Here is a 243,377-nt window from a genome sequence, read left to right on the forward strand (position 1 = left end):
AGCTGTGGGCCTAGCAAACCTTTGGAGATTCAGTCAAAAAAAAAAAAAAGACCCAACCCAACCAAAACAAACGTATTGCTGATTTATCGAGTGAAGAGGGCGTTTGGGAGTGTGCTGGTGGGCTGGGTGGGAGGAGGCCTTACCTCTCCCCTGCTGCAGCGCAATTGCCTGGGTGCTGCTGTGCGTTTCTCGCTGGTTTTTCGTGGTTTTCAGGCTCCCCTGGTCTTTAGGAACAATATAATCACCGGCGGCTTTTAGGCAAGGCGTGCACTGCGTGAGCTACAGCTAAAGCAACTCGTTTTGTTTTTTCCTTTCCAAAGTGAGGGTTTTGTGGGTTTCCCCTTTGTGACCGACTCTTAGCTTATTTCACAGAGGTGATACCTGCAAAGAGTGGCTGGGTCCGTCGGCCAGCAGCCCCAGCCTGGGTAGCACATCTGCCCAGGACAAGGAGCACGGCAGGGCACAGGGATCGCCCCGGGGATGGGACTGAAGCCAAAGCGGGGTTAAATCGAGTAGATTTGTCCTCCTCCTGCTGTTGGCAGTCTTAGTGAGGGGAGCCCTGCGTTTTTTCTCCCTGGGAAGAGGAGTACAGTAAAGATGGGAGCGGGAGGAAAATTAAAACACATGTGGCGAGGGCAAGATGGGAGGGAGAGGCAGCGTGCATCCAAACTCATAAACTGTCCCCTTTTCACTTGTTTTTATTGCCTTCATTTATTTCCCTGGGTATGAGCTTCCCACAAAAATTGTGTGTCTGTCTTTATTGGCAGCTGGGGAACGGCTCCGAGGTGCTATATTTATGAAGTTTGCTCCCCAATTAAATGGGAGGTTTAAAGGGCAGATGGTTGCCAGGGCTGGGTTTCTCATCACCCTGTCCTCTCTCCTGTGATCCCCACGGCCGTGGTAGATCTACACATTTTTTCTGGGGAGCTGCTTATGCCTTCTCTCATACGCTAACTATCAAGCCTTGGGATCGGTACTTGCTTTTCTGTTTACAAAAGGCTTTGCTGCTGTTATTTATGTGTAGTGCAGCTGAAACAAGCGGTCCCGAGCTGGGCTTGGGCGCTGCTGGGGCTGGTTTTGTACGTACCCAGAGCAATGGAAAAATAACCCTGCTCGGAAATATTTGTAATCTACACAAATTCTACCTGAACAGAGCGGTTAAGTCCAGTGGAAGGGTTGCCATTTGGAGTTGGGGGGGTGAAGCAACATGAGGCGAAGGTCCTTGTCCGTGTGCCACCGCCGGAGCTACGCGACCCTCCTTCGGCGTGGTCATGGAAAGCACCTGCTCCATCACTGTCCCTATAAAGATATCTCTGCTATGTATGTACATCTATAGCTCAGCCATAAAGACGCTGTTCCTAAACAGCACCTCCTGCATCGCTCTGTCGCTGCTGGCGCTGTACGGATGCTGTTCCTACGGCAGGGTGGAAAGCCGAGCTCGGGGACAGCAGCCTGCACCCGCCAGCCGGGGCCACCTGTGTGTGCACGTGCGAGGGGGGGTCAGCACGGCTGGTTTTGCAAAGCACAGCAGGTAAACCCAGCCTGCCTGAGCCGACCTGCAGGGCTTCCTTTTCTGCAGCAGAGCTGGCCCCGTGGTCCCCGTCCTGCTCGCGATGGCACTCACGCTCGCCTGGGTGGGTGACAGTCTGCTCCCTCTGTCCCAGGTCAAGACTTAAATCGCAGCGAGGGAGATCTAAATTAAATATTTGAAGAATTTTTTAACTAAAAATTCCTGGCCGGGAGGCAGATGAGGTGCCTTGCTGGGGCCCTCCTCAGGCATCCTTTCCACGTGCGCTTCTGTGGACCTGCCGCTCTGGGACTTGCGCTGCGTGCAAAGTTAAACCACGTGTCCGAGCATCTGCAGGGCCAGAGCCTGGATGTGACCCTCCAAAAGACTCAGTGACAGCCTCGTCCTAAGCCTCGGGTGCAGCCCAGCGTGCTCACGGCTGGCGGGCGGAGGCGGAGAGGGGCTCACACCGCTCGGCTCAAAGCCACGGCCACAAAGCTGCGCCTTTTAAAAAGGAGCAAAAAGGTGCTTTTGGATATAAAATGTCTTCTGGGGGCTGTTCTGAAAGTCTTTCTTTTCAAAAATAATGCTTTCTGCATTCCAGCAGCTCTGATGTAGCTCCCCAGGAGCCTAGAAAACAAGATTAAAAATTTGATAGTTTGATTGACAAACGCTGGATAAAATCCAACAGGGCCAGGTCCAAAAAATGTTATCGATCTGACCTGACGCTGAACCGCAGCACCGAAATCGCAAGATCTGCGGTGTCAAGTTATATTTCCTATGTGCACGCTATTGATTCTGAGGTCTCGCTGTTACCTGCCAGGGTTTCTATAAGTGCATATGCACTTCTATGTTGGGCAGACCGCAGGCAGTAATTTGTCAGGAAATTGTGCACTTCTCGGGTTTTTATTGTAAAGGAGTTTCAACCTTGCCTCCGCAGCCTTGCAGGATTTCCTTCCTCTTCTGTGGGATTCCCTGAGCAGGAATATTAACTCAATATTTAAAGATGCAACCGAGATGTCAGGGATGTTGTTACAGTCACCCCTTCAGCCACCCGTGAAACCTGGAGCTGTATCAGCCCCCGGAAGGAGCGGACATCATTAGGGCAGGTCAATGTAATTAATGTCTCTGGGCAGACATCCTCTGCTTCTGATTCTCCTTCTAAAGGCTCTTGCTTGTTTATTTTCCAATTAATTTTAGCAGGAAGGGGGCAATTAAGAAAAATGCATGAAAGCCTGGTGGCTCGGTTGGTATCACAGGTTGCAGTGCAACGGAGCCACGTTATCGCCATCTCCCCAGGCTCTGCACTCCACAGATAAACACTTCCTTTTAATTCCCATTTAGTGAACACAACTATCATGGCCCACAATTCCCCTTCCCCCAGCATATTGCTGTTTGCTTTCTACAGCATGACTCTCCCAGGGGATCCAGAACAACTGCTGTTATCGAGCATCCTCCTCCTCCTCCTCCTCCTCCTCTCACCTGCAGCACCTTTCTCCATGTCACCAACCCCCAGCTAAGTGTTGGGGATGGCCCCTGCTTTGACGAGCCATGGGACGCGGGGATGCAAAGCACGTGGGACAGGGGCCAGCAAGCAGAGTGCAGCAGCAACCAGCACTTCAAACCCCATCCCGGTGTTATACAGAGAGGTTTTGGGGGGCCGCTGCTTCCTTTTTGGCATGCCTGTAACAAATAAAGCTTGCTTTGCCGCTCACCTGTTGCACTCTGCTCCTTTGGGTCCTCACGCCCAAGGAGCCTGCTCCCCACCCACCATGGCTGGGTGACACCTAGCCATGTCTGCTCACGCAGATAAAATCGTCTGTAACTTGGGATAAACTCTGCAGGGCTTGATTTTGCAGGGTTCAACTGAGGAGCCAACCCAGCCGCTCCCAGTTCGCTAATGGCTGAGATAAGCCTCCCCACCAACACCTGCAACAGGTTGCGTTTGCAGGGAGCCCTTCGCTGGCAGCACCTCTGAGCCAGGCTCAGAGGAGGGCACCACCACGCAAGTCTGTAAGTCACTCCTTTTGGGCAGAGCTCGCTGCAAACCCCGAGGAAGTGTCCCGGGGTGAAGCTGGGTAGCCGTGCTGCCCAAACCACCCGCCACACTGTCACAACACAGGCACAGCACGCAGCAGCTCCTTGGGTTTTCTTGGGTTGCTGTACCTGGGTGGAGCCCCCTTCCCCAGGTGATGGCATTCAGGCAACCCTGGGGCTGTGCTCCTTAGAGCTCGATGGGCATCAGGCTTGTCCAGCTGCAGCTATTTCACTTGGCTGCTCCCCCAGCACCCTTCTTCTGAGAGCTTGGGCTGCGAGGACCTTCTCTGCACTGTGCAGCAAATATTGCTCCAGCTTCCACGTGTGTTGGTCCTACAGACTCTGGATGAGCATCTGTAGACTTTGCTACAGCAGGTAGGGGATGAAACGGCTGCCCTGTAGGTTGTTAAATGGTCTGGTGAAGCTTTTTGGAGGTGTTTTTGTCTTGGCTCTAGTGGTGCTGTAGCTGCCGGTTGGTAATTGCTGAGAAGCTGTTTTGGTGGAGATTAGCACGGGACTGAGCTACGGTGTGTCCTGGACCACTGTGCCCAGGCTGCTGCCGTGACTTTGGAGGTGTTGAGCTCCTCCGGTATGAGGCTCCTCATCTTCGTTATGAGGCTGATTGCTGCCTTGAGGCAATGGGAAAGGCTTAGGCTGGCGCACAGTGACCTAGCAGCGGCTGCAGTGGGTTTGCCATGGGAGAGCCTGAACCCAGAGCCACCCTCTCCAGATAATGGTACCAGGTTTTTCCAAGGAGAGGGGAGCTGCAGTGATCTGGTGGGTTTGCCTTTGGTGAGGGGGGTGGGTAGGGCTGTATTTTTTGTTGGGGGCCCCAGGAAAATGAGCTGCCTGTTGCTGGTTAAATGCTTGCTGTTGGTATTTTGGGTCGTTCTCTTGGAGAACGTGCTGTTTGGGAAAGCACAGAGGAAACGGGGCCCCAACCACGTGTTTTTATGGGCTCCCAGCTGTACAGCGAAAATCAATGTCGTGTTTGCATCGTGCTTCAGCATATTTATGCAACGTGTTGGCAAAACGCAGGTTAAAATGTTCATGCAATGTTTGCCTGTTATTTAACTGCAAAAAGATGGGACGACTCCCTGTTGCCAGAAGCAGCGTTAATGGCCTGCAGAAAGGACAGGGCTGTGAACAAAGGCACGGGATGGTGGTTCCTGACTGATTTCTGGATGTTATGAGGAACGTGTATGGTTTTCTACTGCAGAAAATAACAAAGTCATCCTGCTAAAGGGTGAAAAAGAAAAAATAATTTAAAAAAAAAACCCTTGGAATTAATCTCTGCTAACAAACTCCATTAGCAGAAGTAAAATAAGTCAGGGCAAAACTGGGACGAACAGAATTCATGCGCGATACAAAGGCTTCTAGTATCTACATGGCAATGTGGTGATGAACTTATTATGTGGGTTTTTTCTCAATATGCTGTTTCTGTTTAATTGTGGTGAAACAAGCCCAGCTGCGAACTCCCCCACCCGAGCACCCAAAGCTTGTCATGCCCTTTGATGGGCTGAAAACCTTGTTATTCGTTAATTAAGTACAACTGGCCCAACAGATGCTGTGTGATTAACAAGTGGAAGGGCTTAACATCGAGGAGGGGGGCTTGGGGACAGAGGTGGGCTCCTGGAGCTGGCCTGTCTCTCTTTGGGGCATATTTTGCTCCCCAGTTGCTCTAGCGTTCAGAACCAGCTCGCATGGAGGGTGTCAGCCTTTGGCCCTTTTTCCTGTGTTTGGCAAATTCTTACCGAATCCCAGTGTAATTGTCCAGCAGGGGTGGTGGTTTTGACGGAGTAAGCGAATACCCGCCTGGACAGAAGGAAATGGTGAGTGAGGAGAGGAAGGAGCCATCCCCACCCGAACATCCCCTCTGAGTATCAGCACAGTGGGCACCTCTCCTCATGCCTCCCTTTTTTTTCCTTAGAGGAGGAGGGGAGATCTGCTATTTGCATGGCAGCCCAAACTTATGGGCGCTTTGTTTAATCCTGGCAGTGTGCAGTTTAAGAACCCTCCCCAGAGCTTTATCAGCTGCTGCAGTTTCTTGCTGTTGTCAGTATTTCTCCAACATTGATGCAACTTCCAGGCTAAAGCTGGGGGGAGGTCGGGTGGGGGCTTTTTAACCTTCCTGAGAGCAGATGCATTCGGGGCACTGTGCTGCTGAGCTCCAGGTGGTACCCAGGCCAGCCCTGCCCACTGGCAGTGCCCAACAGGGGGGTTTCTCCCCATGCGATGCTCTGTTCCCTGGCTGGCCGTGTGGTTTGCAGCTCTCCTGGGGCCAGTGGAGGCAATCGGCGTGGGCTCCCACCCTGGGCGGGCTTTGAATACCTCCTGCTTTTCAACATCAACAGCCAAAAGCAGGTTTTTCCACCTTTTTTTCCACCTAGCTGTTTTCAGATACCCCATGTTCAAAGCCAACCTCATCATCACATCAAGCCATTTAATATCTTTTTGTGGATATAACCCAAGCTGCCCTTGCCCTTATCTCATGTGCAGACCTTTGCTTGCTTGGGCGGTGTGGGTGGGTGCTCCTCCTGGCTGTGCCCTGCTCCTCCTCCTCTGCACCCAAAATCTTTTGAGCAGAGCCCGGGGGGGCTGCCAGGTCTGGCCAGAGCTGGCAGTGTGCAAGGGGAAGACCAGGAGACGGTGGCAGCTAAAAGGGTCTCCAGCACCTCTGTTAGGTGAAATAGCAAGGGCCGTTGGTGCTCAGACAGCAGCTTCAAGGGGAAGATGTTTGCAGGTGCTATGTGGGGTCTCTGCCAGGTGGGAGGGTGCTGAAGTAGTGTGTTGTTAGCATTAGATAATGGGTAACACATGCTGCTGGAGGTCAAATAAGGAGATGTGTCACTGCCTTTGGGCTGAAATCCTCCTCCCCAGGCAGGGTCCTTGGAGCCAGAATGCAGCAGAAGGCTGAGCTATGGTACTGGTGCGGGGCTCCTTGGAGTGATTTTTGTGCTGTGCCTTAACGAGATACCATCTAACCCGGCAGGCAGCGATGTGCTCGGCAGCGGGACCAACCACCCGGCAAAACGCATCTGCTTTCGGGCTGACGAATGCTCGCCTGGCCTGGCTGCTCCAGCTCACAGCAGTCCCATGCTGGTCTGGGTTTTGTCCCCTCCGTGCTTTCTCCAGATGGAGAAAGCGGCGGTGGCCAGACCTAGGCAGTGCCAGCCCACCTCGCGTTTAAACCCAGATACTTCAGACATGGTCTCTCTCTCGCTTCCTCTCCAAATTAATGCAGGCACTGATAGAATCATAGAATCATTTAGGCTGGAAAATCTCCGGCTGACTAATACATCACATAGTGCGACAACAATAACAACAGCTATTAAAAAAAAGAAAAGGTAATGTTAAGAGTTCTCAGCCTCCAAAAGCAACTCGTGCTGCAGAGTCAGGAAGGAGCTGAGCAAACAGAGGGCTCCGGCTGCCGTCCCCGAGGGGCTGCCGGCCGCCCCGCTGCCGTAGCCGGGAAGCCGGTGGCATCCCGCGGGGGGCAGGCTGAGCCCGGCGGCGGGGCCGCACGGGGCCGCCGGGCCTCGGGGTCTGAGCTCTGCTCTCCACAGGCTTTGACGTGTCCGTCTGTCTGCTAGGGGTCTTCAAGGGCTGCTGGCTGAGCATCCAGGGAGGGGGAAATCACGCTGAATGCCAAGGGATTGACCTAAAAATGTTGAGCCTGGTGGGGGGGATATTCTGAGTGTGCAGGGGTTTTAAATTGGTTTAGCTTTTATACGGGGTGCTCTCCCCAGGCTCTTCCTGCAAGTGGAAGGACTGGACCAAAACTGGACTATTGGGCCCTTGTAGAAATGGCCTGGTAGCAGAAGCAGCAAGAAAACCAGAAAGTTATTACTCTGCAAGCCACAATAAAGCTGGCAGAGCTCCTTGTGGGCACAGACTTGTTTACACGTGTGCCTGCAAAAGGAAAGGTTCCTCAGATGCTTACCAGAACAGGGCATCGGTGGGCATTTGTCCTGGGAAGCCTCCTGGGGCCGGGGACTCACCTCCCGGGAGCACCAGGCTCCCTGCAAGGAAATACTCACACCAAGGCATGTTTTGCCTCTTAACTTGTTGCTGAAACTTGTTAGAGTGCTTTTTTTTAAAATTATTATTTTATTTTTCCCCGTGTCCGAAAGCCCGGCGCAGTGCCTCGCAAGTGCTGAAACTGCTGACTGGTTTGTACTGGGTGGTCTGGGGCTGCGTATCGATGGGGTGTACAAAATGCGGTGTCGTAATAACCTCTCGCCGTGTCTTCCATGCAGATGGAGCACACTTAAGAAAACAAGAGAATTAAATTAGATGCTGTCCCTTAGCGCTTGCACGCAGAGGGATCTCTCCTCCCACTGATGTGCTGGTAGGGCGAGCGATATTCTACAACAAATACTTCTGGGGGGGTTACGCTGTGGTAGGGGGGGAGGTGAAGAAGAGGACAGATGTAAAACAACCCCCTTCTTTTAATTTCAGAGGGAGATTTAGGGATATTACTGTTGGAATCCCACCAGGACACCTGGCTAATGCACACACCCTCTGGCTGCAAAAATAAACCGTGGGATTTCCACGGCCAAACGATCCAACCCATCCTGTTCAGTTCGGTCTGGGATTTCGAGCTCGGAGAACTCGGAGCGAGTGGTAATTTGCCTGCTGATGACCTGCAATCTGAAGCACTTTGGTTTTTTACAGCAGAGGAAGAGCTTGCACTAGGGTGCTGCTGCTGCAAGAAATGCTTCAGCTGTGCTGAATACCCTGTTATTCCTGAATCTCATAATAATCCTGGTCATCTGCTTCGTCAATAGATAGTTTGGCAATGCAGGGAGGGTTGTGCCCCTCCGCCTCCTCGAGGATGTTCCTGAAGCGGTGGCTGGAGCAACGCAGCCAGGGGAATTGCAATACGCCTTCCCGACCAGGGGTTGCCTAAGAAAAGGAAAATTGGGCCATTTCATCTGCTCCTGCAATGACTGGCCCTGAAATACAGGCTGGTGAAAGATAATTGCTAATTGCAAAAGCATGGGGAAGTTTTGCACATTCCCCCCCTCCCCAAAGTTGTGTCTGTTCTTTGCGGGGAGCTGGTTGCAAGGGCAAAATATGGTGAGAAAACATTTTCAGCATACTCTGATGCCTTTTCTTTTTCATGGCTTGGGATTCTTTCCTGTCAATAGGAAATGCTGGAGGGATTTCTGGTTTAGCTCATTCCATTTGTTGACTACATTTTTTTTTTTTCTTCCCAGTGAGAATTAATAAAGGCTATTTATTAAACACTCACAGCAAGGACTGAAGTGCTGATATGGATACTGGAAATTCAGGCGTGGGCCTGCTCTTCGGAGCCTGCCGCAGCCCTTGTGCAACACTGGGCCTGATAGTTTTAAAAAAATAAGTAAAAATTTTTTTAAAAACCCACCCTAAACACGCGAAGCATGCAAAACAGAAGTGGGATAAGCACGGCCGCGCTGAGGCTACTGATACCTGGCTGGTGCAGAGCACGAGACCACGGGCTGAGCATCCCTGGGCCCTGCGCTAGCCCTAATTTTGGCCGATGTTTTCCCCCTCTCCGCGGCTGCTTTACCCCATCCCGCTCCTGTGGAGCAGGAGCGCGGTGTGAACGACGAGAACCCTGCTGCTCCCGCTCCCCGCGGCACGAGGCCGCGGTATTTGATAGCGATGACGTTTCAACAGTGTGATGCTGGATTTCAAAATAAGAGGCAAAGTATTCCTTTGCTTAGAAAACGCTGGGGGCTCCTGTGTTTGCTTTGGTCTGCCAGTGCCCTGGAGCTGGGCGTGGGGAGAAATGGGTTCCCTAACGCCCTTTTCTGAAGTTTTTGCTCCTTTCCCCCACCCTGCCCTTGAAATTGTAGAACTTCAGCAAAACTTAAGACCACAGCCTCAAAGCTGAGGCTTTCCTCAGTAAACAGACACTACTTTCAAGGCAGTTATTCTCCAGTATATTGAGGAAAATATTGCACAAGGGAAATATTGTATGAGTACGGGAGGAGAAGAGAAAAGCAGGGGTGTACCCAAGCAGCTGACCGTACTGAGGTCTAATAAGGAGCTTACTGTGCACACGTAGCTTCTCCGCGCCTCCTGTTCCTGCCTGCAAACGCAGCGCAGGTGCTTTAATTCATTGCAGCCTCAGAAGTGCTGTAAAGATGAATAACACGCATTGACTGGGAGCTACAGCGGCTGCGTTCCCGCAGAGAGGGGGGCAGCGTCTTCTCTAATAACCCTGCCTAAAGCCCCGGTGGATCAAGCGCTATCCTAATCAGCTCTTATTATTGCTAGATTATAATGATGTATTTCATTGCAAGTGGCTTTTCCAGTGCAGATTTGACACCTCTCCTGCACTGGTGGACGTACAGCACTGACCACCCAGAGCTGGGCTCGCCGGGCGGCCGACGGCTGCAGCGAGCCCTCGGAAGCCAGCCCAAGCAGGAGGGTGGACAGGGGCGGGCGAGCGAGTCGCTGCCTGTCTAAATATTGATTTAACGCAGAAAGAAAGTATTGCAGCATTTCTCTCTCAGGTGATATGTGAGGACTTGTTTCCCCTTTATATTTATGGTTCATAAGGTTTCTTTCCCATGGAAAAAAGGTTGTCATGATGTAGGAATGTCAAGCCGTGGGAAATATCTTTTATCCTAGAGCCAAGCCCGGGTGGCAAGTCACGCAGAGAAGTCTTGGAAGATGCCTTCAGCTTTTAGCCGTGCAATAGGAAGGGAATTGGTCTCCGTTGGGGCTGCAGATGAGACTTGAGATGAACATAGCGGAGCACGTTGCAGGCTGGCTGTCCTCGCCGCCTCAGGGACGTGCAGAGCCGTGGCCCAGCGAGGACTGTTGCACGCTGCCAGCACAGTGCCACTTTTTCACTTAAAACTGGGAGCAGGAGGGTCCGAGGTGGTCGCCCATACTGTGTCCTCCCGCTTTGGCGCCAGAGGGAGAACCCCAGAGGCAGCCCATCATCCCCTGCGCTCTCGGATCCAGCCTCCTCCACGTGTGATCCCACCAGTGGGGACGGTCGGGTCCAGACAGGGCACTGGGGCCCAGGGTGGAGGTTTGGGGGGGGCTCACGTTGATGTTTAGGATGGTTACGCACATGCATAAACTAAGGTGTCTTCAAATGTCTGCGTCTTCCTTTCTGGAGCAGAGCCACGGGAGTGGTGGGCTTTTTATTAAATATTAATTTCCTCCCTTTAAAGCCTGTTTACTTATAACGCACCATTTCCTGCCTGCTTTCCCTCACCCTCCCGTTAGGCTTTCTGCGCTTGTGGCTTTCCCCCCCCACCAAATTTCCTGGCTGAGGTTTGCTGCCTGGCAGCCCCAAGCGTGAAACATGTGGATGGCAAAGAATTCAGGTGGCACAAATGGCTTAAATGGCGTATTGGCTTACTCTGGGTTTGCAACCTAAATGGCAACTTCTTGCTGCTGAGCTAAGCGTGATTTACTTGTAATTCCCACACCCCATGGGCCCAGGAGGGACTGGTGTGACTCATCAGGGCAGGCACTGGTGGCACCATCCCTCTGTCTCCGTCTCCAACACACCCAGCTGGGTTGTTTCTTATTTTTCTTTTTTCCTTGCTGCCCCAGCCCAGCTGCACTGAATTGCTTTTTCCTGTCCCCTGTTATCTTCTGCTGATGCACTTGCTCATGTGAGGGAGATGGGTTTGGAGGCAGCTGAAACCTGCCTGGGGGAAATGTGAAGGAAAAGGCAGGGTTGTAAACAAATGGGGGCTTGGGGAAGGGATGGGAGTTGCCCTGCCTGGGCAGCAATAGCTGGAAGGAAAGGGAGGGTGGAAATCCTCTGAGGGGATGAGAGGCTCCCCTGGATGCTCCCGGATGCACAGGAGCATCGGTCGGGGCTTGGTTGGGTGGTGTGGGATGTGTTTGCTGCTTCTTCCCCACCCTCTACAGCCTGGAGAGCAGGTTAAAAAAATTAATATAGCCCAAATGACCAGGGATTGATCAAGGGATGCAGTCATGAAATTCAACCTGCAGTGACAGGAGGAGGATAATTAATTCTTTGCTTTCAAAAGTGGTGTTATCATTCTGCTAATAGTATTTCTGCAGGCGAACCAGTCTTCTGTGCATCGTCTATCCCCAGAAAGATAAAATTCGTATGACAGATTGGATCTTTGGTCATTTGCGTGCGCTGCCCCTTTTGGGGGACTCTCTGGCCTTGCCCCACGTGGGACTGGGTTTGAGCTAACTCTGGCCACCCCCATAGAAAGGGAGGCGGCACCATCCCGGCCGCACAGGGGGAGATGCCTCACAGTGGCAATGGTTTATGAAAGTGAGGCCATAGCGTGGGTGGTTTTTGGAAGGCTGCTCCCAGACTCAAGGTCCGCAGCAGCCAGGCAGCGCTGCTGCCCCCGGGTACCTCCTCCGCGATGCTGCAGCGTTGCTGTGCCTTAGCCGGGCACCTTTTCCACCTGCTCCAGAGTTTCCAGGCACCTTCAAGGAGTGTTTTTGTGTGCATTTAGCTTTCTGTTTGCTTTCTCGGGCTGCTGAGCTGGCAGGAGAGCCCCGAGGACAGCAGCGCAGGTCCAGGCGGGCATGGAGGGACAGAGGGTCCAACCACCCCTGTGCTCTGTTGTCCTACGTGATTGTTTTCAAGGAAATTCACGGTACAATGAGAAGAGTCAAACTTTCTGTTGACAGAAGAGGCTGCAATGTGCTGCCAGCGCTTTTGGGGTGGGGGGAACAGTGATCCCGTAGAAAAAGGGGGAGGTTACAAACCAGCCGTGTAAGAGGCTGACGGCCCCCCGCTATGGCATGCGGTCGCCCCAGCCCCTCTCCCCCTCTGCTGCCAAGGAGAGGTCCCATCAGGGGGTGCACTGAGAAGGAAGATGAGCTTACAGCTCAAATGTGCGTAGGGTTTTTGTTTTGGTGGTGTGGTTTTGTTTTTAGAAGCTCGGCGGAAAAGCATCTTGCAGCACATGAAAACGTTGAGGTCATCCCTGTGGGGACCCCGTGCAGAAGGAGCTGATCTGAGCCGTGCGTGGACTGCTCTTGCCGAGAGCTCTGCAATTTGTCTTCCAGAGCCGGGTTCTTCCTGAGGCATTTTTTTAAGACATTCCTGGCAAATGCTCACCTTCAGAAGAGGAGGGTGAGGAGGCTAGGCAGACTGCCGGGAGGGGCAGGTGCCTTTGGCTTGCCCTGGGAGCGAGGGTGCAGCGAAAGCAGCACCTGCCCTTCCAGGGACGTGAGAGCAACCCCAAGAACAGCCTGTCTTCCTTTACGCTAATGAAGTTTGTCACTCGCAAGCAAAATAAATTGGATGTTTACAGCTGACGTGCAGCGTGAGGAGCTGAAAGATGAGCCCAACTCACTTTCCACTTCCCCACTGTGAGTGTGGATGCCTGCTCTGGGCATCTCTTCCGTGGTACCTCTAACTGGGAAGAGCGCAGGCTTTTTATTCCTATGTCTCTTTCTTCCCCCCGCCCCAGCCTTTTCTTTGCAAATCCAAAATTACATTCTGGGAGAGGGCACTGCTTTTGGGTGCCCCAGCCCTTCTGGGGCCACGTGCTCTTGCAGCACATGCCCCTGGGTTTCGGTCAAGCTTTGCATGTGCCCATGTCTTTACAAGAAGCCGCTGTGGCTTTTTGCAGGGAGCTCAGCAGAAGTTATGGATGTGTCAGGAGCCAGCTGGTAAGCATTGCTGGAGCTTTATTTCTAGTGTCATCAGAGCCAGCTGAATCCAGTATAAACAAGTGAGTTATCTTTAGCTAACATTATTCAATATAAGCCTTATCATTAACCATATATAAACTGAAAGTCAAGGGGAAGGCAAAGAAAAGCCCCATCTGTGTGAGCTGGCCCCCATTTTTTGATGGTTTTGTTTTCTAAGGCACAGGGTTCAGCTGGACGTCATGCCTAAGGCAGCAAGAAGTGGCTGGTACTTCATTCCCGTCAGGTGGGAGGGTTCTGGGTTTAAACCCCAGAGGTTTGGATCTCAAGTTCAGCAAATACACTGGAATAACCATTCCCTTAACTCCCCCCCCCCCCCCACTTCTAGCTCGCATCCCCTGCGATTTGGGCCTTGGAGGCTGCAAAAGCTGCTGCTGGATCTATTTTCTCACCCGGGATGTGTGATGCTGCGAGTCCCAGTGCAAGGAATTCCTGGTCGTTCCCTGCCCTGCGGTATGCGGAGCCGGGTCCTGCTCTGACCCCTTCTCAAATGCACAGAAATCCCTAAACTAGTCGTTTATCTGCTGACTGCATTTGCTCGCGTGGGAAGTATCGCGCTTAACCGTGGGCAAGCAATGAACTGCGAAGGTTTTGTGGAGTAAGAAAAAAATGTCTGTTCCCACCCAGGCCAAAATAAGTACATAAATTAACGTAATTTTTCCTTCACGTCTCGGTCCCTGGAATAATGTGATGCTTCAGCTTGATTTTAAAAAATCCAAAGCTTCTAGCCCCTTTGGTTGTGGAGAAATGCTTGGAAACTACCCCATCCTTGCACTTAAAATGCCAAAAGTAAACAAAATGGAGCTAAAAATAAAAAAGGCTAAAAAAAGATTACAAAATGCTATCAAAATGACCCAAAGTCATAGTTTTGAACAGAAGCCGGGCTGTGACTCATGTGGCTCCCGAACAAGTGGGCGATGCTAACCCAGCCTGCCCTGGGCAGGGACTGGCCCCTTCCCTTCCAGACCCGGGGCAGCGTCTGCCCGCACCGCCGCCTCTTTAGGGATAATAGCCAGGCTGGAAACTCTTATCTTCAGTGGTTTTAACAGAAACCCAAGCGTGGCCAGGCCCGCTGGGAGGTGTTGCCGTAAGTCTCGAGCACGTTGGGATCTCTGTTCTGCAGCCAAGGCAGACGTGCCCTCTTCTGGCTGAGCTTCACAGAGGCCATGGAGGCTTGTTTGAGCCTGGGACCGCTCACGAGAGGGGGATTGCGTGGTCCCTTTTGTGGGATCAGAGCACTAAGCGTGCATCCTGTGCCACTTTGAGAGCTGGTGTAATTACCAAAGTCCTGGAGAGCTTCCATCTGGGGGGAAAAAGCTTTGCCTTTTGGCCCCTCTCTTATTTTTAAGCCAGCGTGATGACCACGTGCAGGCTCTCCTCGAGCTCCTGGGAGGTATATTTTGACAGCGGTTTTCATAGCTTGTGGTAGAGCAGATGATTTTAAAACCCTCATGTAAAATAAGAGGGAAGCAAAAGCCTTGTGCTGTTAGAAGCTGTTGTTTACCTTAGCAAGGATGACATAGTTTGGGAGGGGGGAAAACAAAAAAAAAAACCAAACCACCACTTTTTGCATGGAAAATAAATGCTTTGAGTCATTCTCCTGAGTACAGCTTGGGAGAGCTGCTGCGATCTTGTGGAACATATAGAGCAGTTCCAACGTGGTTTTCATTTTCCATGTACTCAAGTTGGTCCAAGTTTTCTTTCCTTTGGTGTATTTTTTTCTTTTTATTTAACTCTTTTACCACTTACATCTCGTATTTACCCATGGAAACGGGGCTGCTCGGCACTTCAGTGGCAGGAAAGCAGGAGCTGCCGAGCCCCCCGCGGCTTCGCTGCCTGCTGAAAGGTCAGACCTCCGTAGCCGTCTTATTACTGTGCCGCTCGTGATGCTGGTGGTGGGATCCTGAGGTGCTTCCTTACATTTAAATAGGATGGAGGAGTAATAGCTTCTGAGCCACGCTGCCTTCCCATCATCACCACGCTCAGCTGCAAAACTGATGTAGGGCTCAAAAAGGGCATCCCTACAGCTGGGGCACCTCGTGCCAACTCCTGCTTCAGGGCAAACCAGCAGAAATCGGCGTGTTTTGGGGAGGAGATTAAAAAAAAAAGTCTAAAAATCACTAGGAAAAGGTCAAGCAAGGGTTTTATTTCCTTGCTCGGACTCTGGGCAGAAGCAAATCCCACCTCATTTGAAGGGCTGTTGGGATCTCGCGCCTTCCTGGGCAGATGCTGGGAGAAGATGCCCTTTGGTCAGCATCAGTGGTGATTTGTGTGTGAATAAAGCCCAGGTCCTGACCCCCGGGTGCCTTGAGTTGCCAGAACAGGCTGGGCTCACAGGAAGCGGTGAGCCAGAGAGCTAGCAAGTGCATGTGCTCAAACCTGCTCCCAGGCCAGGGGCATTGGGCTTGGAGGGCCAGCGTCGTGGCTCTGGCAGGAGGAGGATCTCCAGATGCAGGAGGTGGCACAGGAAAATGTCAGTAAATCTTCCTGTAAGTTGGTGAAACAGAATGGATCCCATCCAGAGGTCACCACCACCGCGGCAGCAACTTCTGCTCTCCTTGGATCGGGTCCATAATTAACTTGCTCTGAGTGCATTTCCATATGAGACTAATAACCGGTGACCCGCAGCGCAGGGAGCCCCTTTCCTCGCCCCGCAGGAGGCGATGGGAGGTGGGACGTGCAGCTGGGATGGATCTGTGCGACGGCGGTTGTCTCCATCCGACGGTGGCTCGCAGGTGGGTAATGACCCCATCTGCAGTATTCATTAGTCTGGTAAAGCGATTAGTAATTAGCTGTGGTCCCCACTGTCGTAGTGTGTAAGGGTTAAACGAGTAAAAGGCTGCTGCTTGCAGTAACGCCTAGGTAAATTAATAAAACTGAGGTATGGGTTGATAGCATTTGAGGATCGGCTCCTTGGCCTTAAGCCTGACTTAATTTACTGGAGCTGCCAAGCTCTGCTTTAAACCACCTCTGAGGGTTTCCTCAGTAGTGCTGCTTTGGAAAGCAAGCATCAGGCTGCCTTTTGCGCCCTCCGTGGACAAGGTGAAATCTTTTATTTTTTTTTATTATTGTCCTCTGGCACAGTGGTGGTCGTGCGGTGTCAGTGGTGGAGGGCAGGGGCGAGGGCTGGCCCCCCCGCTGGGATTTTGCAGGAAAGTGAGGCGCTCTGTAGTACAATGCATTATTTCCTGCAGGGAGGGACCCTGCAATACAGGAAAACATCACCAGTTTTCTGCAGTCATCGCTCAGGCGCTGGCTGGCCCCGAGCCATCCTGCCTCCCCGGTTGCCGTGTGCCCCCAGCACACGGCCGGGGCCGGGACCCCCGGGGCTGCACCCCACAGGCACCATCGGGGCGGGGAGGAAGAGTGTTACCAGCTTTTTTGCTGTTGCTGTAACAATGCATATTGCAACTATTTATTTATTTTTAATTATTAAGCAAGACTAGATTTTTGTTTTGCTTGAATTGAGCTGCTGTTCACACTCGTAGCACAGCATCTTGCATCCCTGCTGAGCTCAGACCTGGCTGCGCCGTATGTGAGCGTGAAGGCATCTGAGGCTGGCCTCGCTCTTTGTGGGTGCTGAAGGCAGCCTTCTTTATAATTACTAACCTCCAGAGAACTTCATAAATAAAAGATGGGGGACGTGGCGATTGTTTGTAACGTGGGCTACAAAGATAAGAGCTGGAAAGGTTGTGCAAAGCCCGTCCAGACCATTCTCCAGCCGGCCGGAGGACGTGTACTCTTTGTCCGGTGTCTGCATTCCTCCTTCCTTATCGCTGCACGGCAGGAGCCGGCCCCTCATGCCAGGGGATGTGCTGGCTGCTCGGGTTTAGGTGCCCGAGATGAAACGTGACCACTTCAGGCAAAAAAAGTCAACAAAAAGTGAACAGCCCCTTGTCTGGTGCTGCTCCGCACTGGGGAGGGAGAAGTGCTGGGCTCTGGGGTATGTCTCAGCTGGAGGAAAACCTCCCCTTGACTCTGGACCCAGCTCTGGTTATTTTTGTTCACCCCCTGCACTGAACTGCCAAAAGCAGTGGAAAAAAAAAATGCTTACTCGGGGGTTTAAAACAAAGGCACTTTATCTCTTTTACAGCACTATTTATTTGTGTCCCCATAGGCAGGCTCCTCCCCTGCGCTATGATAAACATGTGTCTTATAGGCTTCTGCTGCTTGATTTGCTTACTGCGGGGACGACTGATTAACGGAGCTGGGGGCTGAGGTCACTGGTATTTTGGGGCTTTGATGCAGTTATATCCTGAGACCGCTGGCACCAGGCGAAAAACGTGAAGAGCAACAAGTAAGATGTACTGGGCTCCAGTCTCCACCCCCCAGAGACACCGTGATGCCATTATCACGTCCAGATTGCTCGCTAATCTTCTCAGGCTTGGATATTTGTGGGAGAGAGAGATGTCCCGTCTTGGTTTTGGGACGGGGAAACCTGTTGGCCATTACTAGGGGAGCTGCTGGGATCGGGGCCATGACGAGACCTTCTGGGGGCTGCAGCCTGCTGACAGCACCATGTGGAGGCAGCTGGTCCCACGGCACGGAGGCGGGATGCTTCCTCCTTCCACAGCTTAAAGCTTTCCTGTATTTCAGCGATTCATTAACAGGTCAAAGCTCTGCGTGCGCCTTACCATAGCTGCAGCCGTCTGGTTAAATAATGGCCATCCTCAGCTAATTCTTGTTTATAATTTGGTTGAGATGAATAAAAATCTTGTGGATGTCTCAGGCGTTCCCTCTCCTGCAGTATTTCCAAGGCTTTTTTATCTTTCCCAGGAGCGAGGCGCTCTGTAGGGGCTATCTGGATGCTTCCCGAGCATCCGCATGGGTTTCGGTGAAGGCCAGCGTGGCCCGAGGACAGGTGAGCATCCCGCTGGAAGTGCGGGGCGGTGGTGGGAAGAGCCCTGCAGATAAGCATCTGGATCCTGCAATTGTTATCTGAAAAGGAGCAGTGGGAGGAGAAAGGTGGGAAGGAACAAGGGATGGTCGCTGGCTTGGGGGGGCAGAGAGGGGCTGAGTGCGGGCTCACAGAGGATGGGGCTGTTGCGGGGGTGTTTGCAAAGCGCTGCGAGCCCTTGGGGGTGCGAAAGGAAAAATCCTGGCTGTGCCGTGGTGCCTCGTTCTCCTGGACACCTGCACGCCCTGGCCTGATCCAAACCCAGCTGGAGGCGAGTGCAGCCTTTCCACTGACCTCACTGGGGAAATATTCCCTCCCACCCCCTGCCCCTGGTTTTTGCAGGAAGGAAAGGATTGGGGAATGAGAGACTGGACATACAGAAGGGTTTGCGGAAAAATGCATGCCCTCGGCTGCGGCAAAATGCGATGAACCTGTGCCTAAAAGCTTAGCCTGTCCCCAAAGTCCTCTTGGGATTTCCCAGTGAGCCAGTACCCCCTCTTTTGTTGCTGCTGAGACCCTAGGGGAGCTCCTATTCAGATCGGGGCTGTCTCCAAGCTGGACACCTTTGGCTATAGGAGGTCTTGGGGGTCAGTTCCCCCAAAGTAGAAGCTTCAAGTTCTCGTTTTCCCCTGCTAAGATGGGCCTTTGGGACCAAGCAAAAGTGTTGTGCTGAGGCTGGCCTTCCCGTTAACCCCTCTGATGAAGCTGATTCATTTCTGTTAAACGGCTCATTCTGGGTGGTTTGGCACAGCTTTAAGAAACCTATTGTGAAATGCTGGAAAAGCCTCACCAGGCAGCTCTGCCTACTGCTATTGCAACACACCGATCGGACAGCTGGAGCTGGGGGGCTGCTACAGCTGGCAGAAGGAGCAATCCCTAGATTATTCTTAGGGAGGTGCGTTTGCACCCGCGGGGCAGCAGGTTGCACAGCGCGTTCACTGGAAATTAGGCAATTGAGAAAATAAAGGGAATATGATTCCCATCTTGCAGAGAAACAGAGGGCGAAGCCACCTTCCCAAATCGATGCTATTAGAGTTATTGCATTACCAGCATTACTGCAGCCCCCAGCCTCGGGTGCAAGCCGGTGCAGCAGACCCTGTGCCTGATGTGGAGCCAGGGCAGCTTGCCCTCTCTGCCCTCTCTGAACTGTGGTTATAGAGGGTGGGTGAGTCACTATGCAAGACTCTAAGTGTATTTTTGTACCAGCAGAATTTAAAACGGCAGCATCTACTTTGACTCTTTACAAGGCAGGGGTGGAAACACAGCATCCCGCGGTTCTGCTCATGGTTGTAGGAATGTGCAGTGCTGGCACCGTCCTCTTCCTTTGGAGCTGCCTTATTTCCTCAAGCTTTCTTTATCTATTTATCATTTTTACTATTAATGGATGGCACCAGGAACAGTAAAGCTGTGGGGTGACGGTGTAACACTGCTCCTGGTGACACCCCACTTTACCCGAGTGGGGAAGTCAGTAACAGAGCCCCATCCAAACCGCAAATTCCCTTCTAGGCAATGATAAATTTTGCCTCCTGAAACTATAACCCCTTTATGATATGATCTGCGTGTCTTCTGAGAGAGAGGTTTTTAATGTAAGACAGTACTCCTTTATTTATCCTCAGCAAATTCCCATCTTGGCTCATCCAAGCAGATTCCTGCAGCCCCCCCCCAGGTTTATGTACAAAAGCCACAAATCACTGGATGCATCATAACCCTGCAGACCAAATCTTGGATATGATCCTGCTCGTATGTATGAGAAAAAAAACCCTTCCCTGCGCGGGTGCCAGAGCAGGGGCACAGGCTGCCCAGAGAGGCTGTGGGGTCCCTTCCCTGGAGACATTCACCCCCCGCCTGGACGCGGCCCTGTGCCCCTGCTCTGGGGGTGCCTGCTCCAGCAGGGGTGGGACGGGATGGTCTGCAGGGGTCCCTATCAACCCCTGCTATTCTGTGATTCTGTGTCTCGAAGTTTGTAGCATTTGGGACTGACCCCCTGCATAACTCAGGCTATAAATTTCACCCAGCAGTTTTGGCACTGAGCGAGAATGTGTTTGAACTCTCACCTAGCTTGAAAAAGGCTTTCGGTCTTGATATAACATACTGTAGAGGTGGAGAATTCACCATGTCCCTGGACAATCTGTCTCGGGGTGAAACATCCGCGGCTCCAGCAAGAGGGAGAAGAGGAATAAGGGTTTTATTTATGGGTGATCAATCTGTGCACTTTTGCCCCAGCATCTGTCTCCAGGTGTTCCAGCTGCAGCCGCTTACTGAAAACACCAGCACACGTATTTGGGGATAGCCAGTGCTACGCAACAGCCTGAATCTGCCCACGGCTTTTGTTGCTGGCATGAAGCAAGATTCTTATTTTGCTGATAAGGCATACAGCTGCTTTCTTTGTGTAAATCATCCCGTACATTTATTACAGCCACAAACTTGGAAGGAAGGAACGCTGAAGCTTTGCTGTTTCCGAATTTAAGTCGCAAGTCATTCGTGGCAATCTCGCGCGCGGCTTCGGTTGCGTGGCCAGCCTGTGAGCTCGGGGTTTCGGAGAGCAGAAAGGCTGCGGTGCTGTGGTGCCATCCCTGCGCTGTTGCTTCTCCATCTTCCTAAACCCGCTCCTTCAGTTAGGGATCTGCAGAATCCCGGCCCCATGAGCATTTTCCATGGAAATCATCCATGAAAGGGGCTTTTTTTTCCCCTCTGTTCATGCTCTTGCACTGCATTCAGCTATCCCTCCTTTTCCTGCAGGCTGGCTGGGATGTTCCCCACTTACCTAGGACTCTTAGGGCCTGTGCAACCCCCTTTGTGCCCCATGGCTGACCTGGCTGCACACGAGCAACCTCTGTGGCTCTCGGTGCCAAAGGGGAGAGAGCAAACTCCCGCAGCCCCGTGAGAACAGGCTCTCTGGTATGAATCGGGAGCTGCTGAGATCATGCTGTAAAAATACATGTTGTGGTCCTTGCTCTGTTGCCATGGCAATGAGCTCTTGATTTACATCAGCAGAGCGGGATGGGGTCACCCGTGGTTTGCCTGCCTTCCCAAGGAGCTCCTGTTTTTAGCCGTGCCACTTCCAGCCCCAAACCCGACCAGGGCAGATCTGGTTTCGTTAATGGGATGGCAAATAGAGCTGTGCCCCCTTAGGCTCTGTGATAAAAGCTGGTCTGCACAAAGAAGCTGAGAGGAAAAGGCACGTGGGGGCCCGAATTGTGAGCTGGGAGGAAGGGATGCTCTGTCAGGGCTGTCCCAGGGGAGCTCCGTTGTCCAGTTGGGAAAGCCCCTGGGATGAGTCAATGGGAGCGGCTCTGCGAGCATCTCTGGGACCGGGGGGTCACTGCCTTGGGGTGCCTTATGGCACTCAGGGGATAAGCATTCGTGGGACTCGTTATGTGTTTAAAGCCAAATGTGTGTTCATGTCATGTGGAAAGCATGCCTCGGGCATAAATCGGTAGCAACCTGACGCCGAAGGCTGGCAGCAAGGAAAAAGGGTGTCTCTTCTTGCCGCTGCTCTTATGGGAGGGCTTATCTCCTGTGCCTTGCTACAGGCTGGACCCCTCTGCACCCCCTGATCCTCCTTTCCCCTTGCCTCCACCTCTCTGTTGGCATCTGCTGCTTCTCTTGGCTCACTGGCTGAGGACACCAGCACAGAGCAGTGTGCAGGGTGCGCATTGCGCTGGGAATCTGCAGAGGAGCCCCTGCAAGGGGCGAGGGGCAAACGCACCCCTTCCTCGTGCACCTTTTCCACCTTGAGAGAGGTGGAAAAAATCCCCCCAAACTGTGCTCAGGATATTAATACCTTGGTGGGGAGCGGGGAGCATCTTGCCATCTGCGAGTAAAATATTATTAAAAAGCCAATTGTATTCTCTTTCCTCGTTGTTTATCCTCATTAGCCCCAATCTAAGGAAAAGATGGATTATGCTGCCTGTAGCAGCCCCCCCAGAAACACAGGGAGCAGCAGGCAGCTAGCAACAGGAGGCACCTGCTCCATTTTGGGCTGCTCTCACAGGTTCTTGCTATCCCTTTTGCAGACAGAAAATCCCAAGATGACGCTAGAAAAACGAGGTTATTTTTGGATATCTGTGAAAACGGCTTTAAACTGGCAACGGGGATGGAAAAATCACGCAATGAGGATGTGTCTCCAGTATTCAAGCGTTCCAGTCCTCTCTGGGAGGAATGTCAGAGGAGCTGCGCCAGTCTCTGGTGCGGGCCATGGGGTGGGATCTGTCGGTCACCCCCTTTCTGCCTGCTCCTGCCAGATGGGTTTGCAGAGGCACTGCGATGGCAGGGCAGGCTCAGAGCAGCCAGTGGTGCTTTTCAGGAAAAGCTTCTCCATCTTTGAGTAGCATGGAGGGGAGCAGAGGGAGCAGCCTCTTTCCTTCAGGGAAATGGTGTAAACATACAAACTCCAATTCCTGCAAACATTTCATATTTGGGACAGCTTGAAAGGATTACAGAAAATGGGTGAGCACGGGTTCCCAACGAGGGCCTCTGAGGCGGCGTGACTGCCTTGCTCGGTCACAGTGTGTGCGCTGCCTTCGTCATCCCGCCCTGGATGACTTTCAGCTTACTAAGGGATTAAACACAGCATTTGTAGTGCATGAGTCCGTCTGTGTCACCAGTGGGAACCCCCTGGAAGGTACCTCTCGTCTAGCAGAGCCGCTCAGGCGGGAGGGTGGGTGTCTCAGCACAGCTAAATGCATCGGCTACTTCCAAGCACTGCCACCAGCCCACGACCGTCCAGCTGAGATGATCTTTATTTTTTACAAAACCTGGGTAAGCAGAACTGTTGTGCGTAGCTGATGCCTCCGGCTGGGTGGCCCGTTTGGAAGGATGGCAGATTTCGTGCCGATGTCACGTTAGCCCCAGGCACTTGTGTCTTCCCCTCGGCTGCGTTGCTGGGGCAGGCAGTGCAGTTCCCCTAAAAACACAGCTGCAGAAGCACCTGGGGGCACTTGTGCCTGCAGCACACACGGGGGTTGTAGCGAGGGCTCTGTAGCTTTACCACCAATTTGGAGGTGGAAACTCCACCCCTGACAGCACAGCCCCCCACCAAAGCCCCCCCCAAGGTGCTGAGGAAAAGGGAATTCTCAGGCTCGTCTTTGGAGGTGGTGTGTTTGTGCTGCTGCTCGAGGGACGAAGGGCTCTCTGGGAGGGGGTCCTCACTTGCACAGCCCCCCGCAGGCTGCTGTGGCTGAAACAGCAGCCCTTGCTGAGCGTGATGCTTTGGGTGGGATGCAGGATGCACCAGCTGAGGCGAGCACATCCCCGATGCACGCCAGGTCTGTTTCAGGGGTGAGCAGTTGCTCGCCTCTTTCCAAGGGTGCTGCAGGTGTGAGGCTGGGGGCGGGGGAGCTTGCAGCAAGGCATGGAGCTCTTCCAGACTCTTGAGTTTATTTTTCCAGCTTGTGTTTCCCAGCAAAAAAACCTAAGTGATTTTTCAGCTCCATTTAGAAAGTTCAGAGGAGGGGAGTGGAGCAGAGCATGCCAAGCTATCTTCCTCTGCTCTGTCCCCACCAGCAAGTTAGACACCCAGCTGCTCGGCATGGCGGTGCAGGTGCTGCACCCCGTCCCTTAAACAAAAGGGTGAGGTTACTGCTTTGTCTGTGTAGAAGCAAAGACGGGATGTGCCTTCCCAGGCACTAACATTTTCCAGAGGAACAAAATTCCCACCCTGATCCTCACAGCTGGGTGATGGGTATGGCGTGACTTTGTGCACCTTGTCCTGCTGCCGACAGGTCTCTCACGGGCTGGTTAGTGCCGGGAAAAAAGCAGGAAACGTTTGTGCAGCCCAATGGCTGGCATTTACTGACATGAGATTTCTGGGCTTATAAATGGCTGTTTGCTCATATCTTGGTTCTAGGTGCGTGTCTTGAACTCCCAACCTCTCGCTCTGGAGAGGAAAGCGCTATTTGCGGAGCCACACTCACACGGATCCACTCGTAAACTTTTCCATAACCCCTGCTGGCGAGCAGGCAGTTCCCCTGGGAAGCTTTAAATGTCATGTTGCGCATCCGTCGCGTCTCCCGGCAGCATGGGACGAGGAAAGGTCTGCTGTGTTCGGAGGCAGCTGCTCTGCTCCTTGGCCCTGGAGCCAAGGAGTCCGTCCAGGAGAGATGGACTTAAAAATGAAAGGTTGATTTTGAGAGAGCTTTAAGTGATTTGCCTGAGACTATAAAGTCTTTAAGAGAGTAGGAAAAGCATCTGGTGTTCTCGGAGTGCCGCACCTCTGGCCTGTGCGTGTTTGGGCGGTGCATGCCACCACGGTGATGATTTCCAGCGAGAAACCAGGTGATGTGGGAGAATATTTTGGGCCATAACGAAGGTGATGTATAATTATTGCTGGCAGTAAAGGGTTGAAGTCTAGAGACGGTCAGCCCTCCAGGGCTGTGAACAAATGCAGAAAGAGTCTGGGGGGACAGTCGTGGCTTTCAGCGGCCTCCGATTTTTCCTCTGCTTTACTGTGCCACCAGCATGTGCCGAGGAAGAACTCTGCTTCTCGGCCTTTCAATGTGCTGCAGCAAGCTGTGCCCTCGGAAGCCTCTGGCTGAGCTGCAATAACCCATGAGATTAGCGTAAAAAGTAGTCTTGGATTTATTTTTTTTAATTTCCTTTTGGCTTCTGAGCCTCGCTAAGGTCTCTGCTAGACTTTTCTCTGACACTTTAAGGATATAGCCTCTTGTCTTTTTTTAAGGATGGGTTTTTCACATCTTCGACTGTGTGAGACACAGGGCTTAAAAATACAGACTGTTGTATTTTGGGATGCTCTTTAGCCGCCCAAAGCAAGCCTGGGCTTGGCTCGGGGGCACCCCGAGCAGTCCCACCTCCAGTCCTATGGCTCTGCAGCAGCCCTACAACTGTGGTCAGACTGACACCACCCCCACACTCACAGACACCTCCCAGGGACCACAGAACTGCAGCAGCAGAGATTTTGGCTAGTTGCACATGCTGAGGAGCCACGTTAACCCACCGCTGTGATCGGAAAAGCAGGGAGTGGTGTTGCCGTGGGGTCAGCACAGCAAGCTGTGCTTCACTTGCAGTCTAAGCCTGGGGTGGGGAGCAGGTTGCATGTGTCTCCCAAGGAGAGAGAGGAAAGGCGGGATGTTCGGGACAGCCTTTGATGAGGAAAGCATCCTGTGCGGGAGCAGGGACGCGGCCAGACATGCCCGGGGTGGTGCAGGAAGGCTGGCACGTACGGCAAGCACACCCTGTCCTTCCTCCCACCCCAGCTGTCTTGCACAACGCCCTCACGCTGCTGCCTCCTCGCTGGGGTCCCCTGAAACTGGGGGCAGACGCTGACCTTGGAGCCAAGCCCCTTGGTAAAACAGCGGTGGTCTTGGGAAAGGAAAATCATTTGGCAGAATTGCCAGCTCCTCTAACGAGGCACATTAATTGCTTCCTCTGCTTTGCACCAGCAGCGATCTCGAGATCTGCTGCAGAGTGGCCAGGAATAGTAAAACACCAGAGAAGAGACTCTGCCCACATAGAGCTGCGGGGCTGCAGCTTGCAGTGCTTCCCTGTGCCCTCAGGAGAGGCTGCGGTGGGGATTGCTCACTCCTGCTGAGCTTCCACCTGTGGGAACCCATGTCTTCTCCTGGGCAACCCACAACAGCCTAATGAGACCACACCAGGGCTTGATTTGAGGCAATGCCCTTTACCAGAGCTGAAAATTGCCCCATAGCAACAGCAAAAGGGAGTTTGGAAACCTTGCGTTCGTTGTTTTATCTTCAACAAGTGAGATGTCTCTGGGGTCGCCAGCATTAGTTAGCTGCGGGGTGGGTGGAGAAGAGAGGAGAGGAGACAGCCTAGCAACTGAGCAGTGTGCCGGCGGGACTCCTGCCACCTCCCTCGTCTTTCAGTAGCACACAAGTCATCCAGGGTCTGTCTTTGAAGCAGTACAACTCTGCGTAATGTGTTATTGCGAGTGGCGACAGCCCGTAATTGCTTCAGAGGTGCAGAAAGCCCTTGCCATGCCGCAGCGCTTTGTGCAGCTTAGATGCTGGTGGAGGAAGATGACTAAGTTTCCTCTCCTTCCTCACCCGCTGTAGTTTCGAAAGGCTTGTCCCCCTCGGCTGTGTGGTGACGGTGCGCAGCTGGCTCGGGGTGGGATGGGATGGGATGCTCGCCGTGGCTCAGGTGCTGTGCGTGCCTGGGAGCAGCTCCTCGCAAAACCTCCGCAGGCTGAAAGAGCAGTTTTGGGATGTTCTGCTGGCACGAACAGCGCTCTGTAAATCTTTTGCCAGGCCCTCCACGTAAGCGCAGTTGGGATGCTCCGGCACATCCGTAATGAATATAATTACACTAGTGGTAGGCACCTGGTGCTGCTGAGTGCTTTGCAACCATGACCTAATTAATCTCTATTTCAGTGTGATAGGTGAAAATTTTCTTCCTCTACATAAAAACATGCTGCTTAACACACTTGGAGAGCCTCCTAGAATAAGAGCAGCACAGCTCCAGGAGAGGTTCATCATTCGTGGAGGCCGTGGCGGTGCCTGGCACAGCTCTGTTTCCATCTTGCCCAGCCACTGAGATGGCAGGTACGCGGGGCCAGGTCTCCGGCTGCTGGAAATCCTCACGACCCCACGCCTTCCTCCAAAGCTGAGTGCTTTGACAACTTCTGAGCTGTGAAAAGAGATGCACAAAACGTCACCTGCCTTTTTTGTCACGTTTCAGACAGTGGTGGGGAACCAGTCTCTCTGCCAGTGTGATCCCTCTCCCCCACCCCACCCCCCCAAAAAAAAAAAAAAGTAAGTTTAGATGTAAATAGATGCCCTTTGTTGGGCCTGCATTGTTCTGCAAGCCAGTATAAAACACCTTTCCCCTCCAGCGGTTTCATTATGTTGTCCAGTTTCTACAGGAACTGGTAATTCAAGCTGATTTATACGGATTCTTAACGCAATTTTTACAGCTTTCAAACCACGAGGTACTTGCACTCTCCAGGACCGTGCGGCAATCAAAAATAGATTTTTATTAAGTGACACGACTGCTTACAGAGCCCACCATTAATGTCAGAACACTTTATTGCTGCCGTGGCTCAAGCATGAAGATGGAGGGGAGCGTTAGATGGCGCTTGCCTCACTGTATTTAACCAAAAGCCCCTGTATTTGCCCCATTTCTGAGGGCACTTAGACCAAACCAAATCCGCCCAGCCCAGGATGATGAATGAGAGCCCTGGCCTTTGCTTTATTTCAGGAAATATTATCTTGAGAGCAATAATAGAGAAACGAAGCAAACCACAGCTCTGAGGTGTGATGCGTTTTCTCAGAATAAAACCAGAACAGAAACCCCAGCCCAGCATAAGCCAGTATCGCTCACCGCTCCGAGTTACCTGTGTGTTTTTTCACCAAGTGAAAAGGCAGGAGTTTCCAAGCCGCGATTTCAGGAGGGCCGGGGTGTGTTTAAGCCAGCGTGGTGACTTGCAAGCACCACTGTTTTGTGCAGCCACGAGTTTTTGGTGCAAGGTAGATTCCCCTCCCTGCAGGTGGGAGGTGGAGGGAGGGCCGTGATAACAAGACTGCTCCAGCCACGCAGAGTGTAATGGTTCATTTTCCAATTAAGCAGAGCAGACTAATAAAGTGTTGGGTGTTAGGTCTGGGATAGGAAGCTGCCCGGTCGTGGCTGTGATTTCTGGAGTTGCTCAGCGGTCCTTCCTTCCCAGCCTGCCTGGGCTCAGCCCCTCTTCTCGCTGGGTCTCCCTTCCAAACTACATCAGAGGTGTCCAGCTGACTGTACCTACAGGGTCTTGTCGTGGAGGAATTCAAATAAAACCACTTCTGTATGCATTCTGACGTTTTTCCCCGCAGAACTCTGCGCCCGCAGTGCCGCCTCCTGTGCATTGCAGCATTCATTGCACCCTTGCCTGACATTGTCTCCCCTCAGTTTGTTTACAGTCTCCAGCCAGCGCAGTCTAGGGACTGACTGAATTTACATCGTTTTGTATTGATATGTGGGATTATGAAGGCAAGCCATGCTGGCAGCGTCGTTGCCAGTTGCTCAGCAAGTCTATGCACACAAAAGAGGGTTGCTTTGCTTATACTCATGCTCTGAGAAATTGCTCTTTCCCTATGAGTGCATTTTATCTGGGGTAAGGGAGATGGAAGGATGGTGCTCGGTGTAGGAGAGGTCTGACCTGTACCTTTAGGCACTGGTTTGTTTTGCCTGTGCCTAGCCCAGTAAACTCAGCCTTGCTCGGAGCCTTCTCTAGCCCCATGCCCAGCTGCCTGGGCTGGTCTGCATCCCTGCTGTTAGACTCTCCCCTTGCAAAGCTCAGCATATGCAAGCTCTCTTGAGATCCTGCTCAGCCTAAGGCTTTCCCAAAGTGCCTGTGAATACTCAGGTGCCGCCTTGTTTAGGCAGCCACTTCAATAAGGCTCATCTTTGGACAAATTCTGATCTCAGGCAGGCTCAGACCCACTTGCAACCAGAGGAAGCCAAGCTGTGCCACATACACGCAGCACGATTCCTCCTTCAGGTGCAGAAGGTTTAGGCTTGCATTAAAGTTCCTGCAAGAAACAGCAGGAACTGTGTTTGCAGCAACACTGTCGTCTTAATTCTCTGCAATGCTAGTTTATAATTGTATAAAGAGTAATTAAATAAGGATGCAAAAGCCCATCAGTGCACAATGTTCTTGGATTTTAATTAAGGTGAAGTAAAACTTTGTAAACTCAAACGCCACCCAAAGGAATACTTTTACTTTCGCCACTCTGGCATTTCCACAGCTCTTCAATTTGTGCGTTTCTGGTGCTCTACAATCGTTAAATATCCTGAAGTAAAAGCAGATGCTTTTAACAAGGAGCTCATGGTATGAACAGAAGTCACCGCTGCTATATGAAGGGTGTATGGCCTCTTACTAGGCCTGTCGCTATCTAGGGGCATTATCTTTTTTTTTTTTTTTAATGGTAGTTGGGTGGGGGAACAGTCTTAAGAGATATCAGTTATTTTTCTGGAAATACTTCTGTGTATTTATTTTCTACATCTGAAGAGCAAGGTGGCCATCGTTCTGCAGTGGAGAGCAGCAGGTCTCAGCTGAGCTTACACTTGGTCCGGCTTCCAGCAATGAAAACCATCCCTGAGATTTAGTACTACGTGATTATTTAAAATAAGCACAAAGCTAGTAAATTATTGCGACGTTGGTGAAAAACTCTGTGACCCTTCTGCTCCTCCTCCAGCTGAAGTTAATAAAGACCCTCGCCTTAGACATGGATTAGTTTTGACTCTCACGATTTACAAAGCAGGCTGTATCTTGACAAAAACAGATGTAAAAACCAGTCTTTGGTTCAAGCTGTCATTCTGCCTGTTCAGTCCATTAACTCCTGCACAGACTACAGTGCGTTTCACTGACCCATTGTTAATCTCCTGAGACAGATCAATCCTCCTTTTTATTAATTATGCACGTGCTCAGGCAGGGCGACCCCACGGACGGACGGCAGGCAGGGGTAGCGCAGAGCGAGCCCCTGGCGAGGCGAGCGCCGTTTGCTGACCTGGAAGATAAGCAGCTCCATAGCCAAGGATACAAGCTGTAAAAACAATGGGAAAAGAGGTAAAACGAAAGCAGAGCTCGCGGAGCCAAACAGCCAGAGGTCTCCTCCCCAACCCACTCTTTTAGCCCTGAGGCTGGCGTAACCCTGAGCTGCAAACGGGCACCCTGCCCGCAAGAGGCTGATGGAAATTGCTGTCAGAGCCCTAAGACTCGCAGGCTATGACTGTACTAAGCAATTTAAACATACCAAAGACCCGTCCTGGGACCAAGGTGGGGAGCAGCCTACATCCATGGTACTAAACTCTCCGTCTCCCACATGGGTGGGCCTTTTGGCATGCCCAAGCCTTCTCCCGCAATGGTATGGGGTCTGGGTTTTTTTTAAGCTTTTCTTGCAATTCAGGGAAGACGGTAATCTCAGTATTGTTCTAGTTTTTGTCATAATTAATGTCTGCTAAAGCAAATGGTCTGATCTACACTGAGGGCTCCTGCAGAAGTAAGATGTCCACATGGCTCCACTGCAGCTGGAGCAAAGGACCGGGTCTGCCTGTTCCTACGCTCCCAGGAGAGCCAGACCCACCTCTCCTCACCAAGCAGGACAATGTTCTTATTTATTTCCTTTACTCCTCTCCACTGTTATTCTACAAGTGAAATAATGAATTATTTCCCATCCAAACATGGAGCCTTGGGGACTGGCGAGGGCAAGGATGGCTTAGGGGAAAAGCAAAACTCTCTGGGAGGAGTCCAAAAATAACCAATTTGTTAACTTCCATCACAAAACTTCCCTCCTCCTTTTCTGTGTTTAATGACCGTGCTGGGAACAAATATTGCTGGTTAAAAGGGGATTAACTGTGTTTTTAATGAGCTTGAACATTCCACTTGCACAGAAACTGAAGCTCGCTACGGACCAAGCAGAGATCACGATGTCCCATCGGCATTTTCCGTGAGCGGTGACAGGGACAGATCTTGGCATGGTCCTCCTCCAGGCAGGACAGCTGAGAGGAGCTTAGAAAGGTGGAATAAAAGATCAAAGTAGATGAGAAAACTGCATTGGGCTGATTCTGCATCCAGGAAACCTGAGTCAGATTTTCAGGCTAGTGAACTATTGCAGCCAGACTAACGGCATCAGCTTCCATTTATGTTAGTCCGTTATCTAATTACATCTCCAGGAAACATAAAACCAATATTATTTAAGTAGTGTGAAGAAGTTTTCTTGTCTCTTTCTGCTTGATATCTGGTAGATAACTATGCCCAGTGCTGCAGTGAGAGCTCTTGGTGCTATCAGAGGAGATATTGCAAATTAGAAAACCTCTGGACTTAGACTCGGCAGATAATTGATAAATTGCTGAAAACAGAAACAGAGGCTAGAAAGGTACTGCTGTTCGGTATGTATGTGAATCACGTAGTTAAAAGGCAGGCTTTGTTCCCAATCCAACGCTGGTAAACATGACGTGCTACACGAACAGCCAGTGCATGAAACAGCAATTTGTTGCCAGGAGTTCCCGTTGCTGTTTTTTGCAGCGCCGCTGTAATTTGCCACAAAACTGTCTCTCTGAAGCGAGAAGCCATGTGAGAACCCATTTATCTGCAGGTTTATGAGCAGGCAGAGCATTCTCAGAGTCTGACAGCAAATTCTTCTGATGTCCAGTTGCAGCTGTGAGATGACACAGATACCTCATGTCAATGAAAAATCGGGGCTTTCAGGCTGTATCTTACTGTCATGTGGCTGGCTGATGAAGCCCACACAGCCCTACCTGGTGCAGCTTCCCGAGGCAGCAAATGCAGAGGTGATGCTGGTATATAAACCCAGAGTTTATTCCCCAAACCAGCTCCAACCCCTGCTCGAGCAGGGTCACCCAGAGCCGGGTGACAGGACCATGTCTGGGTGGCTTTTGAATATCTCCAGGGATGGAGACTGAGCAGCCTGCTCCAGTGTTTGACCATCCTTGCAGTAAAAAAAAGGACATTTTTCACCAGGGATCGCTGCTGCAGGCTTCAACAGGGCCACTTTCCTTCCAGTGTATTGGTTGAAACAGCTTGCCCTCAACTTCTCCCACTCTGCTCTAGCACCTCCTTCTCCCATCTCCTCTGCGTTCTCTCTTCTTTCCCCATCTGCACTGTGCTTGCTTGTTTATTTGTATTTCAAAGTATATGTATCAGGTTTCTTGGATGAAATCCCAGTGCTCCACATGTGGCTACTTGTGCTGACTTTAACCCAGATTTCTGGCCAAAGGAAGAACGTGGCTCCGCACGACCTGGTAGTTACGACCAGGGATTGTCCGCTCTCGTGGCAATGACCGCTTCCCGCCCAGGATTTCGGATGCCCACCGCAGAAGGGCTGCCACCTGCTTTGGAGGGAGCTGCTCGAAACCCAGAGCAACTCTCGGATGGCATTTCAGATGCATAAAGCTCATACCTGCCGTGCCCTGGCAAGTCCTCAAGCACGTGCTTTGCTTTCAGACTGTAAGATGCCCTGCAGAGGTACTTGTGTGTTTTCAGGCAGCTTTACCTTCAAGTCCGTCCTCACCTCCTCACAGGGGTTCAACGGCTGGGCAAGTTTACATGCATGTAAATTCATGCAAATATGCTCTGACCAGTAGTGTCGGTCCATCAGCTCTAACGAAGCTGCCTTGGTTGTCTTGTGATGGTTTGTTCCCCAAAGCTGCTACCAACTGATGCAGGAAAGGGACATCTTTAGACCAGTATCCGTGCTGGAAAACCAAGGTTATGTTAACGTATAAAACCTGCTGACTACAGACGCAGCCTTCAGGAAGGCTCCCCGTGACCCGAGCTGCGCAGCAGGTGTCCGACCTTCACGAACCCAGAGACAGTGACTAATGCTAAAATTTCCAAAAATATTTTGCCAGGTGTTTATTTCCCTAGGCAGCCGCCTTTTGCATGTTTACTCATTGCAGGCAAAGACTCCACGCCAAATCTGGTGATAAAAAAGAGCATTTTCTCCTCACAGGCGGGGAACAAGGAATAGCGGTTGGAGGTACGAATACGCCCACGGCAAGAAGTTCAGAGCCAGAACACAGCTCCCTGAAAACACTCAGGTCCAGGACATCGGTTCCACCCCTCCAGAGAGAGCGACCAGATGCAAACTTAAATCCTCATCTTTTTCCCGATAATCTGGATTCTTAGATCGTGATAAGAGCCCATCACTAAGGAAAATAATCACTGTGGGGGAAAAAAATGTATTATCACTGTGAAGACAGGAGATGTGTACATATTAAATATGTAGGCTAACTCAGGTGTCTAAAAGTCAAGGGGCTTCTCTAAGATGATATGGAGGGGGCAGACCCTTCCCAGGGGTGAGGCTGCCCTTTGGATGCGCACCCGTCTGCTGTCCACGAAGCGCCGTGGGCTGGCTCACAGCAGGCCTGAGATATGGGTGTGGGAATGTGAATCGAGTCCTTGGCTAAACTAACGGCTGCGTCATCATTACAATGCTGAATTACGGTCAAAGGAAAGGAAAGAGGTACAGTTGTTTTGGGGTTTGTTTTTTTTTTCTTCTCTTATAGTAGAAAAATCTTGGCTGAGGAAGAGCTGCAGGAAGGTACCTCTAGGTCTTGGCTTGCCCCGAACCGCCTGGTCCCAGGCAGGAGCCAACCTTTTAGGGATCCGCGCTGGTGCACAGCAGTGATTTTGATGCCAGAGGTAGCCTGCAGGCACCAGGGATGCTCTGCTGCTTGACTGGGCTTCACAGGAGGGGTTTTGCACCGATTTCAGTGAGCTTGGGGTCTTGCAAGGCAAGGCTGCTTTCTGGGGATCAAGGGAATATTGCAAAAGAGCCCTAGTCCAAGGTATTTGGACTTACTGCTTTTCTTTAAAACTTTCATTAGTTGACAGCTGGGATCAGGTGGAGTTTGTCTGGCATCACTCTCATCGAATCAGCAGCTATTTTAATAGAAGTCTTGGTCAAAATAAAGGATTATAACATTAATGTTGCAAGGCTGGGACTGCAAATTTGGCAAGAAATTGCTGTTTTCTTGCCATTAAGAATAACTTTGAGGTTTTTGCTTTATTTCTTTTGGCTGGGAGCAAGGTGCTAATGTTCATTTATTCTCTGTGATCCTCCGCAATCCATTTGGCCTTATGTAGGAGAGGGGTGGAAAATGCTTTTCTTCCCTCTGCTGATTGCATTTATATGTATATATATAGATACATATATATATTTAAGCACCCGTAACTAAAGTGGAGGAGTTTGTTTCCAAGAGAGAGCATCCTGTAGCTATCAGCAGCGTCTTTAGCCAGAGGCTACATGTCATCCACCTGCTTTCTAGATTCCTGACAGAGAAACAAGATCTTTATAATCTTTCACAACCCCCCAGACTCAGAAAATTATTTGAATATGGGCTTGACTGGAAACGTGAAGAGTACAGAGCTAAAGAAAGGTTTGCATACAGGGGGAGAGCTTGCCTGAGCTCTCCAGAGCTGCATCAGACCTCCAGTATTTCCTGGAACATGATGGAAAATAATACATTTCCAAAGGCAATTGCTGGTTTTGATGCCTATAGCTTAGCATGGGTTAAAATATTTTGTTTCTCTGGAAGGTACAGGGAGAAACAGAAGTTTACAGTGTGCCAACAGCTTAAGTATGTGTAATAAACAAGGGCACATAACGAATGAGCTGTGCAGGGGATTTATATGGTAACAAAGGGAAACCATCCGCTGATGCACCTCTTATATTTGGGTTTCCACCGACGTAGCAGGCCACTTGTCAAGAGCATGGTGTCAGGATTGTGGTGAATTAACTCAAAAGCAGTCTGTGTCCCCCCAAAGCTGTGGGAATATATCCTCCTGCAAATGTCTAAATGCAGGAATGAGCTACAAAGGAAAATTAGATGGGAAAGGTGCTGCTCTGCATCAGTAATTTGCAGGCAAGAGCCAGGATTGCAGATGTCCTAATAACAATCAGGTGATGCTGACCTGGCTCCAAGCTCGTTTCTGAGAGACCTCCTCGAACAAGGGTCTTGCCCAGAGCCCCTGGCCTCAGCGGGAGCCCTTCCAGTGACTTTTATAGGCTTTGGATGTGTCCCCACATCAGTAATGTGAAGCTAATATCAAAACTGTTGGCTCAATAGCACAAGGGAACAAGAAGTGTTGAAAAGAGCTCTTCCCACTGCTCCAGCACACCAGACCTCTCTTCTCAACCCTGGCACAAAACCAGGAATCGTTCGGCAGATTTTTTTTTCTTCCTCTACAGCAGCACCCAAAATCGTTTACGCATCAGTTAAAGTCAGCCTGAGAGCAGGAACTAAACTACCCGATACTCCAGCATCAGAAAAGGGACAAACACTGTTATGCTTTCCAGGTGACAGCTTTAGCAAGTAATTATTCCTTGTCTTGGTACCAGACAAAGACAGACATTAAGGTCAGCGGTTTTGCAAAGCCCCAAGTTCTCACGGCAGAGCCGAGCCTCGGGTAGGAAGGGATCACAATTTTAACCACTCAGTTGAACAGACTCATCCAGCGTAGGCTTGGAGAACTTCATCGATCTTACACAATCTACATAATTTATGCATTCATAGCCTTTTTTTTAAAGCTGGGAGGGCCTTTAGTTCACCTAGACTGATCTCTTGCCACCAACCATACAATGTTATCAGTTAATGAGTGGAGCTGTGGCTGGCTAAAGCTTTCCCTCTGGAAGGGTGCTTGAAATTCTCTGGAGATGAAGCGCCTATTTCCCTTTGATTTGCTCCACTGGCCAGTCTCTCCCCACTGAAACAAACTGCACCTTGCTGAGAGTTAAATTTTGCTTCTCTTTAGTATTGTAATATCTCCTTTTTAAGAAAAAAAAAAAGTATAAGGACTTTTATCAATTCATGTGTTTTTCGAGTGACGCCAAGATCTTGGAATTTCTTGCTAGAACATATATAACCCCTGCTTCTTGAGATTTCACATATAAGCAGCATAAGAGCAAGTATATATGGTATGTTTGATTTGTAGCAAAATCATATGCCAAAATGTATTAGCAGAGTAGCATTAGAGGCTAAGCAGTATGCACAACTGACATATAGACTGAGAGCCTCCTGTTTGTTTTCCATTAGGATTTTGTCTGGAATTTGCATTTTTAGACTATGCTGAAAGCTCTGTCTCTGTTTTGGGGACAACACTAATGTCTGCTGGGTGGTGGCTTGGCTCCCATTCAGGAGTGCTTCAGTTTCATCAGCTCCGAACTTGGGAAAAACACATTTTGAAGCCCTCTCCTCCTCAAAGGCTCTGCAGACACATGGTCAGATTCCTCCCAATATAACAGTCAGTTGAACAGCATGGGGGATGAATTTGCTGCCAAGGAAACTATACAAATCGGCCTTTTTCTGTCCTTCCCAGAAAATTTTTCACTCCAGGGTTAAATAGTCAAGGAGCCGTCTTTTTCCCTTCTCCCTGGTAAAGGGGCAGCACGGCACAGACTGGGCTCCTGCTCTGAGGTGGTCACGTAAGGATGCCCTTCACAGATCTGCTCCTACCCTGCACCGGTTTGGCAGGCGCTCCCTGCCTGCCTGCAAATCCGGCAATGCCACCAGCGCACCGGCGTGCTGCTGCGCTGTGGCGGGACCGAGCCCGCCAGCCGGTGGGGAAAGGCCCAGCGGGAGCTGGTGGTGATCCCGAGCAAAGCTGGAGGGTTAGTTTCTCTAACGGCAAGAGCATGAAACTTGTTTTGTCTTGCGTGTGAGGAGGCTGAGGTTACCTCAGTGAGCGACTGGATGCATATCTCTGGATCCTGGAAAGGATGAGCTGGGCTTCAGTCCGGGCTGCTCTTTCCAAAGTCTGCAGCATCCTCTGGCGGAGCTGCAAGGAAAGGATGGCCATCCAGGGGAAAGGCACCATGTTTCGTCTTGCATTGCAGGGCAGGGTTTGGGGCCTCTCAAAACGTACCCAGCTTCACTCAGCCGCAGCGTGCCTGGGAAGAGCCAAAATCCCAAATGCCTTAATGCTGACCCAGTGATGTTGCATAGGGGGAGCTACCCTCCGTGCTCCAGAGAGGAAGAGGCAGCCCAGCAATCAGCCTGGGATTTGGGGATGTTTCCATTCCTTGCTTTGCCGCAGATGTCCTGGCTGACCTTGGGCAAGCATCTGCAAATTTCTGACAGTCTGGTGCTGCAAGAGCAGAACTCGTGTTCACAGCAGAGTGACCTGGCTGGGGAAACACTCCCCAGCTTCTCCCCTTTTCCTGGTCTTAGTCACCGTGACCAAAGCCTTCACTTCCAGGCGAAGGAAGCACTCTGATAAAATCTGAGTTCCCAGGCGGCAGTTCTTTCCTGGACTTTGCTGTGTTTTGGCTTAAAAGGCAAAACGGGTTATTGCATCCTGTTTTATTACAACAGCCCTGCGTCTGGAGCACTTGCCTCACGCGTGGGGCACCTGGGTTCAGCGTCTTCCTCGGCCCAAGAGGATTCAGACACCTCTGGGCCGCCTCCCTCCTGTTGAAACAGTGCAGAAAAGAATTAATGATGCAGAGAGAGTGAATAAGATGCTCTTCCCTCCCTCTCCCCCCTGCCTAGCGATCAGGGTGCTCATCAGGGATGAGGGAGATGGGGGTCAACCTTCTGCTCTAGGAAGCCATGGAGCATTCACCCTCAAAGTGCAGCTGAGCACCCATGACATTTGGAGAATCAAGTTCATCTCCTCCGGCCTGAGAAATAAGACTGGTGGCAGAGGGGAGCGTGAAATCCAGCCTGGAGTCACACAGCCGCCGGCATGCCAAAGGAGCATTGGGAGAATCCCTCCTGGGCAGCTCTGCAAAGATTGACATGCCAATACAACCCAGTGCAACAGCGCTGCCAACTTCCGCAGCAATTCACTCAATCCTTATGAAAGCAAGACTAAATTGGACAGAAGCCTGCACTTCATCTTCTCTCCCAACTCCTCTGGGTGAGAACTGTTGAGCAGACCAGGTTTCCGATAAAGTAAAAGCAAACACCATTCCCTTGTGCTAAGATACAGGAATATTATCCTGACATTTTAGCATGGATCACTCATATTGCTGCTCATTCTCTCCACTCCTAGAGCTGTGTCTTGACAATAGAAACATTCCCCGAATACAAACAAAATAATCAGGGTTGAAAACCAAATTCACTGTGGAAGCATGCACTCCTCGGTGGGAGCTATCTGTCAGGCTAGATTTGCCTCTCGGCCTGTATGAGTCTGAGCAAGTTGAGTTTGCACTAGTTATTTTTATTCTAATTATTTTTATTCTGTCTTTCCTACAGTACTCTTATTCTCCCATAAATGTGTGAACATTTTCTAACATTTGGCCAGCAGCCTGATAATTATAGAATCTAGGTTCAAATTTGTGTGATAGAAGTATAGAAAAGAAAGCTAAACAGCGTAATAACTTGCCACAATGTCTGCCTCTTCCTGACTTTTTTTTTAATGGAGGAATTTATTTTACATTACCTTGAGGAATTACAATCATTATCGACCGTTTTTACAAGCCATTAAAATTTGAAGATTAAAACCTGCACTTAAGGAAAAAAAAAAGTTTCCAAGGAGGAGTTTATCTGTCATTTGTCTCAGAAACAAGATTTCTGTGCTTAAGTACTTGGCAATACATAGAGCGACTTGCCCCATCCATTTGTTTAAAATCTTTGCATGTGATAAATGACAGCGATACAGGGTCACCGGTGAGAAACAGCGGCTCGTCCTTCTGGAACAGCCGTTCTGGGAGAGGTGAGATCCCGTTTGTGCTTCTCCTAAGCCCAGATTTACCCCACCACAGTTCAGACCCTTAAGTTAGTTCCTGTTAACCTTTCTCCTAACACTGAAAATAACCCACCAGCATCCATCCTGGGAGACGGTGAGGAGCTGGATCTAGCTGGCAGAGCAAACTGGGCTGTAACATGAGCGAAGGCATCTACTGTGCCTGGGGAACAAACCCACTGTAGACAGCCACTGGTAATACGAGCAATTTAACCTGATTAAACACTGTGCTTTGTGAATGTGAAAACCAACTATTTTGATGTGAAATTGTTTTCGGTTTTGTGGAAACAGCTAATCAGAAGCTATGAAAATTTATGGTTACTTTTTTTCCAAGCAACTCTTCACAAGTGAAGATGTGGATGGATCATTGGAAAAACAAAGTCCCCACAGAAATTGTTAATTTTAGTATTAAGTGTAGTCCAGCCTGCAGATGTAGAGGGACGGTCGTGTACGGCACCTGAGGGAACCGAGCCCGGTAGCCAGCTTGAATCGGCCATGAAACATGATCTGCGTCAGGCTGGAGCAAAGCTGGCTCGCCTCCTCACGGGAAAACCCTTTTTGTCACAGGACTTGCACAGAGAGCCGAGATTTTCCTCTTCCTGAGGTGGGTACCCTCCACAAAATAGACCTATGGGCCGGCCTTTGTGGATAGGCACAAGCAAAGCCTGGCACGCTGTAATATTCCTGACCAAGGGCCTCTGTTTGTGCGTGTGTGGGAGATGCCGCAGTTTCGTGAGAGGAAATAATTAATACCATAGCGGGAGGCACTCCAAGTAATGGGGTAAAACTGACGCCTGTCTGCAATTTTGAGCAATTTCGAGGTTTTTGGCAGGAGACCGTCCCCTGCAGAGCCTCTCCTCAGCGAGTGCGGCGACTCAGCTGCGCGGGGGCCCTGGCCGCGCCCAAGATGGCTGCCCGTGCCTGACCGCCGCCTCCCTCACTCAAGATGGCCGCGAAAGCCATGCGGCTGATGCGGCGAAGCTGGGTCGGCCATGTTGCATTCGGGCAGCGGGGCCCTGCAGTGGTTGCGGCCGGGGGCGGTGGCCGGGCGGGAGGAGCGCGGCGGAGGCGGGAGCAGGGTAAGGCCGGGCGGGGGCCGTGAGGGGCCGGGCGGCGGGGGAGCACTCCGGGGGGGGACCGCGGGGAGGCGGCCCGGCTGTGGTGACTGCTATCCTTGGGGGTGGCAGGCAGGGCCTCGACGTCTCAGGAGCGGGCGTGGCGGGCGGCGAGGCCTCGCCCGGGAGCGGGGCGTGGGGTGGCCTTGCCGCGTCCCTGGGTGCCACCCGTCCCATGTGTGGGTGGTGGGTGACAGCCGGCCGGCCCCATGTCTCCACGCTGGTTCTGCGGCACCCTGGCTGCCCGCCATGCGGTGAGGGGATGGGAGGCACGCGGTCGTCAAGCAGCAGGAAAAACATCCTTGGTTTCGGATGTCCTTACAGCATTTGGAGGGACCTGTGCGCCCTGCAGGCCAATATGCACGTAGAAATCCATTGCCTGCACAAAGTAAACGCTAAAAACCAGAAGGTTATTGTAACCGTGATTTGTCAGCAGCATAAGGAATTGTGGCATGGTGTTTTCCAGGTGGGATTGTGCATGTTGGTGCTGTTCCACCTGGAAAGCGTGGTCAGCCTTGATTTCCTCGTGTGAGGAGCATTTCCAGTTGCGTCTCAAACATAACATTTTTTCGTAAAGGAAGAATCAAAGTTCTGTACGTTTAAAAAAAAAAAAACAACCTAACAACCTTAAATGACTCTTAGAGGAATTTGTCCAGCAGCCTGTTGGAGGATAAATCGGAACATTCTGGATGGCAATTCCTCAGCTTAGCCAGCAGTGCACAAAGAGGCCAGGGACTGTGGCAGGGGAGGTAGAGTTGTTGCTATTCACTCACTGTCCTGACATACCTGACTTGATGTATCTATATCATGTGGGAGTTAACATAAATAAGCTTAGTTTTCTAGATGATGGATGCAGCTGAGTAACTAGCTGTTACTTACGTCCTCATAACGCTTTTTTTCACCTACGTTAGCTTATTATCTCGCTAATATTACTGTGTTTTTATAATCACAATTTCTCTTTAAGATAGGCAAAACTTACTTGACTTTACAGGAAAAAAAAAACAAAGCAAAAGATCAGAAAAAAAATATTATGGGCACGGCTCGTTTGAGGACTGGAGCTAGGTCTTATGCATCTGTGGCAACAAGCCTTACTGCCCTTTGCTTAGGGCGGTTTGTGTGCTCTTAAGTATTCAGCCTGTTGTACTGCAGTTCTGGTTGTTTAATCTGATCTCCTGAGCTGCTCATTTTATCAGTCGGGATCTGGGGTGTTGCACTGCGTTATGATCTACCCGTGTTGGTCTTATTTTGCCAAGTGGTAGCCCAGGCATCGAGAGGAGCAGTTAGACGCTCTACGCCATACCAGCACTTCCAAGAGATATTTGGCCAGTTTCTGCGGAGGACAAAGACGACTAAGAGCATACCAGCACTATTTTTTTTCTTTTTTCCTAACACCATTGACATTTCAAGGGTTCTCATTTTGATCGCTGAATAGAAACTTAAGATCTAATTGAAAAGGCTTGGGGATAATCAAGCAACCAATGATTATGTATACTTTGTAAAAAGCCAGGTATATTTATCTGAAATAACAGAATTTTTGAGAAGCATGCAATTCAATTTCTTTGACCTATTGGGTTTTTCTCCCCTAGATACTTGGGTGTACAAATCAGTGCACCTTTGCTGTCTTCACTTTAGAAGGGCTATACCGTATCACACCACTTAAGGCTCTGGCCCTTGGAAATTGCAAAGTAGATGTGAACAGTGAAAGTCCAAGAAACAATGATGTTGTAGAAATATTTCCTGTCCTTCCTAGAAATGTCTTTGTTTGCTGTGTTAGTTGTCCTGCATTAGAGGGGTGCTCTTGACTGTGTTGCTGCATCATTAAAAAAAAAAACAACGCTGAGGCACAGAGAAAATATAAATCTCTTCTTGGGGATTGGAAGCCACTGTTAGGCTTTATTTTTTTTAAAACAGTTGTACTTATTCTAGTGGCCTTATCAGGAACTGTAATTGAATTGAAATACCTTTTGGCTTTTGCGGTGGTTCTGTTAGGCTAACATTTTCTGTAAATCTTGCATATATGCAAATTCTTTAAAGCATTTATTCCCTTATTGTCAGGGAACAGGCTGAAAGAAGTTACAAGCAAACCTGTAAAATGCAACACGTGGGGAAAAAAATGGTTTTATTTAAATATTCCCATTGAAGTCAGTGTCTGGGGGACTGGCAACTTGCTTTCACAAGTAGCTTCAGGGTACAGCGGAATGACGTTTGTTAGGGCTGTTGGCCCCTAACCAGCTCCTTTTTTGCTTCCCGGTTTCAGAAGCGGTAACGGGTTCACAGTGACCCCCAAGTCATGTCTGTCTTCCAGTGGGCTGTGAACCCTGCTGCCTCCCAGGAGCAGCTCCGAGAGGGTTTCTGAGGGTGTCAGAAAATAGCAGAGGGGTTGCGGCGCAGCAGAGCGCGCTCCTCCTGCTGCCTCGCGCTTTTTCTGCCTTCGTGACAGCCCTGCGTCGCTGCTGGGGAGTTTGTTCTGCCAGGCTGGGGTGGCATGTTTGCAGTCGAGCAGGAGAGAGAAGTGCCGACCCTGTCGAGATTTGGGCTGGCTGGAGCGCTGGAAAGCAAGAGAGATGGGGTGCGGCTCTGGGAATGCTGGGTTTACGGATGCAGTTGGGAGCCAGAGTTAGGATTATGAAGACCACGGTGCCCTGTGTTCGTAAATAGAGGGATAGAATGAAAGCCGTTAATGATGTTACTATTATTTTTCTTATTCACTTACTGGTGGTTATTTCAAGCCAACATTAGCCGGCAGTTAGAACAAAATATGTCCTTCTCTTTGGTTCAGTAACTCGATGATTTACTGCAATGTTTGTCATCTGTGTTCCCATTGCCGTGGATGGGAATTCCTTAAGAATCTTATCTTTTTAGTAAGTGTTAATGAAGCGTAAAGATTAAGGAGAAAATAGCTTTTCTAATCATTGGGGATAAGAAGTTGCTTCCTTACCCCCCAAATGAAAGCAAAATACTTGGAAATCTTCTGTTACCCCAACTTTTTTGAGGGGGGGTATAATCTTACACGCTGTTTTATACCCCTGAAACCTTGTGTTCTACTCTCAACCTCATGAAACTGTAAAACATGAAAACAAACTACATCCAGCACCAGTTCAGACAACTAAAGATCAGTTTCCTCTCCAAATGGTAACCAAAAGTACAGTCTCATTTTTCTGAAGAAAAAAAAATTGTAAGAATTGGTTAATTTGTGGCGTTTCTCATTGGAAAGACATTTCAGTAAACTATTTCTGGGCTGATTTAATCTAGAACCAGCTGAACTAAAGCGGTGATGTTGGAACAAACCTCTCCATTTGGCTTGGTATCAGATATTAGTGTTAGTAGAGCACACATGGGAGCACGTATCGAGAATTTATCGCAGATGGGGATCTTAAAAAGCAGAAGGAGGAAATTAGCACACGCTCTGCTCATTGATTTCTGTAAGCGCTACTGATCAGTGAGCTTCGCAACGCTGGGGTCAGCTCGCACAGAAATGAAGAAGGATATCCTGTTGGAAAATGTTAAGAAGGGCAAGCCAGGGGACAGATTAAGTGGAAGCTTTTGTGAATTTGTGGGCTGAATATAGGTATCGACCTCTGGATCTGCGCTTCCTCCTGCAGCCTGCAAGCGTGCTGTAGGAGCTGTTAGGGTCATGTCTCTGCATAACTGGTGATTGTTGGTAGGGAATAGTTGGCAGATGTTCAGTCAGGAGCATTTTAAAGATGCCTGCTGGCCAGAATTCACAGGGCAGACACTGTGATAGTTGTTGAACATCTGTAGGAGTCTGGACGCGAGCAGTCCTTTTCTGACAGAATTTAGACGATGCTATTTTGCGCATCCCCCCACTCAATTTCTAGCTTCTGTGGGATGTTTCAGCAGGTGGTTTGTTGGTCTCTTTCCTCTAGTTACTTTTCCTAAGTATTCTTCCTGTAGTCATGTTTTCGTTTTCTTTTCTCTGAGTAAACATCTCTGACCTCGCTGGCAGTGAGGATTGCGGAGGTTCTGCACCAGCTAGGTGAGAAGGCTGAGATCCCAAGCAGTCCTGTGGATTGGGGTGGGACTGCTCACAGGAGCTCATCGAGTACTCGGGATCAAACCCCTGATTACGTACAAATATTTGAGGTTCTGCATAACTCAAGTTTACAGACGTTTTATGTCTAGTAGAAGCCCTGTCTGTTTCCTATGAATGTAGCTCTGTGTGTTCCAGTGGCACTTACTGGGGGGTCATCAGAAAATCAATTTAAACCTTTAAATGCAATTTTTAAAACGTTATTTGGGGCGTCACAGGCATTGAATGACTTGCGCCTTGCAGATTAGAAGGTGATTATCCTCTGCAGTGCTTGCTGTGGTAGCTTGTAATAGGAAGAGTGTTCTCAAAGCTATCTCTTAAGCTTGCTATTCAAACCTATTCACTCTAAGCTATGTATTGTATTCGACTTCCTGGTACTTTATGTTGAAGACACATTTATCTACTTAATCAGACAGTTCACATCTGCCAGGAATGTATTTAATATAATGTCAAACATAATTTAGATGAGAAGTGAAAGTACAGTTTGGTGTCGTATTCTGCCAACCATTATTACCGTGAAAGGGAAGCACAGCAAGCCAAGCTTAAACGGAGCCTTTAAGCAGTAACAAGCCGATTTGTCTGTGTGTTTTGGCCCGATGTTCTTCCCTTGGTTACAAAGCCGTTGTATGCATGTGCTAAACAACAGACATTTTAAAACTATGCTAGATCAGGAAGATCAGCTTAGAGGATCAGAGCAGAGCATCTAAGGACCTCAGTAGGGTTGACAGCATCGTTGTCGTGCTTTATGGGCAAGGGTAAATGAGACTTCTTGTTCAGCAGCACGGGTGTTATGTGCGGGTTGAGCCAGGAAAGCCACAGAGTTCTCAGGTATTGGATTTACTGTAATGACAGCTAGTGTCTGTCTCCTGAGATGGTGGGGAAACACAAATCGTTCCTTCTGAAAGTGTCAGAAAACTTCTGACCCCTCTGTTTGTTGATTGAGAAGGCGTGGTTTTGAAATATTTTTCAAATAAAACACTACTACCTCCTCAAAAACATCGTAGCTACTTCTAGGTACATAGTTCGTTCCTGTATATTATTTAAGTGGCCAAATAAAATGGAAGCTTGCTGTCATTATTAACTCCTCCATCTGATTGTTTACATGGGGAAGAAACCCACCCAAAACAAAACTGAACCAGATCCAAAGATTTATCCCCTTGCATTGGCACAAGGGGTTGCCTGGCCCAGTGAGTGGAGCCTGGTGCAACTGTGAAAACACTGGCTCTGTTTCAACACCAGCTTGGAAAAAATTGGAAGTGAAGTGACTTGCTATGGTTCAGTTCCCTCTTGGTACGAGAAGGGTGGGGAGAGATGCTTGTTTCTGCTGCATATTGTTGTGACCGCTACTGTTGAAAAGTGCTTATATGAAAAATGTTTTATTATTGAGCTGGGCCAATCATGTTACTTTTATTTCATTAGTGTTACCATCTGCACTACAGAATATTTGCTCCGAAGTGTTATCCTAGAGTGTGAATCTGAATCTATGACTGTAATAAACCAAGTGTGTTTGCTGATGATGGTTGTATTGAATTAAGTAACCTTGAGGTCTTCACTAGGTCTTGTAAATTAGGAATTAGGACATGGATCTCTAGTGAGCTTTTTGTTAAGTGATTGATGTCTTATGTGAATGAAAAGATAGCTCATGGAGGAGGGAGAGCGAGCGTTCAAACATCTGTCTGTTTTTTCTGGCAGGATGGAGAAAAAGAAAATTCTCATGAAATCCAAGGTCGCTGCTCCCAACCTCTTGAGGGCACTGCATTCTCTGTACCAGTTTGGTCACCTCTGTGACGTGACAGTTCACACACAACATCTAGGAATCCAGGAGGAGTTTCTGGTTCACAAAGCTGTCTTGGCAGCTTCCAGCAACTATTTCAAGGGGCTTTTCCTGCACGATGAGATGCTGGACACCAAGAATTGCACCGTGACTCTGCAAGACATTTACACGGAAGAGTTCACCTCCTTCCTGGAGTTTGTTTACACTGCAGAAGTGGAGATTGAAGCGGAAAAACTGCAACGGATGAAAGAAATAGCCGAAAGACTTGAATGCAAGGATTTGCTTGACATTTGTGAAGAAGCGAGAGCAGAGGGCAGGAAGGGTTTAGATTTGAGCCTCCATCTGAAAGGTCAGCTATGTGAAAACAGCAGGCCGCAGTGGACTTGCATCCAGCAAGAGGAGAAACGCAAACGGAGTAACTCTTCCCAAGCTGTGGCAATACCCGTGCAGAGGAAACTGTGGGACAGGCAAAAACATAAAAAGTTGCTGGCTGGCTATGAGCTAATTGAAGGCCAACCGGCAAGGCTGGAGCAAGAGGATGCTGCTTTTCCAGAACCGAAATCCAGGACAGCAAAGCTCCCAAAATGTAACAAGACAGATACCAGAAACAGACTCAGCATGGATATAGTTTGTCTGGAAAACGAGAACAGTTGTTCTCTTCCAAGCCAGGCTGAGTCAAAAGAAGCCTGCGTAATCATTGGGAATGCGCTGCCTGAGGAGTGGGAAGATGAAAACAGTTTAATTTCCAAATTTGCCAGTAAATCCGAACGTAGGAAATCACCGCGGCACGTGGCAAAAGTCTTGCCGCAGATGGTGTGCGAGAAGTGCAACGAATCATTCCGCGTTATCGAGCAGTACCAGTCGCACATGGAGCTCAAGCACGACGTTAATCTGGCGGTCAAGTACAGCTGCAACACGTGTGAGCAGCTCTTCTCCACCCACCAGAACCTCCAGCAGCACCACCTCACCGTTCACAGTAATGAGCGTGGCTTCTCCTGCGTGTTTTGCGACAAGAGGTTTAAGCGCCAGAAGGACATAAACGACCATATCCGCAGGGTGCATGAGAAGAAGCGGGATGCTCAGGCCTGCCCCTACTGTGACAAGGTCATCAGTTCCAAGTGCGGCCTGACAGTCCACATACGAACGCACACCGGGGAGAAACCTTATAAGTGCGAACGCTGCCCTGCCAGCTTTGCTCAGAAGTCTGCTTACAACACTCATGTAAGGTACAGCATATTCTGTGTGTGCGCGTGTCCTTGCGTGCGCAGGAAAATGTGTTTTCTCTTGGTGCGCCAGGATAAAAGCGTTCCTGAAGTCCTCGCTGCTTTAGTTCTACAATTCCTTGGATCTGATCAGAAGTGTGTTGAAATCAGGACAGATTTTTTCCATTGACCTCATCAAGCTCTCGGTCTGGATTACTGGATTGAGGTCTCCCAGACTGGGAATTTAGGCAAATGTTTCCTGTTGAGTGAAAGAGGACTTGTGCAATCAGATCTCTTAGGTGATTTTGGAAGCCTCAGATTTGGGTTTTTAAAGAGGAGCCTCAAAATAGTCAGGGTCCGTTTAAAATGCACAAGAAAATGCCCATTTCATAAAACATCAGGGCATTGTGGTGCTTTTTAGTACAGTTTTCATGGGCCAGACGTCCTGCATGCTGCTTTGCTGGGTAGCATGAGCTTCTTATTAAGCGCTGCCTGGCTGAAAACAAGATGTTGAAATTGCACAGTAGTTTCCAGAGCTGCAAAAGCCACTGCACATGTCAAACGTCTCCCTGCCCTGCCCATGTGGTGCAGGAGATAGGTGATTTTCTACTGGACCTCTACTTCCCTTTTAAAAAATGTCAAAATTTGTTCATAGTTCAGTAGTACAAAAAAACATTCCAGATAAGTCGTAAGTGCAGCAACATAGCTTGTTCCACACCCTGAGTAGCGATAAGTAGAGTTGACTGCTGCAATTGATGGCTTGCAAGGGGGTCTGTTTTTATTTTCCATATAGGCATTTAATCAGTATTTCCCTTGTTTTAAGGCCATCATTCCTTATCCTGCCCACCATGGCCTTGAAGGAAAAATTAGAGTCCATCCTGTGTTTCTAGTGAGATGGCAAATATGTATACTTGAGAGGCTCCATCCTTGATGAACTGAGACGTTTTAACTTTCTTTAATCATCTGGTCCAACCCTACATAAAATTTCCCTGTTGTTCAGCTCTCCAAACACACTGTTAATTTCTTAAATGGTACAAAGAACAATTAAAAGGAAACGACTCTTCCTCCAAGGCAAACGCATCTGAAATGAAACAATTAAACTAACTGAAGTGGTGCTTTGTTGTTTGTTTATTTTAACAGAAAAATCCATGAGTCCGGGCAAGAGAGGAAACTTATGCCCGTCTATTGGATGGTAGTTCCGCCTGCGCACAGACCAAACGCAACAAGCCGTGACAAAGATCCTGACGGAGGGACCTGGGCTGGGACATCAGAGGCTGAACGCCGAAAGTGTGCGAGGCGCGAAGAGGCCTCAAGTTGTGAGGCAGAACCCAGGGGTTCGTCCGTTACTGAAGCAGACCGCAGTGACGAGCGAGAAGAGCGGAAGCGGAAATATAAGGAAGCTGAAGCAAGGAGTGAAAAAATGAGTGAGGAAGAAGGGAATGAAGATGAAGGTGAAATGAACGTGAAGGGAGAGGAAGAGGGAGATTACGAAGTGGGGTGTTCAGAAGTTGAAGACAGCAGAGATAATGAGGAGGTCTGTACTGAGGAGGACGATGAGGATGATAAGTCCTCTAATGAAAAGGATGGTGAAGAGCGAGAATCAGATGAAGTGTTTAAAATAAAGAAGGTAAATAAAAGCGGGGCGAGTAACAAATCTGCCTATGTCATAACGTGCGATAAGTGTAACGAGCAGTTTGTTTCCCGGAAAAAGTATGTGGATCACTGCAGAGACGTCCATCAGTGCTTGCCTGGTAAAGTCTATCAGTGTGACATCTGCAGCAAGTCGTTTGCTAGTTACAACAGCTGGAAGGAGCATCGAGCATGCGTTCACACGGAAGAAAGGCAGTTTGCCTGCACCCTTTGCAATGCTACTTTCAAAAGAAAGAGAGATGTGAGGACACATTACATGCGGAAGCATGAAGGCAGAGTTAAACGCCCTCTCTGCTCTGTCTGCGGGAAGATCCTCAGCTCCCGAACAGCACTCGTGTTTCATATGCGGACGCATACGGGAGAAAAACCTTATGAATGCGGCATTTGTCATTCAAAATTTGCTCAGCCGTCGCAACTTAAGATCCATACCAGGTCAGCCTACAGTACTGCTTCTCCCGTTACCGCTCCCTGCATGCCCAGCGCTTCTTTTTCCTCCTCTGACTCATTCTCCTTGCGTGTCCTCGTAACAGGAACACTGGGATAGAATTTGTTCTGTAGTAGCTGTGATTAATTGTTTTACGTAACGGCTTTGTCTGCAGGTGGTCATTGCATCAGTTTTAGTAAGGATTTTGAAAGAGGTGGTCTATCTGAAGCTGTAAGCAAAAGCCAGTCATCTGAGACAGTCTTCAGAATAAGATTATGGCCTCCACTGATGAAAAGTAGCACAGGCTGAAGAATTAGTCAGGGACCTCAGAGACCCAGATGTGGAGCCCTGCTCGCTCTTTGTCACCCCGAGCAAGTCACTTGGTGTGGGATTTCATTTCTTGTATGCAATACAAAAGCTGGACTTCCCATCTGGGCTCCCTGTGTAGTCATTGGAGCTAGACTGGATGAATTGCTCTCTGGTGGGGTCCATGTTAAATGTCTCCTCTCTCAGGAGAGGGTGAATCATTCCATGGAATTTCCCATTTTTCTCCAAACAGGGAGTATAGCAGATAGCTTATAAGAGGAGGTTAACTGTTGGAGGGCTAAACTAGGTGAGAGAAATCCTGTTACTAGAGAACGTGGACTGATATGATGGGGACAGTAGCTTTCTTCTGTCTCCTAAGTGTTCCTACGGTGATGTAAAAAAATCGTGAGGTGTACTGGTTCAGGACCAGCAAAATATCTGAAACAACAGGGTAATCTCCTGTTGGCTGAAACGCAGCAGAGCTGCGCTGCGTGTAAGATGCGGTGTGACTGCAACAAAACAGTGACTCATGGGCTTTGTCTTGGGTAACCGCCTGCCTCATACTTGCAGCATTTTGCCTGACAACTCAAAATTATCCGTGTTTTGCACATTGTACTGTTTGGGTTGGAATAAGGGAAGTCAGCACAGTGTTAAGACCAAACATTAGGCTCGGACTTTTTCTGATTTGAGCTAGTTTAAAATCAGATGTCCAGCATGCGTTTGGAAACACTGCTTGCCTGACTGACTTTAGTGACTTTTGTCTTAAAAATGGGAATATCCTGCCAGTTAAAGTTTGCAGGCCAGAGGATGTGAGACGGCAGGATTGTGGAAGCCAAGAACGTGGCCCGCAGTGTCCCAAAAGATCTGCTGCTGGCGTGGTGCTGGGGACAATCTGGATGCACTTTCAGTCTCTAGCGCAGCAGCAGCTGTTCATCTTCCCTGCCTTCTTCCTTCCAGAGCTTACACCGTAAGCGATAACGTGTGAAAGAAAGGTGGAGTTTGTAGGGCCTGGGAGTGAGGAAAAGGTAAAATCTTACATGGGAATTTTAGTGCTTTAGTGTAGCACCTATAGCCGTAAACACGCCCTTTCCTGAGTTAGCAGAGTGTACTTTTTTCAGCTTCATTTAAAAAACGAAGTATGCTGCCTGCAGTGTGTGTGTAGTACGTGATTTCAAATATACTGTTTTAAGAATGCGCTACTAAAGCTCATTTATTAGTACTCGTTTGTATTTCACTTCATTTAGGTCCCATACAGGGGAAAAGCCATATATTTGTGAGGACTGTGGGGCTTGCTTTGCTGATAAAGGCAAACTCACTGGCCACAAAAGGACCCACACAGGTAGGCATTAAATGCTTCTCTTCCTCCCATCTGGTTTCTCCCATCACCTCCTGTTATGCTGCTAGAAATTGCTAGTTGGGATTTGAAAGAGGTGCATGCTTTTGGGTTTTTTAACTCACAGAAGAGACTTCAGGTACCTGGAAGGAACTACCAGGGATAGGAAGACATTTGAAAACCAACTCTGAAGAACCAAATTCTGCTGAAAGAATTCAGAATGTCTTTTTCTCTTTACTCAGGCGAGCGCCTTTTTAAATGTGACGTGTGCGGAAAACATTTTGCCACCAACGAGTATTTGAAATGCCATAAACGATGCCACATGGGCGCTAAGCCCTACAAGTGCAAGGTTTGTGGGAAGACGTTTGGACTGAGAGCCTCGCTGGCCCAGCACAGCAACGTCCATGCAGGTAACAAAACAAACGGAACTGGGGCTGGGAAAATAAAAGGCACTGGAAGCTCGGGTCTGAAGTACTTCCCAGTTGGGATGGTGACATTTTATTCTGGAACTGCTTTTGTAAGCAACTTGAATGAGGTGATGAGGGGAAGCAGGGCTCTTACTGATCCTGGCTTGTTAAACAGGGCACGATATCATCTTGTATCGTGTCAGATGAGGCTTGCCCAGAAGACTGAGGCCTCTTCTGCTCTGCTAAACAACGTTGGAGCAGAGAGCGGCTGCAGTTGCTGCTATTCCCCTTGCAAGACTGGGGGGCTGATCTCACGCTTTCCTTTGCAGCCAAGAAACATTTATCATGCACCCTTAAAACCCAGGGCCTCAAGCGCATGTCTCCTACATACACCGCTTTATTGATATCGATCTTGTAATAATTATTTACGCTTTTTGTCTGTTGAAGTCAAGGTTGAAAGAAACCTGCCTCCTAACCCTGTGCTTCCTGGCTTTTGTTGTTGTTTAGAGACCCGTCCGTATTTCTGCGAACAGTGTGGGAAAACATTCACCCAGCAGGGCGCTCTGCGGCGCCACCAGCGCATTCACACCGGGGAGAAGCCGTACAAGTGCAGGGCTTGCGAGAGAACCTTCACGGACATGTCCACCTTGCGCAGACACGTGTCGGTACGCTGCCCCTCGGGTGTCCCTGGGGCAGGCAAACTGCGGCGGCGCCGTTTAACTACTGCGAGAAGTTTTTTGGCTTAGTGAGGGTTCGCGTTGGTGCTTAAGTTCTGATGTGTATTAAAAATCATTGCAGAAGAATGAATATTAGGCTTGGGATAGGAAAGCTACAGACGGCTTTTAAAAATGTATTTCTGAAGCATGCAGAATTTTCCTCCAGTGGCGCAGCAGCTCCCACTACTGGCTATCAAACCAGTCACCTCCCAGCTAGTTGTGTTGTCTTCAGGAGGCAAATCTAATCTTAGACGGTGGTTATTTAAAATGCCTTTTATTGATTTAAGCCTTTTCTTAAAACAGGAACAGTACTGCATTTTGTGTTATTAGTCTCTGCAGCCTTTTAAGCCTCCTACACAGAGGCCATAACATAATGGTTTATAATGTCTTCCTGTTGCAGATGATTTTATGCATTTCCATATGCTGAAAACTGGATTGCCAGGCTTAGCTGTTTCCAGAGACTTTCAGGTCGTTGAAGCAACTGCTAAGACAGAACATGCGGGTTTTTCCCGTGCAAGTTTTTAAGTCAATGTTTGCCTGTATGCTAAAATTCTGCCCTCTGTTGGAAGAGCCAGAAAATCAGTGCCGAGTTGGCAAAACAGGCTTGTTAGTGCACTTCAAGAGTTCAGCTTTTGCACTTGAGCACGGTATCACAGAGTTAACCCTGATACTGTTTGATTTTACACAGGGTTAAATCTTCAGTTATTTAAGTCATTGTTAGGAAAAACTCAGATGTAATTGTTTTACTCCCCCCCTTTTTTTTTCCCCCTCTAGATACATGACCGGAATGCTCACTGGAGAAGTTTCTTGATAGATCTTACAACCAAAAAAGACCATAATTGGTCCAAAATAGAGACATTTTCAGAAGCCTGTGCGGGTGAAGACTCTGCGCCACCAATTTGGTCAGTTGACCAAGGTAAACTTTATAAACCAGAAAGCGTTCTCCTTAACAAAGTAGAACACGTGCCATCTAGCGTTAGTAACACGGAGGACGCCAATCGCTCCCTGTTGTACTTATAATGTCAGTTATCGCCAGGAAACCATACGGTCGCTCCAGGTCAGAAGTGGCTGAGTCGGACATCGGTGGCGGCCGCCCCGTGAGGCTCCGCAGCGCGGCATCGCCTTCGCGTGGGCACCGCGCTCACAGGAGAGGCGTTCGTGATTCTGGCTGAAAGTGTTTATGCTGCTTAGGTTCTTTTAGATCCGGCCAGAGTTTTATTTATTACGGAGTGATGACGCGTCTCTCTGTGAAAGGCGTGTGTGTGCAGGGGCGGGGCGGTGCTGTCGCTGTAAATTAGTGCTTTTTTTGTTAATTAATAAAGATGCGCTCATGGCCCGGGCGGCCATCCATCCCCGAACTGACGTATTTGCATAGATTTGACTGCAAAAACTAGTTAATTGGGTCAGAACGAAGCCGGGGGTGTTTCTCTACGTGGTGGTCCCCACGGGCGGGGGGGACGTTGCCTAGCGACGCCCGTCGCGCCGCGTGACGCCGCTTCCTCCGCGTCACGGCGGCGCCGACGCCGGCTCACGGCCGTTTGTCAGGGCGGAGGGGCGGGGCTAAGGCGCGGCAGCACTTCCGGCCGCCGCCCGCCCGGAGGCTGCGGGGTGAGGAGCGGAGCGGCGGGACCCGGCCCGGCGGGGCTGCTCGGTGAGTGGGGCGGCTGGGTCCCTCCCTCCTGCCGTGCCGTCCCCGCGGCGGGCGGCCTTCCCGCGGCCGCCGGCCCACACCCTTCCCCACACGGCCCGGGACCGCCGTGGCCCCTCACCCCTCCTGAGGGACCTCCCTCAGCAGGAGCGGGCAGACCCACCGCCGGGCCCAGACGCCGGCTCCCACCCCTCCGGCCGCCTCTTCCGTGTGGGCTGCAGCCCGCCCCCGGCCCGGCTCGGGGCCGCTGGGGCGAGGGAGGAGGAGGAGGGGGGCCGGCCTTCCCACGCGAGCTATGAGGAAGCATGGGGCGATACCCCATCCTCCTCCCGTGCAGGGGCCTCCTGGCGCCGGACGGCGGGGTATTTTCGGGGTCCCCTGGGCTGTCACCCGCAACTCGGGCTGGGCGGTTGCTGCAGCGTGCTGTCCTTCGCTTCACGGGTGTAACCTGTGCTGCAGCCCCACGGACTGTGCCCGTCGTGGTGGTGCCGTTATTGCAGCTTAAATAGCTGGGACAACCCTAAATGAGGCGCGTGGGTGTACGGCGGTAGCGTCTTACTGAACTGCGTGGAGTTGTTGGTGCAGAACAGCCAGGCTTGTGGGTCCTCAAGCGCTTCGGTGACATCCAGCTGGCTTTTCCTTTATCTCTTTTCAGCTTGTTTTGCCCCTGGAAGGGGACACGCTCACAGTGTATAATGGCTGACTGTGTGCAAGAGTTGCTTTTATTAGAACCCCAGTTCTGCAGGCTAGTCCTGGTGAGCAGGCTCAGCTTGTGGATTTTCAGGCCTTTTCTTTTTTAAGATGAATAAATAATAGTTCTGTTGAAGACGTTGTGCCAGCCCAGCGCTCAGCAGCTCAGTATGCTTGCCACAGGAGTGGTAATGAAAAGCCCTCGCAACGTATCTTACTGTATGTGTCAGATTAACCCTCCTTCTGCTCTGAACAAATTCCAAACCAGCAGAAGGCTAGCAACGGGAGCCCGCGGTGTATTTTCGCAGTGGCTTTTGATTCTGCAAATACTATAGGGGGAAAAAGAGGAGGTTTCTGTTCTGCAGCCTTAAGAAAAAAAGGAATTGGTGTAATGCGTCTGTTAACGCACGCGTCTGTGGTCAGCTCCTGAAACGAGCAGCTCGCCAAGTACGGTCAGGAGCTCGTTCACCCCAGTGGGAGAAGTTTGTGGTTTCGGTTCTTGTTTCCTGCTGGGGATCGCTGTTGTCTACGAGCAACCACAGCTCTTGCTGTGCGCTCAAAGGGAAAATAGATGGATAGTTGTGAAATAACACGATAAGTAGTTCAAAAATAATTGTACTGGGGGGGAAACAGAGTAGTGTTTTTACATCGCTGATTGTTTCAGATAAAGCATTCAGTGAGTCTTTGCTTAATTCCTTCTCAAATACCGGGAGTGCCAGTGCGTCCTATAACTGGGAGAAAGGAAAAAAATCGCAGAGTGACTGTGGAGAAAGGAAGCCAAGTTTCAACATCATCTTTTATGCATATTTCTAAGAGTAAGCTTTTTGGTGAGGAGTCAAATCGTGTCGTTCTCCATATAAAATTCCTGTCAAAACTGAAGTCTAGCATTGGGGTTTGCTTGTAAAAGTGGGCAGTGGTTCGAGACGTGTGTTGAGCTCTGAGCTGGCACAGCTGGTTCTTTAGCCCCTTCCTGGGTCTTTTGGTTTAGGTGTAGTAAGTGTAACTCGGTAATGGTGGGTTTTAGGTATCTGTGAGAATAACGCTAACGGGACTATTTAAATCCTAAGAGTTCGCTTACTGAGCTGAAGATTCAAAGGCTAGGAGGTGGGAAAGGTTTGGTTCTGAGCATAATCTGTTTCTGTAGACTCTAAGGTAGGGGTTTGGGTGCACGTGGTGGATTGTGTTGCCCGTTCTCCTGCTTGCTTGTAGTGTGAGGTTCAGGAAATGATTCTACTTCCCTCAGGTCTTGTCTGCCCTGTTTGTAAACCCCTTAGGGCAGGGGCTCCCTGTGGCTTTTTGCCTTGTGTGGTATCAAGTCTACGAAGCATTCATTTTACATGGCTACTAATAATCTCCATGAATCTGTGTTCTGCAGCTCTCTGTTTTAGTTTCTTGAAAACGTTTTATCAAAACTGTTTTAACAGAGAATTGTACTGGGATGTGAGTCTAAGTTTGGGTTTGTTGAAATGAGTATGGACTAAAATTTGAGTGTATAGCTCTATGGGAGGAGAGAGAGTAACTCTTTCTGATGCAACAAATATTATTCTTGTGCCTCTCATGCTTAATATGGCTTCTATCAGTGTAGATTTTGTTCTGTTTGTACACTGGGTTTTTTTATTTATCCTTCTGAGCAAGCCTTCTAGCATCCCATGTATAAAAGGTTGCAAGCGTGCTGTGCCTGAGCATGTACAGAGGAAAGAAATCTTTGTTACCTTTTAGGAAAGGGAAAGAAATTCCTCGGATTCAAAATGCATGCGTACGTAGTTGTTAGGAACTCGGTGAAACTCAGTAGGTTGGGGGGGGGTTGCTCTGAGAACCTTCAAAGTTCATGGAAATATTGTTTGTTCTGGGAGCAAATGTTTTCTTTAAAAAAACAAAACCGAACACCTCAGTTCTTGTAAGAACTTTGGAGCCGCTTAAAACATTACTTGGAAACGAGGCATAGCCTGAATAGCAGTGGAAATGGTAAAGCCCTTGTAAGGCTACAAATGGGCATTCAAAAATAGAGGCTGTAAGTCCATTTTGAATGATGAATTTAAAGAAAAAAAAAAAAAACAACACTTTGAGGAAGCTTTATGATTTCTTAGGTTTACAGTTTGAGAATGTGATTATGCAGTCTCCTGTGATTGGTGGGTTAAGCATCTGGAATTTTATCCGAGTCTTGTTTAAAAGTCTTATCTTGAAAGCCTGTTTAAGAAAGTGTTTATTTAAGACTGCAGTTAACTTTTACTTAATCTTACCTTCCTCTTATTGCCCAATTAGGAGTGAGAATAATTTCTTAATTCTATACGTCTTAATGAAAGCATGTCTTTTGATCTTCCTCTGTTTGCTTTGTCCCTATTACAGGTTCTAATAGTCTCTAGCATTTCAGGTAAAATTATGGTTGAGATTTAAACTCAAATGAACTTCAGCAAAATCTCTATGCACGACTGGTGGCACGGTTTTAGATATCACCGCTTAGGGTAACGCTTCTCGACATCTGCGCTTCCAGCCAGGCTTTTCACAACGCTCCTTTGAAAGTCTGGTCTCTTAAGCTCGAGCACCTTAAGCGCTTAAGTCTGAAGTGAAGCACTCTTGAAAGTCTGGCCATGACATTTGGCAGCTGAAATCTTTGAGGTTTTTTTCTTAGCTTCTGTGCAAATAGCTAACATGCGGTGTTGTTAACAGCTTTTTGCAGAGAGAAGAAAGATGGAAAGTAATGCAGTTTTACTGGAATCCAAGTCCTCTCCTATCAACCTACTGAATGAAATGCATCAGCTGCGTCTCCTGGGCCACCTCTGCGACGTGACTGTCAGTGTGGAGTATCAAGGTGTCAGGGCAGAGTTTGTTGCCCACAAGGCTGTCTTGGCAGCAACAAGCAAGTTTTTCAAGGAGGTGTTCCTTAACGAGAAGGGCATGGATGGCCCAAGGACCAATGTGTTCTTGAATGAGGTCCAGGTTGCTGATTTTGCTTCCTTTCTTGAGTTTGTCTACACTGCTAAGGTAGAAGTGGAAGAAGACAGAGTGCAGCGTATGCTAGAAATAGCCGAAAAGCTGAAGTGCTTGGACCTCTCGGAAACCTGCTTTCAGTTAAAGAAGCAGATGCTTGAATCGGTGCTGTTGGAGTTGCAAAACTTCTCAGAATCACAGAACTCTGAGGAAGAGAGCGCTACCCAGCCGAGCATTTTGCTCGAGTCCAAAGCAGCTGCTGTGGCAGAAGCAGACCGGGCAGGCTGTCCTCTGGATCCTCCAGGTTCCCCAGGAGGCAGGCCCAGCAATGGAATGTCTTCTGAGATGCCGGCTACCAAATCGAAAGAGAAAATGGACAAAAAGAAGGAAATTATGAAGCCTCCTTACGCCAAAATCAGAAGGGCAAGCGGGAGGCTGGCTGGGAGGAAAGTGTTTGTGGAAATCCCGAAGAAGAAATACACGAGGCGGCTAAGAGAGCAGCAGAAGAACGCAGAGGCTGCTGTTGAAGAAAGCAAATATCCTCAAGATCAGGATATGTGTGATACGGAGAGAGAGGAGGAGCAAGCAGAGAACAACGTCAAACCTGAAAGCGAAGAATGCGATGGCAACTTTGAATCGGAAGAAAACCTAAAAAAATCTGAAGAGGATAAAAAGAAACGAGGCAGTAACTTCAAGTGCAGCACGTGCGAGAAGGAATTCCTGTACGAGAAAAGTTTCCTCAAGCACATAAAGCACAGCCACGGCATTGCAGCCGAAATCATTTATCGGTGCGAAACCTGCAGTCAGACCTTTGCCAACCGGTGCAACCTAAAAAGCCATCAGCGCCATGTCCACAGCAGCGAGCGCCACTTCCCTTGTGAGCTCTGCGGTAAGAAGTTCAAGCGGAAGAAGGACGTCAAGAGGCACATTCTCCAGGTTCATGAGGGTGGTGGGGAGCGTCATCAGTGCCAACAGTGTGGAAAGGGGTTGAGCTCCAAAACTGCCTTGAGGCTCCATGAAAGGACGCATACAGGCGACAAGCCTTATGGGTGCACAGAGTGTGAGGCTAAATTTTCTCAGCCTTCTGCACTTAAAACACACATGAGGTATGAACAGACTTAACTGGCCTTGTTAGATTCTGGGGGGAGAAGCAGAATCCCCTGGAGCACACCTTGAGCCTTCAAGTGAAGTGGGGATGTAAAAAGGGACTGGAAAGTTTCCATATTTCCTTTTTTCATAGCTTGCTTTTCCCACCCCCCGCCACGTTTCAGGTTAAGGGAGTTGCTGTAGTTTTCTCTGAGCCAAAGTAGAGGTGCATGGGCTGAGGCCTGCCACTGCTGAAGCGCACAGTTAACTTTTCTCATGGGAGTAGACCTATTAAGAGTCAATGGGATGTTTCACATGAGAAAAGCAGCCCCCGCACCAAATTATATGTAGGATTAGGTGTGTAATTATTTCAGCTAATTTGATGCCTCTTTATATTAGATAGAAAAGTTATGTGGTAAGGACGAAAATATTCCTAAAAGATTTGGCTGTGTATTAAATTCAAGAACACCAGATTTGGGTGCTAAGCATAGAAACAACTGGTGTGTGACTAGAAACAGGCTGACACGTCACTGTCTGGAGGTGAGCGAAGCACCGAGAGCACCCACACGGAGCTGATGGAATCAGTTGTAGCACTTATATTGCAGCAAGACTCGAAGGTGGAGGTGCAAACCCACTGTCTTGAAAGTTCACAGGGGATACTTTTTTTTTAATCAAGGCAAAAATTGTCACTATTCAGTGCTTTAGCCTGCTTTTATCAGTCTACCAAAGCAGTCATCCACAACCAAAATTCAGATTATTGCCAGGGAGTAAGCGTGGAGAGGGAGGTATGGAAGAAGTATCCTGAAGTGCTACTACTTGGATCCAAAAACAGAAGGCAGCAGCGTCAGCGTATTCCTAGGTGGCGTTTCCTCCAAGGTGGAAGGGTTCATGAACCGCTGCTTGCTTTGTACTGCCCCTTTTGAAGCCAGCGGGTTTACTCCCAGTGGTAGAAAGCACATCCAGAAGCATCACTTTTGCTAGAGTGCTCCTGTGACATTGCTGATGCAGCTGTGTGGCACCTCTCTCTCGTCATGTGTCCTTTCCTAACTGCAAGTAACTGCTTTGTGCTGCTTAAAAAATGAGGGTTTGGCATCAGCGGAGTTTCTCTCCATTGTGTCCCGCTATGACTATTCAATAACCTTGTTGAATGCTGGAAACTCAGTGTTGTCCTAACTTGTGTATCGTGACAGTCTGTGGTGAGAGTGTCTCATCTTGTTGTATATATTCTTACATCTGTGCTCTTCCTGTTGACGTATATCACCACAAAAACTGGCCTCCGTCGGCTGTGTTGTTGCAGCACTATTCAAAAGAGTCCTGAAGTGTGCATGGGCTCAAAAATTTAAGCTAGAGTAAACTGGCAGAGGCAGCGATTCTGTAAACTGCCTTTCCTGTGCACGCAGCCTTCCTGGGGAGATGGTACCACAGGCTTGGGGCAGCAGCAAGAAAACTGACTGTGTAATAGTGGCAGCTTTTTATTCCGCTCTTTCCCTGCCACTTGTTCCAGGGTAGCCAGTGACTCGGCTCGATGGCCCCGCAAAGAGCAGTGTGCCAGGGAACACAAAACTCAGGTTCTGTGTGGAATATTTTATTGATAGCGTCAGCAACATAAAGATACCTGCTGTACTTCAGATCCTAAAAGGTGGTGACGTTTTCCTTTCAGCCTGTCTATCTGGGTGGCAAGTTTTCTAAACTTTATGCAACTTTTACCTTTAAAAATTTGGTTTTACCCTGAAGAAATTTCTTGACCTGGGCCTTGCTCGTGGCAGCACGAGCACGATCGAGCAATAGCAGCAGCGCTGCAGAAACCGGCCCAGCTGAAGGTGTTTCTAAAATACACTAAAATCCTGCGCAGGCGTACAGTCGCTCTCCAGCGAGCAGCCACAAAGTAAAGACAACTCGCGTTGTGCCGCAAAGGAAAGGGGGGGTACCTCGGTGCTTTAATGTTGCTTTCTCGTTTCAGAATCCATACTGGTGAAAAACCTTTTGTCTGTGATGAGTGTGGCGCCAGGTTCACTCAGAATCACATGCTTATATATCACAAGCGATGTCACACAGGTAAGGCTTTCTTCTGTAATGCACTGTGTATAGGAGGAGGCCTGCTGTGAACCCGGGAGATCTTGTTTTCATTCAGAAAGTGCTTTGTTGCTGCTGTTTTTAATATAAAATGAGATATTCTCATCCCTAGACACGATCTTACCAAGAAAGGTTCCTATAGGTGGATAGGCAGACAGCAGAGTGAGAAGAAGTTGCTGATTAAAGAGAAAAGGAGTTCCCATAAGTCTGGAACAGTTAGCCCGAGGAATATAAAACAGCTCTCTTGGCTTATTCTGATCTTTTAAAAAGCACGTGTCCTCCTCCCAGGTATCCTTTGTGGTGTAAATTGGTGTTTTGGATCAGCCCTTCGTACCGCCCGTGAGTTGTGTGCAGTCCTTACACGCGTCTCGCCTTGATCCGTCTTAAAACGGTCTGCCTTCTGCCAGTAACTTGTAACTCAACGTAGATAGAAAACATTAAATTACAATGGAATATAATTCCAAGAACGCTTTTCGAGACACATATAACCAAAATTGGCTGCTTACAGGTGGGGGCCTTTCATCAGAGGCATGCAGCGTTGTGTTTATGATGAGAGTAAGCCAGAACGCTCCAGAGATGGCGAGAGGACTGGTAGCTGCAGATCTCCCTGGGCTTTTCGTCTGCTGCGCAGAGCTGTTAGTGTGCTGTCCGATAGGTGTGGCTGCCCTTGCGCTCAGAGGGGCTCGTGCAGGTTTCTCCCAGGAAAGCTCTGTGCCTTATGCGGAGGTCTCTGCTGTCACTGTGGCCCGTTCAGACCCTCCGTGAGGCTGGCGTGTGGGTCTGACTAACAGCGCTCAGTTTTTTCATTTAAGAGCATTCTCAGATGCTACGTTGGTTTAATTCTCCTTTTCGCCCTTGCCGTAGGGGAAAGGCCTTTCATGTGTGAAACATGCGGGAAGAGCTTTGCCTCTAAGGAGTACTTGAAACACCATAATCGAATCCATACTGGATCCAAACCGTTCAAATGCGAAGTTTGCTTCAGAACGTTTGCACAGAGGAACTCGCTTTACCAGCACATAAAAGTTCACACAGGTAGGAGGTGCTCTCTTCGTTTGGAACAAACCACCACGACTTAAAGACGTAGGCCTCCCAGCTGCGTAATTCAGACAGGGACCTTCTCAGCTCTGGTTTCCCAATACTTCTAATTCCTACCCTGCATGCGCGTTTTGACTCTCGATGCAGCATGTTCTTTTATCCACTTCCCTGCTCCTAGTAGTACTCCCTGTGCTCCTTACCGAGTTACAGCGGTTCTCTGAAATACTCCCAAGAGCTATGCAGATGCTGTTCATCATGCTGCCAGGGTTGTTAGTGACCAAAGAGCTATGTCTGTTTTAGCTCTGAGCAAAGCCCTGCAGAGTGCTGATGGCCCACCTTGCACGTTTGCGTTCTCTCCTGCTTGGATTTTCTCTTCAGTGTCTGTTTTATTCCCACCTGTTCCACTGGGGTTCTTTTGAGCAGAAAGCAGTGACCACAGGTACAGTAGCACTGACTTTCAAGTGGTGCTGTCGGTGTCGTGTAGGCTTTGTGTCAGCGTGGAAGGACAAGAGAATGGTCGCTCTCACTCTTTGCAACCTTAGCGTTTCTCTCTTTTTACGTTCTCTTACCCTGCCTCTTTAGAGGGGCCGCAGCCTCTGGTTTCTCCCCAGGGCTAGCTCTAAATCTCATCCCTCCCATGGAATCATGGACAGGCTTTCTCTCTTAAGTTTTCTTACCCGCTCTCTCAAAGTCCACGTTATTCAGCAATACAGCAGGTTGCAAATACTCACGTTACTTCCACCGTGTAGTAAATCCCACTATTTCTTACCCAGCGCCAAGCATCCTTGTCAATATTCTCTGTTAACAAAATTCTTGTTTGACTGCCGTGCCTCGCTCCTTCTTCCTGAATCCGTGTGCCTGGCGAGGCGTTACTGCGGGGGGAGCAGGGGGCATCCTGGTTAGGGGTAGTGGTTATGGGCAGCTCTGCTGTTCACGCTCACGGAACGTACCTTGTACACAGGAAAACTGGTATTCTGGGACAGGACTTCAGTTGCTAATGGAAAATATGTGTAAAAAATGTGGAGGCTTCGGTGGTTGCACAGATTTATGCAGGCTATGGGCCTAGCCCTTACCCTGTAAGCACCTGCTTCCTCCAGATGTGCCAAAATTTACCCAACTGTGAGAATTCTGAAAACATCTTGGGTTTTTTTCTGAAGATATTTGTGTGTGCCTTATCGTGTCATGAAGCACGGGGGTTACATGAGGCTCCCCAGCGAGCAGCACGCGTAACACCCCGCCACCGCCGCTTTAACACTGTGCTCGGCTTTCAGGTGAGCGACCCTACTGCTGTGACCAGTGTGGTAAGCAGTTCACGCAGCTGAACGCGCTGCAGCGTCACCACCGAATACACACCGGCGAGAAGCCCTTCATGTGCAACGCCTGCGGCCGAACTTTCACGGACAAGTCCACCCTCCGCCGGCACACTTCGGTAAGAGCCTGTCATCCCACTGCCTCGTGGCCCTGCAGCCTTCCGACCTAGTTCTGGGGCAGTTGTGCGGGATGAAGAGAGAGGCCTGTTCTACCAGAGTCAGGCGTGAGCTGGGTCCACGCTTGTGCCTCCTGGACAGTTGCCTGTTCAACCTTCTGGTTTTTGGTTATTTTCTTTTCAGATACACGATAAAAACACCCCCTGGAAGTCCTTCCTTGTCATTGTTGAAGGAGCATCTAAGAACGACGAAGGTCACAAAACGGAGCTTCCCGACGAAGAATATGATGTGTCACCTAAAATACCAGAGAAGCTGCTGTCTTTCTCTGAAAACGGCCACTATCAAAGCTTGACCGCTGTCCCGGGGAGCGTGACTGCGCTGCACGACAACGGTTCTGCCACGGGAACAGACTGTAAGTCGGACGGGACTCCAGGACCCCAGGAAGCCCTTATAGCCACCACTCTGAGTGAGCTGACAGTGCTACATACACAGACAGACTCTATTCAGCCACAGCTTCACGCTCTGGTGAATATGGAGTAATGGGGTATTTGTGACTCCAGTTTAAGCTGCACCCTTTGTATAGTCCTTTGACTTTGCCAGTAACCTGCTGAGGGAACCAGGGGAAGCTATTGCAAGGAAGCAGGGCTAGAGGTGAAAGGCATGCACTGGATTTCCAGAATTTCCTCAAACAATTCATTATCCACCTCCATCTCCCCAAGGTAGGGCAGGGTGACACCACAGCAGGGTGGGGGCAGAGGAGGCAGGAGTCCCGGGAGGTTTGTTCTCTACAATTAAGAGGGTGTCATTCAGCTTGTTTGCTCTAGCCGGCCTGCAGTGAGAGCGAGCACCTGTACTCAGCTAGGTTATAACGAAGGTGCGAGTGTGATTTCCAGTTGATTTAATGACACACGTACAATCAAGAGAAACGACGTTGTGTTTCTCAGCCTCGTAGCTTAGTGAATTGCGTTTTCCCCAGTGGAAATTCATAGATAAAATAAGTTTTGCTCAGTCGCTTTTCCAGGAAATGTTGGTTTATCTCTGCTTTTGCCAGAGATCTGAGCAGTGAGCCAGCTCGCTCCTTGGGAATACGAGCGGGAGCAGGCTTTGGGAAGATGCGGAGTTTCATTCCAGGAGTTTTGATTCTCTAGTTGCGAAACGGGGAAGTGGGAGCCAAGCGCTGCGTCTGTACAGGCCGTGGCAGTATTTCCACGTTTCAGTGAAACCTGGTGCAGTTTGACACCTGCATTCGGTCAGTCTTTGTCTTCTAACACTCCAGCCGACACATAACTTGGCAATTAAGAGACCAAAGCATCTCCTGTAAAAACATCTAGCTAGGGTAGAAAGCGAGCTTGTCGGCGCTGTCCTGGTCACTTGTAGCTAGGCTGTTTTCTGCTGGTTCAGATAGGTCAGCAATGCTTTTCTCCACCGTCACTTCAGCGTCGCTGTTGCTCAGAACTGCAGACCTACTTTTACATCAGTACTCCGGTGGGAAAAGGTAATTACTGTTTTGCTGTCGAGCTGCTACAGCTAATTCCCACCAGTGCTAGAGTCTCCAGGGGTAAATTCAGTTACAAACGGGAGGCAGGCAGGCAGGCAGGCAGGGTTCGTAGGACTAATGGGATAAAAAGATGCAAATAAGCGAAAAATATACTGGGCTATTTGAGGCATCTAGACCTTTATTTCCCAGATCGCGAATACTTTGCCTGTAAGGCTCTGTTGGAACCTGAACGGCAGGTTTAAGCTTGTGTCTGTTTAACGGTCCCTGGTGAGGCCTTAAGTGATGAACGAACATAGAGTTCAAAGGCTTTTCCTGATTGTAGTGGAATAACCCTGGCACCGCGCCTTTTGTTGTTTGTTTTAAATAAGGAAAGGTGAGGAGCAGAGGGACTCAGGGTCCCAGGTGTGACTTGCGTTCAGCTCACGCTCCGACGCCCGCTGGGGTTGGATCCCAGCACCACCCACCGCTCTGAGAATCACCCTTCTATTTGGGCGCTTCTCACCCAGAGAGACAGCGCCTTCCTTAGTGTCCCCTCCCCTTCCCAGGGAGACCAGCCCCTTGTTTGCCCCAGTCCCGGCCAGTAGCTGGGAAAGCCGAGAGGGTTTCTGTCCAGGGTCAGCAATTTCTGTGTTCCCAGAAGCTTGGGCACCTTTGCTAACACCGAAGCTGAACTGGATGAGAAAGTTCCTGTGGCTGACCTCACGTTAACCTCACTGGAGTGCCTGGGAGGATTTGGGATGTTTCCCGCGCAGGGAAGTAGCTGGCGCTGCCAGAGAAACAGCCGACGGGGGTGACTCGGTTTCGGGAGCAGCGTTGAATCAACAGCAACTTGCTGGTATGGTTAGTGCTTCAAACTCAGGACCAGATTCCCAGTGCCACCGTGTAAAAATGTGGAGCTTTTCTAATTAATTTTCCTGTTGCTCTTTATTTTCATATTAACGTGGTATTTCCACAGAAGCTTTCTCAGCTGAAGCTGTGAGAAAAACTTTCTGAAACAAAGATTGCAGTAGCGTGAAGGTAAGCACAATCAAGCCTTGTTAGGGCCAGTTCTAAGGCTTAGGGGTTGGCAAAGCAATAAAGACAGCCAAACCGTGGCACAGAGCTATTTTTGAACCTTAAAGGGATGCCTGATGTGTTACCATGGAATCATAACTTAATCTATAGAAAGGGAATTTTTTTAAAGAGAACACTTCCAAGAGGTTATATTTGAAATATTTATTCAAGCACGACGTTCCTGTTGAAGCCTAATATTCCCAATGACCAATGTAAAGCACTTGTAGATATATTTAAAGTCTGAGCATTAGTACCTGTAGCCAGGGAACCTTTTGTACTCCATGAATGTACGGAAGTGAGTTACTCGTATGAACTGTTCTTATTAAAATACTGAAATCTTAAGCCTGACCCTTCTGGCGAATGTTCCTGTACCCTCCGCCTATCGCACAGACCCCCCCAGCACTGTGGTTGCACTAAGACTGAGGCGAGCCCCAACTCGGTGCTGCTGCGGGGCCGAAGCTGGCGGGTGCCGCTCTTCCTCCTTGGGCCCTGCTGCCAGAGTGACAACACAGCGCTGGGAAAGCCGGGGCTGGACCTTCCCTTTCCACGAGTCGGGGTCGGTTTCTTGGAGCTCACCTTTAGCTAGGCGCTGGGAAGCGTGCTGCTTCGGGGCGTTCCAGCTTCCTACACCTGACACGTTGAACAACAGGCAATTAAGGGGTGCGACAGGCGCCGTAAAATGATGGGCCAGTGCTTTCCTGTGCGAGCGTTCACCCTGGGGCTGTCGCTTAACAGGTCACCAAACTAACTGAAAGGAAGGGCTGTGCTTTTGTCATCACACCCTTGGGCTTTAAGTCAGGCTCTAGCTCGAGCCTGCCTTTTGCATTTCCCAGGAAAGAACGTTTATCACTACTTACATTTCATTCTTTTCACTTTATTAATGTACAGATTCACACAAAACATTATATTCTTGCTAAGGCCATTTCATTAATAAGTTTTCAGAGTACAGAGTTGTGAACTGGGCGGGGGGGAATACAGCAGAGTGGCAGATTGTCATTTTAAAACCGTCACAATTTACCACTGATACACTGGAGGACATGCTGCAGCCTACTGGTACAGAACTATGCTTGTATTTGAATGGTGTTACTGCGCTCTGGAGTAAGAGACCGCACAACCCCACGGGTACGGTTTTCTGCTCCACGTACATCTTACCACGACTGCGCATAACACTGACAGCTGGAGCAGAGAACAAAACAAGGCGCAAGCTGCTCGCCTCGGCCGCGTGTGACGCTAGGAGAAGTAAACCTCATGGCTTCTGCCTCAGCACCCCTCACACCAACGAGCTTGGCTGCAAGTCAAGACAAACCCGTCAGTACGATGGGTCTTCGCTCGCTAAGGGAACAGGTAAATTAAAAATGGTTCTAACCCCGTCCTTTTAATGCAGGTAAGCTCAGCAGCGGTTACATCTTCGGGCCCTCTTGTCCAAACTGAGAGCAAAGCTGCAGCTAAGCCAGCTTTAGCGACAAGATGACCTCCCTACCACGCTCTGCATCCTAAGCCCAGCGTTTCCTCTGCCCAGCGGAGGCGGCGCAAGCCCGCGAAGGACTCTGGTACAGGAAGGGGACGCCCTCGGAAAACGGCAGCCGGTCTCTGGTTCTGGTGGGCTCCCGTCTGGGGTGGAGACAGACCAGGACCACGCGCTAAACGGGGTGGAAGGTCTGTCTTTGCCAAGTTTGTGGGAAGACGTAGTTAAAGTCTAAGTTAAAATGACGGGTTTGTCACGAGCAGTAGCCTTAAAAACACATTGAGAAGTGAAGAAAGTGAAGTTGTTTGGAAGAACGAGCCTCACTCATCCAGGTGCCAGTTCTGCACAGCTCATGGGTCTTTTCTACCAATAGAACAGTCTACAGAAGATGAGTGACCAGTGAGCCCAGTCAGGAGGAGAAAACAAAAAATAATAGTTTGGTGTGTATCAGGAGCAGTTTTTGGTTTTCTTTTTCATAAATCAGTGGTAGGGGTAAAGCACCACTTTGACAGAACTAAACCCCTTAGACCACTAAGCCAAACTGCGCTCTACTCCCAGAAATATCTAGGTGAAAAAGAAACTGAAGAGAAGTTCAAAAGCCATTTTTCCTGCCAGAATATGAGCAGAGACAATCACTTCACCAAGAGAAACAAGGGCCAGAGTCCAGCCGGGCGGCAGCGCCCGCCGTTCCTGCTCCGGCCACGGGAGAGGGCCCACGTACGCCGCAGTTGTGCCAAGTGAAGCAATTAATTACTTTTTCATTCTTTATGTGTGAGGAGCGCAGCTGAAAATCACTTAATCACAGAGAAATACCGCGTGACATCTTAATATATACGCCCATGAAGTAACAGTTTGATCACCTCTAGTTAAGGAGCGCGTCGCACGCGCGGCCTCGGTGGCAGGCATTTTAAAACACGTTTCTTAAAAAAGTTACCGCAGGAATTTTTTAAACGTGTCTATGCTTTTCCAAAGCAAGCTCAAGCTGCCTGTCACCCGGACCCCTGAAGCCAAGAGAGCGAGTCTCGGTCGCCACCTTTGCACGTCACAAGAACGAGGCAGCTTCGCCAACAGCAAAGAGGTTGGAAACTAACGGCCGCTGCCCGGCGCACACAAAAGACCTGTAGCAGAGCCAGCAGCAGGAGTTCACGTAAATGAAAAGTTAGAAAAATAGATTATTACTCGGGTCAAGTCATCCCGGGGTAGGAGGGATGGGGATGCGCCACAAAATAAAGTGGAAAAATAGATCCAAGAAAATATAGAAGAACCTCACATTTTATATTTAGATCTGAAATACAAAATACACCGTTAACTAGTTCTACTCGCCACGACTGGCCGGAGGGCTGACACCAATCTAAGCAGACCTGTCCCCTAGCGGGTGACGCTTCCAGCGCTGGGCTGTTACCTATTTATCAGTGCACACACAGGATGGACGCGCACGCATGCATACTGCAGGGAAGGGTCACAAAGCCTTTCACTAGCACCGTTAAAAAAAAGCTGAAACAGTTTAAAAAAACAACAAAAAACCCAAAACACCCGGTCCAAGTGTGCCTGACAGACGTCCGTTCAGAAACGGGAAGCGGTAACAATACAGCAACAGATCAGAAGCAATTATTTGTACTGCACTGGCGCGGACAAAGTATTTACATGCTGGAGTCAATGGTACCGAGCCTTAAGACAGAACAGCGGGGAAAAACAGCAGTCGCGAGGGCAGACTTTGGGTTCACGGCTAACAAAACCGAGAGGATTTCGGCCAGAAGTGCCTCTTTCCCCTTCGAAAGCTCTGCCAGCGCTACCCGGAGCGTGGCTCCTCACCTACCCACACTGTCACGACAAAGAGCAGGATAGTAAAGAAACACAAGTCATTGGATTTGTAAGCAACAAAATAAAGCCAGGTATTTTATCACGTATCCCATAGCGGTCCTTGGCTGTAACACACGAACGGATTGCTGAGGCTGCATGCCACGAATACCACGAACGATTCACTTCAGGTCCCCGTCCCCTTCTCCTTGGATCGACTTCTTGATGCGAAGCAACATGGTCGTAAGCCACTGATCCAACCGCGATATCGAATCGAATTCTTTAACCTATCAGAGACAAAAAAAAAACCCAACAGTTTAAGTTATTAGAAAGCGAACGAGACTGCTGCAAAAGCAGCACCCTGCAGCTCGCAACGCGTGGGCTTTGAAGACTTCCAGTCTTCCCAGAGAAAAAAAATAGGTATTTTATATTTTATCTATCCAAAACCACACAGAGCACCTTAAGCCACTGTCAAACAAACACGGAAAGGGGTGGAGCAAAGCCAAGGCAGGTCCTTTACTTAACTCTTGATGATAAACTAGTAATTTTCAAGTATTGAGCCTGGGCCTTGCTAGCGCGCAGCCTGGCAGCAGCTCTGCTAACGCGGGTTGCTTCGCGGCAGGACGGTTACGCAGCGAAGTGCCCGGTGTCCCACACGCCCCAGAAAACAGATGGAAAAGGAACAACCCGCCATCCACGAGCAAAGCCGTGACTACTCACCGCCTCGGTGTATGCCTCGCAGTTTTGCTCCTCGTGGGCTTCCAGCAGTTTCTAGAACAGCGTTAAAGGTCAGGAAATCCTCGGTTACGGCGTGTTCCCCAGGGCGGGTGCGCGGCCGTCTCGTCCCCAGGGGAGGGGGCCCTCGGCACCCACGTGTCCCGCAGCAGCACCTTCGCGAGCTGCTCGGCCCACCCGCCACGAACACAGAAACCGCTTGGGGGTTCTGTCTCAAGTTAGAGTAACCATCCTTCTGCTGCAGCTGCTGCCACAAGCGTGGCGTGAGCCCGGTGCCACGCGAGTCTGAGGTCCTCTAAAACGTTCGGCTACACGACCCAACCTCCGGCAAGGCGGAAAAGCCCTCAGTAAAGGGCAGTATGCGTTTTCAAGCGTGACTATTATCTTAACGCTGGCTTTACTCACTTTCAATAGCTTGCACTCCCGTGAGTCTGTGAACGCTGGGAACATTTCTTCGTATTTCTCAAGTGCAAGCTGAAAGAGAGAAGGCGACCCTTAAGCTCGTTTCACACAGAACTACTTGCTTTTTTATTTCAGTCTTTGCCTTCCAGGCCTAAAAACCACACAAAGAGCTTAGGAAACGAGTCACAGCGAGTCCAATTCCACACTGCGGCGCTTCACGCTTCAGCCCGTGCAACGGCCACGCGAACCCCTGCGCGCGCAAGGACGCGCCTCAGCCGGGAAAAGCTGGATAAGCGGGATGAGGAAGTTTGGGATAACGGCTCCGAGCCCACTGACCTTGGCGTTCAGCTCATCCACGATGAAGTGGCACAGAGCGGCTTTGAAGAAATACTCTTTCGCACTATACTTGAGCAAAGGATTATCCATCGTGTTTGTTCCGACCTAGGCACAAAAAAGACATTATTAGAGTTGGGAAAGAAGAACGCATCATTAAGAACTGAATTCAAAACAGGACAGCTGCTTGGAATTACACGCTGCGCCATAACGCGAATAAAGACCATGGATAAAAACGCCAGCATCCGTACAAAAAGCCGTTGGGAAGCCGGACAGATTTTTAACTACTCCCAAGTGAGGTCAGAAACCCGCAGGCAGCTGCGAGCGCGCAGCCCGTCCTGCCGGGGAGCCGCTGCCCCGGCTCGGGGTACCCACCGCCACCCCAGCCCGTCCCGTCCGACCCGCGGGGGCGGGGAAGGCAAGTCGGCTCGGAGAAAAGCCGCTCCAGCATCAACCCTCCGCAGGCACAAAAGCAGCGCTGCAAGTGTTCCCAGGTAAATCCCTGGTACAAAGGCAGAGCGATCAAGTTTACAAATCTGGGGGGAAATTTTGTGCCAAACGTGTTTGTAAATACGATCAGAAGTTGAATTGTAGATTTCCTTCCTGCTGCTTCCCCCTGCCTTCCACTAGAAACAACAGAGTTCATAGAATCAGAGAATTATTGAGGTTGGAAAAGACCTCTAGGATCAAAAAAATGGTCATGGGAAAAAAAAAAGCCTTTCCTAAGTTAAAGCAACTCTTACAGGCAGAGGAGCAAACCGTGTCTCGTAAAGGCATAATCAGCCCCAAAATCAGTATGATTAGGAGCTTCTAGGCCACAGCAATTCTGGGAGACCACCACACTGACCCCCCTTTTCATTTTCAAGAAATTTTTGGCTCAGGATTTTCTCTAATTCACATCCGATCTGCAGCACCACCGAAACAAGACCTTTCACCCCAGAGCGCACCTCAAACGTCCCGCGTGTCGGAGAGTCCTTAAAAATACACCTGCGGGTAACTCGGTCCTACAGCAGAAAACCACCGCGCCCCCGCGACTGCCGACGCCAGCGCGAGGGACAGGAGCGCAGCCGCCGAGGGACGCGGTGGCCACCACGCCGGGCCGCCCCAGCCCCGCCGCCCAGGGGCGCGTCCTCACCTGCTCGTAGATTTCTATCGCCTTCTGGTACTGCTCCAGCTGCGCCGCGTAGGCGGCCACCTTCAGCAGACACTTGTTGGCCGAGCTACAATCAATTACAGCATTAAAGTGAGCGATTGTGTCCTGGGGGGGAAATAACAAAACTCCACACCCTGGTACCTCCAAAGCACTACCTGGGCGACTTAGGGGATATAAAAGCGGGGCCCAAAAGCTGCAAATTAGGGGAATTTTCTTTCTCACAGCTGAAGTTAGAACACAGAAAGGCACAAAGACCCTCAGCTCGGCACAGACCTGGTGTCAGAGACCGTCCAATCCCTCCGCGCTTCCGCTGCGCCCAGAAGGGCAGCCCGAGCCAGACAAGGCTGCGTGCAGGGTGAGAACCTTAACCAGAAACCTAAGCAGGGCTCTTTAGCGGGCGTTTCCGAGCGGCTGGCAGGCACGGTGCGCAAGCACGCGGGCCATCTAGGACAAATCCCCGTCTCCAGCTCTCCCCTGCTGCGACTCTTACGAAGACCACTTGCCTGTTGGACTCCTCTCCTTTGTAATAGTCTGCGGCCTGCTCGTAGTGTGCGATCGCCTGGGGACAGAAACATCGCGCTTGAACCCCGCTTCCGAGGTGCGAGTTTTGGCCAGGCCAGCGCGCAGGCACCGCGCTCACGAAAGCCCTTGCGTCCCGCGCGCCGAGGGAGCGGCGGCACGGCGCTTCTGCTGAAGCGAGGCGCGGCCGCGCAGCCCCCGCGCACTCAGGCAACGTGACCGCGAGCTTGTTACGAGCCCCGAGCTCCAGCACGGGCTTAATGCAGGTGGCACTGTTTGAGGTAAGGACGACCGTTACCATCGCAGCGCCGCAAGGCTCCCCCAGCTTTGCCACGACAGAATAAATCGCGTAACGGAACAGCCCTGACAGGGCAGGGCTTGATTTAAGCGGGGCTGTATGCGGAGAGGCAACACCGAAGTCATTAATATAGACAGGATCTAGTGAAGTGGAGCTGAGGAAGCAAATGATTATCTAGAAAATAGTATCTAGAAACCGACAATTTTTGTCCTGCAAACTTCAAGCAGGAGATTTGCGGCCCAGCTGAGCTGCTGCAGGATTCCTGCTCAGGGACCTCGGCTGTGGGAACGAGAAGGTCGGTAGTGAAGTGTGAACTACAAGTAACAGCAGCTTCCTTTGGGTGCATCGGGGGGAAAAAAAAAACACACTATAAAACTGGCCCCCACAACTTTTCCAAGGTGCTTTTCAGATGTGAAACACCGCCTCAGCCCAGAAGCTTTCTCACCTGGGCGTTTGATGCTCAGCAGCGGGGCACACGCAAGAGTCAGGATTGCCCCGCGAGAGACCCGCGCTGGGAAAATCAGCGCTCACCCCGTTAACGCTAACTTTTAAGTCACGGGTGTTTTGCACCTACGTAACAAAGCCTGGTGCCGGACAGGAGCCGGGTTTTATCGGCCGCGCCGAGCTCGGCGCTGCTCTGGCCGGGGAGGGAAATGCAGCCGCCGCTCCTGCGGCGCAGCGCTCGGCATCCTTACCTTCTCAATGTCTACCAGCTCGGCCTCGTAGATCTCCGCGATGGTGATGTGGTGCTTGGCAGCGATGGTGAATCGTCCCTAGAGAAGGCAGAGGTTGCGCGTGAGACGGGGGCTCCCCCTCCGCCCAGCGCACACAGCGTTTACCGAGCTGCATCACGATCACATCGTCCACGAGCTGCCAGCGCAGCTTCTTACCATGTCGGTGTAGATATCGATAGCTGCATTTAAGCAGTTGATGGCCTCTGCAGCATGAGTGTTCAGGAAAAACAACAGAGTCAGCCAGCACGTCAGGCTTCCCAGCCCAAAACCTCCCCCTCCTCCAAAAACCAGATCTCGGTAACGTCTCATGAGACCAGAAACGAGATTCCTCAATAAATATCTACTCACACACATGTGTGCATATGCCCGGAACAACAGACGTGGCGTTTTCAACCCCTGAGGCCTATTGATGTAACGTCCCTCGCATTTTTGCGCCTGCAGATCTAACCCCGATTCACCCAGCCCGAACACCCCCGTGCCACCGACAGCCTGCCGGTTCGCCCGCACGAGGACTCTGGCGCTGAGAGGCAACAGGCAAAAATTTGGCTGGGCGAGATACAAACGACTCGTACCCCAGGTCTGTCAGGCTGCGTCCTCAAACGGAGCAAAACTCAAAACGCCAATCTCGTAAACACGCGGAGGCTGCCGTTTTCTAGGAAATTTGGGTTTTTTAATTACGAAACAGTAGTATCAGCCCTGAGTTAGCTGCTTCTTTTGGCTTTCGAGTAGTCCGCAGCGAGGATCGGCAGCCCCGGGGAGCCGGTGCCTCGGCGTGCCACCTCCTGTGCCGCTACGCGGCTTTGCAAGAAGCAATCCCGGTTTCGCCCCCCTTACCTTGCGGGTCTGCTTTTTTGTAGGCGTTCCCGGCGTCCACGAAGCTGGTGGCCGAGTCGTGTTTGCTCTGCAGCTGCATGTGCAGCTTGGCCGCCTGGCAAAACGCGTTTCCTGCGGCTGGGAGAGAAGCGCACACGGACCCCATGGACCCCTCCGGCCCGGCAAGGAGCGGGACGGCCGCAAAGCACGCGTCGCTTCCCAGGACCCAGAGAGGTCGAGAGATGCAGCAACCTCGAGCCGCGCGTGGCCAGGCACCGCTCGTCGGCCGGGGGCTGAGCCCGTCCCCACGGGGCGCAGCAGCAGCACCCCACCCGCATCCTCATCCTCGCCACTGGCTGCGCCCAGCACCTACTGGGCCAGCAAGGGGGATCCCTTGGACCTCGAAATCCACTGGATTTGATGTCCCAGCCCAAGGTATTTCCTTGCTGAAGAGCCAACCCAGGGCAGCGCCCCTTTAACAGGCTTCCCTGCAGAATTACGAGCTTTCATTTTAAACAGTAAACTGCACCCCGGCTCATTTAACACCAGAACAGTCAGGTCACCCCCCGCTTTGCCCACCCTCCCAATATTTAAATCATCGCAGGGCCGGGCAGAGCAGAGGGATTGCATCGCCATAGGGACCATCCCCATGGAAACACCCTGGGATGTAAAACTCCGCTGCGATAATTCGCAGGAAGATGCTCGTTGACTCGTGGGTCACCCCAGCGTCAGCCCCCCACCCCCGACAGCGGGGGCTGTACTCACCGCTCCAGTTTTTGGCGATCTTGAACATGTTGGCAGCCCGGGTGTACATTTCGCAGGCTTCCTCCACCCTGGTGTTGCCCCTGAAACGCAGCGAGAGCGCCCCTGATGCCGCGCCGGAACGAAACGCTGCCCCCGAGCTGAAACAGGGCTTGGGGTGTCGCGGCGCCGCGTGCTCGGGCGATGTCACCCTGATTTTAAAAAGCAGGGGGAGCATCATGCTGCTCAGAGAGGGGAAAGCTGGATTCGGGGGACCGGCAGCCCCCGCCAGACCCTCTCCCAGGGGGTGCCAGCTCCACTGTGGAGGTGGGGGACGTTGGGTTAGCGCCTAACGGCATCCCCCCAACCCTGCAGTGAACAGGGAGCAGGCGGAGCCGGCAGGCGCCAAATAACCGAGCCCTCGCCAGAAAGGAGAGGGAGGGTTTTTTCTTTGCATAAAGCAGGGACAGGAGAGCGGCGGGAAACCCACCCCTGAAATGGCAACTTAGGGTTTTGGCCCGTTCCTGAAGAGTTTGGAGCCTGGAGCAAGCCCCCATCTGCTCTCGGGTCCCTCCTTTCCAGGCAGGAGCTGCCGGCCTGTTACAAGCCAGCTGTCGTAAGACAAGAGTCTCACGAGAAACTCAGCAAAAACACCTGCAAAAAGCAAACTCTAGCAGGCGACGAGCTACTTGCACGGGTTAGGGAGCGCAAAGCAAGCCAACAAGAGCTGCCAGACAACCTGGTGCTTGTGTAACAGCCGCGGGCGCGCGGCCTCCGCGTCCCGAAAACACACCTCGGCAGGCCGAGCCCCGGCACGCCGGGGGGTTTCCACCTCCGGGAGGGAGCGCGAGCGCGCCGCAGCCCAGGCCTCGCTGACGGGCTTTAGCAGCATGACTCGGCTCCCCGAAGCGGATAATTAACGATTAATTTATCTTGAGAGCGAAGTGAAATATTTTTGTTAATTAAACGCAGATTCCTTCACGGACTTACGCCGGCAGGGTCGTTACTGCCCTCTGCGGCACGGGGCGCCGCCGAGCCCAGGAAGGGCCGGAGCGCGGCAGGCGACAGCAGCTATTATTGCTGGTATTTTTTCCCTTCCTCCTCTGGCAGCCGACCACATTTCCCTTCTAAGTACGAGCCGGGTTTTTTTTTGGACGGCTCCTTTCTTGCTCTTGAAAGCTGCCTTTTGCACCAACTGAAGCCAAAGGAGGCGGCGCGCGGTAACGCTACACCCTGCGAGGCGTCCAGAACGGGGCGGGTTTCAGCCTTTTAGTCTCCAAAAAAAATGAAAACCATAAAAAAAAGAAAAGGCAAAGCGCTCGTGCAGGCTAACGGAGGTGTCCAGGAACAAGCCTGGCTGTCGATAACGCCTTTGGCCGGGCACCCCCTTTACCAGGAGGACGCCGAGAATGAAGTCACCCGGCACCTTCTCTTGCGTTGTAAAAAGCTATTGCTCTTGCGTCTATTTTTAGCCCAAGAAAATGAGAAATTTGCCTCTCGAAATCTCTGCCAGGTCACTCCAAGGGTTTTTCGGCAATTCGCCACCCGGATTATGCCCCTGGAGCGCGCCCGGCCCGAGATTAATCTGCCGGAGGATGGGGAGGAATTTATTTTTAAAACTTCTGCGTTTAGGGCTGCGGGCACTAGATGGTTCCCGGCTGTTGTTTAGAAACATCGAGGCCTCCACAGGAGCATCGCTCCGTAACTGCTCTTTTCTTAAAAATAAAATTTAAATAAATAAGAAAGCTAACACCGAGGTAGCCAAAACTGCTCGTTTTTCAACCCCTCCCCCAGGCACAGCTCTTGCACCCCCAGGAATATCTACTTTTGAGCAAAAAGACCCAGTAAAAAGGCAGCTTTGCCATTTTCGGGGGTGTCGCTCCCCCCGGCAGCCCCATCCCTCCGGAGGGTCTCCGTGAGCCAAGGGCTCGGGCCTGCAGCCTTGCCGGGCAGAAAATCATCTGTAGAACCCGGAGCCTGGCTCGAAACCCTCCCTGGAGCCGCAGAAGGCCTCCAGGAGGTCGGGGGCCTTCGAGCCTCGCCCCGGCAGCGCCCGCGGGTGCCGCGGTGCTCCCCGGGACGCGGGGAGAGGGCAACCCTCGCCAGGGCGAACCCCGGCGATGCCGCGAGAGCGTGACCAGCGGCGAGTCCCCACTCGGGGAAAGCCGGGATGAGCAAGCACGGCCGCCCTGGGGCCGGACCTGGGGACACCCACCCCGAGGGCGGGATGAACCCCTGGGGGAGCACAGGCAGGCGCCCCGAGCTGCAGAGGCCGGGTGGGCTCATCACACCGCTGTGCGGACAGACAGCTGCGGGGGGGGGCACGGCACGGCAAGGGGGGGGCTGCTGGAGCACCGCTGGCCAGGCTCACCCCCTGCTTTGCTATGTGTGTACCCCTCCCCATGCCCTAACAGAGCCCACCCGCTGCAGAGGCTAAGGGAGACCCTCACCCACACGGGGGGGGGGGGGGGGCGGACAGCACCCAGGCAGAGGGGCAGGAGCTGGGGATGCCCCCCCGCAGGCACCCACACACAGGCCCCGGCTCCCTTCGCACACCTGCACCCCCTTTTATTGCAACCCCTCTCTTCACACACCTTGCAAGCCCCCCCCTTTTTGCAACCCCCCCTTCGCACCCCCTGCAAGTCCTCCATTTTGCACACCCTGCCCCCCCCCCCTTTTGCAACCCCTCCCTTCGCGCACCCCCCCCCCCCCGCTCGCCGCCCCCCGCAGCCCCGCTCACCCGAAGAGCCCCCGCAGGAAGGAGTGGGAGCCCTTCACCCGCTTCTCGGCCTCCGCCATCAGCTGCACGGCCTCCCGCTCCTTGCCCGTGCTGTCCATCGCGGCGGGCCGCCTCCTCCTTCCTTCCTCCCTCCTCCTCCTCCTCCTCCTGCACCGGCGGGCGCGCGCACGGGGAGGGCGGCGGCGGGCGGGCGCGTGCCGGGGAGGGGGCGGGGCGCGTGCACCACGCACGGCGCAGGATGCAAGGCGCGTGCTGCGAGGCGCGCGGCGGGGGGCTCACGCGTGGCCCCTCGCCCCGCGCGCGCGGCGCCCGCCCCGGAGCGGGGCGGGAAAGGCAGGAGCACCCGGCGAGGGTTTTCCCTCCGCCCTTCTGGGAGCGGCCGGGCGATCCGCACGCTGCAGCAAGGCGGCGCGAAGGCCCGGAAACTCTCGGGGCCCTCTTGCAGCCACGGGTGGCGTCGATCGGCTTTTGCACCTTCACAACAAGGGGGTGGGGTGTGTGCAAAACGGTGAAGCTTGGGCACCTGGGTCACCCCAGCGGCGCCCGGCGCCCTCAGAATTGCAAAAGTCACTCCGAAAGGGAGATTCATTCGTGACCTAACTGAAAGTGTACGTCCCGGTTAAGAAATCAGCCGTCGCTGGGATGGGAGCGCATAAAATAGGGAGAAAGCGGAGCAGGGTCCAGCTCCAGCCCTTGGTTAGGCACCCACGGGCAGCGCACGCTGCCAGCTCAGTCAGGATCGACCCTTATCCCTCCCCGGCCAAGGCACTCACCCGCCCTCGCGCTCGCTGCACGCACAGAGTAGGCCAGGAGGAAGAAAAAGTGAATTCATCCCAACCTGAAGGCCTCTTTTTTTTTTTTTTGATTCTTCAGCTCTGATTCTGCTTTTATTTACGTTACTATCTGAGTTTCCACGGAATTACTTCAACACAGCAGGTAGAGCTGAAGCTCCCCGGAGAAGGGCACTTGTTGCCGGTGGATAATCTGCATTGAGTGGAAAAAGTACAGAAAAAGTCAGGTGAAGAGGGTGAAAACGTGCCCGGTTTCCCTCCCGATGCATGCGTGTCCTGCCCACCCCCCCAGTTATGTGAGCCCACGGGTGGGTCCCTCCCCTGAGCAGCTCAGCACAGGGCTTACAAACTTCACGCAGACCGAATGCGCAGGAGAAAGGAAGAAGGTAGAAATCACTCTTTTTTTTGTTTGTTTTATCCTGTAAATCCGCACTGACCTCGCTCCTGAACTAGCGGCCAAGCGCCGAGGCCCTGCGAGGGACGTGTATTAGCAAAGGCAGGCGGGGGGTGAGGAGGGACCCCTCTGGGTGTCCTCCCCCCCCCAGCCGCTCGTTCCCTCAGGTTTTTAAGGCGACAGCACGCGTGCCCCCACAGAGACAACCCAGGCCGCGCAGCCGCTTGCACAGCGTGAGGATTAAGGGGCTGGAAGGGCCAGGACTAAGCTGCGCAGACACAGCTGGGCCCTGGATTAGGCAGATTAGCGGCGGGGCGGTCAAGCCTGAGGCTGCCGCTCAGGGCTGGACTACAGCTCCCAGCGTGCCCCACGTCCGGGCGCCCTGGAAGCATCCCTGGCCTCGAAAGAGCAGGGGGGACACCCAGGGGGGTGCCAGCACCCCCCCACGTCCCCCCGAGCCCCGCTGCCCCATGCACACCAGCAGCAGGCGCTTGCCTTCCACCCGGTCTGCAACAGGAACCGAGTTATGGTAATTAAGGTGTAATTAAACCCCGCCGCGGGTTCGTATCGCTGCCCAGGAGCTGTCTGCGTGTGCACAGGCCCCGCGGTGGCGTGGGCACCCCCGTGTCACCGTCACGGTGCCAGGAACAGCCCGCAATCCCGTCCCCAACACTCGTCCACAGGACCGTCCACGCCCCAGTAAGGAAATAGCCAGGCTCACAGAAGGATGGGAGCTGCGCGGATGGAAACTCGGGGCTGCGGGATCCCAGAGACACGGCCGCGCCTCGGCACTGAGCAACGCCAGGCTGCAGAGCTGGGGGTCCGCACCGGGAGAGCTGGGGCAAAAGCCCGCTGCCGGGGGAAATGCAGGTTGCTGACCTTGTTGCAGGGCTGTGAGACACTAAAGCCAACAGCATTTTCAAAGCCAGAAGCTGCCATCCAAATCCAAGGTCGCTAGTAAAAATGGTAACGCTTGCAGACTGCGAAGGATCCGTAATCATCCCAGGTTTTGTCTCCCTTTTCCAGGCAGGACGTGATGGAGCCTTTTTACCTCTATGACCTCGGGCTCCTAACAGAAAACAAAGCTATTCAGAGGATCCTCTGCCCCATGGCTGCACAGCTCTGCCATCTAATCCTCGCCCTCGAGTGGGAAGATGGGGTTTCTCAGGCTTTTCCCAATTTGGGGGAGCATGCAGAAAAATTAGCCAAAGCCACAGAAGAACTCGCTTCTGTTGCAAGAAGGTAAGTTTGGTGGGTGTCTCCTGTGGAGGTTTGGGGGCTGGGACGGAGGAGGAAGGGATGGCAAAGAAACTGGCGGGGGGGGGAGCCTGCCTGCACCCTGCTAGAGGTGGGAACAGGAGGGGGGGGATAGCATTAGGAAGGGAAAAAAGAGAAATGGGACAAAGCAGGGGCACGTGCTTGGAAGGGATGTGGCAAAGTAAGCAAAACCTCAACAAGCAACGTTTAAGCTAAACATATCTTAAAATAGCGGTCAGACAACTGACCGAATGCTTCAATTTACTGAATGCTTCAGTAAACTGCAGCCCAAACCCACGGATTAGGCACCGGCCACTGGGCTGTTTTGCTGCTACAGCTAGGGCCTGGTAGAGGGCAGGCACCCCACCTTAAAGCAAACTGCAGCCACTGCAAAAGGGTCTGAAAGAGTTTGCAAATACAGCTAAAATCAGTTCGAGCCCAGGAAATGTCTGGCGCGGCTGGTACTCATGGGATGGCCAAGAGCTGAGCCCAGCAGCTTCTGTTCCAGGTTGGCTGAGGAGTGCAGTGACGAGGTGCTCAAGGAGGAGACGCGTCCTGCTGCCGAGTCCCTCGTCCTGGCAGGGAGGTGTGTGCTGCTGGCAGCCCGTGAGCTCCAGGTACAGCCGGAGAGCGCTGGCCGCAGGGAGCAGCTGGCTGTGTCGGCAAAGAGGGTCTTAACAGAGACAGCGAAGGTAACGGCGGAGGGGGACAGTGCCAGGGTGAGCAGGGGAGGTCGGCCTGGGATGCCGCGGTGGGTAAGGGGGCAGCTGTAGGAGGGGTAAGAGCTGCCCTCCACCAGGACAGGGGCTGGGGCTTGGGGGACGCCAGAGCAATGGCTGTTTCCTCACCGTGTGCTCACTAGGGCAGCTCTGCAGAGCAAAACGCACCTCTGCTCTTCCTGCAGGGGCTGGGGTGTCATCTTGGCTGCACAAGGGATCAAAGAGTGAACAGGGATTCTTGAGCCTCAGCCGCTCTGACCATTTGTTCTGCCGTTTTCTTCCGGTTAGATTCTTCAGATTGAAGATGCTGCTGGGGCGAGGAGGGTAATTCAGGCTGCCAGCTGGCTTTTGGAGTGCCTGAGCGTGCTGCGGGATGCAGCAGACATGCCAGGAATGCTGGCTGCTTTCCGGGCCTTTGCTGAGGCCTTGCTTCTGCTGAGCAATCTGTCAGCAAAGCGCCTCGAGGAACTCGGAGATGGTCCTCGACAGAAGAGCTTGGCCCAAACTTTGCAGCTCCTTCAGAAGTGCATTCCTTTGCTCCACGCCGCAAAGCACAGCGATCTTAAACTCTCCGGGGATTGGCAAGTCAGAGTCTCCACAGACGATGCTTTCCAGCTGACAGAGAGGACCATCAAAGAGCTCACGTCCCTGCTCATCGGTAATATGGGCAGCAAGGAGCCACGGGACAGACACGGGACCTTCTCCCAGCACATGAGCAGGCTGCTGGCGCTGCTCTCGTGCCCAGACCCGGTGCAACTCTCCGACAGCGAGTTCAGTGCTCACGTGGAAGCGGTCATTTTCTACTGCATGTTTCTAGCAGACTCAGCCAGGCCAGATCTGAAGCTGGATCTGGTGAAACATTGCTGGGTTCTGCTACGGCTGAGGAAGAGCATCTGCAGCCGCGTAAGCCAGCAGGAGGGATGGCCAGGGCACAGCAGCCTGGAGAAGGAATGTCACGCCATGAGAGAGGAGGTGGAGACTCTTGACCAGGCAGCGCTCACAGCAACTCTGTGCCAAATCCTCGACACCTTCTTTGAGGGTAAGGAGCCCCTGAGGCCCTTAGTTGAAGATGCTGTTAGCCTTGCTGGTACAGGGTGTTTTCCAGCAGGGCAAGGAGGATTTTTAAAGAAGCTTCAGCCCCTCACTGCCACCTTCTTCACACACGCCCAGCAGATGCTCAGAGCGGCAGACTTTGTTCTGGCCAGGTGTGCCGAAACTGATACCGCTAGAGAAATCGGAGAGTGGGTGGAGTATCTGAAGAGGCTCCTTGCCCGTCTCCCTCCACTGCTGACGGACATGAGCAGAACTACAGCCCAGAGGAGCGCTGCCAAGCAACTGCAGTCCTTGTACCACGCCTGGGCTCGAGCAACAGAAAGCCTCTTGCAGTGTTTTGAGGAGACGGTCAGCACAGCTGAATTCCTGAAGCTGTCCGTCCAGGAAATGGCCAAGCACAGGGAATGGTGTGAAAAGGCCCTGGGAAGTCAGGACCCCGAGAGGCTCTCTTGGCACGCAGCTCGCCTCTCCAGCTGGGCTCGGTGGGTGGTGGAAGCTACCACCAGGTACGTGGACAAAGCCACAGACCCCATTTTCAGGAACGGATTGCTGGTTTGGGTTGAGCAACTGGCCAACTCCATCCTTGAGCTGAAAGCGGCCACAGCCCTTTGCCCAGAGAGACTCTCCTGCCTCCAAGCTAGGGATGTCTTTTCAAAGGCAGCAAGCTGCCTGATGGGTGCTGCTCACCATGTCCGAGACGGGCTGGATGGCTCCAACCACCCAGACATCCTCAGCCCTCTCCGGGCACAGGTGCGAAGCACTGATGTTACAAAGGCGCTTGAACTCAGCCTGTCGCACACCGGGCTAAAATCTGTTACTGATGAGGCTGCATTGCAAGAAGACACCTTAAATCATCAGTCTCCACGAGCAGGTAACTTACACCCGGGTGCTGTTCCAAGGAAAGGAGATACGCACCCTGTCATTACGGCTCTCCTAGCAGCAACCAGAGCCCGTGATACGGCAGCTGTCAACGCTGCTTGCTCCGCCTTGCTTGAACTCTCCAACGGCTGCGTCGATGCGGCGAAGGAAGCGCTGCCCGTTGCTGAGTCTCCCCAGATGGAGACGCTGGGGCAGTACCAGAAGATTGTATTACTGACACCATGTGTTATTAGCCTGACCAGGGAAACAGCCCCAGGGCAGCTTCATCATCCAAGCAGACTTCTCCAAATGGCACTCGCTCTCTCAGAGAGGATCTGTGAGACCAAAGAGTCCCTGGCAGCCGTGGCAGGCTCTTGGTATAGTCTGTCTCAGCAAGTATTTGGCTTTATCTTGTCTGCTGACTTTTTGAGAGGCAAACAGGCTTTGGACGAGACCATGATGAGTTTAGCAGGAGCAGTTCAGTTAGCAGGAGACATTGCAAGCCTAGCCTGTAGTAAGGGAAATCCCATTTCCCCCGATGTCTGGGAGAGCTTTCTACAGGTCCAAGCCAAGTTTTCACGCGCTCAGATGAGCACCAAAGTGTTACTTGAGAAAGCGGCATCCTTCAAGGGCTCCTGCAGGGTGGGAAAGGCCAGCCTGGAGCTGCACTGTGTCCAGTGGGCCGTCAGCATGCACGTCCTGCTGGGTGCCATCGATCAGTTCGTAGGCAGGGATGTCCTGTTCCTGAGGGAGCTGAGGAGCGCCATGAAGAACAAGCTTTGCTCACAGAGCCTCTTGGCTGCTGTGTCTGAGAACTCCCTGAGGCTGCAGGAGGCCGCCCGGCTCTCTTACTTGTCCTGCCCTGAAGACAGCGATGGCAGTGAAATCCTAGTGCTCAGGGAGGAGATAAAGGTGCTCATGGAAGCACTGCTGGATGCCTCCAATACCCTCTTGGTCTCCCCACTGTCTACTGCCAGCTTGTACATTCGCTTTGAGCTCCTGCAGACAGACTTGGCCCTCAGGACCAAGGCGTTATTGCTCCACCTGGAGAAGGTCAATACCAAACACCTGCAGGTCATCCGAGATGTCGTCGGACCAGCCCTGTCCCCCCTCTCTCAAGAGGAGAGGGAGAGGAGCAAACAGGCCTTTGAGGAGAAGGCAAGTCGGCTAATGGCTAATGTTCAGTGGGTCAAAACCACCCTCCAAGATGCTCTGGAGGCCAGCGGTCAACTGCAGTCACAGGCGAACCTGCTCTCGGTTGCAGACCACCTCCTGGTCCTCACGTCTGATGCAGTGGGCAGCACCAGGCAGCTCTTCCAGAGCTGCCAGGACCAAGGGCATCTCCGCCTGGACAGTATCGTCTGGTACTGGTCAGCAAACGCCCGCTACCTCGTCACGCAGCTTCAGGCTGCCCAGGGCATCAGCGGACATGTCCTGCGGCTCATCAGACAACGCTTGCAGAATGCAGGTGACCAGCGCTCTCCGAGACAACGCAACAGCGCAGCCAAGCTCTTCCCAGCCCGAGAGCTTGATGCTCTGAGCCTCACCAAGTCAGCAGAAACTTGCCCAAGCAGGAGCGGACGAGCAAGTGGAGCCTCCAGGGAGGCATGTGAAACGGTACAGTAGCAGTTTTCCCCCCATCAACCCTTACTGCAGGGTGACAGTCCAGGCTATCAGTGAGGGCTGTTACCCACACCGGCCCGGGCTGTCAGTCAGGCCTGTTACCCACACCGGCCCGGGCTGTCAGTGAGGGCTGTTACCCACACCGGCCCGGGCTGTCAGTGAGGGCTGTTACCCACACCGGCCCGGGCTGTCAGTGAGGGCTGTTACCCACACCGGCCCGGGCTGTCAGTGAGGGCTGTTACCCACACCGGCCCGGGCTGTCAGTGAGGGCTGTTACCCACACCGGCCCGGGCTGTCAGTGAGGGCTGTTACCCACACCGGCCCGGGCTGTCAGTGAGGGCTGTTACCCACACCGGCCCGGGCTGTCAGTGAGGGCTGTTACCCACACCGGCCCGGGCTGTCAGTGAGGGCTGTTACCCACACCGGCCCGGGCTGTCAGTGAGGGCTGTTACCCACACCGGCCCGGGCTGTCAGTGAGGGCTGTTACCCACACCGGCCCGGGCTGTCAGTGAGGGCTGTTACCCACACCGGCCCGGGCTGTCAGTCAGGCCTGTTACCCACACCGGCCCGGGCTGTCAGTGAGGGCTGTTACCCACACCGGCCCGGGCTGTCAGTGAGGGCTGTTACCCACACCGGCCCGGGCTGTCAGTGAGGGCTGTTACCCACACCGGCCCGGGCTGTCAGTGAGGGCTGTTACCCACACCGGCCCGGGCTGTCAGTGAGGGCTGTTACCCACACCGGCCCGGGCTGTCAGTGAGGGCTGTTACCCACACCGGCCCGGGCTGTCAGTGAGGGCTGTTACCCACACCGGCCCGGGCTGTCAGTCAGGCCTGTTACCCACACCGGCCCGGGCTGTCAGTGAGGGCTGTTACCCACACCGGCCCGGGCTGTCAGTGAGGGCTGTTACCCACACCGGCCCGGGCTGTCAGTCAGGCCTGTTACCCACACCAGCCCGGGCTGTCAGTGAGGGCTGTTACCCACACCGGCCCGGGCTGTCAGTGACGGCTGTTACCCACACCGGCCCGGGCTGTCAGTGAGGGCTGTTACCCACACCGGCCCGGGCTGTCAGTGAGGGCTGTTACCCACACCGGCCCGGGCTGTCAGTCAGGCCTGTTACCCACACCGGCCCGGGCTGTCAGTCAGGCCTGTTACCCACACCGGCCCGGGCTGTCAGTGAGGGCTGTTACCCACACCGGCCCGGGCTGTCAGTGAGGGCTGTTACCCACACCGGCCCGGGCTGTCAGTGAGGGCTGTTACCCACACCGGCCCGGGCTGTCAGTCAGGCCTGTTACCCACACCGGCCCGGGCTGTCAGTCAGGCCTGTTACCCACACCGGCCCGGGCTGTCAGTGAGGGCTGTTACCCACACCGGCCCGGGCTGTCAGTGAGGGCTGTTACCCACACCGGCCCGGGCTGTCAGTGAGGGCTGTTACCCACACCGGCCCAGGCTGTCAGTGAGGGCTGTTACCCACACCGGCCCGGGCTGTCAGTGAGGGCTGTTACCCACACCGGCCCGGGCTGTCAGTGAGGGCTGTTACCCACACCGGCCCGGGCTGTCAGTGAGGGCTGTTACCCACACCGGCCCGGGCTGTCAGTGAGGGCTGTTACCCACACCGGCCCGGGCTGTCAGTGAGGGCTGTTACCCACACCGGCCCGGGCTGTCAGTGAGGGCTGTTACCCACACCGGCCCGGGCTGTCAGTCAGGCCTGTTACCCACACCGGCCCGGGCTGTCAGTGAGGGCTGTTACCCACACCGGCCCGGGCTGTCAGTGAGGGCTGTTACCCACACCGGCCCGGGCTGTCAGTCAGGCCTGTTACCCACACCGGCCCGGGCTGTCAGTGAGGGCTGTTACCCACACCGGCCCGGGCTGTCAGTGAGGGCTGTTACCCACACCGGCCCAGGCTGTCAGTGAGGGCTGTTACCCACACCGGCCCGGGCTGTCAGTGACGGCTGTTACCCACACCGGCCCGGGCTGTCAGTCAGGCCTGTTACCCACACCATAGAGCATTAAGATAAATGACAGTGGCGGGGACCTCTGGAGGTCGATAGTCCAACGCCCTGGCCACCTTCAAAGTTAGATCAGGTTGCTGGCTGCCCTACTCAGCTGAGTTCTGGATATCTGACCTGACGTAGGCTCTTGCATAAATAAACCCATCTCCAAAACACTGTTTCTGAGGAGCAGAGGGCTGTACTCCTCTCCCTCCCCTGAAACACCACCTGTCTGCTCAGCTCCTCACCTCCCCACAATCACCCTTTGAGAGTACCACAACAGCTGCTGTCAGTTGTCAGGAGCTGGCAAAGGCTTCAGCAACACGATGCAGATCGCTCAGCAAAGTGGTTTACAGCACTCAGTTGTTCTTCTCAACTGCGGGCGCTGTCAGCTCACGTGGCAGCTACCGCCCATCTGGAGATAGCTCCAGGAGACAACAGCACAGGGCATTTGGATTTTGGGTGAAGGCAGGGGAGAGAAGGGCTGGTTGGGAAGGCAAAGCAGGCCCACTGAGGTGGCAGGCAGCTCTCCTGTCTACTCACCAAAAACTGCTTCAGAAACACACAGGTGGAGACTTCTCAGTATCAGCATCGGTGCGTCTGCACACTCCAGACATCAAACCTCTTCAGTTATTGTCTCGACAGCACTGGAAAGGTCCTCCCAGCATCTCCCCTGCCAGCAGCCCTGCAAAGTGTGAGGGAGAAGCCAGTGACATGTGGCAGGGTGGCCCCAGCAAGATGTCCCAGGTCACCAAGGGCATGGCAACAAGGATGCTTCACATGACTCAGTTCCTGAGGAAGAAGGGCCCCATCATGGTATGGAGTGTTTCACCCCCTCCACCCCAGCACTTTAAAAGGCATAAAGAAAACGTTTTTTCCCTCAAGAGCATGGTCAAAGCCAGTGACAGGGCTGCCCAGTGCCCACTGAAACCCCTGAATTACCCTGCTCTTGTAAGAGCGGCTCCAGCTGCATTTGTCGAAAGCGATAGAAATTACTTCCTCCTGATTAGATATGAACCTGGCAACCAGTCCCTTCCTTTTTTCAGGATATATATGGGCTTCCTCGGCACCCCCTGTCTTGCAGGAAAAGTGGTCTTTTTTCTCCTTCTCTCCCCAAAGACATTTATTTCTATTCTCTTTTAGAGCAAGGACCAGCTTGTCGCCTACGCGAGGCAAATTGCTTCCGATGGGCAGGTGTTCGTTAAGTTTGGCCAGATCATTGCAAGGCACTGCCTCGACAGGAGGTGCTCCGCAGAGCTGCTGTGCGCCGCAGAGCGGACCCACACCATCAGCAGCCAGCTCGGCATCGTGGCCAGGTGAGTCGCCGAGGTCAAGGGCAATCTCTCCCAGGGCTGGTGGCCCACTTCTCAAAGGGGTGCGCGTGGTGGTCTCCAGAGGTCCTTCTTGGATCTGGGTGTAGCCCTTACAGTCCAGTTACAATTCAGTGGGCTCCCTTGTCTCTTCCTGTGGCTGCAGACGACAGCCCTTTCCTCCCCTGCTTTGCCTGCCTCTGTGGAAACCTGCTCTGACAGTGGAGGCGACAGTCTTCTGGTTTTAGAGTAATTGAGAATTCTGGCCACACAGGGGAGGCACGCTGTCTGATGCTCTTCCAGTAAAATCCCTTAAAATGTCTTTTCAGGGTAAAAGCAGTCACTGCAGAGAGCAAGTCCTCTTCTGAGCTGCTCGTGAGCAACGCGCAGAACCTAATTCAAGCCGTTTCGCACATTCTGAAAGCAGCCGAGGCAGCATGTATCAAAGTAAGTTAACCCTGATGGCATCAAAGAGGTTTTGCAAGGTGGAGTCCACACTGTGGGGAGCTCCTACAGCCCAGTCCGGTTACGGGAGGTAGGACCCGGCTGCTGTGGGACCTCCGTGAACTCCAGCTGGGGGTAAACATTCTTACTGTGATGTTTTTATTTTATGCCTTTCTGTCTTGTTTCCAAAGCCTCCTTCCAGGCATTGAATCTGCTCTGTCACTGCTACCAACTCTGAAGTCAGCTGGTCAGTTTCCCATTTCATTTTTGGGTAGGAGCGCAGCAGCATCTCGCTGGAGGCCTTTCTTTGGAAACAGTCCATGTCAGTCTTAGCCTTTAATGTTGTCTCAAGACGAGCTCGGATCAAAACTCCCAAGAGCTCCCCTCGCAGCTGCCAGCGATGGCTGACTGATCCAACTGTAAATAGATTGTGAGAGCGGATTTTATCTGAAGGCACTCGGAAAACGAGCGCAAACACAACCAGACTCTCTGCTGATGCAGTTGTTCATGTGCCATAGCCTCCTACATAATCCTACAACTTCTGCTGAGCCCATCTTTGTGAAAGAGGCAGTTTTGATTAGAATCCTATTTAATGGAGAATCAGCCACAAGAGTGGAAAAGCTCATCCTGTGGTTAATTGCCCATACTGTTAAAAATATACTATATACGTCCTTTTTTTACTTTGCTGATCTCAGCTGAAGTAACTAGCCGTTCTTTTATCTTGGTTGTCTAGACTACAAAGTCCTTTAGGACCTGGCTTTTTCCCTTTGGAAATTTCCCCGCTTATCAATAAACTATATTGTATTCCTTTTGTCTCTCTGTAGGCAGGTTTTTAAGCACTTTAAGGATTTTTTTTTTTTAAGCATTAGCAGTTAGAGAAGCCACATTGGTCACACACACATTGATACATTCACACTTTTATATCATTTAAGATATTTTAAACAAGTTCATGTACAATACATTAAAGCATGCAAATATTTTGTCTAATAGGGTTTGCAACAGCCCCCGCCTGACTCTGAAGAAGAAGAAGTAGCTGCTTTTTGCCTGCAGTGGAGAAAAAACCTGCTGTGGCATAGAGCCAAGGAGTCTTTAAACTCAGACAGGGATGAATTAGGGCTCCGCAAGACTCAGGCAAGGGCTGAACCCACCCTGATGGCTATGGTGCAAGAACTATCACCTCTGACCAAGAACACCCCCGAGCATCCAAAACCTATTGAGGGACACACAATTATGGACAGCCATCTGTAAAAACAGGAAGGGACTTCTGCTGGAGGGGTACTGCACTGCTAACTGGCCTCAGCAGAAAGAGCACAACCTTTCTGCAACGGTGCTGCTCCTGGCTCACATCTCTGCTGCTCTCCGAGCTGCTCTTGCAGGACTGAGAGTGCAAGGCCTGGAAAGGCTTTTGTGTGCTGGCCGCTCCTCCTGCGGCAAATTCCACCCTGCAGATACACTGCTTCCTTTTGGCGACTGAACAAAGAGAAGAATAGAATGATGCCACATGCTAGTGCACTTCCGAAGGGGCCTCTCGTCCAGACGGCGTCTGAAGTTGAGTAATAATATGCGATACCGAGCCACAGAGGACACTGACGTTGGGGAAGAGCTTTAAGACCCAGTCAAAGGGAAAGAGGTTTCCTGTTCAGTAAAATATCATTCACTGATCTTTGTTACTTGGCATGGGAGTCGCTCTGAAGCCATTTCTCCTTAATCAATGGCCACCAAGCCGGGCCAGAGGGGAATGAAATATTTCGTATTCATATACTGCACGCCTCTGACTAGCTGTGAGCCAGCTCTGGCTCTTACGTAGCCGGTCAGGCTGTTGTCTTTCCCCTTGGGCAAACATGGCTATAGGGAAGACAGCATTTGATGAGGTACCTTCATTATATTACTTTCAATAACTGCCAGTCCTCCTGTGTTCGTCAGTGCCCAAGATGTGATCAGAAGGATGTGGGAACACACTTGTAGCAGCAGATCTGGCTGGAAGGAAGGATCAGAGGGTTCTGTAAATGACTGCATTGCTCATCTGCTGCAACAGAAAGCCTCAGAGCTGGGAGGTCTTTCTCAGGCCCTTATCTTTTGCACACTATCAAACTTTTTTGCAACCATCACCTTTTTAGCAACCATCGCCCTTTTTTCTAGGGGTAGCAATCCTAAATATTCTGCAGGACGAGAGGCCAGACATATATAAACCTGCAGAAGAGCCAGCGCGCTGGGTGGAGCTCATACACAAAATACAAATGCAGAGGGTAACGTGCACTACAAAAGCTGGAGGAAAGAACAACTGAATGAGAAGGAAGACCACAGGATAGGATCACTGACTTTTGAAATGCAAACAGGAGTGTAATTAAGCATTCTCTACTTTGCAAGAATAAATTTATTTACTTTGCAATATGAAGGATTCACGTTAAGAGTCTTTTAGTCACAGTAGGAAAATATTAAAACAGGCTACCCAGGGAGACTACAAATCTCCCTCGAGTATTTTTATCATGGGGCAGCAAACACCTGGCGGTGCCCTAGCAATGCTCAGTCTTTCTGAAGCGCAGACAAGATCAAACATTTTACCCTTTCACGTTTCCAGGGCTAGCAGGCGCTGGGAGCGTTTTGTCTCACCTGCTGCCCCTGACTAGGCAAATCCTGCAATGTGGAGAAATGAGACTTTTCTCCCCAAATCCCTCTCAGCCCCAGGACTCTCTTTTACCCAGAGTAAAACATTCAGTGCTGATGATCACCCACCTCGTAGCGACAGGCTCACAGAGCACTCAGGACCAACGATACTGGCTGCTCCCGTTACACCCGTGCTTCACAGCCTCAGGGGCACGTGTTGCAAGCGTCTGAGGGAAACACGGCTCCGCACCAGCATGCTGCACGTGGGGAAGAGACGGAAACGGGCCCTCCCTGCAGAAGACACAATGAATCCGCATAGCACGTGGGACTTGACTTGCCTGCAGCCCATTCCAGCCCACCTCGGTGTGCCAGGGCTGTCCCCACCTGCCCCCTCTGACCTTCCCCGGATCGGGCGGTTTAGTACTTGCGCCGTAGCAATGCATCTCCTCCGCGTTCCGAGACAGCGCAGTAGTAAAGGACACACCAGAGCAAGCGTAGGCTCGGGGAAGAAATCTGCAACGAATAAACCAGCGAGCCCAGGCAGACGGAGGAGCGAGCGGCAGCCTGCAGACCCTCACGCTGTGCCTGGGGAGGCTCTCGGGGCCCGGCCGGCTGGGCACGGCTGGATCTGGGAAGAAGGAGGGAGATGGTTATACTTGGAGACAATAAGCTGCAATGCCTAGCTGGCCCCTTTCAAATTGTTTCCTCCTTCCTTTGTACCCCTTCTTTTCCGAAATAAAGAACTGTATTAAAGATACCGAGACGGCAGCAGACCTCCGAGGTTAGATGCCAGCACTCTGGGTTCTCCCTCCAGAACACACCCTGCAGCTCCAAAACGGGTCCATAACCGGACCGATGGCAAACCACCCGAGATTCTTTGGCTACCTCAACTGTAAGGCACGACATTTTGCTCTTGGTAGCAAAGCTTTTCCTTTGACACTTACTTTTCCAGTGCTTTCAAAAAAAAAAACCAAACCACAGAGAATCCAATCCAGTGATGATGTCGTCATCACCACCTTACAAGAAGTTGCAACTTCAGGTCAGAGCCGCGCATCCTGCACGTACTCTCCACGTCTAAATGTGAACCGCACCTTTGGCTTCAATACTGCAACTTTTCCCCGTTGTTCCCCTAACAACCCACGTGCTATCTCCAAACTATTTCTATTTTTCCCTGCTGGCCAGTTCTGCTGGCTTGTTTTTTTTTGATGCAATTCTTGAACAGCCTCACTTGTCACCAGACGAAGAATTGATAAGAAGTAATTATGTAGGACTAATAGATTATGCCAAAATAACACCAAAGTTTCAGGTCTGTTACCTAGTTTTCAATTATTTTGAGTGAGCGCGATTCAAAATATCATAACATGAATACAATTAACACTCCGGGAAGTTAGGAAGGCAAACTGAAACCACTGTTGCCTCCAGCGATGCCTCCTCTGCCATGCTTTGCACACGTAGAAATCAGGGGCTTCCCTCTGTTATCCAAGCTCTGCTCATCCACGCGAGACACTTGTATTCTTGCCTGTTTGTCTCCCAGGCGGAAGAAACCAAACCCAAGGGATTTGTGATAAACGCTGCGCTGTCCCAGTCGCAGGCGTTACTTGGGCCAACTTACAAAAACCAAGAGGAAACGGCCCACCGAGGAAGAGACTTAATGCAAAGAAACATTCCAAGTGGGCGGGAACCAGATGGCAATTGAGCAGACGGCAAATTTTTATTGTAAATGCAGCTAGCTAGGTATGACTACATTTCCTGTATATAAAAAGCAACCCAAAAGGCAAAACAAGAGAGGTTTTGAGGACAGTTGTGCTCTCGGCATGCAACATCTTCAGAAATTAAACAACATGCACGACATTTCTCATAGCGATGCCAGTAACTGTAGTAAGAGAACATCGACGACTCTCTCCAAGTCAGAGGTCTGATGCTGGAACCACGCAGCAAGCTAACTCCGTCTGGACTCAGTACAAGGTTAGTTTAAAACCCCACTACCATCTGACTGCAAAGCGGTGTAGCGACTGTACTAAAACCAGTTCTAGTCACCTTCATCCTGCGGCCGCCCCCACTGCTCCTTCCCCAGCGCTGAGATAGCTGCCAACGTGTCAACATCACAGTCATTACCAGACTTTAACTGTACCCTTTTTAATTTTTTTGTTAAAAATGTCATAAAGACACCATGAATACAAGTACTGCAGTTACATCAATACAAAAAAAGCAATACAAATTAAGCAGCTGAATACAAAAATACATTGAAATACATGAACACCACAATGTAACTTATAGCACTAATCAGAATTGTGTATGCGTGAAAAAATTAAATAAAAACCTTTTCTGTATTAGACAACTTAGGTATTCTCCACTTTTAACAGTAACTTTCTTCTAGTTATGTACTTCACAATTTCTTCTATATACAGCATAGAATAAAATACTTTTAAAAGATATGACATTTTTAATCCTCAATATGCGATATAGGTCTCTTTTACACTAAGAATATTGACTGCATGAATAAAAACTGTCAATGTCTTACATCAACCGATCTGAAAAGGAGGATCGACGTTTTCCTTTTAAATCATTTACGTAGGTTTTTAAATCAGTTAGTAGGTTTGGCTTGATGCGTCGGACAATCCTTGTCAAACAGCGTCTCTCACAGTAATGTACATAATATTGCTTGTATCTATACAATCATACAAATGTGGCAATCATATCTAAATGTCGTTTATGAAAGAGACAGCTCACACATATACAGGTCTTCGGACTTCCTTAATGACTTATTTACAATGAAAGTGCTTTTATCAGCTCTAACACGATACATGGGGTTTTTTCTACACGTCAATTATTAGTCTCCCTGAAATTGGAAAAGTATTATATAGAAAATACCACAGCTTTGCAAACACTAGAGCATACTGTATAACTGCATGTGGTTCTGAGATTAGCAGCTGAAAAGTGTTGATAATCATAATTTAAAAATAAATAAAGCAAAGAGGTAAACCAGTTACAAAACAGCAGAAAATTGCAATATTCACAACAGTAAAAAGACTTAAAATCAATTGCTAACAAAACGGTGAAGCGGTTGGATCGAAAGTCTTGAAAACATCTTTTAACGACTTATCATCCGATTCCCCATTCGGGTCGCTATCCTGCGTTTGAGTTACCTGTCCGGGCTGTCTAACCTGCCTCGGGTCGCTGTACTGCGGTCTGATTAATCCTGATAACGCTTGGATAGGAAGATTGTGCACCGCTGGTGCAGCGCTGGAGTGTTTAGCCTGAGATTTACTGGTGCTGTTTGCTTTATCTGAAGTAGCTTCCGCTGATCCTTCTGTGTTTTTTTCCACGTTCGAGGCAGCCTTCTGCAGCGACGTATCTTCTGAGAGACCGGGGTCGTTTTTACCAGAATTTTTCAAAATACTTTTTTTCTGGTTTTCTCCGTTCTCTCCTGAACTAGCCGGAGCCGTGTCCAATGATGAGCTGTGATCCCTTGGATCATACAAACTAATACCGCTCAGTATCGAGCCCGGAGTTCCCAGCCTAACGCCGCTCGATGATAATTTGGGCGCGTACGGAGGCAGAGCATCTGGGTCAGGTTTAGCAGTCACAGCTTCCGAGGGCTGCGATGAGCTGGCAGCGGATCTGGCGAGGCGGGGGTCAAACTTTGGAGGGTGTGAATCCTTTGCGACTCCATGATGCGTATCTGCACTCGACAGTCTGTGGAGTCTGGGATCGACATTTTTTTGTAAGCGAGGATCTCCTAATTTGCTTGAGCTACTGGCATGCGAATCTGCAGACGGATCCAAATAGCCACTCCTGCCCGTGAGATTGTTTTTTGCCTTTGCCGCTAGTCGCGGGTCAGCTGGCATGGCATTTGGATGGGGATCGTTTTTCAAATTCCGCAGTTTATTAAGTCTCTGGTCAGCAATGAGTGGAGGAAGAGGTAAATTGATTGAAGAGACGGGGTCAGGCTTAGGCAAAGGTATCGGGAGCAAGTCTTCGGGTGCCCATACAATATGCTTCGCAAAGTTTGGTTTCATGAGGGTAACATCCATTTTAATGTGGCTGAACTGCCTGAGCTGAGATCGGGGATCCCTTAGTGTTACACCGGGCAAAGGTTCCAACGGTATCAGAAAAGCTCGTTCTCTCAGTTCTCTTTCTGAGTCCTCTTCATCATCATCCATCCCTTTTTGCTTGACCTTAACCCCGGCGTGCGCATGGTGTAAATCTAGCTTTGCTCCCCCAAGGGACGAGCTGGCATGGCCACCCTCGCTGACCTTGTGCATCCTGGGATCTCGCACAAGCCGTGGGTCCAAGGACGCGGAGTCTGCAGGCTTTCTGGGGTTGGACCTTGGAGAGGCCCGAAGTCTTGGGTCAGCAGCCTGAGGCCCTGTGCCTTTTTCTTTTGCCAGCCTTGGATCTGTAGGAATACCAAGCATGTGCTGCTCTGTGGAATGTTGCTGCCTATTCCTAAAATTTTCACTTTGTTTCTTCAAGGTTTTTAGTATTGATTTAACACTGCTCCCCTCTTCTTCTTCACTACTGGAATACCAGTTAACATTGTCATCTTAAAAAAAAAAAAAGAAAGAAAGAGAAGATTATTCAAGCAAATGATCACCAGGGAATACAACACATTTAGTCATATAAAGGGTAGCTTCTCAGTAAAAGCAAACTGAAAAGACCCGATATTAAATCATCCCTCCCTGTGTTACAACCACCTTAATCTAAAATTGCAAAAATTAATTTCAATGAAGAACTGATACAACAGAAAAACTGTAGGTGCTTGAGATAATCCCAAAGTCTGCTGCATTCTGTCTACATCTCTCTCTGTCAATATTAATCTGGGAATTAACCTGTTTTCAAACAATTATTTCTATGAGTACTAGTAAAAAAAAAAAACATTTAAAATCTGAATCTTGATGAAAAGGACCTTCGTTGTGGGTGGCAGAAAAGTAAAATGGCACCTTGCAGTAGTCTTAAAAAGAGATAAATTACAAATGGGGAATGTGCTGCCTTATTACAATCCAGATCTCAAGGTTTTGGGGAGAGGTTGAGATTCAGGAAGGGAAGAAATAAGAATATTTCATTTTAAAGGATAAATTCTCAACTACCTTCTGCGATTTCCTGGAAAGCCTTATCAACACAGCTGTGCACTCAGGTCCACATCCTAAACTTGCCTACTCACTGCAGACTACTGGTCTATTCTGGCTCAATAAAATGAGAAACGAAGGCAAAACCCACCACCATGACCATGATCTAACACACAATAACACACGTTTCCTCAACGCTTCTTGTATCAACAACAGGGAGCGACGTGTCGCTGGAAGCAGCTAATAGGAACATATTTCCGTTATACTGCTTTGCAAAAGCTCTCTAGACAGAAGGGCCAGTCGCCCTAAAGCACCGGTGAGGAGTCTCCAGTTCAGAGTAGATTCCTCTAGGTCGCTCTGGTTTTGTAGGTAGCCTGAAGGGCTGCACTTCCAGATATCGCTCATTGGCAATATCCTCGAAATCATTTGATACAGCAACTGCCTTTGGGTCAGACAGAAGGCACATTTCTGGTCACATAACCTAGCAGCCTCAGAAAAGGGTGCAGCAGGGAGCGGGCCAAGGGACAAACGTACTCTGTGTGGTCATATCGGATCTGCAGGCTCACTGTGCTCTGTTGTCCAGGTTACAGAAGAGACACTCAGATTAAACACTGAAAATTTCAGATATCACAGAGGAAAAAATACTCCTCTAGACAAACAGAATATGCAGAAAAGATCAAGAGGCGCAACTGAATAAACAGAATCTAAGTTGCACTCGCAGTACTGGCAGATGGAAATAACAACCTTCCTCTTTCAATCAGGGATTTTAAGAAGTTATCAACAACAGAACCTCTTAAAAGCACAAACTATATCCAAAAATTATCCACAGATCTTTCCACTTGGAATTGGGATGCAGCAACTAAGCGCATACTAAAATCCTGGAACAAGCTGGGAAGGAAAGCAAGTATATTCAGCTGAAAATATTGTGTTGGTACTTGCACATTAACAATAATTGTGAATGGTAACGCGATGAAAATCCAAGTCAACAGGTTTGTTCCAGGCTAATACATGGTCAATAATTACGTTTAGAACTCTAACAAAATTATCCTTACCTTCGTCTTTGCTCATTGCCCTCTGACCCTGGCTGCTGACAGAGTCTCCATCTCTTTGATGCTTTTGACTAAGTCTTACATAAAGGGCCTTCTGCATTGCTGGAAGAAAATCCGGCACATTAATGGCTGGTTTATGGCCCATATGGCTACTCATGCAGTCTGACTCGCCTCCACCTTGATGTGACTCTTGAGCCATGAGGTGAGCCTGGTGATCTGTAAATTCTCCGTGCCACGTTCCATCTGCCGTACAAAAAAAACAGTTAGCAGCTAACCTACAGAAGCTTTTACAGCAGAGGAGATAAAACATAAAACACAATCAAGCAAAACTGGCGTGACTTATATTACACGACTGGAAAAGCGTATACACTGAAGACAACCCAGGAGGTTTGGCTTTCTAGCCAAGATTCTTTCAGCTGCTCAGCTTTGGAGCCGTGAATGTTTTAATATCGCACAACTGCAAAGCACCATACCAAGGAACAATTTTTAAATGTCCTTACCACCAGAGTTATTAGCTGGCTGGAAGTTATGTACGGCTTGATGAGAATAGTAATTGTCATAGAAATCAGCTGGGTTCTGAATAGGCTCGTAATTCATATTCTGCTGCCGTTCACCAGGAATCTGCTGGTATTGTGGCCCCGGAGGACAATGATTCTCTCTCGGCATATTCACCATATGTCCTTGAACTCCTGGGGCATTGTAAGATCCACCGAGACCCGGTGGCGTGAGAGGTGGACCACCTTGCTGTCCTTGCATAGGCATACCAGTCTGGTTCTGTGGCCCGAGAAAGCCTGGCGGAACACCCTGCATAGGAGGACTCTGTGGCATCCCTGGGCCTTGAGGCCCTGCGCATGGATGATGTCCAGGAGAACCTGGGTGCATCGGTGGCCCATTATGTCCTTGTGACATGCCGGGTCCCGGCCCTGGACTTGAACCTGGATTATACATATGCTGAGAATGTGGGTCATTTCCCTGAAACGGTGGTCTTGGCGGTGATGCGCTATTATAGAAGGTTGGTGGCCTGCAGGCAAGAGAAAATTAGTGAATCAAATTTTGCACCTATGAAGATCAACAGCCTATGGGCTATCTCCTCCCCCTCCTCACTCTTACAGATGTCCATTCATACTTGTTTGATCATAAGTTGGATAAAAATCTGAAAGAAGCAAAATAATGTTCAAAGAGAGTATCTATACACGTTACACATGGCAGAGCTTGTCTGGAAATATAACATTTTTTCTGCATTAGCACATGCAGAACTGGACATCTGCTGCGACTGAGAGTTTTAAACATCCCGAGGCCAACAGTCGCCAGCAGGAGTGTCGATTGGCTTCGGTCAAGAAAAAACTAACTATAAGAAGAGTTCAGAAGAGAATAAACTTTGCTGAACCTGTAAATGGAGATAGGCAAGGCAGGCACAGAGCCAAAAACAAGAGCCAACGGAGCAACTTTCTGGAAGGTCAAGGCTCAGTAAGTTCTCTTCTATGGGAAGCATTAAGTAAGTAAATAATTATGATAGCCAATATTTGACAGATCATTGCCTTAGCCATGTACTCAGAAGTATGTACTTCTGCCAGAAATGAAAAGAACTGTCTAAATATTCATGCAGCCATGTTTTAAGGAGAGCTCTACACAAAATTCTGAAACCTACTTTTTTCCAATTTTGTGTGCTAAATCCACAGTGGGCTTCACAACTATTTCAAAGAGAGATGGGATTTTCTTATATTCTCCTGAAGGATCTTGATAATTTTCTATATCAGACTCAGAAAACGGGTATTGCTCTGGTGGGGTTGGCAGGAGTCCAACACCTGGTGGTGGCTTAGGTAGGGGAACTATGCCACGCTTTCTGAGCTCCTCCAGTTCCTTCTCATCTTCGTTTTGTGGTTCCTCCTCAGTATTCAAAACCTAGAAACAAAGCAATTTGCAAACGCTTCCTTAATTGTGCAACACATGCAACCCAGTTTAGTCTTGCACTTTCCATCTAATTACCTGCTACAACACTACTACGTATTGACATCGAACTCAGAGGAATTGTAAATCTATTATTACTTGTTCCACAGGACACCGACTCACAGCCAGGAAGAAAACTATTTCTGTGGTCAGGAAAGGACAATTTCAGGAGTCCATTTCCTTCAAACAATAATTTTGAGTGGCAGAAACTGAATATTCTAGGACTCAATGTTTCTTGTGTTAAATTCAGGCCAGCTTTCTTTTAAGGCCTGTTATATAGTAACTGGAGAGAGACACGAATAACCTACTTAACACAAAGGTCAAGACTGCATGAATCATTCTGAGGAGGCACCTCATTCCTTTCTCCACCCTGAGTGCAGAAAGAAGTCAGACGACATCTAACCTCTGGGCCACTCAAGGTAGACAACATAAAAGTCACGCTCCTTGTTACAGAGTACATGAAGATTTCCAAAGGTACACAAAAGAAAGTTCATGGGCAGAAACTTGAGTTACGAAAATAAACAAGTCTGATATGGCTAAAAACATAACTGAGTAACTGATAGCAAAGGGAATCCCTAGTATTGAACCTGGTCACAGACTTACTGTGCTGAAGAGCACCAGGGAAGCTCAACATCATTACTGTTTAGCATCACACTCCACGAGAATCCCACAGAAAAGTCTAAGCAACCCCCCCCATTCTTTCGAGCGACGAACATTGTGTTTACAGACTAAGTATTGCTCACCTTATCCAACAGCTCTTTTGTTTCTGCAGTCAGGGGAGCATGAGAAAATTTGCACTTATCTCCTTGATAGCATTTTGCTCCTGTATGGTAGAACTTGCAAGGGAATTCATGTAATCAATGTATTAAGGTTTCCTAACAAAGGCTGATTTCTAGTTTGCACTTTTTGGCAAGTTCATGAAATTCAGCTGTCAACTATCGTTCACCAGTACTTAAATCTTTCCAAAGCAATATGTTAAGAATTTTGAAAGCTAATAACAAACTTACTTCCTAGCTCCATTTAACATTCTACTAATAATTACATTGCTGTGGCCTTAACATTATTTTTGACTTAATTCTAAAATCGCTATTAAAAAGATGAAGGTCTCAATTCCAGAATAAAATACAAGTCCTTTACAACAAACAAAAACAGGTCAGGTTTTTAAAAGTATGTGGGCAAGTGCACCTAACTTCAAGGGGTTTTATCTTTTAAAACATTAAAAATCCTTAAAACCAAAAAAAATCAGTAATTGTATACATATTTTTTCTTCCTAATTATCTGAGCAGAAAAATAATCTCCTTGTAGTAAATCTCCATAGTCTTTAGTATAGTCTTTTAAGAAAAGAAACAGCTACCCTTAAAAAAGAGTAAATATAAAATTTCAGTTTAATTCAAGTATTTTTTCTTAAAGGATATTGTGCAAATAAATGCAGTTTTCTCCTTTGGTGCAGTAACCCTGTATGTAAAATTTGCAGATTTCCTTCTTCTTTTCAATCTCTGCATCATGATCAAATTTACACTGCTCTCCCTAGAAACAAACAAACAAAGAAAAACCATTATCAATCTAAAATGCTGAGAAATTCCATTTCATATTTAAAGAAAAACATCCTCCTTAGCTGAATTTAAACTTTTTTATCTCTACTAACACAGAATTGCATTATAAGCATGTCCCTAAAAACTTGAAGGGGGGTGGGGGGGCTGGACATAGAGAAACAATTCCTGAGTCGGGATTCAGTCAGGAATATATGCAGTGGTCAGAGAAAACAAGCTGGCCTTACAGTACCAGTTCGCTTCTCTGCCTCCACCTAGCAATTTCCACTGAAAAGGCATTTAAACAACTCCTTTACTGAAATTCTTTTCCATATAAACAATTATGCATAATTATAAACAATTATCAGGAAACCTGGTTCTGTTTTAAGGGTGCAGGGGAGAACTTAAAGTAGTCCAAGAAACAAAGTATTAAGACTCTTCCATGTAGGAAATACCAAGTTTGTATCAACTACACCATGTTACACATTAGGATTACCTGGTGGGAGAGGGGTTTTTTGCATATTTTTTGTGTTTATTTTCATGAAAAATACACTACGTGCTCTTTCAGCCACTTGTTTTAAAACTGAAGGTGGCAGCAAATACTCATCTTACTGAGCATGGCATATGAAAATACGTAAAGGCAGCAGCAAATGCATTGTTTTCAATCCCCCCGTTTGGGAAAAAAGCATACTAATTTTCAACTTTACTTTAGCCATTTGAAAAAGAAACAGAAAATATTCTATGTCTAAATACACAGAAGAACCAAATATAAATGGCGCACTCACTTATTGGAGAAGCATGCAGTTTCTCTTAAGTGTGTTTATAACTGACTGAACTAGTCTCACATCAGAGGATTCAACTCCACAGCAGCGTAAGCTTCAAAATGAAGCAATAACAATTTTTTTAATGTAATAAGAGACTGTCTTGCTAGGGCTTTTGCTTGACAGCTGACTGCTCTGAATAGCATTCTCTTCTTTCTGCTGCCTTCCACTTGCTGGCTGAAGGAAGATGATTCTTTGGAAGGGGAACTATTACTACAACCCCGCTTTTTACTTTAGAGAGAGAAATAATTTAGCATAATTAAGCAATTCCTCCAATGTTTTGAAATAAGCGGTAGCACATAATAGAGAAAATCTAATACATTCAGAAATCATTGTCCATTTACAGATTCCATACTCGTAAGATCTGTATATTTCCATACGATACACTGTCGGTGTAAGATTATGATACTATCACAGATATTTTTCCTGTATATAACTAATAAGCAAACACAATTTTTTTTTAAATAGAATTTGTTGTAATTCAAAATGTGTAACAGAAGAGGATATATCTCCACAAGTACTTCTGTTGGCATTTATCTATAAACACACAGAACAGCAGAAATCAAACCAGAGTTTCAACATACAAGTCTCCTTTGCATCAGCTGAAGCACAAAAGAACAGAGCACCTTCTCCCCTTCCTCACACCAAGGCGACAACCGACAGACACAGTGCGTAATTACCTTAATGCATCTTCCTTCAAGGAAATATTTACAAATCTGTTTGCCTTTGTGTTCCACTGTATGCTGATTTATGAACTCCTGACTCATATTAACCCATTTCTTCACTGGTTTGCCGTCCTGTAAGAAAAATGAACATCCTACTGAGCCTTACTTACTAAGCGCAGTTGCAAAAATGTTAGAGCATACCTGGTGCCCTTGTTACCCCAAAATGTGATCAACTACATCATGATTTAAGTTCTTAAAATTATTATACTCACAGCTCAAAGGTAAATACACACACTTTTTCTTAGCTGCTTTAATACAGAGTCTTTTATAAACCATGTAACAGACACAAAGAACTTTAGGGAACAGACAGGTATCTCATGCTTCATCTGACGATGCTGGAAAGCGGGGCTGACTCCTGGGCACCCACTAAGCCAGTGCCAACCGCCCCCTGATTAAGGGCACCTCCGCAGATGGCCAGGAGCTGAGTAATCACCCAGGCTTCCAGACCACAATCATAGCCACGAGGCTGCACTTTGCCAATCCTTCCCCTCTACGTGCTTCTCATGCGATTGGTCCCTCCAGATTCTCTATCTTCTTTTTTCTCCCTTTTTTCTCCTGCTAGAAGAAAACAACCTGTTCGCTTATACCATGACGCAAAGCAGAGAGGAAGCAGAATTCAATTATGACCTAACACAGAAGAATTATTATGTGCCTGGTGAGGCAAATAATTGCTCCCTCTTATGATTTGATTCCCACGTGCCATCTGCACTTCAGAGAAACTAAAGAAAGCGCAGTAAACTCCGATCTGACTAGAGAGTCTGGGAGAGGTGTTGAGGGGGCCTGGCAGAACCAGTGAAGTCACGGACGTAGACAGCATTTATTGAGCTGCTGTCCATGATGCTGCAACAGAGGGTAGAAACAAACATCATCTTCACAGTGCTAGGTGGTTGCCTACTGATCTGACAACAGAGGGGAACAGACGCTTCCAGCGTTCACAAAAATGAGCAGGGATCTGACTGCTGAGTGGGAACTTCTGAAACAGAATGGATGTGGTTCTCCACAGTCATCACACTGCATCATGAGCACACACGAGCATCAGCACATCAAGCGTCTGGTCTCATTTTGCTTGGCAGATTGAGCAATGTCACAAAACATTAACACTAACAATGATTTGCGGATTTTGTTGATGCTGAGAAGCAGAAATCTTCGAGCTAGGAATGCCACTCCTGGATCAGTCAAGACCCATTTTCTACTCTGAACACATTAAATCCAAAGAAATCTCAGCTGCTCCAGACAAAGCAGCTCTGAATCAAATACCTGATCCTCTTCAAGGTTAACACAAATATCACGTACACAAGATGCTCCAAGTCTCTCCGGGAGCATTGCAAACCAGCAACCGTCCCACACCGCAAAGCACTTGAAACAACGGCCCGGGGAAGGTTCAGACGCCCCCACCATGTCCCCGAGAATCCCAGGGACGTCGCCATGCGGCTCGGAAGCCTTGGCGATTACCCCACCACACGGCCCAGCTCAGCAGCTGCGTCGCAGAATTCATTATTTTGCTGTAGCCAGGAGCCCAGCTTTTTGTTTTCTGCCTCCCGGCCCTGCTGGGGCCTGCCCGCAGCTGCCTCCTCGCCTCCACCCTTCCCCACGGCTGGGGAGACGGCGCTGGACAGGGCACTCTCTACAGCAACAGGAAGGAGGAGTCCTATAAATGAGGCATCATCCTAAGAGATCAAACGGCGGCCCTTTTCCCTACCACATGCAGGGCAGGGAAAGGAAAATCTGATCAGGACCACCCAGGAGCCCCAGAGAGTTAGGCCAGCTGGAGAACACAGGGAAAAATTAACATGGCTGAATTACACATTGCCACGTTCGTGAGAAGCCAGCCGTGCACATTCTTGAGTGCAGGAGGGAGGAGAACCACAGACATTTTAGTTGCAGTATACAGACTTAAATATGATTTGGCTTAAATAATGTTTTTCAGCCATGGATGCATTTGATCCATTAATCATCCATTTTGTATTGTTTTTCATTTAAATGAAGATTGGAGTGAGAAACTGACAAAAATTGTGCAAATACTGAACACTCCATTTCCTCTAATGCCTGTGCAAAGAATTACTAAATGAAAACCAAGGTCACGTGTATTTCCATTTCCACAGTCACAGCTATGGAAAGAGGAGCAGAATTCTTCACGATTCAGAAACTGGAAGAAGCCGTCCCTTTGCTTTGCTGAAAAATCTGACGTGAACTGGTTGGTAGTAGCAAAACATCTTATTTCAGATACAGTTAACACTGAAATTCATGCAAACTCCAAAGCTCATAAACCACTTTCTACTAGTTTTTCATATTTCCAAGAAAAACAAGAAAATTACGTATTAGCTTAAGTTATTAATTATACTTTGTACATCAAGTGTTGGAAAATTCTAGTAATTTTCTAGATAAGAGAACAAAGCTTAAAGATATATATTTTTTAATACTCTTCTGTTAAAGCAAAGCATCCGGTCATTTGAAACAACTACATTAGGAGTTTAGTTTTAATTCCACGTACCTCATGAAAGCCATCAGATCCTTTATTGCCCCCTCTTCCCCTTCCACGGTCTTTACGCTTCAATTTCTTTTGCATTCCACGTCCCCGACCAACATTATAATTGTTACCTCTCGGAGAAATACCTGAAAAACAGCAATGACCTCTTTAAACGACCTCAGAAAGTAAAGAAAAATGGTTATCTAGTGACATCGAATACAGGCAAATCTAACAAACTAAATACCTACCTTTCTGCAGCCTGAATTCCTAAATACTATCTCGAATCACAAGTTGGCAAGTACAACTACACCAGCCAATTGTAATTCTGTGCAACTGCCTGCTCTTTGAAAAGCTCTTCAAATCAATAGCAGACTGACAAACTGAATATAAAATTAATCTTGTTCAAAGCGGCGTCTCACAATTAGAAGTGCAGGCATGTTATTTCCAACCAGCCCAAATACTTGAAATATTCTGTGCCTTTTGGTCGCTTTCTGAACACAGAACTGACGAGTACAACAGGCACCCACGCGTGCGTCTACGTTTCACTGTCACAACATGCGAGAAACCTGAGATCACAACCTAAGAAATATGACAGAACACCTTTGAATATAAGAATGTTTAATTATCCAGTAATTATCCAGCAGCAGCATGCCAGGAGTCATGATCTCAACTAAAACCGAGACAAAGTATCTGCTTTCTCACCAATTTAAAACCAAGGAAAACCAGTTGGAAAGTCCATGCCTGCTTCAGGTGGCAGCCACCCCATGCCACCAAGGCTCATTCCAGCGACAACACCTTGACTTCATCTCAGGTGACTTGCCGACAGATTTTGAAGCAGTATTGCCAAGCAGCATATGAAAAGCCATTTTTGTCTCAGCTAAAAAGATTCTGCCAATCTTCTGCCAATTTATTTTATTGTGAACCAAAACAGAATACAATAAATTTTCACTGTAGTAAATGAAAGACAGCTTGCTACCTTTGTGTAACACACAGTATCTTCCCAAGAACTAGTCAGGTATTCATACTGTCATACAAAAACCTGCTCCTATTTTGCCTGAGAAACAAGCTTTAAGCCACGATTAAAGGGAGAAAATCTTGCAAACCGAATCAACAGTTTCTGAAATGAGAACTTTATCTCACAGAAAAAGGGATGAGAACAAGTTAAGCATTTTGAGACTGCAGATCAGGCTATCTCTGTCAATGGTACGCACCGCCTCCACCGCCTAACCTTCCACACCCCACAGTGGTAGAATATGCAGTACTGCAAGACAACTGGGGAGTCAGAAGTCCCTTCATAGCACAGAGGCCAGAGATGCAAGCTGGCTCCTGAACTGCATCACACTGGCAAGGAGATGGTGAGACACCAAATGAAAGGTGCAAGCAAGAAGGCTTGCATAACTAGGCTTATATAAGTAAGGCATGAAATAAGGGCAGCAGGACTCTCTCAGGAATACGTCGCTTAACAGGAATACTTCTTCACCAGCATTTGTATCGGCCTAGCTTTGAATGCAAGAGAAGTTGTGAAAACAAAAAAGAAAGGATACTAGCATACTTGTGGGGCAGAGTAATAACAGTATTCAGGCACCTATCAAAATTTCTAAGTACCTAAATTTTCGGGAGGAGGGGCAGGGCCCTAAATTAGATTTTGGAATTGACATATTTACATTCCTCCCCCCAATCAAGTCCCATTTCAGATTTTCATAAACTACCACCAGAAAGTCACTTTACAGCCCTGTGATTTCTTACTCAAGCAGTCACACAACAAAGATCTTGGCTTTTTAATAGGGTTTTATTTCTTTATTTACTACGTACACATTACCCAACACTTTATTTTTTTCTTCAATATATGCATTGGTGGGACCATGTGACATTATTCCTTCTCGACGAACAGCCTGATCACTTACTGATGGGAGACTGCAGGCTCATAGCAAAGCCACCACTGGCAGCTTCCTTCCTTCAGCTCTCAGGACAAACATCCTAAAATGATGCACGATACAACTGCTGCCACCACCCGTTACTATAGTTAACGATTCAAATTATCTTACCTTTCTGGATCCCTTTCATCCCCTGTTTTTTCACTGGTTCTTTTGGGAACGGAGGTCCTAAATCAGTACTGGAAGTCTCTTTAGCTTGCCTGTATTGTTTAAGCTGATCAGCAAAATCTTCATCCTTTTCTTCCTCGTTATAATTACCAAAGTTTTCATCACTGTAATGACTATAGTCGTCATAGTCCTTACTTTTTACATTTTTTTTATGTTGCATTTTCTGTGAACTCATGTAATTTCCTGATACGTGTCCATGCTGTATGAAAGGGATTGCATTGTTCAGAAGCAACTCAATATTGCAAAAAACACCCCTCCAAACTGCTCTACAGAAGTGTTTTCACCGCTTTATTGTCATGCTGTCTACCAGATTTGCACAAACAAGTGTTAATAACAAACAGTGACAATCAGTTATTTAGTAAAAATCAGTACTTTTGATTCTTAATGCGTCAGAATAGGAAAGAGGACAAAAGAACAGCATCAGCACCCATACTCCAGAAGACTTTTCAGTGGGGTTGACAAAGCATTTTAACGTATGCCATTCTAAGGGTTCTAAGCACTACTTAGACAAACTATGATTAATTTTTTCCATTCATGATCCTGACAGTCTTGGACACAGATGAAACAACCCATCCTGTCTCTGTCAGTCAGGGTGAAATATTGCTTATCGCCACTCCTAAGCCAGCACTGTCCCTTCTCCTGTTTCTGCAGACAGGATCTTCAGTTAATAAATTCAGCTGGCTTAGAGGTTGCTGGAATGCTTTCAGGCTAAAAGGAAAGTCTCCTCTCCTCTGAAGTACCTGAGTTTCACCAAGCCTCCAGCTGCTCTATGGCAGCTTTAGAGAACAGCATTCTATTTCACCCAGTGGTCTCAGCAGGGCTATGGAGCTGCAGACTGAGAAAAGCCAAGACAAATTGAACTATCAGAAACCAGAATTAACTCTAGATGTTTAAAGGTGGCTTTTCAAGAGCTGTTTCCTCTTAATACCATCTAAATCCAATGTAGGCAGTAATAAAGATATCTTAACTGTTGCCTGATGGAGGAAAGAAATAGCATCAGGCTTGTTTATACCACCTACATTCATGCCACAGATTATGCTTTACATTTGGAAATCTACCCAAGGAGATGAGAACTAGATGTATTTCCTGAAATCTGTGAGAACGGGCACTGTGACCAAGTCAGCCTTCAAAAACCGCATCATTTACATTTGCATTTTTTAAATCACACCTAAATAAACACATGAGAAATCAGTTTAAAAAAATACTACCTGACTGAACGAAGAATCGTAATCTCTGTATGAAGAGCTGCTACTCTTTTTATGTGGTCTTTCTGTACGCTCAATATCAGAGTCATGGCTGTAGTCTGAACTGTCATCACTGGAAGGGGAGTTATGCTGAAAAAAAAGAAGAAAATGGTGCTCTCAAACGTTGTTAGGTAATCCCTTATCTAACTGGTCTGCTCTATATGAACTGAGAGGAAGCATTAGCCCAATAAATAAATGAAAGTGTTTTCTTAACTCTCACAAACCTCTGCTTCAGGGGGAAGCTAAAGAAAGCAAACTCTTTGATGACCCACTCCTTTTATCAGAGAAAGAGATCTGATCCAATGAGGCTTCCGAATGTAAACACTGAGGGCTATGTGGTTTCTCTGGGTTAGATCAGCTTCCTACCGGGCTCTCAGCCCTGCTTCTTTGCAACAGAGCAGGGATGCTGCTGGAAGGCTAACGAATCTGGGAGAGGGCTAGTAACTTGCATATGACCATAGAAATGATTAGCACCCTGTCATCTTCTGCGGGGAGAAAACTCAGTGTTACTTCATTATGAATGTTTTATTTAGATGTATTGTTTCGCAGAAAATTTAGAGGGGAAACCATACAAGAATACTATATTCTTGTGATTTTTAGAAACTGACCATCAGGTCTAATTTTCTAGGTTAAAATCTTGTGAATCTCTTGCATTTTTTTAAGTTGACTAAAATATATATTAGCAACACCGTAATGAACTTTACTGAAGAATTCACTTACCAAGCCTGAAATCTTTTTTTTTCATAAATATGGTAATTAGCACAAAAAGCGAAACTGATACATTTACATTTTGCCTCTTATCCTAAAAAACTCTCACTTGCTATGGTTCAGCTACCATCACCACTGTCAGTGGCCAGTGCTTAACTTATGCCGCTGCTTAAGGTTTAAACGATTTAAGAAGTGGTTTAAGACTTTGGCCTTTCGTGTCAGAACTACCACAACCACAGACAGCGGCAGGGAGTAAAACACTCAGAAATGACAGTATTTTGGAAACTGCTATGAAAAGAAATACTGAAATAAATAAGGATCTGATGAAGATGCATATCACCAATAACACATTACACCCGCAATCTGATTTTGTACTTCTTTTAAACACAAACAGATGAAAACCAAGTTTATGAAAATGCGTTTAGGCAAGGCTAACAAGCAAGCTTCCAAACTATCATTTGAAATGCACTATGGCTGGATTATTTAATGATTTATTGTCTCTTACCCTACATAAACTGGCACTGAAATGTATGAATATGCACTTCCATGTGTCGAAAGTTGATCTAAACAAATTCTTTAATACTGAAGTGCATTGGTAAGACAGGAATCTCAAATCTTCCATCAGAGACCAAAGACTGTCTAGATAGTAATAAAACCAAAAGAGTTTTCTTCTCTAATTCCCTGGATTCTTGTCTAAACCTGGAATTAAAGTAAGCACCTCCAATATTTTGCTTTGCATTTCCTAACCTTATGCTTATCCCGCCTTCTCCTTTTTGATTTTTTCTTTTCTTTCTCTTTTTTGCGTTTCTTCCGTGATTTTCTATGTCCTTTTTCATTTTTCTGTTTATCATCGCCTTTTGTACCATATTCTTTCACATCTTCATATGCTGCATCATCTATCTCACCATCTTCCAACTCTCCATCTTCTCTGTAGGAGGAAAAATATTGATACAATAAAATTACATGTTATTATCCATCTCATCTGTCCAACAGCACTGTAAAAACAAACACGCCCAGTATTTCTTTCCACCAGTTATATTTTTTCACATGTGGATATACTTTTTAATACATGTTACACTCCAAGAACTAACTACTAGGATTTTAGAATTTGCTTTTATAGTTAAAGAAAAATGGAATGCAAACCATTAAATGGCTTTGAATTGTCTTGCGAAAGTAAAAAGTTTTAAAACTTTTTTTTTTTAGCTTCTTGGACCAAAGGTCTTCTCTTCTTAAATAAGTTTCTCCAACCTAGATATAAAAACCTGCCTCAATACAGAGCACTGCTGCCTTTAGACACATTTCAAACTGAAGAGGTGCTTTAACCATTTCTAGTTAACCACTAGTTTAACCACTTCTACTACAATGCTATTACATGCCTTTATGGTGCTGTATTTGCCGAACAGCTACGATCAAAATTAAAAGCAATTAAAACTCTCTGAAAACCATGTAGTTAAAGAGTAGCAATAATGAAGAGGAGTAGTACGGCGCTGCAGGAAAAACAATGCAGAGTAATACAACCACATTTCCTTCAGCATGCCAGCTCCTGCAACTAAAGGTGGGTCTGTAGTATCTAGGGTGTAATGGCCAAAATCAAGAACAATTTGAAAAGGAGAATTAATTTAGCAGTTAAGTGAATTCTTCAGAAGAAATTAGTAGTAGCAGCTGACAAGGAGTAGTTAACATTTGAATTTCATTTGCTAGGATCTAACACCTGACCGAAAACAGAAATCTTATTATGCTACTTCTTGTAAGCTACCCAGGGTGGGGTTTCTCTTCTTAAAATTTGTAACTGACATTCGTAGGGGGTTGTTTCATACATCAATAAATACCGTAAATGGAACAATATGCACGTGAATGTAACTTCTGCATATGAATGTGACTATCTCAAAAAACTTCAGATTGGATTAAAAAAACAAAACAACCACAAAATGTAACACAGTGCTTGTAGACTAAATAACAGAAAGGCTTGTGCTTATCTCCATCAGTCAGGAGGGAGGGGGGGGGAAGTTTCTGTGAGTACATAAGACTTTATTTAAACTTTTGTCTACTGACCCAAATAACAGCCCTGAAAATATTTTGCAATGAAGGGAACATTTTGACAAAACACCAGCTAATCTATTTGTTATCTGTATTTCAGACACACTGCTGAAGCAATCTCGACTACCCTTCTACTATTTGGTATTTGCTGGGTTTTGGCTGTGGAAGAATTTACTGCTTTTAAACATTTATAATTAGCTCTATTTAATTATTTCTACATTACCACTGCCTCAGGAATTCAGCCTTTGCAGGCATTGTAGAACCTTACAGAAACTCAGTCCTGAATTTTTGCAAAGAGATTGCTTGAAAATGCCACCAGTCCTACAGTGTCTGAAACCCTTGCTCTATGAATGTACCAGACTCAGCACATGGCGGCGCAGCACGGGGGGAACCCTCACCCTTTGCCCACCTCAATCCTGTATTCACCCACAAGGTATCAGCTAACCTGATGATCATTAACTCTGCCTACTCCAAGGGACTGCGGATAGTCGGAAGGGGAAGAATTGCCCAGGAAGTGAAAGACCCGAGTGTTCACGGTAAAAAAAATGGTGGTTAGGAAGTTAGAAGCAACCCGAAGTTGTGACTTTTTGTAAGAGCGTAAAGGGATATGCCCAGGAGAAGACATGACTGCTGTATTGTCACCTCTTATGTCCTTCAACTTCTTAGAACTAAATGCTCTTAGAAACCATGATGCCATGGGAAACAATAAACCAAACAAAAAACCATCAAGGTATGATTATAGGTCACTAACCAGCCAAAAAAATGGAAGAAAACACATTCAGGTTATTGACTCGCATAAAGGCTTTGGAGAAAAACTACGGGAATCCATCAATTTCAAGGTACCACCGTTTCACCCGTAATTCTCAACTACTGGTGGGATCCTACAGCATATCTACAGCAACTGAAGCATTTTCCCATCACCTCGTGGCAGCCCACTGCAACCACGTAAAGACAAGCTATATACATCCCAGGTCACGAAGATGCTTTGCTGTCTTGCATGATCAAGAAGGGGACTCAAAGAACATTTCTAAGCAATGCACAGGGGCAGCTAGCCTATCTAGCGATTGAGAAAAGTACTCTGGAGTATGGGAGAAAATAATCTTCCAGACAAGTACTGAAGAGAGGTTTGTTTCACTAAGTAGCATGACGTAGCAGGACTGGAAAGAAAGTTCATAAGAAGCTTTCAAATTTCAAAATGTTAAAAAGTGGGCATAAAAAGATTCCATCTGATTAGAAGATTCTGCTGCGGAAGGCATCATGGAACAACCATCATTCACACTGACAGGCAGTAAAAGAAAGTTCATGGCAGGTAGCGAGCGAGCTTTTAGGACCTACTGCCGCAGACAGCTGTTGACGCAGACAGCAGCAGCCACAGAAAGGGCCAGGACAAATTCACAGAAAACAAGCCCATTAAAGGCATGGCTGTTCCCTCTGACACACTGAATGCAACCGTGGATGCTAGGAAAACAAAAGGGAACTTAGATAGTAAGGAAAACTGCTCACCTGCTATGTCTTAAGTTTAGCTATACTGCAAATGCAGTCATCACTGGTTTTGCTTATGGCCTTCAACATTTACTTGGACACATTTTGAAAAGGCCATTTTAGTGCAAATATAAAACAATAGGAAGCTAATTAAGGCAAAGTTAGCTTTTGAACAAGTAATGGAAATTAATAATAACAAAGGTATGCCCACTACCAAGTGGGCACCAAACGTGAAGTAGAAAGGCAGCTTCAGAACTCATTTTTACGTGATTTTTACAAGGTGCTCACAGAGATCTGCTCATACGCAACCCTCACACTGCCTCGCGAAGGACAACATAACACCAAGCTACTCCCATACTTAAGGACAGATAAAGGATCTTCAGAATATGTATCCCAAGCATAAAATAAATCCTGTCTTCAAACACCAGCGTCCATTACCTCCAGCATTCCCTGACAAATTCTGAAGTACCTCATATAATATCCCAAGAAAGCATTTGTCACCTCTTTTCAGGAGATACTTGATTAATGAAGTGTGCCTAATGAAACCGAAACACAAATATTTATGAAACACCTGCAGCTATTAGAAAAAACAATATTTCATATTTTGACAACGTGTGCTAAACTCACTCTCTCAAGGATGTCTACTCAATTAAAATATCCTCTTAAGTAAAATGCCTACTGAAAATGCTCTTTGGGAAATAAGGTATTTACCAGTTACCAGTTCCTTTGGGAACTGCCGTCAGACATTTACACTCCTGGGATGCATCCAGGACTCAAATAACTTTCTAGGTAAAACAATCGGGCAGAATCTCAGTAATACTATCCTCTGGATTGCATTTCAAAAGTAAGATTAGAGAAGTCCTCTAATCCCCAAGTGCCTAAATTCTTTCCACAACATCCTAGATTTTCCAAGGATTGACCTTCAAGAATGTAAAAAAAAAACAACAAACAAACCAGATAAATACGATTTGAAAAGATAATGGTTGAAAATGTATAATTTCTGGGAAATAATTTCATTACTCTTCAAAGAAAGTTTAAAGGAAGTAACAGGGGAGAAACTACCTTCTGTTCTATAGGCATTTCTTTTCCCATTTAAAATCCGCACTGGAGCTCTACACTAGCAAGTGAGTGCAGAACCCACCCCTTTTAGACATTCACTTCCTAAATTTATTCCACGGACTTGGCTATCGCAAGCAGCTTTGGGAAAGGCTTTCGGTGAAGTGAACCAAGACTACCTCCTTTTCCACTATGAGTAATAAAAGTCAACAAACAGATGTGGTCTGGAAAAAACACAGCTAGCAGATGATTTTCTAGGAAATGGGTCCGAGTCGTAGGTTGCTTTCCCTTTGGCAGATATTTACAGCAAACAGATCACAACAACGATCTAACAAGAGATAATATGAACTTCTATTTTGCAAAGCACAGCTTCTTGCTTACAGAATATCTTGATATGTTTCTGTGATTGCTGGAAATGCCTGACACACAAACCCCAAAACCTTCTGATATGGAAACACAAGGAAGTATAATTTTGTTGTCTTTTTCAAGATTCACTTCACTTCTCACTACCCTACCCCACAAAACAATACACCGCAAAAACAACCTTCACTGAAATAATGCCAACAAGCTGTTGGGGGAACAGTTTACGATGCCTACACAACACATACCTCAGGAGTCAAAGACACAGCCTCTGTGCTGAAGGAACAAACACTGGCAATTTTTAACTTCTGCCATGTGTTATTTTGTTGGAGTCTTCATTTGTATTTGCAAAGGCTGAACTAAATCTGATGTGTCTTTGGATTAACAGAATTAATAGAAGTTAATGCCTGACTTACCACAGCGCAGACCTGCATCGTAAATTTCTGCATCACAGAAAACAGCAAAAGGTTCCTCACCTCTACCCAGAGATCTCAGCTAGCATTACCAAGCCCTTCCTATTTAAAGTCCTTTTGGAAGAGAAACAAAAGCATCTTCATTAAATACCCAGTTTAAATTGCTTAGAGGTGTTTGGCTACCACTGGCCAACCTACTGAAACTCCTTCATAAAGAGCCCTGGATGACTTGAATGATCAAAATAAGTTGCCATACGGTACTACTATTTCCTTGTAACGCATGGGACAGCAAATGCAACCTAGAACACAGGAGATGCAAAATGCAGTAACATCACCTAGATTCCACGAGCTAACCAAAGGGCAGCACGCTGACTGTGATCTTTCCTATCAGCCCCTGCACAAGGACTAGGTGTACACAAAAAAAATGTGCTTCATCTCCAAATCTGAGAGAAAGAACTAAAGTCGCTGATGGATCACTCCCTCTTCCACAATCTCCAGATACTTGGAGCTTGGTGGATATGTGAAAACAATACCATAAACCCTTCCCACTCTCCCAAGTGTATTCCTAGAGCATCTCTAAAATGGATTAGAAAGGCACAACAGCCAAATTATTTTTCAAGGAGAATTAGTCTGGTGAAATCACTGAAAGAGCAGTTATGCAAATAGTTGGTTAGGGAAAACAGAAATTCATACATAAAGTAACTCACCGTTACTCTTGTGTGTACAGTTTGATTTCTAACATTCAAACTCCACTTTAACTTACCTTTCTTGCCCTTAGACCGAGTCATTTTTAAAAACAAAAGCATTCTTTATGTTCAAAGAAGCTCTACAACTCAAGCTCCTTAAGTCCAAGATACAAACCGAGATGCGTTTTTCTCAGTACGCTGGAGATTGTAGCTCTGAAATATTTTAAGAAAACCAAAAGGGTTTTCTCTATGGGACACTTTTTCCAATCTTCCTAACAGAAGTACTTGCCCACCTGCAGATACCACAGGTGCTACAGGAGAATCATACTTCTGTAAGTTTTAAGAACTTACATGAATGAAATCATACAATCAACATGTGAATCTCTATCACCAAACATTATTTTCTGTTAAGTCCACTTTTGGTAGGTTTGTTTCACAGGTGAGGAAAGGTCTCATTTAAAAATAATTACATTTTGTTTTACAATATGATGCTTTTGACTTTATTTATTAACATAAGCCTTAAGGAGAATATAAATATAAATATAAATATAATATAAATATAAATATAAAATATATTTATATAAATATATATAAAAATATATATTTATATTATATAAATATAATAGTTTCTGAAAGCATTACCAAGAGTAGAAAAAGTACATAGTAGCTAAAAAGTAAAGCTGCAAACATCTCCCTTTTGCCTCTTGTACACAAATATTTGCTCTAGAGAAAGGACACAGTAACAAGAATGCAAACTTCACACATGGGCAGAACTCAAACACATTAAGTAATTATTTTTAAGAAGCTATTAATTTCTGGTGAGAACTGAATATTACTGTTCAAAACCAAAATAAAATCTGTTTCTTCCTAAAGTGAGTGCATGGTTAAACCTTAACTTCTTTGTTCTGCGATTAGTTCTAGAAAAGTTATCAGAAAACATCCAGAATGTCCAAAAACTCATATTTTCCTATAGAAGCCGTACATTAACAGCCCTTAATTTACAGGGGCTGATAACGGCATGATACACCTGTTCTGCCGACCTCTGAGTGTCTGTGATGAGGACATATAATGCAGGGGAGAGAGCTTAGACTGATGGGAAACTACCTGAGTGTTTTTGACACCAGTCAAACCTCATTTAGTTGAAAAAGCCTTACACCCCTCCCGGATATTTCTTCGCCTTAATTTTCTTTGGGCATGGCTTCCTTAGCATCCCAAACTAGATTTCTCCCTCAGTCCCTCTATTCTAGCTCCTTATACACTCCTGCTGCTTCAAAGAACCCTCCTGCACATATTTTCCACACCCAGTACATATAGAACATGGTGCTATGCAGCACTTGTGACCACGCAGACGAACATGGCTATCACAGAATCAGAATCCCAGAATGCCAGAACAGTGGGGGTTGGAAGGGACCTCTGGAGATCATCTCGTCCAACTGCCTGCTTGAGCAGGCACAACTATCACTGCTCACCTTTACCTGCTTACTTCTATCCTGCTCACTACCATGCCACGAACCTGCAATACCCTCGCAGGTAAGAGTTTGTTTGTATAACATCATGAAGAGCACAATTACACAGATGCAATTCGATGACATGAAAATTACATGTCTAAAACAAGATCTTAGAGGGCTAAAATTCATTAAATGAATTTGTCCTAGCATGCTGCTACACTGCAGAATTTATTAACGAATAAGGAAAGGAAGTACAAAACTAGACGGCGTTGTTGCAGTTGCCGCAACAAGGCAGTGTCTAACTAGAACCGGCACCGGCTTCTTTGACAATGTAACACAGGTTACTTAACGGCACTCTTCAGCTGCCAGGTAATTTTGACCACACTGCAGATATGAAGTTATTTTAATCTACAGCCAGGCAGTGAAACTGCATCATGAAAAGTTACGGACCTGATTGTTTGGGTTTTCTTAACCTCTGTTTTGCTTTCATCCCCAGGGCTGGCTTTAACAGATACTGTGTTCCCATAAAATGGGGGAAAGAAGTGAGAAAGCCGGCAGCGAGGCATGCCAAAAAATAGCTTCCTGTGGTGGTTCTGGAGGCTAACAGGCAACCTTTGGGAAGCCTACCTTCTTACCCTGCCACCTCAGCATCTCCAGTCTCTGGGGGTTATTACTGTAGAAGAAATTACAGAAATTCACAGGGGCCACCTCCTCCTCCCCAGGAGGATGAGGAGTAACAGCTATGTCAGCCAGCTGCGTTTTTGCCACTCCTGCAATGTTTGCTGGATGGCAAGCAAGCCTTGCTTGCCCACAGGGTGTATTTGACAGTGATTATATCTTCACTTCCTAGTTTCCTAACGTCAAAGCAAGTTTTGAAATCATGCTCGAAAACAATAAATCACTGCAAGGCTGCATTCAGTGACCACAAACAACTTCAATTTAACACGAACACATTCTTTGGTGATTAACTATTATTGGGGAAAAAAAATGTCTAAAGCCAGCTACAAGTAAACATCTTCAAACCACATTATGCACATGTGGACAGAGGGCATTAAAGCACCAGGTAAAATAAAAGAGACGCATCTGAGTCGTCAAGTTTAACTAAAGATGAAGAGAAGCCTTATGGCAAGGGAGGCTGGGGAAGCAGTCAGGCTGGACAATAGCAGCTGCAGATTAGACGAGATCTTTAGCCCTTCTGCTCCACAAATGCTTCCCGGATCTGTAACGCTGTGGTGCTTCACGGAGCTGAGGAGCCACGCGGATCGAGGCAAGACAGGGGCAAAGCCACCTGCAGTATGACATTGACTAAGCAGTAACGGAAAAAATGTACAGCTGAGGTATATAATACAAATTTCAATGTGCTGTTACTCGTCTTGGTTACAACCTGCCACTTGCATTTTCCCCTTTGCTTGCCACCGGCTGTAATTTAGCAGAGCAGGTCTCCATTACGGCGAACCAGACAGACCTGTTAGAGCAGCAGAGTGTAAATCATGCTTGCCAAGGACAGGAGCGCAAAACTAGTACACTGAAAGGGAGCAGGCAATTCTTAAGGTGGCTGGAAGAGGGAACTGGGAAAATAAAAAACAAAGGGGCGGCTGGGTGGAGCCTCCGTTCACCTGGCTAATCTGGACTTAGACCAGGCGCACATAGCTGGTGAAGGAGGGGCTTTGGAAGAACATCACTGTGGCTAGAAATGGGCAGACTCGCATAATCAAACGCTTTGGTGTAAAAAGGGGCCTGATACTTACACTTGCAATGCAACTTGTAAGGCCACACTGGCTACAGAAGCATTACTTGCATCTCTGTGATCTGTGAGTTAGCATCTCAATGCCCAGACCTATCATTAGGTCACTGCTATTTTTACAGCAGATAATGGTATAAGAAATCTCCAAGTCTGGAGATTAAATGACAGTAAAGCAGAGATGGCCAACAGAAAGCATCAGTACCAACCTAACGTTTTAGATTTTAAAAATACATGAACTCTGAGCTATTTCCTAAAGTTCCTGGCAACTGTAAATCTGGCACCAATTTCAAATGCAGAACCAACTGTGGCAAACAAGTCCTTCTCAAGCCTGTAACAGCTCACTATTAGTCAGAAAAGCAAAGTCTACAGAAGTCTGCACGAGGACTGAACTCTTTTATATTTGTGACAGGTCTTTAGTTCTTCTCTTAGGCACGTATATTGGCCTACAGCGTGACGTATAGGTGGACCAATGCCTACAAAATATGAGTTTAAGAGAAACGTGAAGCACCCAGTCCTGCAGACGACAGCAGCAGCAACCACAGGCTATCGCAAATTATCAGGCCTTGCCGACCTCTGGAACGGAGCGATAATTTGCATATTTACACACATTGGCATATTTATTTGCCATAACTGAGTCTGCCTGCACCCTGCCTTGGACTTCCTTCTTACACTATCAGAGAGTACCAACTTTACAAGCAATCCTTAATAAAATCTAACCTTACAGGAAAAACTTTAAAAAGACACCTGTTATCCATGTGTATAGAAAGTCTCAAATACTTCATCAAAGAGAATGCCTCCACAATGAGTTAACTAAAAATATTTAAAGAATGAGAAACCTTCCTCACTTGATCAGGTGACCCATCTATAAGCCTAGAAAACAAAGGCTTTGGATTAAAACAATTTTCCAACTTGTAATATTCAAAGTGCAGACAGGCAATCGTTTTTTACTATTTTCTACTGCTCAAAAACGCTAACAAATTTCTTTATAATCCTACAGACCAGTCCAAAACCAAACTAAATGTTAACTGAAATGCTAGTAATTTATGCTGCACAAATTGATCTGTTAAATGATTTCAGCAGCTTCCTATTATGGGCTGTACCTACAGTAACTAGTCCTACTGAGCTACCAACACAGTAAAAAAAATGGTTGCAAGAAAACACATATTGAAACTAGACATGTTCATTTTAAAATACCAAACTATTATTAGGGTGAGGCTCCAATTCAAGGTAACTCGGCATACGAGCGTTATCAGGTACTTGCAACTTTCCTATAGAATTTACAACCGGCTTTTCAGCTGACTACAACGGAGACTGGACAAAACCAACTCAGTACTAAAAATCGTTCATAAAGCTGAGCTGCCCCTCCCCTTGGCGAGCCAACCATGTTTCCTGCGGACAGGAAAGACCCTGTTTCTCTTCCGGCCTTCCCAGTCACCAGCTGGTAGGGAAATCTTTGTAAGCTTCAGAAAGTTCAACTATTATGTTTTGACAGGATTATATTCGCACACCTAATACAATACAAAGATTGGTATTTGGGGCTTTTTTTTTTTTCCTTTTAACAACACTGTAGGTGTATTAAGACTACACTACACACATCTCAGGTCAGAGGGGAGCAGGAGTTTTGTAAAGTCTTGTTTACAAAAAGCATTATTTAACAGGTAAATGTGTTTATTGTTAGAGCCTTCTGCTCTTCTGAAATTAAAGCGTTATAAAGCAGTGTTTATAAATTAACCTGTATTAAAAGTACATAGACTATTAGGTAGTACTTATTTGTTCTATTTTGTAATTTACCAGTGTAACAACAGGCGTACTGGTGAGAACAGCTCGTTAAGGAACTCTACTTGTCAGCACCGCATGAGTAACTCCACGTTAGAAAAACTATGCTTCCAGCAGAAGAGTGGGTAACTTGGGTTTGTCCTCAAGGAGGACTTTAAAACATGAAGTATTTTCAATCCCTGAAACAGTAAAAAGTCACAGACTTACTAACTCCAGGAACTCTGGAACACTTTGCCTGCTACTGCTGCACAGTTTTAGTAAGTAGTTCTGCCCTATCTTCAGCAGTCCCAGTGGATTACTAGTTTGCTTTCTACACAGCACTGGTTTTGGAACATACAGCATGACACAACTTATGCTATTTCACAATTAAAAGCAGGAAGGTGAAAACAAGCATCAGCAGCTCTGGGGTCTGCCCTGAACCTGTTACTAAATCACGGTGCCATTTTTGGACCATGCAGCCAGCTGGTGCGGCCCTCCACAATTCGTAACACAGAATTAGTGACTCTTTCTCCAGTCACGGAACAGTTACATTCGCTCACAAGCCCTTTTTTTTTTTTTTCCTTCTCTGTTTTTCAGCCCTCTGAAGCAAGTACCAAGCACAGTTGTGGAGCTGTGTGGGGAGGACAGACTGAAGCCCAGCTGTCGAAAACCAGCATTTTTAACTCTTGCAGTTGTGTTACAAATGCTCTGAGTAGATGCAGATTGAAGGACTGGTAGCTGTCACCCTGGCATAGTATTTTTGGAACTAGTTAGGAAGGCCAGGGCTGCCTGGAGAAAGGAGTTGAATTTCCAGCAGCTGCAGGAGAGAAAGGGAGGGAGGAACAGAGGTCCTTTCACCAGGAACAGGACTCTGGTTTTCTGCGCATGGGGATTGAGAGGTGGCAAAGATAACGTCAGCCAGACCTTAATCTGCATAAAAAAAGATCCAGTTAAATGTGTAAGGTGTAATCTGGCCAGAAAATGACGTTAAATATGGATCTTGTGAGAGATTCATGTATGAACAAAAACAACAACAACCAAAAAAAAAAAAAAAAAGAACAACTCAAAGCACCCTTTCCTACCTGACTAGCAGCGCCAGGGCAAGGGAGAAAAAGAACAATGGTGACATTCAACAGACACCCGCTGGAAAGTGCAATTTATGGAAAGAAATGGAAAACAGTCCCCCTTCCCAGCCAGAATAAATAAATGAAGATGTAAAATGCATGCATTCCAAAAAATAAAACCCTGCTCATAATGCACTTCTAATTCAGTGACACCCCCCCTCCCCTCCTTGCATTTCCACCACCACCACCCCAGTCCTCACCCCGGTCTTCCAGCCTGAAGGTGACCTGCCCCCACAAAAACATCGTTAACCCCCTAGGCACATTAACACACAGCATCATCATCATCATCATTATCAGCATCATCATCACCCCACTAGTATCACCATTATGAGAAGCGGAGAGAGAGAAGAATGTTACTCGACCTTTCGTCCCCTGCATGTTGCCTGTCAGAGTCGGGCATGTTTGGGTCAAGAACTGGGTTTGGGGGTTTGGAGAACAGGCTTTCAAAGGCCATTGTGCTGGCTGTGGTGTGGTGAGGAGGAGGAGGGAGGTGGAGGAAGGCAGGACACTGCCGCTGCCCGTGGTGCGGAGGGAGGAGGAGGAGGTGGCGGCGGCGCGCACAGCCGCTCTGGGGGCGGCTCGGTGAGGAGGAGGGTCGGGTCCCTCAGTGAGGAGAGATGATGAAGGTTTCACTCACGGTTACTTAGTGAGACACTAACGGGCACTCAGTGCAGGGCGAGGCTGCACAGGCTGAGCCCGGCCGCCCCGCGCGGGCAGGAGGAGGAGGAGGCAGCAGCGGCGGCGGCTCGGAGGAGCAGGCCCGGGGCACAGGAGAACGAGAGGACACACACACGGGGGAAGGGAGGTGCTGGTGGCCGGAGATGGCTGCCCTAATTCTTCCTTACAAACATGGCGCCCGCTCGAGGCACTCTCACAAAATGGCGGCAGCGGCGGCGGCGCGGCGGCAGCAGCGGCGGAAGGAGAACGGCGGCAGCGGCGGCAGGCAGCGACCCCCCGGCGCTTGCCCCCAGCTCGCTCAGCGGCCGCGGGCCCGCACCGCACCGCGCCGCCGCCACCGCTGCGTCTTCCGCGACCGTCGGGGCCGCGATGGCGTCGCCTCGCGCTGGCCTCCGCCGCCGCCGCCGCCCGCGGACACGCTCCTCCTCCTCCTCCTCCGCCGCCACCGCCCCGCCCCGCCCCACCACCGCCGCCGTTGGCTACCTGCTCCTCGCGTCACCGCACCGCCCGGGCCGCCCATTGGCGGCGGCGCGCCGCCCGTCACGCCGCCGTGACGTCGCGCGAGCGCGGAGGGCCACGCCTTCCCTCAACACCAGCCCCCCACCCCCACCCGACTCCGTCCGACCCGCGCGGGCCGCGTGTGCGCGCGCGCCCCCCAGCGGGGCGGGGCCCCGCCTCGCCGCGTGCGGGCTGGCGTCACGTGCGCGCCCGGCCGGCCGGTAATGGCGGACACCGCCCGTTATGGCGCTTCCGGGGGGCGGCTTCCGCCTCCCTCCCCCATCCGGTCCCCTCGGCACCCCCCACAGCCCCAAGCCCGCCGGCCCCTCCCCAGACTCTTAGTCCCGAGATTAACGTTTCCCGTTAAAACAAGCACACTGCCCCCAGGCTGGCTCTAAGACCCGTTGCCCTCCCACAGTTGAGGCCATCACAGCGTGCTTCCTCAGGCCAGGAAGTGCCTGAAACCAAGGCATTAGAAAAAAATCTGCACATGAGCCAAAATCAGTAATGAAAAGTGTTATTTAGAGAAGGGGTCGTTGCCCACAGTGTGATAAAAACCAGCATTAAGGATGTTAAGAGAAGATAGGCCTTTGTATAGGTGAAAGTTAGGAGGTTAAAGGAAGATACACTTTTGTGAGCATCACTTCAGCCACTGTTATTAAAAACGGGGAATTAAAAACTCATTAAGAAAGCCTTAACAAAACACCGAAGGGCATCACAGAGCAATATGGGTTGGAAGGGCCCTCTGGAGATCGTCTCCTCCACCGCCCCTGCTTGAGCAGGCACCTCCAGAGCAGGGGGCAGGGCATTATTGAAGCCGGCAATGAAAACCACCCCAAACTCGTCACATTTGTGTTGGTAACTCTATTGTAAGGAGCTCAGGTTGATGCAGCGGCTGGGGCAGGCTGGACCCACGCCATCAGCAGCCCTCACTGGATCACAGCCTGCCGCAGGCTGACATTTTCCATGTTCTCTGCTCCGTCAGCCGGTGGTGCAGGTGGCAGCTCCCGCCATCCCTTGCTGTGCATGTTGTTTTGTGTTTCCAGTTAATTTCATCCTCTTCTGCAGTACCGATATCCTGCAGAAAATGAAAATTTCCACTAAATAATGGTGGACCGCATAAGCTTTGCAAAACAGAATCCTGCAGTCAAAGGAGGGGACAGAGAGATAAGGAAGCATTTGTTTTACGATGGTATCCTTGAAGAAGGACTAAAAGACTGATAAAAGGGAGCATCCCACCTCAGAAGACAGCGAAAGCTGGGTGATAAAGCGCAAAGTCAGTCAAAACTGCGGTAACTGGGGGAAAGGTAAAGGCTGCAGGGGGAGATTACGACCACCAACTCAATTCAGGACTGAGAAGACTTGCCCCTCCACTCCTGTAAGGGGCGTGCCTGCCTATTTGCATAGCCAACAAGGCTAATTAAAATATAGGGAACCAATAGCAGATAGAATGATAATTACTAACCAATGAATATTATTTTAGGCAGGTTTTTACTAATCATGTAACAAGGTAAATACCTTGCAGTTTCTTGGTGCGGCGTGCTAGCTTCGTGGAGTTACGACCCAGCACCCGTCTTTGTGCAAATACGAAACGAGACGCCTCCGCTCCGTGTGCATTTTGCCGTATAGCACACCAGGTGAACGAACCCGCCTTTGGGAAAACAGCACCGCCTCTCCAAACTCCGTACCTTCACCACAGGACAGTCTCGTCCAACTCAAACAAATAGCATCAGCTGCAAATGGTGTCACCTCATTGCTCATCATTCCTTCCATAAACTTTATGTGTCTATTTACAACAACACCGGCACCAAGGCGGAGATAACCCACCTGCTAGACCTCCCCATGCTGAGAGCTGGCTGTTTATTCCTCCCCCGGTTCTGCTGACTCTCAGCAGTTCATAGTCCCCAGGAGAAGCTTGTTTGTTGTTCTCTAACCATTTTAATGATATTTCTTTTAACATTGTCTTGTCAGGGACTTTGTCAAAACTTTCTGGAAGAATCCCAAGTAAGTTACATCAACTTATTTTCCTTTACAGGCTAGTCTCCCTGGCTTGAAGGGCTTTTCGGGACATATGACTCTCTTTTTCCAGTGCCAGCAATCCTAGCAAAAAAAAAAAAAAAAAAGAAAAAAGAGAGAACACCCACATCAGATCCCATTCGGGAGGGACTTTTTCCCCTTACACAGAGGTAAAGCACAGCCTCACATCCTCAAGGAAACAGCCATCTCCCCACGATGTCACACACCAGGCTCATACCTGAGCAAGATGAGCAGGACAGGAGATCGCAGCCAAATTCAGCCAAGGGTCTAGAACATCTCACACACCCAAAATCAAGGCAGGCAACCAACCTGAACTGGAAAGCAGCTCTCCTGCAGCATAGGGACTGAAATAGGGCTGCAGGGAGCATGGGAGGGGTGTGGGTGGTGGCCTCAGGGGGGGCTGGTGAGGGCCATTAGAGCTCATTAAGGCTAATTAGTGCCATCAGCATGTGCACAGCTCAGTGTGGTGTGGGGCCTGGGGTGCCTATAGGGCTCCGCACCATGTCCCCAGGCAAAGACCAAAAAAAAAGGAAAAGGGATTTCAAATTCAGAATAAAAGCCTGGTTCTTCTTCCCACAGCATGTGCAGGTGCAAAAATCCCTTTTAAACAAATGAAAATGTGTCACCAAGAGTAGTGTGCGGCTGTTTGTTTAAATATCCCCCCCGCGTGTGTTTGCGTTGCCAGGCAAAAAGGTAGGCTTGTGAGAAGCTCCTGAATGGCTCTTTTTTTTTTTTCCTCTTTTCAAAGTATAACTAAATTTGGCAATAGCAGCTAAACAAAATCCCCAGTATGCGCTGTCAGATATCACAAATATACTGGGATCTGGGGTATGGTGTGGAGAGCGTAACAACGTACCTAGCAACCATAACAAATAAAAATGCCGTGGTTCAGCTCTTCATTAAAGCCCGTAACAGGATTAATAAGCATTTTGGCATGTGTGCTCGTGCTTTCACTTCGGCAAGGATTCGAACCGCGCGATGAATCCGTGGGGTGGGAGGAGACGTGGCAGCGCTGATGGACGTGCACCAGGCATGGACTTCTCAGGGATGCTAGCTAGGTAATAAAATTCAGATTTTTTTAACCTGCAGCTGAAAATAACATGACGTTCTCTTGTGTATTAAAGAGTTAATGATCATTCTTTTGAGTGCAGGGATGGAGACGCACAGGGGCGCTCAGGATTTCAGATGCTCAGCGTGGCAAGGCCCATCAGGAATGCATTCTGGAAGGAGGATGATGAGTAGGAGGAGGAAACGGGGCATGAAGCCATGGTGGCCTCCTCTTGCCCCTGCCCTGAGGCTGGAGCTCGCCTCCCCGCACAGGGTGAAGAGGAGGGGGAGCGCTTTCCCACCTCGGAAGTCCAAAGGCGCTGTATTTATCTCCTGGCACCTTGGCTGCGTAGCCTTCCTCCAAGGCCACCTCCGCGTGAGGTCTCCAGCGTTTGCATCCTCAATTCCCAGCCATTTTGGGGTGAGAGACTGTGGCTTTGGGGCTCAGGCATGGTGGCCAAGCCCTCCTGGGGTGCACAGAGCACGTCTGGAGTCAGCTGCGCCGGGGACTGCCTGCCTTCAGGCCCTGGAAGAGGAGCAGACGCAAACTGGCTATTTTTTGAGCTCCAAAATATTATTATCCCAAAGAGAAGTTGTATTTACCAGGGCCAGAAGAGCCTCTATTGCACATTCCAGCCTTAGGAAGTTTGTGAGATGCCGGAGCGGCCGCTCTGGGAGGGGAAAAATAAAATATCCTTTAGTCAGCTCAAACGCTGGCCAGAGGTTTGCAGCCCAGTCCAGACACTGGAGAGCCGACCTTAAACATTTCTAAGGCTGAAAGGCAGATCTGCAGCCAGCTAATGCTGGGAGAGACGGCTGAGCTTCCCAGCTCCAGTCCTGGCCCTCGAGGCGGGCGAGAAGCGGCTGGGAGGACAGGCATGGCTTCCAAGCCCCGGCGGCGTGCCAGCCCGACCCGGAGAGGGGAAACCAGTTCACCCTGGCTTCGGGAATTAGGAAAATGTTGTCAGTGCAGGGTTTTGCTCTGAGGAAAAGCCTCCAGTGCAAAGCTCCAAACGCCAGTCTCCAGCCTTGTTAGCCGGTTAAAGCATCAGACGGAAACTATTCTGCCCCATCAAGAACTTGTCCTCTTACAGGCTCCTGCTTTTTGGCCCCCAGAGCCCGGCAAGTCGGGGTCAGGGGGGAAAGTGCCATCAGCGCAGGGGTGATGAAACACATCATTCACCCCATCAGAGGTACCGCATCTAGGATTGGGTGATGGAGACAGCTGGAGCTGCTCCTGGCACGTCCCTGGCCTCCTCTTCTGCATCTCGTGGAGGAGCACATCCCCACACGCAGGGATTTCTTTACCATCCCTAAAACGCTGTAGCAGCGTGTTGCAGAACCATGTCCAGCCACGCTGGGCAGTTGTGGCTGGGCAGACCCTGAGCCAGCAAACCACGGGCTCTGGGCTGCCCGCTCCGTAGCCTTCTTTCTCATAATTGTGTTTTCTTTCCCCAAAGCTGTCCATCCATCCCTCTCATTTCAGCTCAGCTCTTTTCCTGTTATGGCTTTTGCCTTCCAGCAGCGGTTTTCGGTGGCGTACGAGGACACAGCCAGCTGCCTCCGCAGAGCTGCTCTCTTATCTAAGGCGATAATTTAAAACACACGCCGGGCTGCGTTCACGGGGATAACTGCTCCCTTTCCTGGACGAAAGGCGACTTGGCTGGGCTCCGGGTAGCTCCGCGGAAAACCTCATCGCCTGCTGCTCAGGGGCATCCCGGGATGCAGGCGCACGGCGGAGAGGTCCAGCGGCGCGTCCTGCCCGTTCCCTGTCCCTCCTCTGACAACGCCCGGCATCGTCCTCCGCTCGCTGCGCACTGAGCTGGCCCGTGCAGGATTTCACCCCGGCATCCCCGCGGGGGAAGGTGAGGGTGGGTTTCCCCAGGCGTACCCCCACCGACCAAATTTTCTCCACGTGTTTTTTCTTCGCCCCATATCCTGGGACCCTTTGAGTCGCCTGTGGCCGAGTCCCGTACGTCTGTAGGTGCGCCTGCCTCTACCTCTGCTCTTACGCCACGGAGCTTTAAAGGACATCTTCTCCTGGCAGGCTTCATCTGCCCCCGTGCACGCTGAGGAGATAAAACTGAGCACATCGCCTGCCGTCCATGTTGCAACCCAATTTCTCTTGCAGCACAACCTCCCGCGGGGCCTTCCACTGCCGGGTCCAAAAAGTCTTCTCCCTCGCTGTGCTGAGGCCAGTTGCGTGGTGACGGCCTCCCTCGCCACCCCAGGATTAACGGGGTGTCCTCAGCAGGGCAGGGAGGTCCTCCTGCCTCGGGAGAGGACATCTCAGCCCCCTTTGAGGGAGGCAGCACTGAGCCACCCCACCAGCCGCTCCTTTCTCCTCTCCTGGGGGTCCTCCCGGGGGTCATTCCCTGCAGATCACCAGCACCCCCATCTAAAGGTGGGAACCCCCAGGTCTGCTGCTCTGCAGGCACCTGCACTCCCGCTGGAGCCAGGCCACCCCTCTCCACCACCACCCGCTTCTGAAAGCAGCTATGCTTTTCAGAAAAGCATTTTCTTTTAATTTTTTGTTGTTGTTGTTTTTAAGCACTCGGCCGGAGGAGCGAGCCTGTTAGGTTTTAATTTCCCTCCCCCAGCACAACCCTGGGATGCGTTTCCCGGAGCGCCCGCCAACCCAAACATCCTCCATCCGCCGTGCCCAGGCGCTGGCAGCCCCGTGCCGACAGCAGCGAGGAGCAGGCACTGAATATCCCTCCTTGTTCTGCAGGGAGAGGTCCTGCCCCCCTTCCGAGCTCCCACGGAAAAGCCGTATCCCCCCCAAAAAATCCAGGAGCTCAGTTCCCCAAAGGCTGCAGTGCTGATCGGTCTTGTTGGGAAGCCTCTTCCCCTAGGGCAAGGAGTGGGAAGGATTTTAGTGGGTGCAGCTCAGCGCACGCACCATGGCCCCTGAGGGGACTCTGCCCTGCTGCCTTTTTTGGGGGGGCAGCAGGAGGCTCCTCTTCCTTGAGGCCTCCGGAGGATGCTCAGGGGAAGGATGCTCAGGGATAAGCCATCCTGCCACCAACCAGTCCCTTCCAAGCAACATAAGGCAGAAAAATAAAAATAAGGGAGGCAGGTTCTTGCCCCACGGACCCCGAGCCCCCCACCCCAGCCAGCTCCGGGTGAGCATCGCCCCCCCAGCCGCACACGCATCGGGTACTCCGCTCAGCACCTGCTCAGAGGCTAAATCATCGTTTAATGGTACTAAAACCAGCATAATGAAGAAACATGCATAACGTCGAGGTTTTGTGGTTAACATGCACAAGCGCTGCACCGAGGAACAGGTACCGAGGGGGAAGGGACGGCCGGGGAGGTGTCCCCCTCCTCGGGCACGCGTTACAGCCGAACCCCAGCTATTCCTGGCACTGCTTACGCGCAGCGGGGCGGGGGCTGCCGCTGATTGAAAATGGAAATATTCACACCTCGAGCTCCCTCGACGCGAGCACCAAGCGCAGCCGAAGCCCTCCCCGAGGTCACGGCGTGGCTCTGGGGGGGGGATGCATGTGCACAACCCAGTTCGGGAGGTGTAAGGAGCTGCTGCCCATGGGCTGAAGCACGGCACGGCCCCAGCCCATCGCCAGCGCTCATCTGCAGAGCCCTGGGACGACTCCTTCGCCCAGCAGCACCGTCGCTCTTGCCAAGGAGGGCGCTGAGAGCCAGCCAGGGCTCATAGGGATGGATATTCAGGGATTTTTCCGAGCCCAGTCAATCCCAGGGGATTAAGATGCCAAACCAGCCCACTCCCCACAGGCTACTGTGGGTTTTTGTGGCACCCCAAGGGGAGCAGAGGCATATTTTTACAGGGCTGGGGTCAGCACAAGCAAGCCTGGGCCACTGGGAGGAGAGCAGTGGCTGCTCTGAGCCTCCCTCCTCCTGCATGCACCAGCTTAACTTCTTTCCTAAGTAAAAAAAAAAAAAAGAATTAAAAAGGAAATAAGAGCTGTGGTTTCTATCCACTGTTTTCTGTGCTGTGGGGGTGCCGATGCGGGGCATCGTCCTTCCAGAGCCTCGGGTGAGGGCGATGCTCTGCTCCCGTGCCCCGGTGAGCAGGTAACCCCTGCACCTGGTTTCTTTTGCACCGCATTTGCTCTTTCTATTCCCGACGTAGGTGGGTGCAAAAGCCGCCTGGGCAGAATAACCTTAGCGCAGAGGGGAGGACGGTTGGCTGCAGAGGGGCTGCGCTGTGGGATGTCACCTGGAGCTCCCGTTACACGCCTGCCTCCAGGGCTAGTGCTTTTGGGTGGCGGATGCTGAGCAGGGACCGTCGCCGTCAGGGAAGCCGCCCCGGTTGCCGCCGCCGCCCCTAAAACTCGTAGGCAGAGACGAAGACGGTGATTTTGGACACGTGCTTGGCTTGGAAGACACGGTCGAGGTACTCGGACATGTCCACGTCCACCTGGATGGTCTGGGGCCCCTTGAGGCTCTGCACCAGGATGAGCTCCCCGGTCTGCCGGTCGGAGCGCTGCATCACGAAGTAACCGCGGTTGTTGCCGCCCACGATGCCGAAGCGCAGGCTGTCGGGTCCCGGCCGGCCGGGCGCCGCTGCCGTGGCCATGCGGAAGAGCGGGGTGGGAGTCAGCAGGTTGGACGGCAGGGGAAGGTAGTGGAAGGAGATGGTTTTGGGTGCTTGGTGGCACGACCGGCTCTCCATCGGGCAGGGGTTGCGCTCGCACTGGCTGCAAAGGCAAAAGAGGGGGGGAGGTTTTCAGGGAACCCCAGGGTCTGTCTCCCCCACCTCAGTGGCACCGGATGCACGTGGATGCTATGCCTGTGGTTTTGGCACCCAGCACCCACAAAAACCAAAGCAGGGACAGGTTTTGCACCCCGTCGCACTTACAAGGGTGATGTTTTGACGTAGGTGACGTTGCCGGCGGGCTGGGGGCACCGGGGGCTGACGCACTGGAAGCCCCCCCCCGTGTTGATGCAGGTGGTCCCCCTCGTGCAGTTATCCTGGGACAGGGCGCACTCGTCGATGTCTGCAAAAGAGCAGGTCAAGCTCACCAGAGACCTCAAACTGACCCCATTGAGGGGTTCCTTTTGGTGGAAAATAGGCAAAAGCACCCTGAAATGGTGATCAAAAAAGTATGAGAGTATGGCTGAAAACACCTACATCACCTAAAATCCCATTCTGCGCCTGCTCTCCTCTCCCTGGGCCAGCAAGTGTTAATGGCAGCACTCTCACAGCAGGAAGGCAACTTATTTTCCTAACTTTCTGATAAGTTGTTTGAAAACACCATCTCTTCCTATTTATTAAACACCTATGTACCCACTAAGATACTTGGCAATAAAATCAGGAGCTTTGAATGGGGATGTTTGCTGGGAGCATTAGCGAGATGGTGTTGAAACAGGAGGGGAGAAAAGGAGAAAGCGTGAGCTTTTTCACCACCAGCTACGTTAATCGACACTTTATAACACAAAAAAAATCCCTGTTTTTCAGGAGAAGACTTTCATACGAGCAGTTCTGGCGCGCACCACCCCTACCTGCTGCCGCTTTGCTCTCAACCCCCACCCCAGCTCCCCTGTTTTAGGAGAAGCTGCTGGCCTCCGAGCTGACCCCTCATCGTCTAATTCTTGCTTTTTAACGCTATTTGTGCTTCTTCTGGGGACATCCCGTCCACAAGGGACAGCTCCACCACCACAGCGGGGCTCCCGTAACCCCAAAGCCTCGCACGTGTTGGCCAGCGCCTGAACCTCCATCATTCTCCTCCCCTCCCCACCCGGCCTGGGGACCATGTCCCCGCTCAAAACCCACCGAGACTTTTGCACGTGGAAATGCTTGCAAACAAGGAGGAAAAAAGGGAAAAAATTTAAAAAGCAGTCATGCAAGTTGGGAAAAGCGGTAAACCGGTGGGTTTCCAGCTCCCCCTCACCTTCGCAGCTCTTGCCGTCGCCCAGGAGGATGTACCCGGCGGGGCAGGCGCAGCGGTAGGAGCCGGGGAGGTTGATGCAGGCGTGGGCGCAGAGCCGGGGACCCCCCTCCCGCTTGTACACCTCGCACTCGTTGAGGTCTGCGGAGAGACGAGGGGAGCGGGTGCAGGGCCGAGACCCCGCCGCCCCCCGCACCGCGCCCCCCCGGCCGCGGCTCACCCTGGCAGAGGCCGTTGGCGGCCGTGCCGCTCATGTGGAAGCCGGGCTCGCAGCTGCAGTGCTGGGTCCGGTCGATCTGGGCGCAGCGGGGCTGGCGGCTGAAGGCCGGGTCATCCGTGACGCTCCAGGCGGGAGGAGCTGGGGGAACACCGCGGGATGGGGTTTGAAATGAGGTGGGGTGCCGAAATACGCCTGGAGGGTGGTGGGTCACCCGCCCCGGCCGGGGGTCACCCACCCGTCTGCGCCTGGTACTGGCAGGCGGCCCCAGTCCATTGCTGGGGGCAGAGGCACTTGTACTGGTTCAGCCCCTCCAGGCACGTCCCGCCGTTCTGGCAGGGGCTGCTCGAGCACTCGCTGATCTCTGGAAAAAAACAAAGAAACAAACAAAAAAAGCAGCCCCGTTTCATTTTATTTTATTTTGGGAAGCAAGCCACAGGAGCGCCGCACGCACCGGGCCGCTTTGGTGCCCCATGGCACGGCATAACCGTTTATTTTGCTGAACTCAGACACGGGTTGTTTCCGATGCTGCGGCGCTGCCCTGGTGCAAAGGTTTGCTACGACGCAGGGAGCTGTTGTAGCACTGATGCCTTTTCCCCTCATCTCTGCTGCCGAGCTGCAGGTGAGGCTCCAGCTGTGATTTCCAGCTTTCCTTGAGGATGAGAACCCCCAAAATCACCGGCCACGGGAGCTGCAGCATCCAAGGGATGTTGGCTAACTGGGACTCAGGGACAGCTGCAATACCTCCCTGTTTGTTGAACCCCAATAATCCCTCACGTTTAAATAAACCCAGATTGCATCTCACTCTGGCAAAACGAAGGGCATGAAGCAGCCCCACGAGCGCGGCCCGGCAGCCCTGCGTAGGCGTCCCGGAGCAGTACCTGCGCAGCGCGGCTCCTGCCCGGTCCAGCTGCCGTTGGCCTGGCACGTCCGCGTGCTGGAGCCCAGGAGCTGGAAGCCCGGGTCGCAGGTGAAGTGAACCTCGTGCTCCACCAAATACTTGGTGCCAAACTTCCTCCCGTCCGCGGGGGCTTGCAGGGCAGGGCAGGAGGCTGCAAGAGCACCGCGGGGAGGGGGTCAGTCTTCAGGCACGTGCTTTGGGGGAGCACTGATTTATCTTTGCTGTCCCCAACTCTACCACGGTGCACCCAGTTCCACCAAGACCCCCTCTTTAACTGTTATTTTCCTCGAATATTGGCTTGCTGAGGTTGACCAGTAACATTCAGCCCCACAGTGGGGCCGAGCATCGCTGGCAAGGGGTTTGGTGGCATGTTTGCCACCCACCTCATGCTCCCAGCACAGGACTGTGGCTTTTTTGCTGGAAACACAGTTTTCCAGCCCGCTCACCTTCAGTGCTTTGCCAGGAGCTCTCTGCTTTGCAGCTAAAGGCTTTTGAGCCTCCCCACATCTTACCAGGCTGGAGAAGTGCTCAAATTCACAGTCACAAATTGCCAACATGGGAGCAGGTATCTCCATCTGGGGAGATGCCCAAACCTCCACCCGTCACAGCCCTGAGCACCCTGACCTGCCCACCCCAGCATCCTCTGAGGCCATAAAAGCAACCGGTGGGACCCAGGGAGGACTCACCGGCCGGCGGCTCGGGGGCGGCTTTGGCCAGGGAGGCGTGCAGGGTGCTCAGCCGGCTCTTCATCACACGGACGCCCTCGGCAAAGTGCGTCTCCTGCCCCTTCAGCAGCTGCTGCATCTGCCGGATGACGGCCAGGAGCTGCTGCCGGCTGAGGCAGCTCTGTGGGGACGGGGCGGCCGCTCAGCCGGGGGGGACATCGCTCCGGTCCCCGTGCTGCCACGCCACCCGGGACCCAACCTGCTGCAGGCAGCCTGTCCCGGCTGCGGGGGGATGCTCGTGCAGGAGCTCTGCAGCACCAAAGGTCCTCTGAGATACCTGATGTTATATTTTTTCCCCCCATTTACCCAGGTGCAGGAGGTTTTTGCAGCCTGTGCAAGAAGTCCTTCGCTCAGGCATGCTCTCCTACATCTAAATGGGTAACGCAGCGCTACAAAGCAGGGCTGTAATCACTTTGTTAGCCCTGGGAGGGATGCCATAACTCATGTTTCATCCTGCTGGAGCTAGAGCCCTGTCCCACTTCCACATTACAAAATAAGAGGAAAACAGCTGTCTTGTGAGTTCTGCTGGGGCCAGGAACACTGGTGGGACTCCTGCCTGCAAACCAATCGCCACCACGGGACTGACTCATGCAGGAGACGGGCATGGTTATTATAGGTTTCCTGCGGAATTGACTTAAAACCGAAGAAAAAGAGCAAAGGCTGAGCAAAGCCAAGCCGGTTTTAGAGCTCAGAGGTTCGCGGAGCGTGTGGGGGAGAGAGCGCACGGGGTCTGGTCTGGGCGGCCTGAGGCTGGGGGCAAACGGGCCCCGGGGAGGTGAGCAGAGCTGCTGGGCACAGGCCTGCCAGGCACAAGGGATTTCTTCCCCCACAACCACACTGCGCCAGGGTGAAGTTATCCTCCTTTCCCAATAGCTGCTGGGGGTTTACAAAGAAGATATACAAGCCAGCCCAAGGGGCGTGCTGTCCTCTGCTTCCCTTGGTGCAGTTTCGGGGGGTCATGGGCTGCCGGTGGGGATGAGCCGGTCTGTGCCTGCAGCCCTGGGGTGTCCCGCGCCGACGGGGAGGGAGGCAAAAGCAAATAGATGCCTGGCATGTAGCTCGCTTTAATAAACAGCTCTTTGTTAGGGCTGGTTTTAACTTCAAGAGCTCCAGCTCTTCCATGAGCTCCCCGCGGGATGCTGAACTGCAGCGAACCCCGCTCTCCCGTAAAACCGGAGGGATTCTTCGCCCCCGGTGTACGCGGTGGTGCCTGCAGGTGCGGGGTAAGAAGGAGAAAAAGGGGCCTAAGAGAAACCGGGCCGAGTTTAAGCTCCCGAGTTTAAGCCCCGGTTAAGCTCCCCCACCCGGGCTTTGCCCACCTGTTTGCAGAGGCCAGGGCAGGAGCGGGCTGTAGGAGGGGACAGGCAAACCGGCACTGGGGGGGATGAGGCGAAGAGACTTTTCCCCCCAAAACACACCCCGGGAAAGCCTTTCGGAGGGGGGCCCCGCCGCGCCCCGGCCCCTCCCCGGGCCCCCCCCGCTCACCTGGGGCGCCGGCGCTGCCGGGAGCAGCAGCAGCAGGAGCGGGAGCAGGAGCGGGAGGCGGCCCCGCACCCCCGGCATGGTCCGGCGGCCGCCGCGGCTCTCGTCCGCCGAGCAAGGGCTCTCCCGGGCGCCGGCAGCCGCCTCTCCCCGCCCCGGCTACGGGCGAGCTCGCCCTCCCGCGCCGCCCCCGCCCCACGCGTGGCCACGCTCCCCCGTGGAGCGGGACACGGCGCTTCCCCACGTCCGTCCGTCCGTCCGTCCCCTCCTCGACGGGGAGGACGGCGCTTCCCCGCCCCGGGGAGCCGGGTCCCCCCGCCCCGGCGTCGGGCTTTTCCAGGGGGGATGCTGCGGGCACCCCGGCCGCCCCATCCCCTCGGGGCACCCCGCAGCGCTCCGTCCCGCTCCCAGCACCCCCGGGGTGCCGCCCCGCACCCCGCCGGCAGAGCGAGCCCTCAGCACCCCCGCACGGCGCCCTCCTGCCGCGTTCTGCGGGGGTGGGGGGGGGGGGTGCAGAAAAGCTGTTTCTGCCGCTGACGGGATGAGTGTGCAGGAGCCCCCCGCCTGCCCCCCGCTCCGGCTGGGCCGGGACCCCCTTCCGCAGCCCGGCACCCCCTCTACAGCCCTGCATCCCCTTCCCCAGCCCCTGCATCCCCTCTACAGCCCTGCATCCCCTTCCCCAGCGCCTGCATCCCCTCACAGCCCTGCATCCCCTTCCCCAGCCCCTGCATCCCCTTCCCCAGCCCCTGCATCCCCTCTGCAGCCCTGCATCCCCTTCCCCAGCCCGACACCCCCTCTACAGCCCTGCATCCCCTTCCCCAGCCTCTGCATCCCCTCTACAGCCCTGCATCCCCTTCCCCAGCGCCTGCATCCCCTTTCCAGTGTCTGCACCCCCTCTCCAGCCCCTGTACACCCTTCCCCAGCCCGGCACCCCTTCCTCAGTCGCAGCACCCCTTCCGCAGCCTGGCACCCCCTCTCCAGACCTTGTACCCCCTTCCTCATCCTCTGTACCCCTTTCCCCAGCGCCTGCACCCCTTTCCAGCCCCTGCACCACCTACCCCAGCCTGGCAACCCCTCTCCAGCCCCTGCACCCCCTTCGTCATCCTTTGCACCCCCTTCCCAGCGCCTGCAGCCTCTCTCCAGCCCCTGCACCCCCTTCCCAGGGCCTGCAGCCTCTCTCCAGCCCTTGCACCCCCTTCCCCAGCCTGGCACCGCCTCTCCAGCCACTGTACCCTCTTCCTTATCCCCTGCACCCCCTTCCTCGGCCCCTGCACCCCGTCCTCAGCCCAGCTCCCCCGCAGAAGAGGCGAGAGGCGGCCGGCCGGGCGGTGCGCGGGGTCCCTGCTCCATCTGCTGGGCACGGCGGGGCGGCCGGTTGCTGTAGAACAACCCCTGCCATGGGAAGAGCAGGAATCGCCCCAGAGGGAGAAGGGGCAGCCGGGAAGGGCCAAGCCACCGCAGGTGGCTCCATCCCCCCACCCCGGACCCCCTTACACACTCCTGTTTCCCTGGTGTTGCAACAGGACTGATGGATTTCTCCACGGACAGACAGAAACCTTCTGTCTGGGAGATTTTGAAGCCCCCACTGTTCCTGTTTGGGCTCCGCTTGCGATCTTCGATGGGGATGTGTTGGGGTGTGAGATCCCTCAGCGGGCTGTGTAGCAGGGGCCCAGACCACCCCTAGGGCCGCCCATCACAAAAACCACAACAAAAGGTGAAAAAGGAGGGGTAAAAAAAAAAAAGGCCACGTGAAGCTGGCAGCACCCTCGCCATTTGGCGCTGGTGCAGCCTGGACAGCGGGAAGCCAACCCCACGTGGGGTGCCCACCGTGTGCCCCCAAACTGTGGCAACGTCCACCCTGGCTGTGCTCTGTTACCCCTGGGGGGGCCAGGGGCTGCCCCTTACCTGTGAGCTGCGGGGAGCTGAAATATCAAAGCCTCCCAGTACTAGTTACAGCATTTAATTACAAACCTCCACGACTTGAGCCCAAGAAAAGTGCTCCTGGGGAGAGCCAGACTCCGCCATGAAAATCACGCAGAAGAAATAAAACAGACGACTTTTTATTAAAATATACACTCTCTGTCCTTTTCTCAGCAGCTCCCCACAGCAGCTGCCTGTGCCCCTTTCACAGCAGCACTTTGGTGTCCGTCCCGCAGCTATCGGTGTGCGGCAGCCCCGGCGCGAGCGAGCTGCCTACGGGCAAGGTGCTGGCCTGGGTCCACGCCGAGCCCTCGCCGGCCGCCCCCTCGGGCAGCAGTGGGATGTAGGCCTCCTCCGTGGGGCCGCCGAGCTGCTCCTCCAGGACGTACCTCGTCCCCCATCGTTCGTTGTGGTGGACATCCACGGCCACCAGCGCTGCCTCCGCTCGGGGGGAGCAGGGCTCGGCAATGTCCAAATCAGAGTCCGTCTGGGGGAAGCCCGAATCCTGGGTGGAGTCCAGGCTGTCCTCGGGCAGCCTGGTGTTGATGTAGATGACGTCCCCGCATCTCCTGACAGTGGGCAGGTTTTCCAGCAGCTTCTCCAGATGGACCTTCAGCTGTGAGAACGTCGGGCGGGCAGCAGGGTCGGCTCTCCAGCACGCAGACATTATTTCATACCTGGAAATGGGGAGAGGAGCATGGTTATGATGGAGGATGTTGCCAGGTGCTGGGCTACGGGATGTATGGGGGGCTAATTCCCCACTTCCCTCCAAACTGGGCAAGCCCTGAGCTGCTTTACGTTAAAACGAAGCAAAAACAACCCCCTCTGCTCAGGCTGTTTGCCCAACAGCACGGATTTACCAGCCCAAGCTGCTGTTAGAAGACTCTTCCAGCACCTGGCACTCACTGAGGGTCGGGCAGAGGCAGCCAGCTGCAGCACCCCGGGAACATCCCAGTTCTGCTCCCAGGACACCCCCTCCCGACGTGCCTGCTCCCAGGCTGGGGGTCAGGGCGCAGTGGAAACTCCCAGCGCCTCCCTGCAAGCAGGACACTGGTGGGCACACACCGTCTCCTCTGCCCTCTAGCAGGCTGGATCCCATAAAAGGTTCCTTTGCCACTTCCTTTGGGGACAGGCGTTGGAGAGGGCCTTGTAGGAACTGTTGTGTGACTCCGAGCAGCTAGTTTACCTGTTTTTATACTTGCAGCTCTTATCTGGGGCGGGGGGTGTTAAACATTTTCAGCTGTAATGGCACTGGAGAAAAGCTCAAGAAGAAAACTCGGGAGAAAAACCCTCACTGAGCTGCTCAGAAAGGCAAAGTTTTGAGGTTTCCACATTTTGCCTTTCCAGGTTCAGAGATTTTAGGCACTGAAGGGCCCTGAGTAACTAGAAGGGGTTTTGTGGGGCAGAGAAGGGCATCACCAGCCATGACCCTCAGGCTAAAACACACTGTATTAAATAAGTAAAATAAAATACTGCACCACAAACTGCAGAGGGCACTGCTCCTGTCCCCACAGCGCCCAGCGAGGTGACCTCGGCACCTGCCACCCTCCCCACGCCGCCAGCTGCCAGCAGCCCAGCTCCTCAGCCCTCTGCGCCAGCCCTGCGAACGCATCGCTTTTTGCTGGGATATTCGTGGGGATTTCTGTGCGCCAGTTTGCCCGGAGTTAAGATGATGTTTCCTCCTCCCTGGGTAAGAAGTTGCCCTGGGATCTGGCTTTTATTAGGCACGTCAAAACTCGGGAGATTATGCAAATATTAAAGGGTTTGAGGTTTTTGTTTATGTGACACTTTCATTTAAAATTTGATCCACCCCGTTATTCTGGCCAGCTCTCCTCTGAGAGCTAACCTGCATGTGCGTTCTTGTAAGCTCCCTGCCTGTCAACCCCCATAAGGAAGAAAAGGTGAAATCCTTGCCTTTTTGTTTTTTAAATCCAGTCTTTAATAACTGCTGTTTCTGGGGGCTGTGGGAGAAATGGGGGGGTGAGGCAGAAGGTGGCTCCCTCTCCAGTACAGACCTGTCGTACTCCACTTGGAGAGGCAGCTTTGCAGCAGGTGGGAGCACGGGCGTGCTGGAACGGTCTTTGACTGCGCTGTGATGCACAGCTCTGCAGGCTTTTAGCCAAATTTAGTGCTAAGCCACAAATCCACAGCGTGAGTTTTTGTTGTGTCCTTAAAGAAAGGACGTCAGCTACTGAGAGCCACAAAGCACAAAGGGTAGCACCCCACAGAAACCACCTCAGCTATGGGCAAGCGACGCACAGGTTATCTGTGGGCAGAGAGCAAAGGGGCTGCGCTACAGCCCAGAAACAGGGTTGCAATACTCACAGCTCATCCAAGCAGTCCTCGGGCTTTTTCAGGCGCTGCCCGTGGAAGAGGTACTCGTAGATCTCGTGGTTCTGCACTCCTGGGTAGGGCGTCATCCCTCGGGTGGCTATCTCCCACATGGTAACGCCGAATGCCCACTGCGAGGACAAAGGGAAAGCACGCTGAAAGGACATTTCCAGGAGGAATGAATGACTCTTTTCATGGGGAAAGGTCACTGCCCAGCGTCCACTGGGCCCTCGCACAATGCAAAGAGTTGTCGCTCCAGTCCTGCCCTCCCCAAAACTGGAAATAATAAGCAATGCCACAGAAGAGGCGAGCAACCCACTCAATAAACCTATTCCAGGACGCTGGGCAGGCAGCGAAAGGTCAGCGCGTCCTGTTACCGGCAGCCTCACACTCCTCCGGCTTTGTGTTTCCACGGTACAAAACAACCGTAACAAAGCGCAGCAAGGGAGGACGAGACAACCCAGGGATCGGTCCCCAGCTCTCGCCTCCTGCCGCCTGGCTGCCCGGCCGTGTGGACCTACCACATCACTCTTGGTGGTGTAGACGCGGTCAGCCAGGGACTCGATGGCAATCCACTTCACGGGCATTTTTGCTATTCGGCCCTGACGGTAGTAATCACCGCTGTAAATCTTCTTCGACAAACCGAAGTCTGCCACGCACACCGTCATGTCGTCCCGTAACCTGTCAGGCGGAAACAGGGATGACAAGATAGAAAAGTTTGACCCCCTGAATTCTGAAGCAGGAATTTAAGGCTGAGCTCTCTTCCCATGTCTCTCAAGATCAAGGGAGGTTTTTATTGAAGGAAGCCAAGTTGTGTTCTAAAACCACAGGGCTTCCACTGGTGTTCATCTATCCAGGATGAAGGAGAGGAAGACAAACTCACATGCAGTTTCGAGCCGCCAAATCCCTGTGGAGAAAGTGCCGACTGCTCAGATACTCCATCCCCAGGGCGATATCGACCATGAACTTCACCAGTGTCTGCAGGGGCACAAACTAGGACGGGAAGGTGTGGGTTAGACAGTGCCAGCCCTTTGGGAAGCATTTTTAGTTTGATCTGAAAGGCTTCCCTGTCCAGGACTGCCGGCTGACATCCTAGCGGTCTCACCGGCCTTGGAGAGCACCAGGAGCCCGCAGCAGCAGCCACTGTGGCCTCTCTCATCCCCCTTGGGCTAACGCCCTCAAACTGTAAGGTTTATTGAATCACCAGCCTGCAGGAGCTGCAGATGTGGGGACAGTTGTTTTAGAAACAACCCCAGGGACAGACTGCCAGGCTGTGCCGCTTGGCCAGAAGAGCCTGTCCCAGCAAACCACATCTTGCTGTGGTTTGCTGCAGCAGTGGATGCCATTTCCACCCCCACCCCCTCCTTCCACATCTCTGGAGTACAGCCTGCAACTAGACGTTGCTTCCTTCTTGCCTTTCCCACTGGCTGCCTTCAGATCACATATTTTTGGCTAGAAAGCAGCTCTGCAGAAAAGGACCCTGGTGTAGCGCAAGCTGACCATGGTTCAGCAGTGCACCTTTGTGCCAAGGAAGGCCAACCTTGTAGCAGGCTGCAACAGCAGGAGAGCAGCCAGTAGGTCAAGGGAAACTGTCCTTCCCCTTAATCTGGCACTGGTGAGGCCACATCTGGATGCTGTGTCCCATTTGGGGCTCCTCAGTAGGAGAAAGACATGTTGGAGCAAGCCCGGAGGAGACCACTAAGATAAGGCTGGAGGACATGGTGTACAAGGAGAAGCTGAGATAACTGGGTTTTTCAGCCTGAGAAGGGAAGGTGAGAATCCCACAGGCTTTTGTGAAGCTGGATCCCACTGCTGCCACCTGACAAAGGCAGGAACCAAGTCCTTTTGATGTTCTCAAAAAACAAAGGCAGGTTTGTCCCCAAAAGAGGCACGGTCCCGCCTTGCTCCTCACAGACACAGGGCCCTCTGCTCCCCGTGCTTGTTACCTGGGGGGCCATCTCCAGCCGCGAGCGGAGCAGGAAGCTGTGCAGGTCGCCGTATTTCATGAATGGAAGAATCACCATGGGCTTAGGGACCTGCTGGGAGCTCAGCTCGATGCACACGCCTGGAAAATACAGACAGCTTGCACGGCCCTGTGGGTAAAGGCACCACGCTCCCCGTGCAGACATCTGCGTGGGACCTGAGCACTCCCCGGTCCGGCTCCCCTACCCGAATCCCAGCTGGAGGATGGGGAGTGACAGCCCATACCTAGGAGCTTGATGACATTGGGATGGTCAAAGTCCTTCATGCAGGCTGCTTCGCTGAGGAACTCTTCTATCTCCCTTTGGGAAAAGTTATCCACTGGGAAGCAGAGAAAAAGGAGGAGGTTTAAAACCCCAAGAACTTTAACACCCCAAATCACTGCTGCCATCTCCCTTCTCAGCACAGCTGCTGCGTGGGGCAGGGGGAAGGGACGACCGGGATGTCTCTACTCTCCTTGGCTGGCTGATATGAGTGCCCCTGTGAATGCCAGGAGCTGTGGCACAGAGGCCGGGATCCCCACAAAACGGTGCCAGGGTGCAGAGAGAGCACCACCTGAGATGGGTAGCAGGAGCGCTGGCACCCACTGGGACAAACAACTTCAAGTTCTGCAAGGCCAGGGTGATGACTTACGCTTCATGGTCTTCACAGCCACCTTCTGTGGGGTGCCTTCGGGCTGGCTGAGATGTCCCTCCATCACTGACCCGAACTCCCCTGCACCATGGGAAAGGAGCAAACCCTTTATCCACAGCCCAAAGCACCACCTGTCAGGACACCACTATGTCCCTGAAGATCTGAAATGCTCTAAGATGGACACCTTGTCCCCAGAAGTTTACAGGTGGGGAGGCTTGTGTCTCATCAGTGGCAGAAGGAGGATGTGAACTCAGGGGCACTGGCACTTGGTCATCCTGACCCACCATCTCCCCCACATCCCCTGGGCCTGGAGCTGGGCAATGAAGTAGGTAACAGTGGCAGCCCCTGCCCCATATGTCCAGACCCAGCTCACCAGCCCCAGCACTCACCCTCTCCCAGGACCTTCCCCAGGCTGAGGGCATTTCTGTCCACAACAACATCCTGCAGCTTCTGCTGGAGCTCGCTGCTGACGCCCAGGCTGCCCACTGCAGGAGAGGGGAACAGAAGCTCCGGTCACCTCCAGCCTGCAGGCATATCGCTGCTGCAATACCCCTGTGAACCTCCTTGCAGAGGGATAAAAAAACCCCACGCTTACGCGTAAGTTCAACAGCTCTCCGGCAGTAGGACTTCTTGGCCGTGTAGTTCACTGCCAGCTCGGAGTCATTCCTGCTGAAAGCATTCCTGGTGGGACAGAAAGAGATCCTGCTGGGCCACAGCTGCTTCTCCTCCGATGAAGGAACTGCTGCTGCAGGGGCGGGTGGACAGCCACAGCGCTGCCAGGGATATTGGCAGCAAAGGAGGAAACATGCACATTCGTGCTTATCTTTTTAATTTCCCTCTTACTGGATCAGTGCCATTGCTTACAGAGTCTGAGCAAAACAGCCACTTGATAAACAAGGCTGATCTGTCAAGGAGTCACCGAGTTTTTCTGGGGAGGAAATGGGATACTCATTTCCTACTCAGAGAGTCATCTGTACCGGTAGGAGTACGATGCCCAGATCCTCCACCTCCTAACGCGCCCTCTTCTCTTGCCCGATACACAAGTCCAGCCTGTCCATGCTCTCTGGTAGCCTGTGCAACCCCCATCCCTTATCCGAAAAGGAACTAAAGGGAGCTTCACACCATGGCCCCAAAACGGTGGTGAAGGGCACGCTGCTGGGAGACACTGTGCAACCCCCCTGGTACGGGGCCATGCAGAGGCCCAGCTCCGGGAAACAAAACCACAGCAGATGCTCGAGAGCTCCCAGGGAGTTAGCATCACACGGGAAGAGCAACAATGCTACACCAGTTAGGCAAGGGATCCTTACATACTACCAGTTTCCAAACTGGCTTGGGGCTGATGCCATGGGAGATCAGAGGAGGGGGATTCCTTCACCAGCTCAATAAACTCCCCTACTGAAATGATGCTCTTCCAAAGGAGTTAATTATATCACATTTCCAGCTTGGCAGCAGACACCCAAGCGTCAGCGCTTGTAAGAACTGCTAGAACCACAATTGTTTAACAAAATCAGTAGCACAGGGCAGTTAAATGCCACTTAGAGAGTCACAAGGGTGAGTGAGTAGCGTTGACTTATCGTGGCAGAAAACAGTCCTTTGTCCACATCGTTAAAACACCACTTATGCAGCCCCGTGGCAGTCTCTCTGCCCGGTGGGGCTGGTGCCACGCTTAGCCATTGCACCAAGACATATCTGGCATGTGATGAGGCAGGAAGGGTTTCTCCAGGCCACAGGATATTATACATCTCTGCTCTCTCATGTCTGTGTCAAAACGCCGAGGTCACCCTCCCATACCAAGTTGCACAAGTTTACTTCCCTTTAAAAACAGGAATAGTAAGCGAAAGGTGAACTGCTGGGCTAAGGAAGGGAGGGGAAGTACCATGGCTCCAGTAAAAATACACTCAGTCCCTCACTGTGGGCATAAAAATACGCCATTTGTGGCGATGATGTCAGGATTGGAGGCAGAAGTCTTCTCCCTGTGTCCAGCATGGGCTGCTGGCCACCTGCCCTGCCTGCCCGTGCTCTATGTGCCTGCAACCTGCCCAGCTGAGGGCACCTCTGCGAGCTGTTTGCCCTTCGACTTACCCATATTTTGTTTCCACACATCTTTTCTGGATGACCACAGACAAGCAGAGGATCAGCCCGACGGCAACTGTCCCACAGATAAAGCCCAGGGCTACAATAAAGGAGTCTGTGTTCCCGGAGGCTGGAGTCGAAGAGGGGCCTGAGGTTATTAATCATAAGAAAATATCCCATTAATGGAGCCAGTGAAGGAGTCAGCCTGCAGCACCCAGGGGTTGGGGGAGGATTTCCCAGGGGCTGAAACCAAACCCAGTAAAGCCCAAAGGGTTACATGGCGGGAAGAGGGCGTGAGGACCAAGGTTACACATGGAGAGGAAGTCTCTACTGGTTACCAAAGCATGCTGAAGATCCCAGATTCTTGGCCGATAGCCTGGCTGGTGGGGGAAGAGCCTGAAGGACGATGCAGGGATGCCAAATGGCCACAGCTGGGCAAGGAAAGCATGCCGCACGTGCTACCCCATCATCCTCCCCTGCACTCACACCGCATGGGCAGGGACGGGCATCCTCTTACCGCTGCCAGGGATATAGACCTCCACCGGGCTGCTGAAAGGTCCCACTCCCCCCTTGGTGATGGCAGCCACACGGACGGAGCAGGTGGCGTTGGTGGCCACCACAGGCACGACGGCCACGCTGGCGTTCTGCCGGACTTCAGCGGAGACGTTCTGCTGGAGAGAGGAAGGGAAGAAAAGCCTGGGCTGGGGGAGACAGTGGCCTGTCCCTACAGCAGGAGGGAAACCTAGAGGTTTATTGAGAACAGTCCCCTTGCCAACCTTCTGCATTGCTCTGCTTTCACAAGCCCAGAGGAAATGCAGCACCAAGCTATTTACAGAGAATAATAGCCCTGCCTGCAAGAGCCGGATGGGATCTGGAAGGGGGCTAGGCAGCATTTCCCGTTCAAACCTCGTACTGCTGTTGCTCTCTGCTTGTCAACAACAGCGGGACCAGCAGCCTGAGCCAGAAAAGAGGCAGGAAAGTGATCTCACAAGGAAGGGGGAAAGGCATTTCATGCACTGGCTATAACATGGATTTTGATTCCCAGCCTTCACTGTAGTCGGTCTGGCCGGCAGAGGCTCGCACCCCTCTTTGTTGCCGGCCAGGGATGCCCGTGGCTTGTGCTGGGCAGCCCCACGAGCCTCGGTGCTTGTCACCACCTCTCCTTTGCAGAACATCTCTGACCGCTGTCAGCCACAGCGTTCCTGGTTTGATCGTTCAACTACCCTGCCACAGAAAGCAGATCTTAGGGCAGATATTTTCTGACTGTGGTTTTGTGTCAAGCTAATAATATTTCCAGTTTTAAAGGCGTGTTTCATTGCCTGGTTCCATGGCAGGAGTCAGTGTGCCCCATGGCACAGATGTTTTTCCTTGGTAAATCCAGAAGTGAGTCTTTCCCCCTGTTGTTTCCTTGCCTTCTTCAGCTGTGGAAGTGCTGCTGCTGCTCTTTGCCGACCCTCAGCTGCAGAACAGCTGCCCAGTGGTGTCCAAAACATCTGGCAGGCTGCTGCAGCTGGCGAGCCCAGCTCCTTGCCCTGGCTGAACATCACGCAGCTGAGCAAAAGCAGCAGCTGAGGGGCATTGGTGGACAAGGAGGAGGAAATCAGAGCAGCTCAGAGGGAACCGGTTTCTGTTCACAGTCATAAAAAAGCCACAGAAATGGATGTGAAACATGCCCCAGCCCCAGGAGCATGTCTGTGCCACCGGGCATCGGCATGAGCTGATACCCGCCGCTGCCTCTGCTCCCACACTCCTGCTTTCCTCCCACCTCGTGTTCACGGCATCCTTCGGCAGAAACACACACGAGATCCTTTCCCTACCACCAGCCTAAAAATGCACCGGGATCCTTTCACATAGCAGACAGCTCTGCTGTGTCATCTGAGGACAGAGATCAGCTGATATCAAACAGACCGTGGAGAGCACACTGGCAAAGCAAACAGCCATTCTGGCAGGACAAAACTGCCAAAGTTAATGGTTTTTCATGTGTGTTGTGGTAGTTGAGGAATTTCTTCACGTCCCAGCTCCAGCAGCCTTGGCTCAGACAAGAACTGCTCATTTAGGAATAAAATAACTTTTTTGAGGTTTTTAAAATAGTTTTTAAGCTGGTTGTGGAGAAGAAGAGGCCTGCAGGTGGCCCTGCTGACACAGAAATACAGGATTTCCCCACCTTTATTGCACTGGGGCTGTTAAACTGGTGGTTATTTTGGGGCATTTCATATTTAGCCTGCCCAGGGCCAAAACTCAGAGACTTTCTTTCTGAGAAAACAAGAGCTCCACTTGACAGCAAGCACGTTGCACTTTTGCACTTTTACTGTCTGTCCGTTGGCTCAGGAGACCCCTGGGTGTGCGAGGGGAAACCGGGCACCGCACCAGCCCATGGCACTCTGCAGAAAGCTTATGGCACAGACTCAAGCCCTTCCTGTGCCTCTTAACTTGGCGACATCCCTTGTAAAAAGACATTCTGGCCCCTGCCCTTGGCTGGCTCTGACACGCATTTTTGCCCTCTGTAAAACCTGGAGGCTGATGAAACAAATCAGCAACGAACTCAACTGCGTCCTTCGGTCTGCAAAGAGCCAAGGTCCCTCGCACAGCTACCTCCCACCAGAACTCACTCCCCACTGCAGAGCTTTTTTGAGCCTCCTGAAAGCCAGCGTTAATGACAACAGCTACCAGGAACCCAAACAGAGATTCCACACCATAAGCATTTGACTGGGGAAATTTATAAAAAACAACAACAACAACAAAAGATAGTCACCCAGGGCTTAAAGGGCAAGTCCTGTTTTCTGCTTTCTGCTTGAGAGGCAACAAATATGTCAGCATTTTTTTTTTTCCATGCTAGTCACAAGACCATAATATTGTTTCCCTGACTCCATTCGGTCTGGATCTATACATGCTCTTTTTCGGAGGTGCAAAAGGAGAACAGAAAATGCAGCATCCTACAAAAAATAGGGTGTGAGTCACTTTTTCCACACTGGGTTCAGGCTGTCAGTGCCTCTCTGTGCTTTCAGACTGGGACAGAGGAAGACCAAACCACAGTGGAAAGGCAACAGCTGGATACATGTGCACAATGATCCAGAGGCTCCCCGACCACTGGCAGAGCCTGGACGGGATGCTCTTTTGTCCAGTAGCTGAGATGAGCCAGGACTGCCCGAGAGGTCAGGCCAACCTCACCGTAGCAAATTCCTGAAGGCTACTTCCCAAAGCATGGGAAAGGCAAGAAGGTTGTGCCAGATTACTTCATACGCTCATGGACAAACCCCCGCACCCATAGATGTTCCTTGAGCATGAAACCCTGTGCCACGGGTTTGCAGGTATAAGGCATGGGATAAATCCCATCTGAATAAGGAACGACTCAAAACCCAGGGAACAAATTCTCCCAAACACCTTAGGACTGACTGCATTGCTGGAAGTGCCAAGAGATGCTGCCAAACCTTGGCTGCCACTCCAAAGGCCGTACCAAAGATTGTCAACACTGGGAAGAGCATCTCACTTCTATTTTAGAGAACAGGAGCCCTGGTAGCAAACCTCTTGCCTCCTTCAAGCTGAACTGCTTCTTCTAGTATATTATTGACTTCAGGCATTACCATGAGTTACAAAAACATGCACGAAAGAGACCACTTGTATTAAAAAAGCTCAGATGAAAGCATAAGACAGCAGACAAATAAGCTCAGAAAGAATATATGGAAGCACCAGTACCAAACTGGACAGCCCTGCATGATGCCTGCCAGTGTTTTTTCTCCTAGGTTTTAGCCATTCTTCCCCATTTCCCTGGTGACTTACCAACCCCTTGGAGTTCTGCCACCTGTACCAGATGTGATAGCCCTGCAGTTCCCCGTGGACTCTCCCCAGGGGCGGCTTCACCCATCGGATCTCCAGGGAGGAGCTGGATTCATTGAATGACACTGTGACGTTCAGTGGTGGCGTGGTTGGAGCTGCAGGAATCCAAGAGAAAGAAGGTGAGGCGAGCCAGGTGGATGGGTGCAGGGACACAGTAGGCTGATGGAAAATGAGCTGTAGCTCAGCCAGAAAGCACACAGTATTTCCTGCAGCCTTTAATATTTCCAGCAGGTGACCACCCGTGGGTAAATTTCCTTTCCCCAATCAATAGAGTCAAGATGTCTCACCCCGTAAGCAACCGTGACTCCGGACTAGCATCTCATCCAGAGAGTCCTGCACAAAGCACAGCTGCGCAAACGTGGCAGGGAAACCCTTCTCAGTCTTTGCTACTCATTTCCTACCTCCCTCGGTGGTGCTGGCAGTTATCCAGGGGCTAAATGCCGACCAGCCAACTTCATTCATGCAGGAAACGCGGACGTTATAGTCCTCCATGGGCCCCAGCTGCTGGATGTGATACACATGGGGAGGCACCGAGGTGTTGAAGAGCAGAAGCGAGATGTTGCTTCGTGGAACAGCTTCCTTGACCTTAATTGAAAAATCAGTTCACAAACAGGGATTAGTCAGCAACAACCTGCAGGGTGAGACGTGCGGCAGGAATTTTACATCTGTAAACAGGATCCAGAGCGCTGCCTCCCTCCCTGCCTCCCATCCAAACACCGGCAGGACCTTGTTCCTGCATGCTGGCTTGTCTCTGCCGAGCGGAAAGCTAACAGCAGGCCATTCGCGGGGCCCAGGGCGAGGGCTCCAACTCACGCGGAGAAGAAAGACTTGCAGCGGGGACATGGCAGAGATGCGTGAAATCGCCATCGCTGCAGAAAGGAGGAGGGAGGGATGATTTGCTCATTCTGGTGGCATGGAGCAAAAGGAGCACCCAATAACATCACCAAACAAACAAAGGAAAGTTCTTTTTCATGCAACACATCATTAGACCGCAGGACTTATCACCATCAGATGTTGCGGGACCAGTCACAGACCGCGTCAGACTCCATCATTACATTTAGCAGCATGGATGAATTCAATGTACTAAAAACAAGTCACTCTTTTTACGCAAAGAGAAACTGCTCCCTCCCCAAAGGGCTGGCTGTTGAGCACCCACGTAGCTGCCCACACAGCCCTTGCAGCTCTCCGGAAAGTGTCTCATTTCATGGGAAGCACCACGAGCGTGGCCTAGGCTGGGACAGTGGGAGGAAAGAGGGAAGAGTAAGAACGAGGAATGCCAGTGCAAGCGCGACAGTTAACTCGGAAGACAACCCACAGGACGTGTTTCAGCATGAACCACAAGCAGAAAGTCATACAGTCCTCTCAAAAGCCCCCACTTGTGGTTTCGTGGTTGTAGGAGACCTGCCCTTCTGCTTAAGCAACAAGAGCACCCATGCTGGGTAGACCAGGATGCTCAGGATGGTCTCAGCATCAACACCAGTAGTATTTTCCAGCCAAAGTGAAAAAGAATAGCCTTCAGCCTCATAAAGCTGGGAAGGTTCCCAAGCCGTCACTAGATTCTTTGAGGGAGGCGAGCAGTGATCAGATGAACATGCAAGCCGCTCCTGAAAGCGCCACTGGGACTGGCTGCTCTCCTGAGCACCGAGCCCAGCTCAGCCATCTCGATCCTCAACTTGTCTTCTGGAGAGAGTCCATCAAAATTCATGTATTTTTTTAAAAATCAGGCTTTTTGCAAACTTAAACAGTTTGAACTTGGCAGCTGTGACAGCAATATCTTCCCTTTTAAGCACCAGCAAGCTCAGAAATGAGTCACTTGGTTGGTGGGCCACGCTACCCAAGCGAGGGAATTATCAAAGGGGACAGGAGCAAAAAGGCTTAGTCACAGCTGTGTTTTTGCCAGAAATCATGTTTTGTTTTCAAATTTGAAAGGCTATTTCCTAATGACAGACCGTGAACGTTAAGTCATAGGAAATTCCTTGGCTCTCCACCCCACTTTCCAAGCTCCAGCTGGAAGGCAGCAAGTGGTCGCGGCACTAATATTAGCTCTGGTAGCTTTCCTCCCTGTAACTCCTTTCACTTTTACCTGGCTTCAAACATCGCCTTTCTCCATGTGTTATCTCAGTCCGAGTATAGATTAGCCAGTACAAAAAAACACATCCACAAGAGAGCAAGGAATAGGCTTTGAACTGTGAAACCCAGCAACGTCAAACAGATAGAGCAGGTGGAAACTACGCGCAGGGCTGCACCCATGGAGATGGCATTCCCTGACTTGTCCAGGAGACAGGCAACCCCTCAGCTCCTTCCCAGTACTTGCAAGGAGTGGAGAGTCGAGAGAAACCTCCACCTCCAAACCCCAGCAGGAAGGCTCTTGTCGGGAAGTGTTTGACCAGGAGGTAAAAGTAGGGACGAGCATGTGCCTGCCGCAGCTTAAGGCTTGCAAAGTCTCCCAACAAGCTACTTGAAGCAGTTCTGGGCATCTCTCCATGAAGAGACATGACAACCTGACTGTCTCGCCTGAGGAGAGACAATCTCACGGTTCAGTCCTGCACGCTTCACAGGCACGAGCCTAGATGGGCTCTTCCAGGCAGGCAACCCACCTGTTCCCATTGCCCCTTGTTTCTGCCTCCACTCAACCTGGGACAAAAGCCTGCTTCAACACTCCCTGCATCAGCTCCTCTGCGGGACCCTTTCCACTGACTTTGCCCCCAAGCAGTGAGCAAAGCAAAGCCGCTCTTTGTGAGCGGACACCACCAAACTAGCCTCCAGCAGCTCCTTCCAAGCCTCCTGTCCACCTCAGCGGTGCTCTGGCTGTCCCAGGTCCCAGAGCCTGGGAACTCTGCTCGCTGCTCAGCTTGGACTCCTCACCATCACGCCACCACAAACTCCCCAGCCATCCGGCCCGCAGGGCGCGGGTGGGACAACGTGCCAGCTTCCCCTTTCAAAGCTGCTGGGAAAGTCCAACTCCATTTGCCCAAACCAACAGTCTGCTCAAATAGATGCGGTTCATGCCAGACAACACTGATTTCCACCTGCCTCGGAGTATCCGTGTGAGGGTAGCTGGCAGGGGCAAAGCAGGGTTATGGATGCTTACCTGGACACTGCAGCTGTTCAAGGCAGAGAATGCATCAAAGCCCGGCACCCAGGATACCACGATACCGTGGGCCGTTCGGTTGAGGACGTGCACACTGGTGGGTGCAGATGGTATTCCTGCAGGGAAAAGCCAAGGGCAGTCAGCTGGAGGCCTAAGCACAAACGTGGCACGTCTGGCTTCCCCCAGGAAGCTGCTAGAGCTCAGACCGACTGTGCATGAACTGCCCTGGCCACAGGCACAATGGCATGCTCTATCAGTGTACCACGGATGTTTCAGACTGCTGGACAGGGAAGCAGAAAAAAGTCATTTGCAGGACTATTTTGACCATGTTCTATATTTGTGAGCTCTCTGGGCTGCTTAGAGGCAATGACATATTTTGGAGAACACCTTCCTCACATTGCTGGAGTGGGTCCGGACAGGAATGTCAAGAATTTCCGCCATTCCCTATGGAAAATTGCAAGCACCACCCGAGTTGCAAAGGAAGGAAAAGAGTGATACAGCCCTTCCGAAACCTGCTCTGGGGCTGACAGTTCTGCTTTCAAATGTGCTTTTTGGTGCTTCCTCCCACGGCAGCGACACTGGGATGACAGAACAGCACTGGGTGGCCGTGCTAACTACATGCATCCCACTTGATTTTAAACATAGGTTTAAAATGAGGAAAAATAAGTACAGGAGTCCTAAAAACATCTCCTTCAGCTCGTGTGGAATGACTGCTGGGAAGGGTGGAGATCAGGACAGTTCCTTCTTGGACACAAGTAGTCAACAGGTAAAGCAAGCATCGTGTTGCCGCCCCTACCTTTCACGTTGACCTGCCCCGGGTTGGACGCAGTCAGCCCTTTACTGTTGTGAGCCTCGCAGCTGAACAACGCCGTTTCGTTAAGACCTGCAGAGGGAAAACCAAGGGCCTGTTCACTGGACCTGCACAAAACCCCCAAATCACACCAATTCTCCACCTGCTGCTCACAGAAAACCCTTGTGGCTTATTTTCTTGTGCTGTTGCTTTTTTTTTTTTTCCCCAGGAACACAAATGACCTTTTATTTTGCATTCATTGCTTCCCTTCATGGCATTTCTGCACTGACTGCCCGGGAGTGACCCCCACGATCCAGCTCACCCACCTTCCACACTGCGAGCACGAGTGTACCATCAGTGCGAGGCACAGCACAGCGGGCAGGACCGTACGTTTCTACAGCGCCGTTGTGCAACCTCCTGAGTAAGCATTTATTTTGCGTTCAAAAAAGGAAAGGCAGAAAGCAGAAGAGCCCACCACCATGGCTTGAATCAGATGACCTATTGCTTTTCAAAGATTGCTCAAATGTCCCAGATGATAACAGAGAACGACTGCTTTTGGGAGCCACTGGAAATACCCAACTATGGATGGCTGCTTGTTTCCCACTGGGTCTTGGCAGGGTCTGTGTGAGGCAGCAACAGCACTCTGGACTTTTGTCTCATGCAAAGGACTTTATGGGAGGTGCAGGGCTATCCCTCCTGGGCACACTGCTGCTGCAAGGCGAAGGGCTCGCCACGGTGCACTGAACATGCCGAGCATTTGCTCACACCAGCAGCGTTGCCTCTCAGAGCAACAGCACTCCTGGGCCAGGAGTGGTTGTTCAAGTGACCTGACCTAGCATGTACCAGCTGGATGCAAGAATATCCAAGAGGAATGAGTCACTTCTTCCGGCTTTCACTGCCTTTTAAAGCCTGCCTTTGGATGCCAAGACAAGTCAGTTATAGTCTGGCTGCTAATTAGCTAGTGGCCTTCTCCTCATGATCAAATCAAGAAATCCCTCCTCTCTTTTGCCTCTGCAGCAAAACCATGATGGGTTTTATGTTACACGAAGGACTTTCCCCCCTGTGCTCCACCAGGCTGGCATGGAGACATGCTGCAGGGGCCAACCCAAAGCCTTCCAGAGACATTAAGAGGGGACCACCAGTAAAGCAGCCCATAAGAGCAGCTGTGTACTTGTTGGCGTGGCCACAGGCTAGAGAAAAAACCTGCTTCTTGCTTAGGAAAAAGCAGTTTGAGTATCCTGCCTCTTCCGAGGAAGAAATTTCTGGCAGCAGCCGGAGGGGGTTGGACAGGGGTTCCTGCCCCCAGATCATCCCTGGCAGAGCGGTCCCCAGGGCTGCCGAACAACCAGGACAGACAGCGAGTGCTGGGCAGAGCTGTGCTCCCGGTGCTGAGGATGGAGCAGTAACAGACTGGGGGTCATTTTTTGCAAACTGGTACCTCTGTGGTACCTCTTTGGCAAAGCTGGAACCCCGTGTCCCACCGTACACAATTTGACAGACATATTTTATGCCAAACCTCCTGGGAAATTTATCTGTGCTGGGCTTTCCAGCCAAGCGTCAGCAATGGACAGTGCCACATGAAGACAAAGCAGGCTGCAACGGCCTTGGGACAGCACACGGGAACACTGCCCCTGCGTAACAGAAGGTGTGAGGCCAAGGGGACAGGCTGTGGTTGGCACAAGACACCTTCACCCCCTGCCCTTCCTGGCAGCCACATAGAGGTGTCCCAGCTGGCTGTGGCAGGGACACTGCACGTCTCACCTGGCACGGTCAGGACTGACGGGGAGATGTGGGGCTTCTCATTGACTTGGATGTTGTTGCGAAACCAGTAGATCTCCACAGGCTCTGGCGGGCCCACGGCTTGACATGTGAGGTTGAAGGGGCTGTTCTTGGTGACATTCAGCTTCTCGGGCTGACGAATGAAGTGTGGGAGCCCTGCACAGACACAAGCAGAGAAGCAAGAGATTGAGAGAGCTTGGAAACATAGCCCTGTCAACAATCCCAAACTGTCCTGCCCGGGGCTGTGCCCAGCTCCAGCAACAAGCCCCTCCCCGTTCAGGACCCCCCATTTCTGGAGGACAGGCTGCAGGTCCCAGATCATGGTCCCCGGGGCTGTCACTCAGCCAGGGCACAATGCTCCACACCTCCGGCACATCCACCCGAGCCCTCCTCCAGCTCACCTTCCAGCTGCACCAAGATGGGATCTGACACCACCTCCATGCCAGAGATGTTGAGTTTGCAGACGTAGGAGCCGTTATCCGAGCGCTGGGCGGCGAGGATGCTGCCAGAGAGAACAGAGACCATGTCAGGGCTCTGGCGGGGAGCCTTGCCCCGCACACAGCTCCCACAGGAGGACACAGCAATACTGCCAGGCTGAGGGTGAGTTTCAATCAGTACCAACCACCCCACAGCATACACCAAGCAGAAGTTGGGCTTGCAAAGACAGGCTTTGGGGGCTAAGGAGCGTCTGCCCATCCTAGTCCCAGTCCCAAGCTCCTGTTAGCGATCTAGCCTCCCATCTCTGCCTGGGAGCCAACACTCAGGGCAGTTACCTGAAGGTGGAGGTCATTACCACCTCCTCCTCATCAGGGATCTCGAAGTGGCTGCTGGCAATGCGGTCCAGCACGTGCAGCTCCCTCCCGTCCTTCCACAAGGAAATGGCCAGGGTGTCTGGCCTGAACAGCAGCTGAGGTACTTTGATGGAGCAATTGAACGTGACATCCTTGTGCTCATTAATCACAATGTGTTGCACCGTGGGGTTAAACTTAATCTGTCTTAGAGAGTTGGCTGAGGGCTCCTCCCGGGGCTGCTCTGTGCTCTGGTGAGGCCAGTGACCAAGGGTGGCCACGCTTCGCTCAGGGCGGTGGGACTCTGCCAACAGGTATGGTCTTGGATCCCGGATTTGGTCAGCATCACCTGCAAGAGAAGACCTCGGTTTTGCTACCACCAGTCAGCAAGTGCCCCCTTCCAAAGCCCTGCAAAGCCTCACCGCCTCTGTTAATAATTAAAGGCTGTTCATTTACAGATGCTTCAAAAATTCAAAATCTCTAGGAGACCTCTCATAAGAGGCCCAAGGAGGAAACACGGAGCAGGGGCTGCCCCTAGACTGCCTATGTGAAAGCAGCACCTCCAAAAAAAAACCTTTTTAAAACAAACTGGAGCAGCCCAGGCTAAAGAAAGTGCTCGGCCGCTTCTCTTTCGGCAGGGGAGAGGCAGGAGCTATTTCTGCTGCATCGCACCCCTGGGACTGCAATATAAAAGGATCCCTGAGCAGGAGGAATTTGGGACTTTACTCCAGTAAGCCCCTTTCAGGGGCCTCATCCCAAGCATTTTCAGCTGGGGCCAAGCACGAGTCCCTGGCGGGGATTCCTCTGATTTCAGGCTTTTTGCTGGTGACACTGCTCCCTTCCCAGGACAGGGTGAGATGCTCTGAAAGAGGGAGATGCTTTCTGAGTCAGCTGCAAACACTTTTGCTAAGCTAAGTGCCTCCACCAAGCTGCCTTTCCCAGGAAAAGAGCTATAGACAGATGAAGAAATGCCTTCAGAGAGCATTTAGGAGCCAGCTGCTGTTTAGTGTTGCTGTCCCAGGGTATTTTCCCAGACATTTTTCCCAAGGGAAAGGAGGGCTTTGTGTCCCCACCTAAAAATCACTTAACAAACCCAGTCCAGTAACAGCATTTCCCCACTCCCACCCAACACTTCCCACCCCAGCCACGAACAAGAACGAAGAGCAGCTCTAATTCCACCCCCAAACAAAACTGTTTGGTTTTTTTTAAGAGATACAATCTAGAGAATATACCACAAGTAGATGCTTTTACTAGACTGTTTTTGAGCTTGTTGAGGCTTTCACAGGGACACAGAAATCCCAAGCAGAGTGGTAAATCTCCCTTGCTGCTTTCAGCATGCAAATGTATCGTGCCTGATAGGAATTTCAGCTAAATTAATTTGCCTCTTCCAAAGAAAAATACAACAAATTATTCACAATTTGAAAGACGACACCGCAGGTAGAAAGCACAACCTTTTTTTTTTTAACCAAAGTTCAGCTGAGTTTGTTTTGAGACAGGTCTTAGTCCTCCAACATCAAATGGCGAGTTTTTCAAGCTACGTCATTACTATTGTGAGTAATGGGGGCATGAGCCTAGTGTGCTTTCCCGAGAGCCAAGAAACACAACCTAATTTTGAGGCTGGATATATTCCTTTGCTAAATTGCTCACTATTTTTAACCCTGGAGAAATGCTACTTCTAGACAGAAATTTGAGCAGGGTTTTTAAGTTCTGCCGGGTCTGGTGGTGCAGTGAAAAGCGCAAGGCTCTCCCTGGCTCTCCCACAAAACAATGGGTTTCCCTTTTAGAAGAAAAAAAAAACCAGACCCTAAGCTTTCCAACCTGCTTCCTAAGCTCTACCATCCCAACACAAACAAAGGCCATGTGACTGCGGCAAAACGCAGCCGACTGCCATTTGTTTGTGGGCCGGGTCACCTCAAACAACCAGGCAGCTGCAAAAAGATTTGTGAAATGCAAACAAGCGAGCGACCCCAAACCCCCTTCCCTCCCCTGCTCCTCCCAGAGGTTACTCAGGCTGGAGCCGCTCACCGCCTGGCACGATCCAACCTTAAACAGCTGTTTTCATGCTGCATTTTGAAGCTCTTCAGCTCTGGCCGGAGGAGCTCCCCCGGCAGGAACCCCTGGCCCGGGAGGACACGGATGAATGCCGGCAGTCCCTGCCCTTGGCAGGCACTCTGCCTGCTCTGGGATGATTTCTGCTCCCCCAGGCTGCTTCAAGTTTAAAGGCAAAGAGCAAAGGTGATCTTAGCCTCGTTTTTTGTACTGATTGAGTGGCAAGAGGTGCTTGCTGGCCCAAGGACGAAATACTTTCTGACTCATGTGACAACAGGATTTTCTCACATCTACCACCACCTTTGGGTACCACTTCCATCCCCAGCTGCTTGGGATGTGGATATCTTCATGGTGGCTTTGAAGGGATTTGCCCTGTGTGGCAGGACACGCCTTAGCTGCGTCCAGAATGATTTCCTTAGGCTGGCTCTAAAAGCCCACGCTGGAGCCGAGGAGCCGTGCCTGCGTGGGTGCCTGCCACGCTGGAGCAGCTCCCCTGGCGTACCGCAGCTTGGCCGGAGGGAAAAGCTGGCATGGAGATAAATCCACTAGCAAGCACAGTGCTGCTCTCTTGAAACACCTGGGATCACAGCAAAACTGAAAAGCAAAACTACAAAGACAGGTCTCACCGTGCAGCCTGGCAGGTCCCGCATGCCTTCTCCGTTACTCGCCTGGAGAACGGAGTTTTAACAAGAAAGCCTTGCCTGCTATTACAGGCAAGATACTTTATTACAGATGAAAACAAAAAGCAGGGAGTTGCACACCCCACGACTGAAACAGTGAGTCGTTCTGCTGCAGTCCCAGCATGGGAAGGTATTAGAAAACACCCAGGTCTTCCAAAAAACTCCCTACACCCCTAGCCCTGGATTTCCCATTACTGGAAGTAATTCACCTACTGACAATTGCTTTCTGCTTGGGCACTTGTTGAGCGTATCTTCGCACCCAGACGGGGCAGGAGGAACAACAGCCCCTGCCTGGGGAGGGGTTCCTACCTCCCCGTCCCCTTGGAGCTGTCGGAAGTGAATTTCCTCCAGGGCCACACCTGGCTTCCAAAAAGACTCTCAGGGTTCAAACTCCTTTTGTATAAACCAGCCCAGGATTCCTGGCTAAATCCACTGCGAGTTCCCCTCACTGGAGATTCCTGCTATTACAGAGACAAGACTTTTCACGCCACCCCGCCGAAAGCAAACACTCGCACTCCCACTTTTCCTGCTAAACCCCATCCATGTACCAGCTCTGAGACCCCCCAGCATCCCTGAGCATGGGCTACAAACCCCCAGCAGCTCACAGCCTGTGACCAAACATCGGGCGGCCCTGATGACGGCACGCTTTAAGTCCAAAAACTACTTTTGCCTCTGCATTTCTTTTTTGCAGGTACCTAAGCACGTGGAGCCAAAAAGCCAGCAGACTGACAGCACCGCAAAGCGCATCCCTGTGCCACAACCCGCGGTGTTTCCCGGTGATTCTTCCCAGCACCGGTGCGCAGCTGGCTCACAGCTAACGGGGTACGTCCTAGAGTCGCTGATGTGTCGCAGCTTTTGGTCCCTGCCTGTCGCTGCATCCCCAGCAAGCAGAAGCACATCACACAGCGAAGTGCTGGGACGTGACCACGCTGCAGAGGCAGGGCTGCGTCCCAGGACAGCAAAACCCCGCACCCTCTGGGGCTGGCAGATATGTGCTGCCTCTAGAAATCCGCAGCGGAATCATTGCCGAGCTTCTCCCCCCGCACAGGATTTTAAGCTTTTTCTAAGGTCTGCAGGCCCAGCGAGCAGGAGCGGGGTGCGGGAGGCACTGGGGTGCCCACAGAACACCCCGCCTGCTGGCAGCGTGGAACGAAGCAGCATCTACAGGTAGAACGAACCTCCGACAAGCGCCCCTCGCCGCCCCCCGCCGTCCCCAGCGCCCCCCGAGCAGCCGCACATCCCAGGGCACCCCCGGCCCGGTGCCCCCCGGTCTCCGCCCGGACTCACCGGCCCCGCCGCGGGGCGGGCGCAGGGCCGCCAGCAGCGCCCAGAGCAGCGCCCATCGCCCGCCGCCCATCGCCACCGGCCCCGCCACCGGCCCCGCTCGGCTCCGCAGCGCCTCGGGGCCGCCGGCCCCGCCTCCCCCCCCGCCCCGCTCCGCCCCGGCCCGCCCCGGCCCGGTCCGCCTCCCGCCCGCCGAGGGGACGGGGCAGCACCGGGGCTCCCGTCCCGCCCCCGGAGCCCCTCCGCGCCGCCGGCGGCCCGGGCTCGGCCCCGCTGAGGGGCTGGCCGCAATCACTGCTGCCTCGGGGTCTTTGCAGCGCTCCGTGGATGGACAAGTTCTGTATGCAGGGGAGTGGATTTCTCCCCAGGAAGGCGTTTTGGAGCTGTGCTTGCATGCTCTGAGGACCAGGTCCTTCCCGCCCCGGCTCCCCTTCCTGCGGAGCCCCGCACCGAGAAGGGGACGGGATGGGGACATCGCTGCTGCCTGCGGGGCCAGACCCTGTGTAGGAAGGGCATGGCGTGCTGAAAGCACCGCTCCTCGCTTGCCCAGACCTGAACAGCAGGGCGAGAGGGGACAGAGACAAAAGCAAGCCACAGTGAGAAGGGCGGGAAGACCCAAATGAAACCAACGAGCAACACAAGCCGTTTAACGTGAAACAGAACACGTCTCCCAATGGCACGAGAAGGAAACGAAGGAGTTTCTGGGTGTTCAGAACCTGTCCCGAACGCTGGCCGTGCTTGAAGAGGTTTGAGACCAAGCCGTATTGAGGCCATCAGCGTTTCCCCCACCGCAAATGGGAAGGGGCTGGGATTTGGGGAACCAGCAGCCAGACTGACTTGACGTGACTCAGTGTATTTCTCTGCTGCAACCATTCTGCTCCCCGCACATAAAATTCTCTGGAACTATGACACAAGTGTAACTTTTTTTCCCAGAAACCTGCTATAGCCTTCCCCAAGCCCTAAAGGTAGGAAGAGGGATGTCAGTTTTGCCTGGATAGCAGTAGGTAAGCATCAGCACACCATGGGAACAGAAATGGGGCAAGAAGACAGCTCCATGTTGAGGCTGCTCATTTCTGTTAGTGTGTAATTTATAATGAGAGCTGGGAAGGGCAGTGCATTTCTCAGGCTGTTAGAAAAGAACCGTATGAAATCCAGTTGGAATTTTTCTTTCCAATTGGGAAGAAAAAAACCGCCCTCATTTCAGTGAAAAAAAAAGAACAAATCACTCCCAGACTTCTTTGACTTGCAAAGCTACTTATTCACGGCATATTCTCAGGCCCTGGTGACGGAGGTTGAATTTCCCCCCTCGCTGCCTCTTTTGCTTCAGACCAGCTTCTCACATCTTGAAGTGATCAGCAGCTAAGGAAGGGCACGTGTCGCTAGAGGCCCAGATTATGGGGAGAAGAAAAATGTACTAAAGCTGCTGCAAGAAGACTGAGCATTTTCAGCGGTGCCTAAAAGCCAGCGCCTTCCCTGCAGCTCTGGCACCATGACTTTTTTCTCCAGATCTTGGGTGCATTCCCCATGCATCCAACATCACTCAGGGAGTAGGACGAGACCGGGGGACAGGCATTTGTCCCTCTGGTCTTTCCAGGCTGGCTCTTGATACGAGGCTGTCATTAGCGGTCAGCCTCTGCCGCATGGGTGTACTTTCATCTGGCTACGTTCCCCACTGCTGCTGGCTTTGCAATTTTGGGGAACAAAACAATGGAAAGGTCTTTGGATTTCGTGGGCTGCAGGGTGGGAGCAGCCCCTCGCATCGGGATAATGACATATAACTGCCCCACTAACAAGGGCCGAGGAAGCAGGAGCAATTTCTACGAAAGAGGAGGAAAAATATAAACAATGAGAACACTTGGGCACATAAAGAGGATTTAAGCAGCTCTCTCAAATCCCCTAATTTGGGTCATTTCTTTACAGCAGGTTGGTTTCTGCTCAGTGCTGGTGTAAACTAGTCTCCAGCTCAACAGGGTTTGTTGCAATTCATTTGAGCACAGTGTGACTGGAGGAAGAGGCTCGTGCCTGGAGGGGGAGGCAGAAACAGGGAGCGGAGAAACCAGAGGAGAAACTCTCAGGTCAGGTTTGTGATAGGAAAGGTTTGGAAGCAGCTGGCAGGAGACTGACCATGCTGGCTGCTCTGGGGTTGGTGACGTGCAGCTTCCACCTTGGCCAGCGTACTGCTGTCCTCAGTCTGCTTCCAGCAGCATGTGGAATACAGGCTTGGGAGCAGCCTTGACGGCCTTCCTCTGAGCAGGTTACATATCTCCACACCTCAGAGCCCATACTCAACAGTTTCTGGGGTCTGCACACAAAGAGCTTGTGTTTTTTGTTGCAAAGTATGTGCGTAGCCAGACTCGCAAGGTCCCCCCAAACAGCACCCCCTGTTCTCGCTGCCTGGGGCTGGGCATCAGCCAGCATTTGGCCCTAGAAATACCTCGCATCCCGCACAGGGCAGCGGGAGAGGAAATAAAACAGCTGATGTCAAAGGAAGGAGGATCGAAACAAAGTGAGAACCTTTAACTGGAAACAACAACTGCTTGTCTCCCCTATCTGAGCGCCAGGATCTGACCCTGAACCAGCTAAACCAGTCGTGCTCGCAGCTCTCCAGGTGTGGTAGTGCAGCACAGGCCACACTGGAGGGAGAACCCACCTCTAGCCTTCCGAAGGAGGAGAGCAGAGCAGAGTGCAGGTAACTGTGCAGGTACCAGCAGCTGTTTCTGAGCCACACTTTCAGCCCATGCCTCTCCAGCACAAAGCTCATCAGATCCATCACCCAGGCCATCCCTCCCAGGAGGGGCCGCTGCCCTTTGAGTCCATGTTTTCCTGCTGTATTTGTATACATATGCACGCAGAGTCCTGCTCGTGAGCACAAAGACGCCTATCCTTATCACCACGGGATTCTCCTGCCTGTGTGAGACATTATAATCCCCTTCCGATAACATCAGCAGCTCCACAGGTATTCTCAGCTTTCTTTTAGCAGGATCCCAGCAAGTGCTTTAGGTGCTCTCAGAGGCACCCTGGGGTGTCACGGTGCCAGGCTAAAGCTTGAACTTGACCCTTTAGATTTTTCGCAGTTTCACTTCAGAATATCAACACTGTTTCTTCACAAGGCTATTTGGGGACTTTGGAGGCAACATAAATCTCGTGAAATCAGACCATTTGTCAGAAACGGCACTCAGCAATTGGGCTTTGGGCTGTTACTGCTGAGATTTTTTTTTTCCCCTTTCCCATTTCTGTGTTTTTGTTTTCATTTTGCTAAACCTCTTCTTTCTTTTATTTCTGCCTCCTCTCTGTGTCCATTTTTATTTCTATTTGCAGGGGCTCCAGTTCTTTTAAATACCAGACTCTTCTGGCAACATGTTTATAGCTCAAGGCAGATGCCATGTTTGTGTTAAATGTTATACCCTGGTCACAGGATGCAGCCCGCAAACAATTTGCAGAGAAAACGGAACATTTTGTGGTGCTACTAAAATGTCTTTTTTCTTGTGCTGCTTTCTTTGGGCACATGGTACAGGCTATGTCTCTTACCAGGCACATTCTGTCCCTTGGCTCAGCTGTTTCTTCCTAGGAAAATTTTTCCTGGTTTGCAAATTATTTCACAAAATCAGAAACGCATTTCCAAAGGTCAGATGCTGGCTTGAACCTTCCTCGTTTTGAGCCCTGGGCGTTCTTACTTGCCCACAAAATTGCTATCTGTATTTCACGGTCTTATTTGTGTAAATACCCCCATTTGTCTCCATATGGAAGTTTGGTCCCTGGCTGGATCTGTGGATCCAGAGTACCATTTTTTCTGGTTGTCTTCCTGCCAGAAGCTGCAGTATGATTTGAAAGCACTCTGCAGCTCAGTGAATTCTTGTTTCTCATAAACCTGGCTTTCCCCAGCAAGCTGCTTCTCATTTCTGAGAAAACGATAGTGCTTATTGTCATGACTTGAATGAAGGGTTCCCCAAACCACATGCTGGAACCACAGTTTCAAATATGTTTTCAGTTCTTCACCAGCTTTTCCCGCCTCCTTTGATTTCTCATGTGAAAACTAATATCTTGGGAAAAAAAAATCATCCTCGTTAGAATGTACTACCCTTCCAGTTCCCTTCAGGGGACTTTATACAGGTTTTGTTCTGTGATTATTGCCTGTCAGACAAACACAGGCTCCTTCTGTGCATCACACCACAGGTGCTAATTTAAAAAAAAAACCAAAAAGGGACACTTTCTGGTATGCTGCTTGGACATAAACGGAGAAAGTACACTGTTGCAGGAACAGCGCTATGCCGAAAGCTAGTAACTGGCTGCGATCTGTACCCAGCAACACCCTCTTGTTTAGGTGAGCAATTATAAAGGTGAGAGGTAAAGAAAAGAGCTCGTTTTGCAATGTACGAATGGTTGAAAAGACCGCAGGATAAACTTGCTTACTGCCAACACGCCCACGTGGTGCAGATGCCTGTGTGCTACAGCGCCTGCAAGATGGGCAGATTAATAGCCTGGTGCTGATCTCATCAGTGAAACTTGTTCTTAAAAGAATAAAAATAATCTGATTGTCCCACCAGATTTTGGCAGCTGAGTACATCCCAGAGCACTAATTCTGCACGTTTTGCTGTGACACCACAACCAAGGCAGAACAGCAAATGCTGGAACCTGAATTACACATGGGTGAGATTTGATAATACAGAAATGCATGTTTGATTATACAGAAATGCAGGTCGAGGCATCGTTCCTTTGGCAAAATCTGGCAGTTCTCATCATAAAAGCCAGGCGAACTGCCTGACACCTAGTGCTGGTAATCAGAGATGCAGCTGCGAAGGTTTCGGCACCCTCAGCCTTAGTCTTTACAAGGGTGGCAGGCTGTCCCTGCACCCATCCAGCGGGACGGTGGATTGATACAACCTCTCTGCACTCCCGACAGGAGAACAGCCGCTGGGCACTGACCACCGATGCATCAGGAGCTGGGTTTTTAGCTGGTATAAGTCAGTGGAGCCCAGACTTGCAGTGAGTTATGCTAATCCGTATCACACGAGCATCTGAAATTTTGTGGAGAGGGTTGTACAACATGCCTGTTGACAACTGCGGAGTGACAGGGCTCCAGGAGGCACTGCCAGTCCTATGAAATGGTCTAAGATAGGTGTCTTCTGCTTCCTAAACACCACAGAAAGTAACTGCTCATACATACTGCTCAAACTGTAGAGGTAAATTAATTCCATGCTGCGTGAACTTTTGCTCCTTAAAGCAAAAAGATGTTGAAGCATCACTGTAGAAGCTCATACAATATTTAACTGCAGAAACACAGGCCTGGCTGTAAGGGGTGGGGATTTGTCGCTGGCCTCAGAGATTTAAAGGGCACTCCTTTGCTCTTTGCCGGCTACAGTCAGAAGAGAAGGTGCAGAGCGACCATGCGGTTCGCGAGGGGTGAGATAGGTCGAATTTTATGAGGAAAGCTGCCTTAGGAGCGGGGAAAGGGACGGGCGCGCAGGGGCTGACGGGGCAGCGGTACGCAAAGTACTATGCTGCCGGGGCCTGGACCGCACCCACAGCCCAGCGATTCTGTTTTAAACATCAATGGGACCGTAGCTCCCCAAACCGGCATGATTTCCCTCAGGAGACACGGCCAAGCGCTCTCAGTCCCTGCGGGAAGCCAGCGGGTAGCAGGGGGCCTCCCGCCCGCCGCCATTTCCCTCCCGGCGTCCCCCGCGCCGGGCCGCGGGGCAGGGCGGGAGCGACAAGATGGCCGCGCCCGTGTGAGGAGCTGCCGCTGCTGCCGGCGTCCGCGCTCGCCTCAGCCGCGCTGCCGCTTCCCGCCTGCCCCCCCCCCCAACCCCGGGCGGCGCGGGAGCCGGAGCCCGGTCGCGGCGGGTGTGCGTCCGTCCCAGAAATAATGAGGATATCGGGCCCCCATGTCGGACCACTCTGACGAGAGGGCGACGATGATTGCGGCCGGAGACCTGCAGGAGTTCGTCCCCCGGGGCCGCGAGCACTGCCGGCGCCACCCCAGCGCCCTCACCCTCCAGCTGCGGCGGCTGCAGCCCGCCTCCGAGCTCTGCTCCTCCGACGGGGCGGCCGGCCTGGTGGGGTCCCTCCGGGAGGTGACGATCCACGAACGGCAGCGGGTACGAGGCAGCGAGGGCGCGGGGGCCTTGGCCTGGCTTTCTGACTTCCCGAATAAATTGGCCGAACCGTGACCGCTGAGCGATGACCGGCTGTTGTGACCACACCGGCAGGTCTTGCAACTTTTCCTTAAAAAAAAAAATAAAAAAATCTTGGTTTTCAGGAAAGTTGGCAGTTGAGGAAAGGCGTCAGTGATGTCGGGGAAGAAGTGGACTACGATGAGGAGCTGTATGTGGCCAGCAATATGGTCATCTGGAGCAAAGGAAGTAAAAACCAAGCGTCTACCGTTTATAAGGCTTTTACTGTTGACAGCCCTGTTCTGCAGGTATGAAAGTGTGGAAAGGTGGTGCCTGATTGAACGCATGTTAGCTAAAAAATACTTGCTGACCGTTTTCAAACGGTGTTCTGAGGTGGGCTGGTTTCGGGAAATACAGAAAGATGAGGTTATGCAGTGGCATCAGCTCGTTTTTCAGAAATAATTATACCATATTTGGTTTTAGGCATTATGGTGCGACTTCACTATACCCCAGGAAAAATCTGAAAAAGCCGATGGTAAGTTTTTCTTGCTTACTGTAATGCCAAACAAATGGTTCGGTTTCAGCTCTCTTGGCATGATAAGCTTAGTCACTGAGACTTGCTATGTTAAGACAGCCACCCCCGCCTCAAGTGTACATATTGTGTATAGTGGATGTCTAAGGAAAGAGAGAAACTTTACTGCGGGTTTTTTTGGTCTCTTTTTTCCTGTTTCAGGCAGTGATGAAATAGTAGAGAAATGTATCTGCATATTGCAGAATTCCTGTATAAATGTGCATAGCATAGAAGGAAAGGATTACATTGCTGCTTTACCTTTTCAGGTAAGTGCTGTACTTTTTTCGTCCACAGATGGACTTGTTATTTGGTTGCACGCTCCGTTGCGGTGGGGAGGTGTGTGCAAAGCACTGCTGGTGGTGGCTGCCCGAGTTGTTCACTCTGCGGGCGAAAGCGACAAAGCTGATGAAAGTGCAGCTATGTGGTTAGGGCACTGAGTACTTCTGGAAGTAGTGGCAGCAGTTATGACGTGGGAAATTATGGCTCTGACCACTTTGTAGCCTGAGAACCTGCTCCAATTTACATTACCCTTCTCCCAAGAAAAGGCTTAAGCATCTTATTTTGCTGTATTGAGATATTTGAACATGAAACATAATTAATGTATTAAGTACTTGATTTTATTTTGGGGGGGTGTGTGTGTGTCATAAATCTACTTGTAATTTTTTTATAGGTTGCAAACGTCTGGCCAACAAAATATGGTTTGTTATTTGAGCGCAGCAGTTCTTCGCATGAAGTACCTCCAAGTCCCCCCAGGTACATTATGAGTGGCTTTCATTGTTTCCTTACAGACTGGGTGCTAATCTAATACAGGAGTTGAAGAGCAATAATGAAAGGAACTATGTTCATAACAGGGGCAGGTGAAATCGGGTGAAGCATCAGGGAGTAGCAGGAAGGGGCTGAATACTGATACTGTGTTAAGAACTAGTTGGGAGGTGGTGATCCTGGGAGTAGGGCATGGGAGGTGTGACATGAGTGTCACTAGTCTGATTTCATTAAGGTTTGTCCTGGAAATTGATTCCAGGCTGTGATGGTCGACTGGGAGATCCACTGAGGGATTGTCATTGAGACATTTTTACTCTCAGCTGCAGGGTGCTTTTAATGTATGGAGTATCCTGTTACCTATCTGGTGAGGATCGTAGACCCTGTGCTCTGTGGCTGGGAGTACAGCTGAGAAGCAGCGTAAGGAGTTGGATGGTGTGCTGATGAGCAGCTTTAATATAGCCACTAGTTCTCTCTTGGGCTTTATGTGTCCATTCCAGGTGCTTGTGATTCTCTAGTCTTCATAACAGTTGGGATTAGAAATAGAGGTCTTGGGAATGTTCAAGAGGGTATGCTGCAGAAGTCATGATTGACCCTACTTAAGCTGGCCTTCCATGAAAACTATTCCTTTTGCCACTGCAACCCCAGATGGGTGGCTTGATGGCTGCTCTGTGATGGATACAAATGGCCTGATGGCTGTCTACTTGTCTGGGACCTGTGGAATTTAAACTTGTAAGCTGAGTCTGGGTTAAGGGCTTTCACCTCTTCCTATTCTTCCTCCTAACTCAGCTGGTGCCAGCTCTGTTCACTCGGGCCAGCCAAAGTCTGTCGTGTGGCCGCCAGGTGGGGTCATTCGCAAGTGCTCCGAGATGTAAAATGAGACCTAATCGTCCTGTTTGATACACCAGCCTTGTCTGGCTCTACTCAGTTAATCCAACAAGCTTCTGTGAACAGAATATACGTCTCTACTGTTAGATTTCAGGCTCTGATTTTTAAGGTCTGAGGAGCTGTTTTGGGATCACAGCACATGATACCAGCTACAAGACAGAACAGGTATGCTCGTTAGCGTTTGGTTTTCAAACATGCTTTGTTTGGTTTCTTTCTAGAGAACCTTTGCCTACTATGTTCAGCATGCTACACCCATTAGATGAGATAACACCTCTTGTCTGTAAGTCTGGAGGTAAGCTTACATCTTTAGATGTATCACTTGGAGTCCATCAGTACAGTGTCAAATGCTTAATGTGTCACTTGATTGTTTTCTGTGTTACCAAATTTGCAAGTAATCACTCTTCCAAGAATTCAGAGTGGGGTGTTTTAGCTGCTTCATGAATGGGGAAACTGTTCAGGAAAGAAACCCAGAATGTGAAGAAAGAGCGTATGAAAAATGCTAACCCTGTAACTGCTAATACCGCTGTAGAAATGATCCTTTTGCCATAACTGAAGTTAAAAGTTAACCGCTTCTTTAGCAGGCGTGTTTGGCTCTGCTAGAGTGCAGTATGTTGCCGATTACACCTTGAGGATCGTGTTTCTCAATGCTGAACCTTCCATTGTGATGACCTATGATACTGTGCAGAGTTTACATACTGTTTGGGCTCTTCGGAGAGTAAAGCCAGAGGTACAAATTCATTGTCGACTAAATACCATTATAAAAAAAATCTTATGTGTGTTTACATGCCCTTATGGCTGTGTGTGTTGGAAATGCCTGGTATTTGTGATTTATTTTATTTATAAGAGTAAGATGTTTGGTGAGGGGTTTGTTTTATATTTTTAATAGTTTCTTTCATGTGTTTGCCTGTACCACAGTCGGGGACATCACATGATGGTGACAGTCACAAAGTATACTGTGCTTTTCATGATACTCCTTACATTGTATGAGAAGATTTTGACTCTGCTTTAACTGTTGTGTTCTGTAAGAAAAGTGACAAACAACTCCGTGCCCTGAAAACCATAGGAGTAATTTCTGTGACTGGGAATTAGAGAGCATGGTTGGTAGGAATAACTTCTTAGGCTAAGCACATATGTAGGCATAAATTTTTAACACCTAAGTGATGAAACAAGCTAATGGGTGTCTTCCTGGCTGTTCTTGCCCATGTGCTGTTTGTGCATAGACAGCTCTGTTTTCTCTGCCAGGAGCAGAACACGGTGCTGAAGTTCTCAGAGCAGATGGGCACCCCGCAGCACATGGCCACTAGCAGCTCTTTGACCGCTCACCTCAGAAGCCTCTCAAAAGGAGACTCTCCTGTGGGCTCCCCTTTCCAGAACTACTCATCTATCCACAGCCAGAGCAGATCGGTGTCATCGCCCAGCATGCAGTCCCGCTCGCCGTCAATCTCCAACATGGCTGCTTTGAGGTAGGTGCTGAACATGATGCATAGACGGGCGATACCAAAGCATACGACCTATGGAAGAGGATGCACGTCTGGAATTGCTGTCTGTCTTTCTCCACTGTTATAAGTCTGTCCATCTAAGGTGCAGGTGCCGACTCTGTCACAGCATCTGCAAACCCTCTTGGAATGGCCTTGTGACACTTGGCGTGCTAATATCCGTATAGCACAAGAAGGTGGTTGTGCAGGAGCCAAAGAGGCTGTCCTGTCATCTCACAGTCAGTCTGTAGTGGAGTCAGGGACTGTCTGCAGGTGTTTTGAGTCCCAGGAGTGTTTTCACTTAGCTTCTCTAAAGAAAGCTGTATTTAGAGGGAACAGGTTGGAAGAGGTTTTTGATGGAACGGTCCACGCAACTTAAAATGTTGCTTTGCTTACTTTTGAAATCTCATCAATTGCATTCTGACAGATGATTGGAGATTTGAGAACCGTTTTCCTGTGCTAGGGTGTATTGCTAAAGGAAGTTAATGCTGACTAGATACCGGTTTAGGGTGGTTTTGGTTATGTGTTGTTTTTTAAGTCTGTACTAGTGTATGAGCTCCCTGGCTTAACAGGGATTCTGCACCTGACTCTGTAAATCCACTCTTCAGTAGCGTCTTATGTCTCTGCTTGCAGCCGCTCTCATTCGCCTGCCCTGGGAGTGCATTCTTTCTCAGGAGTGCAGAGGTTCAACTTTTCCAGTAATGCTCAGTCACCGAAGAGGCACAACATTACCCATTCTCCAAACAGCACTTCCAACGATTCCTTCCTTATACCAGAAACTGAACCAATTGTTCCCGAGCTGTGCATAGATCATCTGTGGACAGAAACAGTCACAAACATGAGGTTAGGTGCCTGTGTGGGGACGTGAGAAGTTCTGGATTCCCGTTTGGGGGGGGAATAAAGAACAGCTTATTTTAGTGTGTGCTTTCTGCAAATGGTGCTGCCTTAAAATAGTGTGTGGACCTACTCTTCCTAGTTTTATGGAAAAATGATGCTTGCTAAGTGTGCAGCTCTCTTCAAGAGGGAATTGGGCACTTGGAACAATTTTACCTGTTGTGTTATCTATAGCCTTCTGAGCTGGGGAATGGTTTGATGAGATCCCTAAAGCAAAGTAGGTTCCTACCTGGTCATTGCTTTGGGGTTTGGTTTTTTTTTTATCTTCTAGGGGGAGTATCTCTTTCTGCCTTACCATCAAAAGGGGCAAAACACAGCATAAAACTTAAGATTGAACAGGAGAACAAAGCCAAATAGCATGTGCTCTGCATGCCAGAAAGTGGGGAATGTGAAGATTAGAGTGCTAGAAAATCAGTTCAAGAGTAATGACTGAAACTGAGACTGATGCATTCTGGCAACTTGTTGCACTGCTAACTGAAGTCCAGTGTGACCCTACAGCTTGTGGACACCGTGTTTTCCTTCACTAAAATTTTTATAGTAGACCAAACAGTGTGCTGATCACTGTCTCGTTTACAGAGAGAAGAATTCCCAAGCATCAAAAGTGTTTATTACCACTGACCTTTGCGGGCAGAAGTTTTTGTGCTTTTTGGTGGAGTCCCAGCTCCAGCTGCGGTGAGCACCCCTGTCTTGGGGGCAGGTGAACAAAGGGGAGCACTCTAGAAATTACCAGCTATGTATGGGTTTTAACATTCCTCCAGCTAGTGGGATCTGTTACAATGTGTGGTATGTCACTGGCTCTCATATGACATGGTTTTAACTCTGGTGGCATAGATGATGTGGGCTATTTAAATAAAACTGAAGTTGCAAGAGAATGTTCCCAGTAACGTTCACTGTAATTTGATTGGTGTTCTTATTTATCCTCATCTTTACCCTTTAGAAGTACATTGTGGGTTTTCATTAGACTATTAGAGTAAAAATAAGTTGACTAGCAGGGCAAAACAAGCAAAGGAAGGAGGAAGCAACCAGATATACCACGAAGAAAGTAACTGCACCATGCAACAGGGTTTTAATTTTCTATCTTCTTTCTGTAACACCGGATAGGACAGTCCTTTTATGTTTCCTGTTTTCTCAAATCTCTAGGTGTGTAAAATTTCAAGAGAGCAACGATAAGTCCCAGCTGATCTTTGGTTCTGTTACCAATATTCAAGCAAAGGATGCAGCTCCAGTGCAGGTATGTACCTCTGTATGGAGTTTTAATTGTGGAGTACCCTGCTTTGTCACCTGTGTTGTCCAACTGTTGTCTCTACTTAAATACAAGAAGCTGAATATTCTGCTTGGTTCTTACAGGGCATTGATACGCTACTGGTTCTGGAAGGCAGTGGAAACCTCGTGCTTTATTCTGGAGTAGTTCGGGTAAGTAACAGTTTTCCTCTCCCAAAATAAATGTTTAAGTCTTTAATTATGAACTGGGCTATACAGGGGGATCCTGTGTGCATCATACCTTAAAGTGATAGCTTGTAAGCTACTGTAGACTGCTGCTTGCTTGGGACTTGCTTGGCAAGGCGTCTGTGCTCACGTACTGAGTGTAGTTTATGTGCAGTGCTGGAAAGGTAGTTCTGAAGAATCAGTGGTACAGTTAATAATCTCTTGAACTTGTTTTCAGTGGTAGTAAACACTAAAGTAATAAAATGCTTTTAAAGAAAGAAAACCTCAAGAATATGGAAAATAAGAATTGTTCCTGAACAAAAGATCTTCAGACTTATCTGTAGCATGCCAGATAGTTTTAGGTGTCAAATTATTTTGCTTTACAATGGGCTGTTATTAGGATGGACATGATTCATCCACAATAATTAAAACTGTTTCTTAAATTCCATAGAGGTGCACTATGTTCTCTCTGTCTATGCAGAAACCTTGGCCACTGCAATTTGTACTTTTGTGTGCGTGTGTATATATATGTACAGACTATATATAGGAATGTATATTAAAAAAGTATACTTTCTGAAAGTAGAGCTTTCTCAGTGAAGCCCTGCCAGAACTTTCAGTGGGAGTAGACCTGTAGCTATAATGTATGATACTGACCATATATGGTGTTTTTTTCAGCGTGTCATCATCTGAAGAAAGCAATTACATGAAGTAATCCTTAATCTTTTCAGAGATGGCAGTTTAAGCACATAGCCACTTTTCTTAAAATTTTTCCTTAAAGATTTTAAAATCTGGTAAAGTTTGTATATGTAAGCAAGCTCATGGAAGCACAGGCATGAAAACCAACTGTTTGTCTTCCTATATATTCTTCACAAAAAGGTGGGGAAGGTTTTTATTCCCGGGCTGCCTGCTCCATCCCTGACAATGTCCAACCAAATGCCTCGGCCAAGTACTCCCTTGGATAGCGTCAGCACTCCATCCAAGGCTTTGAACAAGCATCTGGGGCCCCTAGAAGAGGTAAGGAGAAAGGAGGTCCTACCTTGGAAAGGGTTTAGTTGTAAGAGCTTCAAATGATTCATTGATTTTAACTTTGAAGGTATCTTTTGGAGCAAAAGCTTTTATTTTTTTTCTGTAAAGCCCTTGAATATAAACAGTGTTTAAGTAAGATCTGTTTAGTGCTGCCCTATTTATTTATTAATTATTTCTGTAAAACATCTGAGGCAGAGATTGGAAAGATATTTATAGTTGTTTTCAAAATTCTTACCAGTAAGTAAGTATTCTTACCAGTAAGTATTCTTAGAATGGCAATTTTAGCTGTCCTTCGCTCAGATCCGTTTATTTCAGCAACTTTAACAATCACTTTTACCACTTTTCAGGGTGTGCTTTTGTCACCAGTTCCAGAGCTAAGAGATTCTTCCAAACTTCATGACTCAACTTACATTGAAGACTGTACTTTTCAGCAGCTTGGGACTTTCATTCATGCTCTCAGAGATCCTGTCCACAACAGAGTAACTTTAGTAGGTATTATCCTGTAATTTGAGTCAACGCTTTGTTAGCAAAGCAAAGTGAGGGCCAAGTTTACTTCTGCTGCATAGTGAGACATTGCTAGCAGCTCCACATCAACAGCAAAGTATCACACCTGCCATGGTAGCTCCACATTTTTCTCTCTGTAGAATACTCTAGAAGTCACAGAATTTAATTGATTCCCTCAAGTGATTCAGCTCAAGATCTATTTCAAGTGTTTCACGGAACTAGCATCTGAGGTTGTAAATCTTCAGTGTAGCAAATCACCAGGAATTAGGAATATGTTTAATACCTAAATGAGTTCTGAGTTGATACAAAAGGGCCCTGGCTTTACTTTATGCACTTCATAACTTGACTCTCACCTTTTTTTATTTTTTCAGGAACTCAGCAATAATACAATGGTTCGAATTACAATTCCTGAAATCGCCACTTCGGAACTAGGTATGATTCAGAATCCGTCACATGAAATATGTTCCATGACTTTTGAGGTTTCATTTTTCAAGTAGTTTATGTGCAGCTTAGATGGTAATGATTCAGTACCACGTATGCTCAGGTCTATTAACTTACCTTTTAGAGCTGCTACCATTTATTTAGGTGTGCTCTTGTTGCTTTTAGTGCTTCATCTGCTGCGCTCTTAAAACTTCCTTTGATCTTTAGGTTGCTTTGCTCTCTGCTTTTGTGTATGTTCTTGCTTGAGGAAGGGCTGAGATGCCAGTTCAGATGCAAGCTGGTTTCAGTAATGAGCAAAAAGGAACTATTTTCCCCTTTGTGTGGTGAATTAGAGGGGCTGTGCTTAACCTGCACTAAAGGAACAGCTGCTGGAGGTTGTGTGGTGTGGCTTTTATTGAAAGAGTTGCCAGAAGAGTTAAAAGGAAGTCCAAGAACTATAGAGATTTATAGCACTGATTAGAAGAAGTGCCAGGAGGCAGGAGGGAAAACACACCTAAACTTTTTCTTTTTTCCTCTTCCAACAGTGAAAAGATGCCTGCAAGGCATCAAAGCTATCCTGCCCAAGGAGGTAGCGGTACAGATGCTTGTCAAGTGGTACAATGCTTACAACGCTCCAGGAGGACCAAGCTATCACTCAGAATGGAATTTATTTGTAACATGTCTCATGAATATGATGGGTTACAACACAGAGAGACTGTCCTGGACACGTAATGTAAGCAAGCTCATTTTTGTTTTCCTAGCTTACATTAACGGTACTGGTAGTTCTTCAAGGTTCAAAATGGTTAGAGAGACACTGAAGTTGGAAATAAAGTGTATTTTGTCTTAAACCACAATAGGCCATCCAATCAATTCTCTATTTCTACACTTCAGTCTGTGTTTATCATGAAATATATTTATAAGGTACTTACCACCAACTGTCTTGGTCAAATAAAAATAGATTATGAAGATTTTACTCCATTTCATGACTAACACTGATGCATTAAGCATTTGATTCGCCTGATCCATATTAAGCCTGTTTTCACTAGAAACGCAGATCACAACTCAGATTCCTGTTTCCTAAAGAGGATTTTTCATGTAGTTTTTGAATTACAATGCTTAAAATTCTATTTTTGTTTTTCAATTATTTTACTGAATGTATTTGGAGTTTTCTGTAAGTGGGTTTCCTGCTAGCAAGTACGTTTGCAGAACCTGCAGGAAAAACAAAACCAGGAAGGATATGTGTACAGCTGAAATGAAAGAAATTATAGTATATCTACATTACTTGCGTTACTTCATCCACAGTATTTCCTCTATCCTAGTAAATACCACATGTTAGGCAATCAAACTGTGAAATCATGCACCATTTACTAGAATAACTAGCTGTGTATAGAATAACCTAATTGCAGTATATGTTTTATATGAAAGCAAAGTATATTCAACACCTTCATAAGTGATCTGGATAATGAGATCAAGTGTAGCCTGATGAAGTTTGCAGATGACACCAAATTGATTGGGGAAGCAGACACTCCAGAAGGGAGAGCTGTTCTGCAGGGAGATCTGGATAGGCTGTGAGAGTGGGCTAACAAGAACCTTATGAAGTTCAACAAGGACAAGTGTAAGGTCCTGCACCTGGGAAAACATAATCCGGGAGTGCAGCACAGCCTGGGATCCACCTGGCTGGAGAGCAGCTCTGTGGGAAGGGACCTGGGGGTCCTGGTGGACAGAAAGCTCAACATGAGCGAACAGTGGCTGCCGTGGCCAAGAAGGCCAACAGGATGCTGGGCTGCATCAAAAAGGGCATCGCCAGCAGAAATAAAGAAGCCATTATCCCGCTCTACTCAGCGTTGTCAGGCCACACCTGGAGTACAGTGTGCAGTTCTGGTCCCTTCTATACAAAAAGGATGTGGGCAGGCTGGAGGGGGTCCAGAGAAGGGCCACCAGGATGATCCAAGGGCTGGGAAGCTGCCATACGAGGATAGGCTGGGAGAGCTGGGTTTGTTCAGCCTTGAGAAAAGGAGGCTCAGAGGGGATCTCATCACCACGTACTGGTACTTAAAGGGTAGCTACAAAGAAGATGGAGACTCCCTTTTTACATGGAGTCCCATGGAGAGGACAAGGGGAATGGACACAAGTTGCTCTTGGGGAGATTCCGACTGGACACGAGGGGGACATTTTTCACAGTGAGGACAGTCACCACTGGAATAATCTCCCCAGGGAAGGGGTTGGCTCGGCCACGTTGGGCACCTTCAAGAGTCGGCCGGACAGGGTGCTGGGCCGTCTTGTCTAGGGTGGGCTCTTCCTAGAAAGGTTGGGCTAGATGGTCCCTGAGGTCCCTTCCAGCCTGGGATTCTGGGATTCTGTGAAGTTCCTAAAGCAATGTCATGTAATGTTTGGTTTGAATTCAGATGTTACAATTGGTGATTTAGTTATGCAACCTTGGGAATTTCAATACTGAGCTGCTACTGATTTTTTTTTTTTAATTTCTTGCAGCTTGATTTTGAAGGATCGCTTTCACCAGTTATTGCTCCAAAGAAGGCTAGACCATCAGAAACAGGGTCAGATGAAGTAAGAAATGTTTTTTCTTTTATAAATAAGAGCCTGGGGGTGGGGGTGGGGGTGGGTGTTCTTTAAGAAATCTCTAAAAAGAGGTTAGGATCATCAAACTTAGTTCACCGAATGCGCTGATTTTTGCCAAATTTAGTGGAGTGTTTAAGATTGATTCACTGGGTTTTGCCTAGACAGGAACAGGAAGTTTTCACACGGTTGAACAGCAAAGTGGATGAGACTTGCTGTCATCCCATCTGTGGTGGTCCAGTGGGGCTATTGCTTTCTGTGGGCTGACAGCTCAGTGAGCCCATGGGTTACGGACTACAGTCTGCACAGAACAAAGGTCAGCCTGATGTGCTGTGGCAGGGGAGGTGCAAGGAAGGCTGGGAGCGCTAGGTGCATTGCATAAATACTCAGTGAGGTCTTACGTACTGAATATTGGTGCAAAGAAGGCACTCTAGGCTTTCTTTTGTCTTGTTCCCTTATATTTAAGGCTTTGGTTCTTTTATGCACAATGGGGAAAAAAGAGGATGAAATTTAGCAATTGAATCTCTGTGGCTTGCAGGGTTTGTGCAGCACATTTATCGCACAACATTCGCATTCTTATTGGTTTGTGGGGAAGAAGACTCCTCTGTAACAGCGCTTTGGAGTTCTTTTGCTGGAAGGTTATGTTCACTGTGGAACCTCTGCCTCTTCCCTGTTTCTTTGGTCTAGGACTGGGAGTATCTCTTGAGCTCTGATTACCATAGGAATTTTGAGTCTCATCCTGTTGCCAAAGCTTTGCGACTGGACCCTCTGGAAGTTTCGGCTCTGAAGGATGACTTTTTACAGACCCTTAGTTTGGATTCCTCGACTCTCCTTTTCACCCATATTCCTGCTATTTTTTTTGTTCTTCATCTTATCTATGAGGAGCTCAAACTGAATAGTCTAATGGGAGAAGGAATTCGTTCGCTTGTTGTTCTTCTGGTTCAGCTGGCCAGGTATGCCCAGCTGACAAATCACAGATACTATATATTGTACAGTGTCTCTTGATGATGGGTGTGTAATATTTTTGTGGGGAATTGGTGGATTGCCCAAAGCAGAGCAGACTTTCCATGTGTTTGAAGAAAAGTAATGAATGTTTAAAACCTTACTGTGCTTAAACATATTTGCTGTAGCAAATCTCTTACATAGTTCTGGCCAATTCCCACCATCAGTGTGATTCAAATCTTAGATGCTGCCGCTTGTGGTTTTTTCCTACTGTATTGTTGCGGCTTAGCTCATGAGATCTGTCAAATATTCTTGTTTGTTGTGTCACCTCCCTGCAGCCAGTGACTGCACCTTCATGAGCTCCACAACCATCTTCACGTTGCATTGCATGCATATAGATAGATAGATAAAAATATGTGTTTAAGTAAAAGCCCCTGTAACATCCTCCTGAGTTGTAGTTGCTATTTCTACCAAATTTCTTCCGTGGCCATAGGTTCTTCCCCAGTAGCACGTACTACAGCTGGCTGGCTAAATGGGTCCCAGAAGTGGCTGAAAAGGTTGGCCTGTCCTCTATTCTATCGTGCCAGCGAGAAGCAAGTCTGAAATGAAAGACAGTGTCTTTTGAGGCTGGCAGCTGTTGTATGCATTCATGCCGTGCAGATAACCCAGCAGGTTATCTAGCTTTAACAATTGGAATTTGGAGGAAACTATAGTGACAGTGGTCACACCTTCGGTGGTGGAGGAGGTGTGGGACAAAGCAGAATGACAGCTGAAGAGAAGTGCACTGGGGGAAGATTAAACGTACAGATTCACTGCTGAGGGAATGGGCAGTGCCTGTGAACAGTCTTAGGTAAGGAAGTCAGACCTTCCCTCTTCATAGCTAGTTGCGGACACAAACACAAAAAAACCCTCAACAGAAAATGTTGTAGAAATGTAGGAAGGCAGAGTGGTGATTTTTCCCCTCTAATGTGATTCACCTTTCTCATTCTAGGGACCTAAAACTTGAAGCTTATATAGATTATTACTACAGAGACTATCCAGCCCTTGTAAAAACCTCCAGACAAACTTGCGTAATTGATGAAGGTGAGTTTAAGGCTTTGCAAAGCGGATATTCAGTGATGACAATTTGCAAACTATCTCCCATACTGAGCATGTTGGTAACTGTTCCCTTTAAAGCTGGCCAAGACTTAATTCCAGTATGCAAAACTGTGCTCTCAGTGCTGAGGTTGCCTTGTTCCTTTGTTTTTAATAGCCTCCTAAGGCGACTGGAGTGAAATGAGCATAATATAGTCCTGAGCTGGTGCCTCCAGTCCAGTGCCTCATGGGATGCTCCCCAGAACAAGGACTTAGGAGGGAGTGATGGTTTCATCTTGGCAAACTCCCAGCTTAGGCTGGCTGAGAAATCTTAGCAGACAGCTGTGGAAAAGCCTGGTAGTGAGATGTGCCTCTCGTGTGGAAAGTATTGCTAAGCTGGCAGGCTCTCAGTTCATAAAAACTAAATCAGAGCTAAAACCACAAAACTTAAAATAAGGTCGTATGTTGTCTGTGCACCCCTTTAGTGTCCTGCCAGCTGATGAAATTCACTAGTCATGTAAGATAAACTACTGTTGCTCCTGACCAAAAAAAAATAAAGATCTCATAACATTAGTCAGGCTTTGCTGCTCGCGTTTGTGGCCGGGGAAGGCAGAGAGGTTATAGTTAGGTTGTCCTCTTGCTTAAGCAATTTAATGTTGTTGAATTACAAGACCGTTCCAGTGAGGTTTTTGAGAATTACTCATTATACTTACTATTTTTTACCATGGGCTGAGAATTTTTGTTCTTGAAAGGCAGGTAGGTGTCTCAAGTTGTCATTACTGTCTAGCTATAAGCTTCCATCTAACAGGAGGGAGATGTGATCTGTAGCCTTTTGGGGAAATACTATATTTTTGTTGCTAGAAGCAGTGCTGTAGGGCTTGCTTTGGGACTAATGGAGAATTGTTGTGCATTTGCCATGAACTCAATGTCATTGCTGTTCATATGATTAAGTCCAAACAGGTTTCATGCACCATCCCTCATTTTTTTCTGCTGAGCCTCCAAGTATCTTTCAGTGGCTGAGTTCCTGTCTGAAGGGAGAAGGAGTGCAGCCTTATCCCTACTTACCAGGAGTCTGTGAAAGGAGCAAACTGGTAGTGCTGGTATGTGCTTTGGTAAAAAGGATATGTTTTATTCTGTGCAGCACTGTGGCCAGGGTTTCCCCCGGCTGCATAATTTCCTGTGAGTGAAGCATCCCCAATGGGAAGTCAAATAAGAGGGTGTAATCATACTGTGCGGAGCAACGGGGAGGTACTGGAGGGGTATCGAGCCTGTGGTAAATAACTCTGCTGTAGCTGAGACTACGCATCTCCAAGCATTGCTGCTCCATACTAAGTAGACCTCATCTGTCTGCATGAAATTCTCTTGAGTATCACTGCCGTATAGCAAACTGTGCAGTGTCAGCCTCTCCACAGGGAGAATAATACGTATTTAGCTGAGAGAAATCCCTGTGAGTCCCCTCTTTTACTACTTTAATATTACTGAAGGGTGTGGATGGGTTTTAGCAGGTGGGAGTTTATATTTGAGGTTGGGAGGGAGAGCCTGTGAGTGCAGAGTGAGTAGCCTATGCTTCACTGCATATGTGTTGGGGTTTTCTGGGGCTCGGGTTTTTTTTGTGGTTTGCAGTAGTGGCATGTGCAAAGTAATAATGTAACTCAAAGTTAACTGTATTTTGTGAGTGAGAATTTCCCGGCTTTCTTCTTGGGCATGTATCAACATAAGTATTTAGTCGCATGAGTAGTTCTAAGTGCTGATGTTATCTCCTGGTCAGTCTTGCTCGATTGTTCGCAAAGTGTTTCTGGAGAAAACCTGCCAATATCAGGTTTGGAGCAGAGGTCTTGAGCCTGGCATGGCTGAAGAGCAAAAAAGGGAGGAGAGACTCTGCTCTGACCCAGGTGTCCAAGACTCTCTGATATGAGCTGCCTGTCCTCTGCTTCAGAGTGTGGAGGGTTGAACAAAACAGTCTCAGCAGCACTGAGACTAAAGTGCTGATGCTTTCACTTAAAATTTGCCTCTGCATTCAAGCTCTGAAGAGCTGAGGCCCTTCCCTCAGGCTGTCACCTGCATCTGTCACACTCTGTCTTTTCTCCTACCTCTGACTCACCTGTGAGGGGGTCAGAGCTGGCATGCCGGCAGTGTATCTTGTTGGAAGATCTTAAATGAAAAACACAAGAGTTTTAGCTGTGATTTTTGCCTTTGGCATGCCAGCTTGTCTGGTAGTATCAACAAGCGAATAGGGTGACAGATGACTTTGGTTTTGTTGGAAGCAGACCTTGCTTTGAATGGGGAACAACTCTCACTCGGAGCCTTCTTGAAGCAGCCGGTATTCAAGATGTGGAAATAACCGAGTGAAAAATGGTGTCTGTAGGTGATGTGTGTGTTTTGCAAGAGAAATTAAATGGAATGTGAGAAACATGGGAAATATACTAGGAATATGTTTTTCTGTTTAGAAGATCTTTCTCTTTCTACCTTTGAAACAATTATTAGGGAAAATTGAGTTAATGGTTTCAGGATTTATTTTTTCCAAACTTCAAGGTAGAAATCTGAAGCATAAGATTTTGTTACTTGCTTCAGTTGTTTCAATCTCCATTTACTACCAATGTTTTCATAATAAACCTGTCCCACTGTTTAAGTTATTAAAGCTATCTTCTGCCTGTTTTGATAGGTATGGTGCAGCAATAGCTGCACACTAAGTGATGTTGTATGACGGTGTCTCTTTCCTATCTAGAGTGTGGCTCTGTATATACTTGGTGATGAGTGTGCTGTATCTGATGAAGCCTCCCATTATTTGTACAAGATTACATCAGGTAATGATGCTTTGATGCCATCATAGTATCTCCCAGTGTCTTGTGCTGCTTATGTGCTGTCCTTTTGCTTGGAGAATGTGGAAGTAATGCGGCCTTCTCTTTCCTAGGACAACGAAAACAGCAGATAGAACAGGATGACAATCGGTATGGGGTTTTTTTATTATTATTTTAAACTCCTGAGTTTTTTACTTTCTGCGGACTTTTGGACTAGCTTTTATTGGCTTCTCCTTTATTCCCCTTTATTTTACAGATGCAGTTTCAGACGCAGCACATCTGTTTCCAGCCTGGCTGAAAAGTTAGTTATTTGGATGACTAATGTTGGTAAGAGCAGCTTTTATAATTGTGCGAAGTAGTAACGATAATAAGCAATAGTCTTGTGCTTGCATAATATGAAACATGCTCTAGTTTTGATAAAACAGTTTTGGTTTTTTTTTCCTCATTAATTTTAAGGTTTCACTTTAAGAGATCTGGAGTCTCTCCCCTTTGGTGTAGCTCTTCCTATTAGAGATGCGATATATTATTGCCGAGAGCAGCCTGCCTCAGACTGGCCAGAAGCAGTTTGTCTCTTGATCGGGCGCCAGGATCTGTCCAAACAGGCGTGTGAAGGGAACCTGCAAAAGAGTAAATCTGTGAGTATGGGCATAAATGGATTTTACGATACTGGGTATTGGGCAGAGCACTCTGTTCAGAAACTTCCTCACCATCTGCTGATACTCAGGGCATCAGAAGGTGCAGAATTCAAGATTGAGGGCAACAGGGTTTACACGCATGTGAGGGTTTCAGTATAAAAACCAGCATCCGGCACAGGAAGAGTGCATGCATAGCTGTGGAAACTGTCAATATAAAACAGATTTTAAACTTAATTTAGGCATGGTGCTCAAAAGTTTTGCCTACAGAGTTATTTGATTGCCCCTGTAAGTCCTTCCCCCTCTCCAAAACGGCTGCACCTTTGAGAGGTGTTAGAGAGGTTTTGGTACTCCATCCAGAGACTCTGCCATCAAAACAGCAATGACACAGGCAGAAGGAAGTGGGTATTTGTCAGTCTGGCTCCTTCTTGGGTTGGCAAAGCTGGCGTCTCCCTCTCCTCTGGAAGAACTAGAGTGCTTTCTGAAATACACTTTTTCAGATTTCTCCCTTTTCTCAAAAAGGGTTTAGTTATTTGCACCCTGAAGTAAAATGGAAAAAATCTTGTGGTGTTTCTCTCTTAAACATTTTCTTCTGATGGTGGGAATTGCTAGCATCCTACAGAGTTGTAGCTTACTTAAGTGTCTTTTGTTGTGGACGCTCCAGAAGCCAAAACTCTTTGTGAAAGCTGGCTAGTGGCATGCATAAAAGCACTTAATAGCAGCAGATTGTCTGTAGCCTTTTCAGAAGTCAGGAAGGGGGATTTGTAGTCTCAAGTACATCTTGGTCAAGATCCTTTCTGCCATCTTAGCTTTGGAAGTGATACTAAAAATATTCCAATTCTTTTATAACAGAGGTTTGATGACTACATATCAAAAAGCTAATTCATTTAGCAGAAAGGTAAATGAACTACATGTTCAAATGCCATGTCCCACCACTCATTAAAAATACGTTTTATTTTCTGCTGGTAAAGTTTTGCCCAACTGTTACAGTACTGAATCTTAAAATGATGATAAATTTGATTTTATCACTTACTTTATAACAATGCCTCGAATATATGTTACCTTAAAAGGAAAAAGTGATCTTCAAACACCAAATTGTTTGTCATTTCTCAGGAGGGCAGGGTGGAGTTTCCTGTTTCAAAACGGACGCTGGCTATATGGGTGGTGCAGTTATGTATTGAGATTTAGTGCATATTTATCAGAAGAAATTGGTTTTCATTCATCAGCTGTTAATTTACTGGCACTCCTGGTGTCATGTGTTACCAGTGAGCCTTAGGAAAGACCCTGTGTTTGATCTAGTCTGTGTGATTCTGTATCTCTCAGCTTGCTGAAATTCTGAGGTGTAGAACAGGAAAAATGACCAGTTTAGAGAGAGGTGTGGGGTTTTTTGTTCCTAGATTTATCATATCAATATTTGTCATCACTTGCAGTGTTATTTTTTTGAAATTAATCTCTCATCTGTGAAAGATGGAAAAAAGAAAGGGATATGCTGGCCCAGCTTAGGGGCAATGTCCGAATTATTTTGACAGACCATAAGGAAACTGTATATTCTGCGGGAAAACTTATTTCTGCAGAACTCTAAAAATGAAATGAACCATGCTTTGTGCAGAGTGTCAGCCTCGTCTGAAGCCAGTGCAGGGCAAGCAGATTGTGGGCGTACTCTGTTGCACCCTGACCTGTGCTATCCTTGCCATTCATGTTGGTGTTCCTGTGCATCACTCATGTGATGTGAATAAATGGGAGGGCAGAGTCTTAAAGGAGGACTTCATAAATCTTGCATAGGAAAAGGGCTTTTCTGCAGTGCTTCTAAACAATGAAGTGCTTCAGTATTTTCTGGTCATGTCGTTCTGGTGTGCAGGTTCAAAAAATGTGCTGGTTCTGTAGTGAAACCCAGGTTGTCTGACAGCAACAAACATCTGGGATTCACTGCCGTGCAGGCTGACTGCTTATTTTAATAGGTAGCTTGGTTTTTACAAGGTTATTGTAGGGGGGAATCCGAATTAAAGCTCTAATTCATGGAAACATTAATGATTAGAACAATAAAGCAGGTTCCCGAACAGAATATGCAGAACAGCAGCTCTGGCAGAGTTGCAGGTCAGTAAGTATTGGCACTTCGAAAAGCAGGCTTGTCACTAGGGGACGGCGTCTGTGCCTTCCGGAGTTTAACCTCCATTCTCATTGAAATGCTCATCTAGGTTTCTGTTTTTCACTGCTGAACATGAAGAAGAAAACACATATGTTTTCATAGCTGTCACAGATAACTGTGTAGGCAGGGAGGGGAAAGCCCTTTCCTACTACTGCTCCGAAACGAGAAATAGTTTTGAAAGATAGATAACTATTTCATATATCACCTCTTTAAGCTCCCGCTTGTCAGTCTTTGCTCAACAGCCTTTGCTACATCTTTGACATATTTGAGATGTCATTTCCTCATCTCTTGATGGTTAGTTATCCCATTTAGGTATGCAAAAAAGGTTGATTAGTGTTCAGAACTCCTCGTGGCTGCCTAAGTGAATGTAAGGAGTGGGTGAACAGCGTTACTCATGATTGCACGAATCTCAGTCCGTTCTATTTACAGACCCATCTCAGCACAGCTAATCGTGCTGAGTGCATCCAGGTGGTGGTGCTGGTATTTGCTGGCTTTCTGGAAGTTAGCAATATCCACGTGCATGGCTGGAAATGACTCCTTTCCTTTCTCTTTCCCTTGCAGTCTGTGGGCCCGGTGCTGTCCTCCGATATTCCCTCTGGAACAGAATCGGAAGAGGATGAGGATGGCATGAATGACATGAACGAGGAAGTGATGTCACTAATATGGAGCGAGGATCTGAGAGTGCAGGAAGTACGCAGACTCCTTCAGAGTGCCCGTCCTGTACGTGTCAATGTGGTGCAGATGCCAGAAGCTAGTGACCATGAATACATAGAAGAGAAAGAAAACCGGTAAAAACTCTCTCCGTTTCTAGCAGTATTTTGTTAGCGTTTCACTCAGGTGAAAAATTGTTTTAATATTTTTGGTGGCTTAAAGTTAAATATGTCTATCCTAACAGTGCAATATATTTTTGTCTGAACTGAATATTAAAGTAGGCAGGCCCGAGTGAGGGACACATCGGAGAGGGCTGGATTTCATGGTCCAAGTCTTTGAAGTGTAGTGTACTTCAAAACTCTGCTGTATTTGAGTTGGAGGGCTCTCCAGATTGGAGCAGCGCATGGGAAAGATTTAGTTTGAACCCCAAACAGCACATTGAGATCAGTTAGGGTTTGAAAGCAGATTGTAGCATTTATTTTTTTATCCACCTAAAAAGTATGATATACAAGCAGGACCTATTCTGTAGAGAAGAGGCTTCTGTAGAGAGCAAAGCATTGTCCATCTCCTGCCCAAAAGTGGAGAGCCCGTTGTTCAGAGCTGATCTTGGATCTAAGCAAGGCTTGGATCAGGGGACCTAATTAATTCTACAGAAGCAAATTCACGGTTCCATCTCTCTCTTTTGAAACCTTCTATTGGTGCCATTATATGCCTCGTGGCCTCACAATTGTCCCTGTCCTGCTTCTTTATTCACTTACTTTGGGGGTGTTAAAAGTATCTTCTTTAAAAAACAAAAGAAAAAAGCAAACTTCAGAACATCATTAACATGTAAAACCCTCTAACGAAGTACGAAGCTAAAGGAATACATCAAATTATTGCCTGACCTAACAAGCTGAGTAATCTAACGAGTCTAGAAAGCGTTCCCAGAGTAAATCATAGAGAATTGTGGTCAGCATTCTTGGAAGCACATTATTAATTCTGTACACAGGTTATTACTAGATGTGATCACTAGTCATAGCAAGATCCCATATGGCAATCAGCCTTGTTTTGCTTTCTCCTCTCACCTTGTTTCTGATGTGGCTGCTAAATTGTCCGTAGCACAGATTTCTTTACCTAGCACCTAGCTTTAAGGGAAAAAAACAGAGATACGTTTCAACATGATGCCAGCTAAAATATATCTTTGAGATTAATCTTGTGAGGACCAAAGATTTGGTTCAAAAGTTTAGCCTACTGAAAATAAAGAAAAGGAAAGACATCATGCTATCTCATAGTCAGGAAAAAAGAGTCTGTCCAGTGCCTCTTGTCTGTAGGTTCATTTTATATCACGTATTTGGAAAAAAAAAAGCTGTATTAAGCAACTGGCTTGGTTTTCCTGTCATCTCCCCAACAGGCTGTTACAGCTGTGCCAACGAACCATGGCACTACCTGTTGGACGAGGAATGTTCACTTTGTTCTCCTATCATCCTGTTCCAACGGAGCAGTTGCCCATCCCTAAGCTGAATCTAACTGGTACGTTGGTCAGGGTTTCTTTCAGTTGTTACCCTATTTCTTTCTGAACCTCTCGTAATTTTTATAGCATCTTCTGGTCTCTCTGCAAGGAGTTCTGTAGCTTGAGCATGTTTTTTGTGAAGGAGTAGCTCTTTTTGTTTTGAGTCGGTCACCTACTAGCTTCTTGTTATTAGGCTGGTGTTATTATCTAACACTGAGACCTTATATTGGGTACATTCTGTGAAGCAGAGAGAAGTGAAATAAATCACAGAATCCCAGAGTGGTGGGGGTTGGCAGGGCCCTCGGGAGCTCACCCCGTCCCACCCCTGCTGGAGCAGGCACCCCCAGAGCAGGGGCACAGGGCCGCGTCCAGGCGGGGGGTGAATGTCTCCAGGGAAGGGACCCCACAGCCTCTCTGGGCAGCCTGTGCCCCTGCTCTGGCACCCGCACAGGGAAGGGGTTTGTCCTCATGTTCAGGGGGAGCTTCCCGTGTTCCAGCTTGTGCCCGTGGCCCCTTGGCCTGGCGTTGGGCACCACTGAAAAGAGCCCGGCCCCATCCCCCTGACACCCGCCCCTCAGATATTTATAAGTACCAATGAGATCCCCCCTCAGGCTTCTCTTCTCCAGGCTGAACAGACCCAGGTCTCTCAGCCTTTCCTCCCAAGGGAGATGCTCCAGCCCCTGATCCCCTTGGCAGCTCTGCGCTGGCCTTGCTCCAGCAGCTCCCTGCCCTTCTTGAACTGGTGGGTCTAAGGGCACGCAGCTGATCAGTGTCAGAGTCATACAGGTCACAGATACTGCAAAGTCCACATCACTGGTTTATCTGCTATGCTTCTGTCTTCTGACATGCCTGCAGATACCCAAGGCTGTCTTCAGATCAGAAGTGTTACCTAGCATGCTGTCAGAGCTTGCTTGGCACCGTACTAAGTTGAGAGCTGTTTCTGAAGCAGTTTGGATTCACCTAATTGCTCTTAATGATTTTTGTCACGGGCAGGCCGTGCTCCTCCTAGGAACACCACTGTTGATCTGAACAGCGGGAACATTGATGTCCCTCCTAACATGGCTTGCTGGGCCAGCTTTCACAATGGCGTAGCTGCCGGCCTGAAGATAGCACCTGCTTCACAGATAGACTCTGCTTGGATTGTCTATAACAAGCCCAAAATTGCTGAACTAGCAAACGAGTACGCAGGCTTCCTCATGGCTCTGGGTCTCAACGGGCATCTCACGAAACTTGCCACACTCAATATACATGACTACCTAACAAAGGTGAGGCCTTCCTTCATAGGCAACAGAGAAAAATAGCTGTAGGAGTTGAATTCTTTAAACAAAACGAGAAAGAAAAGTCAGCAGATTTTTTTGAAACACTGAATTGGAAGTTTCCTAGCGTGGGAGAGTATCAGAGTTGCTTCATTGATGCTAGTAGCGCGGGACTTCATTTCTGTTTAAAAGATTTCCACCAGCTTTATCGCTAAATCTTTCCATGTTGTGCACAGCTCACTGGGATAGGTGCATGCTCTGAATTGCTTCTGCTCAATTTCTACCCCGACGTGCTTGTTTATCTTTGCACTACACGGTTAGAGCTGGGGACTTGAGATTTTATGGGCTTTGCATTAAAAGGCTGAAAAGCGTATGTGCTCTTGAAATCTCACCTTAAATTGTAAGAAGCTGTGAATACATAATTACTTTCAAATTTAAACACCAGGAAATTGTATATGTGGCTTGGGGGGAGGGATTGATAAAGAACTACCAAGGAGATACATAAGATCCTTTTAAAGTAAAAACTTCTGGTTTTGTTTATAAAAAAACCCCAAGTGTTTGGGGTTTTTTTTTTTAGGAAACATCTACATTATAACCATGCTTAGTATATCATTGTGTGAGAACTTCTTTTTGGATTGAAGTCTGCCTCTGCAGTAATATCACACATTTGGGGATTACCCTTACACCCGTACCAGCTAGTGGTCATTTTCCTGAAGAGGTGGATCAAAAAAGTTTCGCTGCTGTGTATAGTTGAGAATGTAAGATTGCGTGAGATACTTGGGCAAGCGTCTTTCCTTCTCTGAACACATCTGCCTTCTCTGGTCACTGGCGTTTGTTTCCTTTCTCAGGGCCATGAGATGACAAGTATCGGACTGTTGCTTGGCGTTTCTGCTGCCAAGCTGGGCACAATGGATATGGCCATTACGCGCCTCCTGAGCATCCACATACCTGCCCTCCTGCCTCCAACTTCAACAGAGCTGGATGTCCCCCACAATGTGCAGGTGGCTGCCGTGATAGGCATAGGCCTGGTCTACCAGGGCACCGCTCACAGGCACACAGCTGAGGTTCTGCTGGCTGAAATAGGTAGGCGCTAACACTGAAAAAAATGGGATGAGGACTGGGAGGATCACAACATGTGAATGTTTAGTACAGTGCACGAGGGAGCTAGGAATTGTAACGTTTTTAACTATACGTTTGCCACCACAGTACTCGCCTCATTTTCCAAACCCCATCCTCTCTTTTGAGAGGAACAGAAGTTACTGTGAGCTGTGTGTTTGTATAGCACAGAACCATCACTGACTTCAGGAGAAGAAACGTAGCACTATCATTGCTGGACCCAGATACTTTTTTCCATCTGGAAATTTTGTCTGATGAGAGCTGGTCTGGGGTTTCTGGACTGCAGTAGCTACACATTCCTCCCGACCTGAATGCCATGTCTGCAGCCATCCTGACCGTCTACAGCTTTTGAGCAGATCTGTTGCACGCTGTATACCCAGCGCGTCTGATGCTTCCCAGATATTTGTTGTTTCCCTTATCTGTCCGTGAGGGAGCAGCCACTTCAGAAACCAGAGATGGAGGTGCTGGGTGGGGGAAAAAGTGCTTTTCTCTTGCAAGAGCAGACTTTTTGGCTCACTAGGTTGGTGGAAGTACAGCCATCATGTCCTAAATTATCCTGTTCCAAATTTTGTTTAAGGCTTTCTAAACAGCAGTCTGAGAGCTGATTCTGAACGGTAAATTACTGATCCGAATTGTGTCTGCAAAGTTCTTCTGATTTTATTTGTAACGGTTAAGTTCTTATTCAAGTTTATACGTAACTTTAGTTAAAAGAGACCGTACGGTTTATTAAATAGAGAATGGGATAAATTTTAGGGGTGAAATCGTTATATCTGGTAATTTGATATGTACAGTCTTTTCTAGCAACAGCTTTTGAACTCTGACAACATTTGGATGGGTCCAGAGGTCTTAAAGTATACGCGATTGTAACATGGCATTTTCACTGTCTCTCTGAACTCTATCCATGCCGTTCAGCAATATATGCTGCTTCTGGAGGGGTTTGCCATTTGGTGGTGGGTGGGTTAAGTGACCATTACTTGCAATTCCACTGAGAACTTTCCTGACTTTCTTGAAGGGACAGATTTCCCCCCCCCCCCCTCATTTCATTAAGAATATAGTGCTTAATTAAACTATGCTTACTTAGCTGGAATTTTAAAAGAGTAATGTCACTGTTTTTTCTCCAGGACGTCCCCCTGGACCAGAAATGGAGTACTGCACTGACAGAGAGTCCTATTCACTTGCATCTGGGCTAGCCTTAGGCATGGTTTGCCTAGGGGTAAGTGCCTCTCTTCATTTCAGCTACAGTTAGTAGAAGAATCATTATATATTGGAGTGGGATAATAAGAGCTGTTTCATCCTTGACTCCCAACTGCCTTTGGCCAAAAGCACTTTTTTCCTCATATAGGAAGGCGTTTCCATATTATTTCCTCTCCTCTTCATTCCTTAGCATGGCAGCAATTTGATAGGCATGTCGGACCTCAACGTTCCCGAGCAGCTTTACCAGTACATGGTTGGGGGTCACAGGCGATTCCAAGCGGGAATGCACAGAGAGAAGCACAAGTCTCCCAGTTACCAAATCAAGGTACGTGTCGATTGATTTTTTTTTTAATTTTATTTTAATTATTATTATTATTTTATTTTATTTACTTTTTTTTTAAATTCCTGTAAGCTGAAAACGGCAATAGTAGAAGTCTGAGAGGTGTGTGTCTCAATGCACCAAGTGACTTTGAATGCCATACACATCACTACAGGCTGTTGCCTTCCTCATCAGCTGGTCTGAAAGCATGCATTGTGTTTTCACAGGAGGGAGACACCATAAATGTGGACGTTACTTGTCCAGGTGCCACACTTGCACTTGCTATGATCTACCTAAAGACTAATAACAGGTATCAACCTTGGAATTGCTCAGATGTTTTGCAGTAACTCGTGATATCAGTTTAAACTGCCGTATGTTGGCTCTGCTTTGTGTGGCTTACTCAATTTTGTGCATTGCTGAGATAAGATCTGGAAACCCTGTTCCTTTACCGTACGCTGCAGATCCATTGCTGACTGGCTTCAAGCACCAGATACCATGTATTTGCTGGACTTTGTCAAACCAGAGTTCCTTTTACTGAGGGTAAGGGTTTCCTTCTGTTTCATTTCTCCATCTATTTAACGATACTAAAAATGCATCTTGTTTTAATTTTTTGTTTTGTCATTTTTAATCCAGCCCACATGCCTATCATGCAGAATCCTTTAGATAGCTGGTAACACTCTTGCTTGCCAGCCAAACTCATACCTTCAAACAATCTCTGCTTGTAGTAAGGCAACTTGCTTGCCATGCAGCCCTAGAGACAGAATTCAGAGAAGTATTTAAATGACACATTTTATGTGGAATGTTGAATTAAATAGTTAGGTGACTTTCACAGATAAAAAATAAGTTACGGCTCAGCATCTGTTATAAGTACATAGTAATTTTCATCTCAGTTTACCAGCTAAAAATACAGACCTTACAAGGATTTATTCTGTGGGTTTTTTTTCTGCAAGCAGAATTTGCATCTCTTAAAAGAAAAGCTGTTTTGTCGTTTCTGATATGAAGGCTGACTAGTGGGTAGCTGGATTGCCTGCATTTCTGGATACGTTTAGTATGCTAGAAAATACCATTGATGTTTGCGTTGAGGTTCTTTCTTCCTTATGTTTTGGCTTTCTCACTTTTTTCAGACCTTGGCTCGCTGCCTGATTTTGTGGGATGACATCTTGCCCAATTCCAAGTGGGTTAATAGCAACGTGCCTCAAGTAGGTATCTGCACTTAATGTGCTTAATGCCCCGATTTTACATCTTACTGGATTGCTCTGCATGTGAACGTTTACTAAGTCACATGAGCTGCACAAGAAAATGTGTGTTAATCTTGTTCACGTGACAGAGATGATGGGTTATGTTGGCTTCCTGGACTGTTATGGGAGCACTGGGGGCTCCCATCCCATCGTGCTCGAAAGGAGAGGATTGAGGGGGGGTGCAACTGTTCAAGACATAAAATGGTGCCAGAGAGAGAAAAGGATTAACCTTTCCTCCACATTGACCGAGCAAGAAGCCAGGTGCAAAATTGCTGCAAGGAGGTTTCAGTTGAGGATTACGAATAACTTAGATAAATATCTATCAGAACTACAGGGTGCTGATGGACTGCATAGCCTCTTGAGGTCTCATCCTCTTCTGTTTTCTCTCATATTTGAGTACATACAGTAACTTCGTGCTTCTGACACAGTCTTGCCATTGTTTCAGAAATTCATAAGGGACCAGATCCAGGAGCATTGAAAGGTGTCCCTTTTGGATCAGAACTATAATGGAGCAATAGCATGTGGTAGAAAGAACAGCTCTTATAAGCCTGTGAAACAGACCTGTTTTGTATCACTTACGAACCCTCAATGCCCAGAGTTTCAGTTAATTAATCAGTTCCCCCTGGATTAATTTTTTCTATCTCTTATGCTTTTGGTAGATCATAAGAGAGAACAGTATATCTCTTCATGCAACAGAGCTGCCTTCATCTGAAGACCTGAGTTTAGAAACGCTGGCGTAAGTAACATGTAAAATATTCTGAAAAATGCAGCTGAACTCTATAAAGAGATATCAGCACGCAAGAAAATGTCTCCCTTGATAGCGAGGGAATTTTATTCTCTGTTTTCTGTAAAAGTTAAGTCTTTTCAATTTTCCCTTTTTTAATTATGAAGGGGTTTGTGATGCATATTCAGATAAGGAAAAGAGAAATATTTAGTCATTTCCTGTTTATGTTGCTTATTAGGCAAGCTCATGTCTACATCATTGCTGGAGCGTGTTTGTCACTGGGATTTCGATTTGCTGGTTCAGAAAATCTGGCTGCGTTTAAGTGCTTAGTAAGAGGTTTTTATTTTTTCCCTTCAATTTCCATAGAGCTGTAACTTATCTTTTGTATCTTTATTTAGTATGCATTTCTTTTCTTTCCAGTACAAATATGCAACAGATTTCCTGAAGTGTTTGTCAGCACCAACAGCTTCGATAGTAAGTTCTTTCTAGTTTTCTCTCAGTGAAAAGGAGGCTATGTTGTGTAACGTATTTTGATTAACCTCACCCAAACCTTAATGGAAACAAAAACATCCCTTTTACTTTTCTATATTACGACTATTTATAGAATGTGGCAGGGCTGTGAATCATTTTTGTTAGGGACTTTGCTGGTTCTCCGCTCTCCCTCTTTCTGTGGGAATGTGGTTTTCGAATTCTGGGGGTAGAAAGCAGTGTATTAGACCGACCAGAAGCGTGCATTTGACCACAGAAATGTAACAATATCTTCCCTATTCAACTTGAAGACAGGTCACTATAACCTCGAAACATGCCTGAGCGTCTTGCTGCTGTCTCTCGCGATGGTCATGGCTGGCTCTGGAAACCTGAAAGTGCTTCAGCTTTGCCGTTTCATGCACAAGAAGACGGGCGGAGAGATGAACTATGGGTTCCACCTGGCTCACCACATGGCTTTGGGGCTTCTCTTTCTGGGAGGAGGAAGGTAACTTGCCGTTTCCAAGGGCAGTTTTTTACTTCTTTCACCTCTCCTGCAAAAGCTGGAGCAGTGTGCAATTAAATTGTGGGGGTTTTTTTTAATAACATACAGATGCATAAAGATGTTTTATATTGCAAATGAAAGTCCTGTTGTTTTCTAGATAATGCCTTATTTGAATGCCATAGGAATGTTTCTGGCTTGTGTTTATTTCCTACTGCTACATGTTTATTTTGACTGCTGTAGGAACACGCGTGTAAATTCCTTGCTGGTGTGCACTTTGCTACTGTCCTTCCCTTCCCTGGGACACCAAAATATTTTGAACACCTTTGCTAGTGGCCAGCCCTTGTTACCACTGAAACTAATAGATACTGTTTTTCTACAGATACTCACTGAGCACTTCAAATTCTTCAATTGCTGCTCTCCTTTGTGCTCTGTACCCTCACTTCCCTGTTCACAGCACGGACAATCGGTAAGGGTCTGCTAGGGTTCATATTTCCTTAAGCTACATCATCTTCTTACAATAGAGATTCTCTAGAGACAAACGATATAGAATTTTAACCTGGATGCTCTGCAAATATTTTTTTGAGGCTTTAAAGAAAAAAAATGGAGTGACAAATAGAAGAAATAAAAGAGGGTATAAGGTGATGGTAGTCACTTCTGATCAGTGAGGAAATGCGAGCGGGTTTCCTGAGGCTCTGCACTGTGCTTCTGTGACTTGACTGTTCCTGTTGCTCCGCAGAAAAGATTTTTATGCAAGATCTGTCTCTTTATGGCTCTCAATCGTGATTCATGAGGTCCTGTTCTGTTAGCTCACACATACACGTTAAAGCAATATAGAACCTACTGCATTACTACAAATTTCTCTTTAGCTTAATCAACAGCTGTATTTGGTTATTGAGCTGTGTGTAGTTTGCTATTTGGGGATTCTTCCCTGCCTGTACTCCACAGTGCTGAAGTCCTTATTCCCCGCACACAGGTACCACCTTCAGGCTTTGCGTCACCTGTACGTGCTGGCGGCAGAACCAAGGCTCTTAACACCCGTCGATGTGGATTCAAACACCCCTTGTTACGCACTGATAGAGGTTACGTACAAGGTAATGTGTCTGGGCGGCAATAAGGAGCGAAGGCCTGTGAGAAGGTGTGGGAGACAACTGAAGACTCTGATATACCAAAGGCATGCTATGTTCATTGTTGTGGCCAGCAGCCTTGGGTTTGTTTTCAAGTTGTGGTGGAGATGAGCCAAAGTCTACACAAATAATTGAAGGGTTGTGCTCAGCCCACTCACACCTTACATGTGCTTTGATGTCGCCTTGAGAGCGGAACATAGGACAAGTGCAAGGCACCATGAAGTCTTCAAACAGTCAAGTGTGTAATGACTGACCCAGGGTCATAGTTGTCCTCTTTCTGAAGAGGAAGGACTTTCAAAGGCACGGAGGTGGTTGGAACCATCTGTAGTTTTTAAAAGCCTTCTAATTCTGCTGGAACGGGCAACTTAGTGTTTCTCCTCGGCGCTTGTGTTGTGTATCTTTTAGGAAAGAGCCCTTTCTGTGGTATTTATTTTGTCCAGGCTTAATGTGAGATAGGTGATGCCCTTGAAAGGACTAAAGAAAGGGCTCTTGGGGTTTCATGGGAAAAGAGGTGCAGCGCAGATCCCTTGTGGTTCTGTCAAAGAGTTCGGCATGTTCATAATACAGTTTACGTCTCAAACCTTCAGATCTCGAGTGAGGTGTGCCTGACTTGCACTATGTTATATGTTGATCCATCCATGGGAAATATACTTTTAATTTAGGCTTATGTTTCCTGACATTAAAGGCAATGCTAAGTCATGTATTTACTCAGAACTCAGGAACAGAAACTGACTGACTTCTGCCAATGGAGTTGTTACAAATGAGATGCACATTTTATTTCTTTTAACGTGAAAAAGAGCTTTACTAATATGTGAATACTGGTGGCATTTTAAAGGGCACGCAGTGGTATGCAGAAGCCACCGAGGAGCTGATGGCACCCACGCTTCTTCCAGAGCTTCACCTACTGAAGCAGGTAAAGGGAATCTCCATTTTAATGAGGAATTTAATCACGCAGTTTGTGTCACAAACAGTGCAAGAGCAGAGACTTAGTGACTTTTCTTTCATTCCCTGTCCAACCTTCGCCAGACTCCGGACAACACTGTCCCAGAGTAATGGCTCCAAAGACAATTCTGTCACTATGGAACACGTATTAAATGACGCCATGCGCTTCTCTTTCGTCTTGATCGTAATGCTTTCAAGATCTGATGGAGCAGGCAGTTCCCTGTGCCAGAAAGCCTCGCGGTAGGAGAGGCAAAGCTAGGTGCTCTTTCTGAGTTTTCAGGGTGGGTAACACTCTGAAAGGGCACATGCACTTGTAAGGGCCCAGAAAGAACTGTAGGCTTACGTAGAAAACTCTTAATTTTATGATTCTGGTTATATCTAGTAATAAAAATGCTTACATTGACAGATCAGAGTGAAGGGACCACGGTACTGGGAATTATTAATAGACCTAAGCAAGGGAACAAATCATCTAAAGTAAGTATTCTTTAAAACACATAACTGAATAATGACCTTGTAGTAAATTTTTTATACAGGAGTTTTTTTTTTAAAGTTTTTGTAACACCTACAGTTTGGAAAGAAGTCTGGTTTTGATCGGTTCACTGTTGTGCATTTGACAGCACTTTAGGGTGAACAAAGAAACTGCGTAGTTGGTTTCACCTATTGATGTGAATAATTCATGCAAAAACAGGGCAGGGGAAAACCTGATAGTAAAAACCGCAGATATTGGCAGCGGGATTGAGCAGTACCAGAAACCATCTTAAACTCATGGTTTTAGTTCAGTTTTGAGTTGATGTGATGTCATGTTTCCCAGACTGTTGATACAGTAGTTAGCTAACTGTTACTGCTTTGTGAAATACTATTTTTCTCATGTTACGTGAAGTATACAAAGTACTGCTTACTGCATTTTAACTCTCGTGTCGGGCAACTGTGAAAAACAGAAATCTTACCGGAATACAGTATCTGTGGGTAAAATCATTCTCATCTTTGTGCTTCACAGCCTACAGTGTAACTTGCCATCGTGAGTGGTATAGAAGCAGCCAGCTGCGTCTTTCATCAGTAACATGGTTTTGCTAGTTACTTTAAATGCCACTACTGAGATTAAATTAGGCACTACAGTGCAGCCTCTATTGATCTGTGCCTTTAAAGAAAACAGAGAGGTCTGAGGCAGAGCCCTCCAGATCAGGAGGCACGTACTGATCCATGTGCTGCACCAGAGCTGGCAGAAGGCAGCTTTGTCCTTCTGGGCTGAGCCTTTACCACACTTGAGCACTTGTTTGTCCAACAGAGCCTTCCTGTGCTGCCGCAGCAGAAACCAGTGTGGGTGACTGAGGAACTTGCTGCCTTTGGGACTTACCTGGTCTCTAGGTGCTTTGAATCTGTCAGCTCTCATGTCACAACACCTTGTCCCTAGCCCTCTTAAACAGTAGGGACCTGGCTCGTGTTTGTCTGGAGATAAATGCACATCTGAGAACTAATTTTCCCTGTCTTACCACATGCGAACTGCTACTATGTTGTTATGCGAAGCAGTTAGTTTCAATACAGATAATTTAGTTATTTTAAGGGTGCCCAGTGCCTACAGTTAATGGCGCAACTGATACTCTAAATCAGATAAACATGCAGCTGCTTTGCAATAGTGTAACTTTGAACTGCTGCACACTTTTATTTGTAGGCTTCGTCAGGAATAGCAGGGTTTTGTTGTTTTGGACTTTCTGGGGTGTCTTTTTTTAGCTGGAGAAGGGGCCATCACAGCACGCCTTTAAAGCTGTGGATACCAAATGGCTTGGTTTTTCTTGGTGCTGGGAGCTCATCCTTGGAGAGTCTAACAAGAACGTGCAATGGCTTCGGGAAGTTATATTCCTTATATCTGTAGGGCTCATGCCTTTTTGCTGACCATTGCCTGTCATCACACCACCATTTGATAGCAGCCTGCCCTGAAGATACCGAAACTTCTATCTATACACAAGCAGGGCAGGGCTTAAATTATCAGGAGAAAGCGTAAATGGGGATATGGCTGTACATGAGCTGTTGGAGTTCACATTTCCTTTACAGGTCTGCCTCGTTGTGTCTATTTATCAATTTAAAATAAGCACCATTGTTGTTATTTCAGATCAATTCTTTCAAAGGGCGGTGTCTTGTACGTGAAGCTGAGAGCTGGGCAGCTCTCCTACAAGGAGGACCCGATGGGCTGGCGCAGTCTCTTAGCACAGACTGTTACTCACCAAAACTCAGAAGCTCGGGCATTCAAGGTATCGCTCCCAAACCGGTCTCCAGCCAGGAATGCTGCCTCTAGAAAGGCCGAGGGGAGCGCAGCAGGTCGTGCTGTGTTACTTGCTTCCAGCACCCAGCTCTGCTGCATGGTTATGAGTACTGAAGTTACTGGCTTTGCTTGAGGGAAAGGAAGTCTGGTGGCTTTCACAGGGCATGCGATGAGCTTAAGCTAAGAGCAGCTATGTGAGCGTACGTTTGTCGTGGGCAGACAGAAGCGTTGGACGCGTTTTGCCCGTGATGTGCTTTATGTAGGTTAGCCTTCTCGTTTGTGTGCTGGGGAAGGAAGGGTTGGGTTACAAATTGCTACTGCATTTGTGCAGTAAAACCAAAAATTTCATTTTTAAGAGTGTCTCTTACTTTATTTTTTTTTTAGCCAGAATCAATTTCAGCTTTCACTTCTGATCCTGCTCTGTTTTCATTCGCTGATTATTTTTGCAAACCGACTGTGAACATGGGCCAGGTATGCTGCCGAGATGTGGACTAGCGTGGTTTCTTGCTTGCATGAACACAAGGTGGGAAAATCCTATGTTAAACTGAGGAGCGGAATTCAGTCCTCCGAGTAGTGGAGACAAGGAGTATTCTAAGGGATGTTTTGTAATACAAAGGTGTTAAAACAGTGTTGACCGTATAGTTTTTGTTGGTTTTGTTTGTTTTTTTTTTCCGTTGGTTACATTCACAGTTGCTTCTAGTTGTCTACACCAGTGGTATTCAGTGCAGAATGTGTTTAACAAATATGGAGAGCCCTGCTTCAGCCCTGAAGCATTTAGGTGAAGTCGCTGCAGAAGGCTTAGGGTGTTTTGCAGTGTTTCTCTGCACAAAATGGCTTAAGGGAGGGAGTAAAATACAGCCACATTACGTCTAGTTTTAATAAGCCCAAGAACGAAAGCAAGCTGCGCAGCATCGTTAGCTATCACTAATTTATGTCATGTCAGCGCATGGGTTAACTTTAATGGAAGGAAATGCGAGCAATGCAAGAACCTGAAATAAATTGTATCTAGCATGTGTGTTTTGTTAAACATGTGTCTTTTATCAGAAACAGGAAATCCTGGATCTTTTCTCCTCAATTCTTTATGAGTGTGTTACCCAAGAAAATCCAGAGATGCTGCCCACGTACATAGCGATAGATCAGGTGGAGTAAACGCTCTTTTCTTTTTTAAAGCTACGCTTTGGTGTAAGAGTCTTTAACGTTGCGTGTGATTTTTGTAGAAGAGAGGAAGAAGGGGAGGCATATCCATGAGCTTACAGGGAGACAGCAGAGATTTTAAAAGCAAATTGGAAGAGAATCTTAAGTTAATGAAAACCGAAATGACACCAGAAACATTAGCCGGCAGTTCTCAGTAGGTGCTCAGAAGGGCAGCCCTCAGCGAGGGCGGTGGTTAGGATTAATTGACTTAATGTTTATGACGGCAACATTTCTTTCCTCCTCCAGTTCACGTTCTCACAGTCACTTTGTGTTTCCCCTCTGCTAGGCCGTCAGGAGATTAGAAAGAAGAGAAATGTCCGAGACATTTGAGCTGTGGCAGATAAAGCTGGTGTTAGAATTTTTCAGTTCCAGAAGTCACCAGGAGAGGATGAGCAGGAATCCAAACCGAGGCCTCTTCATGAACTCTGAATTTCTGCCTGTGATGAAGTGCACTATCGATAACGCTTTGGATCAGTGGCTTCAAGGTACAGACAAGATAACTTTAATCCTACAGCCGTGATCGCAGTTCAGCGTTCTCGTCTTCTTACTGATCCGGGTTGAGTTTTGCTTCAAAAGTACTGAGAAATGGTAACTGAAGGGAAGGCACTTGTGTGTTGGCGTAGAACAACACATTTTCAGTTTCGTGCGTTTGGTGTGGAACATTCACTGAAGAACTATGTTTGACTGTATCGGTGGGAAGTTTAGTTAACGTGGAAGGTTGTTTCCCAGAGAAAATGCTTTCCTAATATTGCACTGGGAGAATTTTCTAGGAGCAAAAGCGAGGGGTGCCCACAGCAGAGAACAGGGCGGAGGGGGGCCACGGCAGAATGAAGGCAGGCTCACAAGCAGACACCTAGCCCATCTCTGCGGGGAGACGGAGACTCTTTCCAGCGGGCTTTCTGTGGAAATACCGTTGTCTTGCCTTTCTGTTCCCTCCCACAAATGCTCCCTAAATTTCACCAGAGGGTTTGGTGTATTACAGCCGGAGGGGATGTCTCTCTGCATTCCTACCTAAGCGGGCAGCCCACGGAGGAATCTCAGCTGAGCATGCTGGCTTGCTTCCTTATTTACCACTCCGTCCCGACACCAGCTCAGCTGGCAGCTGGAGGCTTGGAAGGTAAGACTGGATTGCAGGGCACCGCTCGACGTGCGCGGATGCGCGCTCCTGGGTTTGGCCTTGCATGCTGAAAGGAGCATGTCCTCTAAATCACGTGGCGGCATGCGTTTCCTCTGAAAGCTGTTCCGCTGATTTTTCTTCTTTGTTAATTGTCTCGAGTCTGGACAGGAAAGGTAGAAACTTTATGTAGGACTAAAAGAAGACAGAATCAGCGTGTATTTTAAAAAAAAAAAAAAGTCTTCGCTCTTCCCTGACCTGCAGGTAACGATGTTCTCACAGGCAGCAGGACCAGATAAGATGGGCTGTGACAAGGAAAAGTGTTCTTTTTTTTGGGCTAACCATATCCTGAATGTCCTTAAATCTCTTTCCTCTAAGTACCGAGTCAGAGCGAACACCCGCTCCTCTAGGTTTCGATAATCTGATTTGGGATCCAGGGACGTTCTGGGCCCTTTCGCTGGGTCGCTGTTCTCTTGACCTCCATCAGCCCAGCCTGAGGATAGATCAGTCCTCCTCTATTTGCCTGGGGTTTCTCAGCTTGCAAAAGAAATGCAGCTGGACTTCAATCTGGGGAACTCTGAGTATTGCTTAGAGGTGTGACATGATCGTTACCACCTCAGTGGTGAGAGGAATCTGTTGCTGAAGGCTTGGCAGAGACCACAGCCCCTGTCTCAGGAGCCCCGTGCAGGCGATGGCACCCTGAGTGTACAGGTGAACGTGTCTCGCCTCGGACACTTTCCCCTCAGGAGCGTGGGTCAAAAAGCCTTTATGGAAATCCTGGTTTTCCGTGTCCTCTCTACCTGTTACACGCCTCTATTCTGGGAGTTCCTGCCACATTCACTGAATTTGGGATTTCGTAAAACTCCGTTATAAAAAACTGTGTTGCAACTGGTTAAAAAATTGAGTAGCAGCGAGCGCACCTCCAGCGGCGCGCCCTGAACGCTGGCTGACTCTCCTTCCTCTGACGGTTCTTTTCCTGGGCAAGCCTGACACCAACACGCGCTCACTTTCTTTCTTTAATCTCTTTAGGAAGCACAAACTTCTCTGAGCTGCTTTTGAAGTTCAAGCAGTTGAACATGCCAGTCCGTGCGTTGCTAAGGCTCGCTCCCCTGTTGCTTAGAAATCCGCAGTCCATGGTGCTGTAGGTCCGCGGCGCTGCCTTCGCTGCACGCGCCGTTACCGAGCGACAGAGCCCGCTGTGTGGCCTTCCACGCTTTTCAAAACCGTACAGGTAAAATGTACTTGGTTTTGTAACTTCTCCAACAACTCAACCTTAAAACTTGCCCCTGGGTGTGGTGACTATGGCCAGGAGTTATTTATAAATTGTTACGATGAATAAAAAGAAAAAATTGTACAAGTGAACTAATAATAAATTTACTTTTGTAACTAAGGATTGTTTACAGACATGTCTTCTGTGGTGAATTCTGAAAACACCTTGGCTGGGAACTGAACAGTTTCCTTGGTTTTGTAACTTCTTTGCTTGTCAGGTATCTCAGCCCGCCTCCACGGGGTGCTGTAGATTTCAGGAGATTGGCAGCCCAGAAGACGCCAAACTTGCTTTTCCTCTTGGGTCTGAGGCTGGAAGGAAAAGCGAGCCACCTGCCTCGCCCCTCGCATCGTGCCAGGCCCGCTTTCCAAGGCCTGGCACGATCTTTCAGTCTCATTCATGCAGTATTGGGGTGGGGTTTTTTTGCCTCATAAAGGCTACTGCACATCTCTTCCCTAAGCGTACGCGCTCCGTAAGTATAAATCGCTCTGCTCCGACTCATCTGCTCATACTCGCTGCTGCACTGTTTACATTTTTTTTTTTTTCTTTTCTAATCTTTGTTCTGCAATTAGTCAGTGGCTGCTGAGAAAACACCTGCCTCCACTACGTTACGTTATGTCTGGGCAAGAACTGAAACTACTTACAGACAATTTAAATAATTGGGCATTCGTTTGTGTTTCCTTCATCTCTGCTACAATGCCTTATTTATTTCCCCCGAGCACTGAACTCGGAGCGTGGCTGGTTCCATGTTTGTTCTGGGCGGGCCAGGCACTTAATTTTTCATAAAACAGGTGGAGTTACTCCAATAAAAGCAGCCAGAGGTTGAATGATTACTACTAGAAAAGCAGCCAGAGCCGAGCTCTTGGACTCAGCTTATTCTGAAGTTTCAAACTGGATGTTACTGTTTGCGACTTGTGCTGATCTTGGTTCCCCTTTTTTTCCAAACCCTCAAGCAGGGGAGCCAGAGGATTTTAGGGAGGGGACTTATAGGTGGAGGAAGGCAACTAGGAGTGATGATGAAGAAAGCAAAAGCAAAAACGTTTTGCAAACCTAAATGTTATTAAAAAGAACATGTACGACATGCACTAACCAAGACGTGCTGAAGCAAGCGCCTGAGCTGCAACCAGCTGGAGCCTGTGGCAGGTCTTACCCCCTCCCTGGTTTTTTTTTTTTTAAGCTCTTCAGAAGTTGATCTAATTTCCTTGGGCGCCCACGTAGGGAAGTCAGCGTTTCGTTTCGTTTCAGGGGAGGTTAAGTCTTTGTCCATCATATTGGTTAAGGAGCTGCAGCTCGGCCGCCAGCCCCCCGAGCTATCCCCTTTGCCGTTGCACGGCTCCCCGCGTCGGCGATGGGACGTGGGTTGTCCCTGCGCCCAGTGCCCCGGGGGTGGGGGTCTCCCCCGTCCTGCGCCTGGCTCGGGCTTAGGGCAGGGGCTGCAAACACGCGTGAGCCCGACGCACAGCCCGCCGGTGGGTGGAGCGGCAAGAGGAAATCAGATGCGTCCTGAGGGAAGTTCCTGCGCGGGGCGAGGGTTTGCGTTCGAGACTTTGGAAGGGAGAGGGAGCACCTCGCAGTGCCTCTCCGACAGCTGCAGCCCGGCGCCACTGGGGTCCAGTCTTCTGAAAAACAAAACGAAATCACCTCCTCCAGAGGTACCTTCTTTGTGAGGTGAATTAAATCAACCCGTTAGCAAAGGGTGGAGAACCTGACTCCTGCCCCTGGGAGCCATGAGGTCTAGCGCTGTGCTCCCGGCCCTTCCTCCCCCTGGGCCGGCGGTTCCTGCCGGGCTCGGGGCGTCCGTACCTCCCCCCGTGGTGCCGCTTGGGGAAGTGGTTTTCTTCCTTCTGAATGGGGGAAACATGAAGCATTAAACACTCGCTTCCCAAAACAAGCGAAGCTGTGCTTTCCCCAGCTCCCCACCCTGACTTTTCTGAGGACGAACGGGTTTTCAGCCTCCAGAAGCCCCTACCACAAGCACAGAACGAATTGCACAGGTTTATCTCGGTGACTTTTTTGCCCTGCGCATGCTGCGGGGGCAGAAGAGCAGGCAGCGCAAATGCTGGACGTGGAGCGAAAAGCTGAGAACCCTGACCCAAGGGCGGGCTAACGCTTGTCGCCCCCCTGCTGGGTGGAAGGGGTGTTGTCCTACGTTCAGAGGAGCGTTAGACAACAGTCTAAACCCCTTGGTCTTAGGCAGGACCTCTTAAACCTGAGGTCTGGGGTCCAGGCTCCATCGTGAGCCCGACGGTGCCGGGTGGCTCGGCGAGCTGGAAGGTGAAGATGCATTTGACCACAAACAAAACGAAAAAGCAAAGCAGGTTTTAAGCCAGCTCCTGCAAAGCGCAGCTTCCCTGGGGCTGGAGGAAGCATCATCCCCTGCGGCTGGGGCTAAGATGCTCACAGGTCCAGCCTGACGCCGGGAGCACGACGCGCCCGTGGCACGGCTCTACCACCTCGGCATCGCCCTGCCTGCCTTTGCTTCAGCCTCAGGGCTAGGAAGGGGCGCGTGTGCGTGTGTGTGTGCGAGAGCCTCTCGAGCTGCATGAAGTCAAGAGCTGAGAGGCTTCCTGTTTCCTTTTTAAGGTTTAACAGAATTTGAAAGCAGCCGCCGCCGCGACCTGGACCAATGATCTGGGCAGAGCGGCGGGGAAGTTTTGGCTCGGGGTGTCTGGCGCCCGTTACGAATGCCAGCCTCGCTCTCCCGGCCCCACGTGGAGCCCCCGCACTCCCTCCGGCCCGGGGGGCTGCCTCGGCCCCGGGCTCCCCCGGCCTGCCAGGGTAAGGTGCTATTTATGCTGCGGGCGAGGCTTTGCGAGCGGTTTAAAACGCTGGTTTCTTTAGCTGCTGGCTGTGAATTGCAAAAATATAATATTTATATATATGTATAAGTATATGCAATAGATCTTGCAATGCCTTACTCTCGCGCTGCTGCGCCTTGCTTTGCACCACGCTCTCTGGCCTCGGCGCAGGGAGAATATTTTAAATTTTGCACTTTTAAACGGCGAGTACTGGCTGTTGGTCGGGTTTTGGGCTTTGCTTTGTCCCGCTGTGGGTCCCTGAGCACCCACGGAGGATGTGCTGCCCCAGGGCTGGGGGGGGGATGTCTCTGCTTTGGGAGCCCTGGCTGAGGTGGGGTGGGGGGAGGATCTGGGGGGGGTGTCCTGGGAGGTGCAGGGGAGAGAGGCAGGGGCAGTCTCAGCACACGGGGACCCTTGCTCTGCCTCTCCTGGCGCGATGCCCCGTGCCCAGCATCCCAAAGCCTCCCCCAGTTCCCTTGCAGGCTCTTGCCTGCCACCGCTGTGGGTGGGCAAGCCCCCCCCGCTGGCAAGGGGACCTGCCCAGCCCCCTCCCAGTAAGCCCCAGCCTTGGGGGGCTCCTTGGGGCAGCCCTGGGATATGCTTCATGCTCCGGTCTCTGCCGGTGGGCAGTCGCAAGCGGGAGCTGGGCTGATGGGCCCCTCGGGGGGCTTTGCAGAGGGCAGCAGCTCTTCTCAGGCAGGGCATGGAGATGGGGGGGAGATGGGACATGGAGGCTCTCTGCCCCCCATCAGCAGCACCCCTGGGGCTCTCCCTCCCACGCCAGGACAAGTGCGGGCGGCAGCTCCCGGCGGGAGCCTGGCGCAGCCGGGGAGGGAGGCCGGGCTCCTCTGGCGTCATGCCTCGGTACCCAGAGTGCTTAGTCACCTTTCTGGGGTTTTATTTTTATGCTGCGCCCACAAGCTGTTTGCGTGCTCTCCCCTGGGCTTTGGGCGAGGCGAGGCAGCAGCGAGGTGTCCTCCTGCTGCTCCTGGGGTCCCGCCACGCAGGACGTGCCGTTTTCTGCCACGGGAAGCAAATATACCCACCCAATTCATCCCAAGCCGCGCTTGCTTGGGCTCTGCTCGTGTTTCCCTATGGCTGTCCTGGAACCGAGGGGCTCTGCGGGAGGTTTAGCAGCCCGAGGGGTGCCTGCAGAAGCCTGGGGTCCCCCTCCTGCCCCTTCCCTCAGTCAGCTTTCAGCCTGGGGGGCATCCCCTGGCAGCGCGTTCCCCCTCTAGCCCCACGCCGAGTCTGTTTCCTTTCCGCATTATTTTTTTTGTTTTTAATCTCAGCTGGTCGACACCCTCAGAGGTCCCCAATGGGGTCGTGGTGGGGAGCGTGGCTTCTCCAGCCCTTCCCATGGACCACAGTGCTGGATCAGCTGCCCTGTGCATCACCCTGGGGCTTTGCCACAGTCGTTGGGGACTGAGGTCCCCACCGTGGTGGCCTCGTGGCCGCTGGAGCGCGGCGCCTGTTCAAAACCAGGCCTGCCCCATTGCCGCCTTCCCCACCGAGTTCCTTTTTTCAGCTGGGGCGCGCAGTTTTTCGGCAACAGTGACCTCTGTCGGCACCGCCACCGCCGGGGCCCGGTGCCACCACTTGGCCCCTGCCGTCACCCGCCTGCATCCCACCCACCCATCCCCCCCGCGGTGCCCACCGCCTCTCTCCCTCTTCCCATCGTCAGCACAAATGGGGAAATGATTTGGGTAGAGGGGGCGAATCCAAGCGTCGCCTCCAGCCCCAGCTGCCCCGTAATCACACGGCAAAGCCCTTGCAGCGACTGCCGGTGTTTCGGTAAGCACACGTGCTGGGAGGCAGCTGCCAGCTCTGCTCAGAACTGGAGAAAAGTTACCAAAAGGTCTCCCGAGGACAGCCCAAAAATCGAAAACCCAGTGGGGATTTAATTTAAGAGCCGCGCGGCCAACCTCTGTGACTCAAGTAAATAGAGATATTACAACCGGTGACTAATCCCAGTAGCACTTTCTGTCAATGTTTAATCTCCATTCTCATTTCAAATGAGTGTTTTTCACAAATTAAAACAATAATAATAAAAAACACAGGGCAATTTTACAGGAAAGAGGGGAAGGAAACGTTTTGCGCCGCGAAGAGGTGCCGGCGAGCGGGGGCTGCCGAGTCGGTTTTGGCTCGGCGGCGGACGCTGAGCTGGCGTGACCAGTCGCCGCTGCTCTGCCCTGCCCTCTGCTCCTCCGGCCGCGAGACGGCGGTGGCTGCCGGTGCCCCTGCCTGCTCAGGCAGAGGGGCTTTGCCCCCTGGGCGATGCTGCCAGCACCCATAAGGCAGCCTGATGCGTGCCGCGCCGCGCCGTGCTGTGCCAGCGGGCCGAGGGCGGCTCAGCAGTTTGGGGCCAGCTGCAGCTGGCGGCGAGTTTTGGAGGGCTGTGGGGCCGCGGCGGCGGCCGGGGGAGTGACTCAGAGGCGCTTTGGGGCTCTGTGGTTTTGCTTTCATGGTTTTGCTGTGACTTAGCGACTTATTTTTTTGCTCCGTGGGAAGGCAGGTGCCGGCATGCCCGGCAAATCCGCCGTCCCGCGGGATCCCGGCCATCCCATGGGATCCCAGCTGGCTGCTGGGACATTTCGGGGTCATTGCTCTTGCCCGTACTGATTTCTGAATCCCCCAGGCGATGCAGGCGGTGGCATCTTGTGGCGCGTGATCCCTTGGGACCCGCATCTCCCCGGGGCATGGCAGCGGCAGGGACCGAGCATCCCCCGGGGTGCTGCTGGGCACTCGGTCCCACGGGGAAAAAAACCCAACCCAAAAGGCTTTCTCTGTCAGGGCTTTGCGCCCCGAAAAGCACGCACCACCACCAGTGCCCAAAATGAAAGATAAACCCAAACCTCTTGCTGCTCCTTCCTCAAAGGCACCTTTGCTCCACGCTCCGCCAGCATCCTGTTCCCTGGCGGTGGGGTTTGGCAGGAAAATGAAGCCAAGGCCACATTTCCAGATTTTTTTCTTTTTTCCCTTTTTTTTTTTTTCAAGTTTTCTGCTCTAGCTATATTTTTTTTCTGCCCCGACCCATGGTGCTGCAAGGGCTGAAGCTCTGTGAATCCAGTGGTTTCCCTGAGCAGCTGGTGCCTCCCCGCGCCGCCCTGGGCCCAGCTGGAACGGTTTCCACCCCTTTGGGGCTGCTTGTTTTCTTTTTAGAAGGAAAATTGGATTCTTGACAACAACAAAAATTTACCAGAAAAACCTCACAGCCCCATTACTGCGGAAAACTCCGGCTTTCCGTAAAGCTCGCAGCCGCACGCTGGAGAGGTGCGGGGCTTTCTGGTGAACTGGATTTTGAAGCTGCGCCAGCAAACTAGCTTTTTCCAGGGAGATGCTAATGCCTGCCAGCGCATTTTCCAGGTTTTTTTGGAATATCTGGGGAGGAAGGAGGTGGGAGGGGAGCAGAATGAGTGTTTTCTGCCTGCATGTGCATGTGCCAGCCCTCCTCCTCCTCCTGCTCATGGGGTGATTTCTTCCTCCATCCCTCCGGGTAGGACATTTCCCACCAGCTTGTGCTCTGCTGGTGCGAGCTCCAGGGATGGCCCCGGGCAGCGCTGGGCAAAGAGGCCCACCCACCCCCTTCCTTTTTTGGGGGATACCTAAGCGTTAGGGGCCACGGCCCAGCGAGCTGCTGCCAGGTAGCCGGCACCAGGCTCCGACACCTCCAGACCTCTGCAGCTCCTGGGTTCATTTGGGGGCTTGCGAGCCCTCGAGGCCCAGCCAAGTTGGCCACGAAACAACGCGCCGCTTCCAGCGCCGGGCTCCCGCGGCCACGGACTGAAATGATTAGTTGAGGAGGGATCGGGTGCCAGTCCCTCGCCCCGCTTCCCTCTGCTTGCGCAGCGCCTGCTGCTGCCCCAGCTCTTTGGGGCAGGGGAAAGCCAAAAGCTCCCGGTGAGAGCAGCATCGGCAGCATCGGTGCTTTGGTGCCGACAAATTCAGCTACGAACAGTGCGAGGCTCGGCGACGGGGTGTGAAACAGCCCAAGGGGTCTGCGGGGATGGAGCAGTTCAAAACACCACGGGGCAATGTGTAGGAATCTGTAACTAACCGTGGGGGTCCCTCTCCATATTACAATCAGCATCATCACTGCAGCCAGCCTCTTTTACGGGCTGTCGCTGCAAGGGAGCAGCCGCCAACATCTCAGCGCGGGCGACTGTTGCCCCTCGTATGAGAAATTGGTGAAAGCCACAGATGAGAACACAAAGGGGCTGGTGTCTTGGTGTTTTTCCCTGGCCCGCGGGCACTCGCACCCGTCAGATAAGCCAGAGCATCGTCCAGCGGCCACCCCGGTGGCAGCTCCCTCGGGCTCGGCCGGCGGCGAGCAAGGGGTGCGTTCGCCCCAGCGCTGCGGCTGCACGGGGTGCTACCGAAGCGGCTGCGGTGAGGCTGAGGTTAGGAGCTGGCAGCGACAGTGCTGGAAGGGTTAAAGCCACCCCGAGCAGTGGGGATGCACCGGCTGGAGGTGTCAAGGGTCCCTGGGATGCTCATCCCAGCGAGGCTGCCGGCGACACGGGGCGCTCGGTGTTGCCAAATCATGCTGGATCCAAGCTGCTGCTGCAGCCACTCCAGGGTGTCATAAACCCTTTTTTTTTTTTTTTTTAAATAACATGAATTTGTGAAAGGCTGACGAAAGCAGCCTCCCTGTTACCCCTGCTGGGGCTGTTCACCGCTGCCTGACTCATCTCTGAACTCCAGCTGAATCAGGGAGCAAAAAGCTGCCAGTAAGCCATTTTCAGGTCGGTTCTTTTTCTTGAAACACCTAAGAACTGTGCTCCTGGCCTCGCTGAAATCATGCAAAACAGAGATTGAGCTGAAAAACAGGGCGGGGGACACAAGCAGGGTGACAGGCACCGCCCCGCGGTGGGAGAGAGGGAAAGGGTCCCTTAGCTGGGGGGGGAAAGGGCTTGGAGTGGGTGAGCATCTCGGATGGGTGCTTGCCAGAGCTGTTCCCTGGCGAATAGAGATGGTTTCCATCATCCATGTAGCAGCCAGCAGCGTTTCCCACGAGGTTTGCACAGAGGTCACAGCTTTTTTTAGCCCATCTGCTGGGGGTGGGGAAAAAAGCCCAGAGTGCTTCCCAGCAGACGGGCTGGATGCTCATCCAGGTACCTGAGAGTTTGGGGATGCATCGCTGAAAGATGGGGGAGTTGGGGGCCGCTTGGCAGAGCCTCCGCCACCCCCCAGGACAGTGGATTTCAGTGCCTGCACCTCCCTGCCCCAGCCCCCTGCTGCTGCCGCGGTCGCCATGGGTTTGGCTGCAGGCCCTGGGAAATGAGACCTTTCCCAGCAAAGGCCCTTTCTGGTGAGAATCCCCCCCCGGAGCCTTTCCTGATGGGTGTAGCCGGCTGCTTCGGGGGAAGCCGGAGCACCCCTCGGCCATGGGAAGAGCTCCCTTCCCCGCACCTCAGCCCTATAAACCCGCTGGCACGTCCCGGGCCGGGAGCTGCGGTGAGGAGAGGCCAGGTAGGCTGTCGGATGGATTTGTTACGGTCCGGGAGGTACAGGGGATCCACGCGCAGCTTCCCGTGCTGGCGTCGGACACCGGCGCGCGCGGGGTTTGGTACGGGAGGGTACGCCTGCGCCCGGGGGGCTCGGGGCTCGGCGCCCCAGCCGGCAGGGCAAAGTGGGGGCTGTACTTGAAGGGGCTACAGTTTTCCCTGGCTGATGGGCTTTTTATCTGCCCTAAGGACGCGTGCTGTCCTTTACCCAGCATGGACTGCTCTCGCAGCCCAGGGAGGGATGCTAAAGCCTAGCTTTCCTCTGTTTCCCCAACACTCCCCCCATTATTTCCATTAATGCTTAATATTTAAGCATTAATGGCATTCAAGCAGAAACCATGCAGGTTTGGGCTGCGGGCTTTCCCCAGAGAAGCTGATGCTAAACCCTTGTCATTAAATGCCTGTAAAAGGGGAAGTGACGGGATGAATCCCTGGGGCAAAGCCCCTGTGGGTGAGCATCCTGCCCCGGGCACACGCTGCCTGCCTCTGAGGTGGCACAGAGCCCCGGCCGGTTTCCACCCTGAGGCACATAAATCGTGTCAGCGTAAACCTGGAGGCAAGGGGACGAAACATCCACGCACGGGGGCCTGCTCTGGTCCTGCGTCTGGTGTTCCTGCTAATGCTGACGAGCATCTCGTTCCTCCATAGGCGATTCCCTGGCCCTTCGCTGAAACAGAAGCAGCAGAAAAGGTTTTTCGACCAGCATAAATGAAAAAAAAGGCTGGTTTTTTTTTGTGTCATTAAGCCGGGCTGGCCGGTGGTGCTCAGAAGCATGCAGCTGGAGGAAGCGGCGGCGGGTGAGTCAGCAGGAGCGTGGCTGTCCCACTGGGAGCACAGACTGAAGTGGGGTTTGGGGTGGTTTTTTTTTTTTCCCCTCCCAATTATTTTGGTCATCTTCGCTTAATGGTGGGAAATAAGTGACATTTGCACCCATGCAGCCAGCACTTTTGGTTTTTTTAACCTATTCCCATGAAAACATACCCAGCGCTGATGTTTTCCTCTCCCCATCGCAGGCTCTGGCTCCGGACGATGCGGGGAAGGAGCCGCGGTTCGGGTGAGTGTCTCCGTGGGACGGGCGGCATGGCTTTGGGATGGGTGGTTTGGGGTGCCCGGCGCATCCCGCGAGGCTCCGAGCCGGTGGGGACCCCCTGGATGGGGAAAGCACCCGCGCAGGAGCTCCTTACCTTCAAAGCCCTGGGCCCAGGGAGGGCCCTCTGAGGGCATCAGTGGCTCGTCTCGTCTGCTGGAAACTTGTGTTTTTTCGAGGCTGTGCAGTTCCAGTAAATGAAAGCGGGGCTGCCGTATCGTGGGGCCACGTGATGAGGGTTTTTGGTAACTTGCTGCCCGTTTGACGAAGAAGAAGAAAGGAAAAACCCCACGGAGTGGCAGGAGGTGCTGCGCCTCGCGTGGGCTTGCTGGCCAAAAATGAGTCAGCAGCAAGGGCGGCTGCTGCAGGAGAGGGGAGAGCAGCACCCCGGGATGCTCTTCCCCTTCTGCTGCCATCCCTCCTTCTGCTGCTGGTGCTGCTGGTGCTACTGCGCGGGGCCGTGCAGGGATGCAGCATCTCACCCAGACATCGGCTGTCGCCTCTGCCCTGCTCTCCTCTGGTCCTCCTGCGGGGAAACAGCCCGGGGCTGGGGGCACCTGCACCCAGGTAGCTGCACGGGTGCAAATGGGGGTGCCCATCCCCGTGGCCTTCGGGCAGCCTCGGTTTTCTCTCACCGGGAGGCGCCCGGGTGTCCCCATGCCTGCGTGGCAGAGGAAGAAAAATGATTTTTAAATGCAGGCGTGTGTTAATCACGGCATCCTTAAACCAACCACAAAACCCACTTTTAAGCCTGAGCACGCAGTTGTGTTGTGCTGACAAAAGGGGTTAATGGAGCCTGCGGGACTAAAGCGATGTGTCCGGCTTTCGGCTTCCCCATCCCTCGGCTCTGGGGTGCCCGGGCGTGGCAGTGGGGGTACGGTTCTGGCCGGGGTCCCTGTCACTCTGCAGCCCCGGGGCTGGGCACAGGTTGGTGATGCCAGGTATCCAAACTCAATATTTCCTGGCAATTTCAGCTCACAGGGCATTTAAAAAAAAAAAAAAAAAAAAAAAAAAGAGGCTCTGAGCAAAGCTGAGTATTTTTTAAATCCTCAGGTTTCCCATGGGGCTGCAGTGCAGGCACCCGGGGGGAGCTGAGGGGATGAGACCCGCGCCCGGGGCTTGGGCAGAAAAAAGTGTGGTCATGGCTGAGGCAGAGAAACAGGAACTGTTCCTTCATGAGAACTGACAGGGAAATTGGTTTAAAGAACTGAGACGAGCTGAAGATTAAACCCAGGCAGGGTATCAAGTCTTGAGATGAAGAGATGGGCAGCCCTGGCTGTGGCTGCCTCCCTGCCCACACCGAGCAGAGCCGGGGGCTCAGGGCCGTATCCAGCCCTGGTTTGGATGCCTCCAGGGACGCCAAGTCCGTATTTTGCATGGTTGGGTTTATCTTGCCGCTCTGAGCGCCGGGCTCGCCCTGCTCCCCTCCCATCTGGGCTTGTAACCACCAGTAAAGGCATCGGCATGGCTTTGGCTCCCCGTGCTGGAGAGCCTCGCCGGGAGCCGGGCAGGGATCAGGGAGCTGACTTCAGCTGGGAACCTCCTGCCTGTGCCGCCGTGCATCCCCGGCACGTACGGCCGTGCATCCGCGGCACGGCAGCTGCCGGCCTCTGCCGGGGGCCCCGCCGCCCCACGGCGCGCCGGCGGGGGGAAAGAGCTCGTACCACGCCGTTTGTCGCGCCTCGAAACCGAAACTAATGCTCGCCGTAGGTGGGGATTTCTCTCTGAACGTCAAAGCAGCGCTCCAGCCTGCCCGCCCCCCGCCGCCAACGCGCTGCCTGCACCCCTGCCTGCGCGCCCGCCGGCGGGCGGGAAGGAGGGTGGCTGCGGCCCCGCCGCCCACCCAGCCGCTCTCCCCCCATCGCCGCGCTGGGCTTCCCGGCACGGGTCCGGCCGGGAAGGGGGTGGGGGAGGTGGCTTTCCAGCAGTTTGGGGCCTTCCAGATTTTAGGGATTTATTTAAAAAAAAAAAATATTTGCCACTTGGGACCAAATCCCAGCATGAAGGTGCCCCTCCCCGTACTCACCGGGCCCTTCCACTGCATGCACAGCATTAAAATAAGGCAGGTCTATTCCCTCACTGTTGCGCTGCTTTGAGCAATTGCTAAATATATTCTTTTCTACCCATGTAGAAAATTTTCCGTATTTCCACAAGAGTATTTCATGCCATATTTTCAAAACTCACATTTATCAGCCACTTATGGGGCAGATTTGACGGTCTGGTAACTAGGGGCATCAATGATTTCATTCCTACTCGGAGTATTTGTTTTTAAATGTAATAAAATTCACATTTGTAGCAACGAGAGTCACTGCATCCGGCGGCGGGTAGCTGACTTCTCCTCTTGCATGCATCAGAAAGTTAGTAGAAAAATCAGGACATCCAAGTTGCACCACCTTGTTCGAAAAGTGTGGGTCCCAGCGAAACCCAGCTACTTTTTAAGTGCGTCGTCTTCAGCGACGCGAGAAATCGCTGTTTGCAAGCAGGGCTGGGGATTGTCGGAGATCCCTGGTAAAACAAAGCACAGAATAAGTGGGGTTTTTTTTTGCGCCGGGTGCTGCTCGCAGGGGAAAAAATGTGCTTTCCCACGGCGGCCGCGCTCCCCCTCCGCTCACCCCGCATGGAAAGGAATTCCCAAAGCACCGCGGCAAGTCACTCCCGAAGCAAGTCAGTGGCAGAGCTTTGCAAACCCCCCCCCCGCCCCCAAGCACTTTTCTTACTTTCATTATCACTCATAAAATAAAATCAAGTGCACAATGCACATGATTCAGCAAAGCCCGTCCAGCTCCGGCTGCTCGTCCTCCTGCCAGCCAGAGACGGGCCCCGCACCCTCCGCGCCCGAGAATCCCGGAACGGGGGAAGGCGGAGGGACTCAGAGCATCAAATTTGGCTTTTACTGCCGGAGATTTATTGCTCTTTTATGTATTTACGCAGGCTGTGAAACCTGTTGGAAATGGTGCACCGTGCTGGGTTATTCCCTTCATTTTCTGATTGATATCTGGATTATTCCTTTCATTTCCTGATATATCTATCATATATGTTCTGATAGAAATATTCTCTGCTGCACGTATTTTCTGATACATGTATTTTTTTTTTAAATGGTGGGGGAATGCAGTGAATTTTCGTTGGATGCATTTTCCTGGTTCACCTCACTTGTACCAGACCGCCAGATTTTAATTTTCTTTTTCCCCCCCTCACTTTCGATTACACACAGCTTCTCCGATACTTTCTACTGACGAAAGTCTTGAAATAAGGGGCTTTGGGCCCCATGTGGGTGCGCTTGGAAAAAATGTGCAGCAGCAGCTTAGACATGAGAAAGTTTCAATTATTCCGGTTTAAAGCTGTGTTTTGTTGGTCCTGGCTTATGCTGCAGCTTCTGCTCCAAATACTGTCGTTAATTAAAAGAGTTAGGAGGTTTTGATGTGCAAGAGGAGCTTATGTCCTCATAAATGGATGTATAAATGAAGGCAGTTGGGGTTTGAATTTAAAAAAAGGGGGGAAAAAAAGGATTATTTTGACAACAGTAAAAAAAAAAGGGTTATTTTGACAGAGGGAAAAAAAAAGGGGGGAAGTCGGTTTGGGTTTATTCGGTGGGGTTTGGGGTCTGGTTTTTGAAAAACGCCGTTTTCCAGCACTTTCTGCAGGGGGCAGTTCCCGCCGAGGGCTGCAGGGGGAGTTGGTAGGAAGGCAATAGCTCGCTCCGGGCCGGCTCCCTGCGCAGCAGCTGAGCCCCGCGCTCCAGCCCCGCAGCATCTTCAATATTTTCACCATTTTCACCATAATTTAAAATATTTTTAAACATTTTTTATATTTTCAACTTTTAAAATATTTTTTAATATATTCAACATTTTCAGCACACCTTTATTATCGCCAACGTTTTCAATATTTTCGTATTTGTCCGTATTTTCCCGCTGCAGCAGGGGGAAGGAGCCGCCCGCTGAACCGCAGCCGCATCCCCAGCTGGGCTGGAAAGCGCAGAGAAAGCAAGGCTGAGCCTCCCCGAAACCTCGCCTAGGCCTGTCCCAGCGCCCCAGCTTGCGCCAGGCTGGGTTGAACCTCAGCTTAACCATTCTGGCTGTTAAAATAGGGGTAAAACTGGGCAATGGAAGGGCCAGACGTGCCCGGGTGAGCAGCTGGCAGCCCCGCACGCATCGCCCGCCCCGATGCCGTCCCGTTTCGGGGGTGCCAGCGGAGCCACCCCCTCGTTAGGAGCTTCGCACTGATTTAGCTCTTACTCGTTGGCAAACACGCCGCGCAGCCCCAGGGCCAAGGCTTTGACATCGATGTCTCTTTGGCGTGTGGCGGCTGTTGGACGCAGGCGGGGCGAGCTTCGGTTCTCAGCGGTGCCGGCGCTCTCACCGGCAGCCTCCCGCGCATCCCCGGCGCCCGACCGAGGCACTCTGGTTTCTGGTACTGATATTTCTCAAGCCCTGGCACCTTTTCAAAGCCCTGCGAGAGAGGGAGGGGGACGGGGTGTCAGCAGCTTCCTTGGCACCCTGGTGAGAGATGAAGGGCATGCTTTCGAGGTAGCTGCCATCCAGCCTCCTTACCACGTGTAAATATTTTCTACACATGAGATTTTTTTTGTTAGCAGAGTTGAGCTGACGGCTCAGGGCTCCAAAAGTTCAAATTCCTGCCAGGTATCCCAAAATATTTGCCCCTTTCTTCCCCCCCGCATCCTCCTGGTGCTGCCTGGGAGGTTGGTGTCTCTCTGGGTGCCCTGAGGAGCGCAGGCACGGCTGGGTTTTGCGGGGATGGAAACGCGGGATGTTTGCTCGTCCCACGGGAGCTGCGCCGCTGTCAGGCTCACGTGCCAAAGTGATGCTCCGCTGGGAAAGGTGGCGGCGACCCGGCTCGCGGGCGAGACCGGGATGCCGAGGGCTCAGCACCTGCTTGAGGCGGAGGGTTTGGGGGGCTTGCTGCAAGGGTTTTCTGCTGGCTGCGATGTTATCCTGCGGTAATAACAAATACGGGTGGGAAGAGGCCAGCGAGCCCTGTTCCCCAGCTGACAGAAGTGATTTGTAGCTCCCAGCAGCTCAGACGGCACAGCAGAAGTGCCGAGCAAGCGCTTTTTTGCAGGAGCTGAAGGGAGGGCTCCAGACCAGAGCTGGCACCGGGGGCTTTGCGGAGGGTGATCTTTCCAGGCCCCCCCCGCCGGCTCTCCCCTGGGCTAAAGGCAGCCCCCAGTGCTGGCTACCGCCCCGGTCCCCCTTTGGCTGCAAGATGGGGAAGGCGCCGGGGTTTGGGGAGCGGGGCCCAGCGTGGCACACACGTCCCAGCGATGCTCTATAATGGGCTGTGGTTTGACCCCAAGTGGGAGGGTTTAGCCTGATATACCATCTATTTGCATAGCCTTGTCTGAAATGAGTGTTTCAGGCCAGTTTCCCCAGGCTCGGCATCCCAAACGCCCACCAGAGCCGAGTCGCCGCCAGGGCGTTTCAGACAGAGCAGCGGGGAGGCGGCTGCCCGCGCTCCTTATCGCTGCGTGCATCGCAGCCGGCGCAGCCACCGAGCCCGACGAGGCAGAGGCGTCGGCGGGGCTGGCAGCACCGGGGTCCCCCACCCCCTGCCCCAACGCTCCTCCGAAGGGCCTTGGCCCGGGGGGTCCTGGGAGCATCGTCACCTGCTTCCCCAAAGTTCCTGCCGGGGCAGGCTGCGAGTCCTTTGGGATGGGGAGCTTGTCCCCGCACTGGGATGGGGCGTGGGAGGGACGCTGGGGGTGCAGGAGGGGTGCTGGGGGTGCGGGAGGGACGCTGGGGGTGCAGGAGGGATGCTGGGGGTACAAGAGGGATGCTGAGGGTGCAGGAGGGGTGCTGGGGGTACAAGAGGGATGCTGAGGGTGCAGGAGGGGTGCCAGGGGTACAGGAGGGGTGCTCAGGGTGCAGGAGGGATGCTGGGGTTGCAGGAGGGATGCCAGGGGTGCTGGGAGGGGTGCTGGGTGGGTCAGAGGGATGCTGGGGATACAGGTGCAGGTGTGGGAGGGATGCCAAGGGTGCAGGAGGGATGCTGGGAGTGCAGGAGGGATGCCGGGGCTGCAGGAGGGATCCCAGGGGTACAGAAGGGATGCTGGGGGTGCAGGAGGCATTCCGGGGGTGCAGGAGGGATGCTGGGCATACAGGAGGGATGCTGGGGGTGCAGGATGGGTGCTGGGGGTGCAGGAGGAATGCCGGGGGTGTGGGAGGGGTGCTGGGTGGGTCAGAGGGATGCTGGGAGTACTGGAAGGATCCCAGGGGTACAGGAGGGATGCTGGGGGTGGAGGGATTCTGGGGGTGCAGGAGGAATGCTGGAGGTGTGGGAGGGGTGCTGGGTGGGTCAGAGGGATGCTGGGAGTACCGGAAGGATCCCAGGGGTACAGGAGGGATGCCGGGGGTGCAGGAGGGATGCCGGGGCTGCAGGAGGGATCCCAGGGGTACAGAAGGGATGCTGGGGGTGCAGGAGGCATTCCGGGGGTGCAGGAGGGATGCTGGGCATACAGGAGGGATGCTGGGGGTGCAGGATGGGTGCTGGGGGTGCAGGAGGAATGCCGGGGGTGTGGGAGGGGTGCTGGGTGGGTCAGAGGGATGCTGGGAGTACTGGAAGGATCCCAGGGGTACAGGAGGGATGCTGGGGGTGGAGGGATTCTGGGGGTGCAGGAGGAATGCTGGAGGTGTGGGAGGGGTGCTGGGTGGGTCAGAGGGATGCTGGGAGTACCGGAAGGATCCCAGGGGTACAGGAGGGATGCCGGGGGTGCAGGAGGGATGCCGGGGCTGCAGGAGGGATCCCAGGGGTACAGAAGGGATGCTGGGGGTGCAGGAGGCATTCCGGGGGTGCAGGAGGGATGCTGGGCATACAGGAGGGATGCTGGGGGTGCAGGAGGGGTGCTGGGGGTGCAGGAGGAATGCCAGGGGTGTGGGAGGGGTGCTGGGTGGGTCAGAGGGATGCTGGGAGTACCGGAAGGATCCCAGGGGTACAGGAGGGATGCTGGGGGTGCAGAAGGGATTCTGGGGGTGCAGGAGGAATGCTGGAGGTGTGGGAGGGGTGCTGGGTGGGTCAGAGGGATGCTGGGAGTACCGGAAGGATCCCAGGGGTGCAGGAGGGATGCTGGGGGTGCAGGAGGGATTCTGGGGGTGCAGGAGGGGTGCTGGGGGTGCAGGAGGAATGCTGGAGGTGTGGGAGGGGTGCTGGGTGGGTCAGAGGGATGCTGGGAGTACCGGAAGGATCCCGGGGTACAGGAGGGATGCTGGGGGTGCAGGAGGGATTCTGGGGGTGCAGGAGGGATGCTGGGGGTGCAGGAGGGATGCTGCTGAGCACGAAGCTGTGGCTGCACGTCTTGCACATTTTGGCAATTCAGGATGTCAGAGATGCTGCTCGATGGGAGGGTTTCAAAGCTGATTTTGTTTTCCCTCGAGCTTGGCGCTGCCCGTGAGGGCTCTCCGGCGCTGCCGCCGTACGGCAGCTCTTTGCGGGGACACGGGGAGACCCGAGCGCCTGCTTGGCGGGGAGCCCGTGCCGGCAGACGGCGAGGGACGCCTGGCGTGTGCCGCTACACAGACCGGCTCTGCCGGCGTCGATGTGTGCTCTAAAAGCATATTTTCGCTGCCTGTGTGCTAGAGATGTCGAGTGATCTCAGAATGACTCAGAAAAGAGGGAATAGGCTTGCCGAAAGAAACCACCAGGCTGTGCAGCCAGGGCAGGGTGCTCACCGGCGGCTCCCCATGAGTCAAGGGCCAGCTGGCAGCAGGCACAGCATGGGCAGCGGCCCCGGCGGGCTCGGGCAACACCTTCTCACCCTCTTATTTTTAGTGGAAAGCAAAGAATTCGGTGCTTGCAAGCAAATACATGCACTGCAAACAAATACAAACCTTGCCACTAAATGCAAGCACTGCAAATAAATGCAAGTATTGCAAATGAACCTAACTATTGCAACTAAATACGAGCATTGCAAACAAATACAAGCGCTGCAAACAACTACAAGCATTGCAAATAAATACAAGCATTGAGAACAAATACAATGCTGCGAACAAATATAAATGCAATGTCGCAAACAAATACAATATTGCAAATAACTACAAACCTTGCTAACAAATGCGAGCCTTGCAAATAAATACAAGTACACATGTATTTGACACGTAACGTCGCGATACCATTGCGGTGCCGAGCAAATGAGCAAAGCACTGTGGCTGGCAGCAGGGGAGCAGCCAAAAACGAAGCTTTGGGTTGTTTTTTTGGGGTTGTTTTTGTCTTCAGCTGCGCCTGGCGTTTTGGGGCTGGAATGTAAGGAAATGGATGCGGCTCCCTTATCTTATGCATGCCCGGGAGTTAATTCCTTGCTCCTCCTGATGGCCCCTATTTGTCCTGTCTGGCGAGGGATGCGATGGGGAGATAGTAAAAATCCTTTCTAAATTTAAGCCGGGCCTGAGGAGGAGCTTTGGCGGTGGCTCCCATGTGGGGCTCGGCGTGGGTAACACGTGAGGCTGCCACGCACGGCGAGCTTCGCTTAAATGTCAGGGACCTCACAAACACCACGGGTGCCTTCTCTCACCATCCCCAAAGGTTTTTTTAAAATATATATTTTTATGTAAATACATTCTTGTCAAACCACAAGCTGTTTCTCAGTTTTGTTTTCAGCGAGCTTTGATGAAAAGATTGGCATCTCCTGGCTCGGGCGGCGGCGAGAGGCTGAGCCGGGCGACGTGCCGGGGATGCCACCAGCACCCAGGCGGGATGCAGCCCAGAAGGGAATCAGTTCTCCCCATCGTCCTGCCGGAGCAGGGAGGGGATTTCCCTTGGGACCTCCTTGCTGGGGGCCAGGGTACAGAAAACTCCCATTTTCTGCTCTCTAGGCTTAGGTTTCACCCAGCACATCGCAGTGACCAGCCCCAAAATTTCCTCCTGGGGCTTGTTTATTAATATATAATTTTTTTTTCTGGATTAATTCTCAGAGAGGCAACTTGCCAAACCCACCTGAAAGTCCCTGTACGGTTTTCCAGGTGGGTTTCATTTTCAAGCCAGCTGTTACCATTTTACCGGCTTCGGGTAAAACCCGTCTCTCGCCAAGGTAGGAGGTGATCCCACCCCCCCCCTCCAGAAACAGCCCAAGCATCATTTGAAAATTATGATGGAGCAAAATCAGATCAACCACAAATTCATTTTTCCCCCATCGTCTTTCGTCCGCCTGCCCAGAGGATGCTCAAACAGCAGCAAAACCGTGTGCGTTTCCCGGGGGGGAGCCTGCAGCCCACGGCTGCCTAGAAATGCTGTTAAATTAGTGGTTGAAATCGTCCGATATTCCAGTTTCTTCACATGTGGTAAATGTTGTAGTAAAAGCCTGGTGCGCAGCCCAATTTCAGGGCACTCTCTGTGTTTCACTCTTTCCACATGAGTCAAACTAAAATGATTTTTTTTCTCAATCTTACAAGTGGGGTTAATGCTCCCCTTCACCGAGCGGCAAATATTACTGTGACCGACGGGGTGTTTAATCACACCGCAGAGAAATGGATGAGTCAAAATACGAATTTATCAAACCTTACCTATTTTAGCTGCTTTTTGACTCCGGTTTTAAAACGATGACGTGGAGGGGGGGAGCGTTTGACTTGAACGGCAGCGGGACGAAAATAGTGAAGTGGAAATTCACCTTCAGCTTGACATCCAGCCCTCCGCGGGCGAGATTTTAAATTCATATATCTCGACAAGTGATTCTTTGCCTGGCTGATGCTATTTCAGCTCAATACGCCCGGCTCCATCCTCTGCCCGGGGGGGGGCGAAGGTGTGGGAAGGGGACAGCGGCCGCGGGGGACGACTGGGGTGCAGGGTGGTTTTTTTGGGGTGCTTTTGGTCATTATTTCTCAGCGCTAAATAGAGGAAGAATAAGTTTCAAACGAAGCGTGTTTTGTTTTGTCACAGGAAGTGGAGAGAGCATTTGGAGAGCCTTGAGAGATAGACCTTAAAAAAAAATAATATATATATATATATTCTGGCCCCAACAACTTGATGTGTTCGCGTCCATTGAAAATTGGGGGTGAATTTGGGTGGGGAGGAGCGGGGTGGCAGGACCCCCCTCCCCAAGCACCCCGGGGGGCAGAGGCTCGGGGCTGCGGTGGTCTGGCGGGGGAAGGCAGCCCTTCCCGGGGGGGCAGCCGGCAGCCGTGCCCCGTGCCGGGGAGGCCGAAATTGTGGCCAGCTCCTGGCGAGGGGCGAGCGACCCTTCGGCGCCTCCGTTTTGGGAAACCGTTTGAGCTTTTTTTCGGGCAGGGCTTGGGCTCCGGCGCTGACGGCAGCGGCAGCCTCAGGAAAAGGAGCTGGGTTTCACAATGTCTCATTCCTCCCCCAGCCGGGCTGCCCCGCCAGGCGTGCTAATTCTTTGAAAAACCCCAAAATTGGTTATTTCAAAGCTGGGGGTTCGCCGGGGATGCAGCGCATCACTTCCCTCTCCGGCAGCCTGGGAGAGCATCGCGCTGCCCCAGCCTTAAACCCTGCCAAACCGGGGTGGGGACGGCTGCGAGCCTTTCCTTTCAGTTTAACTAACCCCCCCAAAAAAAAGCCAAATTTAAGCCCCCCTGCTCCACGAGGGCTGGCGGTGGCTGAAATCAGCTCCCGCCGTCAGGCTTTGCTCGCTGGCGCTTGGATGACTTTCATTTTAATTCTTAAGAAATACCTTCATCCTGCGGTATTAATTTGCTTTTTTGGTTTCGCTATTAATATCAAATAGGTGCTAGATTGGCGGCGTTTGTTTTCGGTGGTAAATAACAGCTCATCTGATTTAATCCATGCTGCGCTTAGAAAAGGAGGGCTCGGCCGGGACAGCTGGGGTGGCTTCGTGCTGATGGTTGGGGAAATATGGTGGAAAACGCTCTTCAGGATGGGGAAAAAATCCAGTGGGAATTCAATTCAATGAAACCCAGTTCAAACGGGATGGGTTTGGCTTCTCCTGGGATGGGGAAATGCAAATAATTCAAATTAAAGTGAGGATGCTCGGGCAGGGCAGGGGGGTGGGCTGGGGCTGGCTCGGCGCTGCCCGTCCCTGCCCTGGGGCTCGTCCCTGCCTTTGGGACAAAACTTTGGCCAAATGATCATTTTGGGGTTAAATCTGCCCTTTTTCTCGTTGCGCTGTGGGGGTTTTTTTTCTGCCTGTATTTGAGGCTGTACCTTCGCTGAAAGGTTGCAAACAGTTTTGGGAACAAGATGTCTGCCTAAAGCATGACAGAATTGGCCACAAATTGCAGATGAGACTGATAACAAAAGCCAACAACATAAAATATGTAGAAAAACAACACGTTAAAGGCTACAAGACCACTGAAGGGCTTTTTTGTGTGTTTTTTAACCAGTTCTCTCACGATGGAAGTGAAAACACATGAAAAGAGAAATGCTTTTTTTTTTTTTTTTCTCTTGTTCTCTCTTAAATCAGATGCTCCCTCACCAAACCATGCCTGAACCCAGTGGCCGGGCTGCTGCCGGGCAGGGCAGCGCTGCCGGCACCGCCTGGGCGCAGGCAGCCCCTGCCTGTACCTGCCCTGCGTGGCTGCAGCGAACCCCCCCCTCAGCCCGGTGGCTTTTAAAGCTTCATTTTTGCAGCCAACGAGGGCAGTTGAATGGGTTGGTTGGGTTTTGTTTTGGTTTTTTTTTTTTTTTTTTTTTTTTAACCTTAAATTTATTTCACATGCAGCACGCCGGTAACTCAGTTTTTTTTTCTCAAAGCAAAGGGGAAAACAGCCTGCAGCTACCTGCTGGGGGGGGAAGTCTTCTTTGTTTGAATAAATCAGGCTCAGCTCAGAAATTAGGATGAGGTTTTTGTTTTTGTTCTACTTATTTAATCTTTGTTTTTATAAATAAATACAAATAACTCAAACTGAAACTCGATGGCTTTGGTGATAATAAAAGAGCAGCCCTGGGGAAATTTTCTTCATTAACATGTTCTTTCACAGCCCACACTTGGGGTTTCGGTAGGAAAACTGCTTAACCTTTTCAGCAGCAGAAGCAAATGCTTTTTGAAGTCCAGGCACGCTAAAACCCAGGGTTCGCATCACGAAGCCGGTTGCGCATCACCGGGCTTTACCTTTAGTTTAGGGGCCACGAGTGGAGAACAAATGATCTCATGCCCCCAGCAGCACGGGGGGCCCCTGCCCTTTCTCCCCTCAATTCTCCCCTTTTCCCCATGCCAGGATGGAAAACATAAAAAACCAAGAAAATATTAAAAAAACCCCAATTACTTCTTTTTATGTTGGTTTTTTTTTTTGGTTTGCGGGGCAGCTCAATGCTTTACCAGCTCCTACAACATAATAGTTTTTAGTATTTGCAGCTCACTTCCTGTATGAGGTTAGTTTGTTTATCATAAAAAACCTATTTTTAAACCCATTTCTGCCAATAAGTAATTTGAATGTTAATCTCAGGCACTCGTGGCCGTTCCCCCGCCCCGTCCCGCTTGACGGGAGGGCTCTGCCACCACTGCTGGCCCCAGGAGGGATGGGGACTGGGATGCTGCGCCACCAGCACGCCGTGGGGTCTGGGAGCCCCAGCACCCCCTCATCCCCTGCCCTGCATCTTCTCTGATGCTCAGGGGGGTTTATTTGTGTGTTTCGGGGAGGGGGAAAAAGAAAGGATTTCAGAAAAATCCTGTATTTTTTTAACACGGGGCCACGCGCAGCCATCCCGTGGCTGTGGGGACGTGCTGGGGTGCGGTGAGGCAGCGCTGCAGCTCTCATTGCCCTTTCTCGTCGTGTCCTTCCTCGCACGCCATCCTCCAGCCTGCGCCGTTACGGCGACGCCAATTAGCGCTAATTAGCGCTGGAGCCACGTGCCGGCGCGGGCAGCGGGGGGGATGCTCGGGGAAGCCGTGGTTTGCTGCATCCCCACCTCAGGGAATGGCTATCGTGCTGTCTTCCGACTTTATTTCCCCTAATTAATATCCAAGGTAATTATGTCTGTGTCAAAAAGTCTTTCGCTCAGTGCCTGACGTCCATAATCGCACCAAGATGAAGCATGTTTTAATTAGCGGCAGCCCACCAGGCTGGGAAGCGAAGGCTTCCCGCATGTCCTCCCGGGAAAATTAACATATGAGCCCGTCAAAAGGCTGGCGAGAAGAAATTCATCAAATCAGGGAAGAAAAGGCCCCGTATCCCCATGAGGGTCCCTGCCCTTGCCTAGCCCCGGCCCCGACGAGCAATGCGGCGCTGAGCAAGCCATGGCTGCAACAGCCAAGGTCTTCTTGGCGCCATAGGACCAGGCTTTGTAGGGGCGGCGGTGTCGCCCGCAGGAATAACCCGCTAGTCTTGCTTGTAAAGAGTAGCTTAAGCATTGCAGGTCTTAATTTTAAAATGCCCCAGAAAACACCTGGAATAGGTTTGGGGTGCTGGGGAAGGGCAGCAGAGGGTGGGTAAGTACCTTGCAGGGCCCTTGGCTGGTGGGCGGTGGGAAGAGCCCCTTGGTCCTACCATCCTTGGGCTTGTCTTACACCATATAAATATGTGCCCAGCCCTGTTATAGTGTCTATAATGCCCCGTTATTGCTTCTAGGGACCTCCCTGGCCACGCTCCAGGGCAGCCTGAGCAACCCTGCCTGCAGCCTGCAGTCTCCCATGCCTGCCTACGCTGGGTTTGACCGGAGGAGAGGTCAACCATCCTAGAACCTGCCAGAAACACGAGAAAAACCCGCTGGAAACAGTGAGCTTTGTTGCAATATGAAAATCAAATGCAAAGCTTGGTGGGTATTTTTAGCTGTTTAAGGCTGAACAGGTGTTTGAAAGGTCAGATGTGAGTTATTGGAAAAAAAAACAAAAAAAACTCTTGAGAACCTGGCAGCATGGTGTTGTTGCTCCCGTGGCACTGGATAGCCGTGGCGTGGCAGCCCTCGGCCATTCGCACCACGCTGCGGTGGTCAGCCCCCATCTGATGGGTGCTTCGGCTTGCCAGCCCCACCGAGCCCTCCCCCCCGGCGCGCGCCACCCGCGGCGGCAGCACCCAACCGGGGAGCGCATCGTTGGCTTTGGGTGCTCGTCGGTCCCGAGGCAGGCAGGGGTTACGGGATGTGGGAACGGCCTGGGTCGGCTTGGAGCTCGTCTGGCCGGGCTGGCGTCGTGTGCGTCAACAGTGTGTGCACAAGGCAGTCATGAGTGTCTGGGGAGGGGGGGGGTGAATGTGGAAAGGTTGACTTCCGATGGACGCGGGGCTCTGTGGCGGTGAGGCTTTCACATGGCTTTTTCCATGAGAAAAATTGTTTTTATTTTCCTTTTCAAGGAATAAAGGAAGTTTGTCATCCTTAAAACAACACTGCATGTGGTTTTAATTAGTTACTAAAGCAAAAATTTAAGAGCACAGAAAGAAAGGGCCTGTCTCTTGGGGAAGACCCAGATGATGTGTCTTTAGTGGACCTGGGCCGTGACTACCCTGGACCTGGCCATGGCCAACCCAGACGACGGCCAACCTGGACCATGACCACCTTCAACTTGGCCATGACCAACCTGGGCCACGACCACCTTTGATCATGGCCATGGCTGGCAGCCTGGGCCATGACCACCTTTGACTTGGCCGTGGCCAACCTAGCCCTGGCGATGGCCAGGCTCATGCCCAAAGGCGAGACCCTTGGCTCTGCGCCGCTGCATGCTGCCGGCATGGCAGCGGCTCTCTTCCCGAGGTCACTGGGTTCCGGCAGGCGATGAGCTCCTTCCAACAGGAGTCACACCAAAGCTAAACGGAGAGCACGAGGTGTGACGACTTGCCCGCACAGGCCGGTTGGCTCCCGAACGCCAATGGGACCAAAGAGCCATGGGCAGAGCGTGGCCGGCAGCTGCCAGAGCCTCGGCTGGGCAATAAAGCCTTTTTTTTTTGAGTTAAAGAAGCCCCAAAAATAGCACCTGAAACCAATAAACTTCCCTTTCAGGAACTTCTGTAATTTGAAACACACACAAGAACAAAAAAAAAAAAAAATCCAGAATTTTTTTGAAGTTGTTTGTCAAGGAGGACTTTTTGGGGTTGTTTTTAAATACATTTCAGCTGATGGGTGCCGGGGTGCGCGAGCACTTGGCACAGCAGCTCCCAGCACGGGCTGTGGCTTCCCGGGGACTTCTCAATCTGCTTTTCCCTCCAATCTCTTCCTGCCTTTCAGCCTTCCCAGCTGACGCACGGTCCCACCGCATTGCGTCACGCAGCCCAAACTCCGGCCACCCAGCTGGTATTTCGGAATAAATGGCTAAAAATATCCCCCCACAGACACACACAGACACACACACGCCGTGCCTGGCGCACAGGACGGGCCAGCAGCTCATCGCCTTTGAGCAAAAGGGAAAAAAAAAAAATATCAAGCACGGGGCCCACCACCACGCTGACCGCTTGGTTCGTGCCTGCCGCATCGCCGCAGACCTTCAAAACGGGAATTAAACGGGACGCCAGGCAAGGAGCGGGGGGAAGCAGCGCCGGCCCGGGGATGCGGGTGCGATCGCCTCGGGAAGCATCGGCTGCTCCTGCAGGTCCCGCCTTGCCCCTGCCCGCCCCGTTTTTGGCATGCAACGGGCTCCCTCCCTCCGTGACAACCGTATCGATCCTCTTATTTATCAGCCTTTAAGACAATTTATTGGCGTCTCCCGAAAAAAGCCTGCGCGCCCTGCTCCAAGTGCCAGCCCCACTGACTTTAGGGAGCGCTGCCATCACCTCTCACCTGCTCCTTTCACGCCAGAAGCCGCACTGGAGGAATCTCACCAGAATATCGCTGCAAACCGCGGCTGATGCCGTCGGTTACCTGCCGTCTATTACCGGCGGTGAAATCAAAGCAAGAGGAGCAAGCGGGGGACAGGCAGGGCTGGAAGCATCCCCTTCCCGCTCCCCCGGGGGCTTGGCCACCAGACAGCGGGGAGGGCTTTGAGAAGGGGGCAGAAATGGGACAGACGGCCAAGGCAGAAGCGAGGTGAGACGGTAATCTTTACAAGAAGATTTTGATTAAAATTAAAAATCTTTAAAATAAAATGTAAAATAATAAAATCAAAATGACAAAAATTCATAAAAATAATGTAAAATTAAAAATACTAATAAAATAAACCCCCATGCATCCCCCAAATTTTTCAACAACTATGAAAACCACCCAGGGACACACAGCACCCTGCCAGCACCGGGAGGTGCCCAGCGCTTGGGTTTGAGCCCATGGATGCAGCCCGTGTCTACAGAGCCCCAAAAATACATCTGTGCCCATAAATATGGGGAAAAGAAGGAAGAAAACCCCGAAGCTCTCCCAGCTGGGGCTGCAGAGGTGCTGCTTTTGGGTTTGGATGTGCTCGAGGCAACATCTTGCAAAGCAGCTTCATTTCACAGACGCATTTTAATGTCCCGGGAGCCTCCGAGCAGAAGGAGACCCTGGGTACGCGCCTGCGCCCTGAATCTGGGTAAGAACTGGTGATAAATCAGCAAATATCCCCTTCCCCAGCCCTTCCTCAGGTGATCAGGCCCGAAGAAAGATCCCCCAAAGAAAACAGCACTCAGGACAAATAGTTGGAAGTTTTTATTCATATAAAACTCAAATTAAGAACATAAAAGATTGCATCTTAAAAAAAAAAAAAAAAAAAAAGATCTGCAATTATTTACAGCAGTATTGCACGAGTAGAGTGGCAATTACCCTGTCCAAAATTCATCAGTGCAAAACACAAGTAAGCCAGGGAAATTGCAGTAAAAATGCTACATACGCTGGGTCCTGTGAAACAAGTTAGTAATTCATCAGCACATCGGCGTGCGCTGGGGCGGTACCTGATGTTACAGCTGGTCCAGGGAAAGTGGCTGAGACGGAGGAAAATGTGGCTTTGAAAAGGGGGTGGCAAAAACCGCAGGGATGGAGAAGCCAAATTCCCACTGAATTTCACTGATGTTGAAGTCTTTGACGTGCCTAAATCACTACTGGGACGTGGGACTTAGGCACTTCGAGGAAAAAAAAGGATAATAATCTCATTATCTGAACCATCCTGGCTGCGCTGCCAGAAGGCAGCGCTTTCGAAGGTGATCCGGCGCTTGTTGCAGGGGCAGGGAGGAGCGGAGGGGGAAACCAAAATCTTTACAGGAACTTAAATAAGCAGAAAATAAATATACAACATTTCTACAAGTTACAGCATTATGGAACAGTAGAGTGCATTAATTACACGGGGTGGGGGGTGGGGGAGGGAAGAATCTACAGTATTTACCAAGGTCAAATCTAAAAAAGTTTAGGGGAAAAAAAAAAAGTAACTTTTTCCTTTTTTTTTTTTTTTTTTACTTATTCATAAGCTGTACAAAACTTACATGAGAGAAAGGAAAGGAAATACATTGCACACAGATATTTGGCTCAGATGATGAAAATAATATGGTGCCCTACTCTAATAAATATTCAGGTATTTACAGTTATGGAAAAGAGAAGCGTTAACGCATTGGGTGAGATCGCCTGGGAATAAATCTGGTTTCCCCACAACCAAGGAAAACTCTTCATCGTATCCTTTTGGCAGAAAAGAGACCACAGGTTACGCTTAAAATGACCCAGAGCAGTCAGCCAACGTGGCTAAAACGAGCATAATCACTATTCTAAAAACATCGTTCTTCTGTTTAGACACTTTTTGGTTTTGTTTTGGTTTTTTTTTCCCTAAACCTCACAACTCTACGGGGTTAAAACCTGGTTTTTGGGGGCTCATTTTCCTATGCCTAGCTTTCGGCCAGGATCGCCTCCTGCGGAGAACTCCCAGGCGGACAGCGCCAATACCTCCATTTTTTTTTTCCCTTAAAATTAATACAATTTTTGTCGCCATCGTTGGCTGGGGCAGCCCGGCGGGGAGGACGGGGTAAAGTGCTCGGCATTTCTTTGGTGTACTCCAAGGGACACATTCTGGTCGGCGCGGTGCCGGTGGGATGCCGGGATGCTGTAAGGCTGCGAGATCCGAAAGCACCGTTTCATCCACCAGCAATGGATGAAACTCAACCATAAAAAAACCCAAACTCGTTTGGTTTCCCATCTGCTGCCAAATTTCATCATTTTTTTTTGTTTTCCTTTTAATTTTATCAGCAGCCATGCAATTCCACGGAGGTTCCCATGGGAAACCCGCGGCGGCAGCCTCCCTGCCAGGGTTTTCCTTATAAACCCTACAGAAAAGAGGCGATGGCTGGGGCACGGCTGGGGCAGCACAGCTACGGTGAGCCAAAACCAAGGGGACGAGGAGCAGGAACCTGCCCTGGCCAAGCTCCCCAGAGATTTTAACCGCTCGCTCTCCACCAGTGCAAAGGTTCCCCCCACAGCCTCTCCAAAATACCCTTTCCTAAACATCCCCTGCTCCTGCAGCTGAGGCCAAACTCCTGCAACCCACGCTCAGTTTGCAGGTCCAAAAATTGATAATAAAATTAATTTTTTTTTTAAAAAAAATCACTGTAATCCTCCAGAGAGGAGTGCAGTCGGAGGCACGCAGCCCCGCACCGACACCACGGCTCTTCGCCCACCCAACAGGCACAGGCAGCCAGTGCATAGAGGTCAGATTGTACAGTTTGTCCATGTTAAAAACACTACTAATCATCCATGGCACTCAACAGCTTCTCCCTGCACACGTATTGCAGGGAAAATCACTCTCGTGGGCTTGGGTTTGGTTTTTTCTTGGGTTTTTTAATCTTTTTTTTTTCCTATGGTGCTGGTGAAACCAGAGATAAAACCGCGGCGTTTGGAAGCGGATTCGAGGACCACCTGCAGCCGCCAGAGGAAAGGGGCAGCTCTGGAGGCAGAGAGGGGTACATTTGTGCATAGATACGGGGGTGGCTGGAGCAGCCACCCCTCCTGAAAGCACCTGGCATGCAGCAGCCACCCGCGAGATGAACCGGAGACCACGGAGGGGCCCGAGGAGACAGACCTGCTTCTTCCGACAAGCCCTGGGGGCTCCTCCAGCAAGGGTGCGGGGTGTCCGGGTGGAAGGGGAGATGCCGTGGGACAGCATCGAGCACCCGGTCAGGTCTTCCCAGGGGAAGGAGGGCAGCTCGGGAGGAGACGCGGCAGTCGATGAGGAGCGGATCCGTACCAGGTCGGCATCCTTCGGCGCCTCATCCCAGCGCACGAGCCTCCGGGTTCTTCACGCTGACGATCCCATCCCGCTTATCGCCCTGCTCCGGGCTGTCCTGTCTGAACGCAGAGGATCCCAGGGGGGGAAAAAAAAATCCAGCGCCTTAAAAACCCTCCTGGTTTCAACAGCAACGGCTTAAAACAGTTCCTGGAGTTACGCAGCAGGAGCTGCCGTCGCCGGGTGCAAAGCTGCGGTGTGCTGGGAACTGTTTTTACCTGCCTCCGAGAACGTTTTATTGCTGAATTAGTCAGTCACCAACGTTATATATTATATATAATATCATACAATATGCAAGCGTTTTCACACATTTGATAGAAAGAATTTCTCAAAACAAAAAAAGGCAACCTGGTGGATTGGGTTTTTTTGTTTGGTTGGTTGTGGTATTTCGGACCCTGGGAGTCTGACAGCTAAGTCATGAAATTCAGAGTGTTAAAAAAAAATATACATATATATATTAAAAAAAAAAAAAAAATCAGTCAGCAGGAAATAGGCTATTTGCATGATGCAAATGAAGGTGAATTTAGGGTAGCATTAGGTATTTACAGGTAAAAGAAGTGCTGATTTAAATCCCTCTGCTCTTCTTCCATCATCGCCATCCTTTTCCATGGGCAAGCGCCCAGGTGGCAGAGGAAGAGGCGAGGGCTCCACGAGTCTCTGCAATAAGGTCTGCAAGGCAAACTAAGGCGGCTCTGCCCGTCAGCTGGCTCAGGCTTTCCTCTTCCCTGCTGCAGGGTTTATCCCAGACGAGCCGACAGGCCTCCAGAAATGATGCCAAAAAAAGTTATTCCATTGCTGTTGAAAATTTTCGCTGAGACTATTTTGGAAAAATAAAAAAGAAAAAATAATGAAAGAGTTGAGAGAAATGCAGTAAACACCACTCTCGGACAAAATCCTGCATCGGAGAGTCCCAGCAGGTCGGCGTGGGATGTCCGCCCTCATCCGACGGCCCCTGCCGTGTGTCCCCACGGGAGAGGCAGGGTGGGAGCCGGGCGGCGCGGGGAGCCCTGCGACCGTCCCTCTGTCCGTCCTCCCCAGGCTTTCCCAACAAGTAAACTAGTCCTGGCGCCTCGGGACGCGCCCGGTGCTCACTGCATCCTCCAGATGAGGCGGATGATGTAACGCAGGAGGCGCAAAATGATGATCTGGGGGTTTCCCGCCCGGTTATCCAAGAAACCCTAAAACGAAAGAGGAGGGGAAGAAAAAAAATAAAAGAAAACCAAAGAAGATGGTGACTTTAATTTCCAGCACAAAGTCCCTGCGCTACGAACACCTTGTGCGGTGCCACGCGGGTACTGCAGAGGTGCGGAATCGAGCCTTTTACAAAGAATAAAAGCAAACCCTGCGACCTTTCGTGTTTTCCTTCAATTAAAAGCCTTATCATACTCAAAGGGTCAAAGCTGCCGGCTCCCCGGCCGCGTTTGCCCTGCAGGCGGCCGCCACGGCGCCGCTCAACGGGGATGTCACATGCGAGTCCCTGCGTGTGGGCACAGGAGGCGCGTGATGCTGCCGTGGGGTTTGAAACGTGGCGAAGGAGCAGTAAGACCTGCTACACAGTCAGGGGGGTTTAAAAGCCATAGTGTGGGACGGCTGAGAGGAAAAAACGGTAAAATAAGGAAAACAAAAATAATAAAATAAGGAAAACAACAAATATTAAAACTAGAAAGCCCCTCAGCAGGCAGAGCAGCATGAGTCAATGTACAGGCAAGTCCCCACCTGCAGCAACACCACGCAGATTTTAGTTCAGACCACTCCAAGCATAACCACCACCTCATTCACAAAAGACGGCAAACCGGACACGGCAGCAAAACGCTCCTCCCTGGAGTGAGGGATCTCTGTATCACAACAGCGTACAACGAAAACAAAAAAGAGCAATCACGGAACGAGCGTTTACTTTTAAGCCTTTTTTTAAGGGTGAAAGGACAGCCCAAGCATCCCCCTCTCCGCCATCCCAAAGCAATCCGATTCGGGCCATATTTGGTGCAGTAAAATCATGCTTGTGCATGCCCCATGGAGAGAAATTACGCTGTTTACACCGATATGCAAACTGCCCTCCCCGCTACGGGGGCGTAACGCGGGCGGTCCCGCAGCATGGTGCTGTCGCCATGGAGGGACGATGCTCGAGCAGCCCCCGACCATGCATGCCTCCCACCCTGGGCATCCCTGCGCCCCGGGGCATCGGGTCCCCGCACAAGTGGGATTTACCCACCCGGGACCTGCCCCCCACCAGCACGCCGCTAAGCCCACCGCACTACCTGACCGCCGATATGGCGGGGAGCAAGCAAAAAAAAAGCCAACCAAACAAAAACCCCAACAGGTTTAGAGAGAATGCAAAAGAAATGCCAAAGTTGGCTTTTCTTTAATGAAGAGGTATAAAAAAAAAATTGGGGAGTTGAAACAAGACATTTTCCACTTCTGCAGGCAGCTCGGGTGCATGCGGCAAAGCTTGGGGCATGCAACGGTGGCCAAGCGATGCACCACCCTCTGCCGGCAAAAGCCTCGGCGTGGAGCTGGTCTCCACGGCCAGAGGGCCCCGTGGCCATCTCCGCCCGCCGGACCCACAAGCTTTCTCGGGGCAAAGAAGGGCTGAATGGCAAGTTGTCCGATTCCCCTCTGCCTTGCCCAAGAGACAGTCCCTGGGGTGTGACGCACAGGGCGCACCAGTGGGGAACGTGATGGGGAACATGCGGCTCCGACCCGTCCGACAGCTCCGACCTGCCCGGCAAGTGCCGTTTTGGCAGGGCTCTTAGTTCCCCATTTCTAACCTCACGCTTAAAGGGCAAACCCCAGCGAGCGGCAGAGCCAGGCGTGCTGGGAAGGTGTCCTACCTACCCCCTCCTGCCAAAGGGCTCTGCCCTCTCCTCCGGAGCAGCCGGACCGCTCGCAGAAGGAAGAGACACCTTTCTACAAAACAACCACCAAGCACATCGGGGACAATAATTCCACGGCAATCGCTTAAATGCTCTGAAACCTTCTCACTTCTGGGTGCACCAAGCGAGAATTCGTCAGATGCTAATTAAACCAGGTACAAAGTGTTTTTAGGGTCACGCATGACAGCCTCTGCTCGTGTCATCTAGCAAGCAGGACATGGTCCTCTCTGTTTCAGTTCTCTCCCCAGGGTAGCAGGTTGGAAGCTCGGCCACGGTGCTGGGAACCACCTCACGCAAACCAGAGTGATGCTCTGCGACTGGGCACCCGCATCCCACCCTGCTGCTGGCTTCACACCTGCCCACTTGGACCCATGGGGAAAACCCCTTCCCACCCCTCCTCTGCCAACCCCCCATTAAATTCCTGCCCTCTTAAAACACCAGGCAGCATGGATCATGGTTTTGTACGGGGCGGCGCAACATGCCTGGTGCGGATTTCCAGCATCCACGGTCCCACATGGGGCAGCACCGATGGAGCCGGTCCCCACAAGATAGTGGGGAGGGCATTTCTGCTCCAGAAGGTGCTCAAAGGGCCAGCCTGCACTCCAAATTTAAGGCACCACTCCAGCAGTCAGCGAGGAGGGATGGCACAGCACTCCACGTTCCCGAGAAGCCTCCAGCGAGGCGATGCAGAGGGGCTGCGCAGAAGGAGCTGGACCGCAGCAGCCTGGCACCCATTTTGGGAGAGCCCCTGCCTACAGGCACCCGCCAAACGGACCCTGGGAGCGGCAAGGAAACACGCTGCAGGAGTGACTCACGAGCAGGGAGGATGGATAAAGATCCGGGCAGTCAGCATTTCGTCACCAACGCCGCTACCTAACGTGCTTCTGACTCCTCTTTCCCACAGGCGAGCGCAAGGGCGAGTTGACAGACCAGAAGCCACATGCACGAACACGCAGCCACCAATAAAATTCAGCAGGGAAGTTACTGGCTAACATTGCTCTTCCCAGAACTACTGTTACCTCATCTCCCTGGGCTGTTTTGTTTTAGGGTTGTTTGGGGTTTTTTTTTTTTTTGCTTGGTTTGGGGTAGGGGTTTGCATTTGCATTAGTGCCACCTATTTTTATTGCAACACCGAAAGGTGAGAGAGTTCACACTCTTATAAATACATGTGTTTCAAAATGGCTCCGGCAGATTCTCTGTAAGACAAATAACCTCAGACTGAGTCCATCCCTCCTCCTTATTTGCAACTACGCTTCACACAGGCGATCCTGGGCAGCAGGAATCTGGGAGTCAGGCACAGAAACCTGCTCCATTTGCTCCTAAAAACACTGGAGCAGGCACCCAACCGCTCCCCAGCTCCCAGGTGGGCACTGCTTCCAGAGGGGCTCTTCCCAAGGCCACCCCAACAATACCCCAACACACCCACACTTTCTCTGCTCCTTAAAACTTTCTCTGCCTCTTAAACTTTTAGAGGTTTCTTCCTCATTATTGCCAGGTCCACTCCTAATCCAGCAACACACTTGGGTTGCTACAAAAGATACTGCGAACTTCGCACCCGAAAGCCTCAAGTGCCAGTTTAAAGGTTATTTTTAATTGATTTAATGACGCTGCAGCAGACGACTCGCCGGCGCAGGCAGCACACCCCGGCGTCCAGGCAAAGACAACCACCCGCGCATCCTTTTCTACATTTGAGTGAACGAAACATTCACCACAGAACCAGTTTTCAGAGATGATTAAGCTTTTCCTTTTTAGAGACCGTGCGTAAAGAAATGGAAAGTAAAAAGATGAAAGTTACCCTTCTTGGACAATAGGAGGCATTGAACTCGTCTCCGATGCGCCGCAGCTCCTGTGCAATCCAGATTTCGGGCTGTATGTCTTCCACTAGCGAGTGAGACTGCCCCCGGGAAGCTGCACGGAACAAAACCAGAGCATGTGAAACAGATGAACAACAACAAAAAAAACCCCACTCTATTAAACTTGGCAAGAGTCGATGGACTACTACTTTTTAAAAATTATTATTTTTTTTTTTAATATACATTTTTAAAATACAGTTCCTAGGAGTTGCGCAGCGGCCAGGCTGCAAAGGCCTGCACGCTGTATGCCGCGACTTGTTGCATAAGATGTGCATTGGAGGAGAGGCTTTTATTCCTTATTGGTTTTATTTTATTATTATTAGGGTTTTATTCCTTATTGGTTTTATATCATCATTATTATTAGGCTTCCCTTAGGAGCATCTCCTCTGGCACATCCAAGCATTAGTCCCCTCTTAAATAGGGAGGAATGCCGAGATGCCACTCCCCAATTTCTTTCCCTGGCAAAACCTTCTCTTCCCTCTCTTTCTAAATAATTTTATTTTCTTGCAGGCACAGCAGCAACTTCTTCTCTAACCTTAGAAAAACTCTCTGTCTGGACAGTTTAATTGAATTCTCACATTTCTTCCCCAAACAGTTCTGAAGTGCTCAACGAGAAAGGGAAAACGATTGGTTTTGTCGTACTGAGAAAAAAAGCCAGAATTGGATTTGTACGCCGAGAAACCATGCTTCCAGCAAACCGAAGGACTTTCCGTCTGCGGGAGGGAACCGGGACGCTCGCCTCTCAAACACCATCTTCCTGCACTTTAGCAGAAAATAAACGCGACGCTAGAAAACAGTGCTGGCTTATAAAAGAAAGACAAAAACAAAACAAAGAGCTAATGCATCAATTATACTGTACTATATATAGCTAGTTTAGTCTCCATTTTAAGAAGTTACTAGACACGTGATAAAGCCACCACGCAATCCCCCAAATAGCCGGGGGAGAAAGAAGCAGCCTGTGACCCAGGCAGGACCTCGTACAGTACTTATGCTGCCTCTTCCCCCTCCCACAAACCCAAGCACAGGATCCGAGCAAGAATCATAGCCTTAAGGAAAAAAAGCCAAACACAGAAAAAGCCCAAACAACCCCCCAAAAAAACCACCGCACAAAACAAAACAGAGCGTTTTGGCACGACAGCTTAGAAGGAATCACAAGGGAATAGAAATAGCTTCCAATCTCAAAATATTCAAAGGATTAGTGGGGCAGTAAAAAAAAAGTAAATTAAAAATTTTAAATAAAAGCCTGGCTCCGACCTGACTGGAAAATGTATTTCCGAGCCAAACTAGCGCTGCTTGGCTCGAGGATCTGTTTTGTTTTCATGCTGTAGTAGCGCAGGAGTACTACCCGCCGCCTGCCCGGGGATGGCCCCGGCGTATTTATTTTCCTCGCTGGTGAATGAAACGCGGCGCAGCCCTCGCGATACTCCACCCCGGCGCTCCGGGAACGCAAACAGGATTTCGGCTGGGGCGGGGCGACCATCCAAAATCCCACCGCCGTCACTAGAGCCGGCCCCGGGCTGCCTTTCCTGGCAAGAGCTAAGCTAGGGAGGGGAAAAAAAGGGGTGGGGGAAAAGGAAGACAGGACAAAAAGATGCAGAGACACCCAGGGATGCAGAGAACACTGCCAGGGGGAGGGGTACCACCCCTTCTCCATCCTTCCCCCATTCTCCATCCTTCCCCCCTGCCCCAACATCGCACCCAACAGCTCATCCGCTCGAGCGATGAAGGCTGGGGTTGGTGGCTGAGAGCGAAATCGGGCTGAGGTTTTCAGAAAGGACTTTCTGTGGTGCTGCCGAACAGCAGCGTCAAAAGGGTCCAGTCATAACTGGTCGCAAAACCTGTCAGAGGTGTTTTCGGGGGGCCCCCAGTCATACTGCGAGCTGGCACCCGCCACCAATGGCGAGATGGCTGCCACAGGGACAAACCGAGAGGCCACCAGCACCCCCGGGATACCTGCATCTTGCTCTAGCCCATGGGATGCTCCAGCTGGGGACAGCATGGCAAAGCTGCGGTCCCAGCTTAGAAACAAACAAAAAAAACCAAACCCACCCCCAAAAAACCCCAACTAAACCAACCCCAAACTGCACCTCCACCTCCCAGGCTTGGTCATCCAAACCCCCTGGGGAAAAACCCCTTGGAGAGCAGCTCCAGATGAACTGCACGCAAAGCTCAGGGAGAAAACTACTGTGGCTCCAAAACAAGAGCAACATGAATGACACCACCAGCGTCTCGGCTTGAGGTTCCCCCCTTAAATTCACCTATTACACCCAGACGATCTCCTCCACAGGCAAGGAGAGGTTCACACTGCTTCTCTCCCCTCTTCCACAGCACAGGAGAACACACCCGGATCAAATCAGCACCGGGAAAACCCATTTACAGAGCACTTGCACACACCTGCTCCAAATACATCCCCCAAACCAGCGTGCAAGCCCTGCACTCCTGTGCCTTTAGACAGAGCTGCTGTTTGAACAGAAAACCCAACCAAATGAAACCATCGGCTCCCGTTAAGAGCCAAAGACTTGAAATACTCGTCTAAGATTCACACAGCCCCACCAAAGGGCAGGTTTCTCATCTCAGGAGGCTTTATGGCGAGTGGTCCCACAGGCACGCCATCCCCACGCATGACAAAGTCATCCCTGCTCCTCTCCTACTCATCCCCAAAAGCATCTTCCCAGATACGCTGAGCACTGCACCGCTTCCCACCTCCCATCCCGCAACATCCCCTCGCCGCTTTTGTCTCATTTCCCCCCCAGAAAAATGGCTTTGGAGGTGGCCAGCTGAGCCCCACACTGTCAGAGAAGCAAGACACCCCGAAGCACCGCTGCCCACCACCTCCCTCGTCAGGAAGAACTCTTCCTCCAGCATTTAGCACTCGCTCACACACCTGCACACAACCAAAAGCATCCCGTAATTCCCCAGGGCTGCCTCCACCTTTTTTGTCTGGCAGGGGCACCTTCAGCGCTTAATTGTTATTTGGGCCGTCATCGCTGAGAACTTTGGGGAAGGTTTTATGAGGCTGAGAAGAGGCAGCTTCGGGGCAGAGCACGAGCTTGCTGTGCTCGATTAGCCTTGGAAACAGTCCACCGCTGCCCGCGGGAGAGAGGCTGAGAGCACCTATCACACACAAACCGCTCCAGCTTACAGGAAACGCTTGTTTATTATTATTATTATAGTAGGCCACTTGCTTATGCTTCCTAGAGAAGCTCTCCATCTCGCAGCCCGCAGTCAGTGCCTTACAACAGATAAAAATCAGCACATAAAAAAAAAAAAACACACAACAAAAAACAAGTTATACCCTTTGCTTCCTCGTAGAGGGACTGACCCATTTCCGTGCGGAAAACTTAACGGCACGCATCCGGCAGGACACTGCCAAGGCAAGGGGACCGAGGAAGAGGTGCTCAGGGCAAACCCACAGGCCTTTCTCGAGGCGAGCTGCACGGTAAAGTCGCAGCCTGGGAGTTGCAGTCCCTGATCGGGGATAAAACAGCTCTGCAGATCCGCGCTCTCAGCTTAATCGTGTCTGAGAGTAGCCAAGGGTCCCATTTAAATAGCTCAAGTATTTTCCATTTGCTTATAGCTGTTTAGGATGATGCCCCTAGCAACGATAACAGAACAAAGGCCCCAGTAAAACCAGCGTTTCAACAGCTTTCCTACGGTGATGAAAAAGCAGGAGCTCAGAAAAATCAGGGAGAACCTCAATTTCTTCCTGGAGCGCCAAAAAAGAAAAGTCACTCGCTGCTAAGACGTTGGCTGCGGCTCTCCCTGCCGAGGAACTCCAGCATCCCTGCCTGGCTGTGCCACGTGTGTTTGCGCTATGCGAGGTTGTGAAACTTGCATTAAGCTGTAATTACTGCAATAATGTCAGAAAATCTTTCCTAAGGGCATATTACAGTAAGCCCTCTGCAGCTGTAACCACAGCCATTAACCAGGGAGAGCAAAAAAGAAAAAAAAAAACCAAAACAAACCTTAAGAAAAAAAAAAAAAAAAGATGTTTTGATCATGTAAAGCTCGGCGTTGGTGTTTGTTATCCCAGGAGAAGCGCTACCGGCGCCACACCTCTCGTGGGAAGGCACCCACCTTCTCCTGGCTCCCGGCAGAAGTTAAAGGGTTTCCTCCAATTAAAGGGAATTGATCACGAGAGGGGAAAGGCATCGCTGGATGGCTGGAGTGGCTCCGGCAGGCGCGTTGTCTCTGCCACTAGAGGCTTCAACCCAGCCTTACCAGGTAAGCCACATGTAAACACACGCCCGCCCGCCACCACGCTGCTTTCAAGCACCAATTTCGGGTTTTGCCAAAACAAGCGGGAGTTTTGTGACCCTAGCACCTATGACACCACGTGCCTTGTTTAGAAAGAAACAGGAGTAGGAGAAAAAAAGAAAAAAAAACACAGAGCGAGAAGTCACTTACCTCTCGGCAGTGCACAAACCCTGGCGAAAAGCAGCGCATAAAGCCTTGCGAGAAGCGAGCCCTGACTAGGAAGCTGGCTTAAACAACTTTGTCCCCTCCTCCCCGGGCAGGGACTGACCTATCCCGGAAAAGAATAAAAATCATAATAATAATAATTTTTTAAAAAAAAGGGCTGGAGGAACGGGTGTTCCCCAGCAGCACGTTTGCTCGGCGGGCCCGGCCAGCTTGCAAAAATCCCACACCCCCCGGCCGGCCGGGCGAGCGTCCAGCCCGCCGCCGGCCCCCCGCACGCCCCGCAGCTCGCCCTGGCGCGAGGCTCCCGGCGGGGCCTTTTGCGGGTGCGGCGGGTGCTGGGGGCACGGCTGAGCCGGGGGGGGGCACGGCGGGACACCCCTCCGGCGCGGCGGCCGGCGGCATCCCGACAAGGAGACGGCGCGGGATGCGGGAGGCGTTGCTGCAGGTGCGCGGCGGCGTCGCCTCGCTAGGAAGTGTCGCTTTTTGCGTCTTTTAAGGGAAAAATAAACACGCTGAAGGTGGGGAAGGTGTTGCTGCCGGGGGTGAGGAGGATGATGATGAGGGGAGCCTGGAGGGCTGGCTGGGTGCGCTCCCGTCGGTGCAGCCCCGTCCCGTCCACCCCCCCACCCCCCCAAAAAAAAAAAGACCTTACCCATGGCGCTGAGGCAGTGGCTGAGGGCCTGGCAGGGCGGGCTGGGGGTCTGCGTGGCCTTGTCGCAGCTGAGGGGCGCGGGGCTGCGCTCGGCGTCGAAGGAGAAGTACCCGCTGGAGGAACGCGACAGCAGCGGCGACCTCCGCACGAAGATGAAGAGGGGCGATCGGGTGGCGAAGGGCCCGGGGCTGGCGGGCGGGCCCCGGGGCGGAGGCCCCGCCGCGGCGGAGGAGCCGGGCAGGGCGGCGGGAGCTCCGGGGCGCAGCTGCGCGGCCGGGCCCGGCCCCTCCGCCGCCGCCGCCGCCGGTGGAGGCAACCGCCCGCCCTCGCCGTCGCGTTGCGCTTTCACCTCGGGGGGCTGCTTGGCCATCGGGGCTGCCTGCGGGCGGAGCGGGGCGGCGTGAGGCGAGCCCGGGGGAGCGGGAGCGGCACCGGCGGCGGCCCCGGCCCGGCCCCTCCCGCCCCCTCGCCCGGCCCCATTGTTCTGCCGAAAGTGCTGAGGCGGCAGCTCGGCTCCGCGCCGCCCTCCCGCCCGCTCCCCCCCGCGCCCGCCCTCCCGCCTCGCCTCACCTCGGCCGCGCGCCCTCCCCGCCTCGCCTCGCTCCCCTCTGCCCGGCGCACGGTGCTCCCCGCGGGCGGCGGGGCGGAGCGGGGCGCCCGGCCGCGGGCTGCCGGCGGTGTGCGGCCCTGCGCCTGCCCCGGGCCCTGCGCCGCCTCCGCCGCCGCCTCCTCCTCCCGCCGCCCCGCCCCGTGTTTACAGCGCCGCCGCGCCCCGCCCGGCCCGGCCCGGCCCGGCCCGGCGCTCGCTGCCGGAGCGGGGTGCACCGGGTACACCCGCACCCCGGGCGCTCCCGGCACCCCGGGTACACCCGCACCGCGGGTACACCCGCACCCCGGGCGCTCCCGGCACCCCGGGTACACCCGCACCCCGGGTACACCCGCACCCCGGGCGCTCCCGGCACCCCGGGTACACCCGCACCCCGGGTACACCCGCACCCCGGGCGCTCCCGGCACCCCCCCGGGTACACCCGCACCCCGGGTACACCCGCACCCCGGGCGCTCCCGGCACCCCGGGTACACCCGCACCCCGGGTACACCCGCACACCGGGCGCTCCCGGCACCCCCCCGGGTACACCCGCACCCCGGGTACACCCGCACCCCGGGCGCTCCCGGCACCCCGGGTACACCCGCACCCCGGGTACACCCGCACCCCGGGCGCTCCCGGCACCCCCCCGGGTACACCCGCACCCCGGGTACACCCGCACACCGGGCGCTCCCGGCACCCCCCCGGGTACACCCGCACACCGGGCGCTCCCGGCACACACGGCACACTGGGTACACCCGCACACTGGGTACACACGGTACACCCGCACACACGGCACAGTGGGTACACACGGTACACCCGCACACACGGTACACCGGGTAGGCGGTACGGGTGCCCGGCGCCCGCATCTGCGCCCCGCACTTAGGCACGCACAGCCTGGCTTGTCCCGTCCCTGGCTCGGCAGCGTGCGCCCGCACCCCTGCCTGTCCCCCCCGTCCCGCACTCCTGCCTGTCCCCCCCTCCCCGCACTCCTGCTTGTCCCCCCTGCCCGCACCCCTACCTGTCCCCCCCTCCCCGCACTCCTGCTTGTCCCCCCCGTCCCGCACTCCTGCCTGTCCCCCCGTCCCGCACTCGTGCTTGTCCCCCCCGTCCCGCACTCCTGCCTGTCCCCCCCTCCCCGCACTCCTGCTTGTCCCCCCTGCCCGCACCCCTACCTGTCCCCCCCTCCCCGCACTCCTGCTTGTCCCCCCCGTCCCGCACTCCTGCCTGTCCCCCCGTCCCGCACTCGTGCTTGTCCCCCCCTGCCCGCACTCCTGCCTGTCCCCCCTGCCCGCACCCCTACCTGTCCCCCCCTCCCCGCACTCCTGCCTGTCCCCCCGTCCCGCACTCCTGCCTGTCCCCCCTCCCCGCACTCCTGCCTGTCCCCCCTGCCCGCACCCCTACCTGTCCCCCCCTCCCCGCACTCCTGCCTGTCCCCCCGTCCCGCACTCCTGCCTGTCCCCCCTGCCCGCACTCCTGCCTGTCCCCCCTGCCCGCACCCCTACCTGTCCCCCCCTCCCCGCACTCCTGCCTGTCCCCCCCTCCCCGCACTCCTGCCTGTCCCCCCCTCCCCGCACCCCTGCCTGTCCCCCCTGCCCGCACTCCTGCCTGTCCCCCCCTCCCCGCACCCCTGCCTGTCCCCCCTGCCCACACCCCTGTTCTGGGCACTTATGGCTCTGCACACCCCTTTGCACCGGGCACAGACCTTTACACAACCCCCCTTGCCCTGGGCACACACACCTTTACACACACCCTTGCTCTGGGCACACACCCCCTACAAGCCCCCCTTGCGCTGTGCACACAGCCTTACACACCCCTCTTACACTGTGCACTCACCTTTACAAAATCCCTCCTTGCACTGACACAAACTCCTCTTGCACTCACACTCTTACACAACCCCCCCTTGCACTGTTCACTCACACCCTTACACACACACCATGCACCACACCCACACCCCCTCACATACACACGCTTTTGCTGTACTCACACACCTTACACCCCCTATGCACACCTTGTTGCACACCCATTGCACTGTGCGCACACCCCTTACATCCATGTTCTTGCTCTGCACGTGTGTGCATTACATGTACCTGTACACAGCCCAGTGCACACACACACCTGGTGCACACACAAGCATTACACACACCTGTACACAGCCCCTTGCACACACAGCCTCATGCACACTCACCCAGTGCACACATAAGCATTACATGTGCCTGTAAACAGCCCAGTGCCCACACAAGCACTATGCATGCCTGTACACAGCCCCATGCACACACTCAACCAGTGCACACACAAGCACTACACACACCTGTACACAGCCCCGTGCAAACACCCCACCAGTGCACACACAAGCATTACAGACACCTGTACACAACCCCTTGCACACACAGCCCCTTGCACACACACACCCATGCACACACAAGCACTACACACACCTGTACACAGCCCCTTGCACACACACCCCTAGTGCACACACAAGCACTACACACACCTGTACACAGCCCCTTGCACACACAGCCCCTTGCACACACACACCCATGCACACACAAGCACTACACACACCTGTACACAGCCCCTTGCACACACACCCCTAGTGCACACACAAGCACTACACACACCTGTACACAGCCCCTTGCACACACAGCCCCTTGCACACACACACCCCAGTGCACACACAAGCACTACACACACCTGTACACAGCCCCTTGCACACACACCCCTAGTGCACACACAAGCACTACACACACCTGTACACAGCCCCTTGCACACACAGCCCCTTGCACACACACACCCATGCACACACAAGCACTACACACACCTGTACACAGCCCCTTGCACACACACCCCTAGTGCACACACAAGCACTACACACACCTGTACACAGCCCCTTGCACACACAGCCCCTTGCACACACACACCCATGCACACACAAGCACTACACACACCTGTACACAGCCCCTTGCACACACACCCCTAGTGCACACACAAGCACTACACACACCTGTACACAGCCCCTTGCACACACAGCCCCTTGCACACACACACCCCAGTGCACACACAAGCACTACACACACCTGTACACAGCCCCTTGCACACACACCCCTAGTGCACACACAAGCACTACACACACCTGTACACAGCCCCTTGCACACACAGCCCCTTGCACACACACACCCATGCACACACAAGCACTACACACACCTGTACACAGCCCCTTGCACACACACCCCTAGTGCACACACAAGCACTACACACACCTGTACACAGCCCCTTGCACACACAGCCCCTTGCACACACACACCCATGCACACACAAGCACTACACACACCTGTACACAGCCCCTTGCACACACACCCCTAGTGCACACACAAGCACTACACACACCTGTACACAGCCCCATGCACACACAGCCCCTTGCACACACCCCACCAGTGCACACACAAGCGCTACACCCACCCGTGCACACCCCCCAGTGCCCTGCGCGCCCCCTCAACCCCCCCTTTGAAGAGCACCCCCCCGCACCCTGCACGCGCCCCGCTCCGCAGGCTGCCCGGTGCACAGCCCCGCGCCGCACGCCCCCTCCCACCGCACCCCTCGCCCGCGCCCCGGCGGGCACACTGCCCCGCCACCCCCCGCTGCCCACCTCGGTGCAAGGCTGCGGGTGCCCGGTGTCGGTGCCAGCGTCCCGGGGCGGGAGGGACGCCAGCGGCCCCGGCAATCAGTGTCACCCGGCGGCACCCAGTTTTACCATGGAAGAAAAAAAAAAAAAACAAACCCAAGAAAAAAAAAAAACCACCCAGCAGCCTCATTTACGATATGTTTTGCATGAACAATCACAATATTATTTTGTGGTGACTAACTCAAACCTGCACCCTGGCAGCCGGGAGCTGCCAACCACAGCTTCCTCCGGCCCCATCGCCCGCGCCGGGGAGCGCGGCTGGGTGTCCCGCTGGCAGCCGGGGAGACCCGCAGCCCCGCCGCCCCCCGCGCCGGCCCCGGGGGCTGCAGCCTCCTGCCCCAACCCGAGAGCCACGGCGGGGAAGCCTGCGCGAAGAAGCTGGGGGCTGCTCGCGGCTCCACGGCCGGGGCTGGAGGACGGGGGACGCGGCCGGGGCTGGTTCTGCGGCTGGGGCGGCGCAGGGAGGTGACCGGGGCCATGCAGCTCCACCGCCTGCCTCTCCTCCCGTGGGTCCATCGTGCTGGCGGATGGCGTGGGACGGGGGATGAGGCTCCCAGTAAAGGAGCCTGGGGAGGGGGACGGTGCGGGAGGAGCACCCTGGGGCACCCCAGCACCGCGCAGGGACGGGAGCTGGTGCATCCTTTGAGCAGCAGCAGCATCACCAGCCGGCGGATAAACACCCACCACGGCGCAGAGAGGACGGACCTGGCACAGCTGCCCCAGGGGCTGAGCTTTGCTGATGGAGCAGATGCTGGGGCAGGTCACAGCCCCCCAGCCCACCCAGCGTCCCCCCACCCCAGCCACGGGCAGGCCCGCGAGCAGGCAGCAGCGCACAGCACTGCACCAGCCCGAAACGGGGGAGGACTCTCCTCTCCGGACAACACCTCGCCTTTCAACACCTCGCCCCCAGCTACTGTGCAAATGTTGACTCGTGCGTGAAGCCCGAGGACGGCGCTGGCGTCTGCTTCGACATCCAGCCCTTGCTTGAGTCAATAAACACCCTTATAAAAACACAGATGTCCGATACTTTTTCTAACTCCAGAGGTGGCTGGTGCCATTCGGCTTCCTCCGCTGCAAGGGAAGGGATTTTATTGGGGAAATGAAAATAAGCCCCAGCAAAACCCCGAGGAGCCCCAGCGAAGCAGCCTGGCTTGCCGCGGGTGAGCTGTGCTGGCCGAGATCTCGGTAAGCAGCCTGCGGCGCCTCGGGACATCTTGTCCCCCAGCTGCCGCCGTGAGGGTGTGCCTTTATCAGCCGAGACCGGGGCTCCCCTGCCCTGCCACCGCCACCGAGGCCACCGGCGCCAAGATGGGCTGCAGGCGACGGCCCTGCTGCAAACCTTCGGGGAAGCAGCTCTGGTCCCCGCCGGCCTCGGCAGGGCTCGTTAGCCCAAACGCCTCCTCCTCGCCACCGCCGGGGTCGTGTGCCGCCCGAGCGCCTGGATGATAAATGTGCTGCCGGCTTTCGGGGTCACCCTGCCCTCCGTGATGAATGTTGCTCCGTCTGCTGGCGCTGGCACTTCGCCGCCACCGGTGAGAGCTGGGGAGAATGCTCTGATTCCTCTAGACAGATCGCAAAGCTGGATCCATCCAGGATAGAGATGGGAAGGTGGCCCCGGCCCCCAAAATCTTGCACTGGGGCTGGAAACCATCCCTTGCAAGAGGTGCCAGGGCCGAAACCCCCTTGTCCAGCCCCAAAAGCAGCCCGGCACGCGGCTGATATGCAAGGGCCCGGGATGGTCCAACACGCTGCTCTTGCCCACTGCCGGAGCATCCCTGGCAGCCCTCCCGCCAGCCGCTCCAGCTCCGGCGGCTGTGTTCCCATCCCCTTCGCGTCGCTCCGATGGGACAGGAAGGAAAAGGGCCTGCGGGTGTTTGTGCAGGAAAAAATAATTTGGGAAAATTATTAGGAAAAGTCATTAGGGAAAAATTTGAAGGCAGGGACCAGCAGCAGAAGGGAAGGGCTTGAGGCTCCCTCCTGCCAGCTTGGCAATGCCATCCCCTTTCCACACTGGGGTCCCAGTGGCCGGGGGCTGAAAATTAAGCTTGCGCCTCCTTTCCTGGCCCTCTGGCAGCGGTACCCGCGGCACAGAGCCAGCGCGGCTCTGCGAGGGACCACCCGCTTCCCGAGCACTTCCCCTCGGTGCCAGGAGTCACCCGAGGCTTTGCCCCTCCGTCGGGGACTGCGGAGCGTCCCGGGGGGCCCATGGCGCTGTGGCAGAGCGAGGGGGGGTCGCTTGCAGAGGCAGCGGGCTGCTGGGGGGCACGGGGCCAGCAGGCAGATGCTGTGTCTATTTTCTCCTCCTCGTTCATTTTGGTTTCTGTGTGGGTGGCTCATGTGAACAGAAAGGTGATGGGGAAAGCGTTGTGCAAGAACAGCCTGTCCTTTCAAACACCTAAATTTAAGCTGGCGATTTCAGTGTGTTTGCAGGGCTCACGTCTGCCTGTGATTTTTTGGAGAGTCACGACAGCCACTGGCTTCACCCCCTCTTTTTCTGAGCGCATTTTCCCCCCGTGAATCACAGCACCAGCCTCCCGGAACAAATCTGTTTAGCCTTTGTCCTCGTTCCTATTGTTGTGAACCATCTAAGAGGTATTTGCACCGAAGCCACATCCCAAAGGTCATCGAATTTTTGGCAGTCCGGCGCAGCACTCGTCAGTGGACGTGGATGGGGAGAGGTGGAGTTTGCAAACCCTCCTCTCGCCGCCGCTTTGGTCCCTGCAGCATCCATACCCCGGCCCCTCGGGGACGCTGGGTCGGGGATGCCACATCTCAGCCCTCGCCTTGCGGCACCCGCACGTGCTAACAGCCAATTAGCAAAGCTCCCCTCGGACCCGCTGGCATCCGTGTCGCGGAGGTGCCACCAGCCGTGGGGCGCTTCCTTGTCACCCGCATGGAAATTAGAAGGGAGAAATTAGAGGGGAGATGGAGAGGGATGAATAATGAGTCTGGTGGGGATCCTGTGCTGCCGCGGCGTCGGCTGCATCTCCCACCCAGCCCTCTCTCCGCGCTCTCCCAGCAGACCCTCACTGCCACCGGGAAGTGCGCAGGGAGGAGGGATGGAGGAAAGGACGCAGCGCCCGCCTGGGGAGGAAGGACCTCCGATGCTGCCGGCACAGCCCCAGCAAGCTGAACCCCCCCCCGGTATCGCAAAGAAAAACAACCCCCAAAACACACCCCCGACAAGCAGCTGCTCACCAAACCCATTTTTAATTATACAACACACCAACGGAAAAAAATGACTTCTTCTTCTTCTTCTCCAACCCATTGTGATAAATGTTATTTCACTCAGCGCTAGCAGATAAAATCAAGTTTAAGCCACATGCCTTAAATACGAGGCTTTATCTGAGCCGGGTTTGGAGCCTGACCTTTACCGCGGCGCGGTGCCGCGCTCTCTGCCGAGCGCTGCCAGCTTTCGGCGCCGGGAGCGCAGGAGCAGGCGCAGCACCCGCGGCGCCTCCAAGATGGCACAGGGGCCAGGGAAGAAGGGAGAGGCGGGAGCCGAGGAGGTTTTCCTGTGCGGGGAGAGGGAGGAGGGCTGGAGGGGCTCGGGGATGGACGGGCTGCCCGGCGGAGCGGGACGAGCAAGCGGTGCACGTGGGTTACGGCAGCCTGCACCGGAGCAGGCAGCTGGGCACAGATGTGGTGAGAGCAGCCGTGGGACGTGCGCTGAGCTGCCACCGGGCTCAGGCACCTGCGGGTGACGTCACCGGTGCCAAAAACCTCCAAACCCTGCCCACCCCGACCCCTCCCCCACCCAAAGGGTGACCGTTGGGGTGAGCGGGCATCACCTTCCCCACTCGTCAGCTCCGACGGCCCCTGTGCCGGGCGGGGACCAACCCCAGGTCCTCCACGTCCCAGGTGAGCACTGGGCCACCGAATTTAAAAACCAAACCAAACCAA

General features: G+C 50.7%; 9 protein-coding genes and 2 long non-coding RNA genes across 19 annotated transcripts; 5 read left to right on the top strand and 6 right to left on the bottom strand.

Annotated features, from left to right (window-relative positions):
- The first annotated feature begins 39,271 nt into the window (after positions 1 to 39,271).
- On the top strand, positions 39,272 to 52,613 carry LOC104044895 (GDNF-inducible zinc finger protein 1-like). Its single transcript, XM_064445537.1, has 7 exons — positions 39,272 to 39,356; positions 45,136 to 46,443; positions 47,560 to 48,501; positions 50,044 to 50,138; positions 50,375 to 50,542; positions 51,047 to 51,204; positions 52,030 to 52,613. The coding sequence occupies exons 2-7, from the start codon at positions 45,137 to 45,139 to the stop codon at positions 52,273 to 52,275; spliced, it is 2,916 nt and encodes a 971-aa protein (XP_064301607.1). The 5' UTR covers positions 39,272 to 39,356; position 45,136; the 3' UTR covers positions 52,276 to 52,613.
- GZF1 (GDNF inducible zinc finger protein 1) lies at positions 52,038 to 65,041 on the top strand. 2 transcript variants are annotated; one of them, XM_064445539.1, is made up of 6 exons: positions 52,038 to 52,171; positions 56,261 to 57,627; positions 59,568 to 59,662; positions 60,545 to 60,712; positions 61,987 to 62,144; positions 62,326 to 65,041. In XM_064445539.1, exons 2-6 carry the CDS (start codon positions 56,282 to 56,284, stop codon positions 62,680 to 62,682), a joined length of 2,124 nt encoding a protein of 707 aa, XP_064301609.1. In that variant the 5' UTR covers positions 52,038 to 52,171; positions 56,261 to 56,281; the 3' UTR covers positions 62,683 to 65,041. The 2 variants fall into 2 exon arrangements, with proteins under 2 accessions (XP_064301609.1, XP_064301608.1); XM_064445538.1 differs by lacking the exon at positions 52,038 to 52,171 and adding an exon at positions 52,796 to 52,906.
- A 510-nt stretch (positions 65,042 to 65,551) lies between these two features.
- On the bottom strand, positions 65,552 to 86,174 carry NAPB (NSF attachment protein beta). Of its 3 annotated transcripts, none has more exons than XM_064445540.1 (11): positions 86,050 to 86,174; positions 85,651 to 85,792; positions 73,708 to 73,787; positions 72,964 to 73,080; positions 72,091 to 72,168; positions 71,082 to 71,137; positions 70,561 to 70,645; positions 69,429 to 69,533; positions 69,096 to 69,164; positions 68,676 to 68,726; positions 65,552 to 68,242 (listed from the first exon to the last, which is right to left on the bottom strand). In XM_064445540.1, the coding sequence occupies exons 2-11, from the start codon at positions 85,697 to 85,699 to the stop codon at positions 68,138 to 68,140; spliced, it is 795 nt and encodes a 264-aa protein (XP_064301610.1). In that variant the 5' UTR covers positions 85,700 to 85,792; positions 86,050 to 86,174; the 3' UTR covers positions 65,552 to 68,137. The 3 variants fall into 3 exon arrangements, with proteins under 3 accessions (XP_064301610.1, XP_064301611.1, XP_064301612.1); XM_064445541.1 differs by lacking the exon at positions 86,050 to 86,174 and adding an exon at positions 72,286 to 72,332 and having other exon boundaries at positions 85,651 to 85,782; XM_064445542.1 differs by lacking the exons at positions 85,651 to 85,792; positions 86,050 to 86,174 and adding exons at positions 72,286 to 72,332; positions 76,424 to 76,577.
- Positions 77,902 to 91,450, top strand: LOC135312413 (uncharacterized). The gene is made up of 8 exons (XM_064445534.1): positions 77,902 to 78,137; positions 78,635 to 78,850; positions 79,374 to 79,557; positions 79,873 to 83,112; positions 85,753 to 85,923; positions 86,251 to 86,423; positions 86,747 to 86,864; positions 87,852 to 91,450. Exons 1-8 carry the CDS (start codon positions 78,079 to 78,081, stop codon positions 88,107 to 88,109), a joined length of 4,419 nt encoding a protein of 1,472 aa, XP_064301604.1. The 5' UTR covers positions 77,902 to 78,078; the 3' UTR covers positions 88,110 to 91,450.
- Positions 91,451 to 91,585: 135 nt separating this feature from the next.
- ZC3H6 (zinc finger CCCH-type containing 6) lies at positions 91,586 to 120,352 on the bottom strand. Its single transcript, XM_064445535.1, has 12 exons — positions 119,594 to 120,352; positions 107,874 to 108,054; positions 106,383 to 106,508; positions 105,118 to 105,373; positions 103,097 to 103,218; positions 100,561 to 100,677; positions 98,944 to 99,057; positions 98,274 to 98,381; positions 97,232 to 97,485; positions 96,084 to 96,604; positions 95,587 to 95,826; positions 91,586 to 94,011 (listed from the first exon to the last, which is right to left on the bottom strand). Exons 1-12 carry the CDS (start codon positions 119,683 to 119,685, stop codon positions 92,510 to 92,512), a joined length of 3,633 nt encoding a protein of 1,210 aa, XP_064301605.1. The 5' UTR covers positions 119,686 to 120,352; the 3' UTR covers positions 91,586 to 92,509.
- Positions 120,353 to 120,910: 558 nt separating this feature from the next.
- LOC135312805 (uncharacterized) lies at positions 120,911 to 122,691 on the bottom strand. Its single transcript, XR_010372423.1, has 2 exons — positions 121,926 to 122,691; positions 120,911 to 121,485 (listed from the first exon to the last, which is right to left on the bottom strand). It is a non-coding gene; the product is annotated as an uncharacterized LOC135312805 (long non-coding RNA).
- A 3,979-nt stretch (positions 122,692 to 126,670) lies between these two features.
- FBLN7 (fibulin 7) lies at positions 126,671 to 132,948 on the bottom strand. 2 transcript variants are annotated; one of them, XM_064445544.1, is made up of 8 exons: positions 132,690 to 132,948; positions 131,166 to 131,283; positions 130,460 to 130,630; positions 129,817 to 129,942; positions 129,582 to 129,719; positions 129,365 to 129,502; positions 128,332 to 128,470; positions 126,671 to 128,170 (listed from the first exon to the last, which is right to left on the bottom strand). In XM_064445544.1, exons 1-8 carry the CDS (start codon positions 132,765 to 132,767, stop codon positions 127,798 to 127,800), a joined length of 1,281 nt encoding a protein of 426 aa, XP_064301614.1. In that variant the 5' UTR covers positions 132,768 to 132,948; the 3' UTR covers positions 126,671 to 127,797. The 2 variants fall into 2 exon arrangements, with proteins under 2 accessions (XP_064301614.1, XP_064301613.1); XM_064445543.1 differs by having other exon boundaries at positions 131,166 to 131,325.
- A 1,782-nt stretch (positions 132,949 to 134,730) lies between these two features.
- MERTK (MER proto-oncogene, tyrosine kinase) lies at positions 134,731 to 156,062 on the bottom strand. 2 transcript variants are annotated; one of them, XM_064445547.1, is made up of 19 exons: positions 155,922 to 156,062; positions 151,891 to 152,254; positions 151,519 to 151,619; positions 151,100 to 151,273; positions 149,345 to 149,431; positions 148,549 to 148,664; positions 145,859 to 146,042; positions 145,401 to 145,552; positions 142,141 to 142,291; positions 141,633 to 141,771; positions 140,146 to 140,231; positions 139,940 to 140,035; positions 139,551 to 139,631; positions 139,146 to 139,238; positions 138,884 to 139,002; positions 137,821 to 137,930; positions 137,459 to 137,618; positions 136,932 to 137,068; positions 134,731 to 135,283 (listed from the first exon to the last, which is right to left on the bottom strand). In XM_064445547.1, the coding sequence occupies exons 1-19, from the start codon at positions 155,989 to 155,991 to the stop codon at positions 134,812 to 134,814; spliced, it is 2,892 nt and encodes a 963-aa protein (XP_064301617.1). In that variant the 5' UTR covers positions 155,992 to 156,062; the 3' UTR covers positions 134,731 to 134,811. The 2 variants fall into 2 exon arrangements, with proteins under 2 accessions (XP_064301617.1, XP_064301616.1); XM_064445546.1 differs by having other exon boundaries at positions 142,141 to 142,294.
- Positions 156,063 to 161,604: 5,542 nt separating this feature from the next.
- Positions 161,605 to 197,138, top strand: ANAPC1 (anaphase promoting complex subunit 1). 2 transcript variants are annotated; one of them, XM_064445548.1, is made up of 47 exons: positions 161,605 to 162,016; positions 162,178 to 162,339; positions 162,515 to 162,566; positions 162,765 to 162,868; positions 163,273 to 163,355; positions 164,468 to 164,541; positions 164,828 to 164,976; positions 165,492 to 165,712; positions 166,358 to 166,567; positions 167,195 to 167,290; positions 167,759 to 167,849; positions 167,966 to 168,031; positions 168,920 to 169,057; positions 169,417 to 169,557; positions 169,945 to 170,005; positions 170,539 to 170,726; positions 172,484 to 172,558; positions 173,255 to 173,520; positions 174,501 to 174,592; positions 175,535 to 175,683; positions 177,309 to 177,387; positions 177,495 to 177,531; positions 177,638 to 177,708; positions 177,838 to 178,016; positions 180,721 to 180,947; positions 182,201 to 182,319; positions 183,293 to 183,564; positions 184,404 to 184,638; positions 185,793 to 185,884; positions 186,056 to 186,190; positions 186,412 to 186,494; positions 186,646 to 186,724; positions 187,309 to 187,383; positions 188,082 to 188,158; positions 188,385 to 188,475; positions 188,567 to 188,620; positions 188,926 to 189,119; positions 189,496 to 189,582; positions 190,090 to 190,207; positions 191,076 to 191,153; positions 191,589 to 191,656; positions 193,290 to 193,428; positions 193,824 to 193,910; positions 194,484 to 194,579; positions 194,920 to 195,118; positions 195,616 to 195,750; positions 196,777 to 197,138. In XM_064445548.1, exons 1-47 carry the CDS (start codon positions 161,804 to 161,806, stop codon positions 196,890 to 196,892), a joined length of 5,853 nt encoding a protein of 1,950 aa, XP_064301618.1. In that variant the 5' UTR covers positions 161,605 to 161,803; the 3' UTR covers positions 196,893 to 197,138. The 2 variants fall into 2 exon arrangements, with proteins under 2 accessions (XP_064301618.1, XP_064301619.1); XM_064445549.1 differs by having other exon boundaries at positions 164,831 to 164,976.
- Positions 197,139 to 199,601: 2,463 nt separating this feature from the next.
- LOC135312415 (uncharacterized) lies at positions 199,602 to 224,721 on the top strand. The gene is made up of 4 exons (XR_010371918.1): positions 199,602 to 199,792; positions 205,968 to 206,116; positions 206,333 to 206,373; positions 219,891 to 224,721. It is a non-coding gene; the product is annotated as an uncharacterized LOC135312415 (long non-coding RNA).
- Positions 222,847 to 235,928, bottom strand: BCL2L11 (BCL2 like 11). Of its 3 annotated transcripts, XR_010371917.1 has the most exons (5): positions 235,780 to 235,928; positions 235,210 to 235,588; positions 230,778 to 230,897; positions 230,078 to 230,190; positions 226,575 to 226,590 (listed from the first exon to the last, which is right to left on the bottom strand). XR_010371917.1 is itself a non-coding variant. In XM_064445551.1 (4 exons), exons 2-4 carry the CDS (start codon positions 235,577 to 235,579, stop codon positions 226,501 to 226,503), a joined length of 573 nt encoding a protein of 190 aa, XP_064301621.1. In that variant the 5' UTR covers positions 235,580 to 235,588; positions 235,780 to 235,928; the 3' UTR covers positions 222,847 to 226,500. The 3 variants fall into 3 exon arrangements, 2 of the variants coding, with proteins under 2 accessions (XP_064301621.1, XP_064301622.1); XM_064445551.1 differs by lacking the exon at positions 230,778 to 230,897 and having other exon boundaries at positions 222,847 to 226,590; XM_064445552.1 differs by lacking the exons at positions 226,575 to 226,590; positions 230,778 to 230,897 and adding an exon at positions 226,597 to 227,247.
- Positions 235,929 to 243,377: the final 7,449 nt, after the last annotated feature.

This window comes from Phalacrocorax carbo, chromosome 3 (genome assembly GCF_963921805.1).
Source record: "Phalacrocorax carbo chromosome 3, bPhaCar2.1, whole genome shotgun sequence".
Taxonomy (NCBI): domain Eukaryota; kingdom Metazoa; phylum Chordata; class Aves; order Suliformes; family Phalacrocoracidae; genus Phalacrocorax; species Phalacrocorax carbo.

Excerpts from the sequence above, each read along its gene's own strand:
- LOC135312413 (XM_064445534.1), top strand. The coding sequence starts at position 78,079 with ATGCACACCAGCAGCAGGCGCTTGCCTTCCACCCGGTCTGCAACAGGA. Across the intron at positions 85,924-86,250 it reads GGAAGAAGGGCCCCATCATG|AGCAAGGACCAGCTTGTCGC; the intron begins GTATGGAGTGTT and ends ATTCTCTTTTAG. Across the intron at positions 86,424-86,746 it reads CAGCTCGGCATCGTGGCCAG|GGTAAAAGCAGTCACTGCAG; the intron begins GTGAGTCGCCGA and ends ATGTCTTTTCAG.
- FBLN7 (XM_064445543.1), bottom strand. The coding sequence starts at position 132,767 with ATGCCGGGGGTGCGGGGCCGCCTCCCGCTCCTGCTCCCGCTCCTGCTG. Across the intron at positions 129,503-129,581 it reads CGCCAACGGCCTCTGCCAGG|ACCTCAACGAGTGCGAGGTG; the intron begins GTGAGCCGCGGC and ends GTCTCTCCGCAG. Across the intron at positions 128,471-129,364 it reads CGACGGCAAGAGCTGCGAAG|ACATCGACGAGTGCGCCCTG; the intron begins GTGAGGGGGAGC and ends GCTCTTTTGCAG.
- BCL2L11 (XM_064445551.1), bottom strand. The coding sequence starts at position 235,579 with ATGGCCAAGCAGCCCCCCGAGGTGAAAGCGCAACGCGACGGCGAGGGC. Across the intron at positions 230,191-235,209 it reads CCACTGCCTCAGCGCCATGG|CTTCCCGGGGGCAGTCTCAC; the intron begins GTAAGGTCTTTT and ends TGTTCCGTGCAG. Across the intron at positions 226,591-230,077 it reads CCTCCTATTGTCCAAGAAGG|GGTTTCTTGGATAACCGGGC; the intron begins GTAACTTTCATC and ends CTTTCGTTTTAG.
- GZF1 (XM_064445539.1), top strand. The coding sequence starts at position 56,282 with ATGGAAAGTAATGCAGTTTTACTGGAATCCAAGTCCTCTCCTATCAAC. Across the intron at positions 59,663-60,544 it reads TCACAAGCGATGTCACACAG|GGGAAAGGCCTTTCATGTGT; the intron begins GTAAGGCTTTCT and ends CCCTTGCCGTAG. Across the intron at positions 60,713-61,986 it reads GCACATAAAAGTTCACACAG|GTGAGCGACCCTACTGCTGT; the intron begins GTAGGAGGTGCT and ends CTCGGCTTTCAG.
- NAPB (XM_064445542.1), bottom strand. The coding sequence starts at position 76,521 with ATGGACAGCACGGGCAAGGAGCGGGAGGCCGTGCAGCTGATGGCGGAG. Across the intron at positions 73,788-76,423 it reads TTCCTGCGGGGGCTCTTCGG|GGGCAACACCAGGGTGGAGG; the intron begins GTGAGCGGGGCT and ends GCTGCGTTTCAG. Across the intron at positions 69,165-69,428 it reads TGGATGAGCTGAACGCCAAG|CTTGCACTTGAGAAATACGA; the intron begins GTCAGTGGGCTC and ends TCTCTCTTTCAG.
- MERTK (XM_064445546.1), bottom strand. The coding sequence starts at position 155,991 with ATGGGCGGCGGGCGATGGGCGCTGCTCTGGGCGCTGCTGGCGGCCCTG. Across the intron at positions 152,255-155,921 it reads CCCGCCCCGCGGCGGGGCCG|GTGATGCTGACCAAATCCGG; the intron begins GTGAGTCCGGGC and ends CTTCTCTTGCAG. Across the intron at positions 139,239-139,550 it reads GGCTGTGAAGACCATGAAGC|TGGATAACTTTTCCCAAAGG; the intron begins GTAAGTCATCAC and ends TCTGCTTCCCAG.
- ZC3H6 (XM_064445535.1), bottom strand. The coding sequence starts at position 119,685 with ATGGCCTTTGAAAGCCTGTTCTCCAAACCCCCAAACCCAGTTCTTGAC. Across the intron at positions 96,605-97,231 it reads GCACACAAAATTGGAAAAAA|GCCACCAACCTTCTATAATA; the intron begins GTAGGTTTCAGA and ends TCTTGCCTGCAG. Across the intron at positions 94,012-95,586 it reads GGCAATGAGCAAAGACGAAG|ATGACAATGTTAACTGGTAT; the intron begins GTAAGGATAATT and ends TTTTTTTTTAAG.
- ANAPC1 (XM_064445548.1), top strand. The coding sequence starts at position 161,804 with ATGTCGGACCACTCTGACGAGAGGGCGACGATGATTGCGGCCGGAGAC. Across the intron at positions 162,017-162,177 it reads CGATCCACGAACGGCAGCGG|GAAAGTTGGCAGTTGAGGAA; the intron begins GTACGAGGCAGC and ends CTTGGTTTTCAG. Across the intron at positions 167,291-167,758 it reads GAGTCCCAGCTCCAGCTGCG|GTGTGTAAAATTTCAAGAGA; the intron begins GTGAGCACCCCT and ends TCAAATCTCTAG.
- LOC104044895 (XM_064445537.1), top strand. The coding sequence starts at position 45,137 with ATGGAGAAAAAGAAAATTCTCATGAAATCCAAGGTCGCTGCTCCCAAC. Across the intron at positions 46,444-47,559 it reads GCTTACAACACTCATGTAAG|AAAAATCCATGAGTCCGGGC; the intron begins GTACAGCATATT and ends TTATTTTAACAG. Across the intron at positions 48,502-50,043 it reads CAACTTAAGATCCATACCAG|GTCCCATACAGGGGAAAAGC; the intron begins GTCAGCCTACAG and ends CACTTCATTTAG.